This window comes from Marmota monax, unplaced genomic scaffold, assembly GCF_021218885.2.
Source record: "Marmota monax isolate L192 unplaced genomic scaffold, Marmota_monax_Labrador192_F-V1.1 WCK01_AAM20220418_F8-fsc00011, whole genome shotgun sequence".
Taxonomy (NCBI): Eukaryota; Metazoa; Chordata; class Mammalia; order Rodentia; family Sciuridae; genus Marmota; species Marmota monax.
In genome coordinates this window covers 26,941,668-27,230,025 of record NW_026693082.1, presented here as the reverse complement: position 1 = coordinate 27,230,025, position 288,358 = coordinate 26,941,668, and positions in this window count along the sequence as shown.

The window sequence follows — 288,358 nt, the reverse complement described above, 5'->3', positions numbered from 1 at the left end:
TTTCTGATTGTCTATTTGACAACCTAAAAAAGAAGAAAGTCTGGCTTAATTAATAGGAAAAAAACCCTACTCTTTTAAATTTATTGCTTTCAAACATCTGATCTACCTCTATGAAATAACAACAAAGTTTTTCAATAGAAACCCTACAGAATTTATTTTATTTATATAAATTATTTGGAACTAGCTTATATACAAAGAAAGATGATGTCATTGTTGATGATTATGATATGGCAAATATTAGCAGTTCCTGAGGAATAGCTATATGCCAGATACTGATCTACATATTTTAAGTTAATTTATTGCACACAACAACCTAGTCACTAATGACTATTAGTTAACAGATTAGAAAACAAGAAGTAACATGAACAAATGCTGGGATTGGGTAATTGAAACAAAATAATGAGAATAATTTTTTATAGAAAATTAAGAATGAAAATGAATCCAGGTAGAAAATTTAAAATTAGTTAATCTAGACCAACTTCTGGAAAAAAAATCACCAAGGGAATAGATTTTCTGTTTTCTACATATATTGTAAAATTAATGAATAATCACTTTTTAACCTCCATTCCAAGCAAATATCTGGGTATCCATTGGTCTTATTGGTTAATTAAATGAATTTATAGTCCTTTCTTGACTAATACATGTCCTATTATGCATAGTATCACTACATATAGTCATTACCATAAAATAATGTCATGCCAAGTTTGTTTGAAAACATATTTATCAACAAAAACAAAAAAATTCCCCAGAATTTCTTGCCAGCAGCCATCAATGTAAAATCAAAATGGCACTAACATAGTCCAGTCATATGTTTAACTTTCCCATGTCAAATGCTATGTTCTCTGTCCTAAAATATGGTTTTTTTTTAATTCAAATGGCCAAAAAACATGACTAACAGCACACATTTGTTTTTAAATACAATGGAGTACATGCACACACAATTTCTTGCTTTGAACAAATTTGTGTGTCTTGTTTTTTAATTATTACTTTTATCTAAATCATCCATTAACTTATATGGTACTCTCCAAGTGGTATTTGAACTAACTTTATTCTGCATTCCTCTCATATTTGCTAATTCAACCCATATTCATTGAGTTCTTCTAATGACATCAGGTGAGCGCAAAAAATGTGAATAAGAGCTCATGGAGTACACATACATTGAAGGTGTTAGGTACAATAAACGTAAAACACTTTTAAAATGGTAATAATTCAGTTTGGGGTAAGGAAACTCAAAGAAATGAGAGAAAAATATTCATTTAAAATCATCTGAAACAAGCCAGATGAAACCCCCAGAGCCATCCTAAAAGATTCCCAGCTGCCCTCCTTGTGTACCTGTGGCACTTGGGAAATTATCCAAACCCACTGGAAAGAGATGAAGTATCACTGGGATCTCAACTTCAGGTGCAGCATCACTGTTTTCATTCTTCTAAAATTTAATTTCTTCTTAGTCGATATTTAAATCCAACCTCACAGGCTAAATATGTTACATATTTTAGGACTATGCCCAAAACTTTGAGAGACTGGAATCCTTTGTTAGGTATTTAAAGGGGATTTAAAAATAAGGATCATATTCCACTTATTTTTGATTCCCCATTTTAAAAAAATTAGTGATTCATGGGTAGAACATGGTATTTCCATAATAAAATATTTTATTTTCCTAATTTAGAAAGACAGTTATAAGGAAATCAGAGAACTTGTGTTTATCTTTATTCTAATATTCTAATTGTTATTTTAATTAAGTGCTGTAGCTTTTAAATTTGTAAAAAACAGCAAAAAAAAAAGGACAAAAACTATTGCACTAAGTAGCCAACGAACTCTTTCTAAACCAATGTTGAAGTTTTTTTGTTTTGTTTTTTAAAGCTGTCATCCTATGTCATCATTAGTTCCTTCTTCACGTGGAATACTTTTTTTTATTATTATTTGTTCAAAACATTACATAGCTCTTGACATATCATATTTCATACGTTAACTGAAGTCACTGATTGCTTCCTTTCTTCCCCAAGTATTTAGATCTTCCTTTTTTGTTCAAAAGTGAATGAATTAAATGGAAGTTTAAGGAATATTCTGTGCCCTATACTATCTTTTTCTCTTAAAAGATTCAAGACAGTACATATATGAGCATTAACTTAGTTTCTGCAGCATACCACCAATTGCCCTACCTGGGTATATATAAAACCCTAGCATGAGAAAACCACTGCAATTCCACAATGCTGATCTTCTGCTTTATAATTTTGAGTTCATAGCTACCTTCCAAAGAGATGTTGATGACTCAGAGAGTTATGCTATAATTTCCTTTAGAGCCCAGCTTTATCATAAGAAGCATGTATTTCACTAACTTCCTCTTAAAAGTTCTTACCTGATTCATATTTGGAGATAGTATATGAGACATGGTAAGATTCCTTTATTCTTTATTTTTCCCAACTAAAAACAAAAACCACTTCATTTTTAGAATGGTGATGCTGTCCTAAGGGAAATGTATATTGTCTTTAAGTGGAAACTTCTTAGAATGCTTGAACAGACATTAGAGAAAGCTACATGCAGCTCTGTGTTAAGAGCACTGTGCCTTATGATAAATTTCCAGCTGTGTTGTTTTTTTCTTTTAAATCAGTTAAATATAGCTGTCTTTGTGTTTCTGACTTTTTGAGTCTTCAAAGGCTATAATTTGGAGTTTCAGATTAGCTTTTAATGTGTTTAATTGAGTTAGTAATCTAAATTTCTATTGGAGTTTTCAATAACAATGCAATGATGGGGTCATGGAACACAGCTCCACTTAGCCTCCATCTAAGAGGTTTTTGAAGAAATGGCTTGAAAATTAATACCTAGAGTAATAACCATGATGTGACCATACATATACTTTCTATTAATGTAGTTTGACAACTTTTTACTGTTTCTGTGATTACTTGTGACAAATATAGCCATATATTCAAAATACAAATGATATTTTAGGGATAAGGAATCAATATCTGAGAATCTTGTTTCTGGAATTCCTCCTATATTTTTAGTTGAAATCAGAAAACGTAACAGTTGTATCATTTCTTTTACATGTACATTTTTTTATAATATTAGGTGTTTTTTTAATATTTTCATATACTTAAAAACCTACAACTATAATTGTTTCTTTTTTCACAATTATTTTACAATTAAAGAAAAATACTGTATAGCAATACTAGAAATCTTGAAGTTCAGAAGTAATTTTGGTAGCACTTTATTTTTTACAAACATTTAAAAGTAATTTTAGTATTTCTCATAACCATGGATAGGTGCTCAATATTATAATATCTTATTTATAGAGACAAATTAGCTTAATGCAGTGAGATGGAACACAATCTTCAGGATCAAGTAAATAGGTTCAAATTTTGGCTCTGGTTCTTCCTACTAATTGTAACTTAATCTTTCTAAGCCTACACATTCTTTACTTACAATAGTTGAAGTTTTAGATAATTCTGTACTCATGTAGTATTCATGGTTATGCTGTTTCTCTATTACAATATGTAATATAGATATACACATAGATAATACATGCAATATTTTTGACCAGCAACCCTGCTCATGCCTTTTTAGATGCATGACCTTGAACTCATCAGGCTCTCTGAGCCTTAGTTTCCTCTGTAAAACAGGAAAAAAGGGTCTAACTTGTCATGCTTTAGAGATAATGGGAGGAAAATAAGTAGCACCAATAGTAGAACATAGCAGATATTCACTCAGAGAAAGTTATTTCCACAAAACATTTATTGTGTGCTTTTCCTTAACAATAATGAACTTTGAACTCCAAAAGTTTAGTACTCTGGTTTACTCTACATAAGAAGTAATCATAATTCCCTTTGTGACTAACTGATCATTTCAGTGTATTGGTTTTATAACTTCCTGGGATCTTATTCCAAATTTCTCTCATCTAGCACAGAATTCTGTTATAGCAGGTGTTCAATTAAACTCCATTTTTATACTAACTCCAATAAATACTAACTTCTCAAAAAGAAAGCTAAATGTTAAAATGTTTTACTTTGATTTTGGAAACATAATTATATCAAGCATCCCCAAGACCATCCTCAGGCTCAATTTTCCTGAAGGAATGATAGTACTCAGAACAAGCATTATGCTTCTGGTCATGGTAATTAAAAAGAAAGTAAACATTAAATTCACAAGGGGAAAGGCACATGTGGAAAGGCTGAGAGAAATCAAGATTTCAGGGGCGTCCTCTTCCTACAGAGTCACACAGGGACACATTCCATTCTCTCAGCAACAATATGTGAAAAGTTGTTTGAAGTGTTGCCAGTCACAAAAGTCACCCGAGATGTGGTGCTCAAGTTTTTAGCAGGAGTCGGTCTCTTAAGCATTAAGTCTTTATGATATTAACCTTAGCTCACTTTCCCAGTTCTTCCCTGCCCCATACCCGTGGGGAAAACTAGATGTTTACCATAAATCAAGTGTTTGGCCTAAGTACAGTGTGGATTAAGGCCTCAGTAACACGAAATTACCCTTGTTAGGCAGACTATTGTAAGAGCTATATGGTTACCTCCCTGAATATATCCAGTCCATCCCAAATGACAAGCTTTTCCTCTGAATGTGCAGGGTTTGGAAATTTCAGGACTGCACATTAACTCCAAGAAGAACTAACCCATTCTTGCCCAGTAATACAGTCACATAATGGGAAATTTAAAATTACATAAGAAAACACAAAAAGTATATTCGCCACCGTTTCCCAGTCCTTTCAGTTTCCCCAAACATAATAAAAATAATCCTAGTTTTTGATGTTTGCCAGAACACAGTAAAAATCATGTTAGTTTCAAAGATGTTTTATATGCATGGTTACTTATAAAATACTACTTTAAACAATTTCTGGTTTTTTTTCTAATTGTAATTAACGAGACATTTTAGAGAACTTTCCTTATCTGCACATAAACAATCTCTTATTATATTTGAGTATATAACTCCATTTTGTGATTATACCATAATGGATTTAACTCATTTTACATTTACATATACTTAGATAGTTTTCAATATTTTGCTTTAGAAACAGTGATTCAATGGCATGCTATATTTACAAAATTTTGAAAACCTGCTACATTTTGAAATTTCAACATTTTGAAATTCTTCTATAGAATTTCCGAGTCAACTTTTTTGTAAATATTTCCAAATGAACGTTTATTAGTGTTACTAACTATATATTATTACTAAGTATACTCAACCAGGTTGTTACCAAAACATTAAGTCACAGGTTACAATGATGGTTTAATTTTAAATTCTAAGTGTTACTTACCAACATTGCAAAGCACAAATTTAAAACATCACATTTCAAACTGAGGAAAGCAAACATTACCAAAGACAATTTAATACAGTAATAAATATAGAATTATATATGTAGAAACAGTACTTGGACTATAATGGTTTTATTTTGAATTGTCAACTTGATTGAATTAAGAGAAGCCAATAAATGAGAGGCTTATAGGTGTGTCAATGAGGGTGTGTCTAGGAACGATTGGCACGTAGGATAACCAACTGAAATGGAGACCCCCTCTAAGCATGGGCAGCATTGTCCAATAGGATGATGGCTTAGATAGAATAAACATGTTGTAAGAATAAAGAAGCAGCAACAGATGGAACTTGCCTTATTCTTGAAAGGGTTCTTGATTGCTGCTTCCATATCTGAGGATAGTCTGAAGATATTGAATTCTCACTTCTTCACTCTTCCAAAGCAGCCTCTCCCAGTGATTCTCCAGTATCCTTTGGTCTCAGACTAGGGTAGCACCCTTGATCCCTCTTGTTGGGGCTTCAGTCTCTTGGACTCTGCAGTTACTGGTTATTCCAGATCTCCAGCCTGCAAAAAGTCATTGTGGATTACCCAGCTTCTGGTCATGTAAGCCAACCTGGTAAATCCCCTTTTATAATTATACTTCCTGTTGATTCTGTTCCCCTAGGGAACCCTGACTAATACTTGGAACCTTTTTATTTTTTATATGGAAGTCTATAAATTTCTCTATATCAGAAAATGAGAACATTATTGCAAATGGCTTTGTAATTGAGTCTCCAAGTCTTGATCTCTTACTTGTTTTTTGTGATATGAACAAATAATATGATAACTGTTATGTTTGGTCAGATGACTAGAGATAATGGAATAAATTATTGTGAACTGCAGGTTTGACCATTAGCCTGATTGTTGGAATTACTGAAATTGCAGCTTCATAAAATTCTGTAGTTTTCTGTTAGAAGAGCCTTATCCTAGAAGGAGACAATTTTTCTGTAATGAAGCTAGAGTGGGGGGCTGGATATACTATTTTAAATATAGCAGAATAACATTTCCAACTAATTTTAGTTAGTGTATGAAGAAAACATTTCGGAAAGATAAGTTCATGCTATCTTCGTTTTGGTGACATACTTGGCCATTTTGTGTGGTCCTATGGTTTTGGTAATGACAATAGATTCTTAGCTTTTCCTTGTCATTGTCATTTCTGACACAAGAACAAGACATCAGCATTTTAATATCATGTATATATTTTCAGTGATTCTGGCTGAGCTAAATTGCCAGCAGGCTACATTATTGTAATTCTCTCTTTGCAAGACTCGCAGCTGCAAGGTTCTTGTTCAAGACAAGTTTCATGAACATATTTCTCCTTGTTGGAGCTTCTAGACCAGGCTGACTACCTGTGGCACATTTTATGAATCCTAAAAGAAATCATTTACAGGTGTTTACATGTAGAGATTTTAAACTCTGGTGATTTGTATGTATGTATCAAATCTTTTGTCAGTTATATAGACTCAACTTTTAGAATTCTAGAGAGCTTATCAAGAGCAAGTATTTTATTTTTAGCTTTTTCTTCTGTCAGAAGAAAAAACAAATTTTAACATCTCTAGAGCTAGATATGAAATCAAATTAATTATTTTGGTTCTTTACTTTTTTATTTAAAGGATTTGGGGGGATTTTCTTGTCAAGTTGTAGATAGCCACATGTTATTGATCAGTTAGAAGTGGTAAATAACTTGAAATATTTATTTTGTCCCCCACATACCGATTTGTTTTTCCTGTCATTTTTTTACCAACATTTTGCTGAATGTTTGTAGGAAACAAAAATGGGATGAATGATATTTTTCTTTTTAAATCACAGAGGAGAGAAACAACTATTAAGATCATTCATTTAAATGTTAGTTGTTAGGAGTAATGAATAAAGGCCTATATCTCACCTGAACATCGAAAATGGACTTCCTCTTAATACAAAGGGAAGACAAATCTTCCTACATAGATTGTCTTATTTGCTTTAACACATTACCCATATTCATGTTGTCTCATGTGCCAAAGCACTTCTTCTCTCAGTGGCAGATTTACTCACCTGATTTCTGTTTTATCTGCCTGTTTTGATATTGTTTGGGAACTTTCAGAGGTCTCCCATTGCAGCTCATTCTAATCTGAGGAATATTTTTCCTTATCTTAAGAAAACGATGGGGGCTGGGGATGTGGTTCAAGCGGTAACGCGCTCGCCTGGCATGCGAGAGGCGCTGGGTTCTATCCTCAGCACCACATAAAAATAAAATAAAGATGTTGTGTCCACCGAAAGCTGAAAAATAAATATTAAACAATTCTCTCTTTTAAAAAAAAATGATGGCAATAATATCAATCTTTCTTTTTAGAGAAATCACATAAGTACATTAAAATACTAAGCACATGAGCAAACATTTGCAAACTATGTATATTCTTGTTCTATAAGGGCAAATTGAGTGACACCATGATTTTAGTGATGGCATCCACACCATACTGTTCCAGTATTCTAGTTAACACTGAGTTCCAGTGTTGATCAAGGGCGGCAGCCCTATTTTCTGGGATAGGAGCTTATTTAACATCTCTCCTGCTGAGGCAATTAGTAGTTATCACATAGGAAGCTTGGAATTTAAGGCAAGGTGAAAATCCAGAAAATTTTCTCCTATTTGGAAAAAGGGTTCATAGACTAGTACGACTCATTTGTTATGAAGAAAAATTTCTTCCACTGATGGCCTGAAGAACTTTGGAAATTTTTTTTGAGGAATGAGGTTAACTTTGTTCTTTAATGATTTTCTCTTCTAACTTCTTATATAATACACAGTTTCTCTAAAGATCAGAATGGTAAAGTAATACAGATATATAAAGCTTTGATGAAAATAGCCATTCACATAAAAAATTTAAAGGCTAAAAGAATAGTATAGTTTGCAAATTAAAAGTAAAACCTTATATCTTGGTAAATTTAGATTTCCCTTCCTCTTAGATGATACATAGCATGGCATAAATCATATGTGTATTTAACATATAATTAATAGCAATAAGAAATATTAGTATTTAAATTAACTTGATAAAAGTGATTGTTGTACCCACTAAGTATGGTGCACTTACATGCTGGATTTGAGATGAGGGGATGGGAAGACTTTTAGCTAATAGAGAAAATAGAGGCTGACACCTCATAAGCCAAACTTTCCTTTTCTTTCTTTTCTTTTTTTTGTTAATAGCTAAACTTTCTAAGAGAAACTGCCTTAGAACACGTCCTTTAATTATTTCGGTACATTTATGAGGTAGGTATAATTATCTATTTCTAGTGAAAAATCATTAAGTAAATTTTTCAGATTTCACAGCAAGTAAATTCCAAAGACAGGGTTTAATTAAAATAGGTCCTTTTCTTAGGGAATTTACTTAGAAAATTTAAGTTTAAATTGTTAATTCTTTCTCTGCCCCTTTGAAATGTATATAAATTTTCTGCCAGTCTCTTGCTGCTTTTACAACTCAGTACCTAAGAACCATCTCCAGGAAATGTAAACCTCAAAAGAGCAGGCAGTCTTCCTGCATCTGTGGGAGAGTGGGAGAAGAACAGCCTGGGCCAAACACAGGAATCACATTTAGGATGGAACCTGACTTGCAAATAGAGGTGGGCTAATGATGGAGAAAATTTATTAATATATGAATAATTCAGTGTGCTCAACATATCCTAGTGATTAACTTCCCTCCTAATGATTTCTGGCTTTTTCACAAGTTTACCCAGTGCTTAAGAGCCCTCCCAATTTTTGTTTCATTAGATTTCAGACTCTCTCCCTTATTGCAATAGTCTTGAATAAAATCTACCTTGCCTATATAACTTTAATGTTTCCTTTGATAGTAGGAAAGGAATATTTTAGCAAGATATTTTGAAGAGCCACCACATCCTCTGGAGAACTAAACTGTGGAGCTACTTTTGCATCCTGTTTCTTTAGTGTTTCTCTCAAATATCTACTCCATGACACTTAGCCTAATTTACCTCAACATTACTGTGTCATTGGTGTGTTCCTATACTCTACTTACAACACCCAGAGCCTATAAGCTATGGCTTTCCCATCAATGGGGCAAACTGTGATGATACTAACAGGGTCTTATATGTTATAAGATGGTGAAGAATTGTTTGAGATTGTCTTATACCACTCCTCCTTAAACCCAACTTAGTATTACAAAAGTACCAAATAGTTGAAAAAGAGTCCCTAAATTTTCTACAACAGAATTAAAGAAATATACTTCTCTGTGAGATCTTAGGACATTGTGGACAAACTGATACACAGACCATTACCAAAGACAGACATGAGTCTCCATGTGTAAGAAGAAGTAGTTGTCTTAGGGCACAATGCAGTTTGTAAAGCTACTTGATTGTTCTTTCCAGAAACATGGGAAGGTAATCTTAAGAGAATGATTGGAAGATAAGCAAATTCTTCAAGTATAGAATCTTATAAGCGTACTTCTCCATTGGATTTCTGTTCTACCTTCAGGGCTAACTGTTCTACAAAAAGGCTATGTAAGTGTGAGAGAAAGAACTTTAGAGAGATGGCTTGTGGTTAGACCAGTAGGAAACTGGGAGAAACTCATCCTGGGAGTAACAGGATTCCAACAAAAGAGATTAAGGCAGGGCAAATCAGATAAGACCTAGAGCTCTGGGTTTGTTGTGATTGCATCAGAAGACTTGAGTTCAGTGCCACTTACTGAGGATCAGATGGAACATGGGAGACAATAAATGCTTAGGAGAATGGACTGGTTCTGCTCCAAGTTGCCAGGGACTGGTTACCCTCCAGTTATTTAATGATTATAACCAAGAACTACAGAGTTATCTTGTCTAGCCAAACACACTGCAAAGTAAATGGAAGGAATAATGAGTGGAACGGATGAGATAGCAAACTCTTTTCATTTTCCTGTACTCCACCAGGGGGATGAAGCCATAGTCTGGTCTTTGTTAGGTGAGTGTGTGTCTAAACTGAGACTGATACATACACACACACACACACACACACACACACACACATATTTTTGTGTATGTATGTATATATGTATATATATAATATTTTAGGTGGGACATGTATTTAACCCAGGGTCACTTAGCCATTGAGCCATACCCCAGTCATTTTTTGTTTTTATTTTGGGAATGGGTCTTGCTAAGCTGCTTAGGGCTTCACTAAGTTGCTGAGGCTGGCTTTGAACTTGTGATCCTCTTGCCTCAGCCACCTTAGACACTGGGATTATAGGCCAGTGCCACTATGGGACTGATATTTTTAAGTAGGCATAGTTTAGTTCCAGAGACAAACTTACAACTTCTTAAATAATCAAAAATACATGATAATTGGTAAGACTAGATTGAAATACTTTAAGTGAGCCCTCTATCCAGGGATAGTATCATTATATATGTCAACCTGTGGAGATCTCAGAGTTATTACATTAGTTTTTATCACCTGCATCTACAATGTTCCTTTTGAAGTAGGATAGAAGAAATTAGATAGGTAAAATAGAGACAAAGGGAGGACAAAGAAAATGTAAATGAAAGCTTCATACCTTTGAAACTGGATTTTGAGATGAAACTCCATTCTGCTTCCGTTGGCCTGTGGTGTCTGTGTAAGCTTCAGACCTCTGCAGCCAAGAAACCTGTTGTTTTTGTGTTAGAAGCTAATCAAAGCAGGGGATGCCTACCAGCATCAGCTCTGAGGGTCACAGGCAGCAAAGCCTGATTCTTCTCCACTGCCATTGAGAGGGGTGTTGCAGATCTATATGGGGGCCATGGCCTCCAGGGTTGCACAAGGCTCCAGTAGCTCACTGCCAAATTTTTTTAGGTTCTTGTCTTGCAAATCCAAAAATTAAAATTCATGGGACAATGGGAGGCTAGATGGAAAGGACTAGAATTTACTCAAGGTTGAGGAATAGAAACCGAACTCCTACAGAGGCAAGAGGGGTGTACACCATAGGAATGCCTCCTGAGTGTGCAAGTCTAGGGGGTTATGTAGCATCTGGGCCATCAATTTGGATGGCAATCAGGGTTTAGAAAAGCCTAAGGCCATTGGTTGATTTCTAAGTTTGAACTTCCTTTCAGGTCCTTCCAACTTCCAGTTTCTCTCTGCTCTTTTGTAAGGAAACAGGAGGTTGAGGTCAGAAGATCATGAATGCTCAGGGCTTCTGTACTGTGGCATTGTGTAGAAGTATCTGGCTGCCATGGATGACAAGTTGATGTACTCCTGCTGGCCTTGGCTTGCCATGTCAGCCTTGGGGGCTCCATGTGCTACCAGCACTCTAGACAGCTTGGGTAGACAAGGGCTTAGTTTCACCTTCACTCCCCAAACTAGTTCTCTCGCCCAGCCCTACCACTCCCCAATTCTAGTCAATCTACAAATCTTCACTTAGAATTTAAAGTTACTAGAAATTTGCTCACTTAAGAAAATTTCCCTGTGCATTGTTAATTAGCCTATTAGTACATATATTTTTAAAGTAGACTGAACAAAGACCTATAATATAAAGTACTTTCCCAACATTATCTATTGATTACATAATAGAAAAGATGTCAACCTCAGAATCCTAAGAACTGCCAGACAACTGTAAAACATCTTTTGATCACCAGACTGATGTCATCCCTACATAACCTTTCTATGCCCATCCCTCACCAAGTTTCCTTTAAGAGAACATGAGAATCCCCAAAACCATCTCTTACTCTTAAGGTGTAGCACATTTACCCTTGAATGCATATTCTTTGCTTTCCCAAATAAATCTTTGTGCCTGGTTTTCTGATGCATGCTGAAATCCTTTCCCATCATGTACATCAAGGACCCTCTAGTCCTGAGATGAAGTCCCCCTCTCCAGGTCTCCCACAGACCACCCCTTTTGGCACTTTTACATAGTGGGCATTGAATAAATTATTTTTGAGATAAAAAAAAAAGTGTAATCATTACCCCAGCTGTAGGACAATAAAAGTGGAATCAGTTCTTCCTTGAATGAAATGTGTACCTACTGGTGGGTAGTGCTGAAATAATTGCCTTGATAGGGCCACACCATGTGCCAGTCTCTTGGTCTTACAACTACTGAGTCTTGGGTAGAAAAAACAGGTAGAAATTCAAACAAAGATACCAATATAGAAACTACTGCCGAATGCAAATGACCAATTTGAATAAAGGTAAATTCATTCTCTTTCTCAAGAGATGTCCTAGAAAAAGATGAATTGAAGGTCAACCCTGACACAAAAATAGCAATTGACTCACCCAGCCTTTCTCTCAGGAAGGATGCTTTCTTTGTTGAATATTTGAATATATGAATGTTCACACATTGAGGATATTTTGTGAGCTTTCTAATAAATTATTTTACCCACGTGAGTATTTATTATATAGGAAGTTACTGGATATACACAAATCTTAAGGAAATGGAGACAAAAAGTGCATCCAGATCCCTCATGTATTTTTTAAAACATTTTTATTGGCTCACCTGGTGAAACAATGAACCTTGAAGTCACATCCCTTAATTCTGAATGTATCAATAAAAAATTGCCACAGTTTCAAGCCCTGCTTGAATCTGTCCTCTATAAGTATATAAATGCTCTTCTACTTCACCAGGGTGCTGTGAAGAATAACCAATAAAAATGACTGTAGCACACCTTTGTTAAAATGGAAGCTCTCCATAAATACTAAATAAGATCAGGGGTCATAAACATACAATCAGGTGTGTGTTCATTACAAAGAGTAATACATTGGAATAAATAAATGATAAATGGCACATTGCCTAACACAGAAATCTTATATCCCTCAGAGTTTAGACAACTCTTAGTCATTTTGGAGGCACAGGACCTGAGAAAGCAGGAGATTGATATTAACTCCTTTTGAAAGATAGTTCTCTCTAAGTAAAAAGGCTTTCAGATCTTACTGACTACTGATTATGTCCTACTAGAAATCAGAATAAAAACTCAGAACTAGTGAATTTGGCTTTGATTACTAATTTTTAATAAGCTGCACCATGTGTTTACTTTTCCACAAGAAAGGTGGCAGGATTTTGTTTGTATCTATACAGAGAGCAAAATAAAATTGCTCATTATTACCATAGAAGTCTGTTATATGTAAATATATGAATATTTTCATAAATTATTGATGGGCTGTTATAATATCCTACTAAGGAAGCTGCCTTAATTGCCTTTTTATTTTTTTTTAAATTCAATTTTGGAAAAATGTAAATCCTCTATAATTTAGTTACCACCAGCATAAATCTTTCTGAAGGGAATTTATATTCAGAGAAAATGTGTGCCACAGTTAGGAATCTCTATGGATTGATGAGAAAGTGAACTTCCCATATTCATATGCTGTAAGAACAAGAATGAGGCAGGAGTGTCTGTCTACACTGAATGTACATTCCTGGTCCCTAGTCAGTGATACTCCATTATCCACTTGAAGTTGGACTTCATATTGACTTGTGTTAAGAGAAGAGTATGAAGAAGAGTTGAAATTGTGTGTCTATCTGGAGAGAGAAACTGGGAAGGAATACTCAGCACTTAATCCCTCAAACAGCCCTCTGTGAGCTAGGGAGATAGCTCAGGCAGACCATGCTTACCTCCCCAGCACAGTAAAAAACAAATGAACAAAGAACAACTACAAACACCAGTCTTCTGAAGAAAACCTAACAAAGAACTACTTTTGCTGCCACTGCAAATGTGAGCCCCATATTTCTATGTTGACCTCATGTCTCTTGTCTGAGCATTTCAGGATCTCAAATGACTTCACAAACCTCCTCACCATCATTCTTCCACTGCTACTATGATATTAGAGGGTGAACCTTCTACCTTCCCTCTATTTTTTTTTTTTAAACAGGACAGAAAAGTTTCTTTAAAACCTCTTTACTAGAAATGGCCAACCTGTTCAAAAATAGCTCGACTGACAGCTTCACGCCTTTTCAGAACTGAACTTAAGCTGTGTCTTCTCCCTTTTTCTTTTAAGGCCCTGAAATAATTGGAAGAATATTTTTATTATACTATCTATCTGGAAAAGGAAGGCTGGGATACTATGAGAAGGGCCATTCTTTCTTGTGATATTTTTGGCTGTGACTCTGGGTGGAATGTTTGATATGCCAGGAGAAAGACAGCCCTCATTAGAGTTCTGGTCCATTTGCACAAGCACCAGAAGAGCTCAAAGGGGGAAAGATCAGGATCTCATCAGAAACCTATAATATTTTTGTCTTTTGACTTGTGGCTCTCGCTTATTTTTATACGAGCAGTTTTCCCCCTTTTATTCTCTAGTATTCTTTATTCTTTCTTTTTTCCTTTACCCTTTTTTTTTATACTGACCTTCTTAGTTGTTTAGCCACATGCCCAGGATCACTTGCCACTTTATAATAATATTAATAACCCAAGCTTATGCAGGATGATTCCCTCTGGTGATACCTGTTACCATGATACCCTGTTAAAATGGTAACTTCTCTGATGGATAAGCACACAGTATTCTTCAATCTCCTGGACATTTTAGACAAAAATCTGAGAGGTTCAGAAATTTGTACATGTTCATTTCATCAATATTATGGCTGGTTACTGTGCAACAGTCTGACACCATAAAGAAACCAAGATTTAAACAAGATGACCTTGTTAGCTGCATTAGTCTCATTGTTATAAATATGTCATTCGTTTGAACAGAATTTCATGATTCTTGGCCTGAGGATAATTAGAAACATTGGTTTCTACTCATTAATCATTATCTAAGAATAACGAGTATAATTCTGACTTGATCAATCTTTTTTGTTTTCAGTGGTTCTGAGTATATAAGTATATGTGAATAATAATTTAAAACAGTATCTGCTAATTCACATGCAAATGTAAATTATTAACCTTCATGTTTAAAGAGTAAGATAAAAAAATTAACAAAATAGTAATGTAATACTATTAGCATTTTATGTGATGAATTTACTTTGTTATTGTTTCTTGGTAACTATTGCTTAAATGTCATCATTTATAAATAATTTGTACTTGAAAATATAAAAATAATGAAACAATTAAATTGATATAAAATAATAAAAGAGTTGAGCCATACACTCATATTTAAATTCAAGTTACAATTTCAAAAGAAATATTAAGAACTGGAAGTCGATGTATATAACATATGTATTTAGTATATTTCTGTTAATATTTTCTCTTTGGGCCCCATTAACGGCCCCCATGATCTTCTTGGTCCAGTACCTTCATTATAGAAAGCTATACAGAAGAATCAAGAGAGAGGACTTTGGAGCATCATGGGCCAGTCTTTGAATCCATTTCTATTCCTTAGTTGTTGTGGGTAATGAGGAAGCTACTATGAAACCTCTTTAAGCCTTGATTTTCTTATTGGTAAAAAGAGGTGATTTTAAAAATACAATAAAAACAACATAGAGTTGTTCTTTGGATTAAGAATATATAAACCCAGTAGTATTATCAGGTATCAAGTCTATGTTCATAAATGATAGAAAAAATAATAATGGATCTTCTTATCCTTCAGTTATTATACCTCAGATTCTGACATGAGCTTTTCTTCCTCAGACAGCATCCCCAGCTTTGCCCCAACATTGCATACATCTGGTCCTTGCTTCATTGGATTGTGAAATTTACTATGACTTCATATTATCTTCATGAGCTGAGATGTTTAATGTCTTTGATGGCAACTACTAGTCTGATAACTATATAGTCCCTGTGAAAGCAAAATTAAATGTCCAAATCTTTCCTTCTAACTAGTTTACCAGTCAGAGCATATTTTGATAGAGAAATTCTGATAGCCATATGGAAAATCATAGAACTTACAGCTGAAAATAACTTGGTTTTTGTTTCAGGGACCTATCAAGGTCATACCTATGTTTTATCAATCTAGTCTAGTTAAGAAAACAGAGCCCACATACTTTTTTTTTTTTTAGCCAAGTATATGTACATAGAGGTTGTTAACTAGTGTTTTGTGCTGCTATAAAAGAATTTCCAACACTGAGTAATTTATAAAGAACAAAAAAATTATTTCTCACAATTCTGGGGCCAGGAAGTCAAAGATCAAGGTGTGAGCAGGTTGGGTGGTCTGGTGAGAATTGCATCCTCTAGAGGGGAGAAATGCTGTGCTCATATGGCAGAAGATATAAGAGCCAGAAGGCTGAAAGCTGTGTGAAGACTCTTTTACAAAGGCCTTCATCCCAATCACCAGGGGAAGAGCCCACAGGACCTAATCCCCTCTTGAATGCTCTGCCTTTTAATAGTATCACATGAGCAGCACCTGAATCTGGGAAGGTGCACTATAAAACCATAGTAACTAAGTACTGAATGATCGAAGAGTTAAGAAAGAGCAAGCTGTTACAGAGGTGGCAACTGCAGGGTGCAACTTCTATTCCTGGGGCAGAGAAGAGGCTGCAATTATTGAAACTCAAAAGCCTCAAGGAAGGATTTTGTAAAGCTGAATTTCAGAATGCTCAATAGAAGATGATGCTGGAACTTGCTGATATCTCTCAATTCAGAAGAGAGACCCCATGGAACTGTTAGCCATACTTTTTGGATCATGCTGATGGCTCTGAGGGAGTCCAATGAGGCTACTTCTGCAAATGTTGGTAACATTTCAAACCAGATTCCTCTGCTACTAACTGGAATGAATTGCCACTGTCAAAGTGAAGACATATTGCTTGTTAATATTGATAGAAGGAGGAAGCAAACCAGATAGAACAAGTTCCTTCCTGCACCCTCTAGTCTTCTCTTCACATTCTAGTGCCCTTTATTGACAGAGCATGATAGGCAGTCAAATGGAGAAACCAAAATGTGACTGATGGTTCCAGCCCCATCATCACAGATTTCTGAAGAGTGGGTTAGAAGCTGAGATACTTTCTTCTTAAAGGAAACAAGTAGTTAGTGGAAGAGTCAGCAATACCACCAAACCAGATAGATAACTCTACTGGTAGACATTGGAAGTGATAGATGAAAAGCCTATCTCCAATTCAATCATCTGGTTTATTTCTTGTATATAAGAAATCGTAGAATTTTCCATTGCCCCATTATCCTGCCCTCCATGTTTATGGGCCTCTCTTTTTCCACATTTCTTCTAACTTGACTTTTCTCATTCAGCCTCTATCTAATATCATGAAAGGTTTCAAAACCAGATCTTAATCCCTTATCAGGTGATCATTTTTACAACCAAGAAGGAAATTCCTGGGGCTAGGAATTGCAAATTTAAGTGGGTCTGGCCCTAGTTGGTAAAGATTAAACCTGGATGTAGAGGACCACTCAGGAATTCATGCTCCTGATACTTTCTTCTGCTCTCAGAAAATTTTCATTCAAGATTCTCTTTTCAGATTTGGCAATTCACATTCTTCATGATTCTCTTAGCCTGACCTCCATGCAATGTCCCTGTGTCTGGTTCAATGCTTCTGTGCATTCAGTTCAACTGACTGGTACTGTAGATAGTGACCTGCTTTCTACCTCCGGGCAAAAAATTTCATCATGATAAGTATTCATCATGAAAAAGTGTTGGCAACCAGGCAGTTCATACCATAATATATATTGTTGCCATTTCCCAGCACTTTTGGTTAGGTTGCATTTTAGAAATGATCTATTACCCTAATATTTTATCTATACTCCAAGGCTACTCCGTCTTTTATAGAAAGACAGCAAGGTAGTAAAGAGCATGGTGCTAGTGCTATGATTCCTGAATTAATTTGAATCCTAGCTATGACATATACTTACTATGTGACCTTTGAATACTCTCTGTGCTTCTTTGACCTAATTTATAAAACTCCTACCTCACTGACTTGTGAAGAATACCAATGTAAAAATGTATCACGTATTTACAATACTAATCAGGATACAGTTAATGTTTAAGAAATAGAGCTATTATTTTATTAGTTCCTGAATTATCTTCCAAATCCAAGCAGGTAAACATATTTGGTTTTAGCATTTGCTAGCTACCTGACTTTGTGAAAGTTAATTTTCTTGAGGCTTAATTGCTTTACATTCTTAAAATGTTCCTCGAAATTGAGATGTCTAACTTATAAGGTTGCTATTAGAATTAAATAATTGTGCAGACATGAGAAGTTAATATTCTTGAGCCAGGACTGAAACTGATAGAGAAGCAGGTAGCATCCATTACATAATGAATACTTTAAAAAGTCCTCTCTGTGTTTTGTACAGACCGACTTCTTAAATGTAACAGAAAGTTCTAGAATTTTAAAAAAGTCATAGATTTCAATAGGTAAGTTTACTAAAATGTTATCTAGTCCCAAGTTTTATTTTACAATGGATTGTGAAAAAATATGAACTCGTTAACAGAGTTTTCTGAAGAACAAGTAGTTGTTGAAGAAAACCAGAGAAGGGAGAGAATAAGGAGTGTATCTTATGGGATCAGTGTTTAGTAGAAAGGGCAGAACCCAGAATGATTACAACTAGCAAGTAAAGGGTGTGCTGACCACTCCAACTCAGTATCAATATACATGTTTTCTTCTCTCCATTTTCAGGTTCTCTCTACTCTGAGGATTAAAAGGTTTATTTCCAAATTAAAAGGTTCTCGTACTCAATTCCCCTACTATGGGAAGACCTGAAGACTTGATCCAAGAAGGAGGGAGGGCTTTCCTCCTGGCAGGAAGAAGCAGGCAGAAGCTCACATAGCAAAAGGCAGAATTGTGATAATTAACACTTGCAATAAGTTCTAATAAATTGCCTAGTACTCTGTAGATTCTCAGGATTATTAAGGAAGAGGAATTTTGAAAAAAAGTTTCAAATTTCTGAGATGATACTACCTATGCAGAGCAATGATCTAAATCATGGCCTCTCTGACTCTTGTGGCTGGGAGCTGCCTGTGCTAAGGTGCCCCAGCTACTATGGTAATACTGGCCAGGGGGCCAAGTGTGAAGGCCCACGGCTTTATCAGTCTAGGCCTGGAGTTTAGCACCTTCTCCCAGGAATAGAGAATTCTGAGCAAAACAAGGTGACCTTAATGTCTTGCCAGTTCTGCATCCTTCAGATTGCCTGCTTTCTAAAACTCTCCCACAATTAACCTTTCAATGATAAAACCTATATAGTAAACTTGTTGAGCTATCTCTGAATCAGTCAAGCCTCACCAGGACTTGGCTACCCACCTTGCCCCAGCTTTTTCTCCCTATGTTTGTCTGTTTGTGTTTTCTTTCCTTAAATATTTTTATTAGTTGTTGATGGACCTTTATTTATTTATTTATATGTGGTTCTGAAAATTGAACCCAGTGCCTCACACATGCTAGGCAAGTACTTTACCACTGAGCCACAACCCCAGCCCTGTTTGTCTTTTCTTTATCCCCCATCACACCTGTGCATCTGGTATCCCCTTAATTAATGGCTGCATCTAAGAGAGAGGAGAGGACAGTGGCAGATGTCTCTCATTATTAATTTCAACTCTATACATTTTCACTACCTATCAGTAAATCTTACAATGTTGCAATCGTGCATAATAAAATTTTGTAATTTATCCAATGTGTAATTAGTGATCAATATCCCTCTTTCCAAAAAGCATCAAAATAGTCATCAATTTCCATTAAAAGTGACGAATATCTTATATGTATTCTGTTACTAATATGGTTTCCTTATTTTTAGAACATCTCCTTCATTCATTATCCCATAGATATTTACTATAAGTAACTCTGATCAAGAGAAGTTTCCTTATTAGGATCTACTTCAATTCTACTATATAACATCTCTGCTCAAAGTTTGGTCCATATGCCAGAAACATCAACATTACTTTGGACTTGTTAGAAATGCAAATTCTAGGCTCCACACTAGTTCTGCTGAAACAGAATCTGTGTTTTACCACAATCTCCAAGTGATAGTCCTCATTACTCTTTGAGAAGCCAGAATGCTTCCCCAGTCTGGACAGGTGTGTCCTACAGCCTGGTAAATTCAGACTTATATGAGAAGAGCTTACATACAGAAAAACTCTACTGCCTGGTGCTTTATAGAGCAGAGATGCTTAACAAAACCTGTTAAATTAGATTTAGGATACTTTTGGTACCTTTGTGAAAAGTTGATTATTTGTAGTATCTTTATAAACTAGATTAATTTCATTTATAAATAATAATATCATAGAGAAAATACTATGATCATAAAACTAAATAAAAAATTCCTTTCATTTCTAACAGTAAAATTGTGTTTGCTTCCTAGAAATAATATTCGCACCATATTTTTCTAACAAAGAGAAATTAAAAACAGACTTTCTCCATGTTAATCTTCTTGCCTAGACCAGATTCACTAAATGGTATATTATACCATATTAGAAAATTGATTATAAGTTTAATGTGAAAATTGTATTTCAAATGGAAATCAAGATCCATATTTTACTTGTACAGAATTTAATTTTTATTTGTATTCTTAGAGTATTAATTTTTATGGACTCAATTGCACACATTTTATTTTTACTTGTATTCATTCTTCATTAGGGTATATAAGTATCACAGCAATGCAAAACCTCCAGAAGTACAGCTGTGTCTTAATATGAAATCTGAATTTTCTACAGAAATGATCTGTCTTTCAAGTTTCTAATCACTAGCTTACTGATCCAAAGTGGAAAATTTGAATTATTTCTTTCAAAAGTATTGAGTGTTCTCTCCTAATTTGATAACTATTTCAATGAGAGTTCTTCGATATATTGTGAGAAGCAAAATGGGGATTTGACCAACTGACAAATCACGTAATGGTTCACATATAGCATTTCCCTGTCTGTATGAGATCCTGGACTCTCCTGATATTCATAACACAGAAAAGCTTCACAGGTACAGGGAAGATTTGTTAGGTTTTCCCTTGATACACTGAGTGTTTTATAAACCTATTATCTGATAAAATTTAGGTAGAGTTCATGCTTGTACTGTACTCACCTTAATCTTATTACCATTATGCAAAACAAAGGAAATAGGCATTCACACTTCAAATTACTACTCATTTTCTATTCTGTAAAAGACAAGCTTGCATAAAGATTTCTAAAATAAATTCTGAGCAGTAAAATATGTACTTTTATGAAATGAAGAATTAAAACAAAAAGAACTTTCACTTTATTGAAAAAAGAATAATAAACTGTGTCATCATAAAAAAAGCTATTCAATTCAGATCTGCACAGAAAATGCATTGTGATTTCCAATTGTGAATCAATATGCTGTCATGGATTTTACATTCTAGGGACTATACTAACAAGAAACAATATGTAATTAAATATGATAAAATAATGAGGTAAACAAACACGGGCAGATAAGTGAAAACTGTAGATATGAAATAATTTTCTTAAGAGTATATTTAAATAGGAAGCAAAAGCTTGAGGTAGAGATAGTTTCAGAATTTTAAAAACTTAAAAAGTTGAACTGGCTTATGACTTAAGAGTTGAAGTTAGGCTTAATTTAAAAGTTGAATTTTAAGAATGAGCAATGAATTAGAAGTATACATGTATAAGCAGGGTTCATTGGGACTTATTCATATGTGGACATAACATAATTTGTAAGATTTTATTCCCTAGTATTTCCCCCATGTCCTCCCTTCCTCCCTCCTTCTTGATTCCCTTCTTCTACTCTATCGTTCTTCCTTCTATTTTCATTAGATTCCCACCCCACTTTGTTTTTTTTCCTCCCTCTCTTTAGAGTCCATGTATGAGAGAAAACATTCAGCCTTTCACTATATGGGTCTGCCTTATTTCACATAGCATGATGTTCTCCAGTTTCATCCATTTAGCAGAAATTACATAATTCCATTTTTCCTTATGGCTGAATAAAACTCTGTGTGTGTATATATGTGTGTGCAGTTTATATCATATGTGTGTGAATATATATACATATATATTCACACACATATATATACGCATATACATATATACATATATATATATGTGTATGCACACACACTCGTGCGCGCACACACACACACATATCACATTTTATTCATCCATTCATCTGTTGAAGGACACCTAGAGTGGTTCTATTACTTGGCTATTGTGAATTTTGCTGCTCTAAAATCAGGTATGCATTTATCACAATAGTGTGCTGGTTTTAGTTCTCTTGGATAAATAGGAAGGAATAGTAGAAATAAGTCATGTGGTCAGTCCATCCCTAGTCTTCTGAGAAATCTCCATACTATTTACAAAATAGTTGTACCAACTTTCAGTCCCATTCATAATATACATGTACCTTTTCCCCCACATCCTTGTCAGAAATTATTGTTTATTTGTAGTCTTGATGATTGCTATTCTAACTGAAGTGAAATAAAGTCTCAGTGTAGTTTTGATTTGCATTTCCCTGATTGCTAAGGATTGAATTTTTTTTTTCATATATTTCTTGGCGATTTGTATTTCTTCTTTTGAAAAATATCTGTTTAGGTCTTTTGCCAATTTATTGATTGGGTCTTTTTTTTTTTTGATGTTCATTACACATTCTTGATATTAATCCCTTATCAGAAGAGTAGTTGGGAGACATTTTTACATTCTGTAAGATCTTTTCATCCCCTTACTCATTTCTTTTGCAGATGATTGTTAAATTTGATGCTGCTTTTTATTCTCAGCTTTATTTCTTGAGGTTTAGAAGTCCTATTAAGGAAGTTGGTGCCTGCATGTGTATGTTGAAGAGGTGATTCTGTACTTTCTTCTAGAAGTTGCAGTGTTTCTGTACTTTCTTCTAGAAGTTGCAGTCTAATTCCTATGTCGTTGATGCACTTTGAGTTTATTTTTGTACACTATGAGAAATAGGAATATATATATATTTATATATTTATATATATATATATATATATATATATATATATATATATATAAAGTTTATCAAGCAACATTTGTTAAAAAGCTTGTATGTTTTCCCCAATGTATGTTTGTATGTTTCTGATACCTTTGTCAAGGATCAGAAGACTGTATCTCTGTAGATTTGTCTCTGTTTTTCTATTCTATTCTATTGGTCTTCATGTCTATTTTTATGCCAATAACATGTTGTTTTTATTATTATCTAACTCTGTAGCATAATTTGAGATCATGTATTATAATATCTTCAGCATTGCTCTTACAGTTCAGTATTACTTTGACTATTCTGGGTCTTTTATTCTTCAACAAGAATTTTAATACTCTTTTTTCCTAGTGCTGTGAAGAATGTCATTGGTATTTTAATCGGGATTACATTGAATCTGCAGATTGCTTTTGATAATATGGCCATTTTGACAATGTTAATTCTTCACTAATGAAAATAATAATAATAACAACAACAATAATAATAATAATAATAATCAGAAGGAAGATCAGGAGAACATAGAGCAAGTATGTCAGTAGTAGGGAAAAGGAATTTACTAGGAAATGATATTAATCAATTATGTAGTGCACGTACGAATTTGACATAATGAATCCCTCTATTATATATAACTACAATTTACTCAATAAAAAATAAAACAACCGACCAACCATGAGAGGGAGAGAGAGAAATGAGCAATGGGTAGATTATCCATGGCCTTACTAAGCCCAGAATTTTTTCATTTTGTCTGCAGAACAATTGGGAGCTACCAAAGAAGCTTAAGAGAAAATTACTGATTTTCGAATTTGAAAATATTTTCTTATGTACTGAATGGATATTAGATTGGAGTAGAACAAAAACTGGAGAGTAATTAGCCATTGGACTTGCTGTTAATTAGATAGCAAAAGTAAATTAACTTTAATAAATTTGATAACCAAATTGACTTCTTCTGAACCTTAATAATATATTATGATCTGGGCATGGAATTATCTTTAATAAATCACAAATTCTATCTACTTACTAGCAAAAATTTTCCCATTTGCTAGTTGCTTTTTGAATTTAAGCTATTTACTATTCTTAGATGCAAGCAATAAAAGATGACCTTAATGAAGTAACAATAAGTTAATTGGAAAGATACAGGGAGCTCATAAATGCAGAGGAAATTTTAACCAACAGAGCTTGGAAGACTCCTTAAAGTTACAGAAATTACTACAGCAGAAAGCAGGGTACCATGGTTAGATTGAAACTCAATTACTTTTCTCATCTTTGCATTGTTTGCTCAAAATTCAGTATCACAGGAGAGAAGTTATGATTATCCTTTCCTTTGCACTACTGAAGTTTTAAGAGAAAGGACTTCTTAAAGAAACTGCCAAGAATCTTTTGCACCACATGGTGAGAACAAAAATATACTTTAAATTACAGTCAAACTATCACTGCGTGAAATGGGGAAAAGATAATTCCCCCAAAAAAAGATGGATGCTGGGAAACCACAAACCTAAAAAATATCCACAAAATAACAGAAATGTTTATCTGCTGGCTTCAAGTGGTAGGCTGTATAGTTTTGATTTTCAATGTTGACTTAAAGATATTTATTTTATTTCATCCATGGAATGGAATTTAGAAGAATCTATTCCACAGAAGGAACTTGAAATGATTCAGAGTACATTGAAAAGAGTGCTGTATTTAGTTGATGAAATTTAGCTGCAAGTCATGGGGATACCTCTCTCTACCTGTATACTGTGATCAGTAATTGCTACAGAAGTGGTGGGCTGTTGGTGGTGGCTCAATAATTTCCTTCATTAGGGAGTTAAATTCTTTAGTCACTTTTATTTTGCCCCTCTTACCTTACACCTGTCAGTTTAGTCCAATTTCTCTATTGAAAGAAATAATGGGACTACCTGTCTTTTAGATATTTTCTATTGCAAGTAAAAGTTTAAATTCTTTTGACAAGTACTAAGAAAATCATATTGGTATGTTAGAAATTAAAAAAATGAACAAAGAAAAAGAAAACAGGCATATTTCATTGCTGTGCCTTCCTTTAAAGACATATTGTCAATATTTTTTGGAAGACAGTATCAAATAAAAGTAAACCATTTGATTACTTATCAAAGAATAAACTCATTAGCACTATTTTCTCTTCCTTTTATGGATGGTAAATCAAGGCACCTTGTCCCTGATGCCTGATGTCCTAGTGGGGGTTTAGTAAGGAGTATTTCTGTCTCTCAAGGGAATTTAATCAAATCTGCCAATTTAGGTAAAGCATATGATAATGGGATAAATATGTAAAAAATTTGCTCGCAGAGTATCGGTATGAAAACAGCATACCAGTTATATGCCTTAGCTTTGCATTCAAATTTGGATTTGGATCTGACTTATTCAATTTACTTGCTGTATGATCTTAAATTAATTATGCTCTTTAAGCCACACTTTTTCTTGTAAAACAGAAAAAAATAATGTTTTAATATTATAAAACAATCATTTAAAAAACACAAACTTGCCTTTTGGCAATCAACTTCATTGAGTGACTGACATTTTAAATATCTCAGTATGGATTCTGATGATGATAATGAATGTAAAAGGAGTATAATAGAACTAGAAGAAAAACTGTTATAAGATTATGTCTACCCCCAGCACAATATATGAAGAGAAGCAGCAGAAGTAAATTCAAGGAGAATCATAGACTATAGTGACATCCTTTTTCAGAAAATTCCTGGGTTTGTCAGTTAGTAACTGAACTTTAATGAATTTGACAAAGTTCATTTTATTCCATCATTTTAACCTTCTTTCTTCGGTCAAAATTATTAATGCAGGTAGTAGAATTGCTGGCCATGGGAAGCTATCAGCACAGCATTGGACTGTTAGTTACCAAAGGAATCTGAGGAGAATGCACAAGTGGTGATTTTCCCCTGGAGAATTTAACAGTGTGAAATCTCAGATAGTCTTTCCTGCCATATCCAACTTCTTTAAAACTAATAAAAAAAAATTAAAATTGTAGACTGCCTCTTTTAATGAGAAGGCAGAATGCTGCCCATATCACAGAATAATCCTTTTCAAGCAGGAATACTGGGTATAATTTTCTACATAAATGAAAAAAACAGTAATCTCATCTCCAGAATATCCTTCTTCTGTATTATACTGGTTTAGCCAGGCTAAAGCTGTTGACAGAAAATTCACCACTTGGATGAGAAGCAAAGATGAGAAGAGGTATTGCAATGGTGATGGAAAAGCTTTATATAATGAGACAAATCCCAGCACCTCTGGGAACTCATTCAGTATGGAAACCATTTCATGTTTCTTTCATTATGGGAATGATATGCTGTCTATTAAAAGTATAGAAGTGAGATTGTCTAGACAGTTATTTTAATAGGGTGACTTGCTTTGGATAGTCATTTGGTTTTGCAGAAAACAGCATGTAAACCTATTTTTCTACAGCACCATGCTTCAAACAAGTCCAATCTATCATAGTATGGTGGAGTTAGCACCTCTTATTATATAAACTTGTCAGGGCATCACAACATAAACAACACATTCTGCCTAGCCGCAAAACACTTATTCGAGGAGTCCATTTAGTTTCATAAACTTTTTCTAAGTCTCTGACATCTTAAACAAACTATGACAGGCATTTATATTGTATGCCAAACAAGAGGAATAACTCACTATATAAAGTGTATCTAGTGACTACCAACAAAAGAAAAGGATATGAGATAAAATAAATCTCTTGTAGAAAAAAAAATCAGACACATTAATAATTCCTAGGAAAATATTCACTTTCCTTTGCCTATCATCAATGCAGGCCATGACAAAAGATAAAATTTACTCACACTCAGAAATTGCTTTACATTTAGCTTTTATAGTATTTTCTCCTTTTGGTAGTGGTATTCATATGATGTTTACCTATACTGATTCATTTGATATAATGCTTATTAATTACAGATATATGAGTTACATACACCAATTCTGTGACTGAAAGCTTACACATGAAAATTTGTATTTGCCAGAAATCACAGGCATCTTTCTCCTATCAAATGTGTGTATGTGTTTTTTTTTTTTTTTGTGTGTGTGTGTGTATGTGGGTGTGTTGTATAAAATAGTAAGTAAAATAATGAAGCAAGACATACTGTTCCGGGCTTACACATCTATTTTCTGTAGAGTAATTACTCTTCTCTAAACTGAACTTCCTAACTGAAGCATGCCCTAAGGCAATTCTGCATCATAACACTGGTTTACAGAATCGCTCCCAATTTCTCCCAACCACACCACTTAGAAGTCTCCCCAAGTATTGACAAGACAGAGCTACAGCCATTCACAGAGGAGAGCAAGCTTATAGGAAGAGAGACAAGTATACTTTCAAGGGACTGAGATTTGAAATATTGATATAGTCACATTAATTGAATTTTTGCCTTGAGAAGTGATTACAAAAATGTTGCTCCAATATTAATTTGTATCTGCTTTGGGTAAGATTAACATTAATTTCTTCACCAGTCCCCATTACTCTTTTATTATTCATTAACATCTCTCTTTGCATGTGTAAGAGACCTTGATGAAGCATGTTTATTCATAGACTAACCTTTTTAAATAATTCTAACAGCTCTCTAACAGTAACCTTCCTGGCATGCTGAATATCTTGTCTTTGTTTCATTATTCAATGCTTGCACTCTATCCTCCACTTGAGATGCTGAACATGAATCATACTCCTCTTCCTATTGCTCTCTTCCTCCCACTAAAATGTCCTCTGCAGCCCGTTCCCACAGGAGAGCTCGGTTCACAAAATATTGCAGCAGAACTATGTCTCTGTTGGATCGGGGACGGTATAATTTCCACAGATCTGGAGTGCAATTATTGATTTTTCTTGTAGCTCATTACATATTTGTTACCACATTTTAATTCATTGTTCACTTACCTTTTGTTAGAATATTTAGTTTGGGTTTGCCTTTGACGAAGGCTCTCGAGGTGACATTTTATCATTTCTTTGTGTATGTAAGCTCCCAGGCTTATTTTTCAGAGTAGATAAAATGGACAAAGCGGTAAAAATGAGAGGAAGAAAGCCAGAAGAGGAAAAGTAGAATAAATGAAGTAATTATATTTTTCTCCAAGCTGTGATATCATTACCTTCATCTGAGCCTCATAAGGCTGTATAAATACTTGAAGTTAGCAATTTTTTTTCTTTTCAATTACAGATTAATATGTTAGATACCTGTCTTAAAACATAAGACTCTACCTCACATAAAATCTTAAGTTTCTCTTATTTGAGTCAAACTATTTCATTCTACAACATACCAAAATATTTATTTCAATATTTCTGTTTTTTTTAAAGATATTGAAGTATAACATTTTTCTACAAAAATAAACTTCTCTATCCATTAGTAAAATAATAATTATTTTAATGTGTTTTACCAAATTTAAAGAATGAAATTATATGTTTAACTATAATCACTCAAATAAATATTTTCCCCATAGCTTCTACTTTGTCATAACACAGGAATTTTTTTAAAAAATTGGTAAACATGTTATTAGCATTTGACAGCTAAAAGAAATTATGTAATCTTATTTGTATAATTTTTCTTTATAAATACACTGAATATAAGCCTAATTTGAAAATATTTCAATTAACTTTTAATGTTTGGATCACACTGCCAAAATTATTACTGTTGTTTGTTTAATATTTTTTTTTATGTTAAGAACTGAAGCCTCTACTGCCAATTTCCTGCAGCAAGGTTCATGCATGTCAAATAGGATTTTGTTTCATCAAACCTATTATAGTACAAGGGAAGTCTCTTAACAAAGACGACCTGAGGCTACAGTGAACAAAATTTCCTTGGTTTGCTATAACATTCCACATCAAATTGTCCAGACATGTTTTTATATAATTTGTTATAGAATATTTTATTTCAAATTAATTAAATTTGCTATTGACTTCACCCATTCAGTTATAACACAGAATGTTACAGGATACAAGCTAAACAACATGTGCTATCACATACACATCAAGAAAATGAATTTCTGCAAAGTCAACTAGAGTGATCTGGGAACACATGGCACCAGGCCAGGTACATATGGCAGAACAGAGCAAAACCAATAAAGAGAATGTCATCCGTTTATTAGAAAGAGAGGAAAGACTCCATCTAATGACCTTGGTGAAGTAAAAGCTCTCATTAGGCATTTGATGTCTTTGACAGAAACAAGGCGGTGGAGCACTAAATATATCAAGAGACTTCACTTTCATAAGACAGGAGAAAAATCTCAGTGTAATAAAGAGATTTTAGATAGAGGCGATGAGTTCAAGTTCTAAATTCCATGTGACTTCAGAAATAATGGACAAGCAAAAGGCCAAAAATCTTCCAGATATATAGCAATTAGTTGATATATATACCAACAACACTGACATTAACAGCCTTAAGAATATGTCTTTGTGAAGTTCGTGATTTCTTCTTTGCAATAAATTAGTAAAAACAGGGAGAGAAAAAGGAAGTCAGAGTCCAAAGATCTTGTTCACACTGAACACCCTTGATGCCTACTGAACTTTCTCCAGATAGTTCATTCCAACTTTCATTCCCCCTTTGCATTTTATGAGATCAACTTTCTCCCAGATTTTCATTCACCCTTTGTTGGACTTGTTCTTAATCCTCACTGATTATCTGACAGTTTTTAAATTTGTCATACAACCGTTTTTTTCATACTTACCATAACTTATTTGTTTTCTGGAAATCCTACCCTATTTCTGTTATATGTATGGCTATTCTTTTATCATTCCACTGTATTTCTAATACTGATTTATAATGAATTCTAATATACAGTAGTGCAAGAACTGCCTCTTTCCTTTCCTTTCCATAATTTCCTAACTATCCTACTATCTAATTTTTTCTGGGTGAGATTTAGAATTAACTTTTCACTTTTATTTGAATAATTTACTTAAATACCAGAAATAAAATGCTATTTTGATTGAAATAAGAGTAAATTGACAGGTCTATTTGAGGTAAATTAGCTTTCTTACAATGTTAAGATTCTTGGGAACAAATGGTTATATTCCATTTACACATTTTTATAACAATTAATAGTTTCATACTTTAAAAATACAGTGTTTTTTACATTTTAAAATATTTTTACTTCTTTTAAATATAGTTTTGAAGGTTGGTTTTTTTTAACATATCTGCACTACTTATTTTCAATAAAGTATGTTATTAGATAAATTACAGTTTTGTTCTTATAAATGGGAATTTTTCCACTAAAATTTATAACTAATATCTTTTGGCAATTTATAAGAAATACTAAATTTCACATATTGACTTTGTAATAGGTTATTTTAATAAACTTTTTGATTCAAAACTTTTAAATTTATATAATTAAGATTAAGACAATATTGTAAATTTAAGCATGATAATTTTTTTGTCTTTTTTCTAATACTTACCATTCAATTATTTCCCTTTCTACCTCCTTTTTTTTCTTTCTTCTTTCCTTCCATTCTTACTTTAATTGAAATTTCAACACACTGGGAAAAATGGCTGCCCTATCTTTGTGAAAATGAAGGTCCTTTCTTATTTGTGGCTTTGGTGAATATATATTGGGTTTTAAATTTCTAAAAAAGGTAACTTGTTGTGTTATACAAGATTTTAATATGCATGCTGCTCAAAAGATGACTTCTTTTCAAATTAGTCTACCAATGCTTAGCATTTAAAATGTTATTTTAGCATAGGGCTTCTTAGATCTTTTACACTGTACAAATACAGTATAATACATACTCTCCGAGAATAAGTTCACACGTATTTGAAAACAGAAATCTTGTCCCCCATAAATATATATGTATGTCTTCTAAAAGTAGTTTTCTAGAGATTTAAATTTGAAATGCTGTATTTTCATTTCACTTTAAATATAGTGTTGATGATTGGCTTTAGATTTTTAGCAATGTCATGCCAAGGATTTTTCACTCCCAAGTGTAGTATTATCAGAAAATAATGATGAACTTAATCAAATCCTATTAAATATGATTTCCCTTCTATGGTTTAATTATTTATGAGTTACATTGATAAATTTCCTCATGTTGACCTATTAACCTATCTAATAATCCCAAATTGTAATAAATTCAGATTCATTGTGCATGAGACTTTTCTGGAGGATTTGTATCTTGTACAAGCAATTTTTCAGGTTTTCCTAAAATTAAAGTATTAATTTTCTTCTTTTTATTAAATGAGAAATTTTCAAAAATTTTATTATCCTCTTTGGTCTATAAAATATACGTTAACTATCCCTTGAAAAATTTATATAGGTTTATTTTATGAAGGAAATAAGATAGTTTTGATTTATAGGTAATTTTTGACATTTATTTTTCACTAGATTTTTTATCATTGGCTCTTTGTATTTTCCACTCTTTAAATTAATTTGGTAATTTAAGTTTTTCTATGCAAAGTAATATGACTAGCATAGGGTTGTTCACTGTCTTTCTTTTATAATTTTCCAAATATCTGTATCTGTTCCCATAGGATCACTATCATTTTTAACATTTGTTCTCTTATATTTCTTTCAGTGTGTTGACTAGAACAGGCAATTGATCTCTTCAAAAAAACTGCCTTGTTTATTTATTTACCAATTGTAATTTATTGTTTCCTCTCTGTTTTACCTTATTATTTTTTACTCATACATTTTTATAATTGAACTACTTTTTAAAAATGGTCTTTCATATTTTATTTTTCTTCATTTCAATTTACTAAAAAAAGCTTTCAAGTATATATTTTTTAATTATAGTTTGGTTGCCCTTTACATATGTTGAAACATTATATTCTTAAAAAAATTATTACATCTTTTAAAACATTATGCTTTCAAATAATCCTATTATTAAAATAGGATCTAACTAAATTCATCATTCCTTTCTGATAATATTTAGTAAACTTGGGAGTGAAAAATACATCTTCAGTGTAATACTGTTAAAATCTGCAGTCAACTGTGAACACCATACTTAAAGTGAAATATAAATACAGAATTTTAAACTTAGATCTGTTTAAAACTATTTTCAAAATATATAAATAAATATCCTATGGGAAAGAAAAAATATTCTGTTTTCAAGAAAATGTGAGAAAAGTTTCATTCTTATTCTCAAGTTCAAAATAAAATTTTAATTTTGTTATTGTATTCTACCATTTTCCTATTTATTTTTTTGCCTAACTACTTATGAAGGATATTGAATATCTTACTTCTTAATGTTAATTCAAACTTTCATTCCTTAAAAGAAACCACAATCATTATGAGAAAGGGATGTTTAATTTTAGATATTATGTTCTGTACCTGCCATTTTTATCTTTTCTCTCTGTTTCTATAGATTTATAATCTATATAATTTTCTGAGTGGCATTTAATTCCAACATGATAACTGAATCTTCATTGTCAAGTTTTTATTTATTTATGCAAATTTCTTTTTTTGAAAATTTAATTCTATAACAAATATTGTGTATAATTCATTTTTTGCTTTACATACCACCTTCTAGTTTTTAATATTTTGAAAACTGAAGTAAATTTGACTCATTACAGCAGCACTAGAAAAGTAGCAATAAGTGTAATTGTGAGCTGTTTTCTTCCTTCAGCAAAAAAGATACTTGTATTCACATATTATGATGAATTACTAAATTGGTAAAATTTGACTATTTTTCTACAAAACCCCATAATTTTATATGCCTCAATCTATTAGATTTAGATCTCATTAAATTTGAAAGACTACTGGGATCAGATGTTGGGCATGGGGGAAGGGACCATGGATCAACCATTAAAAAAAAAAAAAAACTATAACATACTATATCCAGTTGCTATTGCCATTTCTAACAAGTGACATATCAGGTATTGCTGTAAGAGTAAATTACAATCATACAAACTTTTAAGAAAAATAACATGTTTTACCTAAACAGTGTCACTACCTTCAACTGCAATATTTTAAAAGAGCACTCAAAACTTGTCCAAATACTATTATTCAGATGCTGCATAGATCTAGTAGAGAGATATTAGTTAGAATGTTCTTTGGCGGAATACACCACGTAGAAGTCTCTCTTTCCTCTCTTGCCTCTGATTCATGCTTGTTCCCAGGTTGCCTTGTACCTCTACTCAATGACCCTGAACTATGAATACTGGTTCTTATACAGAGTAGTATCTGTGGTCCATTGATTGAAGATTTCAATCTCTCACCTGCACAGTCACTCCTTTCCCTTCTGTTCAGTTTACAACTGACCCATCTCTGAGTTCTTGGCAGCAGTTTTGATAAGAATTCATTTTCCCTCACCTTTCCAGGAGCATGCTATATTGTTTTCAAGTGTACAGAGCTGGTGTCATGGAGTCCCATGTCACTTCGTTTTGAAATCCTGTAAATGAAAGGTAGTTTTACTAGGTTACTTGCATGTTTGTTTGTTTGTTTTATCAGAAAACTTGTATTATCTTCTATCCCTCTATGTCCCCTTCTGAAGTTTCACAATGATACATGTTGGTGTACATCTTTTTCTTTCTTCTGTGGATACTCATTGGGCCCTCATTACCCGGGCAGTCACATCTTTCATGTTTCAATTAAGGAGACTCTACTGAATTGTTTCTTTCATAATTTTTCTCACAATTTTTTTCTACTTTCTCTTTATGGAGGTCAAAGTGTTCAGATGCCATCTTTTCTAGACTGATATAGCTCTTTTTTATCTTCTAATATTCCCCATCAATTTTTTGAAATACTTTCTGTTCCATATCCTTCTATTAAACATAGATATATTATAAGTGTATGTATATAAAGTTTTATTTCCTACTTTACAAATTGAGAGCCCTTCTCCTTTTCTGAGCATTTTTGTTTAATAAAGATCTGCTATTTATTTTATTGGTGTTATATTGTCTCCTATCACTCTAAAGATTAAATTTTGGAGATTTTTGAGACTTGGTAAGCCTCTGATTACAATATTAGGGCATTTATTTAATAGCCTGGATATCCTTGGAAGCTTGAATAAAACATTAAACAATTGTTGTAGATTTTTCTGTTTGAGCAAATAGAGAACTTCATCAGGAAATGACAATGTTGCTGCTCAATTTCTGGGGGTAAATTCCAAATTGTGTACATGTGTGTATTAAAATATTTATGTATTAAATTTTGAGGTAGTGTTTTGGACTTTGAGAAAGATCAATTGTCCTCATATGCTGTCTTCTATATTTGATCTCACATGGCTATTATTATTCTATCTTATTTTCTATATGTTTGTTTTGGGGAGACCTTGGTTTTGTTTTTGGTACTGGTAATTGAACAGATGATTTACAATTGAGCCACAATCCCAGTCCTTTTTATTTTTTTTATTTTGAGACAGGTTCTCACTAGTTGCTTAGGTTCTCACTAACTGCTGAGGCTGACCTCAAACTTGTGATCCTCCTACCTAAGAATCCCTAGGAGCAGCTGGGATTAACAGGTGTGTGCCACCACACCTGGCTAGAAGACCTCACATTTTAATCCCTATAAATGACTATAAGTTCTTCAATAATAATTTTGCTCCTCATTATGAATAATGTATTCTTTAATTCTGCTACTGTTTTCATTTTCCTCAAAATTCCTTTATAAAAATTTTTTATACATTACTCTTTATTGTTTTATATGGCTTTCTTAAGAAAAAGAAAACCTACCATCATTTCTTGTTTTGATTCAGACACTTTCACATCTTCCTGACCTCTTTTTTATTTTTTTTTTCTGGGTACCCTAAGCTCAGGGCCACTTGACCACTGAGCCATATCCCCAGCCCTATTTTGTATTTTATTTATTTAGAGACAAAGTCTCACTGAGTTGCTTTTGCTGAGGCTGGCTTTGAACTCACAATCCTCTTGCCTCAGCCTCCGGAGCCACTGGTATTACAGGTGTGTACCAGCCACTGTATCCCAGCTTCTTCCTGACGTGTTTTAAAAGAGTCAAGCATACTTTTACTGGAACAATATTATTATTGCTTTTATCATTAATTTTTTTCTGCTTCAGTCATAATTATATTTGTTCTTTCATATTTTTCAAAAGTTCTTTTCAATCACCATTTTCAGTAACCCGTTAGACACTCATAGTATTACTGTTTATCATCTACTCTGAAGATTAAGAAATAATAAATTCCACATAGACATATTAATTATGGAAAAGCAAACTAAAGAAAGGACTTTTTTTTCATCCCAATCTTTGATCTTTTATTGGGTAATTTAAAATTCTTCTCAAATCTACAGCTTGTATCATTGATTCATATTAAGAGCTCCTACCAAAATTCACAGTGTCTTATAGGTAGAGAATTTCTGAAGATACGTATTATTTTGAGATAATAAGTGGCACATACACATACCTGGGTCACTGTACTTTATTCATTCAGCACCATATTACTTACAACATACTACACAGAACAAATGCATTCAGTGTTTGCAGTTCCGGACCTTTCCTTCCATCCAAGGAGAATGGTACAACTGGTAAAGAGGCAGCTCCCATGCCATAGAGTGTGATTATGACTGAATCAGGAGGTTGAGAGAGCATGTAGAAAGAACACTTACCAACTGAGGGTTCCCCAAAGTAGATGAGACATGGAGAGGGGGAAGAAGTTGAAAATTTTTTAAAAAGTAAAGCTTAACAGAGAAGAAAGCATAGACCACAGTTGTGAAGATTTGAAATTAATGGTCATCATGAGCATTGTGTAAAAGTGCTTAAACAATTTTGGAACACTGAATTTGGACTGGTTTTCCCTGTGACGTAAGATTACCGAGAAAAGCAATTAACTGACAAGACAGGACCTTATAAGCCACATTAAGGGCTGGGGTTGGGGAGGGGGGCGGGTATTATTTTCAGAGTAATAGTGGGACCTTGAAAATTTAATCAGGGAACGGATAGGAGAAACTGCATTTTATAAAGATCTTCTGACTTCAGAATAAAGAATTGTTTGGAGAAGAGCAAGAGTAGAGACAGGGAGATCAGTTAAAAAGCAATTACAGTCGGAGAGAGATTGCCTGTTATAGGGAGTGTGGTGAGAATGAAGAGATGTGGGATGATTTCTCAGTATTTAGGACTTAGATTCACAGAACGTGGTAATTGATAGTGTGATGTGAGAGCAGAGGTGAGAAAAGTCAATGACTGTGGTCTTTGGCTAAAGCAAGTGGGTCATTAGTAACGTCACTTCTTTCAGCAATATTTAAAATAGAAAGAAATTTAGCTGGGCACAGTGGTGCCTGCCTATAATCCCAGAGACTACAGAGGCTGAGACAGGAGGATTGCAAGTTCAAAGCCAGTCTCAGCAGCTTAGCAAAATGCTAAGCAACTACAATGTCTCGAAAATGTATGGGTGTGTGTTGTGTGTGTGTGTGTGTGTGAGAGAGAGAGAGAGAGAGTATATATATGTGTCTACGAATGTGGCTCAAATGGATTCAATCGAAGGAAGGAAGGAAGGAAGGAAGGAAGGAAGGAAGGAAGGAGGGAAGGTTGCTTTGGCATATGTGTTAAAGGGTTGGGAGGACAGATTATGTGAAAAGAGAATTAGTGCAAAATTATTACATGAAAAATATCATACATCAATGAATTTCAACTACTGTGTTATTTCACCAGATCAACTGAACCATGGGGAAATCAATCCCAATACAAAACCTTTGAGGTTTTTCTTATTTTCTTCAATATTCTCTTCTTTATCTTTCTCTCTTTCATCTCTCTCCTGTGAAATACATAAAAATTTGGAGAAGAGATACTTAGAACAGCATAATATTATTGTTAAATTATGCTTTGGATTTCTTTGCATAGAGATCATCCAGAGATATTTTAAAATTTAAGAGATATGTGATAGTATTATAACAGCAACAAACAAATCATATAATCAAGACTTGAGAATATAGGTCTGGAGAGATCATTTCAGAATCATATTTTGACAATTTTCCATCATTTTGTCCCTTTAGAATCTTGGAATTCAAAAGAACTGCATGCACTACTCTTCTCTTCCTCATGGGATTTGTAACCAAATTATTTATCCACAATTCCTATTTCTCTTTTCATTTTCCTTCCATTTTATGTCATAAAGGGCTTGTTCAGACATGCACGTGTGACTGAACCATTACTGTTTTCCTGGTCTTTGCTGCTATTTTTTCCCCTGTGGTCACATCTTGAAAGAGCTTTGGTTTACTTTCACATACTATTTCATGTCAGTGAAGAACCCAGATTGTGTGTGTGGGGGGGGAGGGTGGCGAGGGGAAGAGAGAGAGACAAATTGAGAGAGGTAGAAAGAGAAATTAGGCATTTTTGGAGTAAGCTCATATATATCTTTAACAAGGAAATTCACTCAATGTCTGAGTAGATTTCTAACATTTTATTTCTGGTCAATTCCATGTGCCAATGAGCAGAAATTCCTTTCCTAGGCATTGTCTAAGTCATATTTATTTGATACTCTCCTCCATACCCTATTTTTTTTTTCTCAAATTAATAGTCAACTGTGAATTTCTGGCTACATTTTAAATTCAATTTTTGCAAGAGGCTCGGTCTTTTTATTTATTTATTTTATCTGAGATACATATATGGTCCTTGTATTTCAGGTCTTTTTAAAATTTTATCTCTTACTTTGGCAAATCTGGTGGCACTCCATTTTTCTATAATTCAAGGAGTCATATTCTAGATTGTTTCTGTCCCTTTTCATTTATGATTTCAAAATTTCTCATTTTCTGAGTTTATGTAATATTGTAGCATTTTTCGAAAAAGCAATGGGAAAGCCAACACCCTATTTCCAATCACTCCCCCTAGGTCTATAGACTCAGTAATTACCTGATCTTGTACATATCACAGATAATCACTGTTTTACAAACACCTTGAATCACATGGTTTTCATCTTTTGAGTCTCCAATATCAGTTCCCTTGTTATCTGCTTGTTGGCCACAAAACCACTCCCAGACAATTTTATTTTTGCTTTTGCAGCATGTTATTTCAACAAATAATTATATCACTTTATAAAATGATAGTTCTGTAAGGATATGAACACAACATTGTTGGTGTTATACTGTAGATTTTATTTCCCATTCACATAAAGTTTGCAATGGATTTTCCTGATTGACTCAATGCTCTTCCTAAAGTTGTAAATAGGTATTTAGTTTCATTCCATCTTGTGTATTTACCATCTCCAATTTGGGGGTTCCTACCATGGATAGTGTCCTCAAGCTTGTGGGGTGGGGAAAAAGCATGGAGAATTTAGACTATGAGAAGTTTATGTGCTAAATGTGAAAATAGTCCACATCAGTGTAGTTTAGATTTCTCTGGTCAGAAGTCAATCATATGGCTGTACCTATTGAGAAAGGAGACTGGTAAATGTAAACTGATATATTCCAGGGAAGAAGAGGGGGTTTGATAAGTAATTAGGAAGTTTCTACTGCTTTAAATATCATTATTGCCTACCTTAGCTTTCACTACATTTTTTATATTAGGATCAGAAGTACAGCTTTTGAATCACCAAGATGGATGATTGACCTCTCCTTGGGGGCTTGTTGGGGCCATAACCATTTTGATTCAAACAACTCTATGACTTTATGTAGGAATTGTACCTTCAGCCCCCCTTCCCACCCCCCGCCACCTCACCACCTTAGCTGGTATAATAGCAATAAACATATGAATATTGTCCTGAAGTTTTGCTCTTCAATTTATATCACACAGTTCTCTAAGACTTAGTAGAGGTCAGAAGTCAAGAGGCAGGGACAAAATGGGATTAAAGCAACTGAAAAATAATGTGTGAACTTTTGGCAAAAGTCTGACTTATTAGAAGAACTGATAAGGTATGCAAAGCTGCAATGAGGATCAGGCTCGGAAGAGCCAATACCATGAGAAAAGTTCTCCTGGTACAAATTTCTGTATTGGAGGCAATTTAATTTATAATGCAGAAAACTCAAGGTTTCCAGTCAACCTAGTCTCTCTGAGGGCCATGATACATATACAGGGTTCTGAAAATTATCAAAGAACTCTAACATTAAAAAATAAATACAAGAGACATGGGGCTAGTCTTAACTTTTCCAGTGTGATTTTATGCAGGAAAAAAAAGGAATATAAATCCAAACCCAGTTGTGTCTGCTGCTATGACTGTGAGAATCATCCTTACTAAGAACAAGCTTTCTGGTGGCATTTTGGCCAGGAGGAGATTATGTGCTTCCCTGATTGCCTCTGCTGGAGCATTAATGCTTCCAGTGACAACTCTCCTTTTTAAAAATAGACCATGTTTTTGACTCTCACCTTCCCTTAAGTAAGTAAGATTATCTAGTTTGGGGGCATGAAAATAGCTATTAGCATTTTTGTTTAATACACATTCCCTTTTAGCCACTAGTCAATTACAGGTAGTTTGTAGCAATAAAAGTCAATCAAGTTTATACCAACCATCTAAATATCATCTAAAGATTTCTAATCAGTTTAATTGGTCCTCTCAGTCAAAAATTAAAAGATCAGCCTTCCCCTAGATAAAATCAGTTTCAGTGCACTTGAAAATTGGTTATACTCATATTATGCTGATGAAACATTTAATGGTACAGCCTCTTTCATGGATTTAAAACTTCCTGTTGCTTGGATGGGAAGACAAATGTACAGTTTAAAGGACTTGGAAAAAGTGTATGATAACTTATGGTCATTCATACTGTTTGCAATTGATCATAAAGATGGACTACAAGATCAAATCAATAGGCCTTGTCCAAACTGGGTACACTGAGATTTCACTCTGCCCTATCACAATTCTGAGGACAACTCCTACAGTACTGCTCACCTGGTAGATACCTGATAAAATGTGATGTTGAAGATGTCCATGGATCTATTTGGAAACAGGAAAATATTGAACAGAAACCAAATTTTCAGTCAAGCTAATACCACTCTGCCTTTTAAAACAGGAATATAATTTTTTCTTTTCTCTGAAATTTGCCTTTACCCCCAAAGTCAATATGCCACAGAATTAGCATAGCCATCAACACTATTCAGCACTTACTCACAGAACGATTTTAGATGTACTTGTAAGTTAAAATGAATTTCCAACATGCTGAGCGATGTGATCTGTCATATTAGTCTAGATGTCAGGTGCCTAAACTTTCTCTGTGAGAAGTATTTACAGAATTTTTGCTTAAGGAGTCATCAAGAACATATGTGGGAGATGACTGTTATTTAAGTTAGTGAATTCTAACTATTATGAACTTCCTTTAATAAAAACACCTACACCAATTAGTTCATATTTTGTATCAAAGTGATTATTTCCAAACCTCATTTTCTCTAATCAAATCATTGTTTGTTACAGAAACATGGCATGCTGTCAAATGAGTGGAATGTCTTTTTTTAATCCTGACTTATTAGTATAATTTTTCCCTTCAAGATAGGCAGAAAAAATATCCATGGGAGTTATAATTGGCTATGGAATGAGACAGTTGCCTCTGGCAAGTGAGGTGCAATAGGTTGGCTGTTGAATTGTAAAGCCCCTATTTTTCATAGTTAGCTCCTGTCCCTTCCTCTTATCCCATCAAAGTAAGGGAGGTTCATCAGCAATTCTAGAGTATAAAGCTTTATGGTACTCTGAAGCTGTCTTTGAGTTCTGTTTTGTGTTGAATAACCACATTAGTTTGGAAAATGACTTTATACTATTAGTTTCCTCTTCTGAAAATCAAAGAGGATACCACCTTTTTTGTTGAAACGAGTAACAAGAATTAAATACAGTGTACATAATGTGCCTACCAGGAAATAGACACCAAATAAATGGCAGTGATTATTATGATGAATTGCTATATTCTGTAAAATAACAATTTAGCTATTTTGAATTGCATGGCAAAAGAACCCTACCTTCCTTCCTCAGGCATGAGCACAATTATTCCATGGCCAAAATATTAAATGTCAATTTTAGTCCCAGAGTAAAATTTCATAGCGAGCTATCAACTCTAGAATATGGAGGTTGATAATGGAAGTGCTGACAAATCTTTGATGTCTTCAGGAATGTAATGGGCTTCTTAAGGAACTGAAGTTGCAAGGTAAGCTGTTTACTCTTTTCTGCTAAGGAGGCAATTATGCAGGCCAGTTGGAGAAGTTTATAATATGATTAAATAGTCAACATTAAATCAAATGGTGATTGAATTCCCAATGGGCAGTTTACCTTCACAGTACTTCTGAGTTACTGAATTATATTTTCAAATGTCTTTGCAATGGAATGTAGGGAAGGAATTGCCAGTGTTTCCAACACACTTTTTAAATGGATTGATAGAGAGATGGCCTTTTTTTTAAAGGTTTATTTTTTTTTCTAATTCTAATATTTGCTAAATGAGAAAAGTTCCTTCTTTGCATTTAAACAATTCTCACTATGACTAAAAAATCCAGTCTAGACAATCTACGGAATATTTGCTCATGTTCATTTGCATCACATTTACATTTGACATACTGCAAAGCAATTTGTGCTAACACATGTAGCTAACAAAGATTCTACTTCAAATCTGTGTAACAATTCAATTGCAATTTATTTCTAGTACATTAGATATTGATATTTTAAAAATATATTATAGAGGATTATTCTGTATTTTTTTCTTACAGGCTAAATTTTGGAAAGTAAACTGTGTGTAAATAATGAGATCTTTATACTTAACATTTAGAGTGATTTATTTACTATCACTGTTTCTGTATGGAATAAAAATCTGCAGTCTTCTGTTGTCTGATATGCATTAAAATCTAATAGTAACCTCTTTATCAGTGAATTTACATTACAAATTTTTAAAATAAGGGAAAATACATTCTACTGAAGAGCAACAGTATAATAATACAACAATACAGTAATTAATATAATGTAATAATGAATGTGGAATTGGGAAGGTCATATACCTTCAGTAAAGCTCAATTTAGCTAAAATAAATTGGAGGTAAAGATTAAATCAGTGCTGAGGGAATCTTTCAAGTTTTACATAAACTTTCAAAATTCTGGTTTTGACGAGACCACTGCGTTTTTCAAAACAAAACCAACTTACAAAGGCTAGGAGAAAGTTTATTTAATAGATAACCTACAGTAGTGGCTAAAAGTGTGAACATTAGATTAACTGGGTTTCAATCCCTGCTTTGTTCTCAACTAGCTTTGTGACTTTCAATAAGTTAAACTCTCTGTGTCTTTCTTTATCTGTAAAATAGGAAGTTAATAATACCTCTTGCATTCATTTTGAGGGTTCAGATAATTTATATATGTAATATTCTTCAAGTCTTGCCTGGAAAAGGTTACTGAATTGTTTGATGTAGGTATGTATATATGTAGGCAGGTTTTCAAATAACCAGAAGTCTAGGTCTCCTATAGTTAATTTTCCAAAAATTTCAGATAGTGTTTCATATTATTAATGGTAACTCAGATTGATAACTCCCTCTATTTCTGTAGCAAGTATGACCTGACAAAGAGTATTAAATTTATTTTTACCAATATCATTTGTTAAAAAAATAAACCCAGAATTGATAGTCATTAGTTTAGTGGTACTCAAAGTTTAATTAGAATCAGGAGGATTGCCTGTTGAAACACAGATTGCTTGTCCACCACCAGAGATTCTGATTCTAGGTCCTGGAAAAGCCCTGAGAGTTTGGATCTTTCTCTGGAATTGACATTGCTGCTGGTCTTTTGGAGACTCCATTTAAGAATCTGCTCCTGAGATAAGAATTTGGAGATGAAAGAAGGCATTTAATTATAGAAACTTTTATTTCTCTCTATGGGTAAGAAATTACATGAATGAAGCTCGTTCTAACATATGACTGGCAAGTTGATATGTACAGGGTTTATTCAAAGACTTTGATTCTGCTTTCTAGGAAGTTCTCTCTTTGCAAATCAATGTGATCTGGAAACATCTTTAACTACATCTGTTTGGGAAAAGGCTCAGTTTTTCTATAGCAAAAGATAACTAATGGAGAGCAGTGGATAAATTATTAAAAGGATTGAAAACGGAACAATCTCTTAAAGTGTTTGATTAACAGGCTATTGATATTGTGCTTCAAAATCTTACACATGGAGCAGTCAAGTCTTCTCACTTATAGAATGTTTGACCAGAGGACTTTCACTAGGTAGTATTTTAGGAACATAAATTTTGTCGTGAGAAAATAGAAATTAATTTAGACAGGGATGGAGGCTCTGCTCATAGAACACTAATGAATAGTAGCAGGAATGAAAAGGGAGAAAAAAAATCAGAGAGACAAAATTAGCAAAACCAATTCCCTGATTCTGGATGAAGATAACTGATATTTCAATTTCAGGTTCTTGGAGATAGGGTGTCCTTAAGAGTAAGGGAAAGCAGCAACAGAAAATATCCAATTGTATGGATTAAGTTCCTGACTTTACCCAATGTGGTATGGCTTTAAAGGTGTTGTTTTGTTTTTGTTTTTCTACATCAACCTGGAAGCAAAAATCAGTACTGGTATTCATGCCTCAAATGAAAATCCACTTTCTGTGATTAGTTCAACTAGAATTTTATGTCGCAAACATACACTTTAGAACAACCTCTGTCTTTTTTCTTCTCTATCTTTAGATGCAAAGTTCTTCCTCTTCTCTAGTCTCCCACCCACCATACTCCATGTGAAATATGGGTAGATGAATGCTGGGTCAAGACTGCTATATTTTATTGTATTTTTCCTACCCAAACAATAGAGAATAGGGTGTACTATAATTTGAAATTAGAGGAAATAAATTGAAGGGAAATAGAAAGAACTACATTTATGTATGTTTATGTGTGTGTGTTACTATACATATATTTGTAAATATGGAAGTTTATTAGGTATAATGTGATAATACAAATATAATGTGTTGAATGATCAACTCAGGCAAATTAATATTTCTGTCTCTTTAAACATGTAATTTTTTTGATTAACACAAAATAATTGTGCATATTCATGGAGAACATTGTGGTATTTTATACCTGTTTAGATTTTTGAGAGAGCCCTGTCTAGAACACACAGATTGGCTTACCCTTTAAAATCCTTTTTAGAATTACCTAAGTTCTATGAGCACAGAAGGAAAACCTGTGGGGTAGAGGTGTGAAAGGACAGGAACATAGGGAAAAGTAAGGACAAAGAAAATTGCTATGTAGGTGTACCTGGTGCCACCTACCCCATCACTTGGGCAGCCTGGGGAGGAACATAGGGAGGTTCAGAAATAATCAGAGTCACCAATCACTCATTCTATTCAGGACATTCTTGGCTGTCCTCAAGGTACAAGAAGCAGTTCTATTACATAATATCATTTCTATGTACATCATTTCTGTTGAACACAGTAAGTCAAAGGTGAAACTATGCACCTGCATTGATTCTTTAGTTTATAAAAGCTAAAGTGTATTGAGTAATGTTTTAGACATTTGACATGAAGCTGCTTTTGTTGCCAAAAAAACAATATGAAGGTAAAGTGCAAAAGCAAAAATTTAAAATCAAAAAGGTAAGGCAAAGCCACTGGATTATGAAGCTCTAGATAGATAAGTTAAAGAACACAAACAGTAGTGGACCCATAGATATTTATTATTTAATTGGGGAATTCTAGAGTCCCTAAACTTTAGAAATCAATTTATAATAAGCACAGAAGCTAGGATTCATGTATCATGAGATGATGTCTAAATGACAAAACTGTCTGCAAACTTCATCTTCACTTTTATGCAAGATATTTTTAGGAGTGAATCTCCATGACACAGCAGTGACAGCTGATAACTTGGTGCCATGCAGTGCAGGAGTGTTAAGCGTTTTGATACCAAATCCATTTTAATGCTTCATGAAATGCAACATAAAAGAACAATCCTGAAAAATATGTACCTTATTTATTTTCAGATGTGTTTTCAACAAAAGTAATAAAAAAAAATTGAAAAATGGTCACATTATGAGAATTTTCAACTTTGACACTACCATAGACTATATTTGGATTATTATAATTGTTTAAATATTAACTGTAAACTGACATCCTGAAAATGTTTTGACCCATAGAGATAGAATGATGAACTTTGTTACCCATTCATATAACATTTTAAAAATGCAGTATTTCCTGAGTTGTGGAGAAAAAGATTTAAATGGGAAGTCAGTAGTGTTCTATCTGAACAGGGGATCAATATGACAAATGTCACTGAAAATTATGAACATAGTAACTAAAATTTAGCAGCCTGTGCAGGCTGGGAGAGCAGTGGTAAGGGCAGCCAAAGGAATGTGGTCCTTGACCTGTGGGCCCTTGCTCTTTGCAGGAGAAGACACTGCTCTGTGGAATATTTTCTGGCATTTCTAGTGTGCCTAAGAAGCTGAGAAGATGGAAGAGAAAAACAGATGTTTGATTCATATCTGATGACATGGTCTTGAAAGAATATTCATAACATTGTTCCTGTTGAAAAGTGTTTTACCATTACCAACAATCGATTTGCAGTTGAATTTCTGGTACATTCACAAGCTGGGGCCCAAACTGTACAGAATTAGTTCAAAAGAGTTCTCAGGGATGGTAGGAAGATATTGTTAGGATGCATCAGAATTCAATAAGACAGTGCCCATGCATCTGTAGATAATCCTGGGAAACAGCCCAGCACATGCTTAGTCATTTACTTGCATTCCATATTAGCTCTGTTCAAGTTTATCCATATCAAGGCTTCTTTCAAGTGCTTATTGATACTCTTATCTGGTCTGGTTAATTAAGCACTCTATTGACAAATTTTGGATCTTTATTTAATCTAGCCTAGTAGAAATTAGAAGCACACTATCAATTGCTCATGAAGATCAGCTCAGACATGAAAATAGAAACCTTAGAGTGACAAGTCAGTTAAGTTCAGATTCTCACATTTTTTTAATATGTAAGACATTGTAGTACTTCTTAATAAAGTGTGTCTCTTTAATCCTTTAATAGTTCTGTGAGATGAGCATTATTTTGGACCCCATTTAAAAAATGTGGAAAGAGACCAAAGTCACATAGCTCCTGAGTTGCAGAGCTAGAATTCACATCCAGGAATTTTGTTTCCAAGGACTTGCTTTTAATTTGTCTAGTATATTATATCTGTCTTGCAGGCAATAGATTTATTCTCATCAGATGGATTTTGAAGCAGAGTTGAGTAGTCAGTCTGGAAAATCAAAAATTAGTACCATATCGTCCTCAAGTGGTGATAAGTGGTGATAAAATGTTTTTCAAGGATTGGTGCCTTTCATTTGTTTTAGCTCTCATTCCACCTAGAAAAGTGTTCTGGACTTTTTAGGAACTCTACAAGCATTGACTGACTCAAAACTTATATATAGATACATATATCTATATGTATCTATATATATAATGATATGTCTTTCCTATCAAAATAATGTCTCAACAATATAGTTGCACACCTTTTTTTCATTTTTGCCATTCTCATGGAGTATGGTCATTTATTCAACAATACTCTATTTCATGCCATTCAGTGGGTTACTGCCTAGAACATTCAACATGCATAATGAAATACTGCTATATGGGCTGGGGATGTGGCTCAAGCCATAGCGAACTTGCCTGGTGTGCATGCGGCCCGGGTTCGATCCTCAGCACCACATACAAAACAAAGATGTGTCCACTGAAAACTAAAAAATAAATGTTAAAAAAATTCTCTCTCTCTCTCTCTCTCTCTCTCTCTCACACACACACACACACACACACACATACACACTCTCTCTCTCTCTTTAAAAAATGTTTAAAAAAAGATTAATTTATCTAAGATACTTTATCACCATCACATTTAACTTTTTTATGGGGAGTAAGAACTACTAAAATTCCATCTGACAGGTAAGGAAACTGAGACTTGGGGCAGTTAATAAACTTGTCCTTTGCCAGACAGGTAACTGATGATATAACTGGAATTTAAAACTAAGAATATGGACTCCAAAGCCTGAGGTCTTAAACACTGCATAACACTGGTTTTCTTCAGCCATAAATCATAAATTATATTTCCTTTGATGTCTAATTTCTTTGAAGCCTTTATCCTTTTGGGTTTGCATACTAACCAGTTGTACTACATGTTTTGTGACTATAAATTAGGTGAAATGTTCAGATTTTCATCAATATTATCTTTCTTAAAAATTATAAAATCCCATTTTATAATATTTGTTCAGCATATTTTATTTTAGCCTAGAAATATTATGCTGGAGAATGTAGGGTTTTCAAAGAGGTTTTGATGTGGATCTTTTCCTGAATGATTTTGTTTTCTCTATCTATTCCTCACTGAGAATGGAGTGAAGGGGACAAATTTTGGATCTTTATCTAGAGAGATAAAAAAAATCTCTTGAGAAACATTTTAAAATCTAATATGTGACACACATGGGACCCTTTTCCTGAAAACCTGATGTTCCCACCTCCAGTTTCATCATAATAATACATAACAGAATTTACCAGGAGGAATGAAGCATTTACAGGGCCCCTCCCTCCCTGCTTCCCTCCCCCCATCACCACTACCACTGAATACATTGAACATGGGTGAGGTAATATGGCATAAGATTTCATTCCACTTCCTTTAATAAGCCAAAGTGAAGAAGGTAATGCCCAGCGAAAAGAAGGCTGAGAACCAATACTTAGTCCTGTTTCTAGTCTAGGTTTAAGCTCAGGGCAGTTAAACATTCCTGAATCTCATGTACTGTTCAGTTTAGATTGTTAAAGACATAATCTGCATGGTTATTTTGAATTATAGATCCAGACAAAGCAATACTCCTAGAGGCCACTCCGAATCTATTCCCCTTGAGAAGGAGAGAATGTCAATAGCTACTCAGAGGTATGAGGCTAAAGCCAATTATCTTTACATTGGAAAACAAGAGCTATAATGCATCAAAATTTTTTAGACCTTTATAAAGTCTGTGGCACAATGTTTCTAAAGTGTTCTCATTCAATCTTCATAACATTCTCCCAAAGTAAAGAATTTGTGTTTTACCAATAAGGGAGAAAATGAACTTCTGTTGGAAATATAGGGGATTGGTTTAAAAATAAAATATACCAAGCAGAGATGTGTGAAATGAATAATAAATGCTGCATGAGTCATTTAGTTGTGTAGATTAACCTGCGTGAGTGTGGTTGCCATGAGGCAATAATGGAATATGGGACACAGTTTGACAAAGTGCAAACTACCTGATAGAAGACCAGTCATGGGGGGGTGGGTATTCCCATACCAATTAACACAATCAATACAAGATGCAAATCAAATGTGAAAATCTTTGTTAGTCTTGAATCAATATAGCTATAGATGAAAATAAAAATTCCAGTTATATGTTCAAGTCCATCAGGGTTCCAATGCAGAAGAAGGTGTTAAATGCAGGTCTGGACACTGTTAGGGAGGTTATGGTCTCTGTGATTTCCCTGGCCTGAAAAATCACCCTGTGAAAGTAGTTCAGCAAATACCTAATTATATCTTAACAAGTTCATAAGATTATGATAAAAATCAATACATTTTCTACATAGAAATAAAGCTGAGTTCTATTTTTTTCCTCACTTTTTTTTAATTTAAAAAGTAAGCACATTTTCTATTTGAATGCTGAATAGGAAATGCCTGAAAATTTGCTGCATCTCTAGGGCAAACTTTCAAAAGTTCTTTGTATGTAATATGCCTTTGATGAATAACTTTTAGTCAGTAGAACATAATAAGCAAAACAATTGATTATTTCCTAAAGTACCTGTGAATTTAACAAGCAAGTAAAAGCCAAAAAGGGGAAAAAAAAAAAGATTTAATATACCTGCATATGGATCTAACAGTGTAATTGAGAATTTTAATTATTATAGAAGTGACTTCAGTTATATACCCTCAATCATGGTGCATTTGCATTAAAAAGGTAAAGATGTAATGATTCTAATTAAAATACATGGTACATTCTTCACTCTTAAATAAGAAAAAAACACCCATTAATGCAAATAATGTAATATTCATCCATTTTAAAGCCTTTTTAGCTTAATGTTATAGTCTTGAAAGAACATGATGAAATACGTGATTGACCAACACCCTATTCCTTGAAACATACCATTTCTAGATAAAATATGCTTCCTTCTGAAACAGATTGATATAAAAATGCATGCATGTTATAAAAGCACAAAGACAAACTGTTTTCTAAAACATTAATTTTTTTTATATTCACACATTCGGATATTGGTGAAAATAAACATGTAGAGCCATCTAACAAGCTGCCCCAAACCTGCACAGTCCTTTTGTATTCTATCAGAATGACAGATGCAAGACTGGAGAGTGAATAATCTCCTACAGAAGATGTATGCACAAAGCCAGTGTTGCCAGGATTTTCACGAATGCCATCATTGCTAAAACTGAAAGTAAAATAAAATTGAAAAATAGAATAAGTAGTGATTCTTAAATTTTAAATATACATCATCTTGTCACACAGTATCTGTTTATTTCTGTCAATCTTCCAGTGCCATTAAACTAATTTTTTTTTGAGCCTCAAAATATAAAACCTTACAAACTGGTTAAAATCTCTAAAGCAGTTTGCTTTCATTTCCGTGTCAAAAATGCATCAGAGGGATCATACACTAAGAAAAAGTTATGTGCAGCTTCATTCAGTAGGCATACTTCGCTTTCCCTTCTAAATTTGCTTTGAAATGCTTCACCAATATTTGATGCTCAAAATTAAATGACAACAGAACTAATTTTCCTATCAACTTTTTGATTCTGCATTCTCTCCTTCCTACACCACTTCCCAGAAAGCCCATAGTAAGCAGCCCTGAGCAATCATGATTGAACTGTTCTCTAAAAATTAAAGAATCCCTGGCTCATTCATGTTTAACACCCTGACATTTGACATCATTAATCCAAACTCCCATAGAGTTCACACGATAAGAAAAGACCCTGGAATGAAATGAATAACTGTACTCAGTACAGATTTGCAATCTTTGAGTTCTTGGACAAGATAACTTACATTGAGTAATTTATGAGGAAAATCATCTGATTTATTAAGTATTAGATTCTTTTTACCTCGTACAGAGAAAGTGTTTTCTACACCATACCTCTCTTTTATCATTGGTATATTGAGGTATAATTTAAATCCACCCTTAAAAGATGTATAGTTCTAAGAATTTTGAGAAACCTGCAGTCCTGGAACAACCACATAATAAAAATAGATTTTTTTTCATCATTCCTAAAAGTTCCTTCATACCCCTTTATATTCAATACTCTCTTCCCATTCTCAATCTCTGGAAAACATGACCTGCTTTCTGTTCCTACATTATTTTGCATTCTTGAGAATATCAAATAAATGGAGTCATAAAGAATGTAGTTTTTTCTGAATGTTTCACTGAGTATAATGCTTTTGAAATTCATCCTTATCATTGCATGTATCAGGAATTTGCTGTCTGTTACTGTTGAAAGGTTTTCCACAGTTCTTTGGTGGATATTCTGGTGGTTTACAGTTTGGGTTGATTATGCTTAAAGCTGATATAAATGTCTACCTACAGGGTTTTTTTTTTTTTTTTTTTTTTTTTTTTTGGTGGAGGGGTCTGGACCTATATCTGTTTCACTTAATCAATTATATAGAAATAACATTGCTAAATCCTGTGGTATGGTTATCTCTAGCTTCATACTCAACTGGAAAATTGCTTTCCAAAACCATTGTACTAATGTTTATTTGCACATGCAATGCAAGAAAACTCCTGCTATACTGAATCCTTGTCAACATTTCACATTGTCTGTGAATTTACTTTTTTTTTTCAAATTGCAGCTATTCCAATAGCTGCATAGTGTCTTATTGGTATTAATTTGTATTTTCCTAATGACAAATGATGTTGGGTATCCTTTCGTGGGTTTCTTTGACATTCATATGCTCTCTTTGGTGTCTATTCACATATTTTGCCAATTTTAAGTAGGATAGTCTTATTAATAAATTTTGAGAGTCCTTTATGTATTTTGATTCTTTATATAATCTGTAATAGTAGCAATTTTTCTTTCCAACTTTCTGCATTCTTAATGGAGGTTGAGGTTTGGATCTTATTTGAAGATAATAAATACATGATTTGAAGATAGCTATTATATAAAACTCAGTGTCTTATTTAAGTCATCTGACCATCTTGTTTAGTGTATTATTTTAACAAATAAGTAAACTGAATAGTTTTCTTTGTTTTTCTCTTTTCTTTTTAACTGAAAATTCCTAAATAATCACTGGGATAAAGGAAAATCAAATTTGGTAGTAACACAGTTCTCATGAGATAACATAATTTCATAAAATCCAGCTCAATTACCATGATAGCCAGATTGTCATAATTCACCTTTGAGGGCTAGGGTCATAGCTCAGTGGTAGAGTGCATGCCTATCATGTGAGGCACTTGGCTCAATTCTCAGTACCACATATAAATAAATAAATTAAATAAAGGTTCATTGACAACTAAAAAAAATATTTTAAAATTTTATCTGTGAATCATTTCTAGTTCCATTGGGCTGTATTTTTGCATTGATTTTAGTTGCTGGGTTTATTTCATTAAAAGGAGACCCCTCTATAAAATTCCTTTAAGGATTTTGCTTAATTTTTTCAGGAAGTCTGAATTAAGTTGAGTTGTTTATAAAAAAGAAAAAGTTCCACTTGACATTTTGCTTTTCCACATGAAGGCCTAGGAGGAAGCACAGAACCTCTCTGAGGTGCTGCTCAGTCATATAACACACAGAAGCACTCTAATGATGCAGTGCTCTTTGGGGGAACTTAAGAAAATTGGTTTCCTAGCCTACAACTTGGATGCATTTTCTTAAACATTCCCCCTTCTTATTTTATTAGACCTTCCTTTTCTGAAATGTTTAAACAACAAAGGTACTGAAGAAAGAAGTGTCAAGTTGGGCAAAAGATGAATGGGGTAAATGAATGCTGCTATTTATATATTTCCTTTATTTACTTCATTAGAGATCAAAATAATAAAGTGTATTCTGACTGAATATTTCAAGCCTTCTGCCTAGAACTCTGCCAAATGCTTGTTGAATAGTCCAATATAGTCAAGTGAACTATGCTATAAGTTAAAAACAGAGAATGTGACTTAATAAGTAGAAAGTAATCCATTGAAATCTTCCCTGATAATAAGGTGTTTGGGGTACCCAGGAAGGTGAATGCCAACTTTTGAAAGTTATGACTTGGAGTTGGAGAAGAGGCTTGGGAGTCTGAGTTGCGACAGGAGTGAATGATATCTTGGTTCTCCTATGTTGTACAGGAAATAGTTATTATGGCATCTACAGGTTTGTCTGAGAGAAGAATATAGCAGGATGGGTAGGTATTAAGCTCATTATCTCACTCATGTTACAAATGACTTATTGAACTTACTAAAAACCAACAAACCTAAGATGAAGGGATGAAATAGAAAATCCATAGCCTTCTAACTTCTTCCCTATAATCTTGCAAATTTTCTACCTTAAGAATCTCTCTGTTACTTTATAGTAGAAGACTGTTTATCAAAAGTGTTCCATCCTTAATCTGAATACAACTATTGAAGGATGAACTAAAGTGATTATGGTTGATCCAAAGTGATTAAGCTGTAACTTTAGTTTTTTATGAGGTGACTTTTTGTACTGGCCCACTTAAGGGTAGTCCCTTGATGGCCTATCCACATAATGATTTCAGATTTTTACGCAGATATGGTACTAAGCCATAAAAGGGACATGTTTTTCCTATTTTGAATCCTTTTGTTTGCTAGACTGAACCAAACAAACAAATGAAAATTCCTACACAAAATATTTGCTGCAATTTTATAATTGCTAACAATAAAAATACTATCTTCTGATTCTGGACAGTTGGGTCCCTTGCCATGAACTTTTTTCCTCAATGTAAATCTACTGCATAAGAGGAGATTTTGATTAAATATGGGGAGGACATGAGCATAGTCCCATTGCACCTTCTCCTCAGCAAAAAAATAAATAAAAAAATTGAAAAAACCTCTACACCTATTACCATATGTGTGGAATGGTTGTTTAAACCCAAAATCTCTTAATTAATTAAGGGTGTGATATGGGAATCTGAAGTGGGAGATACTGTGTACAAGTCCTGTGTAAGGACAATGTTTGAAATGTTAACTTCTTTCCCCCACCTGGTGTTCCCCCCATCAAATAATAATAATAATAATAATAATAATAATAATAATAATAATAATAATAATAAGATGATGATGATGATGATGATGATGATGATGCAGTATCCTCTAGAAGGTAAGTATGCACTCACTTAAAAACCAAACAATGAAAACTCCAGGTCCTGGCTTTTATATTGCAAATCTCCGAAAATCTCCAAATCAATTGGTAGTCCTAGAGCATTGTGCAGAATTATTAGAGTGTTCTAATGCCTGTGAAGCCATGCAGAGAGGACCAGGAAACACTTTGAAAGAGAACTGTAATTTTTGAGGTAATGGAATACTGCTGGATCATGATGGCATCAGCCAATGCCTCAGTGAACAGGTGATTGAAGTGTTCCTGCCTCCCACAATGACTTGGCAGTATAAAACCCCTTGAAAATTGGATATGACCCTTTGAAAACTGGGAACCCTAACAGAATTGAATTTAACTATTATCCTATTGGGGCCTTAAAGCAGAAACAAAAGTGAAGTCACACTATTTGGGCATTTTAGTTAATGGATGGAGATTCATATCTGCTACCTTAAACTATATATGGATAACTAACCAGTATACAAACCTGGAACCTCCTTTCTTGAGGAGTAACTAGTGTAGTGGCTCTTATCTCTTTTCCTACAGAAGTAGTAGTTACATAAAAGATAAGGGAAAAATCATTCAAATTAATATTAAATTCTATGTTTACTTTTCCATATTTCCTAAAATGATTTTATTCCCTTGAGTCCTAAACAACTAAACGAAATGATACAGCTTATAATCACAAAAGCAGAGGAACAAGGTATCATCTGGCATGTTGGATTATAGGACATTAGTTTGGATCACATATAAATCACACATATGGAAATTTTTCCAATGAAACATTAAAAAAAGTTGGAGAAAAAAATATTTGGTTCTAATCTTTCCCTCTCAAACTAAACTCATCATGCTACTAGTAGTAAAATTACAAATATTAATAGCAATAATAATATTTATTATTATAGCAGGTAATTTTCAATTGTGTATTTATTTGTACCAAGCAATATAAATAATGCAATTATTTTATTTAAATCTTGCAATAATTTTCTCCCCAGAGCTCATGCTTCTCACCACTTTTCCATATTGCTGTCACTAGCCACCAACAAATTCTAAAATAGGCTTTCCAAAGAAGAAAAATCAATTCTGAGTCCCTCAAATGTGTTTCTGTATTCATTTTGAAATAATACGTTTCTGTTGTCAAAAGACATCATTTTGAGTACAATTTCTCTGTATTTCTCTGGATTCTTTGTCAATGAAACACTGGTATAAAGGAAAAAAAATGCACTGCTAGTTTTTAAAAAATATATTTTTAAAATGAATGCACAAATGAATAATAATTAATTATCAAGAGGATATACCCTCATTCATATACTTTGTCACACTAATAAAATAGGATACCCACTTCCTGCATTTTACATGGCACATTGGTTAGGACCTGTAAAAACTGCCTGTGGGAGATAAATTGTGGTTACTATACCTCCAGACATGGCTGAGGTGTATCTGGAGAGGAACATCTTATCTGCACTGTTATTTTTATATGTGGAGAGCAGTTCTTTGAGGTTATCAGAGTGAAAATTCCATCTGTTACTTGCTATACACAGACTCCGAGCAGAAACCGCAAACCTTTAAAAATGCTTATTTGTTACAAGAAAATACAATACATTTTCAGAATCCTCAAATATCGAACTGGAGAGATTATAGAAAACTCTATGCCAACAAGAGCCAGAAGAGATTACAAACATTTTACCGAGGGAAAAACAAGAGCAGCCTGAATATCCCTACTGAGTAAACTGCCTCATTATTTACTTTTGAAACACAACTTAGATTCCTTTTCTCTATTGTCTCTGATATAATTTCAAAGCAAGGAAGATAATTGGAGAACAAGAGCGCTAAAAGCACATACCATACATGGCAAGGAACTGGAACTGAGTGGGCAGAGGGAAACATGAACTGGTTTAACTCCCAATTCTAATTTTCGTAATGATAACATATTAAATGAAAGGCAGTTATACACACCCCCAGAATCTCAAAATTTTAAGCAGCCGATATAGCATTTTCAGTTATTAAATACAAGTCATTAGCTGTCTCTTTAGAAAGTCGCTTTTTCCTGTCTTCTCCCTTTTTATGTATATATATATATATATATATATATATATATATATATATATATATATCAAGAGGATATACCCTCATAAAAAAATGGATGTTAAACATTACTTACTACACTGTCTAGAAAGTATTTTGGTCATTCTAAATTCTCAAATACATGCTTGTTTATTTGCTAAATATGTGATATAACACATGTATGGACTAGCAGATACTATGAATGCTTGATAAATATTTCTTAATGACTTTTTTTCCAGATGCTCTTGATATCTGATACCAGTGAGGACTACAGAAACATTTATAACCAAAATTGTAAGCACAATTGCTTTTATATGTGTTTAGATTTCCTATCATTACCTATTATTTTTCTATTAATTCTTTTTTCCTAAGCTTATGAACTTGAAGAATCTTCCAGGAGAAAAAGCTACTTTTATATGCCCTTGCTTGTTTTAGTTGTTATTTTTTTCCAAGTAGATTTTTACTAGCCCCCAAGGTAGGCATTGTTGGAATAATTTAATACTATCCTAGGGCTAGTCAATTGTGAACAAGTCTGCTCTATGAAAAAAAACTGCTTAAAAATCGCAACTCAACATCTTAGACTATGAAAAGGAACTGAGTGAACATATACTTTATAACAAAGTTTCTCAATTCATATTTTAAATCAAGTCTTCCCATTAGCATTAGTAACAATGAATTAATTCCATTGAAATAAAGGCAATGACTTTAAAAATCTATAATTTTACAAAGGAAAGTCTAGTCCTTGAAGAAGTCCTAAATCCACAATTCACCTAAATTTGCAGAGCCTGCTTTGCTCATTTGAGAGTCACACATGTATTGGATTCCGACGCCATTTCTGACAGTTTAAATGGCTGCCAAAATGTACAATTGAAATTTTTTCATCTAGAGGTTGTCAAACTTATTTCTATTAAGAGTCAGGTAATAGTTTTGGCTTGGTGGGATAACTGTCACTACTACTGAACTCTCTTATTACTGTAACTCACAAACATGTATACAATAAATTAAATGGTCTTGGTTGCAAAATATGAGAATTTTATTTCTTACATGCTTTCTACACTTTTTTTTTTTTTTTTACTGTTTCAAATTTCTGAATTAGTTACTGTTATCTGACAGGTCAGTTTTCTTACCTTACACTGATTTCCTTGGTCAATAATCTGCTCAATATAAAGCTCTGAGGAACTGAACCCACTCATAGTGTTTAAAACCTTCCTGTAAATTATTAAAATATTGATGCAAACACAGCTACTCAAAGAACCACCATACACAGTGAAGGTATAATACTGGGTTAATTTGCAAAATTACTTGTGAAAAACAATTTTGGAATACAAAAAGCTTCATCCTTTACCTATAGTTATAAGGTGTGTCTTCATTCTTATTCATAGTAGTACACTACCAACAACATGTCAACTTTAATGTTTCTGCCTACCTCTCTTCTCTCTTGACATCACCAGGAGGTAGAGTGTCCTTTATGTGTATTTTCAGCAGCACAAAGCCCTTGTTTGGAATGGTTTACTAGTGCTAGCTGAGATCTGTAGCTTACTTAGTGGACTCCTCAATTACTGCAGCTTGATCCTGCCCTTATGCAGACTGAGACAATGTTTTCTCTACTTTATCATCTTGTGACCGTTTAAAGTGTGCATACTTTACCCACTTAAATTAGCAAAACCCCATTTTCTCCTTTCAGTAACAATAGCCAAATAGATCTATTAAAACTTTACAAGTGTAAAAAAGAATGGCTTAGCATTTAACTTGAACTAAGAATGGCTCTCTTTTCACTGCTGATTTAGACTCTCCCTCTCACTACATTTCATTTACTTTACATGTTGCTGGCAAACAAAGAAATATTGGAGAGCACTTATGTGTTTCATTTATGTCAACACTCCATGTTCAACCCTGACATACATCCCAGAATGTTGAATCTATCTGGCATCAAGCAGTTCATGCCTTGATGATTAATTACAAATGTAATAGAAAAGATAAACAATTCCCATTGCAATTGGAGAACAGTAAGCATACATTTCTTTAATCATGGAGAAATTACTAAATTCTATTCATCACAGGTGTGTAGGTTTATGTTATCAGCATCTGCTGTGAATCACATGAAGTTATTATTTTCATTCTACAGCACCAATGGGTGTTTATGGAAATAACTGTACACTATACAATTTTGATTGCACAGAAAGAAAAATAGTTATTTGGAATGCAATTTGGACTGCAATATTTCTTTTTCGCTGCCTCTCATTTGGCAGCTTATCCTACTCAGATATTATCATCAATATGCCATACATAAACTCACATTCATCACTGGTACTTAGGCTTATTAACTAAACAGCAATTATATTGTCGTAGGAGGATTATGGGAATGCATACAACTGAGTGCTGCAATGTTTCCTCTTTTATAGCACAATGTGGTTTTGTTGTTAACAACAAACCATAATGTAAACAATCTGTCTGAAAGTATAAAAAGTGTCACTGAAGGCAAAAGCAGTATTTTATGGGTATGCCCATTTTAAAGACATCCTTGTATAAAATCTAGCATCTCAGCATTTTCTAACAAAGCATATTGAATATGAGCTGCACAGAAGATTCAATTGTAATATGAAATTTTACAAATTAATTAAGGCCTGATATTTATGAAAAATCAAAAATAAGATTACTTGAACCCAACCTCAATATTAAAAAAAAATCAAAACAACTCAGTGAGTTTTTAGAGTCCTCAGTTCCCACTAAAATAGTACAGGGACTTCACCTCAAAGGAAAGGTTGCACACCTGATACCCTTTTTCTCCCTGGGAGGAGTTTCTCCACACAGGACCCAGCCTTTGTCATTCCAGATTAGCTGACAGCACAAGAAAAACAAACAACATTCTACCCATTTCACCATCACCATAGCAAGATGGAGGACCACAAGGTAAGTCCTTGACACTCTCAGACAAAACTACTACAGGGTAAAGCTCATATTTTAGCTTCATTCCTGAAAAGAGATTTCAGTGGAACAGCCCTGTCTGCTACCCACATGGTTAATCCAGTGGGCTGGTGATAGAAGTCCATGACTGAAGTCCTTCCAAAGACTGCAATATAATAATGAGTTCATTCATATGGACATTTCAGGATCACAGATGCTGGTAGTATTTAGAATGACTGGATTGATTGGACAGAAATGAAACCAGGAGCCTAAAAAGCTATTTTATATAAGGGATTAAAAAAAAAAAACTAGTTGAAAAACGCCTCCTCTAATCTGATAGAAATCTTACAACAAATCCTTAAAAATATGTAAAACTGGAGAGAGAAACACATTTACTGGGGAGATTAACAAAAATTATCGCCAGCTGCTACTATTCCTGTAAATAGTAAATTGTAATATTTGAAATAATAAAAGTCATATTAAATACTTTTGCTTGAATTAACCAGGTTTATTGACATAATTGCAATTCTGCTTTAATTTGCATATATTAACAGAGGTTTTGTATTCGCTATGTAATAGCTTCATAAAACAATATGAAGCAACTAAACTTGGGACTAGAAATTAGGCCTGGCTGATAAGAATCCCCAGGTTTTCCATTCAGGCTTTAGGCAATGATTCTACCTGAGTATGAATGAGCTGCTTCACCTTGGACTGTACCAGACTTGTTAGGTATAAATGAGAATCATCACCTCTATCCTGTGACTCCTCAGAGGTGATAAGAATATAAGTTCAGACCTTAAATAAATCCTAGAATTCTCTCTTTTTATATTTAAAAATTAGAATGCCAACTTAAATTTTATTTTTAAAACCTGTTACTGCTGTGTGGCCCAGATGTTGGGTTGACATCTGCACCATTAGAAAGAAGTGATTCATTCCCTGTATGTGATATTACAATTCTCTATGTACTCTTTCAAAGCTGCAAAAGTCCTGATTTTTTCAAAACTTTTGAATCTGCAGAATCATATACATGAAAAATAAAATTATCAATTCTTTAAGAAGAAATTTAGAATATTGATTCAGACTATATATTCTGTGGAATGACTTCCTTGACTTTTTAGGTTGATTATTTCTCTAAGTTTTCAAGTATTAGAATTCATTTAATTTATACTTAAATAAGCTATTTGAAAGAAAACTGATTTTTTAAAAACAAATGTAAATTGCTTATTTATTGAGCATTATATATTTTGCTCCTACTATCATTTAGTTTCACCTTATTTTCTACAAATAGATTTCTATTTATAAATATTTTGGAATAAATCTTAATTTTCTTATATTTTTCTCATCTTGGAAAACAATGACTGTATTGTTTTCTATATACATATATGTTAAATATTATATAATAGCACATATACTGCTATATATTATACATATATTTATATGTATAACAAGTGAGATTTAAATAATGACTTTCTTCTTTATTCTAATTAGAAAGGAGAATTATTGACTCCCACACATGTAAAACTTGCTAATTGACTTAAACCTTTTCTTTTCCAACCTGTGGGTTGGTATCATAATTATCTTCATTTTCCAGATCAATAAACTGAGGCAGATAGGTAAACTACCAACCCTATGTAACTTGTAACTGGGAGAAAATAACTGAAGCCAAGGCCTTTTGATTCGTAAGTCATTGTTTTTACCCATCTACTATACCATATCTCCAGAGTATTGCCCTGAAGTAGAGAAGAATGAAAATGTTATTTATCCAAGTAGGGAAAAGTCCAGGAAGAGCAGACTGGGGAGTGGGTAGGATGGGGGGAGGGAGAATGGAAACCAAGCATTTGCATTTGGATACATTAAGAATGAGGTAAGTTGAACTCTGTCCTCACAAAAGATGCTGAAGTCCTGGCCCCCATATCTTGTAAAAAGGGGAAAATAGGATACTGACAGACACACAGGGAAAATGCCTTGTTGAGAGGAAAGGCAGAGATCAGGGTACTGTGTCTATAAATAAAAGAATGCCAGGAATTGCAGGCAAACTACATGAAGGTAGTAAAGAGGTATGGAATAGACTTTTCCTGACAGCCCTCGGAGGAACTAACTCTGCCAAAACCTTGATCTAGTACTTATTGCCTCCAGAACCAGGAGGTAATATATTTTAGCTGCTTAAACCACTCAGCAGGGTACTTTGTTATGGAAGTACAAGGAAGCTAATATAGGAGCCTGTACTCAACAAGTGGAGTGAGTCAGTCAGTTGTATGTGAGAGCCTGTGTTCAAGGGAGAAGACTGGATTTGATACTGTTTGAATAAAAATTTTTCATATAATAAAAAAACCAAAATGCTTGCCAAATAAGGCGCATAAATCTACATTTATTTTTACAAGATTCTGACATGTCATTACAAAATGACCTATATCTACCTATCTACCTCAATGCCAAATTAATTTAATCATTTTCAGACTATGCTAGCCTTATTTTGTCCTCCTAAATCACATCTCTGTTACTGTCACTTTCTTTGTAAAGCAGCATGAAAATTACTTTGCAAACATTTAACATGTAAGTATAAGGTACTAACATTTGTCAAACATCAACAGCTTAATTTTGGATAAGAGAAACAAAATGAATTCATTACAAAGATAATGAAGAGTTTGATGAATCAATTAAAGAGAGACCTATGGAATAAAATAGGTGGTACCTATGGAATCAGGTTCAACTAACAAAATGTTGTGTAGAATTAATCTGGTAAGGAAACAACCACCATCCTTGCTTTCTCTGCTATCTCTACTGCATGAGAGTCTTGATCCTGTAGAATTTACTACTGCTGCTTACCACCAGGAAGAGAGATTCATCATTCCATGTTTCTGGTGTCAGCTTCGGTATCAAATCCAGCACCAATGTCACAGATTGCCAGAAACAAGATCATGTGACTAAGTTGACTATCATAACTCAGACTGTGGGAATCTGGCATGTTAACCTTCTATCATAGGAAATGCTCTCTGATTCCCCAAAAAGATTCATATGTAAAATATAAGCAATTATACAAAGGAGATTCAATAGTGCATGGCAAAGTCTACCACTGTATTGAAGGAAAAATGTCTTATTCATCTTTACATCCTAACATCCAACCACATGCCTAAAACATATAGGCATATTTGTAATATTTATTCAATCTTTAAAGAATTTTGAAGCTATGCAAAATTTCATAGGTGGACATGTGAGTTGGACCTGATACCAAGATTAGTATCTGGTATTTGGTTCTATTTAATTTAATATTGAAAAGCTACTTAGTTAGAGAAGTATATTCAAAATTCAAGTGTTTTGTTCATTTAATGAATAATTATGGCAAATATATTAGAAATGCGTATTTCCTGCCCCTCAAAGCAATAATTTCTTATTTGAATTCAGTTGTCAGGGAGATAAGGATAAAGAAAAATATATGTAATGTCATTCACTTGGGATATAAAGTGATTAATAAATAGATTTGGGAAAAGGTTTGGCCAAACACTCTGAAGAACTAACCAATTAACACAGCATCTCACTCATGAACACCGTTCATTCATTACTCAGCATAAACTGGAGGAACTAGTGCAACACATCAAACATACTGTTGGAGCTGAGTGATATATACTACATATGAAAGTAAAACAGTGCCATATTTCCATCTTAAAGTATGAAAAAGTGGAGAAACTCCTCTTCCAAACAAATACTATTGAAATTCTAAAATGTAGAGCTAATCAGGAAGCTATTTTTGCCTAAATTATCATGCATGTTTCCATGTCACTCCAGATATAATTGTCAAGCACGGTTTGTGTCTCATCGCTCTTTGCCATATCCTTTCTTTGGCCTTTCCTTCCATATGCTTGTCTCTCTCCTGCCTGTGGTTTTCTATTTCTGTCTCCCTTAAAAAAAGAAAAAAGAAAAAGAAAAAAGAAAGAAAAGAATACCACTTTGCCAGCTGTGCACTAAACTGAATAAGGAAATGATATCCATCAACTTTATCTCTTGGCACCATTCTTCCTGGTAATATATAGCATGCTACTAATTTTCAGGTGAATAAAATGCCCTTGCCACCTGACTATGGATATATGGATATAATCTATCCTCTTGTATGTGTTTTTTCATTGCTTTTTGGAACTTTCAAAGTATAGTACCAGTAAAAAAAGAAAGAAAATCTAATCCATCCTTTGTCTTCCTGTCTTCTGAAGGACAGGAGGTTAGAACATTTATCCACTGGCCCACAGGGCTATTAATTAAAGGCTGCCCTCAAGAGCATTAACTCCTCTTCCAGGCTGTACTTTTGCATGGCCCAGGGGGAGTAGATTCAAAGAATTTGGGGAGAATAAAGTGAACATACTCACTGTTCTGCTTGAGATCAGATGCCATCTGCATAAGATGTGTCTGAATTCACATGGAGCTGTCTACCACAATAGCATCTGAAGTCAGAAGCAGGCCAAGGGGAGGTCAAGAACAAATGCCAGTGCATGTTTTGATGTAGCAGCCAATTTAGACATTTCCTGACAATATTCATCCCACCAATAGCTGATTTTGTCAACCCTTTCTCTTTGCTAGCTAACTAGCTTTGCAGGTACAGCTGTATTACAAGCTTGGGTAGAAAAATGATTGTTATCTTGTTGTATGATTGTCTTCAAGTTCTGAAAAACTAAAAAGGCAGTCAAATAAAAAAAACAGCACTGGTGGCATCAGAGTTAGGGATTTATGAATATTTGCTCTCCCCATTGGAAGTAGTTTTTTGTTCTTTCCTGCTGCATTCTAAGGGCCACAAGCCATACCATCACCAGCATTAAAATAAAGGAAGGGGGCATGTGATATAATTAGAATTCTGGAGGTCTTGAGTTACCACTGCTTTGATTCCAAACTACTTATCTGCATAATATTTTTGCTAAAATTTCCAGTATCTTTAGGAGCTAGACAAGCAAGGTAAGCCAGGCCAAATGGGATAAGACATGCCCAAGCAGAGGGGCAGCAGCTACTCAGGGCTAACTAAATATTGCAGGTGAAAGGTATGGCCCAGTGACAGTCCAATGGTGTTTTTAACTCCAAGATAAATCAGAAGTCAGGTAATTTATGTAAAATTTCCCAAATTCAAAATTCAAAAATGTTTTTAAATGTTTAATTTTTCTTAAGTTAAAAAGTGTTAGCAAATAAATTTAAATGTTTACAGTGCAAAGCAAAACAAATATACAGGCCAGGTTCTTAACTGCTGAGTAAAAATATGTTGATTCTTTCTTATTGAAATGTGAGGTGACCAGGGTTACTGTTTTTGCTTTTTGTTTAGAATGGGGAGAAAAAATGTCAAAACTGCAACCTAATACCTTAAACCAGTGAGTAGGTATGCCTTCAGTAATTATATCTAATAATAATTTTAAGTGAAGACTGTCCTAAGACAACCAAGATGTTATTCCTCTTTATGATCCTCACCATTTAAAGACCCAGTTTCAATAAGTAAAAAAAAAACAGTGCCTTTTGAGAACATATGTTAATGCTAAGCTCACAAGAAATGGAATGGACTTACAAAATGACCTGACCTAAACTCAGTTCAATTCAAGAATATTCCAAACCAAGGAATACTGACATATACTTCCTTGTCCATGTAAATTTGTGTGCATTTAAAAACTTTTAGAATTCTTACATTATTTTAAAATTTATATATTAAGGTCTTTTTTTTCTAACCACAGCATCAAACATATTCTAGATGCTTCATTATGATAATATTTAAAACGATAAGCATATAATTTGCATTTTTACAAGAAAATTATACCCACTCACTTTTTTTTTTCCAGATAGGACTCAATATTATCAGCTTATAATAATCCAAGTAAAGGGGGAAATGTAGTGATGAAGATGACAACAGCAACACATTCAACAGTGTGGGCTCTCAGCAGTAGATGCTTACTTTTCATCAACTTAACATCTTGAGTTTGATTTTTGAATCAAATTATCTAAACGTGTGTCCATTATCATGAATATAATCAGAAAATTTATTGAATATGATTACATAAGATATTTTTCAGGAGATGTTGCTCTATGTGCTAATTTAATCACACAGGGAAAATATGCTTGGATTCAGAACAACAATGTTGCTCTTTCTGAAATCCAAAAGCCATATACAGCATGATACATCTGTGTGTTCTATAACTCCTGTTTTCTTAAATTATGAAGATACATGAAACAAAACAAAATGTCCTGCCTTTGTATAATGTTTGCCTTCACTAAAACATATAATCATCTGTAAAATTTCTTATATCTATCTTATTTTGGGATAAGCCTTAAATAGTTACTGAATTAACAGATAAAATAGGATCTTTCCTAAATACCCATGGAACCATTTTTCTACTTTAGAATTCATGTCCAAATTGACACGTTTGGTGGCTACTGCTGAGCAATTAAAGCTTCAGGAATGTTACTATTTTTATATGTACTTAACTTTTTTAACCTTTTATCTACAAAGGATAAAAATTATTTCATTTTTGTGTCATATTGTCCCTAAAATCTTCCTTCTAAAGACTGAAAATTCAATATTGGACCATTTAGTTTTCATGGTATTTTCCTATAGATTTCATCATCACTGCCAGTCTGATTGTTACCAAACTTGTTCACATATTTGAATCCCCTAGGTGTGTATCACCAAATACTGTGATTTAATTGGTTTTGGGTGTGTCCTGGGCTTTGGAACAATTTTAAAGATTCTTGACAGATTGAAGGTGCAGACACATTTGTGAACCAGTATTCTAGTTCAGTGTTTTGGTTCCTTTAGAAGTATTTTCTGAGTATTAGCAGTCTTGTCAGTGCCTATTCCAGAAAAAAATATGAAGTATACAAAAATAATTTTAAGAGGTTGGCTTTCCTGAAGGATCATGGGGCCAAACGGAGTTCACGAACATAAAAATAAAAAGAAGATGCATTAAAAAAAAAGTAAACCATGCATAACAGGTATGGTTCTCAGAGTATGGTAACAAAGAAATCTTGTAGGATGCAATAAATCAGAAGCCTCTTCGCCCTGGATGAAGCCTTCAGCTCATCACATTATTGCAAGAACAAAACACTAATTGCACTGTACCAATTAAGCATGTTTTTTTGAAAAAAAATATAGATAATAGTTCTATTAAGATATACTGTATTTATGAGAGCATTTCTCTTAATGGTATTTAATTTAGATGGCTGTATACAAGAAGGGTAATAATTGCATTGGTGCTTAATGTACTGGGAACCACATTATAGCAATCCTATGCAAGAAACAAAGTGTTGAAAGAAAGAGCTTTATATGCAGTGTAAGGTAAATGAATATTTTATTGTACACCCTGGGTGCCTGATAAAAATGGAATTCTTTTAGTTATCATTAGTTCAATACTGAGGATAATGTTATAAGTGCTTGTGGGTGTCATGTCACAATTGTCTCTTTTTCTTCTACTCAGCTTGAAACTCAGTAAATAAGGACACAGCTGCTAACCCAGGAAGTGTTGATATTCATTCATCATCTGCCACAATTTCATTGCCACTTGAACCAGATAAATTATGAGGGGTATTTTAACAACTTATACTTCAACTAGTAATCTGGATGCTTACAGTTTAAAACAAAAATTTGTCACATTGAATGGAACATTCTTTTCAAGTAACTAACTTTAGGAAGCACATGTACATTTATTTACACATTTTAAATTTGGAAAAAAGCATTGAGGAGAATAGTGTAATTCTATTGCTAAATTTGTCACTGATTTTCTTACCAAGCTGACTTATAACATCTGTGTTTTTTTTAAAGGGGTCTACTTCTGGGAGTTGTCATTCACTGGTAAGAATTAATTTTAGTTCATCAATTAAAATGATATATGATTGATAAAAATTATATATTGATATATAAATTTCTTAAACATTTATAGTAGTGGTATAATCTGATATGAGTGAAAATATGGAAGGGACCTGAGAGATCATCTAATCCGTTTCTTTCAATTTTTGTATGAATATATTAAACATTAATTCAAAAAATATTTATTAAGTATGTATTATTAAATGTACATGTAGAAATTGAGACAGAAAACTGAAATGACTCACCTAAAGCCAGTTCCAATATCAAAATGGAATAATGTGTTATAATCCTTGACCTCCCAAACAAGAGGCTACTCACCTCATGAATCTGCAAATGCTATACAGTTCCAACTACCATGGATTCATTATCAGCACCTACCTGTGTTTGCAATCAGATCACTTTCCCCAAGGCATGCATCCACCATTTTATTATGAAAAAGATAATATGTATGGCAATAGTAGTGTAAGGTAAATGAATTTTAAAGTGAATATCCTTACACCCACCATCTAGATTCTTGCAGTAACATTTTGCTCAATTGCTTTGTCACTGTCATCTCTTCATTAGTTCATTATTCAATCTTATCTCTAAGATCTTATCTTTTAAACTGAATTATAGATACTAGTATACTTCTGCCAAAGTGCTTCAGCACAAATGTCATTAACTGGAGTCCAACTTTGTTACCTAAAATGAAATGCACAAATGTAAGGTTGTTTTAGTAAATGCATATACCTGTGTACACTGCCTGTCAAAATAGACATTATTATCACTCTATTGCAGACCAAATCTGGAACTACAACAATTTTTTTAAAGTACACTTTCACTGAAACACAGGTACTTATTTGTTTACATATAATCTAAGGTTGTTTTTGCTACACAGTTGGAACAGGAATCATCTTGCCCACAAAGCTTAAAATATTTGCAATATGAACATTTATAAAAAGAAGTCAGTTTTATGGTACTCTACAAAATCTCTCATAATCTTTTCCAGTCAATCCTGAGCTCAAGAATTTCATGTACAAGAAAACGTATTATATGTACTTTTTTGCATAAGACTTTAGTCACTCATTTTATTGTTTTGAAATAAATTTATGTCATTGAATATTTCTGTAGTTTATTTTCTTTTGTTACATAACCCAGTTTTCTCATCTCTTAGTGATAACATCCCAGTTTGGGGATCTTATAAATAAATCTGCTATGAACATCCTTGCATATGTTTTCATTTTTCTTGGGTAAATACTTGGAAGTTAACTTGCTAGTTTATAGGGTAGGTGTTTATTTAGTTTTATAGGGAAATGCCAGACCTATTCTCACAGTGATAATAAAAGTTTATATTCCCACCATCAATTTATGACAGATACGGTTGCTGCTCCAGAGCTTGACCACACTGGTGTTGTCAATCCATTATTTTCCTGACAATGTCATTGGGCATAGTTGTATCAGTGTGCTTTTGATTCGCATTTCCCTAATGACTGACTGAAGGATATTGAAGGACTTTCTCCATGTACTCTTTAATGAAGTCCCCAACTAAAGGAAACATGTTATTATTAAGGTACATATAATTCACATTCATTATTATTAGATGGACCACTTACACTGAATTATTATAATTTGAATCAAGGAGGATTCTCTAAATTTCTTACTATGCAGATCTAATCGAAGTTTGGATGAGAGAATTTCTTAAATGATTGGTTTTCTCACTAATTCACAGAACCAATTTTTATTGATATCTTTCTATTTTTTTACTTTTTTCCTGTCTTCTAGAATTTAGGTTTATCATAGCAAACAAAAGAGTAAATGTCCTTGCTTGAACTCTAGGAAAGAGATACAGATAACAAATACATAACTATATAAATAAACAAATGAGGTATTATAGATAGTAAAGCACAGTATGAGGGAAATTGAGTGAAAAGAGAGAGAAGAGGGTGCTCCTTTGAATAATGATGGTCACATTTGTACTGAAATCTAGTAGAATTGTGCATTGTCTCTTCAGGAGACAATTCTCTGATATCCATCCTCACTGATCACCACTTTTGTTCAGATTCCCTCCTTGCTTATACAAGCTGAGCCATCCCTGGTTCATCAATGTGGTTTTATCCGAATAAAAAGATCAGACTAATGAGATCTTTAAAAAGAGTTTCTATCTATAAAGCAAAGGCTTTATCACATACCTCCCAGCAGATGAGACAGGCAAGCATTACCCCAGCCTGCTAGGAGGCCTGGGAAATTAATGATCTATCTTTTCAGTCTTTATAGCATCTACCCATGCAAATTTACAGGTGGATATTGTACCTGACCAGCACATTTTCAAGCAATCTATAGTACATTAACGATGATTATCCACATACCAAACCTTTGCTTTACGTAGTAAGATATATTTTTTAAAAAACGATTTTAAAAGTAATAAAAACCTTATATTCAAAAGTAACTATAGTTCAAAACAGAAATCTGAAGCAGCATAATGTAATTCCTTTCCTAGCTCCTTTCTTTCTGAGATACTTTTTGGAAATAATAGGAAAAGTTTGCAGAAAACTGCCATTTTAAAGTTGTAAGTAGCTATTCTCCAAATGACTTCGATTCACTTTTGTGAAACCAATCTAAGAGAGTTCTCCAGTTACATAGTTGTAAAGAAAGGAAAGTACCCATTGTTCTTGTATAAAATAGTTAAGTGATCATTTTCCTAAACTCCAGTGTCAAGTGCCCTGGTTTGATAACATAAATTGCTTTGAGAAGCCAACTGACCACAGCAGCAAATGGCTTTGTGGGAAAGTCCTTAGGAGTAGAACATAATACCTGTTCATTAGAACCTATAGTATGGAAACTTAGGAAAATCTTATTAACACATAGGGGCATATTTGTTCAAAATGGCAGATGGGTGTTCAAGTAAATTTTTGTTGGAGAATTTAAAAGAAAGGTGAAATGATTGCTTACTCATAGGCAGGTGAGCTCTAGTTTTCTTGTTTAATCTACAGTTCAGACTACAAGCTGTTAGACATTATGTAAGGCAGGACATATAATTCTTATGTAGACAGCTGTAATTCCAGGGCTTGAAACAAGGCTGATCACATTAGTAGTTTGATTGCCTAATATTTTTTAGTTAATAAATAAAGGGATTAAGAATTTAACAAAAAAATGAAATGAAGAAGATGAAATTCAAAGACTAATGGGAGCAACCAAAGCTATAATTGGTGGGAAAATCCATAATTTTAAAGACTATAATTATTTTTTAACAATAGAAATACAATGAAGTAGGAATTCTATTTAGATTTATATCATGATATTATCTTAAATAAAATATAGACAAAATATAATGAAACCTTAATCATATTAAAAGTTATAAAAATAAATTTAAGAAAAGGCTACAGACTTTTTGTCCATAGAGATTTTGTGTATATATACACATATATATGTATATACACACATCCATATACAGTTAAATAAAACAGCTATTAATCATATAAGTGGGGTGTATGGGATTCCATTTTAATTTTCTTTTATCGTTTTCCTTTATAAAAGTTTTTATAAATAATTATAAAATTTACATATTTTTATGTAAACTTCATGGTTGAAAAAATGATTCTTTTTAATTCTGGCACTTGAAAATATATTACAGAAATGGAGTCTTAGAGACTATTTATACCAACACTCTGGTTTTCACAAGATGAAAATGAAACCATAAAGATAAAACACCTTATTCATAGTCACACATATTTAGAAATAGATTGAGTTATTTGTTTGATTCAGCAAATATTTTTTTTAAAAGGAGCATCATTTTTTTTAAAGAGAGAGAGAGAGAGAATTTTTTAATATTTATTTTTTAGTTTTCAGCGGACACAACATCTTTGTTTGTATGTGGTGCTGAGGATCGAACCCGGGCCACACGCATGCCAGGCGAGTGCACTACCACTTAAGCCACATCCCCAGCCCCAAAGCAAATAATTTTTAAAAGTCTATTGTGTGCCAGGCATCATGTTAAATGCTAGGAATGGACATTGCTACTATCTCTAGGTATGTAAAAATCATAGTGAATAGAACAGATAAACAACTAGGGTACATTTTGATAAATAGCATAATATAGAGGAAAACAGTGCTATGAAGAATGTGCCAGGGGTTCTTAGCTCAATTCAGGTGCTTAGAAGATGAACATACAAGTAAAGCTTAAATTAGTGTCACTTGGCTAATGGGAAGGATAGAAAATGGTTGAATCTATCTCCTGTGTAACATCAGCAATTCCTTCCAAAAAAGAAGATGTTTTGAGTATCTGGCAGCCTATTTTCTGAAGTGAATGATATTTTATCTGATATTAATCTGCAGTTATTCCACAACAAAATTGTCAAAACACTCTACCTTCAACTCCTTCGCTTACAAAAAAAAATAAGTATTTATTTCTTGCTTACACATTTAAACGCAGACTGGAATTTGGCTAATCTATGCTGTATTTGACATGGTTGGCTCAAGCTGTGTGTTGAGTCCCAGACTACTCCATGAGTCTCTCATTTTTCTCAGAACATATCAACACTGCTTGAGGTATGACTGGCTCAGGGAGAAAGGCAGATGTATAATAAAACAAGATGAAACACACAAGCTGTGATGTGTTATCTTATATGATTGTAGGTACAGTCACATAGATGACTGGGTACAGCCCTAAGAAGGGACAGAGGAAGGCTCAAGGAAAGGGTTTATTATGCCCACAGGTCCTAGCAAGAGGAGAAAGTGTGTCATGAGGTCATGTGGAGAAGTCAGGTTGTCAGGTAGTAGAGCAAGGGTAAAGCCAAATTAGAGCTTTTGTTTGTATTCTTAGGGAAAGGGCAAGGCATAGTAAACAGTTTAGAATTAACTATCTTGAAAAATTTTAGCAGAGTCTGAGCTACAAGTGTGGTCCTAGTTGCCTGATACCTGTCCCTGGGGTGAATAAAACAGTGGAATATTGTCTTTCTGGAATGCACAGGGCAGACAGAGGTGTTACAACACAGATCTGTTACTTTACATATCAAAGGCATGCTTATGATTGAGTCCTTCACTATCCCTAAGAATTGAAAATTGCTAGAGTAGATTAGCAAGATGACTGAATAGAGGCATGCAGCATTTATTTGCTTTTCCACCAAGAAATATCAAAGCAGCAGTGTTTATTTACATACTGAAAGAACACTAAAATTCAACATGGGAGAACACTGGAATTCAAGAGTGGAAAAAAAGAAATCTTATAAAACCCAGAAACTTGGGACAGCAGGACAGAAAGTAAAAGTAGCCCAGCACCTGCCACCCCTGCTCCAGAGCTGGATGAGTCAGAGTCTCCCCTCTGCATAAGAAAAGATGAAAGAGAGATTCCCAGCAAACTCTCTCAGTAGACTGTCAATTTTAACTACTGGAAAGTTTCAGGGGCTCTTACAGAATTATAACAAATTGATAAGGGGCATGAAATCTGCTCCGTATTCTGACTTTGGAAAAGGAATTCACTTCATATTCCAGTGAATACCCAGAGAAGAGAACCATTGTCTGAATTTGTATGTCCCACCTCTGGGACCCAAAACATTTGACTGCATTGGCTCAGCATGTAGCTACAAGGAGTGACTTGGGAGGGTTACTTTGTGAGAAACAGTGTTGCAATGAGGAGGGGAGTGGAGGGCATTGTCCTCAAGAACTGAGGGATCAAGAAGCCTACCCTCTGAGACCCAGGGCATGGCCAGGTGTGTATTACATGAGGGTACCAGGAAGTCTAAAGGTGGTGGACAGTATGTTTCCATTCACCCATCACTCAGTGCCATGGATAGGTGACTGTTGCCAACATAACTGAGAAAGAACTCAGGATCCACTCTCCCCCAGCTCATAGAGGCATGCTGGGGCAGTCCCCCAAGAACACTGCTACAGCTTCGTCTGTGACCACACCTCTGGTGTACACAGCCCAAGAAGGACCAGAGAGCAAATTTGCTCAGCTCCATCTGCAACCCGCTCCCACTCAATCCCTGACAGATCCAATACCTAAAAGAATGGGCCTGGGGCGCTGGGGATGTGGCTCAAGTGGTAACATGCTCACCTGGCATGAGCTGGGAGCTGGGTTCCATCCTCAGCACCACATTAAATAAAATAAAGATGTTGTGTCCACCGAAAACTGAAAATAAATATTAAAAAATTCTCTTTCTCTTTCCTCTCTCTCTCTCTCTTAAAAAAAAAAAAAAAAAAAAAAAAAGAATGGGCATGGGGGTGGAGAAAAGCCCTGGAGTATCCTTCCATTCCCAGGCATGAACAGCATTTGCAGGGTGGGTGTGTCTCAGGTCCTGCTCCTGGGCAGACATGCCCCTGAGGCAACAAGGAAGGAAAGAAGAAAAAGGAAGGAAGGAAGGAAGGAAGGAAGGAAGGAAGGAAGGACACAATTTTTTTCTGCCAGTGTACCTAAATAGATTCCCTGCATGGGTTTCCTCTACACCTTGTTCATCACATATTGCTGACAAGATGGGGTATGATTCCTACCCCTGAATCTCCCCATGAAAGACCTGTGTGCACACCAGAGTACAATCTGAGCCCAAGTGCTTCAGACCCCTCATCAATACGAGAGCAGTCAGTATTAGAGAGTAACAGAGCCAGTATCAACAGTGCCTGAGAAAACCCATATCAACAGATAGAGGCCATCATTCCCACTGTAGAAGAAACAACCCAGGGTGGACTCCGCACAGTGTGCTGTGTACACCATATCTACCAGAATTGCTGGAGTGTCTCAACTCTTGTGTGACCCAGAGAGACAGTGGGTCTTTCCAGTATGATACTCACTGTGCTCACATGCACCTATTCATAGTCCAAGAAGTTACAGGGAGATTACGCTAAGGTACCCAGCTGAACATAAACTAAACACTGCATTACAAGCTAAGTCCCCAAGACATATCATCAGGAGAAAACTTATTACTAAGAAGGCCAGGCATAAAATGGTGTAAATAGTAATTCTATCAGATATAAAAGTCTCAACAAATGAACACATGAAACATGAAAACCAAGGTAATATGGTATATTTTAATGATCATAACTCCATAATAACAGATTCCAAAGATAATGAAGTTGATGAAATGCCTGATGAAGAATTTTTAAAAAATGAAATGTTCTCATGAAATCCACGAGAACAATTAAATGAAATCATTAAAGCCAATGCAGGATGTAAATGAGAAATTCAACAAAGAGAAAGAGGTTTATTTATTTATTTAGTAGTACTGGGGATTGAATTTAGGGCCTTGCACATATAGCTTTACCACTGAGCTCAGCCATAGATAAAGATTGTTTAAAAAGAACCAATCAGAGCTCGGCATGGTGGCACACACCTGTATTCCTAGCAGCTCAGAAGGCTGAGGCAGAAGAATCACGAGTTCAAAGCCAGCCTCAGCAACAGCGAGATGCTTAGCAACTCAGTGAGACCCTGTCTCTAAGTAAATTACAAAATAGGGCTGGAGATGTGGCTCAGTGGTCAACTGACCCTGAGTTCAATCCCTGGTACCATTAAAAAAAAAGAAAAGAAACAATCAGAAATTTTGGAAATGAAGTTGGAAGTATCAGCAACAGGTTTAAAAAAGTGGAAAATAATATCTTAGCATGAATATCTCAATACGAAGATAGATATTTTGAAATATCATATCCATATAATCAATAATGGGAAAAGTATGAAAGATTGAAGAGAGGATACATAATCTTTGGGACACCATAAAAGATCACATATCTGCCTCATTGACATAATTGAGGAAAAGAAATAAAAGTTCATGGCATAGAAAATCTAGGCAATTTTGTAATAGCAGAAAACATCACTAATTTTGGAGATGATATGGACATTCAGGTACAGGATGTATATCAAACCCCAAACAGACCTGACCAGAAAATATTCTCAGCATGACATATTTTAGTCAAGCTGTCAAAAGTATAGGAGAAAGAAAAAATTAAAATCTGCAAGAGAAAAGTGCCAAGTCACATTTAATGGCAACCCCAATAGGGTAATAGCAGATTTCTCAATAGATATCCTTCAAACCCTTCAGGCAAGGAAGGCATAGAATGATGGATTTCAAATATTTAAGAAAATAACTGTTAACCAAGAATACTACACACAGCAATAATATCCTTCAGAATTGAAGAAATTATACAGATCTTCCAACATAAGCAAAAACTAAAGAAATTAAAGATTACCTACCATCTTTACAAAAATATTTAAGGGAATTCTGTACCAGGAGTGGAAGAAATATAAACACTGTTACAATTGTATATGAAAGTATAAATATCACTAAAATAATAGATACACAAATGAGAAACAGAACAAATCAAACATTATCCACACAGTTAATCATCAAACCAAAAAGATGAATAAGAGGGGGAGAAACAAAATATTTTTAAAACAACTAGAAGAAAATAAACAAAGGGTCATGCAGAAATCCAATCATTTCATTGATAAATCTGAATGTAAGTAGTCTTAGTTCTCCAAGTAAAAGATGCATACTGGGTGAATATCTTAAAAAACAAGACCCACAAAATGTTCATGTGATAAACTTAACACACCAAGAAATACCCAGAGACTGAAATTGAAAGGATGGGAAATTATATTCCAAACAAATGAACTCTGAAAATAAGCAGGTTATCTATACTTGTATCTGATATATAATAGACTTTAAGACAAAAACTGTAAGAAGACACAAAGGTCACTATATAATGATCAAGGAATCAATACATTCCAAATTTATAAAAGAAACACTATTAGACCCAAAGGGAGAGATAGGTTCAAATCTAATAATGGTGGGGCTTTTCAATGCCCTACACTCACCAATAGATCATCGAGGCCCCCCCAAAAAAATCAACAAAGAAACATCAGAATTAAACCGCAGTATAAATCAAATATATTTCACATTTACTGAACATTCTATTCAACAGCTGCAGGATATATGTGCTTTTCAGTAGTGCATGAAACTTTCTCTAGAACCGATCATATATTAGGCCACAAAACAAGTCTTAACGAATTCAAGAAACCTGAAGTCATATCCTCTATCTTTTTGGATCAAAACAGAACAAGAGTTCCAGCCTAATCAGTGAATTATCCCCTGATAGGGATTAACTGGGTTACCACTGTAGGCAGGTAGGGTGTGACTGGGGTAAATGGGTACCCGAGTGTGTGCCTTTGGGGTTTATATTTTGTCTGTGTTGATGGGGGAGCCCATACCCACTTTCTGTTTCTCTCTGTTCATCCTATTTCCATGTCCTGAGTTGCTTTCATTCACCACACTCTTCCACCATGATGTTCTGTCTCACTTCTAGGCCCAAAGCAATGGAGTTGGCTATCTAGGGACTGAGACCTCTGAAACTGTGAATCCCAAATAAACTTTTCCTCCTCTAAAATTGTTCTGTCAGGCATTTTGGTCACAGTAGCAACAACTCGACTAAGTTACCCCTGTATTAATGAATTAGAAGAATTAATAGTATTAAAATGTCCATACTACCCAACACAATCTACAGATTCAATGAAATCCCCATTAAAATACCAATGAAATTCTTTACAAAACTAGAAAAAACAACCTTAGAATCTACATGGAAGCACAAGAGACTCTAAATAGTGCAAACAATGTTAAGCAAAAAGAGCAAAGCTGAAAGCATCACAATATCCAATTTCAAGACATACTACAAAGCCATAGTAAATAAAACAGCATGATATTGGCATAAAAGTAGATGCATAGACTTAGTGTAACATAGAAAAAGAACCCTAAAGTGAATTCAAACATTTATAGCCAACTCTTTCTTGACAAAGTTGTTGAAAATATACATTGGAGGAAGGACAGCCTCTTTAGCAAATGGTTCTGGGGAAACTGTATATCCACATGCAGAAGATTAAACTTGACTCCTTTCTCTCATCCAATACAAAATCAATTCAAAGTGGATCAAAATCTTTAAGACCTAGGACTAAAATTATTCAAGGAAAACATAGGGGAAACATTTACTGATAATAGCAATAGTTTTCTGGATAGGTCTCTAAAAGAAAAGGAAAACACAAGGAGTGACAAATGGGATTACATCAAACAAAAAAGTTTCTGCACAGCAAACACAAGTGAAGAGACAGCCTACAGAATGCGAGAAAATCTTTGCCACCATTTCATCTGACAGATGGTTAATATCCAGAATGTAGAACAAGCTCAAAGATTTAGCAACCAAAAAACTAGTGATCCATTTTTTAAAAATGGGTAAATGCTATGAATGGATAGTAATCAGAAGAAAAAAATACAAATGGCTAGTGATTATTATTAGATATAAGGGAAATGTAAGTCAAAACTATAATCAGATACCATGTAACCCTGGTTAGAATGGCTATTATTTAAAAAAAAAAAAGGAAAAATGCTGGTGAAGGTTTAGAGAAAGAGTAATCTTTATACACGGATGTGAGAATGTAAATTAGTATGACCACTATGAAAAACAGTACGCAGATTCTTATAAAACTAAAAACAGAACTGCCATATAACCCAGCTACCTGATTCCTTATGTTTATATGAAGAAAATCAAGTCAGTATACAAAAGAGACCACTACATGCCCATGCATTTTGCAGCAGTGCTCACAATAGCTAAGATACAGAATAAGCGGAGGTGCCTGTCAACAGATAAATGGATAAAGAACATATGACACTTATATACATAATACAGTCTTATTCAGCCATAAGAAAGAATGGAGTCCTGTCATTTGAAATAAAATGGATGGGACTAGAGGATATCATGTTAAGTGAAATAATATAGGCATGGAAAGAAAAGTGATATATATATATATATATATATATATATATATATATATATATATATTATCATATGTAAAAACTAAAAACAAAAATTAGCCTATAAGTATAATTAAAAGAGGGTTATTACTAGGGATTGGGAAAAGTTTCAAGAGAGAGATGGATAGAGTAAGGGTTGCTGGAAATGATCAATACACAATATATGCATGTATGGAATTATCAGACTGAATCCCATTAATTTGTATAATTAATATGTTAATTATAATAATAAATTTAAAAGCATTGAAAAATGTCCAAAAGTCAAAATATACAAAAAATTATAAATTAGATAAACAGTACACAAGGCCATTTCAGATCTCTATTTGGTATGCATTTGATATCATTCCATTGGCCAAAGCAAGTTATTTGTCTGTGTCCATACATGATAAGGCTCTGGTAAAATAAGATCATATCTTTGCAACTGTGTATGGAAGGATATATCATAGACCTCAACCCAAATTCTCAAGCAATTTACTAAAATATAACAATGTTCTAACAATATATGAATAACCTATGATCACTTAACATTGTAAAATATATTACATTTTCTAGTTACCAATTAAAATGGTTTAAAATGACTATTAAGTAGATGTTTTGTATGCAGTGGCATCTTCTAGCTTTGTCATCTTTTTCAGACTCTTATATTTCCATGATGCTCTTCAATGCTATTACAAACATCTATACAAGAACCAAGGGTAAATATACAAGCCACTCGGCAAACACATTTAAGACAGGCATACAGTGCGCAGAATTGCTCACATGGAGAAGGCACTGGGCTACATATCTTACAGGCACCAATCTCCAAAAAGAACTCATCCCCTTGTGACATGTGGCACACTTTTCAGTTTGTATAAAAGTGACTCTGCCACTCTTGCAGTTCTATTTGGATTGCAACTCAATGATTTTCCTTCAAGTCATTTTGTCAGAAAATGTTTTATTGAACTTTGGGGGCATAAATATATTTTGGTCTTACATAAATATTTGCTGAAGAACATTATATTAAGAAAGCTAAGTCCTATAGAGCTGGGACAATAACTAAGAGACAATTCTTCAGAAGAATGTTAACCAGGTAGAGAATTTACCCCACCTATGTCAACAGCCAGAATTTAAATTGACATGGCATGTTCAAGGAAATTAAAATACTGTTGTATATTGAGTCTGATATCAAATGTAAAATACAACATAATCTCTGCACCAACACAAAAGGAAAAACACTGTAAATGGATCATTGACTGTAAGAAAGATTCATACAGTTAAAATGTATGTTACAATGTGAAAAATAAAAACAATGTCTTAGAATGAATGCATTAAGGTCATTCAGTATGGCTTGATCACAGAATACAAAAAAATGGTGATGGGAAGAGATAATGCTGTAGATATAATAAAGCTGCTTTGAGTTTGGCATTGCAAATCAAATGCACAAACTAAAATTTAGACTTTGAAATTAAGGATAATAAAAAGCCACTGGGCAGTTGTAAGTGGAAAATGTCCTGGTCAAATTTTCATCTTAAAAACATAGTGTTGCTTCCAGTACACACAAAAAAAGGAACAGGGATTCAGGCAAGGATATGAGGTCCAGAATGAAGTGGTGGTCCCAGTTACAAAGATAGACAAGTAAGCCGGTGAGAGATGGTGTTCTGACCTAGCATTGTGGCAATGAGTTGGAGAAGAGTCAGCAGATACTAAGATCATACAAGCATCACAGCCAGGGTTGGCATCAGAACATTCATCCATTCTTCACTCAGTAAACCTTTATAAATGACATCCTAGGTATCGAATATTTGCCAGGAAAAGACATGATCTTGCTCTGTGGGGAGCTCTTGTTGTAGTGAACCAAATCAAGCCAGACTGACTCATTACAGTTTGTCATCATGATTTTACATCATTGAAGGTAAATGGTTTGGGATATTGACACCTTGGAGAGTAAAAGATGGGCCCTAGGAATCACTATACATTTCTCTAAAGTAGTCCTTTCCTGAGGCAGTCTTTGTTCTCTAGTCTTCTGATAGGAAAGGAATGGAATGAAAGTTAAGGTCGCAACCTATATAGGGTGACTTCTCATATCAGGTGGCAGGAGAGAAGAGGGGAGATTCTACAGAGCCTTGCCACAGGCTTTGACACTAACATTTGCATTTGAAGTGTCTATTTGCTCCATTTCTTCTCTTTAGCTTTTACTGTTAGCACTACTTTCATTGATGTATTAGCAGTAAGTAGATGAACACTTAGTTCCCAATGATGATGCCAGGTTGAGGAAATTCTGACTGAAAATCACATCACTTATGTGATTAAAATGCTCTGCTGATTTCATCAATTTTATTTTTCCAGATGAGATGAGACAAGGTACAGTTCAATTAGTTGGCTGTTCAAGACAAAGACAATAAAATGATTGGTTGTTATTTCCTACTGCTTCTTCCTGAGATGTCTGCAGTGAAAAGGGAAGAGAAGCAGCTGCCTTAGAAGAGGCAAATTTCTCTCTTTAAGATAAATCTAAACATCTCCCCCAAACAAGGACCTGATTTTGCCACAGGTTGCATAAAACCACTACCAATCTATGTGTGTCAAAGAAGCTGAATTTGCGATTTCAGTCCTGCAGAGCTAAAGGGCTAGAGAAAAAATGACAACGAGAATAGAAGGAGGTTGATAGAGAATAAAGTCCTAAATCTCATACAGTGAGGTTCCCTGCATCTGTTTGCATATCTGGAGGCGGAAAAGACTGTGATTACTATAATTTGATTCATCAGGGATTCATTGAGCACTTAAAAGCACACCTAGCATTATCTCATTTCCAATGGAAGAAAGAGGATTATGAGTCATTTCGGATTAAAGCCATACTGTGCCCACCTCCCACAGGATTACCTGCTGCATACATGTTATTTCCTCATATAAAACAATCACATTGTAGTTGGTGATATTATTACCTTCAAAACATTCTCCCACATCCAGCAAGTGTCACTCGAGACACTCAGTGGGTATACGTGAGGCGGAGAGAGGGGTTGTGCCAAATTTTAGTACATGACTTGCTAAAAAGTTTAAGGAATAAATGAAAAAGAAAAATCAAGAACGAAAAGAGAAGAATTTTGTATAATATGTATGGAAAATAATATTTAAGAATTTTATGTGTATTATGATACATAGTTCTCACAGTAGTTCTAGGAGATAAATCAAACTTTTGAGAAAATTAAGGTAGGGGAAAGTCAAGTAATTTCATTGAAGTCAAAATGTGATTCTATCTTCCTTCCTCACTACAAACTACCCTTCCTCATTGTTTTAGTCAAGAAAGAAAATTGTTAAATGACACTTGAAATTCATTATGCGTGTTTGTCTGTCGTGAATCTGGGCATTTTATTTCATGTCTGAGACATCTTTCTGTAATGTCCTGTGACGAGGAGGTGATTTTGATTGTTTAATTCATTGATTGACTCAATTACCAGATCATGGTTGCTATATCCATTGCCTGACAGATACTTTTTCAGAGCTTGGGAGAAAGCTGCAAGTACTATAGTTCTTTCCATCATGGTGGCAACATTCCATGGGGGTACTGGAAAATCAATGCAAAAAAATACAGATGTATAATATTTGCAATAGTTCAAGAACAAAGGTTTAACTGGATTTAAGAACAGAGAGAAATTCAGGGAATGGGAAGCTGTCTTAGGCCAGGTAATCCATGAAAGCCTCTCTCTGGAGGTAACATGTAGTGACCTTAATTAAGAAAAGCCATGGGGCATGCAAACATCTGGGAGATGAGCTTTTTAAGACAGGGAAGCAATGCACTGGCCACAGAGGGGGAGGGCATGCATTTAATATCTTCAAGGAACAGCCAAAAGAACACTTTACCTGGAGGAAATGAAAAAGAGCACAAGAAACAGAAGAGGTTACAGAGGTTATGAGTAAATCAAATAGAATGCTGTAGGCATGGGAAGGGATTTGTATTTCACTCCAGATGTTAAGGAAACTATTGGAGGGATTTGGATGGGGAAAGAACTTGACTTGTGATAGTAAGATAATTCTAGCTACTATGTGAAGAATAAATGGTGCCAAATGCACATGGAAGCAAGGAGGACAATAAGGAAGCTCTTGAAAATTTCTAAGCCATTAGAGGTGGTGGCTTGGTCCAGAGTGGTGAAAATAAATGCTGTGAGAAGGGCTGAGAGTTGGCATATATTTTAAGTTATGAAGCTCCCAAGATTCATAGTATAAGAAAAGGAGGGTTATCAGCAATGAATGAATTCAATGTTTTTGCTTGAGTAACTTGCCAAACTGCATTGTGGAGCTACCTCCTGAGATGGGAAACTCAAGGATGCAAGTATGTGTTTGTGTATGTGCATGTGTGTGTGTGTGTGTGTGTGTACGTGTGTACATGGCTGTGCATTTGTATTTGGGGACTTGAGAGTTGTTGCTGGATAGGTTTTAAACATCTATTAGTTTCCCAGCATGGAGTCTCCACAAGTGTATGGACTGTCTTGCTCATTATTATAGCATATACAGCAATGCCTGAAAATTATTATCAGGAAAAAGAAAAGGATTGTTGGATGGGAGCATAAATAAATGTATGAATGAAAATTGAGATGTTGTACCAATTGGGTCTTAAAATTTGAAATTCAGGAGTTTTCTGCATAGGGTTGCTATAAGACTTCAGTTCTGAATCAGATCATTTTCGTAGTCTCTATAGACAGGGAAAAACCTCCAAGGATGGCTTCCTGGTGCACCCAACCCAACATTTTAATATAGATAGAATCATATCAGCAAAGAAACTGAGCAGTTTCAGTCAGTAAACAGAAAACAAGTAGAGTGCTCTTTCTCAAAAGATAAGTGAAGAAAGTATTTTGACTTAGAAAGGACTTTCTTATTAGAAAATGTGAGAGCTACTCTAATGCTTTAAAATATTAGCATTGTCTAGATATAACTTGGAAAAATTTGTTAGTTGTTCTCATTGTCAGAATTTAATAGTATGTAATGACTTAGCTGCAACTATTGAAATAGGATTAACTAGAAAACAATGCATAACTACCTCTAGTCTGTCTGAAGAACAACAGTTAATTTATCAGACTATCTGTTATAGGGTGACCATACACATTTGTGAAACTGTTGCCTATAGGGAAGTGAAAGCATGATTTTTTAATGTTTGTAGGACAACAGGTATTATTCCTGATTTTCTCAGGTGTGATCACCCTGTCCTTGTGAGGCCTCGTATAATACATGGAGTCATGGCCCAAGAAAAGAAATAAAGATGTTGTGTTTTCAAAGGGAAGAAGTAAATATGGGGGTGGGTCTTGCAGTTCACAGAAGGTTTCAACAGGAAGGCAACCAGGTTAAAGAAAATAGCTAGAGGTTCAAAATTTTGAAGGACAGGTCTGGTTTGGTATCCAGAAAAGGAAACAGAGGATGTCAAGAGAAAGGAAAACAGAAGAGTCCTTACAAGTGCTCATGTACGTAAAAGCAAACAATGCTTACAGCTCTGCCATAACTAGTTCCTTTTTCTGTTTTTCTTTAATCTCTTTCCATATATATATATATATATATATATATATATTTTTTTTTTTTTTTTCAAGAAATGTCAAAAGCTGGCTTATGTTTTAGAACACTGGACCAAGAATCCAAATACTTATTTTCTAGGCCTAGAACAGGGATAAATTATTTATAATCCTAATAAAATAATTTGATAGCTCAAGTTTTCAAATCCTTCTAGTCCAAATCTCAAAAGTAAATAACAATGGTAATATATTTTATAAGATTAGGGTAAGGATCTGGTGACATATTTTATGCAAACTTCTTCATAATTTAGAGAGTCCTCAAAAACTGGGAGCTTTGGTATATTCTAAAATGAATGACTTATTTTGCTATGTCCCAGGCAAAATACAAAATCAGCACCGAAAATTAGTTATCCATGCTTTTGTCTATACACTTTCCTAATAATCCATAAGAAGAACTAGAGACTGGATCTTCTGTAGCTACAATATTATGCCATGTGAACTTTTACAAGTTAGTGACTAAGACTACCTTTTGATGCTGAGTCCTACTCTGCTTATAGATCCTGGATTGGAAAAACAAGCATGTTATTTCATAATGCTTCAGTGGCACCTCAGTGCTTCTTGTTTGTTTTGCCTATAATGTTCTTTTCTTATTTCTGTTAATACTTAATATATTCTATTTTGTATAAAAGTTCAGCTGAAAAAGAAATTGCCATCCATCTGTCAAGACCTCTTATAGCAGCATATGAAAGGGCATAGTGAAGTTTTGGGATGGGTGGAGTGGATATCTCAAAGATACTGTCTTAGCCAATTCTGGTGAAGAATTTTCAGCAAAATGTGGAAGATATGGAGCAGGCATAGTAGGCTGCATCTGAGCATACTTTATTCTTCCTATGTTACTGGTAGAGCGTGGTCAGCAGTCAGAATACTGTTCTTTACTCCACAAGTTGCTGGCTCTGGTATCAGGGACAGACAACCCACCTGCCTCCTTAATAAGAGAGATAATACCATGACAATCTCTTTCACAAAATGAATATTAATTCATACAATGCTTCCTATATTAAAAATGTTTCTTTTGTTGTTTAGGTTTAATATTTTTAAAATTTTAGAATTAGAAGTGCATATCATTTGCTGAGAAAATACAATCAGAAGGCATTAAAGAAACTACTACAAAAACTTTGTACCTATCTATTAGAATATCCATTTTCTCTAAAGTCTTTCTTTGCAAAAGGCCAACAGAAAGAGTCTAAGTAGTAGATGCATGAATTTTTACAACTAGAATGCTGGTAGCTAAGCCAGGCTACATATTTCACCTTGACACCCATGGCCAGAAGAGAGACCAAATGGGAAAAAATAGAACTCTACTGAGTATAGACTGCAGGGTGTTAAGATAAAGTTAAATTAGGAAAAGTGGTCTGGATTGAGCTATTGCCTATTTTATAGGGACATGCTGAATGCATGCTGTAAAGAAGTAGGTTTCCATGCATAAGATGTTGTTTTGAATCTTGAGAGCCCTTAAGCATGAGATTGAATGTGCAGAGATTGTTTGAAGGAGTAGCGAATGGACAAAGTGGGTCAAAGTGCAAAACATCATAATGTTTAATGCATTCTGCAAAGACTGAATTTTTTTAAGCCAGCTGGTTGGATGCAGACATGAATAAATGGTGATAAGGAAAATAGAAGCAGCATTCTGCCTAAAACAAAAGAGCTCTCCCAAAAGCACAAACAATGAGGCAGAGGTGAAGGGCTGTGGGAAGCACAGAGAACAACATTGCTTATTTGGGATCAGAAGTTAAGAAGTAAGAAGTGTATCCTCAGGCACCTGTGGAAAAGACAAATAGTCAAGGATGAATCTCAACAGAAAGATAAATTAGTGAAAGAAGACTGGCTTTGTGGGATATAAATAAGAAAGTTTTACTAAAACATATTTGCTCTTTTTCTCTTTCCCTGAAGAAAAATTCAGACAGAGAAGACAAAAATAGAGAATGTTAGCCTCAGGAAGAATTCCTTTTTTAAGGGGAAAAAATGCATAGACATAAGGATAGGAACAAAGGTATTTAATGTCCTTGGGCCACTGTTCTTACTCCAGAAAATACTCAGTTACTTAGGATTATTTCTGAAGTTGTAGTTAACTCCAGAGGTCCATCATTCTACTAATAAAAGATGAGACAGTGAGATTAGCTATTAAAGGAAAATGTGAGAAGATTTTTCTTTTATTTACAGTGTAGAGATATTTTCTGTTGTCTTCTGTTTGTTTTTAACATAGTTTACCATGGACACCCTAAATCAGCTTTACTCCAAAGGATCTTGATGAGTACAAAATTGTCTCTTTGAGAATGGCTATGTATGTGCGACAACTGGTTTAGGTTGACTTAAATTAAGGGGGCTTATTCATCCATTTTTTTTCCTCTATAACATAACCATGCTAGTTACAGAGATGGTGTTTTCCAATGCAGAGAGCTCTAATTCCGGGACTAGAAGACCATCCGTGCAAGCCTGCTCCTAACACCTACCAGATCCTTACCAGCAATCCATCTTGAGCACCTCAGGGACAGGGGATCTTCTGTATTATCCCCAAAGATGTCTGGCCTGATTTCCAAGCTTCTGTTTTCTGATTTTCCCTGAGGTCTTTATAGCTCCAGGACTCTGTTTCCTTCAATTAACTGATCTCACTTGAATATTTACATACCTGGAGGTTCCCAGCCTTTGATATCCTTTTGAAACTCAAAATGACTTTTTTTTGTGACCCAAAATAGTACAGTTGGGGAGCAATTGGAAAACTTCATATTAACATACCATCTTTTCCTTTACCCCTCTTAGAGGAGGAACTATCTTCTTCACCCATCTTTTGTTCATGGCCGAGGATTCTATAAAGAAAGTAATAGAAACAAGAGGAAAAAATTATATATACATATATACATATATGTATATACATATATGTATATATATATAATTTTATATACATGTATACATAAAGAAATATATATATATATACATATATATATATATATATATATATATATATTTCTTTATTAAAAGTTTTACATGGCATAGGAGCATCATAAGAAAATGAAGACCTGAAGAAATGGATAAACTTGTGTATTTTTACAATGAGTTCAATTAAGAGTAGACAGGTGAAGGCAAATGTGATTGGTTTAAGGAGTATAATTTAATAGTAATAAATTAGGGGAAATGTGGCAAGGCTTATGTGGCCATCCTTTTCTATGATTCGTAATGTGATAGGATGTTCTTTCCTGTAAGCATGAGGAGGCAACTTCTCACATGAGGATCTTGTGATGAGCTTAATGGGAAGGTCAGAAAATCCTTTCTAGGTTTTATGACTTGTTTTCATGAAAAATGAAAGAGATGATTAGAGACCTTCCAACTTCTGCTGTTTTCTCAAATGCCAAGGTGCCATATTGTGGGGTAGTGTATTGAACTCCACCAAAGGTAGTATTCATCTCTCCCAAGAGTTTGCTGTCAACAGTCCTTTCTGAACCCAGGAAATAGACAGGCTTCATATCCAGACACTAAACAATACTTATTCTAATATTAATTTCTTCATATTTAAATGATACCATACTGCCTGCCTAGAGTTTGGGAGAAGCCCAAATTGTCATGTTATTATTGTATTTCTAAAGTATTCCCTTTATTTTGTATAAATTTGAAGCTTGTTTTCTTTTTGAGAAAGACCTATGAGACTTTTTATGAAATTAAGATAATACTAGAAATTATAGTAATAGGCAACATAATATTCTGAGGGTTCTTCAAATAAATTTACATTTAATCTTTACAATGGTGCTATTTTAAAAACCACAGTTATTGTCTCCATTGTATATGTGGTACCACTGAGGCAGCACATTCTTACTGGGGACTTGAAGGTAAGTTGTAGACCTATGATTCAAACTAAGGGCAACTGACCCCTCTATTCTGAAGTGCACAGAGAAAATAATAAAGCATAGACCTTTTCTAAAGTGTTTTTGATGGATCATCATCACTCAGCAAGTCTCAGGAGGGTTCCATTACTACAATTTATCAATAATAGTTGTGTGCTAACACACTTAAGCATATGTGAAAACAGACTTAAGGTAGCCATTGAAGTGCTTTCACCAAACCATGTTGGACTTTTTAATCTAGTAACTGGGAGTGTGCAGTCCAGATTAACTATTTCTCCATACTGGCTGTGTCCCTTACCATAAATATGAGTTTGAGCTAGCTACCTAATTCAATGTGACTTCATCTCTATGAGGTTCAGTTTTTTGTTTTTTTCTCAAAGGGAGAAAATTATATATCTCTGATAGCGCTTTTGTATAAGTATATGCAAAGTGCTTAGTAAATTCTCAATACACAGAATCCATTATCATTATCATTATTATGCATCCTGGAAAGCCCAGAAGAACCCTTAAGGTGACACTAACCACTGACGACACTAAAGAGAAAAACAAAGGAAAGCTTTTCCTATTGATGCAGATTGAACCTAAAAGTATTAATAAGGAGGCAGCCGGACAGCACAAGAGGAAATGAAAGACAAAGAGCAACATATTTACAATAAAGAAATCTCATTACCATGCAAGTCTTTAGAATTCTGCATATTTATTTCAGTGACAGGTTTTATTATTAACATTAATAAGCATTTAAGAGGGAACACATCATCCCCAATGGAAACCTTTAACAGTTCGATTCCAAGTAATAGTCACTTGTTTCAATTATAATTAACCTTAATTTTCATAGTTTAATATGTCTTCATTCTAAAGAAAGTATGGATAAGTATTTTTAACAAAGTGCTTGTCATGTTATTTTAATTTTTTATTAGAATTTTACCCTTTGATGAGTAGAGCTTGAAGGCCAGTATTATTTGACATAAAACACACCGGTGAGTCATTAATCTGATCTTTGTAATACTACCGAAAAATATTTTAAAAGTCACCTGTAAATAAAATACACAATTATGAAGCTGAGCATCATTAATCATTTAAATTTAATTTGCAATTTCTTTTCAACATTAACTTTAGAGTAAAAAATGTCAAGCATATTAAAATGCTGGCCTGACAGAAGCCCTGAGGGGGAACAGAGAAATGATCTCTTTTGGTAGCAGATCAAATAACCCCGACAGGACTTGTTCTTCAGGAAACAAAACTCTCAGAAGCTGGACATATCACAACAACCTTTCTACAGCAGGTAGTATAAGTTAATAATTGATCATTATATTAACTATTAAAAGTCTTGAAGTAGGAGCTCAGACTTCCACTTCATATTTACTTTTATAATTCTCCTATTACTGCACTCTGGTTCAAATAAAACAGAAACAACATGAAATAGTGGGAGGAAACTAATGACCTCTGGAGATTGACCCCAGCATTCTGATCGATTTTGTGTCTATTTCAAGCACTATAGCTTTTTATAGCAATACTGGTAGAGTCTACTCAAGGACTTGGGTTATTCCTGTTTTTCCTACCCTGTGGAAGCCACTGTGGTAGAAAATTGAATATTAAAATACCAAAACCAAAAAACACTGAAACTTTCACTCATTTATCATTATTATTTGCCAATCACGATGTAAGTTTTCAAGAATAGAACATGAAACATGGCTTTTTGTTTTCCTGATGCTTACTTGAGGCATATTAAATAAGAAAGCACACAAACAATTATAAATATGCATTTCCTTTAAAGAAAAAATAAAATATGTGAGTTTAAGAATTCACATGGAAGAGTTAATTAATTAGGCAGGCTTGGGGAGACTACTGTAGGCAGTGGCCCTTGAGCTAGTCTGTAGGAGGATGTACCTGGTGCATTTAAGAGAGAAGAGCATGTGAAGCAATGAGAACAACATAAAGTCGAAGAGCTTTGGAGGGAGGAAGCATGGCAAATACAAAGGGCAAAACAAGATCAGGGCAGCTTGAAGCAAAAATCAGGCAAGGCATATTGAACAAGGTTGGGAAAAGCAGAGTAGGAACACCAAACAATGAGTGGGACAGCCAAAGGACATTTTTCCATGACTTGAGGTATGTGTTAAACTCATAAAATTTGCCTTTTGAAAGACTGTTGTTTCTGACTGTTGCATGCAGACTGGATCTAAGGATGGTAAACTTAATGTAGGTTGATCTTTGTGTGTGTGTGTGTGTGTGTGTGTGTACCAGGGATTGAACTCAGGGGCACTCAACCACTAAGCCACATCCTCAGCCCTATTTTGTATTTTATCTAGAGACAGGGTCTCACTGAGTTGCTTAGCACCTCGCTGATGCTGAGGCTGGTTTGAACTTGCCATCCTCCTGCCTCAGCCTACAGAGCTGCTGGGATTATAGGCATGTACCACCATACCCAGCTTGTACATTGATTTTTAAAGAGGATTTGGAGAGTCTGAGCAAAAAGCGATATTTGACCCTCATAGTTTTGTCCAGTTGAATTTTTGGCAATGATAGAAATCTAATCTGCACTGCCTAATATAGTAATCATTACTACATGTACCTACTCAACTGTACATGTAGCTAGTACAACAGAGAGTTGATTTTTTTTAAATTTATTTATTTATTTTTAATTAGGTATATATAACAGCAGAATGCATTTTGATTCATTGTACACAATTGCAGCACAACTTTTCATTTCTCTGATTGTACACCATGTAGCATCACACCATATGTGCAGTCATACATATATCTAGGGTAATAATGTCCCTCACATTCCAGAAGAACTGAATTTTAAACCTATTTAACAATAAGTATTTCAAATTTATTTTTTAAAAGCCAAAATTTGAATATAAATTATGTATTCTAAAAAATCCTATTTGATCTCTCTCTCTTTCTCATTTATTGCTTCTGTTCTGTAGAAGTCAAAAGGAGAAGGTAATGTCAATGACATCTTCTCAGAAGAGAAGAAATCTGATCTCTCCTTATTTCTGATTAGTTGGCACAATTTGAGGTTGTGCATACACTGAGGATTTCTTGGGGCAGTTTGGTTTTACACCGGTTTTGTCAGCATGCCATTATGGTCTCCCCTTACAGTAGTGTCCAGGTTTGGATAATAAATTACATGACTGTCCTAGGCAATGGCTACTGAAAATGTTAGATTTATTGCACAAGACATATTTGCAAAAATAAGAAAAGTAAGATGAAACACAGCCTCAAGTTTCTTGGTTAAAGTTTTCACTAGAAAGTTTTACAACATTGAAAAAAAATAAATGCAAAATTAATTATATTTATTAAATTATAAACTGTAAAATTGTATGAAGTTGATGACTATTGAAACTATTTGAGTGGTTAGATTTTGTCAGGTTCTCTTTAGTGATGTCAGTTAAGTGTCATTCATTAATTCTTATTTGCCTCACTTTTCCTGTAAATAACTTATTAACCACCCACCATTTCTGCTCCGACTGATTAAATGGTATAAACGTTGAGAAAAACAACACAAATGACATAAATGCCAAGAATTCATTTGAAATGTGAAAATATACTTAATACAGTGGTTCTGTTTATGACTCCTACAAGCATACTTAAGGAAGCACACAGTTAAATAATATCAGTAATTAAGTAGGATTGGTAGAAAAACCTTATTTTCTTAATTCTTTGTCTGTAGTCTACATGTCAGAAGCTTCATATAGGAAATGTAATGGATCAAATTAATAAAGAAAAGGGCAGTGTACTGTTCCAAGGACTTGTCTAATAGATGCATCCCTGGCCAAGGAGGATCTGAAAAATTGAGATAAATCAGAGCTTTTGAGCAGGTATACATAGATTATTGTAGCAAATAATAAACAAGTGAAGCTATGACTCAGTTTTCCATACTGAGCTTTTCTGCATTCTTCATTGTTCTCTCCTGCACGCTGAAAATGGGTGACATTTTTCACAGTGATAGAAAAGATTACTCATTGAAGTTCTTTTGATCTTAGCTGTCCAAATACTCTGTTCTTGTCTAAGATAAAGTTGAATTCAGCAGTTACAGAGGAAAATATCATTCTCATGTAGACATGACACCTGAAGAAGGCTGTATTAACACAAAGAACAGTTAGTAATACTTGCTCCCAGATTATATGGATGGAGCAAAGACTAAGAAACAGCAAATACTTTAATTCACAGATACACACACTGATGTAACTGTGGGATGAAAAATGTTAGCCAAGTGAAGGATATTTTTCCACCCCAGATAGCATCCTGAAGAAAAGTCATTTTCCAACAAATATCCTATTATATGAAACTCCTTCAAACATTTAATAACTCTGCCAGTCCTCACTATATATGTGTCCAAACTACTTTTTGGATTAAAGGAGTAATTTCATTTTTTTTCATAGATTTTTGCAAAAGCACATAGGCATAGAGGCAACTCTTATAGATCACAGATTAATGATAATAATCCAAATCTGATATGTTGGAGGCAGACAGAGAATGTGTGAATTCTCTGCTCTCACACAAGATTTGCTACAAATTAGTGTGAATTGTAGACTGATGTGAGGCACAGAATTGGACCAGCATATCACACATGCCCAAGGACAGAAGAAGAAAGTCCTGATGAGAAACAGGTCAGAGATTACACTGAGTGTTCCTGGTTATCACATTCTTGAGTGCCCTGGAAGCAAAGATTGTGAATTTCCCTCAAACCTACCCTTATTGATGAATGGAAATTATTTTTAATTGATATACATGCTTAAATATCATTTCTAGTGTTCAGAGATGACTTTTAAGATGCATCTGTATATTCAGACAACTAATTCTGAGCAGGCTGGAAGAGGCTGAGGTTATCATGGATCTCTGCCAAACTCCTTTAGAACTCAGACCATGATTCTTTCTTTCATAACTTGCCTGTGTTGTCTGTCTTTAGGGTCCTCTGGAGGCTGAAGTTTTCTGAATTTACTTAGTGCAGTCTAAGAATCTATATAAGAACTTCTGTGATTACTACCAACAGTTACCTACTTCTCCTTTATAGTTAGTGATTTTTCAGTTTTAACTCTATGTCATAGTCTCTTATAAGTTTGGTGCCCAGGTCCTATGTGAAATGTGTCCCACAATTGATTCTGCTGTTCATAATATTTTTGCTTTATTTTTAAAGATGTGTGCTTCAGACACTCAGGAAAGATAAGCAGCATTTCTTATAGACTGGTTTCTAAGCTGTGCTCGTTCTGATTCAATGTGCAATATATTACCAATACACAAAGAAAGGTGAAGAAAAGGTGCAATCTAACATAAGAATTGGGAGAATTAATTTGAAGGAAAAGAAGTGCCACTGAAAAGTTAATGAAGATGCTTCTTAGAGCTATCATACATAGCATGAATCAATGGGACATTAAAATAATCAGGATTCTAATTTTTTTGAGTCACTGGATAATAGAATATAACAACAGCATAGGAGTGTACAATTAAAAGCTGAAGTTATTTATTGCAATGAAGACACAAAAGTGTTATGAGGTTTCAAGGAAATGAGAGAACAAAATTGCAGATTCTAATAAGGCTCTAAGCTGATCCTAAAATATTGGTAGAATTTTGAAAGCTTGATAGGAAGTAGAGGAGCATTTCATATGAAGGGAATAGCATCTCAGAGATGGGAAAGTACAGGTAATGTCAAGTTGTCAGGTTGCACTATAGCATGGAAATATATTACAGAAGAGATGGAATAAGAATTGCAAAGTCATATTGAGACTAGGTCATTGACATCTTTGAATTCTATGTTTCACATATGAATATATTTAGTAAATAGTAGAATATTTTCTGTTTGAACATGACCACACATATGCTTTAGGATGATAACTTTGGCAACATGCAGAATGGACCAGAGTAAATAGAAGATAAAAAGAAGAGATGAGCTTGGATGTATGGGCTGTATCTCAGTGGCTGAGTGCTTGTCTAACATGTGCAAGGAGATGGCGAGGGTAGATGGGCAGTTTGGATTAGAGATATGGATATCAGATCTCATTGGTAAGAAGTAAGAAGGGGTCTCAAATATGATTTACCATCTCTTACTAAACTCTGATATGTCCTAATCCCAGGACCTGTGTATCTACATTAGTAAATGATGTTGGCTTGATACAGAATAATGGAAAGGATGTGACCCCTGGTTATTTGAGAAGGAAAGACAGAATGGGAGAGGAATCATAGATAAGGCTGAAACCTGTATAACTGAAACAATGAAAGGGTTGTTACTAAAAATGATTGGAGAAATATGGACTTTAGGAAGATGCTTATATATTATTTTCAGTGTCATAGACATAATCCTATTCTAAATTTTAATAGCTATATTTTTCCAATTTTATGTTGACTTATCAAATACTACAACTTTCAAAAATATTTAAAATGATTATTGCAAATATGTTGATTTTTAAAACATTCTGGACTGGGAGTAGCTCAGTAGTAGGCCCTAGGTTCAATCCACAGCACTATAAAAAATAGAAGAAATACAATACATTTAAATAGTCACTAACTGAATATTAACATAGTGGGCAAATACCATATAAATGGAAGAAGTAAAAAAAAAATGGCAATTTTAATGAAAGCAATAAAACACTTAGCTACCATTTTAAATTTAATGTTTTAAAAATTGCAAATAACTGAAAAGTTGATATATAAAATATACCCCATGGCCTACAAAAACTAAAGCTAATTCATTTTGAAAGCCACTGGTTTTTCCTATAAAACTAATCTGCACCATGCAAAATATAATTTTTTAAAAAATGTCTTCCTATGATCTTTGTTTGTTTGTCTCATATAGTAACTTTGTTTCATTTAATTTTTGAGATTCACACAATTGGAATTTTTTTTCTATGGGAAACAGTATGATATTTTGTCACACTGGTGAAGTTACTGTTCTTATGACTGTCACTGATGACATCTTCTATGAGTTTACTGCCGCAGTCTGGCTGGGCACAATCAGGAGCCACTTGTCAAAAGAAACTAACTTTATTTTTAGAACCACACACGACAAACAAAATAGCCTCTCAGGAAAAACCCTCAGAGCCTCAACTGCCACCACCGGCTTTCCCCAAGCCTCTCTCCCCCCCACAAGCTTCTCTCCACCTCCCACAATCCTCCTGCTCTTGAGGCCGATTGGCTGGGTCACGTGGGCGGAGCCAAAAAAGTCCCCCAATGAGCAGCTCCGTGGTCTGAAAGGGCAGGGAAACAGCCCAATGAGCATCACCGCAGAGGAGCCAATCAGCTAGATGTTGCTGGGGCCGAGGAGCCAATCAGCTAGATGTTGCTGGGGTCGCTGTGAGCCAATCATCAGCCGGCAGCTGGAAGTTTGCTGGCAGCTGGAAGTTTGCTGGGGCCCCTTTGGCTGTGGCTCTCAACATCTCCCCCTCTCTGTTTAAACAACAAGCATGTGGCTTAGGGACCGTGCCTGTTAGGCAGTCCAATTCAACATATGGTCCTTACCCGTCATCAGATGAACTGACCTCTAGGCGTCAGCCTCCTGTCTTAGGTTGGTACCACTGCAATTGGATCATACCCGTCACTGACTACCGGTCCAGCATACAGCCATACTTGTGGATAGGCCTTTGCACCTGTGGGGGGGTGAGGTTCTTTGCCTCACCTCTGTTGGCCCCCAAATTTTAGACCATCACTAGTAGAGGAGGATGCAAAATGCCATGACATTAAGCCAATTGAGGGCTCCTTTGAAAAATTGTACCACCAGTGACATCATCAGCAAAAATACCCCAACACTACCACAAGTCGCTGCACCAACAGATAGTTCACAATGCATACAGGTGAGCTCACAATGTGTCCAGGCAAGTTCTGCAAGCAGTTCAGTGATGGCTATTGTAGAAGCTGTAGATTGGTTTTATCTTTGACTTCACCAGCACTGGGATGAAGATAGGAATTCTGGCAATAATGGCTAAAGAAAAAATTATGTAACATTCCAGAAGGCACTAAAAGAAAACAATTTTCTTAACAATTTACATTGTCTTCACCGGCACTGGGATGAAGATAGGAATTCTGGCAATAATGGCTAAAGAAAAAATTATGTAACATTACAGAAGGCACTAAAAGAAAACAATTTTCTTAACAATTTACATTATCTTTAAGAGAATTATTAAATATAATGAAAAGGAAAGGTGAAAGTAAACAGATCTGTTAACCTTCTTTTTTGTTTACATATTAAAACAATCTTCAACAGTTGTTTACCCAATTTAAATTAAACCATATAAACCACGTGAAAAAAAAAATATTTGGATCCATTTTATCATGAGCGCTCATCATATATGATATATGGACATACGTACATTCAAACATATAACACAAAACACAAGTGTGCACACATAATATAATACATACAACACATAACATTATAGTAAAGGCCTTATAACTTTTTACAGGTGAAATCTCCATTGCAATGTTTAAAAACTCTATAGTCAAAAAATAGAACTGATCAGCAAAACATTAACCTAGGTCTGTATGAGCTCAAAAAACAAAATAGAACTTCATGATATGGCAAAGGGCAATAATAAAATAGATATTGAAAAAAGCATCCTGGTTCTGTTGCAGATGTAAGAATAGCCAAACTGGAGTTTTGGATATCAGTTGTTATGGATTTGAGCCAAATCATCTTCTTTTTGGTCTGTAGAAATCGCTTTAGTTAATCTTTCTGGAATCCAAATCGGCTGCTGTTCTCCCTGTGGAAACACATAAACAGACCCCCGACTCCAGACAATCACTGGGTCAGGACCTTGGTTAATCTCTCTGGAATCCAAATCGGCTGCTGTTCTCCCCTCAGTTGCTCCCCGTGCGAGCCACCAAATGCCGCAGTCTGGCTGGGCACAATCAGGAGCCACTTGTCAAAAGAAACTAACTTTATTTTTAGAACCACACACGATCTTTGTTTGTTTGTCTCATATAGTAACTTTGTTTGTTTGTCTCATATAGTAACTTTGTTTCATTTAATTTTTGAGATTCACACAATTGGAATTTTTTTTCTATGGGAAACAGTATGATATTTTGTCACACTGGTGAAGTTACTGTTCTTATGACTGTCACTGATGACATCTTCTATGAGTTTACTATTCACAATTTTCAGCAGAGGTGATTTTCATCACTGGTGATTTTTTTTTAAATCAGACTATCATCATATTCATTTTATTTAATTCTCATCATAACATACTTTTGAGGCGTATCCTCCTTTTGCAGGTAAAGCATTTGACTTTGAGACATTAATTGCCAAAGCTAACTAAATTCTTTGTATGCCTCAAAGGACTGCTCACCTTCTACCACCTGTCAGCACTTTCACCGTCACTGCTGTCCAGCAGCTGTTCCCCTAAGGTGCCCTTCTGGGTAGTATAGTATCACCAAGTCATGTCCCAGGTGTTACTGCACAAATGATAGCCACTTTGTAAATAGCCATGCACTTCCACAGAGGTGAAAAAAATCTATATATCTATATCTATATCTATATCTATATCTATATCTATCTATCTGTATCTGTTAGGGAAGAAGTGCAGTGGTCCAGTCTGAACATTCTCTCAGAAAACAAGAGTGTACAGACACAGTAGCATTTATTAATGACATCTAGAACCAAGGAGGGATTGCTGTCAATAATCATGATTTTTCAAATTAATTAAAAACGTGTGAACATGTGTGTGTGTGTGTGTGTGAGAGAGAGAGAGAGAGAGAGAGAGAGAGAGAGAGAGAATCCACCCACATACACACACACACACACACACACACACACACACAGACCCAGGTATCTATGTTTAGCCCACAATCTTGTGGTTAAGTAATTATATTTTCCCAAAGTATCACTTGGCATTTCAGAATCTCAGTTTTCTAATCAGAAAAAGGATTGAATTAGTTGATGCCTTGGAGTCAGCTCTCCATGGGTCTCATGTTTCTTCATGTCTATGAGCAAAGGCACCAGTAGCATTTGTTCCATACTACCAGCTCAATTATTTTCGTACAGTGAACAGCCTTTGAAGGTGGGAATGATGCCTTCCCTCAGAACACTGCTCACACATGCTTACTGACCATCAGTAGTTCTTAGGTTCTCTATGTTTATGGTTTCCCTTTGATAGCTCAACCAACGTTGTGAACAGTATCTCCTTGCCCTTGTTGCTCCGTGTAACTGGGGCTCAGTGAACAGGCACAAGAAACTACTGATGTTCTGGCTATTGCAATTACTATTCTTTATATCTGACCCAAGATCCTTCCTATCTTTTTCCAGAATCCATGATGAAACTGTGGCAGGCTAACTAGTTAGACTGCAAATACAGTAAATTCTCAAACCTTTTGCAGTTCTTGACATTGATGTGTATAGTCTTCATAAACTCTTGCAGAAATTTATGTACCCCCATCCTTCAAATCTCCAAAACTGTACTGTCTAACCTCCATTTTCAGCTCAAATAAGCACCAGGCTAAATCCTGACCTTTGCTGGGGCAATTTAATTAGGTCTTTTTCAGTAACTCTGCATCATTGACCTTCTAAAAGCCCTGCTCTGGAAACATGTGCTGCAGTTCTAACTAGGAACAGGTTAGGGCCTTTAGAGAACTGGAGTAGAAAAAGATTATGGTGCCCTGCAGTATGCAATTCAAAATGAAAGCAATACTAAACAGTAACGGCAGTACAGGAAGTCCAATAACTGATTATATGTATAATGATTATAGGGCCGTTGTTATTCTGGTGGTAGCAAATTCTAAAAATGTTCATTTCTTCATCATTTTCCCTACTTAAACTTGTGCTTATTCTGTCTCCATTAAACTTTTTTGAATTTATAATTTATTTTTATTTTAATTGACACAAGAATTGTAATTATTTATGTTTTGTGATGCTTCAATACATATATGCATATGGCAATGTTAAAATCACTAAGCATGTATATCTCCTCAAACATTTATACTTTTTTAGCATTATTAAAAATCCTTTCCTTCAGCTTTGGGAAATATGCAATACCTTGTCATTATGTATAGTCACCTTACAATGCAAAAGAACAACAGAAATTATTTCTCCTATTTAACTCTAAATGCCCATTGACCAAACTCTCCCTCTCCCTCCCTTCCCTATACTTCTTTCAGCATCTGGTGCCCACTATTCTATTCTCAACTTCTATGAGATCAGCATTTTTTAGATTTCACGTATGAGTGAGATCATGAGATATTTGTCTTTCTTATTTCACTTAACATAATGTCCTTCATTTCCATCCATGTCATTGAAAAAGACACAATTTCATCCTTTTATGGCTGAATAGTGAATAGTATTCCATTTTGTGTATATGTATGTGTGTATGTTTACATTTTCTTTATCCATTCATTGGTAGATGGAGAATGAAAATCTTGATTACTGTGAAAAGTGTTGTAAGAGTCCAGATGTATCTTCAACATACTGATTTCATTTCCTTTTGATATATTCCCAGTAGAGAGATTTCTGGATTATAACTCAATAGTAAGGGAAAAAGAAAGAAAGAAAAATACTCTTATTAAAAGTGGGCAATTGACTTGATCAATGCTAGCTGTAGTTTGCCAAGAGAGTCTTGTTCCTCTATATATTTACAGTAGGAAATCAAACGCTTGGAAAGAAAAATTCCTTATTGACTCTTTCTATATAGAAAAGGACTAATATTTCTGTACTTCACCGGAGACTCTAAAAAGCTTTAGGCTGGAATGGGGAAGAGCAACTGGGTGGTCAGGAACTGGTCCAGGAGAGGCTCTTATGGTGCCGCCTAGTGTTCAGGATTGGAATTACCGATGTGCATTGGCTATAAATCTGAAAACAATTAAGAATATTGCAATGACCTGGTCAAGTTGAAGGTTTATTTGATTTTAAAGTTTTATTTTATTTTATTTTACAGTTAATAGATTCTGTAAGGTCTTGGATCACCTTGTATAATGAAAACATCCCTAGGCCTGGTGCAAGAATTGTCTGACAAATTCAGGTCTGAATTCAATGGGATAGGGTATCAAAGATGCTTCATAAAGTGGTAGGCAAGAGTTAGGTATAGCTATAATTTCACAAGCACTGTTCTAGACACCTCCTTTTCAAATCCTTGTAACATACTTATAAGAGTTACTATTTAGAATTCTGAAGAAACTGAGGCTAAGGGTCGTTGAATGATTTGCCCATATCACATAACTAGTCTTCTCTTTTCCTGTGCTTATTCTCATGTTGATGTAAGGAATTAATATGAAACAATTAAGCAAAAAAATTACTAAGGATCAATGTTCACCATCCATTGTGTTATGTACAAAGTACATAATAATTGGTGAATGTTATGGACTGAATGTTTTGGGCCTTACCTCCCAAATGCATATGTTGAAGCTCTAAGTCCCAATGTGACTGTATTTAGAGATAAGGTCACTGGGGAAAACTAATTAAGGAAAAATGGGCATTCAATAAACACGTCTTTCAAAAGATGGACAAATGGACAACAGGTATATGGGGAAAAATGCTTAATATCAGTAATTACCAGAGAGATTCAAATCAAAATCACAATGAGATATCACCTTATCCTGGCTGAAATGAAATTGTTAAAAAGACTAAAGATCCTAAGTGCTGGTGAGGACTTGGAAAAAAGGGAACTCTTATATGCTATAAATTAGTATAACCATAATGTAAAATAGAATGAAGTTCCTCAAAAAATTAAAAAGTCTCTCTACTGCATAATTCAACTGCAATAGTTTTAAACCTGAACTCCAAGTCTGAGCTATTAGTGTTCCCATCTTGCCCAAATCTATGTTGTCCCTTCTCTCCAATTATTGACTCTGTTCTACATCACTGTGAGATCCAGCTGCCTCTCTTCTGCTGAATTTATCTGTAATCAATAGCTTACCTGTCACATGTGTGACTCTCATTTCATTTGCCATTGTGATTGGATTATCCCACTGCCTGTGGTGCTAAACTTACTGACACAGCTCACATCTCTTTGATGAAATAAATGACTCAAGACTCATCTCTCTAAGAAAAGAGGTTAATGTTAGGAATGCCATTTTAGGCAACAAATTCAGGTATATTTACTTCCAATGATACTGTTAGGTGAATTTCATTTGGTACTTAATTATGTATTATCAGTGGCATTTTGAAAAATAAAAGTATTTATGCAAAAATGTTTCAAGGGTTTTTAGTATTCTCTTCATCGGTCAGTCAAAGAAAACCCTGTAGTTACCATTATCATGACATGTAAAATAACAAAAGTAAGAAAATAACATTAAACTTGAGGATATTGAAGGATTTAGGATAAATATAAAATTTCATAGTAAATTGTGAAAGTAGATGGAAGAAAAAGAAGAGGTTCACTTTTCATTTGTAAATGTCTAAGACATATTCCAAAGTTATATGAAAAGACAGATCAAACTACATGAATCAGCTAAGTCAACTGATTCCTATGTTTATAGCTGAATGAGAGTATATTAATGAATTAATTGAAAATCTACATACATTGGCATCATTACTCAATAGACCTCACACATGATTAATGCTTCCTTCTCTTCCCATCTTTCTTCTCTTTTTGCCTCACCTGCTCCTATTCCTCCTCCTATTTCTCATTCTTTTCCTTTTTCACTAGTGGCTTCTCCTTTTCTGTGAAGGTCAAAATACTTGAAACATCTCCATGAACCTAAAGGCACATCTAACAAAGACAGCTTTCCTTGCTACTCTATCCCTTAACCTGAGTGGGAAAATAGGTGTCACTCAAATAGTAATGGATAGTATTATCAAAGAGCAGGCACTTCCTATTCGTTTTAATATGAGTTCATAGGCAACATGATTGCAAAGATATTTAGTGTGGTTCATTACCATGTTACTTTCAGGAGCTCACACTCGTCATGTCTCCTGACTCAAAGCGATTCGTCTTCTGGGATATTTGCTTGTCACATAACTTTGTCTTTTTTCATTGGTATTGACTGGAGTAATCACCTTGGATTTTAAATAGCAGTGAGGCAGTTTTGCTTTAGGTGAGTCATCAAAAGCTAAATTCTCACAATACTGCAAAGTCTCCTCAACATTAAAAGGCTGGACCCATTTTTCCCCTTTCTGGACAAAGCAAGAGTCTAAGCAGGAAGTATCCCTACTCTGTATCCTGACAGCATCTTCCCAATCCTTGTAGCTAGGTGAATGGAGAGGTGCAGTCCCAGAATGGCTAGCTGAGGGTGTCAACATATCTCATTGTCTTTGATTTGATTAATGAGAAAACTAATCTAAGGTTATGAGAAGACAAAAGCAGGACAGCCAGACTTCATCTTTCTCCAGATAATTGAGCCTACTCTTGTGACCTGAATTATTTCATTTAGTTGTTTTCTTGGCCATTGTAGGGGAACTGTTTTATTCTCCACTGTATCTCCAGGCATATTTATTATAAGGTATCTGTGTATTGTTTGCATTTCTGGCCATTTGCTCCCATGGCCCTCTTTGTGCCCTGAGGAAGACACACTAACCAACTTGATTTTTTCACAGGAATGGTACTGGCTTCCTTCTAGGAGAAATCTTCATGAGATATGGGAATACTGCACAAACCCACATGTTTGGTACAAAGGAAGAGAACAGTTTTAGCTACCTTGTGGCCCAATAAGACTGCCTTAGCCAGGACCAGCACCTGAAACTCAGATGGGTAGACAGAGGAGATGGAGAGCACTGGCCCTTTGAGGCTGCCATAGAGTGGGGAGACCTGCACCCCTCAATGTCAAAGGACCCACAAGTGTCATGAAACCCCATTTTGCTGGGGTCCTCTGAGTAGACAAGGCTTCATTCTTTTTGATGTGTGATCTCACCCTATCTCTTTTTTGGTAAAATTTTATCTGTTGTAAAGATTTGTTTCAGGCTTAAAAAGAAAATCCCTTTGTTCTCTGCTGAAAAATCACATAAAATACCTATTAGGATATTTGAGATTGTGTTATGCTTTATTAACTATGTAATCTTAAGTAAGTCAAGCAGTCACTGTGACCATAACTTATTCCCTCAAATTTGTATAAAAATAGTCCTTCATCTATTTGTAAACCATTTCTAAAATCAGGTGGAGATTAAAAGACATATAACACCTACCTTCATGAAACTCATGGTAAAGGTGAGAGGATAGATATACTGCCTCTTTCTATTTGAGATGCATACACAATCTCTAAATTCAGTTAATGTCAGTCTTGCCAGATTTACTTTTTCTAAACTCTCCATTTCCCTGCACTTCCCTCTATCCCCCATTGCGGCCAAAGGCTCACCTCCTTTCCTAAACCAAAATGTTCCCAAAGCATCTCCTTGCCTTGCTATCTCCTGACTATGTTCTCCTCCAGATGAAGCTGATTGACACTGCAAATCATATCTTATCATTTACCTCTCTAAAATCCTTCTGGTGCCCTGTTTCCCTTAAAAAGAGATCCAAATTTCCTAACAGGGTTTAAGTCTTTTTGTCATTAGAACTCTGCTGCCCTCTCCAGTCTTGACCAGATCCTCCCTGACTAAAGGCCATTTGTTTCAGCACAAGAACAGAGAGGGTAGTTTGAGATAGAACCAAGAGCGTTGGCAAAGCTGCAGAGACATAACACAGGTTAGTGTGTTTGCAGTTTGCAGTGTGGTTAGTAATGCCTCCAAATGACTAGAGGGCCTGGATGAAGGATGAAGAGAAAGAAAAGGAGACCAAGCAATCTTAGTCCAGAATGTGAAAGGTTTGGATTGTCTCTGTGAAAAGTATGGCCTCCCCGGCAGCTGCCAGGAGTCTTCTCTCATGTCTCACTCAGAGTGTTGATATTGGAACTGCAGTTTAGAACGTTGAATCTAGTGGCTGCAGAGCATACAGATCCTCAAGAGTAATAGTTTAATAAAACCCTGTGAGAGAGATTAGAGCAGAGCACAAACAAAGCAGTGATATTGGGAACAAAAAGAAAGTTAAAGGCTCCAGAAATATTTTGGAAAAAAAATATGAGGAACTAGGAGGGAGGAAGCAACAACCATGAGATCAAGGTCAGAATTCTGTGAGATTAGGTAGATTGGGACATGGTTGATGAAAGTGAGCAGAGGAGTTTTACAAGATCAAAGTAGAACTTTTTCTTTTCCCCCCAGAAAGCACTCTGAAACTGTAAGCACCACACTGTATGAGATATCATCACCATTATTATCAAGCAGTGCTATGTTAATAGCCCTTTGGGTCTAGAGCTTGAATTATGAGCCATTGCCTGTACTTGAAAGAAACTACATCCCAGCTAGTCCAGACGGATGTTACCTATCCTGTTTTAAGATCCTCCCGGGATGAGCAGCCACAACAAACCTGAGAAAGCCCTTCTTCCTAGCAACTGAACATCCTTCCAGATGTCTTATCCATGGTACCATTGCCTTGATATGTTACAGAATCCTTATGGACAATTTTTAAAAGAACTTGTGACATGATGGTATAAAAGAATCATGATTCTTAGAGTTCTTTAAAATTCAAATGTAGGCAAAAAGCAAGTCTTCTGTTTGATCGCAAAAACTATAAAGACATAAGAGAGAAAGGTCCATCCTAGCTTTTCAATAATATCTATTTTCACTGGAATCCTGAGTTGACTTTAATCATCCACACTTCAGTCTGGACAAGTATCTCAGAAAACTGCAAATACTGTGAATGCTGTCAAACAAGCACAAAGCCTTTGCAGAAATCACCCCAAGATACACTTATTAAAGACAATGTTTTCTCTGTCTCTGTCTAGTTCTCTCTTTCTCACACACATATATACACACATACATACACATGCACACAGATTCCTTAATATTAAATTTCTTTCTTGTAGAGAGGATAAATACCTCAATTAATGTAGTATTGTTCATGCTAAAAATATTTTATCCATTAGTAAGATTCTTAGTTGTAAAGGATTAGTTCAATCAATACTTATAAACTGTACATTTTGAGGAGGATAATTGGAAAATCCAAACTCAACTAGATGTGAGGAAAGAGCAGTGTTTCTGTTTCTTTATGTGAGGTCAGAATGCAGAATAACACCAGTATACATGCTCTGGATTATGAAAATAAAACAAACGGCACTAACTGTTTCATTCATATTGCTTACTCTCAAACATGATTTTTTCAATTGTATCTAAATTTTTGTACTAGCATGAGAAAATGGAACGGTTTTTAATTTAAAAATGTTTCTTGAACAAAGGATTTTAAATTTAGAAAAAAGTTTTGCACTTTAAGAAAGCCCTTCCTTATCTATCACTTTCATGCTTAAATGATCATCCAGCTTGACATTCCCTTTATTGAGAATAACAAGTCTCAATAGCACTTCAATTATCCAGTCTACTGTGAGGTTACACTTAAGTTGAAGGAAGATTATTTCATTTTTACCTTTTCTAGAATGCCAGGGGAAAGGCTCAGACATTGTCACATTTCATTTGCAGGTAAACCTGTATTCATCTTAGGTTAACCGATTACCACTACTCCCTTTCAGCTAATGTTTCCATATTTTTTCTTACAGAGCAATGTCTACTTGGATTCCAGAATGAGACATTTGTGGCCATTTGACTTTTTATGGCTCATGGATTCTTAATGCAAATTGTATTTGCATTACTCAGTACACAATCTTTTCTAAGTAGTAAGATTTTCATTTTACATGTGCAGTTTGATGCCTTTCTTATGTATCAGTAGCAAATGTGTTCTTGCCTTATCCATAGAGAAATGAATGATGGTGGTACCTGAAAACATTTGTACTTAATATTTTTATTCAGCTGCTTTTAATCTTTTTTTATATATTCTATGAGTTCGGAGAAAGTATGGTAGACTGAAAACTGCTCATGTGTCAGTTCTGTACATGTTTTATCTTATGCAAAAAGTATCTGAATGTAGTTATTTACAAATAAAAGTTTGAAAATTTTAGCAGAGAGACGTACTGTTCTCTACATAAGGTAATATAGTATAGAAATTCCTATCTACATAAAGCTTTTCAGAGTGAAGTACATGGATAAACAAGAAAGATAAAACCATACCTCATGTTTTAAAAATCTCTCAAGATTTAAGCAATGGGTTATCATGGGCATCATTAAAAGAAGTATGACCAAAAGAAAAAAAAGGTTAGTAATAGGCAATAATTAAAAGATAAAAAGAAAGGAAAAGAAATACTTAGGTCACAATACCATAAAGGATATAGTATTATTTATATATTTTAAATGGCATTCATTTGTTAAATACTAAAACTTTTGAGGGCAGAAATATATAATACACAATATCAGAAGTACATTTTTATTTGTTAATTTTTAATTTTGGTATTGGGGATTGAATCTAGTGACACTTGCATTATATCCCAGCCCTTTTTAATTTTTGTCCTGGCATTAGAACATGGAATATCTTTTTAATTAAAATGTTTTTTATTATTGTTATTATTTTTTAAGAGACAGCCTAGCATGGCTCTGTAATTTTTTAAAATTTGTTTTAATTAGTTTTACATGACAGTAGAATGCACTTTGATACATCATATATAATCTACATCCCAAGCGCTTTTTATTCTTTTAAGTTTTAGACAGGATCTCCCTAAATTGCCCAATTTGGTCTCTAACTTGTGATCTTCCTGCGTCAGCCTACTAAGTAGCTGGGATTACAGGTGTGAACCACCACATTTAAAAGAAGTACATTTTATATATTTTATATTATGATATAATTTCTAAAACAGATTATCCACAGAATTTATTTACCTGAAAGTAGTCTACTGACTTCCTGCACAAATACATTATTCTAGATTTACATTCATGAATGACTATATCAGAAAAGCATGAAGTAGTGTCTATTTGGGGATTTTTTTTTCCTCAACCTATTTTTTTCCCCAAAAAGTCCTTAGACCTCTATCTAGCATGATACTTTAGTGAAGGACTTTCTGTGTTTGGGGTGTGTGTGTGTGTGTATGTGTGTATGTGTGTGTTTTGAACAAAAATGTATATCTGAGTTAAATAATTATTTTTTTATATTTGGATTTTTCAGCTTTATGGAATAAATTGACAAATTATAACTCATGTATGTGATGAGTTTTAGTGATGATGTGTTTTAGTGAGCTTTTTCGCTGCTGTGACTAAAAGATCTCACCAGAATAATTTCAGGGAAGAAAAGTGTATTTAAGGGTTCACAGTTTCAGAGGTTTTAGTCTATAGAAGATTGGCTTCATTTCTTGGGGCTCAAGGTGAGGCAAAACATCATGGCAGAGAGTGTGTCAGAGGGAAGCAGCTCACATGCATATCAGAAAGCAGAGACAGAAAAAGACACCACTCTCCAGTTACAAAATATATACCCCATAGTCACACTCCCAAGGAACCACTTCCTCCAGCCACCTCCCACCTGCCTTCAGTTACCACCCAATTATTTCCATCAGGGATTCATTTGCAAATTAGGTCAAGGCTATAATCCAATAATTTCTCCTCCAAACCTTCTTTAGTTCTCTCACATGTGATCTTTTGGGGGACACCTCACATTTAAACCATAACATGATATATGTACGTATTTTTAAAAATTCAGATTTGCCTTGATGGCTTTTTTGCATTGCCCTTAAGAATTTTTTTTTCAAACTTTGCTCAGTTAGAAGGTTTATTATTTCACTGAGTCAATCCTTATTGCTTTTTGTATTTACTTTTTTCCTCTGATAAGAATGGCAGTAGGAGGATGGTGCTGGAATATTCCATTGCGGCCCAAAGCATAAAAGGGAAAGTAACACCGGAATGACTTGTCTCTTTATTCTTTCTCATTTATCCTATTCAGAGCATAACAAAATCAAATCTAAATCGTAAGTACTTACCTTGCACTAAACAGATCAATCTTTTCCATTAGATTTGTCACATGAGACATGAACTGAACTGTAATTGATTTCAAAGTCATGTGGCACAACAGCCACTATAGTATTTTTCCTATGATACTCTGAATCAATAGACCGAGAAGCTTAACACAAATAATTACATCAACATATCTGCTTTCCTGACACCATTTTGTTCCTAGGTGTTAGAAACAGACTGGTGTTAGAAGAAAGCCAATAAGTTAGAAATGGGAAGGCTAAAAGTCCGGCGAACTAAGTGCTTGCACCTCCTGGGTTCCAGTGATACTGATTCCTTCATTTTCTCAATCTTTTCACAGCTCACAGCACAGTCCATCAGTCTTGCAAGCAGTTCTAATAGTTCCCGGATTTGGAGTTTGATGCAGGCTTTGTATGAGCAGATGCTTATATAAAAGCTAAAATAGGCGGGTATTAAAAGGATTAAGTGATTCAGTAGAGTATCTCAGCCCGCCATAATTCAAGACACAATAGTTCAAATCTTTCATTGCTGTTTTCTTTGATAAAATGTAGGTTTTAACCTTTTGGGAAGTCTTTTTCTACAGTGTCAGCAGCAGCTCCAGACCTGTCAACTCAACAATACTTTACAACTAATGCCTTTCACAATGTCTGAGGTAGAGAAAGGAATTGCAATAATACCGCCTAGGATTCAGTGAGATTGGAAATGCTGTAGCATAGATTGGCTAGTTACTTTGTGTATGGAAATAGGTGAGTCGACAATGACATGAGGGAAAAAAAATAACTGTAGCAGAAAAGCAAATCACTAGAAAGAAGAAAGTTACTCTATTAAGAGATGTCAAAGACAAATACCACGCTATGTCTAAATTAAAATTATAAACTATTAGTGTGTCATTTTAGTGCCTATTTGGAGAGTTTCCAAAAACTAACTTTCGTTTGCATCAAAAGAGCAGTTATTAATTTAATCATTGAAAGGTTGAGCACTGACTTTTCTGTTTATACTGTTATTTATTCGTTATTAGGTGCTGATTCTTTCTGTTAGCCTCACAGGATGTGAACATCAATTAACTTCAATTTGTCTTATTCTCTATTGCAAACTTTTGAGTTCTATATTTCTTTTGCCCATATAATTTTATTGACCAAAATAAGAATATTTTCCCACAAAAATGTATTACCTCTCACATTCATTCATATTTAGAGTCTAGTGATATATTATGCACTCATTCAATAGGCATTTATTGAGTGCATATTGTTTTTCAGATATTGTATTAGATACAATGGTAAGCAAATAGACATGATCCTTTCTGAGAAAAGGTAGAAATCATTTAGAACTAAAAATAAGCGAACAAAAAATGACATGAATAATGATTAAAAATAGGGAAATATATATTTTAGCTCTAAGGATTAAAATAAGTGAGGAAAAAGGAAGATACTACAGTGTAGCCTAGCCATTTAAGTGAAACTAATATTAGGCTCAATATGCCTGAATTTGGTTATCAGTTAATTAGCTTAAATTTTATAAGATTTATAAACTTCCAGAGGGATATACTCTGTAGATATGAATCCTATACAATGTCTATAGTTCAAAATGTTCCAAAGATCTACTGGGGTCAAAACCAATTATTTTTAATGCAAATTCATTTAGAAGAGGAAGAAAATAATACCGATAGTTATTTGCCTCTTAACAGAATTACCTTGATATTATTAAATTACAGTCAACTGAAATGAGAGCATGGTTTTTAGTATGTAGAAACACAAGCTACAGCAATGCTGGGGAGATTTAGAGCTGAAAGAGATGCAAAATGGGGAGCTAGAACTCCACGGAGAAACTTTTCCTGCCTTTATAATAATGTCTTGCTAGTCAAGCTTATGCTAACCAAGTTGTCAATTGGATTTATTGTTAGATTTGGCTCAAGAATAATACAGGGATTGGATTGATTTTGGATTAATTTCTTCTATAAGAAAAAATGCTATAAAGGAATATATATGTAGTTGAGAGATGTAATTGAGAGAGAGAGATGTAGTTGAGAGAGAAATGTAGTACACAGAGAGAGAGAAACGGAGAGAGAGAGAGAGAGAGAGAGAGAGAGAGAGAGAGAGAGAGAGAAGAGAGGGAGAGAGAGAGAGAGAAAGAAAACAGAAACATTTCTAAGTTGTAGTTAGCAATATAATTCTCATTGTACAAGAAGAAAAAATATACAGAGGATACATGCCTACACAAGAGCACTATAAATGAAAGGGAAGAAGGAACTTGTTTTCCCAAATAATGTTTCTCCTCAAAATAACAAAGATGTCCTTCTTTTTTTATTTTTAATTTTTTTGTAGTTTTAGATGAACAGCATGCTTTTATTTTATTTGTTTATTTTTATGTGATGCTGAGGATCAAACCCAGTGCCTCACACATGCTAGGCAACAGCTCTGCCACTGAACTACAGCCCCAGCCCAAAGACTTCCTTCTTTTAAATGGAGTCTTTCTTGCTACTCCTCTTGGTCCCTCCTTTTTGCTACTCTGCCTACTGTACCTTCTTTCTTGTTGTCACAGGTCCCCCCACCCTTCATCTTCCCTGTCCTCACTGCCTTAGTTCTTTCCCTTGTCATTAACTACTTAAAGTATGATAATCTAAGCACTCTTCAAAGACATAATTCCTATCCAAAAATCACTTAACACTTGATTAAAGATGTTATTTCACTAAGAGAAGTACAGTTTTTTAAAATAAATTATGGAATAGTTCAATGGTATATGAAATTCTTTTTAAAATAGATTTTTAAGAATAAATTTTAGATTCAAAATTATTTCTAAAAAACAATTTTAAAGAGTATTTTTTTTTCAAAATATTTTTCTTAGCACTTATTTATCCAATAGATTAAGAGCAACATCCTTTAAGAATATTAACAAGAAATCTATTTCTGGAAGAATTATGAAGTTTATAAAGTAAACAATTGCCATTGAACATGTAAGACAGAGATGAAGAATTCTGTACTTGTGGCATTATTGTCTTCATGGTACATTTAGCTCTGAAATTAGATAAAACTTATAATACTTCTTATACATTTAGGCAATATTGAATTTTCTCTGTTATGTCTGAGTTATTTTTTAGCATCAGAAATCATTTATGCAATTCCTAACAGTTGCTTTGGTCTCAAAAATTTTAAGACATGTTGAAAGTAGGTGCTTTGCATTTAGATATTCTCATTAATATCATAGTTAATTCTAATTTTCAAGGATATTCTCACAAAAAAAGCATTTTCTTTATTTTGAATGATGATTTGTAGAATTTCTATATCTGTTTTGCAATTGTCAGTGCCTGTTTTGATGATAATTATGTCTATGGCATCATAAATTATAAAAAAAATAATTCCTACATTCAGCCCAAGATTAGGCTGTACTATATTCTTTGTTTTTTTTCAGTGACAAGATTAGCATTAGGTGCATGCTCCTAATAGGCATAGGGAAGATACTATTGACACACCAAATTCTCCATAGTGGATTAAAAATGTATTCTACATCCATGTGTTTCTTTCATTTCCACAGTCATCTTAATTATGAAAGGCAGAAATGAATGTTTTATTTAAGGAAATTTATGGAACTCTAATACTGTAGTTAAAGAATAGCTTTAGCTTGGAGAAGAATATGTTATAGGTTCTGACTTTTAAAAGTCTTATATACTGTGTCCACTTCTATAATGAGAAATGAAGGGTTTATGTAGTCAAGGGCATTGGATGACTCACTTATCTTTGCCTACGTTTTTTCCCCCTTGATAAGTATTTTCCTGTTTTAGTTTCCTTTTCAGAGCTTTAATTTACATTTCATGTTATTTAAATTATCCAATTGAAGGGCACTGAGAATGAGATTTAAAGAATTTCAGTTTTGGTCAATAATATGTCTTGAGTATCCACAGTGAACAGTGAATATGTGTCTAAAATATAAAACTGAAGAAATAAAAAAAAAAAAAACTTATAGCTCTATCTCCTTGAGAAGCACTTTTTTGTTGTTGTTTATTTGTTTGTTTGTTTTGTTTTGTTTTTGGCTCAAAATTGCAATTAATTCTGGTACAGTTGTGGAGGAAAGAAGTCCAGAATTGAAGCATTAGCAAGGTCATGTGCTCCCTAAAGGCTGTAAAGTAGAATCTTTTCTTGTCCCTTCTAGCTTCTGGTGATTGCTGACATTATTCAAAAGACATGGCCATCATCACCCTGTATGTGTTCAGATTGTCTTCCCTCTTTATGTATCTATGTCTGTGGAGAGGCACAACTTTATCCTTGCAACTGAATCTGACTTTGAAAGGAGATCAACTTTTTAAACAATAAATTCCTTTGAAAAACAAGTTGATAATATAACTGCATATTTAAATACATAATAAGATTTCCTTATTTAAATGGATTTCATGGTGAGTTACAAATGAGTTATTTTGTAAGGAGGTGATAATTTTTAATAATTATTTGCTCAATGCATTTTAAAACTTGTTAACCTTTATTTAACCTAAGGATCATTATACTTCCTGATGGAGATATAATAATATTTTGAGATAGTATATTAAAAAATCCCTATGCTGTCTTATATTCAGACTGAGGCATTTTGGTTTTCTAACCTTGATTTTAATCCATTCATTAACTGAAAGCCTACTATGTTCAAAGATGGTAAAAAAGAATACTTCTTTTGCCTTCATATGAAGTTTACAGTGTACTAAAGGAATACATTGTAAAGCAATAATTAGATATTTAAATTGGGGTGATGTTAAATTCCTTGAAGGAAATTACATATGTAATTAGAAGTTTAACAATAGGATTTAAATTAGAAAAGTGACACTTATGCTAACACTTGAAGAATTAGTGAATCAGATGAAGGGTTTTCTAGGCAGTCACCATTTCCTGATAAGGAAAATGAGCTCTGGGGGGCAACACTCATAACAGCCTGATAGAGGAAGAAAACTCTGGTCTTCAGCTTCCAAGATGGAAATCTTCTCACTGTTAAGTGGTTTTATCATCCCTTTAAAAAATCTAATTCTATAAATTAAAGATTTTTGTGTATGAACATTTACAGGTGTATTAAATACTTCGGAAAATGTTTGCTGTTTTCTTGGGTCTGCTCTAATTTGTTGAAAGCAAAGGTCATGGGAAGGAATCATGAAAAAAATTCATTAATAGGATCAATTTATAATTTAACTTGTTAAAGCATGTGTTTTAACTGACATACCATCCTTAAAATGATTATGACTATCTGAACTGATCACATGTTTGTCTATTTTCCCTTTCTTTTTAATTAGTAAATTTTTAATTCAGACAGAGAGATTATACATTTTCATATACCCAACCCAGAAGCAATATCAAACTTGCGCTTCGGTGAGCCAATTCTGTATTATGCTAGAGAGATCAATGAATTTGTCAATTTTCCTTTGCAAAAACCTTTGGATAAGATTTTCATTTTTTTTTTTGAAAGACATGATTATACCCAAAAAGTATTAGTCTCAAGAAGTCAAATAATCTATTTTACTTCTGGGTACATAGAGAACACTCTAAGTAGTTGACACTTACAACCATTGTTATTTTATTACAAAATAATAGGTATGCTGGTGGCTAGGGGAATGTTCTTAACAGTTAATAAGAACTTCTTCATGCCATGGAAGGTACCTATATGTTGTCCAATGGACCTTGGTGAAGATGGTGACCAGAATCTAAAATATCCACTACTTTAAATATTCTTAAGTTGAAGTCCCAAGACATCTAAAAGTTTTCTCAGTAACATAACCAAACAAATAAAAAAAATTCCACAGATTGATCTAAATAATTATTAATCTGTGAAAGAGAATATTCAACAGGTAAAACTAATTTTTGACTCACTTCCCTATCTAATGTCTCTTCTCTCCTCCCTGAGTGAAGGATTATCCTTCTAATGAATTGTCTTTATTGGAGACATAGTCTCATTTTCCTTTTTCTTTAAGTATTGTCCAGTTTTAGTTTCCCTCTCAGAACTTTAGCTTATACTTCATATAACTTAATTATGTGATTGAAAGGCAATTGAGAATGAGGTTCAAAGTATTGCAATTTTGGTCAATAATGTGTACTGAGTGGCTACAATGTTCAGTGAATATGTAACCATATTATGAAATCAAAAAATAAAAAGTCCCAGTTTTATCTCCTTGAGAAGCACATTTTTTTTTCCATGCAACCAAATCTCACTTTACACAAAGACTTTTTTTTTTTTTAAGATAATAGTACAAGATGAAGAACACCAATCAATTCTCCTGGCTTAGACAAATATATGGCAATGGCAATAACAGCATTATAAAGAAAAGAGAAAATGCAGATGGAAAGTAATGAACTTGCTTTGGAATGTGTTAGGAGTATTTTTTTTAGCTCAATGTACAGATCAGCTTTTAGATAAGAGTCAGCAACTGTATGTGATGATATAAGTCAATGGAGAGAAGTCTATCAATTCTCTCTCAGAATACTTAATTTTATATATTACATGTTTATTTATTGAACAGAATACTTATTGAAATCTCATATTTTAGAGTCCAGCCTATTTGATTCCCGGAAAGAAAAAGCAAAAGGAGGAATCTCAACTACCATATACCAACAAACTGAGCATCATATCAAGTTTATGGAATTACTCTTTGCCAATGTCCATGTACCATTCTGGTTTGGCCTTTAAAAACTTCTCTTTTCTTTAAGGGTGAATGGCATCCATTTCCCTTTTAACCTGGTTATCAATTATCAATTACAGGAAATAGAGATGAAATCAGTGTGATTTTTTCTGGTTTCAACAACCCATAGGTTTGGTCTGTATTCTAACAGCAGACAGGGAATATACATGACTACTGAACTGATATTTCATTTATCTACAATTTGACCTATGCCACAGCTTCAACTCATTGCCCACACATGCAGTACCATGACTTTTTTCCTACTGGCATATAATCAATATTAAGGGCATTAATCATGTTCTTATACCTATGTGAAGGTCAAAGTTCCTAAGTTTACCACTAATCCCAGGGATTCCTTCTCCTGACCAAATTTGAACCCTTACATTTAAACTATCCTCTGTTAAAATATTTAATGTAAACTTGATTTTTTATGGTTGCCCAGGTCTAAAAGTGTCAAAATAAGTTTCCTAAGAAAGCATATTTGAAAATAAATTGCTGAAGAAATTTCTCCTTTTCTGTTCCATAGGCCGTTGTTATTTAATCAATTTTGAAATAATAGATAAATGAATAGGCTGTACAAAATCATCCCATCACTTTGCAAGGTTATACTAATAAAAATAAAGAGCTTCAGCCCACAAATTCTATAATTTGACTGACTCTAAATTATAAATGCCAATTCTTATCCTACAAATGCAAACTCACTGAGGGAATATCAATGGAAAACAATTACTGGGTGGATTTTTGTACTCTGGTTCCACAAAATAAAATACATTTAGTGTTTTCAAATCAATGCTGGAGGAAATGTCAAGGCAGGGGTACACATTTACTCATTTTGCAGAGATGTCCAAAGCTATTAACTTTCTGCACTTTAATTAGAAAAGCAATGCAAAACTATTCTCTCGCTCAATTGCAGGAAATTCAAGACATTTGGTATTGGGAAAAGAGTCCTGAATTTGTGAAGTCTTATAGATCCAAATGTATTTTTAGTATAATGGCAATAGTTACTAAAAATGTGTTTCTATTTTTATGGCTATAGCTTAATTCTTTAAGCATAAACCCTAGGCATACAAAGATAATGGATATTGAAAGAGGAAGATAATGATAGGAAAATTAGGATGCTTAAGTAGCTTCAAAAATAGCATAATACATATTTTTTACACAATATATGAAACTGCTTGGTTTTAAACTTAGTTTTAGGGGAGGAATTGCCAGAACCACTAAGATATTCTTTAAAGATCATTATTAACAGACTGAAAGTGTTTCTGTTCATTTAAATTACAGTTTTCCTCCTTCCATACACAATTATTTAAGAAGGAAGCATTGTTCTAATATTAGGTCACATTGGAGGAATTCATATGACATATGCCTTAAGCCCAAGGCACTGATATACTTGCAATTAGCATAGAGAGAGTAAACAGGATATTATCAATATATAAACAGGAATAGGGATATTTTATTTTCATATTGAGTATTGCAGATAATCAATTGACATAAATGGAAAGCTTAAAAAAGATTAGAAAAGATAAAAAATAAGGAGAAGAAAATTATTAAAGTATTCTAGGTCTGGGGCTGTAGCTCAGTGGCAGAGCGTTTGTCTTGGACATGTGAGGCACTGGGTTGGATCTCAGCACCATATAAAAATAAACAAAATAAAGGTATGTTGTCCATCTACAACTGCAAAAAAAAATTATAAAAAAGAAAATGGTATTCCAAGATATTTGGCACATTTGGAAGTTGATAAGAAAACTAGGTGACACGAGTGAGGCTCTGCTCATTCCATCCAATTTTAAAAGTGGCTGGTTGGATGTTTCATCAAATGATTGTAGTTGAATTTTTAATACCAAGTTAATGATTGCCTTATTTTCTTTAAAGGAAAAGTAATGTTCTTGACCAAAGAATGTGATATGGAATGAAGAGATCTCTAAATGCATTTGTACAGGCAATAAAAATATTCATTCAAATTCAACAGCTACTGTATTCTAACTACCATCTAGACATTGTGTTTAGATCAAGATAAGTATGTCAGAGTTCTTGCCTTTTAAAAACTTACAGTGGGAATTCTGGGGGGGAGGGCTGAAGATTTTGACACAAGTTATACAGCTAATGGAATGTAGGCTAAATTTCCAAATATAAATTGTTTTCTCTCTTTCTTTGCTTTTTATAATACTTAAATCTAAATAAAAAGAGTGTGAACTTCAGAGTTAGATAATCCTGAATACTTTAGGTGTCCTTTCTTACCAACCATTTTCTCATCCATAAAATGAAACTGTCACCAATGTTAATTTAATAGGCTCTGTCTAGAGTTTTTACCATTATTGTTTTAAATAAAATATAAACACTATAAAAAAGTAAGCCTTTAATTTTAAGGTATATACCCAAAGGACTAACAATCAGCATTATGTTGTAATACAGCCACATCAATGTTTATAGCAGCTTAATTCACAATAGCTAAACTATGGAACCAACCTAGGTGTCCTTCAATAGATGAATGGATAAAGAAAATGTGGTATATATACTCAATAGAATAGTATTCAGCTTTAAAGAAGAATGAAATTATGGCATTTGCCAGTAAATTGATGGAGTTGGAGAATATCATGCTAAGCAAAATATGCCAATCCTGAAAAACCAAGCGCCAAATGTTTTAGCTAATATGCAAATGCTAATTCACAATAAGGGGTGGGGCACTACAAAAGCATTACCATAGATTAGGTAGAGGGAAGTAAGAGAGGAGAGGGGAGGGGATGTGGGGATAGGAAGGATAGTAGAATGAAACAGACATTATTACTGTATGTATTTATGTGACTGTATGGCCAATATGATTCTATAACATGTACACTTAGAAAAATGAGAAATTATATCCCATCTATGTATCAAAGTGCATAAGTGCATTCTACTATCATGTATAACTAATTAAAACAAATTTTTAAAAGTAGACGGTACAAAATAAAAATGATAACAAGTAAAAGTCATCTCTCAGTTGTCACTAGTACAATTCCACTGCTTACAGTTAACTTTGACCAGCAGATTGGTGTGCATTCACCTTCAATATTAAAATTAGTCTCTAGACAGTTGAGAACTGAAGAGTATTGAAAATTTTTTCACTTACCAATATTTACTAGAATTCCTTTGACATAGGAAAAGAAAACACTTTAGCTGTGGTTAAGTGCTGTGGTTTGAAGGGTCAGTGTCTTCTCCAAGCTTCTAGGTGAAACTTAATTCCTAGTTCAACAATATTAAAAGGTGTGGCTTTGGGAGGTGATTCAGTCATGAGGACTTGGACCTTGCTAATGAAATTTGCTTTCTTACAAAAAGGCTCCAGATTGAGGGGAGCACACTCTTGATCTACACTTTCCTGCCATGTGAGGCCCAAGCCCTTGTACCTTTTGACCACTCTGTGAGAATGCAGGCAGAATGGCCCTCAAAAGAAACAAAATACCACCACCTCGACGGTAGACTTGTCAGCCTCCAGAGCTACAAGATGTAAATTTTGTAGTTCTTTATAATTTACCTGTCTCATGCATTTTTAGAACAGAATGAGTGAATGGACTATACATATACTAGGATGAAAGAAGCATTGCCACATGAAAATATGTGCTTACTCTTTAAAATTGCATTCCCCATTTATAGCTGAATAGTTGCCTCTGCAAAGCAAATTTCCATTTGTTCCTGGGGAAATGTATCTGGAGCTCAGTTTTATGTAGTTAAAATACATGGCTTAGGAGCAACCTACATTCAGGTCTCAACTCATCCACTTACTAATCTTGGGAAATTTGCCTCAACTCTCTTTACCTCAGTTTTTTCATTATATAGCAAATTAAACTTGACACCTATTTTATAAACTTATCATGTTAAATGAGTTAATAAGTGCAAAGCAATGGCCTAGAGAAAACATCCATTATATATTTACTATTTTCTCTACCAAAATGGAATTCATAAAATTAAAAATAAACTTCAGACAACTTTTTTTTCTTTTTTCTGATACTGTTAAATAATAAAACTTAGAAAATATTTACTAATATAATAAAATACATATATAAACCAACATCTAATGTATATTATCTCACTTTTTAGGATATTCACACAGATTTACTAACAAGACTGGACTTTTTTCACTGAGGAATTTTACTCTAGCCTTTTGATACAATAGCTTTAATTATTTAAATAAAGTTATCAGTAAAAGTATACCTAATGCATGAATAATATATCCATTTAAGTACTTAAACTCCTTATATCCTTTTGATATGAAAAGATTATTATACTATTTTATTTTTTCTCACTACTACAGTTTTATCAGAATGGGGTGTCCCCCCCTCTAGACTAAATCTGGCAGCTGTCCTACTTATTATTTCATGTGGCCATTTATAAACTAAGCCAACAATATGATGACAGGAAATCAATCTAAAATTGTAGACAATGTGGACATCATAATTTTGTGTCTTTAAACATCAATAGTCATTTTTTAAGATAAGGGATTATTTAATACTTAAAACTGAACAATAGTTTTAACTGCATATGAAGATAAAAACTGTATCCTATGTTCTCAACCTACAATCAGCCTTTATAAATCTTGATAACTGAAATAAAAAAAAAGTTCCAATGACTATACTGAAAATTTTAAGTTTTATTTATTTAAATCTGGGGGTACTGAGTTTAAATAAGCTTTGACAAATAAAACACACACACACACACACACACACACACACATATATATATAAAGATTAATGCCATTTTTGGTGTTATACTTCAACAGGACTTTTTTATGCACCTAGGGACAGAGGGAATCCATGCATCTGGTGTAAATCCAAGACCTGCTGATTTCAAGCTATGTGAACTCCATAAAATTATTTGATAACTCTGTGAATCAGGTTTAAAATATATATATTTAGTTGTCGATGGAACTCTATTTTAATAATTTACTTATATATGGTGCTGAGAATCAAACCCAGTGTCTCACACATGCCAGGCAAGTGTTCTACCACTGAACCACAACTCCATTCCCTCAGGCTTTTTTAAATTTATAACATGAGGAATTATCCTGTCCATTGGATAGAGATCCATATTAAATATTGAAAGTGTTGGAACATACTAAGCACTCAGATTATATTTGCATATATGTGGTTCTTTAAAGACAATATTATTATTATTGCTTCTGTTCCTATGAATGGTGTTGGACTTAAAATGGTGAGGAATTTGAAGCTCAATTTGTTGCACCCTGAAGTGATCATGCCCCAGCAAACAGTATCTGTCATTATACATATGATTATGACAGCAGCAATACATACATAATTAGTATTCATGATGGTGAATTTTGTAGATCATATTTTGAAATCTTCCTGCTGAAGGCTAACTTTGCTGCTAGAGTTTAAGCTTGATGTTTGCCAACAAGCTTTGTTACACAAGACCTGAATTCATAAAAAAAAAAAAAAAATCCCTTGGCAGCTGGTGATTGTGTAGAAAAATTTCAGCAAATTTTTTGGTGGAAAAAAGTTTTGTTGGTGGGGAAAAATAGATATGAACTATTGAAATGAATGGGAATCAGGACAATTTTTCAAAGAAGGCAATATAATTCCATACTGCATTAAAATCAGTGAAATAAAGGTAAGAAGTCCAGATTTTCATGCCAGCTCAATCACTTGCCTGTTAAGCAATTTATCTGATTCTTCATTTCTTTCCTTAAAATACACCTCTGCCTTGGTTTGTGAGTTTACCATAAGTCATCCATGAGGAATGTGGATCTAGAGCTTGGGAATAACACTAGGGAATTCTTGTTCTTTGCCAATCCTTTTGCCACATAACTAGAACAACAATATACCATACTTTAGTATGCCACCATGTCATGGAAACTTTTCAAACTAAAAACTTTTCCATGATTACTTTTTGTCAAAAATACATATCCCTCTGGTGGTACACAAGGATGTCCCTGGCCTGGTCTCTCCCACTTTCACTTAATTAACTATATCATATTCCTCTGGTTTCTCTAATTTAACGAAATTAAGAAATTTTTTATCCCAACACATGATATGGTGTATCACATTTACCATCTTATATTTACTTACTGGATTTTTTTTTTATCTTGAATCACGTAAGGCAGGGGCAATATAAATTTGATTCACTTTTTTGTTCTTAGCTCCAAAGACAATGCCGGTATATAATAAGTGTATAATATATAATATTTTAAAGTTAATTAACAATGTGCTACAATGATTTTTACTAGTTTTTATTAAATTGGTATATCATGAGCCCAGACCTCTCTTCCAAGCTTCATATTTGTTCATTTGAATGTCTGCTAAACTTTCCATCTAAGAATCTCGCAGGAATCCCCAACTTAACCTTTCCAATTAAAGTCATAGTCAATTTCCTTTCTCTTCTCTGAATCCCATATATTTTATTTGGGGACACCACTATCAAACCAGTCAACCAAGAAGGAGACCTAATCACCATTTCTTTCTTGTTAATCTCACCACTCATACTAGGGGAAAAAATCACAAAAATCTTCCTTTTGTATTTGACTTTATTATTCCACAAAATAAGATAATTGATGCATTTCCAGTAGAAAAAGAAAAAGAAAAGAGTTGAAAGACATTCTTTGATGAAAGCAAAATTTAGGAAACGTGGGGCAACTAAATCCCACTCTCCATCATGTTTGTGGAGGGAGACAATGAGGTGGAGAAAGTTATGTATGGAAGCTTTAATGAGGAAGGAAAAAGAAGCTGTGCCCACTGAAATATGAGATGTTAGTCTGTAACAGGAAAGCAGACTCTAGAGGAAACAGAAGTAATCAATACTTGCAGAATATTTACTTTGTGCTAAGTGTTTTAAATGAATTATTTTATTTCTCATTATAATAAACCACTCATCTATATTCTCTATGAGTGAAGAGATTTTGTTCATTACAGTACAGTGAGATCAAAGTACACTGATGCAACTTGCAAGGTTCCAGCAATATTTGCTGAAGGAATAAATTTGTATTGTAAAAGAAATGCATTAAAGAGGCATTAAAGTAACACAGTTATGTTTTTGCATCAAGTAACTGAAGAACCACAATTTCTCCTGTATAAAAGTCTTGCTTATTACTATCCTAGTGTGTTACCTCCTTTACAATGAAATACCTTCGGAGTCCAAAAGGTCTCAGGATTCCTGAAATTTGTGGAAAGAATGCCTTATAAATAGCAGTAAATCAATTCATTGATGGATTCAGGACTAAAGCATTCAAAATTGTTTAATGCTTTTAAACTGTAGAACCAGGAAGAAGAGGCCAAATCTCTCTACATGTTTGTTTGTCTTTTTTTTTTTTTTTTTTTTTTTGGAGGCTAAACAGATGTGTCCATTGCAGATTTGCAGAATGTGAGATTACAATTGGACATGGAAGTGAGCATGTCATACCAGTGAAAAGTGGGTCTAGGTTTTAAAAAGTGACTGGAACTGAAGATAAACATTTGAGTGTCACCAACAGAGAGTTGTTGGTTAAAGCTACAGAAGGGATTGATTCTTCCTGGCAGGGACAGTAGAAAGAGGAAGAAGTTAGAAGAAAGCTTTAAAAAATAGCTGCACAGAGAGGATGGGAGTAAGATAGTCAAAGATGTAGCACAACTTTCCAATCAGATGGACAGTGATCCTGGCAGGAGGTAGATTGTTCAGGTCACCAGGGTTTGCCAAGGTGTAGGTATGGCAAGTTATATTCACTTATCCAAGTAAAGTCAGGATGCTAGATGAAAATGAAGAGATGTTCTTCTTAGTTTAAAGACTGAATTCAAGCCAAGAGTTCTCTCTGGGGTATATGGTGCTAGCTGCCAAGAAAGAATCCATGAATTGCTGGTTCCTCTGGCAGCCTTTTGGGAGTTTCAAGGCAAAATCAGCACCTTTGCTTCTTGTGGTATTCTCAGATCCTAGTAAAGAGGCAGTGTGACTGGCAGATAGTGGGGATGATAAATTAATAGACACATGTGGATTGATGCAATCCTGTCCTATCTGCCAGTCACACCTTGCCTGGCCAGCAGCAACCTGAAAGCAGAAATAGTACAGAAGCTGGAAAAATAAACATTTTTAGTACCTAAGAATCAGAGTCTCAAACATGGGAGTACATTGGAATCACCTGTGGTATTTGTTAAAATTTTAATTTCCAGGCTTTGCCTCTAGAGATTCTACTCAATGTGTCTGTGTTGGGCCTGACATTCCTGTAAAGCCCAGGGGTGTTTCTGAAGTTGGAGTGTCCTTTGAGCACATTTTTAAAAACAGTGCCCTAGATAGTGAGAAAATCTTGTTGAACTGGTTTGAAATGTTTCCAAGTAGATAATGTTTTTTGACTTATAAACACCATTTTGACTATTAATGTTATACTGCTTTATCATATGCTTCAAAATAAATTAGTAGCATGTAATACAATAAACATTTTGTAATTTAATATTAGGTGATATTAGATACACTATTGTTTTATGTCCTAGGAAAAAATGACCAAAATTAATCAAATTTTGAGAAGACTGAGGGCATCATAAATCATGACCTAAACACTCTCATATTTGCACTTTGATAGATTACTAAGGGAGTGCATTCAGGAGGCAAGGGCTCTCCACTGAGAATATCCTGCTTCAAATTCGAATCTAAGAATAGATAAGATTCCAGCCAGCTGCAACTGACATGACATGGAGTGGGGGATGAAGCACTTTCAGAAATAATTAGGTCCCAACACATTCAGAATGTTATAAATAATAAACGAAACCTTGAATTGGCTAAAGGGAACAGAATTGGTGCTAACTTGAGAGCACAGGTGTTTTGTGTTTGGTGCAAATGCCTCACCTTGCCCATGAGGCAAGCAGACACAATTCAATACAACTTAATGAATCTTCTGGGAAGGCCCCAAATAGATTACTTCACAAGAGCCCAGTGCAGGAAGCATCAAAGATAGACAAAGTATAATGCAATGCTTAGTAGAATAAGAAGGTACATTCTTGAACATCATTGACTGTAGAGGCCAAGTAATTCATTGTTATGCACAAAAGCTCTAATCCATCAAGAAACTTTACTTGTAACCCTCCTAAGTAAAAGAAAGGATTTACAGAGAGTCATGTTTGTGTTGCTATTTCTTCTATTTCCATTTCTAACCAGGGTTACTTTACCAAAATAGCAATCTTGTTTATTTACAAAGACTTTAGTAAGGTTTTTTTTTTTTGTTTGTTTGTTTTTTATGTGCCAGGTATTACTTTGCAAACAACAATCATGTATTCCTCATATCCATTTTATGGACTATGAAATGGAAACACAAAGAGGTTAAATAACTTGCTCAAGGTCACATAGCAAGAAGTGATAATAGATCTGGGAATTACTCTCCACACTCAGCCTTCACTTATATAATCACTTTGTTATTCTGCCTCTTGCTGTCTGGCTGCCGAAATACTCAGGAAAGCAGGCACTGGGAGTTCACTTGTAGACAAGTAAGTTTTGTAGGACATCTATACTGCAACAGATTTAGTAGTATGTCCTCAAGTTTAATTACATTATACCACAAAATGACATTGGGGTTGGTGGTAGGTCAGTAGTCTAGTTCTGGCAAACTAACAAACGCTTGTTTGTATGCTGAGCTGTCACCTCTAAGATTATTCTCTTACTAAAGATGAGGGAGTAGGTCAAAAAGCTTGGCAGAAAACTAAAGAGACCACAGTTGTTTTGCATCTCTGAAATCTTTGAGTTTGCTTAATAATGAAATGAGAAGGATATATTAATAGTGGCTTTCATATATTATATTTGCCACTAAAGGCAAATACTATTTTCTAAAAAAAAAGCAACTCATAACTTATTCAGTAGCCAAAATATAAAACAAATTAAAACATAATGATTAAGGTTAAGGGGGAATCTGTTGTATCAGAACAAATAACTTCATCTGCTTTTTACCTACTTTGTTTAGATGATCCTAAGACACTTTGCAGTAATGTACTTTGTATTTGTAATGAACCTCTGGCTACACTGAACATATCTAAAAACTCTAGATTTTCCTTAAATTACTCTAAACCTGTTTATTTTTACTTAAACAGCAATTAGCTTTTGACTAAGCTTAGTCTTCTGAATTAGACAAAGATAGGAATTCTCCTTCCAGAATTTAGCACTAATCCTGATAAATTGAAAACCACACAAGAACTGGGTTTTAAAATCGTAAGATATATTCTAGATACAAATGATTAAAGATATTGTAAAATAACTATTATAAGCTTTCTCCAGAGGTATTATCAACATATGCTTAAAAATTTTGAATAATACCTAAAGATACAACAAAACTTATATATAACTTTCATCCATTATAAGATTATCACTAAAGATGTTATTGTATTACATACAAGTGCTAATGGATTTCACAAATTTAGAGCAATCTAGGGTCAGAGTAATTGATTTCCAACTACCTTTTCCATAGAATTTCTAAAGACAAGATGGGTTAGTTGAATTGCACAGAAACTGTGCAACAACAAATACTAATATTCAAATCAAATTTTGCTTTTCTCATGACATGTATTTATTCTCATGAAATAAAAGCTATATTGTATTCATCACAAACACATTTACACATTCATTTTTATTAAAATGTTAAAAAGCATAGCCAAGTTTTAGTTCCATGAGTATGTGGATATGTGTGTATTGTATCTGTGGAACTGCAAAGGAAATGTTAGCATCTCAGTGGGGACCATTTTGTTGCTAGAAAAAAAAATCAAAGACTTTTGCAATAAAAATGCTACACAAATACTATTATTATATGTTTTGTAGTATTATTCTAACTTGATGAGTTAGAAGAAAACCCTCCAGGGTCAATGTGCAGTGTATCTTTTATTCTATCAGCTATTTAATTCTCACGTGTGGATTTTCCCGGCAGAACTGTTGTGTTTTAACATATATTAGGCACTGTCTTGATTTGAGGTTAAGTTTTAAAATGTCAGTTTTGACAAAAGCATCATCTTAAACAAGTCACACATGCAGTACTCCTCAGTGAAGGGCCATAGAGAATTGACTACATGGGAAGTCATAAGTACTTCATCTGATTATATGTGCGCCTGGCTCTCCTGTGGCCAAAATTGATGCCACTTCTTAGACAAATCATCTCATGGGCAAAGGCCTGCAGAGTTCTATGGCAAATTGCTGCATAATTCTTTGCATTGAGAAGGAAGTTAAGCTAAGCGGGAAGTAACCCAGCAAAAGGAAGTTTGCCACATGAATTGACACCTATGTTGGGTTTGTCCCACTGTCTGAATCTCTAGGACTCTTACAGAAGCTGAAGACACTCCAACATGCAATAATGAAGCACAACATTAAGAAAACCCTACCTTATCCATCAGGTCTCTGGCTCTATTTCCCTTTAGCCATCTGGAATCTCAATTCATATGCATATTAAGACAAAATAAGGTGTATTCTTCCCTGAAATATCCTGAAATTAAAGAATTATATATGCAAAATAGACCAGATTAAGCCCTTAACTAATCAATAACTTTATCAAAGCCTATTGTTATTCTAGTATATTGAGAAAAGAGTTCTTATTATTTGATTCATTAATATATAATACAGAGAATACAAATTACATAACAAGTTATTTCAATCAAGTTGTCTCACTGACTCTCCCTTTATTTCATTGGGGAATCTGAATGGATCTCCTTATATCTCTCACATATGAATTCTGAAAATTAAAATATTTTGTTGAAAAATCCATGTGCAGGGTCACTTTTGTGATTAAAGTAAACACATAGCTATACATAGGTAACCATTTAGTGCAACTATTTTTGAAATACTATTATTATTTCAAAAAAGATGATTGTGATAAAAGTATTTCCTAAAACCAGCAAAATACCATTTTGGGGTAAGGCTCAAGCCCTGGCATAGCCAGGCATCCTTTGAGAAATAAAATTCTACCTAAATATGAGATGAAATTAGAATTATTCCTTTAAGCTCAGTGTACAAAGCAAGAAAAAATGTGTATTAGAAACAATAAATAATGTGAGCTAAGTGTAAATAATCTTTTAACTGATAACTCGTAAGTAAACAGTAGAAAAAAATCTTTCAGGGACACTTTTACCTTTGATTTACAGTGGAGAGTATACAAAAAGATTACTTCATTGATATATATATATATATATATATATAGATATATATATATATATATATATATATATATTTAGAGCTTTCATGAACCAAGGGTATTAAACAAATAAACAGCACCTGGGTCTTCTCTGGTGCAGAAGCAGGAAGCAGACAGCAGACTCTGTGGCTAGAAAGTACACCAACTAAATGTTATGGAAGGGTCACTGAGGGCACAAGGGCAACTGTGTGTGATCCTGACTCTGACCATGGAGCAAAGAAAACATGAACTGTGGTTATTGTTTTTCAAATGCCTATAATCCAATTTAAAAAAAAGCATGATTTACACATAAAACAAATTAATGCAAACAAGGATCACTGCTGTTATAAAGGACCACATGATTAAGACTAAGCCTTCTTAGAGAGTCCATTAAAAAAGGGTAAGGACTATTATCTGTGATGCTGCTGAGGTTTTTCTTGCCCATGACATTTTTTTTCTTTACTTCTAAGTGCCTCAGAATGAATAGGTTTTTAACATTTTCACATTTAATTTATTACCCGAAAATTATCCTCTCAGCAATGACACTTGGATATGATATGAACAATAATGTCTACTATTATTATTATTTTTAAATTGTATGGAATTTAGCATAGAATGATTTAACTCAGGCCTGAGTTGCCTTGAATTTAGCCAGTAAATTTAGCTGGACTATCTCTTCAACATACCTGCATTTTGATATCTTGGGAAACTGGTATTCTAAAGGATTTCAGAATCATTTTTTGGCTGCATATTTGAAATAATGTTCTAGCAGACCTTCATTTTTAAAGAGTTAAAATACTACAAGCAGTAGAACTTCTTTTTGAAAATTTAAATCAAGATGTAAAAAATGTACATGATGTAAATTGTACCATCATTGTAAATGACATAATTTCTTGCTATATATAAGCTGAAATTTTCACTATCTCATTTATATGATGATTTCCGTAGTGAAGTGAAATACATGAGTTCCTTATTTTGGATGCATTCAGCTGTAGTAACTGAAAAAAAAAATCTATTCATTTAAGGTCATTCTTGCCTGATGCAGTGCTCTGTAAGCTGTAGCTCCAAGGGTATGAATACTATCTCTTGAATTAAGACAACGCCATTGGGGAATGTGCCTTTTATATAATGTGTTTTACATTTAAAGAACAGAATTTCTCTGAGGATGGAAGCCCAATTCTTTGCCAAAACTTAAATTCAATTTAACCATTTCCAGCTCTTTCTTATTTTTAATTACATTATATTTAGACATGTGGAATTCTGATCTTTGCAAGCAATCAATCAACTCCATTCACATGTTATTTAATGATCACGTGTTAAAACACAACTGTTTGGGATTGCTTTGTCTGTCTTTGATGTTAAAACAATTGAAGTATGACTTCATACAATTAGTGTAGGTTATATTCCAATGCCTGGAAACAGAAATAAAATCTTCATCATTTTCACTAATTTAAATTCTAATAGGAGATACAAATTCCATTACCAATGTTGCAAGGAAAATTCTTAAAAAGGTTTTGACATTGATTAAAAGTTGGGAATTTACATTGAACAATGATTTTATCAATTAGATTTATTTGATGTTTCCTGGGATACAAATTTTGAAATTTCGATCATATTGCTTGACAGGTTTTAAAACTGGCCTTGTATTTGTATAGGCAGTAGATGGTCCTAACATATAAAAATACAATTGAAACTAGTTATTTAAAAATCAGATATTTAAAGAGAAAAAAAGATCAAATATTTCAAAATGATACAAAACACAAATATTGTAAATAAAGGTGAAATATACTGTCTCAAATGTGGTTGCCTTACAAGTAATATTCTTGGGGGAGACTCTACATCCTACACTTTATTATGTCCACCTTTCTTCTCCCTTCACTGCACATCCAATAAATTTATTTAATCATTAGTGTCAAGGTCAAGGTGTAGGTAGCAACTTTGATGTAAGAAAAGTTAACATATATATCTATATAAAACTGAATATAATAGTTACTTAAAAGATATTTGATGAGTTGAATTGAATTCATTCTCTTCAGTCTAAGAGTTCAACATATAGTTATAAGGATTTATCTCATTAGATTATCACACTTTTCTTAAAAATATTAGTTACATGATAAAATTTGCCACCAGTTGTGGCGGCATAAGCCTGCAATCCCAGTGACCCAGGAGGCTGAGGCAGAAGGATCACAAGTTCGAGGAGAAACTCACAAGGGTCTCTCAACTCAGTGAGACCCCGTCTCAATAAACAAACAAACAAAAATAAATGGCTGGGCATGTGGCTCAGTGGTAGAGCACCAATGGGTTCAATCCCGAGTACCAAACAACAACAAAAAAAAGTGAATATGATAAAATTTAAATTTAACCCTAATACAAACATAGGACACGCATTATTTTGTGCTATTGTTACGTAGGCTTGAATCACAGAATGCTGACTTGCTGGCAAGGCAGAGGAGCTGAGAACATTTTGTGTAAATGATGAATACAGTAAAATGTTTGATTATGTTTGAGGAAAATTCTTCCATGAATTATGAGGATTTCCATAAAGAAAGAAGAAAGGAAGAGGGAGATGGTCTAGGTTCGAGCAGAGGTAAGACTTGGAAGTAAGTAAGACCATGAATTGTTTAGAGAAAGACCATCAGTCAGTGCAGCAGCAGCTTGAAATTTGGATTAAAGATAAAACTGGCATATTTTGATGACCATGTATTTTGAGTACATGTTTGTCTTTTTTGATAACTTTCCTATATATATTCAAGCAGCTAAATTATTTCATCCTTCCTTATATATAAAGCTATTCTATACTACTAAATGCTTTCAATAATTTTTTGATACAGATGGCTGAACATTACTGTTGTATGTTACTTTTCAATCTGTTTTTATAAGCTTGAATCTATCCCTAGTGATACTTGTAGCAAAATATGATTTTATAAATGATACATATAAGGTAGCCACATATATTTTAGATAGAAACAACTAAGTCTGTTTTACACTTTTCTGTTTGTTCAAATGGAGTATTTCAACACAGTAAGAGGAGATTAATAAGCAAAATTGCAAAATCCTCCTATAATCAATTATCCAAAATAAGGTATTCTGCTTCCTTTTTTAAAAAAAAAAATTTGTGCACTTCTATAGAGATCAAGAGATGGTAAATAGACCAAATTGAGGAAGAGGGAAGAAACACTGGGAGTTAAAAAAATAGGTTTAAGGGTCATGGGTATAGTTTGCCTGATATGTGTAAGGTCCTGAGTTCAATCCCCATCACTAGCAAAAAAAGAAAGACAAAGGTTCAAATACAATTACCTCCAGATCGGGCCCAGAACAAAACAATAAACTGCCATTTACAACAAAATAACAATGAAAATTTTAAAATGCAAATATTGCAATATAAAAATCTTCATATATAATCTGTATATATATGGAGAGCAAATTTACTGTCTCATTGAAATGAAAATTATATATTTTACTTAGAATAAACAATTTGTCTTTCTTAATGCTGAACTGTGGATTAAATGTGCCACATATTTTATGCTCAAGTAATACTGTCACTTTTCATTTGTTAACTTATCCATTTTACCTAGAGCTTTGCTCTGTATGTATTCATTTCTACTGAACCAACCCAGACCTCAAAGCTGTAGGATCTCTAAGTCACCTACTTATCATGTGCATAATAAAGACAGCTGAACTTGAATGCTCAGAAGCCAGATTAGATCAAATTACTGGGGAAACAATTAAATGTGCTTGGATACTACCAGCTAATATACTCTTTCTTCAAAGATAAATGGTTTCTTTTTATTCTTTCATTTTATCATTTGATATAGTAATCTTGCATTTGAGTGCATGTTTTTAAAACTCTAAAATAATTAGAAAAACTACATTATTTCAACAACATACAGTGAAAAATGAGTTATTCTAAATATCTAATGATAGGGTTATGATTAATTAAATGAGAGAACAATCTCAACTAAACTTATACTTTTGAACTATAATTACATCGATTATATAACAACATAGAAATAAATTCAACTAGAGTTTTGATATAGAATCTGATTGCAATTAGATGTTCTGCTATAGAAAAGTGAATAGATGGGGAGATTATAAAATGCACATAATCATACAGAAATATAAGAACAAGGAAAAAGAAAACAAAGATTTTAAACAACAGCTGTGTTTAAAATGGTGATTTTTTTCTATTTTTGACAACTTTATGATGTTGAAGTGTTCTGTTAAAATAAAACAAATTATAGCCATTTTTATGGTTATCTTTCTTCATTCAACATTTTTGAAGTTGATGATATTTATTTAAGGTTTTGGTACATAAAATGGTCTCCAAAGGTCAAGTCACAAAAATTATTGAATGAGTAATAGAATGAGATGCTGACACACTGAGTTTTTGATCAGAAAATTTTTCATATATTCAAAGTGTTAATATTTGGAAATAATTCTTATAGTTGGTGGTGTTGTTATTGAATATAATATGTGTCTTAACATTGATATGAAGTGTTATTATAATATAAGGTACCAAATAACCTATATTGTGACTAGGAGGATTGGTTCAGAGGAACACACCAAGTGAAATGGATAAGGCATGGGTAACTTTCATAAAAGAGAAGTGTTCATCTAGATCAACGTTTCATCTGAAAGATTACGTTAAGGAATAGTACCACCTAAAGTGACTGAATTCCCCATTTTCCTAGGAAGCACCAAGTTAACACTATTTTCAAGGTGAAATTTTTAACAGTACCCTCTTTCACTATAATTTTCCTACAATTTCCAAAGTTAAATAGTAAATTACATGGCTTATTGTTCTATGTAGGGGAGTAAAGATAGCTTATTCAGCTCCCAAAACACATTTGGATTTCATCCGTGGAAAGGAGCAGAAAGAGATTTTCAAAGTAAATACAAATTATGAGAAATATTTCCAAACTTGGTAGACTGCTGCAGATGTTCTTAGTTCTGTTTCAGATACAGGTCTTGTTTACCTGATTTCCTACAACCTTCTAATGGAGGTGACATTATGAGGACCCTGTTTTTTCAGCACTGAGTTCCCCATCTGTCTTTGAAGTCGCTATGTTTTGCTTTGATCTTGAAATCAGCTTTTTCAGTGTTTTGATGATTAGTAATGGTTGAAGTCACAAAGTCAGAACATGCTTTACTCTTTCTCTCCTGTAGGCTTAATGGGATTGTTAAAGCTAAACTCTTAAATTTCTCTTTGATAATATACCCTGTTGTTTTTCAAACTCATTTCCCCATCTTCCTGAAAATAAAAGAAAAAAGAGATATATAAACTTGTGAAAAAATGAATGTACACCTATGCCTTGGAAGTTGTTCTTTATTCTCAAGAGAAAACGTTATTATAAAAACATAAGCATTATCTGAAGGTAGCCATGTACTTTGGTTATTTTAAATAAAAGAGACTAAACTATATTTGTCATGGTTTAGTTATTGGTCCTCAAGTCAGATTACCTAAATATCTAGAATGATTTAAAATAGTGGGCATTTGAATCTAGGGCTTAAAGATCCTGGTAGATTCCCAGAACTAATTTCTTTAGATAGAAGTTTCTAGATATTATGATACTTTATTCCATTTCGTTTGCCCTACTTTTACCAAAGAAGTATTAAGATCTTTCCTACATAAAGGTGATTGGTTATCATCATTAGCTTATCTGATATAGATTCACATATAACTCATGAAACTCTGCTATGATCTGAGATAAATTGATGGACATAGTCACTGCTCTGTTAGATGTTCATTCTGTTAGAAGGTACTGGCAAGCAGTGAGACCAGCTGAAGACCCACCACTGAGGACATGAGAGAAAGTCCAGGGCAAGCTATGCTGGCTTAATTGAGTTCATTGTTTTTGAAGTCTCCTGGACTTAGAAATTGTTTCAATGACTAATCAGTCACTTCATTGAGAAATCAGTGCAGGAAAGTTGAAATGTAAAGGAAAAGCATTCCTAGCACACAAAAGAGCAGGTATATGGATTAAACATTAAGTAGTAGTAGAGATAATTTGTGAAAATCTATGATTTGGGGTGTCTTTTAATAAATAATGCTTTTGTGACCTACAATGTAACTCATGGTTTCAAAATAGAAGTATGGATAAGGATAATGGAGGCAAAGAACTCACACCCTGTATAGGTTCATGTTTCTGTAGAAAGACAATGACTTCACCCGTTGGTCTCAATTTCTCCTACTTTTTCTGGGGTTTGTATCTCTTACCTTCAAGTTCACTCTTGCTTCTGAATCTTTCACTCTTCTGTAAGCATTCTCAAATCTATCCCATACTTCCACCAAAGAAAACAGGACAATCTTCTTTGCTGCCTGAATTCTGGTTTCCTTTAACCTCTCATTCCATGACTTTCTGTTGTCATCATATTCTGGTACTCAGTTGGTGTAAAACTTCTAGGTTAGATCAAGTGCCCCATTCCCTTGTATTTTTTTTTGCATTTATTTTATTTTATAGACATGTATGGGATTATGATTAATTTCATATTATAGAGCACAGTTTAGCGGTCAGGTACATTTGCAATGATTTTAAAGTTAACTCATTCACTTTTCATCACAATACTATGAAGAAGGTGCTGTTATTAGTTCCATTTTCAAAATGATAAAAGTGAGGCTGTGTAAGGTTAAGTAACTTGCCGGGTTACTGAACTACTAAAGGAGAATTCCTATCTCAGTACTCTGGACCCTGGAGTCCTGCTCCAAACTGCTATGCTATGCTGTCTTCCAGAGTTCTCTAACACTTGCCTTAGCAATTGCTATCAGCCATGTGGAAACAGTGTTAGAGAGCTCCATCATATGGGGCTAGAGATCAGACAAGACTCCATCTTATTGGACACATCAGCAATTTGACACTTTATTCTTAAAGCAATGGGAAAAGCATGGAGATATTGAAGCCCAATGCATTTAGAAAATAATTTGCAAAATATCAAATAAATTTAGAAAATAATTTGCAAAATATCAAATGGCACACATTTTGAATGCCATTTTGTGTAGAGTGCCAGGCACTGAATGCACATAGATTGGATCTTTATTCAGGTACATTTCACCCACTAAGTCAGTTCACACTAGTTTTAAAGAAGAGCAGCCCCTTTTGAACAAAGGAAAACAATAGCTTTCATTCATCTATTCTTTTTCTCTCTTATTCATCACTTGAACATATAATGTCTAAGTTCTTCATATGAACCAGTAGTAACATGTTAGAGTTATATAGATTCATATGTCTTCAGAAGGACATCTTGATATTCTGATGTCTAAAAGGAAAAAAATAGCCAAGTTACTCCCCATGCCCCCTTCTGCCAGCAACATTACCCTAATATATTTCAGGCAATAACAAAGAGAAGCAATCTAACTATTGCCTACCACCATTTTCCCTAAGGTGTTCAAATTAAATGGAACCTAATCTGAAGTTGTTTGGGTATTATTTTTAACTTTCCAATTATTCCCCATGCTCCACATTTCAATCAATGTTCTGCAATATCTTTATCTATTAAACTGGGTTGTTGATTCTACCTTACTTAAGGACGACTTCCATTATTTCCAAGTTTATAGATCAAGTCTCCTTGATGATTGCTTATACCTTATATCTCCTTGTTGATTGCTTTTGTTGTCTACCACCTAATTCTGGGTTCTTTACAGACTGGTAGACGATATTGTAGCTGCCACAATACCTCAGAAAACCTAACAAAAATAAATAGGGAAAATCGATTGCATTTTAACCGCCCAAGATGGTTGGCCTGGGAAACTGTATTTAAGACAGTGCCATTTTTTTCACTGAGCCTACAAACTTTTGTGGATTTTTCTCTAGGAAAACAGAAAAAGTGTAAGAAAATAACTGCATAATGAAACAACAAATTTCCTTTTTTTTTCATATTACTTCTTAATGCTGACAAAGTGATATGTGGCCAAACAAAATGTAAAAGTAGGATTTGTTAAATGCTAATTTATTATGATAATACAAATATTTTCTGTTTTCCTATTTGATAATTATAAAAAACAATTATTAAATCATAGAAATGTTGATAACTCATAAATTTTATCTAATCATATAAAATACATAAAATTTACTTATTTCAGTAAAAGTGACTCCACTGTGGTTGACTAATTTATTGCTGATTCAATAGGAGGTCCAATATGTGTAGGTATATTTTATTTAGAATGATGTAGAAAAAAGAACTTGAGGTCAAGCTGGCCTCAAATACCTTCTTTTAAGACATGAAATATTATCATAAAGTTATCAAAAATTTCTGAGATCTTCTTCCTGTATCTGTAAAAATAAGGATAGTATTATCTAACTTTTAGGGTTTAGGTTATTATGAAAATAGATAGTTCAATCAAAGTGGCTAATGTATTGCTTTACACCTCATAGGTATTTGACATCTGTCTATCATTATGATCAACACTGTCTTACCACTATTCATTAAACAAATTTCATTATTCGACCAAAAACCATCTTCAATAAAAAGCATAGGTTTTCACTCAGAATTTTTCTATTTTCTTATTGTACATTTAAAAATTAAAAATATTCTTCAGAACAAACTCTTCATTGCAAATAGTTTACCTTCTTAACCCATAAACAAACCTTGCTCCCACCTCACCCTGCTCCTCTTTATGATGCTCAATCTGCTAAGAGTTCACTTCTCTCCTCATTTATGCCTATTTAAGTTCTATATTTTCCAGGCTGAACATAAGTCCTTCCTGCCTGTGAATCCTTTCAGTACCGCTCCAATCCACAATGATCTTGTTCTTCAATGCTTTAGATATTTTGTTTTCATTTGTATTGGCACTTGGCTCTACAGACAGAATAGCTGTATGTGTTGTTTCTTGTATTGTGGGGTTGGCAATATATTCTCACAGGTGGCCATGACTTATCTATACAATTTTATTTTGAGATCTTATTGTACTCACCATAAAAATCGTTATTTTGAATGATCTCAATGACAACCTTATAATCAAATATTTTTCAAGTGTTCATGGCTCATACTTGCAAATGTATTTATTATCTTGTCAGGGCCAAGTGTGCACTTATTAAAACAGCAAGCTTTAACTTTGAATGTAAGAGATATAGCTTACTGCCAATACTTCTAATATCAAAATAATAACAATCATTGATATCTACTCTTTTGTTTAAAAATGTACATTTAATGGAGACAACTTGGGTTTTTTTTATTTGTTTGTTTGTTTCCATGGCAAATCATATTTCAGGAATTTTAGAGTATAAAATTTCAGTTTTGGAATTGTGGTCATCAATACTGGTGCTCAACAATATCTGCTTTCAATACCTCTTGGACATATTTCCCAAATCTCTTACAGTTAGATGGGGCTACTTGACTAGTTATGACCAATATTTCAGGCTGGTAGTAAAAATCATTCTGCATATCTGCATATTTGCTTTGTACCAGAATTGAGATGTTGAAAACTGCTCTAAAGACTAAGGTGAGATACAACACATGATATAACTTTATGGTTCTAGCCACAGAGATACAGGGACCTATTACCATGGCAACAAAATTGACCTATACAGACTAATACAGAGCCTGGGCTATAGCTGTCAATACAGAATTCACACATTGGTCATTCTCTTTTATTTCATAAAATCAGGTGTCAAAATAATGTTAATTTGAATTTTATATAATTTGACTTTTAAATTCTTATTATTTTGTTATTTGTATTGTTTTAATTTTAAAATTCTAGAAACCTATAAGAATCTCACAGTTATTATATTAATATGTTTATGTAATATCATAACACTAATTTAACTCTATAGCAAGAATCTTCAGAAATATTTTTTATATTTTAAGAGGTCTTATCTATTATTGAAATTTGACAGGCATTTGTTTTAAGTTAGAGTTCATCAATTTTGCAATGATATAGGCCCGGAGTATATCTAAAGAGTGTAATTTACTAGCTATCTAGGCTAGAATATAATTCTTAACATTTTAAGTTTCAATTTTTTTCTGTAAAATTTATATAATGATAATATCTTCCTTGTACCAAACAATGTCTAGTGAGACTTTTTGTGTGCATGTGTGTGAAACTGGGGATTGAACCCAGGGGATACTCTGCCACTGAGCTACATCTCTAATTCTTTTTATTTTTTAATTTTTTATTATTATTGCTGAGGCTGTATTCAACCTTTAGTCTTCCTGATTCAGCCTCCCAAGTTCCTGAGATTACAGGTGCATGCCGCCATGCCTGGCTTAGTGAAATATTTTTTAGTTTTATATAATACAATATCCATAGTAAGTGTTCAGTGAATATCAACTAAAAATAAATTTTTTGTTCTATCATCTTCCTAAAATGAGTTAATACTTTCTAAATAGGTTTTATTAAAAAAATTTGCTGCTTTTTAAAATTTTTATTTAAGATTTTGAACACTTTCCTTCTCTTCCCCTTTGTGTTCTTTGGATATTTACTAAGGTCCAGGGCTCTCCAGCATTTTCTCTATCTCATTTATTAAATGCCTTATTTTCTTTACTAAGACTGAGAAAAACAATTATAAAATCCACACTCATGTGACAGTCAGTGTGTGACTTCTGCAAGGTAACATAAGTCTTATGTATTCAACAGCCATTTTAAGGTGTTAGAAATAATGTTGAGCAAAAAGAGAAACTGTCCTTGCCCTCCTAGAGCTTATGATGTGCTGGCTGAGACAGATAAATCAAAGAATCTCATATAAAATATGAAATTATAACTGTGATAAATGCTACTAAGGATTACTTCTAGGGAGAGATGTGCAGGATTAAGATTGCTTGCATTTGGGAAAAAACTCATTATCAGAGAAGCTAGGAAAAGTTTTTCTAAGGAAGAAACAATTCACCTAAGTCCTAAGGAGAAGGGAGCATTGGCAGTGTGAAGGTTGACAGGTAGAATGTTCCAACACAGGACAACATGGGAAAGCACGCCTAAAATGCAGAACTGAATGGTGACCTTTACAACCATAGGAGAGACAATACATAAGAGATGTGATGAGATCAGAGGTACAGGCAGAGTCCTATATGCAAAATTACAGTGTTTCACAAGAGCAATGAGAAGTGATTGGAATGTTCTAAATAGGACAGGGAAATGCAACACATTTTGATTGTTTGTCTGTTTGTTTGCTGAGGCTCACAGATAATACAGAAACCAAAATGAAAATAGGTAAGTAAAAATAGCAACAACAGCAGTAGCCCAGAAAAGAGATGACAGCTTAAACTAAGATGGTGGTGGTGGAGATGAGTTAACAGAACAAATTCAAACTTTATTTGAGAGGGAGAATTGACAGAACTTGGCAAAAGACAGATGAATCAAGAAAACCACTGCTTTTGTGTGTGTGTGTATGTTTGTGTGAAAGGAGGGGGATATTAAATGGCTTGTGGTACATTCACCAACTGTGAGAAGATTAAGATAGAAGAAGACAAGGAAAAGTTACATTTTAGGTATTTTGAGTCTGAAATTTAATGATTGATAATAAATGAATTAATTTATTTGTGGTACTGGAGATATCACCCAAGGCCTTGCATATAGTAGGCAATCCACCTACCAATGAATTTCATCCCTAGTCCTGAAATAAATTTAATTAGAAAAAATGGATATGAGGTGGGCAAGTGGACATACATTTTGCTGTTGGGGATATTAATCTGTGGTGTTAAATAAAAAGATTTGTATGTAGTTGTTTGACTATGAGATTTTCAAGAAGGACTCAAGTATACCAAAGTCTAATATGAAAAACTCCAATATGTAGTGTCCAAGTGAAGGAGTCTGTAACTGCAAAAATCACTAGAGTATGACTACTGAAACTGAAGAAAATGTTTCATCAAGAAAGGAATACTCAAATAAATTCTAAAGAATGCTTAGAAGTCAAATCGATAAGTAGTAAAAAGTGATCTTTGAACTTAAAAGCAGACATATATCTAACAGTGATCTAATGAAAGTACTTTTATTTGAGTGATGGGACTAGAGGGCAGATTGAAGTGGGTTAAGGGGTGAGTAGAAAGTAAAGGAATAAAACACATAGAGAAACCATTCTTCTTTAAAGTATGCAAGCAAATATGAAAAAAAGAGACAGAATATGGAGCTCCAAAAGGAATCTAAATCTAAATACAGGAGCTAGGATAAGGTGTGTGTGTGTGTGTGTGTGTGTGTGTGTGTGTATCACAGAGAAAAAGAGAGAAAGAGAGAGAGAGAGAGAGAGAGAGAGAGAGAGAGAGAGAGAGATTGTCTTTTTATCAAAATAAAAATTGTCTACTTCTAAATTAACTGCATCTCATCTTAAACAATAAATAGTGAATGTGAATCTATTTTTTGTTTTGATACAACAGGAAAATTACTGAAAAATAATCTCTTGGTGAATCACTTATTACAAGAAACTTTGCACTTTTGAGATTGAGAGCTCTATATTTCTATGTGTCTGTCTTTCCTTGAATCAGTTACACCTATTCACATTCATGCACACTAGATGTTTGTCTTTATTTAATGCTGGAACTCCTAATGCTAGCTCACAAATCCTAGTATCTGAATTTATTTGCTTTTATACATGAGTCCAGTTCTATTATTGATTAGTGTCATGTTTTCATATCCTATCTAAGGGCTAAATCAAGTTATATTTTCAAATAAATACGAGAATTTGGATCCCTTGGGAAACCAGAGATACTATCGAACTTTCCTGATGAAAGAAATATAAAGGTATTAACTGTTAGTAATATCGTTTTCTTCACTCTTTCCAGCATATTTTCCTAATAGTTTTTAATATAGAAACAAAATAATCCAATTCTCATCCCAGAAAAGGGCATCTAATCATGAACTGCAATAGCGAAATGTGCTCAATTCTTAATAATAAAAATAATTTAAAGGCTAAATAAATCAAATTCTTAACATGTTAAATGTTGAGGATAGGCTTAAAAACAATACAAGTTCATCTTATTGGGAAAAAATGAATAAATTAACTCTTTATTCTGGAAACCTGAAATATCCCGTGAAGTCTACTTTTCTCCCTCTCTAGAAATGGAGGGATCTGCTTATTCCTCACATATTTTGTCTCTTTGAATATTTTAAAGCAGTGTCTATGTTGTTCCATACTGGGAATTCAATTTTTAAGCTAGATATCCATTCCTTCTTAAAACAGAGCTTCTACTTTTCTTAATCTCTTGATATTTTGTTTTCTGACGTGTTCCAGCTTATTATGATTTCAATCAGAATGAGATGCTTAGAAGTAAAATGCAGTATTCTGCTAATTAATTAATCATTTCTGTAAATATTTATGGAAAATTTTCTAGATAGTACTATTTTAGGCTCTAGAATACAACATAGAAAAATCTCTTTCCTCATGGAGTGTATATATATATATATATATATATATATATATATATATATGAGAGAGAGAGAGAGAGAAAGAGAAACTGACTTTATCATTACCAGCTCCTTTGTGAGCATTCTCAGAGTAGCCCAATTATCATGTAGGTTTTCTTGGGCTTCCTATTTTTGCCATTTCTCCCATTTCCCTTATGCAGAAATAGATATTTTTTAAAGTCTATTAACACTTCCTTCCACTCAAAGTACTTTCTTTTCTTTTCTTTTTCTTTTTTCTTTTCTTTCTTTCTTTCTTTCTTTCTTTCTTTCTTTCTTTCTTTCTTTTTTTTTTTTTTGGTAATAGCACATGATCTCTTGCAGGTATAGTCAAAATATGAGGTCAACAGGCAAGTGTTCCAAATCCTGCCCATGAACTTGGACACTGAAAAGTAAGATCATATTTCAAAAATGAAACTGAAATTACCAAATAGTATATGGAGAAAACCCTTATTTTAAAGTGACGAAAAGAATGGGCTTTGGCATATCAATCCTGTTTTCTGATTAAGCATGGAACAATCTACAGAAAAGCTCCAACAATTAGAAAATGGCACATAAGGAGTAATGTAAGTCAGTCATAAGCGCAAAGGGGAAAAAAACCCCACAAATTCCACCTGAAACAGAGGGATCTTCTAAAGCTGCTACAAATTCTCTGTACAACCATCTTTAAAGTGCATGGTGATGATGGAAATAAATTTTGAAAGTGCCAATGATCACACATCTTAGATCTCGTAGCTAATTTGCGCTGTTGATCTGGGTGTTTGCTAAAGTTCAATCTGATATTTTTTTCCCTGATAACTTCAAAATAAATAATCATACAGCTGACTAGGTATTAGCATCTTGAGTTCAATCCATTCTAAGAATACCTGTTTCACTCCTCTGAGCTGCATGGCCATGGAATAAGTTAAATCAGTCACAAAACCCCTATAGAGTTCTATCTTGGTGGCAGATATCTTCCCTATACAGCAATTCAGTACTATGTACTCATTCCATTAAAAAAAAAGGCTCAAGTTGTTCACATACTCCCAGATTATAATCAAGGTTCTTAGCAGTTTTTGTGCAAAAATTGTATTAAAATTGAATATTAACATTTTTAATATTCGTAAGATATGAATGTTTAATAATTGGAATTGTGTTATTCCTTCTTCCCCATTTTCCAAGGACTTCTTTCATCTGTAAATGTAATTGTAAGAGGTGAGTGCATTACTACCTAACCCAGGGCAAAATGTGCTCACCAGTTCTGTTCAGTTGCTTAGTCTCCTGTTTTTCTCAAGACAAGTGACTCAGTCCTTCAGATGTTCTTCATCAGGGCTTGGATCTGTAGAGTCCAGCAGTTCATGCCCTGCACTGGTAGACTCAGCAGGAAAGGGCAGTATTCTCTCTCTCTCTCTCTCTCTCTCTCTCTCTCTCTCTCTCTCTCTCTCTCTCTCTCTCGTTATTTAGTTGTAGATGAACACACAGTATCTTTATTTATTTTTATGTGGTGCTGAAGATCCAACCCAGTGACTCACACATGGGAGGTAAGCACTTTACCACTGAACTACAGCCCCAGCCCCCAGGGCAGTATTCTAATGCTCCTGTTGCTCTAATGTTCCTGTCTCTCTGCTCCTCACCTCCCTAACTTCCACTTACTTGGTCCTTTTTCTTTCAAGCTACCACACCCCCATTTTCCCTTTCCATAACCTGAGCCTCTGAGCCTCTCTCATCTAGTCTCTTTCAGACTAAAAACCAATAAAACCCCCAAAATTTTTAAAAATTAAAAAAAAATTTTAAAAAGAGGAGGGATAAAGAGAAAGAAAGAGAGGGGCAAGATTAGGAAGGAAAGAAGAAAGAGAAAGAATGTTACTCCACAAAGCTTAAGGGAAAGGATTTTTTTCTTTTAGTTGCATTGTGTTGAACACTGGGTCTTTTCTATGAGTTAGGAGTGGGTAAATAACCTTTGGAATATAAATGAAAGAAAGAAGGTAAGACAATATACAGATAATAATAAGATTAAGACAGATTAAACTTAGGCATAAAAAGATGAAATATTTGGATCCCGAGGAATAAATTAGTGAAAATATATCTTAGCTTCTTGTTGTTGCTTTTGTTTATTTTATTTATTTATATTTTTTTAGGAAACCCCACTGACACTTGCTTAAAGAGTTGTGTATTATTGGCTATTTTCCAGTTTATCTGAAAGATTCCCAATGAATCTATGTCCCCTTTCAATCTATAATTATTATCGTCCATTTTCACTCTCAGAAGTATTCCATTTGAACTACCACAAGTATTATAATCTTCAGCATACTTTTACTAGCTCTAAAGTGTTTTTTTCCTGGGTTTATTCATTTTTAGTAGTGTATACTTTTTTTAACTGACTCTTGTTTGTTTAGTATGCTATCTGTGACCTTTTGCAGTACATCTGGTTGTTTGAAGTACAGTGCTGCCCACGTTTGATGAATTGGTTTAGTTCACCCTTAATTATTTATCTGCTACATTCACAAATGGTACTGGGCAAATCTCTTGTCATATTGCGCTAGTTAAAATCAAAGATAAAATGTGACACCATTTGAAGTAACATTGAACTTTAGCTTTCTTTCAGTTAAAAGATTTCTAAAATCCAGGTGATCAATTCTAAATTTAAAAAATAAACATAAATCATTTTCTCTGTTGAGTAATTAATACATAATTACATAATTACCTTATCACATGACTCTCATCAAATAATTATATGTGGCCTTTAAGCAAGATTTCTGTGCTCTGAGAGTTTCATAGAAATAATTAATCGGTTAGGAAATTTTTTTCTTAAAGTGAAGGATTATTTACTAGACTTTTGTAGCACCAAGTAACTATAGTTAAAATGCATTTCACAACTGGGATCATTTGGTTACAGAAATGCTTCCAATTCTCCATCCTTTCCTATACCAAGTACTTTGCAATGTGGATTTGCAACTCTTCTCCTGAAAAGGTAGACTGTTTCTTTTCTTCCTTGTATTTGCGCTAGATTCATAATTTATTTTCTCTTGTAACATATGCAAACTTAAATTGCCAGATCAAAGACTTCAAGGAGACCTTTGTGACTATTGCTTACTTTATTGGAACTGATCAGCTACCATGAAAGCAGGTATAGGACAGGATACTGAATGATGAGATGCATGGCTAAGCCATCCTAAATGGACAGCTGAATGCCAGACATTAAGGACATCATCCTAAAAGAGTCAATCTAACACTTATCCGAAAATACCATGAGTAAACCTCCCTGCTTAGAATAGTTAAACTCTCCAGCTGACCTACAGAAAACTGAATAATATTAAACATTTTTTCATTGAAGACATTGGGCCTTGTAATAGGTGGTTACAAAGTGATGATTCATGGATACAATGACTTGTAGATTACTAACTTCAATAAATGGAAAACAATTCAGTATAACATAAAAATATGAACACTTATTACTTGTGAAACAACTCAGTTTGAATATCTAAGTGGCACTTGAGTGGGAGGTATCCACAAAAAATATTCTCATGTTATCCCCAAATCTTTTCTTTCCTCCAAATTGTATTCCTAATGTGTTTGGTTACTGGACCCATACTAAGAAAGTATTTGGTTACCTATTTCTACATTTGCTAGTTTTCCCTATGCAATTATTTACTGTAGCCCATAAATTCTCCATTTACATATTGATCAAGCATGTGTCCAACTGTTCAGTTACTTAGATATTGCCAAATTCCAAACTACACCATCTCTCTCCTGAATGAATTACTGGAGCTAACCTACAGGACATTATTCAATTTTTTTTCCAAGTGTTAATCTGGATAGTACGATTATAGGTCATTTAATTTTTTTCTTTCTATTTCGACATATTAAAGAATAATAAATAACCACACTAGCACATTGCATGGTATGAGTTATAACCCATTCTTTGGTGCTTGTTGCATAGAGAATAGAGTTATCACATGTCTTTGCACATTCAGTATACACTCTGCATGTCCTCTAAATTGTCTTTAGCCCCTTGTTCAAGATGATCCTTGTGCCTTAACTGCCATTTCTCATCCTAATTCTAGGAAATCTTCAGCTCATCATAAAGAAACATAACTTTAAAAACATCATTTCAATGAAGCCTTACCTAATAATTTAGTCTGAAGTCATTTCCTATCTATATGCTCTCATAGCACTTTATGTTGCTATTAATATGGTAATTAACTCACTGAAGTTAGTAGTATACAGATTTGTCCACTTCTTGACTTTGAACTCTTTGAAGGCAAATGATTATATGACTTTCATATTTATATCTTTATATTCTAATAAAGTCCCTGTCAGCATATATAAGTGATTATCTATATGTCAATAACAACATATTTTATGTAGAATGTGTATAACTTTTCTTCATTAAATCTTAGTAAGTGTCTCTACAGAGGATTGCAATATACAATTCATGAGCAAACTATTTTATTTATAATAGGTGTAATATTCATTATTCTATTTTACACTAATAGCAATTTGGATATGGGTATTATCATCTTCAGTTTCTAAGGGAAGAAACTTGGAGAGATAAAGGGAACTGACTAAAGTCACAAAGGTCTTTAACTTTCCAGCTCCATTATCTTTTTACTTGACTGAAAACCCTTAGATTTAAGAAAACAATTTAATCACAATAGAGCATAAATGAAAATCCCTGAAGTATTCAACTAACTTCAGAGTTCATGCATACTGAAAGGTAAAAACTATGCGTGAATATTTTAAGATGCAGTTTCTCAGCACAGGCTTATTAAACTGCTGTGTTTTCCCACATCCAGGTTCGTTGTAATTCTAGTCTTGGTAGCCTGAACAGAAATCACTGTTTGTAAAAGATGTGTGATACGAATAACCATGACAATTGTAAATTATTATATATTTTTCGAAACATACAAATGAGTGAAAAACACTTGAGCTTAGATATATAATTCTTATAATGCAACAATAAAATCCCAGGTTGAATTTGGCAGAGAAGTTTTATGAATGACCTTTGCTGCATGGCTGTCATTTTTACTTCCTAGAAAGAATTCCCTTTGCTCTCTGGCACCATATGTGTGTTTCCAGGCTTGAAGAAGTTTGTCTTTCTTTGTCAGTCTACTATGACATTGAAATGTACACAGCAAAAATTTGTTGCCTTTGTTGATTCTGCAATATCAGCATTTCCTTTCCTGGCAATGAAAACAAAAATAACTATGAGGCAAATTACATTTATCAATAAAAGCAACAATAGCATTGACAATAAATGGGCAGTAGGTAAAATATGGAGACATGGATGATCTTAAGGATTCTGGTTAGTTTATTTATTTGGAGAGTCATTGATCTTCTTCCAATCTAAAACTCTTGTCATACAGTGGAGTGTACTACAGCAAGAATTCAAATTTAAAACAATTATGCAAAACTATGCTTAACAATATACAACTCACTGGCTAAAATTACATTCTTACATTCTTACTTCAGAAAGAGCTGATACATAGGAAAGTTAGGCAATATCTTCATCAGGCAAGTCAACTGACAGAGCAAAATTTTGGAATATTTTCTAACTAGTCTGTTACTTTTATGAGAATAGTATACATAAGTATAGGTCTTATGGCACCTAAAAAGGGGAGCTCCAAAAGGGTTATCTTAATGTACTATTAGGATCTCAGCCACTATTTGTCTATTACTGATGTCCATTGTGTACTTTATTGAAATTTTAGTGATTCACCAGGAATGCTGTTATAGGATTCTGTAAGTGTATGAATAAAGGACTCGAATTTCTCCTAAAAATATATCTAATGAGAATCCAGTGGACTAGCCTCTGAGGATCTTCTGTAAATATGAAATTGTTAATGAAATGTTTTCCCTAGTATCTTACCTAATTCATTACCTCACAGTCTCATAGAGGAGAGAAAATAAGTTTGCTAAAAGGTAGAAGTTTTTCAGATTATACAGTTATACATTGGAGTATAAAATGAAACGTTCTTGTAAAGCAACTTGAGGCCTGCACTATTTAAATTTCATTTAACTACACTATACCTGTCATTTCCCTTCAGTAATGTTATTGATTCAGGGTGACTGTCTCAGTTGTGGTTCTTTGAATGTAAGAAACAAAAATAAACATAAGTGATTTAAAGAACAAAAATGGACCTTACATTTTTCACAGGAACAGGGCAGAGTTGAAAACCTAGTCAAGTTGTTGGAAACAAGGATTTTATTTGCCCAGTGTGAGTTATTTGTTCACCCTGAGTGATACTGGCTGGTGGTGCAAGGTATTGGGATTTGTGGTGTTTGGAGTGGCAAGTCAACACTTGTACCAGTATAAAAGGGAAAAGGAGTTTAGACAGCTTCCAATAAGTTAATAATAAGGTAAGGTAATAAGTGACTCACTCTGCCAATCTCATGCTCTCCTTTGATTATCAACTCACTTATTTCCCTCATTTACCTGTTATATATAGTTCTCACAATGAGAAAGAGAATAAAAAGTTACTAGCAAAGCCCAAAGCACTATCATAAAAACCATATTTTTTCTTTCACATTATTTGCTAATTTAAGTGGAAGAGGAGTCTGGTGAAGCCTGTAAGAAAGTTTTTCACCAGGTCCCCAAGGAAGGGTTTGAGTCAAGAGAAATCAGTCATAGTCATAATATCATAATGGTGATAAGACTTCCTTCTTAGTATACTACAGAGAAAAAAATAAAAGAACAATGTCTGAGGAATCAGAAAATGGCTTCTAGTCCTAAATTTCCTATTTATAAAAACTTGAGCATGTCCATTAATTCATCTAAGCTATTGTTCTATTAATCTGATAATGAGATTAACAACTCTGACCTATGCAATAATATTATCAGCAAAAAAATAACTTATGGGAATGTTTTTTGAACATGAAGACTTCAATGAGTATGAGTCATTGAGTTCCATGTAAGTTAACATTTTTATCTCCTCTAAAATTACCCTCATACTAGATACTATAAATTGAAACTAAAGGGCATTTTGGAAATATTTTCTAAGCCATTCAGTATCATAATAACAGTCAGATAATTTCTTTACTGAAAGCTTCAAGAGGACAATGGTAACTTCTGAGTTGTTTTTAGCACTATCTCCATATCCTGCATAGCCTCGTATTTTTCTGGCCCCAAATCAATTCATGATTGAATAAGTGAAGATTTATTGTCCAAGAAATCTATTCTTAAATATTATAGCTCAAAGTACATGAATTCATAAGGTCTGTTTCGGGGGAGTACACCACAAACTTTTCAGAATGATTTTTACTAGACTCTATTTTGGTTTTAATGTAATGGAGCATCATGGGAGTTTCAGGTTGGAAATTAAGAAGGGTTCCATAAAACATGCAGTTCCTTTTTCTGTCCCTTAGAGTAGTGGCACCAATTCACTTTTTGTGCACTTTTATTCATTTGCATAAATAAATCACCATGATGGGATGTCTAGGTATAGAAAAGCAAAACAAGTACTTCATTCACTCATTATTTTCTGGTGAAAATATAAAGGCAACATGAAGATGCAGAGACTCAGATAGAGATGTTCGATATTTTATTTAGCAATGTAAACAAGATAGTTATGTAGTGAGACTGTACTAGAGCAAAGTTAAATAAGAATATTCCTCAGTAAGGGTCAAAACATACGTATGTGTAAGTGTGTTTATTAGTATTTCTTGTAGGTGATCTGAGAATCCAAGAAGCTGATCTTCTCTTCACTGTGTACTGGAAGGAATACTATGAGCACACCTGGCCTGGATCACCATATTTCCATTCAGGTTGTTAACACCATCCTTATATGTCATTTAGAATTAAAAATAAGCAACAGACTTTGGAAATGCACTGGCAACTATTTCCATTGCCTTAGTAGAACCATGTGACATCCTTCCTTCAGGTCATCAGCTAGAACAGGAAAGGAAAGATGTCTTCATTGAATAAGTGATAAAAAGAAGTCTTTCTGAGGCAAAATGGTTGGGACTACCAACTGGCATTATGTGCCACTGCCCTTCTCTCAGAGCAAGGTGAAACTGGCAGCATAATGGGAGAAAAGGTAAACTAATTGCAAAGAACTCCTTTGGTGTGCAAATAATAAGAACTATGCTATCTTATTTTTTTTACAATGTAATTAAATTTCTTCATCAAAGTTATCTCTATATTTCTGTGTAACGGGAAAACAAAAACGAATGGCTGTTATCTATCACTAACTTAAAGAGGTATGTTGAAAGCAATAGCAAACTTAATGTAAACATAGGATGGCAATGCTACCCTGAGAAATCTGAAGCAGATGTCCAGAGTGAGAGGGTTGGCAGAGGAACCCAGCCACAACTGACAAGGATTTCTGGAATAGGTATCTGTTCCTTGGGCACCTTCAGAAATACTAGGGAAGGAAATCGTGTAAATTTAATTTTTACTTTCATGCTAAAGATATCAGTTAAGATCATTGTTACCTAGTTCTTATCACATGTGGGATGACCCTTGATAGATGGGTAATAAGGGGTCATGTGGTTACCATAAATAATAAGTTGTCCCTTTCCTCCTCCCCCCTTCTCTAGTACATATACTCTTTTAACCCCTAACTCTATAACAGAGCATATGAGACTCTGTAACTGAAGACATTCATTATTTATAAACTCAGACATCGAACTAAAGAAAAATCTGTCAAGCATTGGTCTGAGTTAAGAGTTGAATTTTGGATTAATATGTGAAAATCTGTCATGTGTGATATTTGTGTGAAATAAGAACTATTCGTGTTTTTTAAATGTTTTCTAACCTCTTTTAAAAACAGATCACCTTATGATTATTTGCCAGTTAAAAATAATTTCTACTCATTACTTCTATATACAAAATGGTTTTATATACAAATCCTAAGCCTTTATATTTCTATATCTTTATATTTTTTCCCTGAGGGAAAAGCCATTTTGAAAATACTATTTGATAAGTAAGAAAATACTATTATTCAGAAAAATTTACATATAAAGCAAAATTAGCTTTCATTATTTTGACTTTGGTCAGGAAAAATCAAATGCTATAAGAAACCCAGAAACATCAGAAAGATGTTTTTTTCTCCTTTTAAAATTAATAGAAGCAATGCATTTAGCACAAAAATGCGTATAGTCCCATAGGAGGCAGTGAAGGCCCTATATAAATTCTGACAATGCAATTGTTTAGTTGGGACTTTACAGATATTCTTGAACATGCCACATATCAATTTTTTGACAAGACTTGCTTTTATGTATCTGTCTTTGCAGCACATTATTATAAAATCTTATTGGGAATAGCCTCAGAAAGACTAATAACAGAGCTTGTCATCAGATACACAATGTAGCCATTTTCATTTTTTTTAATTAAAGAAAGAGGTAAGATAGAATCATGAATAGAAGAGACCTCAATTCAGAGATTTCTCCATCCCCCAGAACATGATGCCAGGTTTTGTGGTTTACTTTTTCTCTCTGACTTTGTTTCTTCATCTATTAACTGATTCATTAAGGGACACTTACTCAAGTGCTATAGGAGTCACACATAATCCAAAGGAGAGAATAGATCAGGGTGTTAGACAATTGAGATGGGTGGTTTTTGGAGGAGTAATGAGTTTGTGTGTTTTTTGACAAACTCAGTTACTACTTAACTGTAGATTATTATAGAAAGACAGGTCCAGTATTGCAGATTTTTTTTTATGCTGAAAGAATAAACACATTTACCTGCATGCATTTTATTTTATTTATTTTTTTTTTAATTTTTTATTGTTGGCTGTTCAAAACATTACATAGTTCTTGATATATCATATTTCACAATTTGATTCAAGTGGGTTATGAGCTCCCATTTTTACCCCATATACAGATTGCAGAATCACATCAGTTACACATCCATTGATTTACATATTGCCATACTAGTGTCTGTTGTATTCTGCTGCCTTTCCTATCCTCTACTATCCCCCCTCCCCTCCCCTCCCCTCCCCACCCCTCCCCTCCCCTCCCCTCTTCTCTCTCTGTTCCCTCTACTGACATTCGTTTGTCCCCCTTATATTATTTTGACTGTGGAACCAACCTAGATGCCCTTCAATGGATGAATGGATAAAAAAAAAATGTGGCATTTATACACAATGGAGTATTACTCTGCATTAAAAAATGACAAAATCATAGAATTTACAGGGAAATGGATGGCATTAGAGCAGATTATGCTAAGTGAAGCTAGCCAATCCCTAAAAAACAAATGCCAAATGTCTTCTTTGATATAAGGAGAGTAACTAAGAACAGAGTAGGGTCGAAGAGCATGAGAAGAAGATTAACATTAAACAGGGATGAGAAGTGGGAGGGAAAGGGAGAGAGAAGGGAAAATGCATGGAAATGGAAGGAGACCCTCAGAGTTATACAAAAGTACATACAAGAGGAAGTGAGGGGAAGGGGAAAAACAGTATTGCAGATTTTGAAATTTATCAAAGCAGCAGCCAATTCTGTTTGTTTTTTTAGGTGAAATATCTTCATTTTTAAATGTTATAACTTAATCACTTAGAATACTACATACAAAATGTAATCAGTGTCTTCTTTCTGGCTTATAAGTTGTCAGTTATTAACTCCAAGAAAAAAATTTCCACTTGATAAAATATCTTAGTTGGAAGTATAATAAGCATGATCTAACATCTCTCTCACGCTTCAGAAATATGCAAGAATTTTAAGGATACCATTGTATTACAGATTATTAAAAAACTAGTTAATCCCCAAAATTTGCTGATAAAATATCATTTATATTTTTATAAGAATTCTTAACTGTTTGCGTATTGAGTACCTGAAGTCATGATTATTTTCATGATTTTCTTTCAATACTTTTCATATAATTGTCATTATATGAATGTAAGTATCAATACAACTTGAAATATACTAGATATGAGTTGAGAAAGTCACATATTGTTCCATGTTCTATATTTTGCTTTCAATGAAAAATCTCCTAGGAAAAAAAATGCATTATTACCCAAAGTATTGTCCAACATAGCCCACTGACATGTGTGGAGCCTGGTACACCTGCTAATGATGGCAGCTTCTACCAGAGAGTTGGCTTTCAGAATCTTCATTAGGAAAAATGGCTTTTCAAAAGTCTAATTATCATCATTTTGATGGATTATGGTATTTTTCGAAGAATTACACCAAAATATAGTGTTGTTTATGTGGCAAGATTGAATGGTGACAAAGGCGCCCACATACACATTTGCTGTCAATGATAGACTAAACCTTCCAAACAGTCCATCCTGGAGATATCATGTTGGAAAAGGTATTTTCTGTGGCACAGATATAAACATTATTATGGAATCTGGATGAAATAAAATAGATTTTTCAGTTTCACTTTTTAATTTACTCCAGAAAGTCATCAATAGAAGTATATTTCAATACCAGATTTGTTGTTGCTGTTGTTTCTAGAAAATATCATTGGCCTTGGAAAGCCACAGTACAAGTAATCGTTTGTGCCAGGGATGGTGCCCACACCAAGAAAGGATCTGATTCATCTAATAAAATTCAAAACAAATGAAGAAGGCATACAAATTGTTTTTTTTTTTAAATCTTTTCTTCAGAAACCACTTTATACTCTAGAAGCATTTTCATCCTTCTTGATAACATTTTCAAAAGATACATGCTCATGTGCAGGGTCCCCTCCCTTAGCACTAAATTAAAACTTTAATTAGAAAATGGTGCAGTTTTACTTGAGTTTCATTAATGAATTACTTTCATTTTCCATCTCCCTCCTTTCTCTTTCTTAAATTTATTTTATGTAGATTTTGTACATGGCTACATAAGATTAACTGTATCTATTTTGCATTCAAATTTCCAAAAACTTGTCTGTACTTTTTTTTCTATGTCTTTTAAACTTCTTTACAACGCTTATACTAACTACTTAACATACTTGTTTCTCAAAACTTTCTGAATGTGAATGGGGTAGGGGATGGAGATGGAGAGAGAGGAGGAGAGGGTGCACCTACATAGACAGAGAGGCCAAGGAGAAGGCTTCTTAGTCCATTTTTCTTCTTCTTCAATTTTGGCAGTGATATTTTTGAGTATATATATTTTGTTTCTGTTCTCTGAATGATTTTCATCCTAGAAACTTCTTGCTTTTAGGGATATGCTGTCATCTCTAGTCATCGTAAGAAGGCTAAGTAGAAATTAAGAAACTATTTTATGTTTTCATTTGACAAAATTCCCTATGTAGTTTACAGTTCCATGTGTTCTGAAAGATGATGGAGTGTATAGCCTACTATAATTATGATACACAACAATCCCACCTCTTCCCCAAAGTTCCCTTCAGATGGTTCTTTGTGGTCAATCTCTCCCCACCCTTATCTGCTAAGGATGTTAGATATGGTCTTTGTGCCTAGAGTTTTGCTTTTCTGGAATATAAAAGGAATCAAACAGTTTACAACTGTTTGAGTCTGGTCTCTTCACCCGGCAAAATGTACCTGAGTTTCACCTATGTTACTGCATGTGTCAATTTCTCCAATTGTTATTTTTTATTAAAGTTTTCTTCTTTTACCAAATGCATGTTTGATCTCCTTGAGATGAGTTTTGTTTTGGGCCTTTTATTGTGTGATATAGGTTTACATGAATGTCTGGCACTCCTCAGTTGCTGATTATTTTTATAAATGATAAGCCATGCTGTCCATAAAAGTCACTGGCACAAAGTTCTCTTCCTTGCGCAGGTCTCTTTTCACAGGCACCTTTCCATAAAAGAGGATTGCCAGTTTTGGTGGGCAGGTGAGAATACCGGTTGCCAGGTTATTGGGGTAGAATGAGGGATTTGCATGTACTGGGTGCAAAGAGGCAGATGAGCCTCATGTCTATTCCAGACACAAAACAAGGGCTTTTTGCCAATAGCAACAATTAAACCAAAACCCCTAGTTACTCCCTTGGTTGGTATTATAATTTATTTTTACAGCAGGGTTTTGTTTTATTTATTTTTTTCTCTTAAACTAGGAGCAAAGACAAGTGCTGCTTTTCTCCCCTAAACCCCTTTCTCTGTGAGGTTTTTTTGTTTGTTTGTTTTGTTTTGGGTTTGTTTGTTTTTTTTGTGTGTATTTTGTGTGTCTATGTTTTGGAAGGGAAAATGCTGTGTCAGGTGAGTTAACAGAGGGGTTGTGAAGACAGCCCTCCCATTTCAAGCTAATGTCTCTACAGATCCACTGAATTGAAGACATTGCTTATTTTACATTGACTTCTAATTTATTCAACAATGTGAATCAATTGTTTTTTGTTTCCAAATTTCATCATAATTTCTGAAACATGCTTGATCTCACTTCTGTGCTCAGTGCATAATGAGTAGTCTCTTCTATACCTTGTTATCATTTCATTCCCTAAGACCTGGAAAATGAGGGGAGAAAAAATTATGTGCACACCCTTCCATTCTCCACAAGAATCCAGATAATACTGTCATTGGGAATGGTCGGTCTCATGAAAAATTAGTGGGACACTGTACTTTAAATTATAGAAGAATGGTTACATTCTTTCCCATAGTATAATGGATCTCCTTTGTTGTTTATCACATCCTAGATCCTATTCCAAGTCCAGATTCAGCTAAACCTTTTCATTTAATAGTGACCTCTTACAATCTGAAACATCCTTGGATCCAGAAGGAGTAATATAACATTTGGACCCAAAGAGTGGAGATTATCAAAGTGAAGAAATTCATATGCTTTTTCAGACAACTGATCATTTTTAGTCTAGGGAAATTTCATGTGCCCCTCCAACAAAAGGGTTAAATTTCTGCTTTTTGGTTAATAGTAAGAGAGGATAGTGAGAGGTCAGGCACTACAGGAGGGAATATGTTAGGATATTCCCATGAATTTTATAGGATTTTCCCCATTCAGTATCTTCAAAATAATTAATATTATATAAAGAAAATGAGCTTTAGGAAACATTTACAAAGTTCTAAGCTCACAAGCAGCAAACTACCACTTCAACATACTTAATCTGGTTCCTAAGGCCAAGACCTTAACAAAAAGCTGATCTCTCCTCTTGGGAAGGCAAAATGGAAAACAGGATCCCAAATCAGATCAATTCACATACAAAACAAAGGTGTTTTAACTGGACTTTGTACAAACGATGTGCTTATATTTCTCCTCTCTCTCTTTTCCCTTTCTTAATTAGACTGATATTTTTTAAAAGTTGAATGAAGTTGTGTTTATATGCTATAAAATTTAAACATCATAACTATCCAATTCAATAATTCAGTCAATTTAGAGAGTTGGAAAATCATCCTGACCACCCAACTTCAAAATATTTTTATCACTCCAAAATATTCCCTCCTGACTATTTGCTCTTAATATCCACACCTAATCCAACCCCATGCAAACAATGATGCCCGCTATACATTTGCCATTATGGACTTTTTAAAAACACCAAATAAAATCATGGATATGCAGCATTTTTTGAGTTCTTTCACTTGCCACATAATTTATGGCATGGGGTGTTATCCTTTGTTTATCCATTCACTAATTGAAGGATATTTTCTAAATTGTTGCCATTTTTTATTGTTACTGCCATGAACATCACAGGCATGTTTTCATGTGATATGTATTCATTTCTCCTGGGGAAATTCGTGGCAGTGAAATTACTGAGTCATAAGGTAAATGTATGTTTAACATTTTAAGAAAGTTTCCAACTGCTTTCAAAGTAGCTGAAACATTTGACATTCCCATCAGCAATGTACAAAGTTCCTGTGTCCACATGCTTGCCAACATTTTCTATTTCATGCCTGTTTAATTATGTCTCTTCTAGAGGATGTGAAATGGAAATTAATTTGTATGTTCCTAAAAATAATGATATCAAGCAATCTTTCCTGTCTTTTGAAAACTACTAATATTTTTTCTATAGTGAAATATCTATCAAGTCTTGTGCCCATTTTAAAATATTTTCTCAGAATTCCACACACAAATTTTGAAAGTAAAATATGTGAAACGCTGCATGGAATGTTAGAAAATTGTAAATGATGTACAAGACTGTACCCTATCTAAAGACCAAGAAAGAGAGTCCGGCTGTGCTTGAAATTTCATTGTAAAAGTAAGCCCTGACAACTGTCCCCTTTAAATAATGGATGACCTTAACTTTTTAAAAAGGCAAGCCAAAAACAAAGAAAGGGAGAACTTTCTAGTTTCTTTGAAAGCTGTCTTTTGTTATCTTCTAGACAAGAACTCTATACCTCTCCCAATGGGATTATCATATATCATGTACATTAATCAGTATTTGAAGCTAAAATTTGGATGGAGAGATCATTAAATTTCTATTGTTTTTATTCTATTCCAATGGCAATAATTGAATCATCTATAAAACTTTTTAACTTCATTGTCAGACTGAGACAACCCTAGGTCTTTCCCACATATGGAAGCAACTTAAAAAAAATTTTTTTTGATAGTTCTAGATGGACAGAGTGCCTTCATTTTATTTGTTTATTTTTATGTGGTGCTAAGGATCTAACCCAGTAGCTCACACATGCTATGCAAGTACCCCAGCCCCTGGAAGCAACTTTTATATTTCAACTTTTCCTCTTAGGTGACTAATGTTCACATACACACATGCGCAGATGTGTGCGCAAGGACACACATACACATACACACACACACACATGTGCATATACACACACAGTCATTTCATTCTTATTACCATGATTTGCAAATATTTTCATGTGCATAATCTATGAATGTATTGCCTCTTCGGATGTGTATAATTTAACAAGCAATAAATAAGCTTGAAATAAATGTAACTTGTAAGGGAAATAAGTAAACACCTAGATTGTATTTTAATTTCTAGAACAGGAACAATTTGTACAAATGTCTATTATTCAGTATCAGCTCTCATTTTTTTTTTCCCTATGAGATTCATTGTAAGGATGAAGTTGACATTCTGCATGTATTTTCACATTATATCTTAGCTTTAAACATTGTGATATTGAGCTTAGACCTAGTAAAAGGCAGGTAATATACACTTACTAGCTGTTTTAGACACTTTTCTAGTAACCAAATACTCATTCATGAGTTGTAACACATGGTTTGTCCAGAAATGTGCTGCTAGCCTAAGACTTGAGCAAATGCCAGGCTGACACATGGCAGGAAATTAGATTTTCAGAGCTATTTCAGTATTTTTTTCCCCACATACTACAAACTGAACCCAGGAATGTCCCCCCACACCTTTTTTTTTTTTTTAATTTTGAGACAGGGTCTAAGTTGTCCAGGCTGGCCTTAAACTTGCAGTCTTCCTGCCTCAGCCTCCAGAGTGGGAGTTACTGGGATTACAGACCTGTGCAGCCACCTGTGGCCACATTCGGCTTTTCTAAACCCCTTTTTTCTTTCCAAGTCATGGCTTTGAAAGATTGCCTGAAAGGTCTCACAATTTATATTGAAATAAGTTGTGAATGGAAAATTCTCCTTTTATATTGACCAGAATATTAAGGAGAGGAATTACCAAGATTTCAATGAGTTTAAGTCAATGGGTTTTGCTAAAATGACTTAAAACTGGAAACACAATTTCTTTGAGAAAATTACTGAATAAAGCTTCATGATATAGGATTAACAAAACTAATGAAAGTGTAATGTTGAGTTGGGTGTGATGGACATGCCTTCATGTCCAGTTACTCAGGAGGCCAAAACTAGAGGATCGTTAAATTCAAATTTGAGATCATCCTGGGCAACTTAAAGAGACCTTATCTCAAAATAAAATTTAATAAAAAGGGTTGGGAGTGTAGCTCAGTGGTAGAGTGCTTGCTTAGCATGAGTGAGGTCTGGGTTAAATAGTAGTTTTCTGTATATGATTGTCTAACCATTAATTATACACTTTCACTGTAGGAAAATTCAAACCAAATTACAATAAGGTAATGTAAAAGAATATGAGTTATATAATGCACCAAAGTTTAAAACAATGTCCCATAAGAAAATAATTAGTGTTTTCCTGTGTTTCTGTTATTTTATATTAACTCTTCATGGTTTAGAATAGAAAATATTGTTAATTTATATTAACTGTTCATATGTTTCAGAATACTATTCAAATTTTTTTTTTAAAGAGAGAGAGAGAGAGAGAATTTTTTAATATTTATTTTTTAGTTTTCGGCAGACACAACATCTTTGTTTGTATGTGGTGCTGAGGATCGAACCCGGGCCGCACGCATGCCAGGCAAGTGCACTACCGCTTGAGCCACATCCCCAGCCCTATTCAAATGTTTTAAGGAATTTGAATTATGTTTGTTAAGAGGGCCTTGCAGACAAAGAAAGAGAGACAAAAAAGCAAATAGAAAAAGCAAGTTTAGAAGTTAAGTTAAAAAGGCACATGATCTCTGAAGAGAGACAATAGCAACTGCTAATTCATATCCTTCCATTTATTAGCTAGGTATAAGCATTTTCCTTCTCTGTTTCTTCATCTACAAGCAAAAATAATAAAGGTGGTACCAAAAAAAAACCACAATAAGATTAAAATAGATAATACAAAATTTTGCAAGCTATCTGGTGGTAAAATTGAGTTACTATTTGAAAAATTGAAATTGAGACATTACTTAAGAAATTTTAATTTCTTACTTCTCTTCTTACTTCATTTTTCTCATAGCCCACTGAGAATATATTTTAGTTCCTATTATATTTGGGATTAGCCAGTTTTGTGATGAAGCGACTTTTATTTACAGACCATTACTGTTAAATTGTCCTATTCCAATTAAGCACTCATGATCTACTGGAAGGAAGAAAGACATCTGTTTTGCCCTGCTACGCCAGTTGGCTTGCCTACAGAAAGTTGACATGAAAACCATCTGAGACTCTGATTGATGGCGCAATAAACAGATTGTTTATGATAACATATTTTATCCATCTACAATTTTGAGTGACTCAGTAGCTTGAAGCTCATGTCTTTATTGTTTCTGACTGGGCAGTCGTTTGTGTCACCACCAAGAATACTAGACCAAGTCATTTATCATGGTCTTTCAATCTCTGTGGTCTTAATATTTATGTGAGGTAGATCCTCAGTATTCAGTTTTATAAAGTTTTCATGAAACAGAATTAACTATTGCTCCAAGAGAAATCTGGGGTTAGGTTCGTGCAATTCTTTGATCTCAACATCTTTGATATTTAGCAACCAGCTAATATATATTTTGTTTTTAAGAATATTTATATGTAAAGATGTTTTGTTTAATATATACTGCTGACTCATTAACATTGAACACATGGAAAATGGCACAATAACTCAGGCTTGAATAAAACTCATTTAACATATGTATTTTCTCTGCAAGGGACACATCAGACTTCTTGTGTTCAGGAACAGTGGACAACACTTTGACATCACACTCGGGGTAACTTTATACAGTCAAATCAACAACCACTACAAAAATACAAAGATATAATAAAAAAATCATAAAAGAATTTTTGTTTATGCTATAAGGGGTGGAAAAAAAAGGCAGGATTACACCTTATTCACAAGGCTGGCAAAATTCGTGTCTGGCTACTCTAATTTTTTACTTCTGAGTATGTCCTTAAATGACTGCAAAAACACTGCCAGTATTGATTTTGGGAGGGACAACCAAGTTTTAACAGGCAGGTAAATTTACAAATATGAAATCCATTAATAGCTAGAGCAGTAAGAATGACATAATTCTGCACCTAGAGTTTTCTATTTTCACATTACTTTAAATTAGATAGAGCATTTTCAATTTTAAAATTGGTAATTCATCATAATAGGTATTTCCAGGACATATAGGATGATACAGGACCAAACATGCTGTGACAGGTTTGTGTTGGAGCCTCAGAAATTCTTGATACTAATGTCAGTATTATTTTCATAAAGACTCCATGTGTCTCACTCCCAGGTAGAGGAAAACCATCAGCCTTTTAGGGCTCTGAAGGAAACTGCAGAAAGAAATTTGAGAAGAAGAGTTAATCCTTGGGAAATCTTTCTCTGAAATGTTAAAGAGGAAGTTGATCATAAACAGATTGAATTGCTTGTATGTAGTTAAGTACAAATCAAGAATATAGATTTGGGCTGGGCAGGGTGGTGCACACTTATAGTCCCTCCCAGCGTGGGAGGCTGAGGCAGGAGGATTGCAAGTTCAAAGCTGGATAGATAGATAGATAGATAGATGGAGAGAGACAGAGAAAGCAAGAAAACGATTTGAATTTGAAATGGCTCTGCTCTTCCTACCAAGTAATATTCTTTGACAGTGCTAAGTAATCATGGTGGAAAATGAAAAGTATTCAGTGGCTAAATTGAGGCCAACGGAATGTTAACAAGTGGCGAACAGGGTACAAAGCAATTGTTGAGTTACAAATGATGCTGTGTAGCTAGAAAGCTGACAGGTGGAGACAAATGTGATTCAGATTAGAGAACTCGAGTCTTCAGTCAAATCAGAGATTTCCTTAGAAAATAAATAAAACAAAATTAAGATCAAAGGTGATATGTCAGAGGTAAAATTTACAGAGATGCTATAGTCTGGATTGTTTACAATGCCCAGGACTTCCCAGAAGATAGGATGAGGAATTTAGATTGATTGGTTCCTGGTAAAGACATTTTCAGTGTGGAGTATGGAATTTTCACATTTATTCTGATTGAAAGTCTTAAAATAGAGAATGAGTTATACACCAAGGTCCGTTGTGAATAAGGGATGGGAACTCTGAACAACACATCATGAGTAGCAAAGGAAGGTGCTTGTGGTCTAACATTATAAACCTTAGCAGGGAAGTGCTTATATGTCAGGTTAGTCTTATAAATATCTGAAATTGGAAATAGGTAGCTATGAGGATGCCAATGTCATCTCAGATTCCCATGGTCTCTGTAGTGTAGGAGGATGAGAGGATATCACATTCCCTTTAGGAGAACAGTAGGGAAACTTACTGAGTCTGAGGACCAAAGTTAAATTATGTCAGCTACATTCAGAGAAAATTGTGTACCCAGGCTTAGGATTTAAGGTGTAGGTTTAGACTAAGAGAATGATAGAGAAAAAGTTGAGGAAAGAGTGTGGCAGTGCAAGGAGGAAGCAGGGGGCATAAAGAGAACAGGGCAAGAAGAAAAATAAGTCGAATTTTCATATTCAGTTGTTTCTTTTTTAAATTTTTAATTTTTATTTGTTCTTTTAGTTATATGACAGTAGAATGTATTTTGACATATCATACATACATGGAATATCATCTCCCATTTTTTTGTGGTTGAACATAATGTGAAGTTTCAGTGGTTGTGTATTCATATAGGAACACAGGAAAGTTATGTCCGAGTCATTCTACTGTCTTTCCTATTCCTGGCTCCCCTCCCTTCCCTTCATTCTCCTTTCTTTAATCTAGTGAACTTCTATTGTTCCCTTCCCCCTGCTTATTGTGAGTTAGCATCCCTATATCAGAGAGAACATTCAGCCTTTAGTTTTGGGGGATTGGCTTATTCCACTTGGCATGACAGTCTCCAGTTCCTTCTATTTACTAGCAAATGTCATAATTCCATTCTTCTTTATGGTGGAGTGATATTCCATTGTGTATATTTACCACAGTTTCTTTATCCATTCATCTGTTGAAGGGCATCTATTTGTTTCCATAGTGTACCTATTGTGAAGTGAGCTGCTATAAACATTGATGTGGCCACATCACTATAGTATGCTCATTTTAACTCCTTTTTGCATATGCCGAGGAGTGGGATAACTGGGTCAAATGGTGGTTCCCTTCCAAGTTTTCTGAGGAATCTCCATACTGCTTTCCATAGTGGTTGTACCAATTTAAAGTCCCACCAGCAAAGTACGAGTATACTCTTTCCCCCACAATCTTGCCAATATTTATTACTTCTCGTATTCTTGATAACTGCCATTCTAGCTGGAGATGAAATCTCAAGTGTAGTTTTAATTTGTATTTCTCTACGAGACATGTTGAACATTTATTTAGTTGTTGTCAAGGATAGCTAAAGTTAAAGTGCTTGATAAGTTCAACAGGTATTGTGTTGTTTAGTAGAAGTATGGGGAAAACTGAAAGGGTAGCTGAAGCTGGAGGAGTATAGCAATCTGCCATCACAGTTCAGCAGTCTGTGATCTGAGATCTTTCCCATGCATGTGTCTTAAGATGGATTAACATTCAGACACATATACATTCAGTGAGCTAGGAGTAAACAGACCCATGATGCGACCTCTTGCCCCGAAAGTTTTGTGCTGGTGATCAAGACTGACAGAGAGTACTGGTGGATGAAGTCATAAGATGCCACATTCAGAAGCTGGCAGCAGTCATGTTTTCTGTTACGTAGACCAGGGAAGGGAAGTTTTAACTTAAGAGAATCAACAGTTTTGTTCAAGTGATTCCTCTTGGGTTAAAAAGAATAAATAGACCAAGAGCTCCTATTCATCCTGTGTTTATTTTATATGCTTTGTTTTGATCATAAACAATCAATCCCTTCCTCTAAAATAAAAGGAAATTAACACCTTTACTCCTGATTTTATTGTCTGTACATATTGGTTTTCTCATGCTTCTTTCTGTTTCTTGACTTATATTTTCTTCCAGACTGTAGCCTTCTGCAGTCTTTTTGTTTAAGGGTATGCTTATCTACTATTCTTTTTAACTTTATATAAATAGATAACATATCTTTTATTTGGTTTAGAAAATTCAGTTTCTCTCTCCTTGACTTTCCCCAACCTTATGAGAAAAAAAAACTAAGTTATATCTTGAAATCTGTCCTAGCTTCTTCTTTTTTTTTTTTTTTCTTATTGTAATCTGGGGGCATAAGGGTGGTGGCCCAGAGAATGCTAACTAACCCTAAGGCCATGAACTATCTTCCTTTTTATTTTTCTTTTGAGAACATGGACTCTAATATCTTTTTCTGATGGTAATAAATGTTCTAAAATATTATTAACTAAATTGAACAGAGTATCCTGTGAATACACCTGAAACTAGATATACTGGCACTGGAGCTGGAGGGCAGCAAGCCTTACATCTACTGCTGAATCCCTGGGATACTGAAATACTAAAGCCCTCAGTGATCTGGAGGAAGTTCTTGTAGGTGCTTTTCATTTATTTATCCAGTCCATATTTCTCCTGACTTATTGTGTGTTTTGGGGAGGAGTTTTCTACTGTCCTCCTTTCGCCTGTGAAGCCTCTGGGATTTGGTAAAGAATTGGGATCCTCTCTAGGATGAAATTTTCATTTTATTTGTTTATCTGCTATTTTAGAGGACACAAATGTACTACAACAACTTTTTTTTTCTAAATTCCACCATTATATTTTTATATTTGTCAGAATTTAGAGAGGGAAATTCTATGATCTGATTTTATTCTGGTAATTTCACTCAGAACACTGATTTTGAGAAAAAACATTGAGGCCCAAACTTAATTTACCCAAGTTTACTTAGCAAATAAAAGGCATTTTTAATTTATAGAAACCCTAGTATCTGCCAATGAATATGTTTTAGTAAATTTAAAAAAAAATACATTTCAGAAAACCATAACTAGGGTCATTTTGAAAAAAATCTTTCAATTGACTATTTTAGTAAATACCATTTGGGATCTTCTTAACTGGTACTTTCCTGAATGTCTGTGATTTTTATGAATTAAATATGTATTAAATATCAAAGTTCAAAATACAATATTTATGTCAAATAAAATGTAAAAACTCTAAAGCTGCTTACTATTTTTGTACCATTACTGAACCAAGAGTATGATGAAGGATGATAGTATTGATTGATTGGATTGCACAATAATCCAAAATAATAGCACCCAGTAATTCTTAAGCTATAGCAATGTATTTTTAAAAAGAAGGAAAAACAAAAATGAAGAGAGAAGGCACTAAAGGAAATAGACATATGACAACAATGCCTCCAATTATCTCCATTTCTGAAACATTATTTTATGAAACATACTAATTTTTCCCATTCTTTAGACAAATATTAAACAATGGCTAAACATAAGCACAATACCAGCATCTTCAGTGCTTTGTCAAATGGTGCAGGTTCATAAGCTATACAAAAATTCCCCTTAGATCCTTAGGACATGCATCTAGATAAATGATCACTAGTTGATTTTAAGAAGTAAAATATCAAGCTTTTCTTGGTAGATGCTATATATTTTCCTTTAAATTATACTAGTTGATAGGAAAATATTCTAAAGATCATCTTTAAAAGAAAAAAAAATCCCTTGACCCTTTAGGAGTTATGATTGTGTTTAAGGTCAAAGGGTCTCTCATTTTCTTTTCCCCCTGTTCTTTGACTTAGATTTTTTTTAATTTTTATTTTGCTCAATGTATCAGACTAGTGCTACTATGTCTCCATTTAGCACCCAACTGAGCCCTTTATTTTTAACCAGTGGGTTGGCGAGTTCCCAATTTCTTTTTGTTTTTGAAAACAAATTTCTTTTCTTTCTTTCATTGCCTTGCTCAGCTGGAAAAAAAAAAAAAAAAGCTGTTGGCCAGCCTTTAAAGATGATTACCTCTATTATTATTTTATATGTACTAGATTCAACAAATATTGTAACTTGCAACTGTTGCCTATTTTGAGTTCCTCTATTTCTTTGACAAGAAATTGTTGTAGTATGGACAGCTGAGAAAACAAGACTTATAAGGTCTATTAATTGAGTTGTGCTTTGGGGGGAACAAATACAAACATTGACCAGAGTGTTCTCAGTATTTCTTATGTGGCTATTACTTCATTAAATAGAATATTAACACATTTTTTTCAATAATTTCCATAGATTCAGAGTCACATTTCATATCTAACTCTATCCAAGAAGACCAAATGTGAGAGAAACATAACATATAAGAAAAGAGTTAGCATATGGAGAAAGCATTGGAAAGGAATCCAAGCAGTTAACAAAGTGGCTATAACCCATGAAGTAACCACAGCTGTGACCAGGGGTAATGTGGTTTCTATATAGGTCTGCTTATTTGCACTTGTGTCTAGACCCAGTTACTGTCAGGGATTCACCCAGTTTCACTATGAACATGTCTACAGTCATAGTGCCCTATCCCATGCATGAAAGTGAGCTGAGTCCTTAGGCCATATGACTGGAGGACAATTCATCCACCAACCTTCAACTCAAACTTAACTTCCTTGGTAAGGCTTTCCCTATCCTCAGGCTAAAAATCGACATTTCTGTTTCCAGTTCCACAGCAGGTGAAATTTATTATTAATATGGCAATTATCAAATACTACGGTCATTATCTTCACAAGGATCAGTCTCATCCACAGGACCTCAGCTGGAAGTAAATGGACATTGGATCTGTCATAATACCTGGTGCTTATTTTTTCAAAGCATAAATTGCAGTAAAAACACTTTTTTTTGGTTTTTCTTCATTTTGCTTGCTAAGATGCCCTACATATTTTTACACACATATTTTTACTTTAACTGCCCTGTGCCAGTATATTGATTTAATAGCCTACTGTTGTTACCACACTACCTGAATTGCAAATTTGAAGCTTTGGATTCTGTGTTATAATGACATAGCCTCTAACTTTTTTCAAGCATGTGAATCTTTGATCCTCAAAAAATAATTTGGGTATCAGTTAGAAAAGCAAGCTAGTGTTCAGTACCACAATCCTTCATTTATAATTTTAAAACCTGAACTCTAGGCCTTAAAAGACTTGTTTTATTTTGATTTTTAGTTATTTTGTTGTCATTGCTTTTATTTTAATTTTAATTTGGTTTCACAACCTAACTTCACTGGAAATCATTTGCTTAACCAAAAATTATATGTGAATTATTATACTCTTCATTTATTCTATTGTACTTGAAAAGACACATATGATTAAGTAGTAATATATTCATTTATTGAATACTGCCCCAGACTCCCTTGAGGTATCATATGCCATAAGACATATTTTTCATGTTATTTTGCTAAAATCTGATGTTTTCTAAGTTTTAGTAATCTGATCTCAACTGTTTGTTTACCAGGAATTGAGTCTTATTGTTGCTGTAGTTGGATAGATCATTTCCATGGATATTCACCTAAAAACTGGTTTATGTACTGAAGCATGTACAGTTTGCCAATACCAGGCTGACCACCCTCTGCTTGACTCCCCTCCCCTTCTTCTCCTTTATTCATTACCTGTCTTAACCAACTATTTTCCTATAGCATGGAAGGAAAAACTTTCTGTGTCATATTGATGTTTAAAATTAAACATGATATACCTTAATGTAACATTGACTAGTTGTAATTAAGTTTCTCCAGGAATCTGAAGTAGAAATGGGACAATTTTCCTAAGCATAGATTCTTCATGGTGGCACTGGTAAGTTGGCCAACTATTGATAGTTTTATGAAAATTATCACAACATGACACAAATTTTTAGAAACAAAATTGTCTAAGAATCCACAGTATTTAATCTCTCTTTACAGACTTCCATCAAAACAGTGTATCTTCTAAAAGCAATTATCTAAATTATGCACAGATAGCTCAATAATTTAATGTCGACATATATTTACAAAAACAATTCATTTTGGTGCATCTTCTTAAAAGTGCTTTAAAGATTTTAAATAACAAAAGTAAATACATGAAACAATTCTTTCTGCAAACTATTTTAACATTGCCTTTTCACATCAAAACTTTGCAGAGAATTCATGATAAGCAAATATTCATCTTTACTGTTATACTTTAGATGAAAAGTGATGTTTAAATGATAGACCTTTTAAAATGTTAAATTAGTTGGAAGTAGGTACTAAAATGAATACAAAACAAAAGCAGCTTCATTCGGTAATTAATCAAACTCCTCTACTTTATGTTGGCATTATTGTTGTTGCTTAATTTTAGAGGATTTTGTTTCTTTTATTTTGGAGTACTGAGTTCTTAAAAATAATATTGTGTATTTCAAAATGCTTTTAAATGATAGAATCGTCCATGAAGTGAAAATCTATAAAAATATAAATCAGTGGCTGCTTTAAATAATGAATTTGTTTTATCTTTCAACCTTTAGGAAGGATAGACAGTAACCTCATTAAATCTATTAATTGTATCCTTCATTAATCAAAAGTACTTATATGTACAAACATTTTTTTCAAGTAATTTAGAATGTATAATAAATAGGACAGAATTTCTGTTATGCAAAATCAAATTCAAGTATAGTGAGGTTTGTCCTGGGATTTGGATGATGGCCAATTCTTGGTGGTGAGAAGAATTTGCCAAGATAAAGAAAAGCAGTTAAGAGACTTTATTGCAGAAGGGTACGCAATGGGGGTATACAAAGACAGCTGCCCACTAGCTCAGAGTGGGGCCTGGGTTCATATGCCCTTCTGAGTTCTTTGTTTCCATTTGGTGGGCTTTTTTATATTAGTGGCTTATTCTAAATGAGGGGTAACAGTTGACAGATTCCTGTGTCTTGCCTATAAAGCCTATTGCAATGGGCCAAATGCTTGTTATCAGGCTATGCAGGGAATATATACATAATTCTCCCTCCTAGGTTACTATAAGTCACACCTGGGGGGGGTCACTGTTCATGCTCCTTCAGACAGTTGGGCAATCTTTTTGAAAAAAAATGGAATCATGGTGTTTATTCTTTGAGGAAATTAGATCCTCCAATAACAGCAGTGGGGAAGGATAAAAGGAAGGTCCTTTGCTTCATGTCAGCTTTGCTGTGTGGGGTGGGCTGAGGCTTGAGACAAGGGTCCCTAATCTATCATGCTTCAAGGTTGATAAAAATCATTAGAATGTTTTAGATATGAAATGGTAGAGTTCCAGTTGTATTAAGAAGCAGGAGTCTTAACAGATAAAGGAGTATATGGCATAAGAATAGATTTATAGAGTAGGTTAGGCATGACTGATGAAACAAATACATAGAATTAAGGGTGTATGTGTTGGTGTCAGTTAGTGGGGTAGGGAAGGGATATGGGTTTTTAATACAAATTCCTGTATGAACACTTGAATAGAGGGCCAAAAGACACTGAACACCAGTTGCTTGATTATGTTGGAGAAAAAAATGAGTAAGACTGAGAAGGAGATTTTATGCAATGGGCCAGAGCAGAAATGTAGCTACCTGTGGGCTTGAAAAGTAGCTTGAGGTTTTCTGTGTGGAAATGTGGATAAGATTTATATTATGAAATATCTACTCAGATATATAGTGCATGACATCTTTGAGACCTGTAAGACCAGAATAAAAAAAGATTGCCCCAGGAATCCAGTTAAGATATAAAGAAGGCCTACAAAAAGGCAATAGTAGTGGGTAAGAAAGATATGCAATTGAAAACGTCAACAGAATGATGATGGGTACATGCTTTTGGTCTCAGGCAGATGTATGCTTGGGTTCTGGCTTAGTTTGCTACTTACAGTATGACGTTTAGGAAAGGATTTAACATATCTACAGTTGGATTATAGTTCATAAAATTTGATTAATCATAATACACATTCATAAGGTTATTATGATGATTTAATGAAATATGCTTATATAAGGACAAACCTGTTACATTATAAACCTCAATAAATGTCCATAATTTTTGTTATTAGGAACATCCCTAATGAATAAAAAGGCCAAGTAGAAAAATGACAATAGACATCTGAGAAGTGTTTCAAGCACACAGTGTTCAAAGATACACAAAAATAAATCAATACCACAGTATAATTTATACTTAGTACATTAGCCAACATTAAAAGAATGGTACTTTTTAGTGTAGGATTATAGGTGAGACAAAGAGCTCTAAAGCTTTGGGTGGAGCAGTGTGGTCATTGTGAAGTGTACATTAGTCAAAGGCCTTGAAAACATATATATATATATGTTTTATATATATATATATATATATACCCACATCTAGAATTGTATGCTATACAACAGATAAATATAAAAATATATAAATACGCATGTCATTTTGGGCATTGTTTGTAGTAACAAAATATTGGACACAGCCAAAATATTCAACAACTAGGAAATGTTTAAATAATTTATGGTGTAATTTATAGAGGGAAATGGCATTCAGCCTTTAAAATGAGGAAATAAATGAATATTTATTGCCATATAAATATCTACATGGCATTTAGTTTTTTTAAAAAAATCAGGTACAGTGTAAGCTAATTTTTGATTGAACTCATAAACATGCAATCACACATGGTAAATTGGATAGATTTGACTAAATTTATAGTCTTATTAAAATTGTTAGAAAGAATGAGGGTTACAAATACAGAAATTTGAAAGCTCTGGAAACAAAAGCTCTTTTCATGGTATTAGCATTTTGAAAAGGAAACATTCTCTTGCAAATTGAAGTAAAGGTGGTCATGGCATATCCCATGATCCAACAATGTCCTCACTCTAGAGAAAACAACCTATTTTAATTTTGGGCTATGCAGCCGAGATTTCCCTACTCTTTTCCTCACCAGTTCTCTTTTTCTTGTTCTCTCCTTTCTCCCACCATTTATTGCAACACACAATCTAGAGGTCCATGTTTGGGTCAAGAGTTAAGTGATGAAGCCAGGTTTATAACCTCTCCTCTTTTGGCAATTTATCAAGAGACTTGGTTCAGATGATGGGAAGCAGCACGTGGGAGTGGGAGTGGGTTAAGAGTTTGGCGATGAGATTTACAACAAAGAAGAAGACTAGACTAGTGCTTATTAAAGTGTGGTCCCCACACCTGGAAAACTATCAGTCCCCATTTTGTGGATGTTAATGTTGAGAATCAGTGCCCAGACTTTTCATGTACATGAGCCATTAGATAACCTTACCTCCTTTCATTAGAAAGGCTCTAAAATAGCCATTGTAAATAGGGTGGGTTGACTAGTGCTAGCTGATAAATACTGTGGGCCCAAAGGATACTGATTTTTTTTTTAGTGGCAACACACACACATACACACACATATGCACAAACCCACACATATAGTTATGTGATTTCATGAGGGAACTCTAAGTCTTGGGAATATACGCCTCGAGATGGTAAATAGTAAACATTTTCAGAGCAATTGGCTCAGAAAAGCATGAGCAAGGCAGTGGGATCTTAGCTGAAGTTTCAGGAAGGAAATAAAGCCATAGGGAAATGATCAATGGAGCTATAAAGGTGAGATCAAGGGAAAAATATTTCAGAATGATATTAGTGGGAATTTGTATTAAGGAGTAAGGCTATGAAAGAAGGAAGGAATCTATGGTCAGACATTTTCATAGGTCAATTTAAGTCAGTGCAGTTTTAAGGGAGAAGAGTGCTCAGAGTGAGGACAAAGGATCAGATGACCGAAGTTGATTGATGCTGAGGTTCTTGGTGTTGAGAAGGTCATGTAACAGTTAAATGAGAAATGAGACACTGTAATGAAAGCAGTTTTGTATGAGCAGAAGTCAAGACATCATATGGCAGTATGAGAACTCTAGCATTATCTGATACCAAGGAAGGGTAAACCACCCAATACATGGGGGCAGGAGAAGAGACAGTTTTCCAAGGAGACACATAGTTGGAAGGAGCATGTTGATATGCTTAATAAAAACTGATGAATCAATTGTCCACTGAGAACAGTGTGATTTTCAAAGACAACAGAGAAGAAGCAAAAATAAGCAAACTATATTTAACTATTAATAAGGAGAATAATATGCAGAATAGCTAGTTAAAAGGAAATTGAAGAAAAAATAATTTTATGCTGTTATTTTTTAAAAATTTATTTATTTATTCTAACTTGCTATATATGAGAGTACAATGCATTTCAATTCATAGTACACATATAGTGTGCAAATTTTCATGTTTCTTGTTGTACACAAAGTAGAGTCATACCATTCATGTCTTCATACATATACTTAGAGAACGATATCCATCTCATTCCACTGTCTCTCCTAACCCCAAGCCCCCTCTCTTCCCCTCCCTCCCCTTTGCCCTATCTAAATTATCCAATTTAGTATGTAGTTCCATGATTAGTTTTCAGTTCTTCAGGCAGAAAGAAGATCCATAAATGAAACAAGTGTGTTTTATATTGAAAGTTACATTTAAGATTAATTAATTTTGCTACACAGAAATTTATTTGTCATTGAGCTACAACGTTTCCTTTCCCACTCAGGCAAACACCACATAGTAAATCTAGTCCCAGCACATTAAAAAGCACATATATTAAGAATGTTAAACATTCCCTTATACATCAAAAATGCTTCTGAGAGGCTCCCTACAGAGCATGTCTAACTTCAGTTAATGAGTTTTAATGTATGATTTTCTTGTACCTCGCCTTTCTTTACACATCAATCTGTTCCTGGCATCTGTCATACAAACAGTAACAGGGAAACCGCTGGGGCTGTCAAGGAAATGACACCTTTCTCCTTTACCAGAATCTGAAAATGATGCCCAGATTTTTCTGAAATTCTCCAGGCAAACTATGTCTTTCTTTTAAAACCAACACCATCTGCCCAAGCAGACATTTGTGAGCCAATTGTCACATAAAAGATTTTGGCTGATTTCTGATGTTCAAGCTTGTTACATTAGGTTATCAAGTTTTCACTTAGCTAGATGATGTACCTTGCATATTTCAAACTGAAGATGGATAATACAGAATAAATAACAGGGGTTAATTTTAGCCAAACTGTCAAACAGCAATATTGGCTGATATTTAAAAATAAAGGCACTCAATATTCAACTTACATATATACACATACTTATATATACACACACACACATATTATTGTTATTTAAGATTTTTCTCTCAGAATGAAAGTTGAAAGCACATAAAATCATGTTATCAAGGAATGAAAATGACTAGTGTTCAGTCTCATGTTATTACATTTTTATTCAGTTATAATTTAACTGATATAATGTAATTAAGTACAGTCTCAATAAAACACATGTGTCAAAAAGATTCCATTTATATTAATTTCTAATTACATATTTTAATTTACAAATATCCTATTTAAACCATATTTGGCTAATTTAATTAAAATAATTATTTCTCTCCCTAATCCATAAACTTCCTCAAATCCTTATCATCTTAAACAGTTATCTATGTACATACATATATGAATGTACACATGCACATTCTTTATGATATTGTAAATTTTTCACTTAAAATCACTGGTATTATTCTGTGCAAATACATATGCTATATAGAGAATATATTTTAATTTTGCCAAGGATTTCATCTGATGCATGTGTCTCTTATGTAATCTTGTTGAGGGACTATTAGGATGTTATAGTGTTTTGCTCATATAAAAAGAAGTTTGATGAACTTTCTTGTAGGTATATTTTTATAAACATGTATAATTTTGTTTGTTGCCATAACTCTTGAAGAGTTTTTATTGATCATTAAAATGGTATAAAAATTTTTGGGATTTTAATATATATTGCCACTATAGTCTACAAGAATCATAAAACTTCTTGCAGCAATACATGAATGATTTCATTTCATCATAACTTTCAATATTAGATATTTCCATCTGTTACTTCCCAATAAATAAAAAAAATGATCTTATTGTTTAATTGTTTCTACAGTAAATGATAAGGTTTGCCATTTTTCATAAGTTCACAGAATATTCTGCATGTTATTTTGTGACTTATATCATTAGCCATTCTTTTCCTTACTCAATTGTGGAAGCTGTACACTTCTAAAATATATAAATTTTTTATATATTACATAAAAGCATACAATTCCCATGTACACATTTGCATTTTAATATTTATGGTGTTTTAATACTTGTAAAGTTTGCCAAATATTTATATCAATATCTTTTATGGTTTCTATCTTTATTGTCACTCTTATAAAATTTTTGCTTATTCCAAGATTACACAAATATTCAAGAATATATTCTTTTAGAACTTTTACCATTTTATTGTACAGGGTAATTTTCTAATACTACTAATGAATATTTCTACAACTTATTTTAAATATCTTTATCATACATTATATCCTTATGAATCATAGACTGCAAATCAGCATTATATTCTTTAAGTTACCTATTCTTGTATCAGTAACATATTCCATAAATTATTTAATTCAATAAAATATCTTTCAGAACAATTTTTTTCCAATACTATCTCTCTTTTATGATTTGTTTTCAGGGATTCTATAATTGTTTTCAAATTTAGTATTCTAGGACAAGTTCAGAAAAATTTGGTTAAATTCTACCACTTAAAAAAGAAGAGTACATTAGTTTTTCACCTGGATGTCATGGAACTCTCTAATCATCTCACTCTTTATTGTCTTTCAATAGAAGTCCCCCCCACCCCAAGTAAACTAGATGTGGGCTTCCTGGACTTGTAACTTACTCTATGGGATTAAATTAGTGCAAGGGGAGTGAGAGGAAGTGGTAGTTTTGACTTCTGGGCCCTTTCCTTAAAATCTGTTGCTCTGTGCCACTCTGTTTTGTCACTGGGTATTGAACCCAAGGGCACTTTACAATGGAGACACATCCCCAGCATCCCTCCCACCTCTTTCTAGAGACATGGTCTCACTAAGTTGCTTAGGGCCTTGCTAAACTGCTGAGACTGGCTTTGAACTTGCTATCTAACTGTGTCAGCCTCCCAACTTGCTGGGATTAGGGGCGATACAGGCCTGTGCCAATGCACCTGGCTATGCCATTCATTTCTGAATTGATAATTGAGAGAAATAGCAACTTCTTCTTTATTTAAAAGAGTATGGGAGTGTACGTGTGTATGTGTGTGTGTGTGTGTGTGTATTTTTTCCTTAGCACTTGGGCTTCAACTCTAATAAACAGAATTGTATTCTGAAATGAGGGAAATTGATAAAATACCTAGATTAGGAAGTATATCCTTAGGATTTGTTTAAAACAGAAAAGAAACAATATTTTTGATTTAAAATTTGTTTGCTTATTTTATGAAAAGGTAAAATGTTTGGTAGAACACTTGTTTGTGATCACCAGTAAGTCTCAATTCCTACCAGGTCTGTCATTTTGGGAGAGCTGGTTGAGAAAATGTAGAAAGTTAGCATATGATGGCTACTTATTGGTTTTAGTAATATATAGTGCAAGAGACATTCAGCCCTAAATTGACCAGTTTGTAAGCAAAGTCAGAAAGAAAAAAAGCTAGGATTAGGAGCTTCTGCTTGCCAGAGGTCTCTAATTCAAATTCAATGTTCAAAAATTAACAGTCTAAACAACTGGAAGTTCCAACTGCTTCCATATGGAAATAGCAGGAACTAAGATTACTGCCCAAAGGCAACTTGGAAGCAAAAATCAAATATAAGGTGTTGTTGTCCCAGGTGAACTCATGATTACAGATCAGAATAGGAATGATGACCTAAATTCAGAAATCATTCAATATTAAAAAGAGACATTGAAAGTATAACCAAAAGAAAACAAGAAGGGAGTAGACCAAAATCTGATAAAATTTGGAGGGAATTACATTGCCAAATAAATTAACATGCCTAATCTCAGGAGTTTATCATTGCTGTTGCTCCAAAGTTATTCTCAAGGCAGTCATCAAACCTCCATTTTCTCTCCTGTCCACTAAAAGAGTGACCATGGGGCAATAATGGTCAAGGGAAAACCTTAGAAAGGTCAAGGAGGAACATAAAGAACTGTGAAAAAGAAGTTGTTTCTAGAGAAAACAAATGGATGTGATAGGACACTTTTAACCAAGGAACTTACTCTCCCTGGCCCAAGAAACCTGTCAACTAGGATTTCATATCTGTAATGAAAACTGAATAATTTCAAACCTCTTTTCTAAGTGATAGCTATTTCTTGTTAAGCTTTCTTGTTCTTAATTTTCCATGAATATGGTGTGTTTTTAGACAGTATCACATATTGGAAACGCATTGGAGAAGCATTCACTGGTCCATGTTAAGGGACTACACAGAAAAGTTCAAGGAAAACAAGACAGAAGTGTCTCACCTGCCAACAGCTGCTCCATCACACCATAGCTTCTATTTGTCTTCTTTCCTATGTACAGGTTCCTTCTAAATACAACCAGAGAGACTGAGCCCAAATTACCCAGCAGTACCATTCCCAAATTTCGGATCCACTGAAAGTTTGAAAAATAATGACCATTGTTGTTTTAACTCAATTTTGAGTTGATTTCTTAATAGGAATGTAAATATTCAAATCTGTTTCTTAATAGCTATTGGACACCATCCCCTGTCGCGACCCCTTGCCCGCAAGGAAGACGCAACTCAGGAATCTTCTTTCAGCAGTTTATTCAGGCCCTTGATATTTCTTCTTCTCTCTCTCTGATGCCCCTCCCAGCCTTAATAAAGCATCCCAAGCCCCAATGCAAAGCTGCCGCGTGGAGCTTTCTCACAGGGTGGTGTACAGGGTGGTGAAAAATCATGTGCCAACTCTCCCAGATAAGGAGTTGTTTGTCACAGACCACAGCGGAGCCAGCGTCATCTTGTAATGGCGACCATAGTCTGCAGAAACGGCAGAAGCGGCTCACCACAATCCCCTAGACTACTTTGCAGCCATATATAGCAATGTGACCAAGATCTTGCCAATGATACGTGTGCAAATCTTGGGACAGCTTTTTAAAGATTAGTTGCACTAGCATCTATTTCCTGCTTGTGCATTACTAGGAAATAACAGCACATTTGGAAGTTATATGCTAAGATGTGAGAACAATCTTCACATGTTGGGGTGTCTTATATTTGAATTGTTGGGAGAAATAAATGTCTTTGTCATGCCAGTCACTATATTTTGATGTTTGTTACAGCACCTTAGCCCGTACTGAAATAAATACAACAGAATTGCAATAAATGCAGAGGCGTCTTCTAGATATTGGAAAAGTCATTGATACATATTTTATCAAAAGCACATGAATCAGCTTCCATTTATTCAGTGTTTCTCTTCCTTTTCCAGGAACATGTTATGGTTTTCTTGTTTTTATGTAGTCCTTATGTATATCTTAGTACATTTATCCTAGGGTGTTTGACATTTTGTGTGCTGTTATGAAAAAAATCTTCTTGCAGTTTTTCACATTTTTTACTAGTTTTATTAGGGGAACTCAAGTGATTTTTCAGGTATCAATGCTAAATCAGTCAGCCCTACTATTTACTCTCTGTACATAAGTGCAGTTCACTCTTACTCCCCAATGACAGTCAATTTACATCCAAATATTAACTCTCCTTTAGATACTTCACTTAGAATTTTCAGATGTGCTTAGATCTATTTAGAGTATTCTATATTACCCTGAATTTTTGCACCCTCATTTATGTAACATGCCTCAAGAAATTCCTTATATTTCTAATCTCATTTTTATTAGGTTTAGTTCAAATTTAGGCAATTTGGTAAAGAAAATCACATTTTATTTTTCATTTTGAAAAGTCAGAAAACTTGAGTAGAAGGTTTACATGAGTACATCTATGAAATACTCCATTTTTTTGAGCTATGTGTAATTCCCAACAATATGGACAGCTTGCTTAATGTCTTTAGGTAAACAAGCTAGCTTGAGTTTTCTGTTTCTTCTTGAGATATTTTAAGTCATATATGTTTCCCTCAAAGGTCCCATTTTAAATATTTTCTCAAGAAAAATTTTTATTGAGACATATTTGTATATTTTAAATGGGAATAATATCGGTCACTTTTCAAAGTGCCCTTATTCAGGAAAAAATAGCAAATCATTTGGAAACCTACTTGTGAGATCACCTGGATTATGGTCAAAGATGTAGTCAGAAGAAAGTTCATAATTTTAGAGCTGTTTTAAATAGGAGATAGGAAATAATGAAAATAAATGTGTGTAATTCAAAACCTGACAGAACAAAGTAGTTAAATGAATTGAACTGATAAAAATGAAAATATACTCCAATATATAAAACTGAAAATAAAGTATCCAGAGCTAATATTTTGGGAGGAATAAAATAAAAAGCATCTGGCAATCATAACTGTATTGAGTACATGAGATCCTTCATCAATGAGCAAAAATTATTTATATAAATGTGCATACATTTTTAACAATCATACACAGAATACTGACATTTCTAAGAAAACCTAATGTTCCTCACACTCTACTTGCCACCACCTGCATGTTTAACCCCTTTATGCCCTCAGCTCATGTGCTTTTCATACTACCTCAATTTGTTAGTATAGTGTGCTTTACAATACGTTGCAGGTGAGCTCACCCACTGTGCAGCCCTTTACTGCATCCCTAATCGATGAATGAATAACACCTTGATCACATTGCTTGTAAATTAAATCATAGGGCACAAACCTATTCAAGGCAAGAGAGTACAGAGTAGTAGCCAAGTTCATATACAAAACTGTTTCAGGTTAACTGCGTGTTATTTTTCATTCTGCCCTAAAATTTGAATTGAAATTGTTCATGTTCCTGTGGATATCTTCCACGCTAATGATCATAAATAATCCAAGTTACTCTCCTAGTTCATATATTTTCAATTGTTGTTAGAAACAACAATATGCATGGAAGACTTTGGATGCAGTTCTCGGTTTTACCCCTTGGCAATCTCAAATTATCAGAGAGATTTCTTAAGAAATTTTAATAAATAAAGTTATTTATTAAATAAAGAAGGTGTCAAGTGTTAAAATTATAGTAAACATTTACCTAAACAAAATTTTGTTGTTTTTACCAGCATTAACAACAATAAAATTTCAGAATCTCATCAGTTATTTTTGAGGTTGCTTATTCAGTAAAATATTTTCTAGTTTGCAACAACATTTAATTAATGTTAATTTTCTTCAATCTCCTATTAATAATCAGAACCACATCATAAGAAAACAAATTGAAATGGATGACTCAATAGGGGGAACACTCTCAGGAGTGAGTGTATTCCAGGATAAATACAAACTTCTGACCATCTTCTACAAATGAAATCTAGTGCACTACTTTGCTGGGGAGAGTTGGGGCAACCCCCTTTCAGCAATGGTCATAGGTGTTGTTTTGAGAAATAATTTTGTAGAAATTTCATAAATGGGAGAGAGATAAGGGTCTAAGTAAAACTGGGATCTGTTTCTAATCCTTTTGCACAGGTGAAATCACTAAATGTATGCACCTTTGGTGAGAAGTATGTTCCTTGTACACTTGGCCTGCTTAAAATACCTACTAAAAAATAATTTGCTGATTTTAGGGCCCAATAGTTTGAACTGAAAGTCTTCTATGACAAAGAAGTCTTGAATAAATGCACCATTTGCCTTTGTTGATTTTTTTTTTATTTTTACTCGAAGCATATTGAGTGAAGTTTACTTTAGTCCCCTAGATTTGTTTTCATGGAAACGTTTGCTTTACATATGCAAAAGCATCTCCCTATAGCATTCATATGGCTTATTAATCTTCAAAGAAACCATGCTTTTTATGCTGTAGCAGAGGAGTCTGAAATGGAGGCTTTCAAGTTTGTTGACTCTGGATCTGTTCTGATTCTCCCCCACCACCTACACTGTAATAAGTGTCCTTTTTCTGATTTGACAGTGGGAATTAGACAAAAAAAAAAAAAAAAAAAAGCAAATTCTGTCAGCATAAGTCACCTAAGGAACAACATCTGTGCTTGTCTTGCTCATAGTTTTCTAGCACCCTAGATATTCAGAATAACTGAACTTACTGGACCCCTACTAAGTTATCTATCTCTGACGGCTGCTGTGCTGTAAATTCATACCAAAAACTGTTATATTTTCTGGAATTGCTGCAGCTCCCCAGATAAAATAGTAACTTTCCCACAGCTTTTCCTGTCAACTTCAACCTGGAGGTAGGATTTAGGGAGGGTGCATGCCTTAGCCCACTGACAGAGAGTGATTTCCTCTGCTTCTGCTGAGCACTCTCCTCAAGCCTGGCATTATAACTAGCGCACACATATCCCAGTAAGAAGGTTTGCTGTATTGGATCCAGAAAGGTTGTCTTTAGGCGCTTTCATTTCTAAAAGTTCTGATAAGTTGGCTCAGTAAGGACTCACAGTAGTTTCTTAAGTAGCCTTCTAGCATGCTGTGGAGCAATTTGGCGGTTATCTTCTCACAGACTCATTAGTTTATGCTCTAAGTCACTCATTTGCAGATTTAAGTTTCTCAGGGTGAAAAATACATTATATTTGAGAAAGGCTGACGTCTTTGAACTGATACTTCAAAGAGTCTTGAAAAATGGGGATCACAGTATATACTCTCAATCCATGCTCAATGTAGGTTGTAAACAAAATCTAATTTGAACAAATACTTATTGGATGATTTAAATGGAGTTTGCTTTTGTTAGAAAATTAAAAACTATGTAAGAGGTAAAAACAGGGCAGAGAAAGGAGGACAGAAATGGGTGACCAACAGTGCCAGTTTGTCTAGGACTTGGGTTTCTCTGAATGTGGTGTTTTTGGTGCTAAAACTGAACAGTTTTGGGAAAACTGGAATGAGTTAGTTACATTAATTCTTATGTTCCTACAGAGCTAATGTTATCCCTATTGTGTAAGGTCCATTTCTAGTAAAAACTACAATTTGGCCTTTGTTATGGCTTAGATATGAGGTACCCCCAAAAACTCACGTGAGACAATGAGTTTTCAGAGGTGAAACGATTGGATTACGGGAGTTCTAAGTTAATCAATGGACTAATCCACTGATAGAGATTAACTGGTTGTAACTGTAGGTAGGCTATGGATGGTAGAGAGGTCACTAGGGGAATATCTTTGCAGGTTGTATTTTGTCCCTGGAGAGTGGAGCTCTTTCTCCTTCATGGTGGCCATGTCCTGACCTTCTTTCTTCCACTGGACCTTTTCCCAATGATGTTCTGCCTTACTCTGGGCCTAGAGCTATGTAGATGGGTGTCTGGACTGAGACCTCTGAGACTGTGAGCTCCAAATAAACTTTGTTCTTCTAATTGTTCATATCAGGCTTTGGATCATAGTGATCAAAAAGCTGGCTAAAAAACAGTCCTTTAAGAGATAAACTGTCTAAAATATTTCTCTTTTATCCCTTTTTAAAATTTCATGACCTCAAAAAGAAATATCACAATAAAAAAATTGTTCCCAAGTTTGTCAAGGACATTTTAGTTGCCACTGCTTCCATTCTAACTCTGTACCACATGCCAGTGCACACCCATGCATTGGAATCCAGGTTCCCAGAAAGTCTGAGTCATCTCTGTCCAGTGTGTCAGTTTCCTAACTCTAGATAGAGATTTGTGAATGTCACTTCAAGAAAAAAAAAATTGATATTTTATAGGCTATGAGTTTTGACAGGGAAAAATAAAGATTTAACCCTCCCTGTTGCTATTGCCTCAAGGTACACTTGTAGGAAATAAACAAAAATAGTCTTTACAGGCAAAAAGCTTAGGCAATAAAAAAGAAAGCAACATCTGCGTCGAAGGAGACTCTAAGAAAGTTAAGTCTGCATTGTTTGACCTGAAAACTATCACAGCCTGTTTGAATTACACAGCCACCTGTCACAACGATGCTTGAGATTCTTCTAAAACAGTAGGAGTTTGTCACATAAATGGAATGTGCAGGATTTAAATTATTGGAGACCATGAGGCCACCACCGATGAATGTGAAAGTTTTCAAAACAGAAATGACAAGGCTCAGTGTCTTCTAAAGTCATGTAATACTCCCTGTTGATAGCTGCCCAGAACTCCAACAGTGAAATACAACAATAAAATAATATCATGCACTTATAAGAAAATTAACTGATATTAATTAATAAGATTGAATGATTAAATACCCATTTTGCAGAAACATAAATCATTGACCAGTGGTATTGGATTTTTTCCATATTTTCATTGGTGCATTATAATTGTACATGATACTTGTTAGATATTCATACATGCACATGATATAAGAATATAATTTGACAAATATCATTCCCTAGTATTTCCTGTTTTTCTTCCCTGCTCCCCACCCCTGCCCACCAGTCCCTTGCTATATGGTTATTAAATCAGTTTTAAGGATGGGCATAGTAGGTGACCAAACACATGGTACAATCTGAGGGATTGCTTGGAATATTTTTCCTGATTATATCAAACTGTCTTGCCATAACTACTAATGGAGGCTCAAATGGGTCAACATGAAACCACCTAATGGTTAAAGACTTAAATCATCCTACATTCCTTTTTCACAATGTACACAAAATTGACAGTTCCACTCAAGTTTCCGTTTGTCTAGGAAATGGTAACCTTTTGTTGTTGTTCTTCTTATTATTATTATTACTTTTGGTACTGGTGATTAAACACAGGGACACGTTAGCCACATTCCCAGTCATTTTAATTGTTTTAAATTTTGAGACAGGGTCTCACTAAGTTGCATAGAGCCTCGCTAAATTGCTGAGGTTGGCCTCTAACTTGCAATCCCTGTCTCTGCCTCCTGTGCTGCTGGGATTACACTGTACCCAGCAAGAAAATGCTTAATTTTTGGCTCTCCATTCTCTTTGCTGCTTTCTGAAATATCTCACTGTTGCTTGAGATGAAAACACTAATACTCAGGAAGCAAGGCATGAGTAAGAGGAAAAACTACAGAACCAGATGACTGAGAAATATTTGTGAAACCTCCAGTCACACACTGCATCCCTAACATGACTACTTTGGTAATACACAAACCCATCACCAAGACCCAGCCTAAGCTCTCTCCTAGACCGCAGCTCTTACTGTACAGTGGGTTGCACAAAAACTTCTAGATTTGTTTTTAAAAAAAACATTTCACACTTTATTTTGGTTTACAATTTTTTTCCTGTGAAACAGTCTTTTCTCTATTTCTTTTTACCTCTAAATTCACTTATTTTTTCTCTCAAGATTACGCGCAGGATCAACAGTGGCAATTACTTTCTAATGTTTGCTTAGCCTTTTGTCGTATTTATTGTGTCATTTTTATTTAATAATTTTTTATTTAGAATATTGGGAAAACCCAATAGATTACATGTGATTTTAAAAACACATTATCTGTACATGTAGACATTCTTGGAAGTCCCCCATATAAAGGAAAAAAAAAACACTGTTTACATTTGTACAATATCCTCGAAACATGTGTGTGATTTTTCTTTCATTCTCCCTGACAGGCAATGTTCAGGCTGACTGCAGATCTACTGTCAACCACCATTTAATCCTTTTGTGCTCTGAGATGTTTCAGAGCTTACCTAAGTTAGCAGGAGCCTGAAAAATCAAAGAATTCAAGCTCACTTATTTTATAGATGAATAAAATGAGGAAAAAAGCTACATATCCCTTCAGTCAAGATTGTGCAATGTGTAACAGACTTGATGTAGATAAGGTGTGTTTAGCTGCATGGATGGTGGTATAGTCAAGGGAGCCTATATGGTCACAAAACTGCACAACACTAAGGCTCAGTTCTGTATCATCCAGAGAAAAGGAGCACAAAAACATCCTTCATTTATTGTGCACGTGTGCAGCTGCAAATACTAATGGTGACAGATGAGGAGCAGTTGGGTTTGAAAAGGGACTTTTTTTTTCAATTCAAATGATAGAATTGAACACTCCAGAGTGGAAATGGGTCTGGATGCAGGGAGATTATTAGCCAACATGTTGCTTTTGTCAGGGCTGTTTCCCAATGCATCCTTCTTCCTATTTTTTAAAATACTCTCACTTAGAAATTATAATTCTAAGGTTGTTTCCTATAATACTGGTATGAAAACATGGTGGAAGCAATATAAAATGGATTGGGTTAATTTCAAGTGTTCCCAAGGAAAATAGACCTGACAGCCAGTCAATTATGAGCTCTCAAAGTTATTGGCCATGACTTTGACCATCATATCTTCTGAACACTGACAATATTGCCTCACATATAGTAAGAGCCATTCAAATAGTTATTTAATTTCTGGTTATATAATGAGAAAATGCCAGTATTTGAGATAGATAACAATAGTATAATTAGTTATGCCTTGTATTAATACTTTTAATTAGTCAAATTAGAGTAGGAGTAAGGGAAACATTTACATAAACTAGAAAAGATAATAGTGTCAAGAACATAAGACTATGATGGACAAATATTTGCCCACTTCTGTACTCTGCTATTGATACTTAATGCATGATCCCAAGAAAATTTATCATATGTAAAATGGCAATAATAATAGTAAGTTTTTCACACATAACTCAGGATGTGGATTTTATTTTTCTTATAAGTTATCTGAAAGAACTGTATTAGAAGATACATATAAATAACCAAGGAGAAACTGCCTCTTTCAAAGTTTTATTCTAAGAGGTTATCTTATAAGCTTCCATTTACATTGGTGATTCATTTAATCATTTACTTTCTGAATCATTTATTTATCAAGAAATAAAATATATTTGTGTTCCAAATATATTTTAAGAAACATAAATATCTCAGAGAAATATTTCAATAACATTTTGTATCTCAATATGAAATCAAGAACTCACTTTCCAGAAAAAAAAGTATATATAGCCTGATGAAACTCCATTGTTGCTATTGTCTGTAGAAAGACAATAATAATTTGTGGAAGTAGATTTTAAGTTTGAAGGAGCTTCAACACACCACCTCCATGAGCTTAATTACTGTCTTATAAGCACAAGGAGTGCTTTGAAGTGCAGTAACAGCACAGTTTCTAATGTAGAAGCTTTAGATGAGGAAGCTGGGCATCATCTCTCTCCCTCAAACTTAGACCTTGGAGCACGGATGATCCCAAGGAGTGCTGAGCATAAAACTGTTTTGTTTGTTTGTTTGAAGAATGATAAGCAAATTAGTTGTTGTCCTTCCTTTTTTGGAGAGAGATGAATGCTGAAAGTTTGAAAATCCAGAGGTATTTTTTTCCTAGGTAAATAAAATTATTGTACATTCATGAATTGTATATATTTAATAGGGACCACATACTTTATGTAATATTATGGCGTGATTCTTGCTAAGTGAAGAAAGCAAGGAGAAGAACAATATTATGCAATGGTATAATTTATGTAAAAAGTGGGAATAAAAAAAGCATATTTGTGTATGTAAGCATCAAATACCTCCAGAAGCATATATAAGAAATTAGAATCTTTTCTCCTCCCACCCCCCGCAAATGGAACTTGAGTGGTTGAAGAAAAAGAGTAGCCCGGAGATATTTTTCATAGAGTATCCTCTGAATTTTGAACTCTGTGACAGCCCTGTTTATTAAAAAATAAAATGGAAATGAAGATAACTTTTATACTTTCTCTCAAACATCATCTGTTTTAACATAGCTGTTTCCTCTTGTTGGTTTTCTCCGAAGTATCTTGGTAAATGGCATGTGTCTTACAAGCTTTCTCTGTTGTTGCCCTATATAATAATTGTTCCTTCTAGTAAAATGTCACATTCCATCATACTGAGCTTCTAGAAGCTATACACAACTCAAGTATTAAAGTTGCATCAACATTTCATGTCAGATTTCTGATATTTATTTATACCTGTTAGCCTGATATTTTATGTCCTTTTTTTTTTTTTTTGAATAAACAGAGGCAGGGTCTTCATAGACCTTGAACTTGATTTATGTTATCTTTGTCTGACCCACTTTTCCATCTTGGAGACAGCTACCTCTATGTCCTTGAGGGTGAGAAACAGTAAATCCACACAAGTTCTTGGAACATAAATTAGAAGAATGTGAACAGGATGAGAGTGCTACAGGAAACTGACTTCCCTTTTCCTCATGTAAGCATTTTAAGTTTTCTTTTTTCTAAAACATGAGTCAAAGAAATGAGTCTACTTTATAACATTTTAGATAATCATTTTAAACAAAAGTTCTGTATAGGAGAGAAAAAAATCCACATCCCAATTCATCTGAAATTATGAGGAAATTTCCAGTTGGTATCCTTATTCTCTAAAAAAATATATTGTTATAGTTCGGATATGGAATGTACTCCAAAGGCCCATGTACTGAAGATTTTATTCCCAGCCTAAGGGAGCTCCTGGGAACTGAAATGAAACTCCATTATTGCTATTGTCTGTAGGAAATCTATAGGATGTGGGGACTAGTTGAAGGAGGTAGTTCCTTGGGTGTATGCTTTGTCCCTTGCCTGTCTGTGTCCCACTCGCCTCCCTTCCCCTTCTCTTCTGTTTTCTCTCCCTCTCCCTCTCCTTCCCTCTCTCTGTTTTCTGGTCATGATAAGGTGACCAGTTTGGTTACATCATGCATTTCCTGCCATGATGTTCTTTCTTCTGCCCTACCAGTTACAGAAAGCTGTCACCTGTGGTTCTAAAAATTTAATAATTTATTCTGAACAGTTATGGATATTATATAAGTCACATCACAAAAATATGTATTATGGTTGTCTGATAGCTTCCTTTGAACTATAGTTTGAAACTGTACACTTGTGTGGCAAGAGTTCACATGTCAGTTTGGAAAGTGTATTTTTACATGAAAAAAGTATAGCTATTGGCAAACTACTTAAAAATTTGCAAAGTCCTTAGACATATTTTCTCATCTGATGACATCACATGAGGTTGGTAGAAATAACAGAAATAAGTCAGGGACCATTTACTAAGTACCTACTCTGTTGTTCCCCCTTTGCTAACTGATTGTAACAATGAATCTGACAAATCCCTATTATATTTTCATATCATAGATGAAAAAATTAAAAATCTCAATAAAGAAGCTGAAATTACAGTGTGGGGGACACAGGATTTTATTTGTCCATTTTGCTCACTGTAGATAAGGGATCTACCCTGGTCCAATTAACTATCAGGAGTTTGGGCAAGACCCCATATTACATATTACCAGCTGTAATGGCTCAACTTGACAAGTAATTTTCAGAAAAGGCAAAGGAATGTAGGCTTAGTAGTTCTCACAAAATGTGTGTAGTATGTTGTGACAGTCACACACTTTTGAAACTGGACAACCAAAGCCCTAATCTTTCAGTTATACCTTGAAGATTTTAATGCCATCATGGATTCATACAGGCTCTTGGTATGAAAGTAGGAATGAGGATGGAAAACTCTTTACTAGGTAAATTAATACTTCAGCTCAGATTTAAAGAATGAGAGAGACATTATATAAGACTAAAGGAACAGTGTATGCCCCAGAATGAAGAATATATCAAAGACATGGAGTAAGATAACATGTTCAACAAGTATTTACTGCGGACATAATTTAACTAAGTAGCATGATGCTGTAGAAATACAATTGTGATTGGAGGAAGACTAGTGTGGAAAGTGCATGGGAAACACAGAAAGGAGTTCCTTGATACAGGGTGGCATGTGATTTATATCACAGCGTTATGAATGGAAGCTAAAATCAGAGTGCTAACAGGATTTCAGAGGGGTAGAGTAGAGGAAGAAAGATCATTTAGGAGATTACTATAGTAATTCAGGCAAGAAGTGTTGAGGGTAAGACAAAGATAGTCACAGCAGTAAGGAAGGGGGGTGATTTAAACATAAAAGCAAAGGTGTTACAGCTTGATAACTCATATCTCCAAGAAGAGAAATAGATTACTACACTAGGTAACAGATACTACATCCCTCTGTGAGTAGGGTCAAGGTATAAAACTATCTCTTGAACAGAATGTGAATCCCTAGTCCTACAAATAAATTGTCATTTATAAAACAGCATCACTGGCATCTGAAAAGCTGTTTGGTTTTTTATATGTGAAATTTGCTTTTTCCTGATTAGAATTATTGGGCTTAGGAATTCTGATCAATTTTCAACATGATGGATTTTTACTTTGTTCTCTCTAAAGGTTGAATCTAAAATCATATCCGTATCCATTTAAGTCAAGAGTAAATTTTTCTAAGCTTAATGTTGAAAAACACTTAAGAAAGTTCCTTTTGTTCCACAGGATAGATTTTAAAAGTGGATTTTCCCCCCTAAGGTTGTCTGAGAGGAAAACAACTTCACAGATTAAATCGTGCCTTCATTTAGATCTAAGGAAAGTTATGATAATTTGTCTCCATGGAGGCAGAGCACATCTCTGGGACTTAGGCTTTTGTTAGCTTGTTTGCTGGACTTTTTTCCATCTGCTCATTTGTTTTCCTTGTTTTATTTATCTATCTATGAATGGATAATCATCCCCCACCTTCTTTGTCCCCTTAATGTTAATGTTCTGTTTTTATCATACTTGTTTTCCCTTGATTATTTTCTTATGGCAATCATCATGCAAGAGGGTGATTTTTTTTTCAATTATAAATTTCTTTTTCATGCAAATTTCTAGATTAATAATGGCAGAAGCAGATAAGAAAAATTCTCTTCAGGGTTTCTGAAGTTTTACTACATAATGACACATTATTTAGAACAAATCATTCAATTATTTTATAGATACATGAAATCATTAGAAAGAGTTAAATTATTTTGATTTATTTAAATGTGTGTGGGCACATGCACGTGCGTGCTCACACACACACACACACTCACACGGCAGGACAACCTCTAATACCAAAGAGCCAGATAGCAGTAAAGTTATGATAAAGAGTCACAATATTAGAAAGATATTTGTTCAGTGAATTAAGAGTTTTAAATTTTATTTAATTTTGTCGTTTTTTTTCCCATGTGTGAGAAAAGTACTTCTGTTGTGTAAATATAAATCACAATCAGTTAATGACTCTAAACCTAAGTTTTCCTTTTAAACATTTCAGACACTAAAATTGTAGCTTCATGGAATTAAGATAGGGTGTTTCCTTCTAAAAAAAGGAGAACAAAAAATGAAAAAGAAAAAGAAAAAAAGAAACCTAAGTTCTGAGTTTCTGAAACTCAAATGGAATACATTACATCTAGTGATAGAATAATCAATAAATATTTTTATTTAATTTTGACATAAGAATATTTGGAGACCAATTGAAAGATCCAATTTTTCAACCATCTTTAAAGATGAGGAAGTTGAAATTAAAAAGTTGTTAACTAGATGTGAAAAAAAGTGTTTAATGCAGTTTATCTATATGTCATCCTGTCCAACCAGGGAATGTGCACTATTATTTATGGGCAACATCAGGATGCATACAACTATAAAAATTGCAGACAGACATAATGCTATATTGTGTGGAGCATACTGTTTTATTTTCTAGTGCTGATGTAACAAATTTCTACCAATTTAGTGACTTACAACACAAATGTACTATCTTACATTTCTATAGAAGTCTAACAAGGCCTTTTGTGCCATAACATCAAGGTGTCAGCAGCACTGCAATCCCTTCTGAGCCTCAATCAAAAATATACTTGCTTTCACTTCCAATTTCTTTAGACTTCCTGTATTCTTTGGTTCTTGGTCCCATTCTCCATGTTCAAGATCACCAATGGAAGACTGAGCCTTTCTCATTTAAAATTGTTGTGACAATTTCTGCTACCCACTTCTGTGTTTCAGGACCCTATAATTACCCTGAATCTACGTGGGATAATCCAGAGTATTTTTCTTACTTATTATCAGCTGATTCACAGCATTAGTCCTTTGCCAAGCATCCCAACATATTTAAAGGTTCCAGGGATTAAGACATGGGCATTACAAGGAAATCACTCTTCAGATACAAATACATTTGTCAATTATAATCACATGTAAATTTCCCCAATTGTCAATATTCTAATTACATGTAAAATATAAAAGAATATATTTAATTTTTTTCAAGTTAAAACTTATTAATTTGGTTTTCATTGACTAAATAAATTTTATAGGAGTAATGATAATTACCCATATTCGTAAAATAGTAACAACTATAAGAAGATGTAAAGTCTATACCCATTTAATTCATAATTATATGTTTTAACAAATATATTATAAGAATAGAGTCTGTAAGAATGTTCTTACTAATGCATAATCTAAGATATAAATTTATATTTTTAGTTAAAAATTACTTAGTATACTTGTCTTTAATTTGGAATTCCATATTACAAATAGAGCAGAGCCTATATGGTAACATCATTTCCTGCTTCTTTCTTTAGACTATTCTAGGATATTATGAAGGAACATAAATGTGAAAGGCAATGATACAGCTACATAAAAAATAATCATGACTATGGGTTTGATCATGTCTTAGTACATTTGGGCTGCTATGAAAAACACTACAGACTGGGCAACTGACTAACAACAGGAACTTCTTTCTCATGGTTCTGAAGGCTGGTAAGGTTAGGATCAGCTATCCAATGGAACTGGTATCTGGTGAGAGTAGCTCTACTCTGTTTCTGAGATGGTACCTTGTTGCTCCATGTTCTGTAGGAGAGGGACACTGTTCTCTCAGGGCACCATGGGGAAAGTGCGGGAGAGTACTCCCTTCAACTCAAACCCTTTCATGAGGGCTGTGTCCTCCTGACTTAAATCACCCTAAAGCTACTCCTTTTAATACTGTTGCACTGGGATTAAGTTTCAACATGAATTATGGAAGGGACACCATTATTCAAAACACAGCTGACTAAAACAAAGATGCTCAAAGGAAAAATGACTCTTTTGGGAATTTAATCTGTCTTTCTCAGTTCATACTTTGTAGTTAGTTTCCCAGTTATTGAATTTGTGCATTCACCTATATCTTTAAAGAAGATTATATAATGAAGATTATGATCATATTTGAATTTTAAGCAATCTGGCTTTATTATGAGACATTCACTTGAATAAGTAGATATATAGATAGCAGATAATTAATTTTCTTTATTCAAGTTAATACTTGATCTCTTTTTATAGTTAAACAGGATTATTATTGACCATGGGTATACTGCAAATCCAATGAGACCTAGAAAAACTGTGATATGATATAGGTCTATAGTTTTATAATTAGATTGATAGGGAATTTAATGGGGCATTTTGAGGTCATTGACAAGTGTTATGACCCCAAACATTGTGTTATGAATCTTTCCATCCTAACTTTTTTTGGTTTAATTCTCATTTTTAAAAATATTTGCTTTTTTATTTTTATCATACCATAATGTATGATTCTATGTAAGTGTGTCAAATTATTTGACTAAATAAAACATATTAAACCAAGAAAATGTATAGTTTGGGATATTTTAATATTTATTTTTTAGTTGTAGTTGAACACAATACCTTTATTTTATTTATTTTTATGTGGTGCTAAGGATCAAACCCAGGGCTTCACATGTACTAGGCAAGCACTCTACCACTCAGCCACAACTCCAGCCCTAGTTTTGAATATTCTGATAACTAAGCTGAAACATTTGAAGTAAAAATAAATTAAACATCCAAATGTTAAAATATCAAAGCTCTGTCTCAATTCACTATCTATATTTCCTAAACAATATTTTTTAGGGGAGATTTTACATACCTAAGAGGAGGGTAAAGATTAAAAGGTGTAGGAATCCTCTTTCCTGCAGAATCTGAAATTTTGATGGCCATAACAGTCTGGCTTAATATAGTAGACACTATCAATTAACTTAGGTCAATACTTTGGATGAATGGTCTCATGAATTAAAGAAAAAAATTCACCTTTATTTGTTGTGTGGCTCTTTACTGGTTGAATATTTCACTAGTTCTGTGAAAAAGTAAATTTTATATTCTATTCCCAGAAAATAACTATTTATTGATTTCCTAGCAAATTATACACATTTCTGAAATAATAAATATGTTATGATAGAGCTTGGAAGAAATGAAGGAGATAAACAATCAAAAGCATAAGTGAGGCATCTCATAAATACATGATTTCATTACATAAATATTCACACTGTAGATGATACTTCAAAACACAGGCAAATAGACAGTATGGGTTAGCAAGAGTCCCTAAGGGTAACTTGAAGGCTAATAGCTAAAGTTTTTCCTTTTGGGATACCTATTATTTCTCTCAATGCCCCTACTGACTGGTTGATTTTGCACCATGGATGAATCTTGAACAGCATTCTCAGACTTTTGTTAAGTCTACACAAAGAAATCACCTTCTTTGCTTGGTCTTGATTTCCCAAATTTTTTATATGTATTAGACAGTGTACCTTCAAGAATTTTAAGGACAAAGAACATCTAAAATACACGATCAAACATCAAATATAGACTATTGTTATCATATGATGAAAATAAATAACAGTTTTGATCTTCTCAGGAGACACCATGAGGCTTGATTTCTCCAGATCAATCTAAGTCAATACATTGTCCACTTACAAACCAAAAGGTGATCGGGGGTCTCCATCACCAACAGGCTTCTAAACCAGAGTATATGCATATTTCTCTTTGTCTTATTTTCTTTAGTACTTTATCTGAATTGATAAAACGTTAAATTACATATTCCACATTTCTTTAAATCATTTCCAAGGGGCAACCTTTGAGAACTTCACCAATTATGACTCCTCTGAAAATTTAAAGCCTCAACACAATAAAACATGCAACAGAAAGTCTTGCTTTGCACATTTTTCTCTTTTAACGTAAATTGAATGGGCCAAATTTTATGGCCTAATTTGATTTTTCCACGCTCTTACAGACACAGTCACAGTCGCAAAGGAGTTTCATCACGTTGAATTAGTGCAAACCAAAGTGCATTAAATGATAGGCATAGCAGAAATCCTACTTCAGATAAAAACACAGCATTTTCAATAAAAGGATTCTCCTTTCTTGCCTGGTATGTTCACAGAGAGACAAATAGTAGGCTTTTGGCATTACACCTTAAGGTCTTAAAGTCAAAAACTCTATTCTTGTTCAGTGATAGGTTTTAAAATGAAAGAAGAGGATTTGGGTTTTCAATGACAACTGTCATAGGATATTAAAGGGCCTTGAAAATCCAAAGATAGGCACCCTTGCCTGTCTTGTAACATAACACAACTTGCGTCAGATCTAATAACTCAGGCTGTAGCTCAAGGCCTTGTGACTACTGTCACAAGGATTTCTATTCAAATCTTTAAAAGCAAGAATACCTACAGCCTGGTTAGTACAGGGTAGAAGTGAAATTGTTTGAAAGACAAATATCAGGATAACAGATACTCTAAGTGAGGCTAGGCAGAGATGGATCTGGTAGGTAAAGGATAAATAACTACCTTTTATTATTTTTCTTTTTCTATTTTTACATGGAAAATTTTAATAATAGAGTAAATATTTTCTAATAATTATGAACTAATCATCATCTATATTTTTCCAAATAATGCAATAATTACAACAGGAGGTTTTTAGCTACTTCAAAACTATCCATTGGGGCCATCTATTTTTCCTATTGATAACATCACAAAATTATTTTACACATGTGTGTATGCATGTACCTATACATATTAGGTTATGTTTGCCAATGTAATTTATTGATTCTTATGTGAACCAATTTCTTTTGAGATTTTTTCTTTCTTAGAGAAGTACTCTCGTGACTTGTCCAGCTGAAATATGTGGTTGTTAAGTGTTATATGATTTTTTGTATGTCTCAGGGCATATTTACCTCAGCTTCTTCTTTGAATAATAGTTATGGATAAAGAACTTCAGGCTAAAAGTTATTTTTCCTTAGCACTTCATGGGTATTCTCTTATAAAGCTTATTATATTTATTGTTTCTGATCTTATTTTGTTCCCCATTTCTTTAGAGTAATTTATCTCCTGATACTTTTTAGCATTTTGTCTTTACCTTTGATGCATTAAATTTTGACCAAACTGTAGCTAATATGGGTTTTTTTTTAATTAATCCTACTTTTGAACTCACATCTTCCCTGTAGTCTTGAAATTCTTTACACTTATTTTAACAAATATAAAATTTTGGCCTTTCTTTCTTTAGCTCTCTTTAAAGATTTGAAGTATCTGGAACTATTCTCTATTCTGTTCAATTTTATTTCATCCTTCTTTATTTTTTATATCAAGGATTGAACCCAGAGGTACTTTATAACTCAGCCTCATCCCCAGCCCTTTTAAAAAAATATTTTGAGACAGGTTCTCACTAAGTTGCTAGGGCCATGCTTGCTAAGTTGCTGACTCTGGCTTTGAATTTGACATCTTCCTGCCTCAGCCTCCCACTAAGACACTGGGATTATAGGTGTCCACCATTGCACTTGGCTTTATTTCATGTTTGTCTCTCACCTCCTGGACAGGAAGGCGGATTGAACAAATGGGAAAAGATACCCCATACACCCCAGATATATACAAGTGTGAGATGGACTATCTTAATGTATAGAAGGAGAGAACTCTCCATGCTCCAGAAGCAAAGAGTAAATATATAGTTAAAGTGGTGGGTGGTAGTTTCAGCCACACATCAAACAAGACTGACAAGCATTTATGCTTATAATATTAGTTCTCAAATGTTAATATCTGCATTATCTTACAATGACAGAATAGTAGAACATTGAAAGTGGCTCCTTATATTAAAAATCAGTCAATAAAATACTCTGTTAATCATAGATAGAAATTGGAAATTTTATTCACAGTAATCTAAATATAATATATATATTAATACAGTGACTTTTCAAATCTACTATTGTGCAGCTAAGTCACTGGAGTTTGAGAATGTATTACCTGCACACTGCAAAACTCATGCACTGAGAAGCAAATATTTAAAGTAGCATATAATTACAGAATAATCATGAATCTGTCTATGATCAAGGTTCTTTAAGCTAAATCCTCCAATAGGTATCTCCCACAAACAGGGAGCTAAGAGATTAGTGATAAATCATTACAGTAAGCAAAGTGCTAAGAAAATGCACAAATTCAACAAATTGTAAAACAGCGTACTTCTGATAATAAAGCCTAAGGTAAAGACAATCTAAAAATGCAATGCCTTAAATTCTAAAGCCAAAAAATTCTGCCATATACCCAATCAGAATCCCAGCCTCCCTCCCCTTTGTTATTCAGTAGCTCCACTGGCCACTATTACCTGGCATTTCATGGTTTTGAATGTCACAACCCTAATGAGTGCAAATGAAAACTGCTGTTTTCTTTGGAAATGAAATAATTAGAGGTCTTGGCATAGTTTGTTACTTCATTTACAGTACAATTCCCTAAGATGGTGATAATTCACTGCAACTTTTACATGGCGTATCCCTCTTTCCATCCTCTTAGTGGTGGCTGTCTTCTGGTTCTATAAAATAAACAGCCATTTGGAAACAACACCCCGAGTCTGATGTTTGCACCAGAGGGGATCCCAGTATTTAACTGAAAAGTCATTGTCAATGAATTCCTTTGGGAAAGGTACTGAACAAGTCTTAGCACCTAGTCAGATCTTCTACCCTAAGAGAATTCAAAAATTTCTGCTCATTTTCTTCCAATTTCTGCTTATGACTTCTTCAATTTTTGATTAAGCATAATTGTATTGCATATTTGGCAAGAACAGCAAGAAGCAACACTAAACATTCTGGCTCTTTCTATTCACTTCCCTTTAAAGCTACATATAAGCTTTCTCTCTGGCATCTACTCTGTCTTTCAAGTTATTTGAAGCAACACTGTAATCATGTCTATAGCATAACAAGACCTGTCAGTTTTCCAATCGCTACATTTCTTCCTTACCAACCATTGCTTATTGCTTTATTTCAATACTATGTATTTTAGATATTTTCCTGCACTGCCCAAAGACTCAGCCTTAAAAAAAAAAAAAAAAAAAAAAACATTTTTCAGGTAAAGAAAAAAAATCTTATTTTTCATGAATTTACTATAACAAAAAGATGCAAAATGAAAAATATATTAACAGGTATAAAGTATACTTTTTTTTTTGACAATACTCTGGATTGACCCCAGGGTCTCACACATGCTAGAAAAGTACTATACCAATGAGCTACAATCTCAGTGTTTTTTTTTTTTTTTTTTAAATGACACTGAATGCACTGAAAGTTAAACAGAAACAATGGTAAGCATTTATGCTGTGCTTGCTACTGCCAAACATTGTAAAAATGTTTTACAAAGGTTAACAGTGTATAATGGAAAATGCTGAAAAGAGAGATAAATAAGTTGAAAGTCACATAGACTACTGTAGAAAGAGTAAAAGAGGGGTGTGGCACAAGAATTAAAATCAAGAATCAGTAAATGGGATGGACTCAAACTAAAAAGCTTCTTCTTGGTAAAAGAAACAATATGTGAGGTGAATAGAAAGCCTAATTCTTGGGAGCAAATCTTTATCCCTCACACATCAGATAGAGCACTAATCACTAGGGTATATAAAGAACCCAAAAAGCTAAAGACCAAAAAAAAACAAATAACCCAATCAATAAATGGGCCAAGGACCTGAAGAGACACTTATCCGAAGATGATGTACAATCAATCAACAAATACATGAAAAAATGTTCATCATCACTAGCAATTACAGAAATGGAAATCAAAACCACTCTAAGATTTTATCTCACTCCAGTCAGAATGACAGCTATTATGCATACAAACAACAATAAGTGTTGGCGAGGATGTGGGGAAAAAGGTACACTCATATACTGCTGATGGGACTGCAAATTGGTGCAGCCAATGTGGAAAACAGTATGGAGATTCCTTGGATAACTGGGAATGGAACCACCATTTGACCCAGCTGTCCCTTTCCTCAGTCTATACCCAAAGGACTTAAAAATAACGTACTACAGGGACACAGCCACATCAATGTTTATAGCAGCACAATTCACAATAGCTAAATGTGGAACCAACCTAGATGCCCTTAAATAGATGAATGGATAAAAAAATGTGGCATATATACATAATGGAATATTACTGAGCTATAAAAGAGAATAAAATCATGGCATTTACAGGTAAATGGATGGAGTTAGAGAAGATAATGCTAAGTGAAGTTAGCCAATCCCCAAAAACCAAATGTGGAATGTTTTCTTTGATATAAGGAGGCTGATTCATAGTGGGATAGGGAGCAGGAGCATGGGAGGAATAAAGGAACTCTAGATAGGGCAAAGGGGTTAGAGGGGAAGGGAGGGGGCATGGGGTAATTAATGATGGTGGAATGTGATGATCATTATTATCCAAAGTACAGGTATGAAGACACGAATTGGTGTGAATATACTATGTATACAACAAGAGATATGAAAATAGTGCTCTGTATATTTCATAAGAATTGTAATGCATTCTGCTATTATATATAAATAAAAAATACATTAAAAAAAAAGAGTACAAGAGTGGGATCCAAGATGGTGGGCCAGAGGGAGGCAGCATTCTGTGTTGCTCTGTGACCTGGGACTCAAGAAGTGAGAATACCGCATCTCTGCTAGCAACAGTCTTGCTTCCACACAGGAAGTATTGTCTAGGGCTCTATGCCTCAGCATCGGAGTAGGTCTCCCAACTCACCCATCCAGGAGGACTGAGTGCTGAGTGGGACCATTGGCATTAGCACCCACCAAAACCTTTCAGTCACCCACTGGAGCATAAATCCTGGATGCAGCTTCCACGCAGGACGCCTGGCAGCTACCCAGGCACAGGATCTCCAGCAGCCACTCCTGTGTTGACCCCCCTCAACCAACATGGGGCTTCCCTGATTACCTCCATCTTGGGACTCTGCAGCAACAGAGATAGTCCCAGTAGCCAGCCTACAGCAGGGAACTTCATACAGATTCTGAAGACAGCGACAGCCACACACTGCATGCCACAAGCCCAGTCTCTGAACTCATTTTCCAATACTACCATCTGGCTCCCCACACCCTACCTAACACCCCATCCCTGAAAGCAAATGCCTTCATCTTGGGTAACCTTCCTCAACACCTTTAGTGAGGGCAACTCCCAGCTTGGAACTCCTGCTGGCCAGGTACCCAGTTTCTAACTCCCCTCTCTCCCCAGCAGCCGCTAACCAGGCACAGTGACTGCCCAACAAAAACAGAGCTCTCAGTGGGGCATTTGTGGAGTGTGCCAAATGTACCACACACAAGAGCCCCAGAGAGGACTGTCCCTTATTAGGAAACTGTATTTTTATTAAGATACAGTTTAGAGACTAACAGAGACAGGAACTGGGAGGTCTCAGGCGAGATAAGGAGATAAGACCAGGTGCTCTCATCACAGGAACAGGCTCAAAATAAGATCCCTGAGGTGCAATCTCCTTTCAGGAACTGGTGGGTGCCACACCCCACTTTTTCCAGGTGCCCTTCACCCAGGAACAATCCACCCTCCCTGGTTACCTTCACCATCCTGAGGGCAGAGATACCAGCTAACAACAGACTGCCCCACCTATTGGAGAAGAGAATCAGGAAAGAGACTGATCTCCAATCAAAACAATCCTTGTTTCTTCCTTCAAGACTTTTTTTCTTTCTTCTCCCTTTTTATTCTCCCGCCCTCACATTCCCAACATATGTGAAACCAACTACTTTGCATGAATTAGGATATTGAGGTCTGAGACAACTGCATAGTATATTACAGTTATGTTGCAAATTCTTTTTTTATTTTTGTTTTTCTTTTTTTCTCCAATTTTTACTATCTTAACATTTATTTTTATTTTTCTTAATATATATGTGTGTGTTTGTTTTATATACTTCTACTCTCTTCCCTCTTACTTGTCTACCCAAAATTACTTCCTCTCTTTTCTCCTACTACTAACCTTCTTCTTTAGATTTCTCTTTCACACTTCCTAAAATATAATAACTGTATATCCTCACCTCCTACCTCCTCAGCATATCTTCCTACACCTCACTCCCAGTTCTTTGTCTGCCATCAGAAACTTTAAACCCTTTTACAAACCTACTAATTATAGTGTAGATAATTTTTGAATTTACCATTTCAGTACATTGTGACCTAACTGTAAACATCTATTAGCAACTATTGTCTTTAGGTGGTATATTGTTTTTATTGGGATCTGTTAATGTTGTCCTAACCCTCAAGGGAAAGATATTGGATCCCTACAGGGGCACTATAAGCCTATATGGTAAAAACAGTAATGTCTTGGATCCACAGTGCCAGAAGGGAAGACACACAAACAATATGAAAAGACAAGAGAAGAAAGTGCCCCCAACACATCAAGATACCACATTATTAGAATCCACGGACAGCACAGCACATTAAATTACAGAGAAGGAGTTCAGGATGTACATAATTAAAATGTTCTGTGAATTAAAGGATGATATAAGAAAGCAAATACAGGCAGCAAAAGATCTTTTTGACAAAGAGCTACATAAACAAATACAGGAAGCAAAACATTCTTCAATAGGGAGATAGCGGTTCTAAAGAAAAACCAAACAGAATCCTTAAACTGAATGAAACTATAAACCAAATTTAAAGTTCAACTGAAAGCATCACCAACAGATTAGACCACTTGGAAGACAGGACCTCAAAAAATGAAGACAAAACATATAATCTTGAAAAGATTACAGACCACACAGTGAAATCATGAGCAGAACATTCAATAAATATGGGATAGCATAAAAAGACCAAATTTAAGAGTTATTAGGATAGAGGAAGGAATAGAGCTCCAAATCAAAGGAATGAACAATTTATTCTTAGAAATAATATCAGAAAATTTTTCAACCATAAAGAATGAATTGGAAAACCAATTCAAGAGGTTTATAGGAGATAAAATGTATAAAATAACAACAGATCCACACCAAGGCACATTATAATGAAAATGCCTAACATACAGCATAAGGAGAAAATATTAAAAGTCATCAGGGAAAGGAATCAGATTACATTTAGAGGGAAACCAATTAGGTAATGTGCAGATTGTTCAATCCAGACCCTGAAAGGTAGAAGATCTTGGAACAACACATATCAAGCTCTGAAAAAAAAAAAAAAATAGATGTCAACCAAGAATCTTACATCCAGCAAAATTAAATTTCAGATTTAATGATGAAATAAAAACCTTCCTTGATAAACAAAAGTTAAAAGAATTTACAGTTAGAAAACCTGTACTACAGAACATCCTTGGCAAAATATTCTATGAAGAGGAGATGAAAAACAATAATGAAAATCACTAGAGGGAGGTATTTCACTAAAGGAAAAACAAAGGAGAAACTAAGTCAAGTTAAATAATAAAAATAAACAAAAATGGCTGGGAATACAAATCATGTCTCAATAATAACTCTGAATGTCAATGGCCTAAGCTCACCAATCAAAAAACATAGGTTAGCTGATTGAATTAAAAAAAAATAGACTCATAAATGTTCTGCCTCCAAGAGATGCTTCTCATAGGAAAAGACATACACTGACTGAAGGTGAAATCATACCACTCACATGAACTGCAGAAGCATGCAGAAATTTCCATACGTGTATCAAATAAAGCAGACTTTAAGCTAAAGTTAATCAAAAAGAGTAGAGAAGGACATTTCACATGAGAACAAAGGAGAGAGAAAACCCAGACTTCTAACATACATGATGAAAATGGAAGTATCACAACAATCACTACATAAATACACTGCTCAAGGGAACAATACACCAAGAAGACATAACAATTATAAATATATATGCCACAAACAATGGTGCAGCTATGTTCATCAAACAAACTCTTCTTAAGTTCTAGAGTCAAATTGATCACAACACAAAAATTTTAGGTGCCTTTACCACACCTCTTTCACCACTGGACAGATCTCCCAAACAAAAGCTGAATAAAGAAACTATAGAACTCAGTAATATGATTAATAGCTTAGATTTAATATATATATATATATATATATATATATATATATATATATATATATATATAAAATATTTCATCCTTCAAAGAGAGAATACACTTTCTTCTCAGCAGCACATGGATCCTTCTCTAAATAAGCCATATACTATGCCACAAAGCAACTCTAAGCAAATATTTTTAAAAAGTAGAGATACTACCCTGCATTCTATCAGATCATAATGGAATGAAATTAGAAATCAATAATAAAAATTTAAAAAACACTCCAATACCTGGAGACTAAATAATATGCTACTGAATGAACAATGGGGTGCAAAAGACATCAAGGAGGTATTTAAAAAATCTAGAGGTAAATGAGAACACTGATACAACATATCAAAATTTGGGGACACTATGAAGACAGTACTAAGAGGTAAGTTCATTGCATGGAGTTCATTCTTTAAAAGAAGAAAAAGTCAAATACATGACCTAACATTACATCTCAAAGCCCTAGAAAAAGAAGAACAAATCAACAACAAAAGGAGTAGAAAACAGGAAATAATTAAAATATATGAAGTTGAAACAAAAGAAACAACTGAAAAAATTGAAAAAAGAAAAATTGGTCCTTTGAAAAAATAAGTAAAATTCAAAAACCTTAACCATGAGAACAAAGAGAAGGAGAGAGAAAACCCAAATTTCTAACATACATGATAAAAATGGGAATATCACAACAATCACTACAGAAACACAGAAGACAATTAGAAATTATTTTGAAAACTTGTACTCCAAGAAAATAGATAATATCAAAGGCATCAACAAATTTCTAGAGTCATATGATCTACCCAAATTGAATCAAGATGATATACACAATTTAAATAGATGCAACTAAATAGAAGATGCCATCAGAAGCCTATCAACCAAGAAAATCCAGGACCAGATGGATACACAGCTGGTTATACAAGACTTATAAAGAAGAACTAATACCTATACTGTTCAAAGTATTTCATAAAATAGAAAAAGAGGAAGCACTTCCAAACTCATTGTATGAAGCCAATATCACCCTGATTCTAAAACCAAACAAAGACACATCAAAGAAAGCAAATTTCAGACCAATATTACTAATGAACATAGACACAAAAATTCTCAATAAAATTCTGGCAAATCAAATACAAAAACATATCAAAAAGGTAGTGCAAACAATCAAGTGGGGTTCATCCTACAGATGCAAGATTGGCTCAATATACAGAAATCAATAAATGTAACTCATCACATCAATAGACTTAAAGATAAGAACCATCTCAATAGATTCAGAAAAAGCATTTGATAAAATATAGCACTCTTTCATGTTCAAAACACTAGAAAAACTAGGGATCACAGAACATATCTCAGCATTGTAAAGGCTATCTATGCTAAGCCCCAGGCCAACATCATTCTAAATGGAAAAAAAAAATGAAGGCATTCCCTCTAAAAGCAGGAACAAGACAGGGATGCCATCTTTCACCACTTCTATTTAAAATAGTTCTTGAAACACTGGCTAGAGCAATTAGATGAAAGAAATTAAAGGATACACATATGAAAAGTAGAACTCAAATTAGCACTATTTGCTGATGATATGATTTTGTACCTAGAATACTCAAAAAGTTCCATTAGAAAACTTCTAGAACTAGTAAATGAATTTAGCAATGTAGCAGGATATAAAACCAACACCCATAAATCAAAGGCATTTCTGTATATCAGTGAAAAATCCTCAGAAAGGGAAATGAAGAAAACTACCCCATTTACAATAGTCTTAAAAAATAAAATACTTGGGAGTCAACAAAAGAGGTGAAAGATCCATAAAATGAAAATTACAGAACTCTAAAGAAAGAAAATCAAAGAAGCCCTTAGAAGATAGAAAAATCTACCTTGCTCTTGGATAGGACAGAATTAATATTATCAAAATGACCATACTACCAAAAGCACTATACAGATTCAATGCAATCCCAATCAAAATCCCAATGGCATTCTTCATAGAAAGAGAAAAAGCAATCATGAAATTCATCTGGAAAAATAAGAGACCCAGAATAGCTGAAACAATTCTTGACAGGAAGAGTGAAGCAGGTGGCATCACTATTCCAGACCTTAAAGTATACTACAGAGCAACAGTAACAAAAACATCATGGTATTGGCACCATAGAGACTGGTAGACCAATGGTACAGAATAGAAGACACAGAAACTAGCCCACAAAATTACGATTATCTTACATGCATTGGAAAAAAGATAGCCTCTTCAACAAATGGTGCTGGGAAAACTGGAAATCCATATGCAACAAAATGAAATTAAAACCCTCTCTCTCACCATGCACAAAACTCAACTCAAAGTGGATCAAGAACCTAGGAATAAAACCAGAGACCCTGCATCTAATAGAAGAAAAAGGAGGCCCTAATCTCTATCATGCCAGATGAGGCCCCAACTTCCTTAATAAGACTATAGCACAAGAATTAAAATCAAGAATCAATAAGACTATAGCGCAAGAATTAAAATCAAGAATCAATAAATGGGATGGATTCAAACTAAAAAGCTTCTTCTCGGCAAAAGAAACAATCAGTGAGGTGCATAGAGTACCTACATTTTGTGACCAAATTTTTACCACACGCACATCAGTTAGTGCACTAATCTCTAGGACATATAAAGAATTCAAAATTTTAACACCAAAAAAACCCAAATAACCCAATAAATAATTGGGCCAAGGAACCGAACAGATACTTCTCAGAAGAAGATATACAATCAATCAACAAATGAAAAAATGTTCAACATCTCTAGCAATTGGAGAAATGCAAATCCAAACTATGCTAACATTTCATTTCACTCCACTTAGAATGACAACTATGAAGAATACAAACAACAATAAGCATTGCAAAGGATGTGAGGAAAAAGGCATACTCATATATTGCTGGTGCAAATGCAAATATGGAAAGCAGTAAGGAGATTCCTTGGAAAACTGGAAATGGAACCACCATTTGACCCAGATATCCCAGTCTATACCCAAAGGACACAGCAACATCAATGTTTATAGCAGCACAATTCACAATAGCTAAATCATGGAACCAACCTATATCCTGTTCAGTAGATGAATGGGTAAAGAAAATGTGCGGTGTATACACAAAGGAATGTTACTCAGGAACAAAAGAGGATAAAGTCATGGCATTTACAGGTAAATAAAATGAGTTGGAGAATATAATGCTAAGTGAAGTTAGTCAATCCCCCCAAAATATAAATGTGGAGTATTTTTTCTGATATAAGGAGGCTGATTCATAGTAGAGTTGGGAGGAGGAGCATGGGAGGATTAGACAATCTACATAGGGAAAAGGGGTGGGAGGAGAAGGGAAGACACATGGGGGTAAAAAAGATGATGGGAATGAGATGGATATCATTACCCTAAGAACATGTATGAAGACACGAATTGGTGTCAACATACTTTATATACAACCAGAGATATAAAAAATTGTGCTCTATATTTGTAATATGAATTGTAATGCATTCTGCTAACTAATTCATATATAACAAATTAGAATTAAAAAAATTTTAAAAGGGTACAAGAAATAAAAAATAAAGTAGATATAAATGTAGTATTAAAAATGACAGTGTATTTATAAGAGTGGCTCTGAAACAGCATGGGAATATGATTAAAATATTTTGGAAAGATAATGGTTGGAAATTATCAATGAAATATCAAATGAAAACTGAATTATAAACATTAAAATGCAGCTGGTATCCTCTTTTTTTGGTCTATGTCCTTGTTTAGTCTGAGTTAAGATTTCTATGGCTATTGACAAACTATTTAAATATATTCACTTTTCTATTTTGCTCACATATTAGGTTCTGCATTTAGTACCTACAAAGACATTATTTGGTTGTTTTCTATAATTACACATTCCTATTTTGTGAATGTTATATCTTCTTTCATTTCACAAAGTATCTTAAATATGGTTATTTTAAAATATTTCTTATTCTCCAAATTAAGGTTCTATACAGTATATTACTGTGACTATATTAACCTATTCCATGACTTTAACCTTCTAATTCGTCGTCAGCACAATGCTTTCCTAACCACAAGTTGTTCTTTGTTAAATGCTTCTATGCAATTACTGATCATGGTTAGATTTATTTCAGGAAACAATTTATAACACACTATTCATTTTTACATAATTTTTGTAAATAAATGCCATATGTCCTTCATGGATTGGCTTTGATTAGCCTCAGTAAATCATCATCAAGCACAAATCATATTAGGCCCTAAAGGAGAAGAGATTCCAGTGTCATTCACATCTGATCAATAGAGTGCCTGGAAATTTAATGATTTAAGAGTAATTACCAGATAAAAAGAGCAATCCTTCCAACTTTGTAATAACACTTTTAAAAAGTAGTAGTAAAATTCGAGGACTGGAGTTCTTAAATTATGGGCATATGAGAAAACAATACCTCATGAAGGTAGTAATTACCTTTTTGATAAAAATTATAATCCTAATTCTGTCTCCTTCCTCTGTGGTCTATGTGTTGGCTCTTCCTCAAACTCTCATCCTCTCTGTGAGTTTTCCCAAGCATGATTTCATTCTGTTTTCTCTCCCTTGCCAATTTCAGCTGCTTTTAGTACTTCAACTGTCATTTTTATGTAAATGATTGCCAAATATACATTTCTAGTCACAATTTCATTATTGAGTTTCTCATGTGTATTTTAAAATTTCCTTTAAAAAAGTTTAATGTATTTACCTCAATTACCATAAAATCCATCATGTTGCAAAACATGATACTTCCATCTCTAAGAAATACATAGTTACTTCATGTTCTGCCTTTCTATTAAGGACCACACTGCTTTTCTGTTAGTCTATCATGAAATCACTTATTCATCAAATATTTATTTAATAGCTACTATAAAATAGGTACTAAAAATAAACAGAACATGAAATATTACGTATTAGTCAACTTTCAATCACTATAATGAAATGTCTACAATGATAAATTTATAAAGGGTAAGGGTATTTCAACAAATAGTTTTGGAAGTTTCAATCCAAAAATGGGCATACCCATTGCTCTGGGCCTCTGCGGGGTATGGCACATGGCAATGGTAGGGAGCACATGGTAGAGAAAATTTCTCTCCTGGTAGCCAGGAAGCAGAAGAGGAAGAGAACAGAGTCCAAGGGAATCCTTCAAGGCACATCCCTAGTCACCCAAAAAGCTTTCACAAGGCCCTCATCCCAGAGGTCCACAATACCACCTGGTAACATTACCTAGGGAACAAGTTTTTCACTCACACATCTTTGAGGAAAATTCAAAATAAAAATTATACCAAGACAGTTAATATTAATCTATATGAAACTTAATATTTGTGTCTGACAAAACAATACCTTACCATAATTCTAGATGCTACGTGTGTTTGACTTTGCACGTAAATACTTGTATATAAGCTGTGTGAAAATAAACAGGGTGCCAGGATGAGAAACATGAAGGAGCCAAGGACTTATCAGAGAAGTCATCTTTATAGTGATGAAGGCTAGCCTAAATTGTGCCTGTAAAGACTCCAGAACCCACTGGCTACAGAGGCTGAGGTAGGAGGATCACAAGTTCAAAGCCAGCCGCAACAACTTAGTGAGGCCCTAAGCAACTTAGCAAGACCCTGTCTCTAAATAAAAAATAAAAAGGTCTGATAATGTCATCCAGTGGTTAAGTGCCCTTGGGTTCAATCCCTAGTACCATTAAATAAATAAATAAATAGATGAATGAATAAATAAATAATCATTCCCAGGAAATGTATTTGTGAGAGTAAGCACAAAGGTTGTAACATAAGAAAATGCCTTTTATTCTGCTCTAGGAACAGAAAGAAGGCCAAAATAGCTGCAGTGAGAGAAAAACTGCTCTCAAAATATGTTGGGAAACTTGGCATGGTCTAGGGCATAAGAACCTTGAAAGGAGACCTTGAATTTAGTTCTAAGTACAAAAAGAAATAGGCCTTGGAGACACAAATTTGTTAGTCATTATCACCTAAATGTTGGTAATAGGTGAAATTGCTTAAGGAGAGAGTATAGATATAGAATATTTGGCAGGAAATATTCCCTGTCACAATGTAGAGTCTGTTGGGGAAAAATATAGTAGGGTGGGAAGACTGAGATTGTCAGTAGAAGTGGATGACAGAAATTTTACTAAAAAGCTAAGAGTGTTTCAATGAGAAAGAATCAGCTGAATCTGTGAGAAAACTAGGATAAAGCTAAAACATTGTCCTCTGATGGACAAACAGGACGACACTGGTGAATGCGGCAAAGAGGGAGGGAGATTTCATTTGAAGTATCCAAATTTATGGGAATCTTTCAAAAATAATGTCTTCACTCTGCTCTTAAATTAGGCAATCAGAATTATCTAGTCTTCTCCTAAAAGCTCAATCATTATTAGGTACATTAACTCTTATTTTACTTCACTGCAACTCAATGTGATGTGGGGGTGCTATTTATCCCTACTGAATCTCTACGTCAAGAAGTGTGGGGCAGTGTTATATGTGTGATAGCTATTTGAAATTTATTTGCTTTGTTTTTATTCTTTCCTTTAATATTGAGCTACATAGCTTGACTTCTTGGTGTCTTTGTTGGCATGGTTAAATAAATATACTTTATTTTTAAAAAAACACTGAAGCTTGTGCAATTTGTTGAAATGAGAAGTTAAAAGTGAGATGTCTCATTGGTAAAGTTTCCATCCAACGTGGCTGCAGAATTAAAGTCTGTGAACGCATTGGAAAAAAACATAAGCACCATGTAATTATAGACATTGATATTGGGCTAAATATTTCTAATTCTTACCTTCTTAAATAATTTACTCATTGTTTTCCCCCTAGCTAGAAATTTTGAAGATTTTTATTATGCTCAGCCTAAAATAGGAGCAAATGATTTTACACCAGAGAGCTTTTGCTTTGTGTCAACTACAAAAGATATTTTGACCCACACCCTCCCTCTGCTGATCTTGACAGTGTTGTAGAGTGTTAAGGTTGCCTGGATGTGACCTCTAGAAGTAATGGGTTATGAAGTTAGGCTTTACTGAATGCTATGTAACAGGATTCACAAAATATGAATGGCATTTGTGCCATTTCATTGCATTATTATGTCTTCTCATTTAATTCCCAAGATGATAGTGCAATAAAGAAGAAATAAGCTATAAAAGTGGCAGGTATTGCTGAAATACTGGTTTTCTAATTCGAAATACCTGTCTCATGGGCCCAGAAGCTTTGTAGTACAGTTTCCTATTCCAGAAAATAATTGCTCAATATGCTAAAAGAACAAAATCAAATTACCTAAACAATTGTCGGAATGGTACATATAAAGGTGGATTTTGTCTTTCTTCTTTATTTGCATGAAACTTTCTATGTCACTGTTCCTAAGAAATGAATCTATTAAAGTGAAGAAACCTTATTATTAGCCACTATTTATGAATTTCAATTTCAATTAACTGAGGGGAACAAACACCTATTAAATGACTTCCTAAATAGGTAAATAACAAAGTAGACCAGAATTAAATTTAGAAGTGTGACCAAGTCAATGTGCTTTTTCTTTCCTCAGTTTATATCACTTCTTGTCTTTCCAGTATTAGAAATATCTTTACAGTTTTATAATTCAGATCAAAATAATCTAAGGTCTATTTCTAAAATGATTGAAGCAATTTATTTACCTATAACACTACTAGGACTACAGACAGTACACTGTAAAGTGGTACTAGTTTTGAAATTATTATTATAAGTAATATTTTTGGAGGATAAATGTATATGTGACTTATTGCAGTGACTTATTAACTTTTCCTTCATCAAGATAAGAATGGCAACATTTTAGAATGACCAGGTGTACAAATGCAAAGGGATACACTCTTGTTAGAGGCCAAATGTGACCACAAGGGCCCAAGAAAGGAGGTTTTGTTTTGGTTTTGTTTTCCTTACACTAATTAAGGGCTTCAGTGAAAATTAAGCTGTATACGTTTTTATCACAACTGAATTTATTTTTGAGAGGGTCTAGAACCATATGGCAATCTATGGAAGCCAACACAACTTAAAAATTTGTGAAGAAAAGCTGAATGGTGGCCAGTCTAATAAGTTGTTCCTAAAAGCCTAAGAAGTAACTGTCAAATCTGTGAAGAATTTTAATGAAATACTGTAAAGATTCACCTTGACCTGACTGTAGCTGTTTTGAGTCATAACCACCATGACTTCCCCTGAGTAACCCTGATCAGTTCCTCTACATAGTTTATAAACTATAAATAAATGAAACCAACAGACTGGCATGTGGAGCTTTCCCATCCCCGCCCTGGTGTCGTAAGAATGGGGAATGCACCTGACGTCTGAGGTATGAGTATGGCATGAGCCAGGTCAATTCCAGCAGAGGTGGATTTCTCTACTGTCCTATTAGGAAGGCTCCTCATTCTAACCTGAGTCACAGGGATCTCCTGGTCTTGCTGTGGCCATTGACCATGGTTCTCAGTAAGATCCCAATAGAATGTTCTCTGTACAATCATGGATCTGTTTGCTCTTTTCTTTGGTCCTACCACACATTCTGCCTAGGCCACTCACTTCCTTTGCACTGAATTTGTTCAGAATAATCAGTGACTAGAAAGAAAGAGATCTTTATCTTTTTGTTGTTGTTGTTGTTTTTGTTAAACAAAAGGAAAAACAAAACAAAAAACTGCTGGGAATCAGGCAGTGTTTACTCCATTATCTGCTACTATAATGAATACCACTGACTGGGTCATTTATAAATAGTTTATCTGACACATAGTCCTGGAGGCTCAGAAGCTCAAGATCCAGGGGCTATACGTGATGAAGCCATTCTTTCCAGGAAGACATCACACAGCAAGACAACATATGAAAAGGAGTATATGAGACAGGGTCAAACTCTGTTCTATAACAAACCCAGGCTCTTGATGACAATGGTCCATATGAGCCCTGCCTTCATAATCTAATCACCTCTTAAAAATACCACCTTTGAACATTTTTTGCTTTGAGGCTAAGTTTCTACAGTGTACGTTCTGTAGGACTCATTGAGACCACAACAGTAGGGATGGCCGTTATTTGAGAACATCTTAGGTATCTCTGAGGCCAAACTATTGAGAAGTTAAGAATATGATACCTCAGAAATAAGGGGAGAAATAGTGTGCAGTAATAACAATAAATGTTGATTTTAGATTTCTAGGTTTAAATACTATGTTTAAATGCACATTAAATTCACACTATATCTGCTATTCCCTTTCAGGTTTGCATGTTATCTATTTTTAAAAAGTGTGATGGCAAAGACACCAGGCTTCAGAAGATCTGAGAAAATCATACACAATAATGTTGAGTTTTACCTTTAATTCATTGGAAATTAAATATGTGTACAAGTATTAGCAAACATCTGTTAAAGTATTTTTATCCTCCTTTAAATGTGTATCTGATAAAATACATTTGCATATGTGATTGTTAGTTTTCATATTTATTATTTTATAATCATTAACTTTACACATATACTGTGCCATAAGGCTTTAAGAGAAAACAAAATACATATTTGTATTCCCCTAGGATATGGAGTTTCACAACTTGGTGGATTCCACTAATTTTTCTCTTTTTTAAAACTTACTACCTTGAACATAATCTTTACTGCACTGTACAGAGGAGGAAGTTAAGTCACAAAGAACAATGACTACTTTTATAAAGTCAAAGTGTGGCAGGTAGAAAATATTTGAAGGAAATTTATAATGTAATTTATATTCAGCCATTGCTCTTTAGTTGCTATAACACTTGAGTGAAAATTTCCCTTAAGTCCTATTTTTCTTCAGGGGATGAAATGAAACATTCTACAATCCTAAAGCAGATTTGTATTTATTTCCCAGATGGAAAGTGGGCCCAAAGTTTAACAAGGATATTTAGTTTGCGAAACAAAGAAAAATAGCAAATAATTCATAATATGCAGAAAGGAAGAAAAAAATAAAACTAATAATACATACATTTGTTGTCATAAAGTTCTGAAATGCTATAAAATATGGTGAATGGTAGAATTAAAATTAGGCAAATAACAACACAGCAAACAAGGTAAATCCTTCTGCATGAATTAATTTCTAGATTTCAATTAACTTAAACATAGATTACAGTCAACACAGTCAAATTTGTAAAATGTTTCACAGATTATGAATTTGAAATTTTAATTCTCTAATTAATATTTCAACAAACATCTCTGTTGCCTATAATATCTCTCTTTATACAAGGCAAAAACACAGCTGGTTAACAGACTGTCATTTTCTCAAGGCCTGCAGGTTTATCAGTCACTTTCTCAGGGTAAGAACAATCTGAGCCTTAGTCCATACTCGTTTTAGCACACCAGATTGATACTTAGTCACAATATTTTCTCCCTCAGAACCTTTTTCATTCAATATTGAAAGCAACTGGGTAGGGTTTTTGACTGTGATGGAGTATAAAAGCTGGCAAATCTTCTTCACCAAAAATCAAGAGTAAAACTTCAACAAATTGTCAAAAATAACCATTTTAGGACGCTGAAAATTGAACAAAGGCAAACAACTAATTGAGTTGCATTAATACACACACACACATACACAATCTCCTAGAACACTGGATAAGAAAAGATTCTATATTTTTGTGTGTATCTGCTCCCACCCCTCCATACACAGCTTACGTGACACTGAGGAAATGCAGAACTTCTTTGCACAAAATGACTGTCCACTGAATCTTGACCAAACTCTAGTATGGTCTCTTGTGTGGTTCCTATGATGAGCCTACCTCCTTAAAATGCCTGCCTGAGAAAGCTTTCAATTATAAACCTTTTCTCTGTTCCTCTGAGATGTAAATCGTATCCCATCCAGAAATGTCTCTTCAAGGACCTGAGAGCTGTCCTTGGAAATGCAAAATGTAGGAAGAGGGCTCTTGTTATCTGATTGTCCAGACCCTGTGGAAGGGTAAAATCCTAACACTGATGGGTGCCTTATCCCAAATTACACAACTGCCTCTTGTCATTAATATATAAAAGTTTGTTTCTTCCCTGTAGAAGTACCAATTAACAAACTAAGATGTCCAAATCATGCAGTCCCTTTTCTTTAGTGTACCCAAGTATTTAAAATATCTCCTGCATTTTGTTTCAGTGTGATTGAGCCCACTTCTTAAGTCTCTATCTCCTCCGGCAGTGAAATCTAAACAAATTCTGTCTATATACAACCTTCAGCCAGTATCTAGTTTTATTTCTCCTTAGCAACACAGATTTGTCAGGGTGGGGTTGACTCTAAATCAAAAGGTTTGTTACTAAGTGGGATGAACTGACTTGGAAAAAAGAACAAAACTCCACACCAGTATTAATAAAAGCAGTAAAATTGGCAGGTAAGAAGTAGGGGTTCTGACTTAGGTAGGTGGTAGAGAATCCAGATATTTAAAAGAGAACCATTTAATGATTCATAGAGGGCTAAATAAGCTCTTCACAACACTGGATGAGAGTAAAAACTACAGGCAAGCACTAGAAAGACCCAAAGAGTACCAGTACAAAGTACAACCTGAGGCAGATATGAACACTGTCTGAACGTTAAATGCATTCCTTAATTCATACAATCTTTAATACATCCAGGTATAAGCTGTACAATCTGGAAGTTCATTGCTGTGCCCAATCATTATTTAACTATTAGGATATGCAGACAAGGGAACAACTCCTAGAAACCCAGGAAAAAAGAAAAATGAGACCAAAATCATATATACTGAGTAGAGACATCACTAGCTATATGTCTCAGTATGAAAGAATCTGTAAATCAAATATGGCCAACTTTAAAAATTTTGAAAACCAAATCAGAATCTAGAGTTTCTATATCTATAGGTTTACTTGTCAATAGAAAGTTACAAGAGTGCCAGGTGCAGTGGCCCATGTCTGTAGTCATACTGGCTTGGGAGGTTGAGGCACAAGGATCATGAGTTCAAAGTCAGCCTCAGCAAGGATAAGGCAGTAAGCAACTCAGGGAGACCTTGTCTCTAAATCAAATACAAAATAGGGCTGGGGATGTAGCTCAGTGGTGGAGTGCTTCTGAGTTCAATCTTAGATAACCCCCCCACCATAAAAAAAGTTACAAGAGTATAAAACATCAGAGAAGTGTGACCCATCCTCAGAAGAATAAAATCAGTCAATTTACCAAGAGTGGGACATGAGGTTGAATGTAGATGACTTCAAAGCAGTCACAATAAATATGGTCAAAGAAAGAAAAAAAATAGTATTCCAAGTATTAAAAATACTTGATTGCAACAATAAAATGAATATGAACTTTGTGAAAAGAAATAAAAATAAGAGGAATGCAAATGGAATTTCTAGAATCGAAAATGAAAATAACCAAAATGAAAAATATGCCAGATGAGCTTAACAGCAAATTGACAGTCAGGATCATGAACTTGATAACAGATCAACAGAAACTACTCAATGTGATGAACACAAAGGAGAAAAATCAATGTGAAAGAATTAAAGGTAGAAATAGGAAATCAAAAATTATTTGCAGATTTCAGTATTACCCTCTTTTTTTAAAGAGAGAGTGAGAGAGAGTGAGAGTGAGAAAGAGAGAGAGAGAGAGAGAGAGAGAGATTTTTTAATATTTATTTTTTTTAGTTTTCAGCGGACACAACATCTTTGTTTGTATGTGGTGCTGAGGATCGAACCCGGGCCCCACGCATGCCAGGTGAGCGCGATACCACTTGAGCCACATCCCCAGCCCCAGTATTACCCTCTTAATAATTGAAAAAGTAATGAGCATCAAGGATATAGTTTTTATACCCATAACTAACTTATCTGACACACCTAGAATATTCTACCCACTAAGAATAAAACACACATTATTGAAAAAACACACAGGAAATATTTTGAAGAATAACTCAATCAGAAAAAAATTTAAACACAAATAAAAATATTCATAGGATGCATTGAAAACATGGCTTAAAATAGAAACTTAAAGTAGCAAATACCTATATAAAAAAGAAGGACATTCACAAATTTTCATCTTAAAAAAATCAGAAGGAGCAAATTCAACCCAAAATCAGGCAGAGGAAGAAAAAGATTAAGATCATAGTAGGATTCATTAAGTGACAAAGAAAACATTTTAAAAAGCAAATTAATAAAGATATTTCTTGAAGAAAAATTTTTTAAAAGTTGATAAAAATTTAAAAATAAAAAAATCTAAAATTAGGGAAGATCATCACCAATGTTAAAAATTAATAACACTTTAAGGAAATATTATGAACAGTATTGTGCCACCACATAGATAATTGAGATGAGATTTCCCTGGGAAATATTTCTCGTAGCACAATACTTTCAAAAGTGACTCAAGAAGAAATAAAAAAACTTAATAAACCTTTAAGAATACACAGAAATGAGAATTTAAAAAAAAAATTACCAGAATAAAAAGTTCTGTCCAGACAACTTTACTGGTAAATTCTATCAAATATTTTAAAAAGAAATATATCAATTTTACACAAATGTTTTTATTAAATATAGTAATAGGAATGCCTCTAAACTCATTTCTTGAGACCACTATGAGTGGTATGGTAGACAGAAGTCTAATGAGTCCTTCCCTCAAAATTTCCTAATCTCATTATTCAAACAATAATTTAAATCTTTGCATGAATGGATTTTATAGGATGTAATTTAGGTCCCAAATCAGTTGAATTTAAAATACATAGTATAACCAGGTAGGATGGCTGTAATCACACAAACCTTTTCAAAGAAGAGATATTTCCAGTTAGTAGTAGAAGGAGAATCCAAAGAGATGGCTCCTATTGGCCTTGAGGAAAAAAGCAACAACTCTGTTGTAAACTGCAGTTAGAAAGGGGCAGCCTTCTAGATGTTAAGAGTCACCTTCTGCTTATAGCCAATAAGAAAATGGGGAACTCAGTATTATATACTATAACATCAAGGAAGTGGATTATGCCAACAACCTATAAGTTTAGAAAGGGACCAAAGCTTCAGATGAGGATCATTTCACCAGCAAACGACCCAAGTTCAGTTTATGAACAGAGAGGGGATTCAGCTAACTCATGTGAGACTCATAAGGATTTGTGTTGCATTGTTGCTAATCTGAACATGAAGTTAAAAAAAATTTCCACAGTATGAAAAATAATTAAAGACATAGATTTAAATGTAACAAAAAAAATGTAAAAAGTTTAGACCTGAACAACAAAACATTGTTGAAAGAAAATATAATTTATCTAAATAAAATGGTACAATGCCCCCTGTTGATGAATAGGAATATGTAATATTGTTAAACTGAAAATGCTTACAAAATGATCTATAAATTAAAAGTAATCTTTATCAAAATTCTGTCAAGCTTTATTTGTAAAAATAAGTTAATTCTAACATGTACATGGAAATGCAAAAGAACTAAAATTGAACTAATTTTGAAAATGAAGAACAAAATTTGAGGACTATATAATTTCAAAATTTATTTTAAAACTCTAAGAACCTAGATCAGGCAAAGGACAAGAGCTTCTGGTCACAGTTATGAAAATAAACAAAACTAAATGGAAACAATTCATGGAACTGGAAAAAAAAACAAAACAAAAATGTGGTCTACAAACACATTGGAACACAACTCAACAATAAAAGTTATGAAAGACTGATAAATGCAACAACATGGCTGAATTTCAAAAGCATTATGTTAGTTGAAAGAAGACATCTAATATGCTATATTAATTTTATTTTGTATAAAATTTCCAGACAATAAAAATACAGGAGGGCTGGGGATATAACTCAGTTGGTAGATTGCTTGCCTCATATTCACAAGGCTCTGGGTTCAATCCTCAGCCCCATAAAAGAGAGAGAGAGATAGAGAGAGAGTTAGAAAGTAGATCAGTGGTTGCCTGGTCTTGTTAGCAAATTGACTTTGACTACAAATAACACAAGGAAATAATTTTACATGCTACAAATGCTCTAAAACTGGATTTAAATAATGTTTACACAACTATAAATTCAGTAAAAATCACTGACCTATACATTTAAAATAGCTCAATTTTCTAATTACTAAAATCGACATAAAAACTTAAAAACAAAGTAAAAGCCCCCTTTAATCCTTATTTTAACATCTACTTTAAATACTATTTTAGATTTTTATTTCTTTTCAGCAGTTTCATATATTTGAAAGGATTGATATTTTATAATTATCTAGTCTTATAGGTCTTCCCCCAAAAACCAAATAGAATATTAATTTTAAAAAATCAAACTCATTTTTTCCTTGCAATTATCATAAAGGTCTACTGAAACTTTAGTATGGCTAACATATAGGTTTTGGGCATCTTATTTTCCCAAATCTTGGAATACTTTGGTATTACATTAGGAATCATTTCATCATTACTTGCCAATGATTACTATTTTTGAAGTATTGAAATTACAGTAAAATGAGCACAGGACCTGCACATTCATCTATTTATTCTCATCCCTAATTGTCTAATAGTGTAGACTAACATAGGATTTCCAGAACTTTACGCAGTATCCCTCTTTCTAATCCCAACTCCTTGGCCCTGGTCCCTGACCATTCTGCACTTCAGTGGTGATAGCACTATGATCTGCCCAGGTCCGCTTGCCCAGTACGTGGGAGACTTTTCAGAATGCTCTTACATTCTCACTCCATATCCAATTGATAAGTGTATCCTGCTAAATCCATCTCTTAAATACCAGTCTTATCCCTTCCCTCCCATTGTCTATTTTCATACTGAAGCTACCATCACCTCTCTTCTGGTTTCCAGAAGTAGACTCACAGCTGTGTCTACAGTCATCTTTCAAAGATATGGACATAATTCTCTCTGCTTAAAATTAGTCGAATGCTTTCCACTAAGTTTTGAATAAATTCTGAAGTCTTTAAAATGACTTAAGACCTGATGTGATTTTAGTAATTTACCACTTCATCTGTGGACACTCTTTCCCGCTCTTTGTATTCTCTTCTATATGCTTTTCACCTAACTGCAGGCTTTTTATACTTGCTGTTTCCTTAACCCAGATGTTCATTTTCACCATCTTCCTCTGGTTGTCCTTCAGATCTCAGGTGAGATCTCCCTTCCTCAGTGACATTTTCCTAAACCCAATCACCCATCTCCGCTGTGTGATCTCTTATTACCATTCATTTTTTCCTCTGGAGTGTTTTTTGCAAATGTGCTTAAGTAATTAATTGAATGACTTATTGTTTAATGTCTGTTTCTCCTACTAAAATGTGAGCTTCAGAGAGCTTACACACAACTTCTAAGTTTCCATTCCTGTGTGCTAGAAAGTTAGGGGTGCAGTTGGCTAGAATGAGAAAATGATAAGAATTTTCACATCAAGATGGATGATGTTTGTCCTCAAAAGCCCTAGATCATTGGCATCTTTCCCAATATGCATTCCAGTGAAAATCCAGGAGATTGTTTCCTGGCAAATACGCAGAAATTTCTTATATGTTCAATCAGAAAAAGAGCATAATCTAAAACCTACTTTATTTTACAGTTTTCTGCTTAATATTCAATAACAAATTAAAAGTAACAAATACCAATTGTTGATATAGCAAATGTATATCAAAACTGCTATTTTAGACTAGGAATTTAGATCAGGGATTTCAGAATACTTTATTGTAATTAAAAATGATTTTTCTCATTGTGAAAAATATATATTTGGAAACAGAAAATTTGGCACCTTATTACTATATTCCACTTGTAAAATATGTCATATTTATAAAAGACATTCCTCACCAAATTATACTGAAGAATTGAATAACATTAAAAAATTCTTTATAAATTCTGAAATATAGATGTTAGTTACTATGTGTAGCTATAAATGGAGCAGGGATCAGAGCTCAGGGAAATAATTCTATTTTACATCCCCAATGGACTCAGACTTGAAACACATTTATGAAACTGCTGTCAATATCTTCTGTGGGAGTTCTAAGTAGTGTGTTAGAAATATATTATTAAACACAGGAAATTTTTTATTCTCAGAAATTATGTGCATACAGCTTGACTTTTCCACAAATTGTGAATTTACACACCTCTAACATCACATATCAGCTATTTAAATTACAAAACACAAATGAAACTTTTGTCATAACACTCAAGTATATGTGCATATAAATATACACAAATATGCTATTCTGTTCATATACAGTTCAGTTCAACTGAACCGAATCAAGGTGTTTTTCCCCCTTTCAAGCCAGAGACAGGGTGCTAATTGGCCTACCTATAAACTTCAGAATTCAATGGCCCTATGGGATATTTAAATGGCTTGGTTAATGAGGGAGTAACACTATTAGTGCAGAACCTAATGTTTCTAACTATTAATATTGACTGCTGTTTCAGATTAGAGAATATAAAAACAGCTACATTAATCACCAGTCTATCTTAGGAGTATATGCCAGGGATGTGAGGAGAAGGATAAATTCATAAGTATTAGGTCCTCTTCCTCACAAAATGTCTGAACTACTTTATTTTTATCCGAGCAATGATGCAAAACCAAGGCACTGGTCAGTCCCAATGCTTTTATAGAATCACTTCAGGAGAAAGCTTGATTTCATACACCTCAGCCCTGCTTCTGATTCTTTATTTAAGATGCACCCAGACATTTTGTATAAATGTTGATGATAAGCTTCAGCAGTTATTTTGGGGATAGAAGATGAAGGTTTGGAACAGGCCAGATAAATTAATGAATATCTAAACTTCTAGCAGGAATATAGGAGCTGACAGCAGCAAAATTACAGAATCAGAGAAGCCAAAAACATTAAATTGGAACTGGATGACATCCTTAGGACCAAGATTTTAAAGGGTGGCATGGAATCTTCTGCATATCAAGTTAGTAATCAGGTCAAATTGCAAGTGAATTCACCTCCTATGTAAAACTTTGGAATTCCCACAGAGAGGACTTGGAAGGCAAAGGTATCCCTAGGTGAGCAGTCAGAGCACCTGATTCCTGTATAATTACATGGAATGAGAATTTGATACATGACAGTAATTACCTAGCTGAAGGTGCAATTAGCTATTTGTGACCTCATTCTGAGTGGCAACTAATTAACCCTTAATGTCAAAAATGTCAACCTTCATCAAGACACCAAAGAGAAGTACTACACGATCAGCTAATACTTGTTCCAACCTATTAATGGTTGAATCTGTCATTAGAAATGTGAATATTTCATTTTTACATCAGCATTTATGTTAAGATGTGGATTATGCTCCATTTCTTTTCTTTTGAGGCTTCATTTTCCTCCCTTTGTGTGCATAAAAAAATTCTTTTATAAAGTAGGAATAACCTTTTATATCCATATATAATAATCATGTCTAAGATAAACCTCAATCAGAGATATATAAAGAAATATAACTTTATAGTGGTATGTGATTGGTCATGGTTATGAAAATGTCATAGAATTTGAAAAGACTTGTAACATTATCATTGTCATCAATACCTCTCATTTATTGGCCACATTGGAAACTGACTCTGATACCATGTTCTTATAAATGCTGAAGAAATAAAAAACTAGTTCTGGGGTTATACTTGGAAATAAATATTCTTTTTAGATAACTGGCCCACTGTTCCTGCTAGTTTCTTCTTACTGTTGTTGTTTATTAGTAATAAAATCATGAGACTTGAAAATCTACTTGATATATATGACTTTACTTCAAATACAGGAAAGCGCTGTGCTTTTTCTTCACAATACTAGGGTTCATAAGAGTAATTTCAAAGACAACCTTACAAATAATTAGCATGAACCTATAGCCATTTGTTCTGAAATAAATCCAATTATTAAATAAGATCAGTGTGGCAAATATTTGTTTTTAAAATTGAAAAGAAAACCTACTATTGAATTTCATTGTTTTGAATTCACCACTGAAAAAGTATGAAATGTGTTGCTGAAATTCTGTCAGGTATTGGATTCTTCTACTCCTCCTTCAAGGTCATTTCAAGGATCTAAACTTAATCTAGGTAATTTCATTTTTTTTTTAATAGGGACCAAACTATTTTCTCAAGCACCTTACAATCTCATCATTCTGGAAGAGCAGGTGCAAAGCAAAAAAAAAAAAGTGCCTAACAAATGTCACACCATATTCTTTAACTTCTATGTGTGGCACTTCAGAGATCTGATCTTTTTACCTGGAAGATCAGAAAAGCTGATTACAACTTACCCAAAATAATATTGACACTTCTTGTTTAAAATTATTCTAAAACCTATTTCAACTTATAAGAGCAAACATGCATTTTGATTTCCTTTAATACATTCTAATTTTTGTACTATGTATAGTATTTGTGTGTTTTGTGTGTGTGTGTGTGTATATATAAATGCATTTCATAGCATCACAATTTCTCTGCAGGTGGCAGAGGAAACCACATAAAGGTGCCATATTCAATTCAAGATGAAAAAATACCTCCATAGATTCCATAACCTTTCAAAGTAGAAAGACATCTCTAATACTGATTTAAGAACTTGATTTCACTTCTTCAGAATAATTAACTACAAGAATTTCTGGATTATATAATAACTCTACTTTTGAGAATTCCCATAATGTTTTCCATAGTGACTGCATCATTTTGCATTCCCAACAACAGTTTATAGGGGTTCCAGAGTTTCTACACATCCATAGCAACACCTATAGTCTTTATCCGATATTTTCAGATGATTAATAACACTGAACATTTCTGAGAGATTTGTATATTTTCTTGAGAAATGTCCATTCAAGCCCTTTGCCCAATATTCATTAGGTAATTGTTTTTTTTTTAGCTACAAACCTTTATTTTTTAAGTATATTTTACATATTGACCCATTATTGAATATGTGTTTTTAAAATATTTTTTTTTGTCTTGGGGCTGGGATTGTGGCTCAGCTGTAGAGCGCTCACCTAGCATGAACGTGACCCGGGTTCGATCCTCAGCACCACATAAATATAAAGGCATTGTGTTGTGTCCATCTACAAAAAAGATATTAATCTCTCAAGGTGCTTTACCACTGAGCTACATCCCCAGTCCTTTTAAATTTTTGTTTTGAGACACAGTCTTGCTGAGTTAAGGGAGTTCTCACTAAATTGCTGAGGCTGGTCTCAAACTTGCCATCCTCCTGCCTCAGCTTCCTAAGTGGCTGGGATTACAGGTGTGCACCACCATGCCCAACTTTTTATTTACTGTTGCTTTACTGAGTGAGTGATTTACAGCAAACTTCACTTTTATTAAACAATTTGTCGAGTTTTACCAGTGTTTATACTCATATAAACATTTTTGCAATCAAGATAAAAAGACATATCCATTATCTCTAATTCTTACCACAAGTCTTTTTATAATCCATCTTCTCATCTTCCCTGACTCCCAACCACATTTGTAGGTAACTACTAATTTCCTTTTTGTCAATATACATTAACTTTACAGTTTTACATACAGGGAGTGATACAATACTTAGTTTTATTTTCTAGGGTCTTTGATTTAGCATAATCATTTTGAGATTCATCCTTAATGTGATGTTAATAGAGTTTCATTTTATTCCTGAGTGATATTCTGTTTAATCTGTCACTTTTGAAATGTACCATTATCATTAGCAGGTTGATTTCACTGTGCCACGTATGGCTATTTAGTCTGATGCATTCCCACATTTATTTTTTGTTGTGTGTGTTCTTGGTGTCATATCCATGCAATCATTGCCAAGGCCAACAGAAGGAAGCTTTGCCTCCATGTGTTCTAGGAGTTTACAGCTTCAGGTGTGAAGTCTTTAACCCATTTTGTGTTGAATTTTGTGTATGGCACAGGTGATGAATTCAACTTTATTCTTTTGCACACAATGTCCAGATTTCCCAACATTTATTGAAGAGGTTGTCCTTTCCCTATTGTGTAGTCTTGGTACTGAGATCAGTGGACTGTAGGTAAGTTGATTTATTTATGATAAGTTTTGCTCTGATGGCCTGCATCTGTCTTCATGCCAGTTTTAATTACTGCAGCTTTATGATATATTTTGAAATCAGGAAGTGTGAGGCCTCTATCTTTATTTTTTCCCAAGATTGATATGGATTCATGGTCTTTTGTGGTTCTCTATAAACTTTTGAATTATTTCTGTGTTTTTTGTTATATTTTTTGTATCTCCTTAAAAATTGCCATTCATTTTTTGCCACACTATTTACAATAGAAGGAAAAAAAATCTAACACTGACAGAAAAATATATAAAGAAAATGGAGCATACACATATAATGAAATGTTATTCAGCCCTAAAGAAGAAATTATGCAACAATATAGATGAAACTTGAAGATATTATCCTAAATAAAATAAGCCAGTCCATAGAAAGACAAATTCTTTATGAATCCATTTATATGAGATATCAAAAATAATCAAATTTATAGAATCAAAAAGAAGAATGGTGATTGCCACAGACTGGTGGGAAGGGAAAGTAGATAAGTAACTAATCAAATCAGAAGTGAAACAAGATGCATAAGTTTAAAGATCCATACAATATTATGCATACAGTCTCTTTCTGAAAATGTGTTAAAAGGCAAATTCATGTTAAATGTTCTTACCACAGCAAAATGCATTTTGAAAAAAGAAGGTAAAGCCTCTTGTATAGATAGTAAATGAGTGAAAACAAAATGTTTTTTTAAAACCTCCACTTCTTGACTAATTAAAAGCAAAATAAAACCCTTGCTTGATAAATGAAACAAAGTCACATGATTGTAGTAGACACTCTGTGTCCAAGGGGTTATTACATTCTGATTTTCCATTTGTTTAGAAACACAAAACTACAGAACACAGATGGTAAGCTTAGCAACCATAGTGGCACAAACAACCAGCTATTTTCAATGCTTGTTTTAGCTTTCATGTCCACACCTCTAAGGCCCACACAAAGCAGATTGGCGGCCCAGTCACTTACCCTTTCTGCTCCTTTCAACAATGGGAGGTTGCTCAGAATTCTGAATTTGGGCCAAGCACCACCACTCAATGGGCTTGTCTAGTCTCTTATTCCAAATTATAGTTGTTTACTCAAACCCTTATATTTCCATGTAGTAGTGTGCCAGCCAAGGGAGAAATTCACACATGAAACATGCATCCAAACAGTTGATTTTGGCAATATAATTGAATTACGTAGAATAAATCTGTAAAGCCTGTGCAGATTCATATATTTTACATGAATGAATGTCATTATTTCATCCATAAGGTCTTCAATATTAGTTCATTCTATTTGCATGTTTCTCAGAATTGTTTACTGGCTCAATATTTCAAAACACTAGCTGTGAAATTTCATTATACTGAAAATATTTTAATTAGAAGGAAACTTTGTCACTGGTGAGAAATTATAAATCATTTCAAAAGTAACAATTAAAGAGCTTAGTAAGTTTAGTGGATACTACAATATTATACAGGTAAATTTCTGCATTATTCCAACTTCCAAATATCTAACAACATTTTTAAAATTAATAGTCTAACAATCTCTTTTTAAAGTAATGTTTCAAATTATAGAAATACAATTTACACTTTTGTAGTGCATGTTGTAGTAAAGGAGATGGCTTTTAAATGTAGGTAGCTACAAATATTTCCTTTGCAAGTAATAATGGAGATATTTTAAAAGGTTCCAAAATTTAACAAAAAGAAAAGTCACTATAACTGAAATATAGAAAATGTCTTATTACTTTCTTATGTGGAATATACCACAGTTCTGTTCTCATCAGACAAAATCCAAATACCATAAAACCCTTTATATACAATAATAATAGAAATGTAGGTGAACACATACATTCCTATTGCTATATAAGACTTTCTCATCTGTTACTATGTAATTGTTAATATTCATAAGAGTGTTTACTCTTAGAAAATATTTATATTTTAATTATATTTCAGATAGTCAGAGGGAACCATTCAAGGAGGTTGTAAATTTTGAAAAACAAAAAACATGGAAGATTATCAAAGTGGAAACAGTATGCTTTTTAAATAGAGAATAGCTGGTTTCCTTAAAACTCTCATATATACATGATGAAATTATTAAACAAAGCAGCCAAATTGGGACACTAAATATTAAATATATAAATTCATATAAGTCTCAATTTAACTGAGATTCACACCAAAGAAAATCAAAACACAAGCGAAAACCACAAACATTATGTTCATGTTTACAGTATAGTTATTCTTTTTCTTTTATTAATTTTTTTGTGGTGCTGGTATCAAACCTAAGGCATCATGCATGCTGGAACAACACTATACCACCAAACCACACTCTTAAACCATATTTGTAGTAGTTTTTTAATAATCCAACCTAAAAACTATCCAAATTTCCATCAATTGTGAATGGAAAAACAACTTGCATTATAAACCTACAGTTATTTTTCAACAATAAATGATGAAGTACTGATTGATACACTTTACAACATGGAACAATTTTGAAAAGCCACTTGTAAATGAACACATATCCTGTGATTTTTTTGTTCTTTTCAAATACAGAAAGCTCAAAGTTGGCGAATCCATAGTGACAGAAAGTTTTAAAATGATAAATGACTGGTTAGGGTTGGGAGTAGAACAGAGAAAATGTGATGGCTAAAACCATTAAAACCATTAAAAGGGCTGGGCATTGTGGTGCACACCTGTAATCCCAGTGGCTTGAGAGGCTGAGATAGGAATATTATGAGTTCAAAGCCAGCTTCAGCAACAGAGAGGCACTGAGCAATTCAGTGAGACCCTGTCTCTAAATACAAATGCCAAATCCCCAGGGATACAGCTTAGTGGTTGAGTGCCCCTAAGTTCAATCCTCAGTATCCCTTTGCAAAAAAGAAAAAAAAACTTCAAAAATATACTTTAAGTGCATATATTTTATGTATGTGAATTATGTATCAAAAAGATTTCAAGTAAGTGGATAAAGCCAGAAAAAATAATATTAACTAAAAACAAAAGTAAAAGAAAAAAAACAAGAACAAAAAACCACCCTTTCCACTAACTTATATTTCTATCATCTAATAGGAATAATCCCAGTGCTTCTGAAACAAGAAATTAGGAGCCATAACTACAAATGTTCATTATGTCTCCCACTTAAGTTTAGCAATCACAAAAGGGAAAGAAACAATGTTGGAGTCAAATATGAACTACTGAGCTCACTTTCAGCATATAAGTGATTTATAAATGTCTTCATCAGAACAAAATGAGAATAACCATAACTTACTCAGGCTTTTCAAATCTGAATTCCTGTTGCAAACCACCATGAAAAGTGCCCCTGCCTCCTGCCCCATAACAGAAATCTCTATTGTAACATGCTTCTTTATTCACTAATTTTCCAACAAAATTTCTCTTTCCCACTTATGATGTTTGGAGATTCCACCTTTAGGGTCCACAAACTTCCTCTCCCATTTTTATTTTCTTTCCATTTTTTGACCACAAATATATATTATATATAATAATATATATTCCAACCATCTCTTGGGGTCATTCTCTAAGGATGATAATTAAAAGTAATATCTAATTCTTTATCTCTTTTGGAAATAACTGAATTAGTTCTAAATATTTAGTAAATCATATCTAAATGTTTAATATATTTAATTGATAAGGTATATATGTCATATGTCCAAAAATATTTAAAATTCTTCAAGGATAGTGACTGTGACTTAATTTTTCATATTCCATAGAAGAAATATATTAATTAGGGCACAAAGATTTACAAAATGGGTGAGTTGGTAAATAAATGACTACTAGTGGTTTAACTGGGGAAATAATATCACTTGAAAGCTGATTGGCTCCTTTGACATCAGATTCAAAAGTTATTGATTCCCTAGAAAACCATGAAGAAAAATAACCAAAAGAAATTAAGACCAAAAATGCTGGACATTATCTCCTGTGGCATATCAGAGCACCAGTGAATCTAATATACTTAGAGCATAACGAAAGTATCATGTACACCACAAAATCAGTTTGGGGTACTATACTCATAATTTATTCATGAGGCTGACCTTTATATTTAGGAATTGCTTCAGTCCTCATGCTCAAATATTTATCTTGAACATGCTGTCATCATCCATAGTTCGATGTCACAGAAATCAGTTGTGATCAATTCAAAACCTCTCTAATTGTGCTAAGACACACAAAAGAGGGGTGACCCATAATCAAATATCCTGAGGTCATAACTCAACAGGCAACAGTGTGGATACAGATTTTAGTCAAAAGAATATTTCCTCAGTCATTAATAGCTCATTATTCAAAGTGAGGGAATGGGAATTTAGTATGTGTTAGATGATTTTTTGTTCTGTTTGTAGACTCAGCAATCTATAAGAAAATGTAACTGTTCCAACAATAAACAAACTCATTACATGGGAGAATTCTAACCTACTTATTCTCCTGTGTTTATCATACATTTAGTAAGCTTCAACTTCAACTTCAACATTCAGTTTTAAAAATAAAGGGTTTGAGAGGCTAAAAGGGATTTAATTTCAAGATATTTCTTTTCTTCTCCATAAAGTATCTTAGCAGGATAAGAAAATCTAGGCATATATATATATATATATATATATATATATATATATATATATATGTGTGTGTGTGTAATATAAATTCATATATATATATATATATATATATATATATATATAAAATATATAAATGCTGGACATTATATATTATAGTAAAATATATATATTACCATGTAGTAACATGTAATATATGTGAACACACATTAAATTAAAAATATATGTATATGTTGATAAAATATATGTATATGTTGATACAGGTACATTTATATAGATATCTACATCAATACCTAAATAAATTAATATGTAGTACATATTTATAACATATAAATAGCTTTTAAGGTCATATAAAGGCCTTGTAAATGGTCTTTCATGGTTTGAAACAGTTTGTCTATACTTTGTTACTTGAAATCAGAAGCACCTTAAGTGTCTTTTTGTTGCAGAAGGAAACGTTAGAAATATGATTTTCGTGTTTAAAAAACACAATCTCTACTGTTTTGTTTTTTGTTTTTTTTGTACCAGGGATTGAACTTAGGAGCACTTGACCACTGAGCCACATCCCCAGCCCTATTTTGTATTTTATTTAGAGACAGGGTTTGAGTTGCTTAGTACCTCACTGTTGCTGACGCTGGCTTTGAACTCGTGATCTTCTAGTCTCAGCCTCCCAAATTGATGGGATTATAGGCACGTGCCACTATGCAAGAGTAGTTACATATACATGTCCTAGGATATTTTTAGAATACTGTTATCTTTGAAATATTTCTTACCAATTATTTATGAATAAAAAAGCTGTTTTGTATTTCTTTTAAAAATCAGACTTTCAAAATAATAAAAATGTGCAAATAATTCCCAAAAATTCCTGGAAAAAAATTCTGTCACCAAAATTCAACAACTGGAACTTCTAAGGAAAAGACCCATTTGGGGCAATATTTTTTTCCATTTTATAATTTTCATTAATACTTTCAGTTTAGTCAATTGCACTGTGTTTAAGAGCACAATCTCTGAAACAGAACTGCCTTGAGATAAGCCTAGCTCTAATAATAACAGGTGTGGGACTGTTACTTCATCTATAAACTCTAATAATGACATTTTTAGTGCATAACATTAGTGCATAAAGTCGGGCGCAGCTTGGCATAAAGTCCCAGCAGCTCAGGAAGGTGAGGCAGGAGGATCTTGAGTTCAAAGCCAACCTTAGCAAAAGTGAGACACTAAGCAACTCAGTGAGACTCTGTCTCAAAATGAAAGACAAAAAGTAGGGCTGGGGATATGGCTCAGTGGCTCAGTGACCCGGGCCCCTGAGTTCAATCCCCAATATCCAAAAAAGAAAAAAAAATGAGTGCATAATACCCGTTTTAGTCAACATTTTTGCTGCTGTGACTGAAAGACCTGAAAAAAACAATTTTAGAGGAGAAAAGGTTTATTTGGGGGCTCATGAGTGCAGAGGTTTTGATTCAGAGACAGCAAGCTCCATTTCTCTGAGCTTGAAGTGAGAATATCACTTTGTGGAAGAGTGTGGTATAGGAAAGTGGTTCACATGATAATTAGCAAAAGAGAGAGACTAAGCTCAGTTCAACAAATATACACCTAAAAGGTAGACCCCCAGTGACCCGCCTCTTCCAGCCACACACTACCCACCTTCAGTTACCACTCACAATTAATCTCACTAGGGGATTAATGCACTGATTTCGTTAAGGCTTTCATAACCCAGTCATTTCAGCTCTGAGTATTCTTGCATTGTTTTATCCATGAACTCCAGGGGACATCTCACATCCAAACCATAACAATATCCCTTTTGACTTTCTTACTTAGCAGAAATTTGAGTTTTTGCTGATCATATGAATATCTCCCAGAGTTAAATTCATAGGTTTCCTTGCAACCAAGAGTAATCATATGTGGCTGAATTCAGATCAATAGTATAGAAAAAGCAACGAGAATTATTTCTAGATCTCCCCTTAAAAACAGGTAACTTGCCTGTTTTTTTCTGTTTGCCTCTGTTAACTAGTGAGAAATCAGTAATAACTGAAGCAGATGCATATGATGGAGAAATGGAAGCTGCCTATGAGGATGTCAGAACCATTGCCCTGGTCTGGGTGTCTGTGTGATGACACAGAGTAGGGCCTGTATCTCCAGCCAGATTTTTTGAACAAGAGGAAAAAATGCCTATCTTCTTCAGGTCATGTAATTTTGTTGTTGTTTTTTTTTTTCAGAAGCTTAGTCTGTACTTACTTAATAATATATTACTTCATAGTGTATACCAAGTGAAAAACATAATATATGAAGCACAAAGAGCAACACCTGGAAAATACTAAGTTTTATAGAATTGTTTGCTATTATCATTTTAATTATTATTATCAATTTTTAAATACCAAGCAACCAAAAAAATACCACTGTACTGAGAACTCAGAATGATTTATTATTGAATAGAATCCCAACACCCATGATTAAGTACTTACACTTTACTTATGTAATAATGACCCAGATTCATCTTATTTCTCACCATAATACAAAAGACAGGGAAAATAAAGTAAGATTATTTTGAAAAATAGCATTACATTTAATTTATTCTGTTCTTTCTCTTTTTCTAATAAATTCAGAAAGCAAGAGAAAATTAAAATAAAGAAGGACTTGATTAATAATGTGGTCTTTGGACTTAGCTCTAAAACTTACTGCCTGACAAATCATTTAAATTAGCTGAATTTCAGATTCTCAGATTTTCAGATTCTCAGGTTTTCAAATTCAGTAAGATGATAGCAGTAATAGTACCTTATTTAGCTGCCATTTCACTGCTTCCTCCCATCTTTTTCAGTTCCTCACCAATGTGTAGCAGCCACAACTTCTCTAGATTCCAACAATGGGACAGGCTCTTTTAAGCTAATTTTGGTAATCACAGCTCCCTTGCTGCAGAGATGGGTACACACGTAATCTAAGCCAATAAACATACTGCATCTGTGGCCACTGGTGTATGTGTGTACAGGGGCAGGGTGGTTTAGGGAGGGTAAAATTCAAATGAAGCCTAGTATATATGATGGTATGCAGAGTATCATTGCCTTTTTGTCCCCAAGATGCAAAAGAAATGAGAGCACTAGCTCTTGCTTGAAGTCGTTATAGAAAGCCAGTACAAAGATAAAATTCACACATAAACAGTCTAGATAAATTTATGAAATCAAGACTAGAGTGCTTAGTGACCCAATCAAACTCTAGATTTTTCAGTCTTGTAAATGGCCTTTAAAGTTTGAACTAGTTTGCTCTGGGTTTTATTGATAGCTAAAATCATTAGTATATTAACTCTTATTATACTTTGGTATGAATATTGTTGGAAATACTGATTTGCCTATTTTACCAGCCCAATCACTAAAAGTTTTTATAATAACCATGGAGTAGACACATTTATATGCCTCAAGATATTTTTGGAATACAATTATCTTTGAAAGGATTCTCAACAATATTTATATAGAATAAAGTTGCTCTGTGTCTCTTAAAAAATTACCATATGTGCTTTTCAAAATACCAAATATTATGTTATATCCATTATAAGACATCTAGAATATCACAAACTGCCCAAACAAACAGGAGGAGGTCACCTGAACAGTATTTTTAAATTTTATATTTCACACATTAAACACCATTGTATCATAAATCAAACTAAATCTAACTATAGTTCTCACATTTTTAGCTGTTTGGGGCAGTAAAGAAATCTCCTGCCTAAACTTGGAACGGTTGAAAATGGCCAGTTATAAACTTTGCTTCTGAAACCATTCAAAAAGAACTCAAACTGGGTAAGCAAAGCACAGAATAATATTAAATGCCTTCTATAAAATGGCGAAATGCAAGATAAAGAGCAGAGGGTTACTGGGAGAAAGGAAGCTTGGCTTTAATTAAAATGGAGCCTTGGGAGTTAAAATGTAGCTATTTCTAAAAAGGACAAATCCAGAGGGTGAAATTTCTATGAGGCATAATCATAACCTTTGGCTGAACAGTGCACCAGGAGAATGCTTTAACAGACATGGTCTCATGGCTAACAGACACCTGGCACACACAAAGAACTTCCCATCACAGGTATTAGAATCCAGGCATCTCTTAAAAGCACAGAGGAAAAGTGCATGTAATGACTGTGCTTTTGTCCTTTGATGAACTGACCAACTCTGCTGACCACTGCAGGCTATGGTGTAAAAGTAGCATTGCTTACAGATAATAAGTAACACATTAGGAGAATTTCAGGTGGGGAGAACCCAAGTGTAATACATGGAAATATAAATATTAGTTTGCTTAATAGGTTAAAAATTACATATAATCTCAATATAGTGCAAGTCCATCACATAGAAAAGTAGCGTTAGTAAGAGTAAATGGCATATTATATAGAAATAAAATGGTATAAGACAATGACACATTTGAAAGGACTGGAAAAAAGAAGAATTTCTTTCATTTTTAGTTTGAAAACCTTGGGTTCTAAATTTACTTCTAAGCCTGACATTTTCTGACTCCACAATAAAACCACTCTTAATTTTATGGTATTCATGGTAAAAGTAGGCATCTCTATCTCTTAGACTTGCTGAGGATTAAGGAAGAAAATGTAAGTAAAATATTTTCAGTATAAAAAAAGTCCACATAATGTTGATGTTAAATCATTCACTGAATAGAAATAAAAGGTCATTATAGGTATGATGGTTAAGGGAGGATGGCTCTAACAGTAAAACACCCAAATATTTTAGTACTTTGAAATAACACTTTATTTCTTAGTCAAATAATAGCCCAGAGTAAGCTGTTCAAGTTTACAAACAGTTCTACTCTACACAAATATTCTTGATCCATGATCACAAGAGCTCTACACTGAATAATTCCTGATTTACCAGCAATTTTAGGCATCCATACTCAAAATGGAAGAAAGTAAAAATCACAAGGAAGTTCTTCATAAGAATACTTTATGGGCTAGGCTGATCTCATCCATTGTGAAGTGCCCCAAAAGGAGGAATATGGTGTACATCCAGTGGTCTTTGCTTTAGGCAGCTCTTCTAGCTTTCAAAATGCTATGTTCCACTTTCTTTCTATAGAAAGTACAAAACCAGTCTCTCCCAGGGAAGAAAATCCAAAGCCCCATTCAGTACTTGCTTTCTTATCTAAGTCTAGAGTGTCTAGATGATTTGAAATCTTCCTCAGCAGGTCTGCTCATAGCTCCTCATAGTCTAAAAAAATAAAAGTAAAATATACGTTCTTTGATCCATCCCTCTCAATACCCAACATGAATAAAACAAAGTAGATACAAAGACAAGAGCAGTAATTGCTTCCATTTTGAACAAGGAAAATCAGGAAAAAAGTTCCCAGACTCAGCATCAATTGACTCCTACAAGGTTCACAGTGACAAATTCCTTCACTGGAAGTGGGGAAGAGTCCAACCAGATTCTACTGCATGGTTAGTTTATCATGGTTCTTTATTCTTTCTCATCCTCTTAATTTCTTTGATCTTTCAGGTTGGGTAAAGTTTGGGTATGATGAACATTCTTTTGTTTTGTTTTGTTTTTAACTTATGCTTGCTATAGGGCTCAGTCTCCATTTTGTTTCACAAAGCAGTTTTCACTTTTATCTTCTAGAATTTAGGTTCATTTGTCAATGGTTTTCCCAATGATTTACGGCTTTTAATGTCAAGGATCTTGCATTTTCTTGAATCTTTGTACAAAAATCATCCAATTCCCTCTTGAGCTTACTGTTTTTGTGACACCCTGCCAAAATTCAGGTTACCGACACATAGCCACCTTCTGAGTTTTTCCAACTTCCCTCCACAGACATATTATTCTGAGAAATAAATTAATGTACTAGTTATCACAGGAATAATCTACTGAATTTTTGCTATAGCATAACATGGGTAGATTTCCATTCTGCTATAAATATTTGTTTTATCATCCCATGTATGACCACTTATCCACTGCAATGCCTCTTATTATTTTTCATATTTTTTAAAAAATTAGAACTACACCATAATTCAAGTTGTCAACATCATTAAAATAGATAGGACTTGCTATCTTCTAATTTCACTAGACTCCAGACTTTCACTGTCTTAATACATTGGAAATTTATTTTCTTTTTGTTTCACAGTCCTGGTGAAGAGTTAGGTCAACAGCATGCCTTTCTTACTGTAGGGAGGGGAGACCAGAAAACAGTCTGCACTCCTGAAACTAACAGGGTTTGAAGAAATGGGGTGATGGGCAGATCATAATTGAAGGAAAAGTAAGCTTTCTCTTATTTTCATGACAGGAGGTCTGTAGTTTTACAACTTAGAACAAAGAACCCAGTGATTTCTATGGAAGGATACAAGGCTTCTGCAGAGCTAGGAGACAGGGGCTCCATCTTTCTTGATTATATTTCAAAGAGATGGCCCCTTGGTCCCTGAGAAAAACAATTTTTGGTTGTAAAACTGGTAATTAGCTATAAAATATTTGTGTCTCAAAGAATCAAAGAAATAATTCACAATTACAATTTTCTATAGTAAAAGCTATAAGATAGGGAGGTTAAGGGCTTAGATTCTGAAGAAGTCTATTGAAAATTTAGATGAATTGAGGGGAACATCAAGGCCGTGGTCAACGGTCACCCAGGGATAATGTTTAATGACCACTTGTCACCTTTATATGCTAAGGTCCCATTGGGAGGTCAATGGACAAGGTACACAGTATGGGAAAGTTCACTGCCTGTCTTCATCGCTTTCATTCACATGTCATTGAATACTTATTATACATTTAATTAAAATTTAGTAACTTCTCATACCTAACTGCAGAGGAGACTGAGAAATACTGCTGTGTGCACAAAAAAGTGATTCTGATAGTTGAAATCTCTTCCACATACACACACACACACACACACACACAAAGTTCAATATAAGCATATGTGAAAATCTTCCCTTCTTCACATGAAGCAGCAGCAAAGTGGCAAGTGTGTGGTGAGGGGAGTAAATGAGAAATAAAGGTAGCAAGGACTACTAAGTGAAAAGTAAATTGAACCACAACCAAAGGGGTCTATAAAAACAGCTCGAAACCTTTATAGAGTATAGACTTAGATGTTAGGAGAATACTGGAGAAAATCATACATATTTTAGATTAATAATCTTAATATCAGGAACACAATCCAAGTTTAGGTAATGCATACAGAAAAAGATGCTATTTTAAAATCTTAGGTAGATATTTCAATTTCCAACAAGTCTTAAAGAGTACCCAGTTACAAATAATTCACTAAATCACAATTTGTAATAGGAAGAAACCTCTGCTAGAACCTGTGAGAAGAGACCACAGGGTCCTGTTGATTCTACCACCACTGGAAGCAGGAAGCCACCACGAGGGTTAAAGCTACCTCCGAATATGATGGTTCATTATGGTTGCTGCTGAATCACCCAAATATATACTTAGTGCTTGCTTATTTGTGTCACTAGTATCTCAAATCTGGAGTAGATGCACCAAACTGATGGAGAGTGGATCACAGTTTCTTAGTTTAGTTGCAAGAAAATCTTGGAAAATGAATACAGCTGGCTCTCCACATCTCTCCACATCCTGGATTCAACCAAACACAGAAAATATTTGGAAAATATTTATCTGTACTAAACACATGTAGATTTTTTTTCTTGTCACTATTCCATAAACAATCAGTGTAACAAATGTTTACAGAGCATTTACATTGTATCAGGTGTTAAGAAGTAAACTAGAAATGTTTTGAAATATATGAGAAATTATAGATGGGACTTATTCATCTACAATTTTTGGTTATCTATAAGGGGTCCTGGCACAAATCCATTGATTCCCCCCAGATTCTGAAGGACTGACTAATCTATCTGGCATTTTTAAATTTCAGAAAAGATTAATTCTGCCTAGTAATGTAAGAAACTTCACAAATATAACAAATATAGTTAGGGACTGACGTGTCAAAAATGACAAAGAAAGAATGGCAGTATCAACACTAACCCCCTTATGCAGGTTATATGATCCATGCAACTTAGAAGGTCAACCTTTGTTTCAGGAAATAGTTTATGTTTGATGAAATTTTTAAGGTAATTGGTAGAATTTACATTGTATTTAAAGATATAATTATTTAATGAGTCAAACTTTTATTAATAAAAAAAAATACAGAGCTTCTTCTAGCCAAATCCATAGGCTAGAAAAGACCCAAACTTTCCCCAAGGTGTGTTATTTGTTTATTTAAGGGCACTTGGATAAACATTTAGAAGGAAAGTATAATATACTTTTATTCAAAGTAAAGATATTTATATCATGGAGTTTATTGTTTTAATGCAATAACATTTTGTCATCAAATAGACAAATACTAAGATTAGTTTCAGATTCTTGGAAATAACGTGACACAAACAACATTTGAGAAAATGCAACAAGATTTATTTGTCAGTAAGATACAGAGAAAAATCAGGGTGACTAGATCAGTAACCTTTGAGATAGAAACAGGCACAGGCTTCAGGACTCTAGGCACCTCTGGAGAGGGCACAGAGGTACAAGTGATGATATCTGAGTCAGTTTCATCTGAGATTTCTCTGGAAGTTCAAATCCTAATATTTCAGACTTCAAATCCTTAAAAATGGGTCAATTCCAGTCACAGCCTTGCCTGGATAATGGCTGAAGACCTCAATCCTGGGCAGGGGGCATCACATCAGTGTCAGGACTATGCAAACAGAAAAACTAGATTCAAATAAACTTCCTGACCATCATTTTCAAGCTAATACAGCTTGAGCCCAAAACACAAACTCTCTGAACTGCAATCAGAAGTAGTAGGAATTATAGTCATTCACAAGGACTTCAACTATTTGGGCAATGGAGAGGAAAGTAAGTCAGTAAGAAAGTGTGCAGCTTTGATAAAGCAAGTATTATTGAGAACAAGATACAAGACAAGGTGTTTACAAATTGATAAACATCTAAACACTAATAAAAATAACAATAGAGTACTTTTATATAGTGACTTTGGTTTTTCAAAATATTTTTTGCATTTTGGATTTCTAGGAAAGAATTTGGTTGAATTGATATGCAAATTGAGAACTAGAAAGATAAAAGGACTTCCTAAGAGGGGAAAAAAATGATAGTGTCAGGACAAATACCAGAAATTGGGTTTCCTCTAATTCCTAACCTAGAGCACAATGCACCATGATACATGTCCCTTGATGTATATTCCAGACTGACAATCTAAGGGTTTATTAGACAATTCTGAAAAATATTAGCATCACAATCCTAATAGCTTATGTAATCATATAATACTTTATACAGAACAGTCATTGAAGTTGCACTTACTTAACTTGATGACACAAAAAGTAGAAATTTCATGGCTTTCACCTAAGATTTAGGATGGAGTTAAAACTGTTATCATTCTGAAATTACTAATTTGTTATTAAATGGATGGCACATCTGGCTTCAAAAATGCCATCCATTTAAATATGGTAGATAAAAAAGTAAGTCTGGACTGTTTTTTTAAAATACAAATCTGTATAGCTTTTAGTAAAGATAGGAAATCATGACTGTAATTCTATCCTGATGGAATAACTATCTGAAAATTGATTAAAATGTAAACTTTCACAAACAGCTTCCAAGTAGTTATCAAGCAAGTTTTCAAGTAAAGGCCAAATGAAAGGATACTATAATAAAATCAGTTATTATTCTATAGATCAAGATAATTAAGTTAATCCCTTGGGTTATCCTACTTCTCCATTAAATATCCTACCTTCTGTCCCTCTCAAATTGTACCCAGATTAATACTCTCAAAGGGCTCTAAATTAATCCAGTTAGTAGGTATTAACCCTAAAAGATAAAATTATAGAATATTATCATTCTAATATTACTTACATTTTAATAACTGGCTATATAAGAACTAAATACTTCCTATATTTGCAATAAACATCATGGAAAATGCTTTTGCTTAAAGGGATATATCTAGCATCCTTCACATTACACAGCCTGACATTCTAACGTATACTCATAAAGCTGTTTCAAATTTGGCAAACAAAGAGAATGAGTTGACAAAAAGTAGAAATAGAAAAATTAGACTTAAAACAATAAAATACATGAACTACCAGCACTTCTTAACATTTTTTTTTTCATTACATAGGTTTTTACACCTCTATGGAATACTTTTACAATGGGCATTCTATTTAATCTTCATATAAAAGAGAATAAGAAAGAAAAAAAAAAAACATACACAGAGTATGGATACATGACAGCAGCAGGTAGTAATAATTTTCCTAATTTGATAGTTGATGAAACTGAGACTCAAGTTCACATTAAACAAAAATATGCTGGGAATTTATAACATATTATATATTGAATACTCTTATATATATTATCAGTGCCAACTTGTGCAAGAATCTTTTAAGTTAGACATTATCGCCTTAACTTATATATAAAACTGAAGCAGAGATAAAGGGTTTAACTTTAAGAACATACCTGGTACTGGCTGTTAACCTTCATTAACCAATCTGCTTTGTATAATCCTCCAGATACCTTCAGATACCATTTCATGGACCCAATGTCATGCAGTATGGAAATGAGTTAAAGAGGATTTTCAAATCTCCTGACAGTATAAACAGTGCTCTTTCTGCTATACTTTGTCAAAACAATGACAAACATCCCAGTGAAAAAGAGAATTTTAATTAGGCTGCTTGTCTAAAAGAGGCTAAACATCTGGACATTTTAAACCAACAAGATGACTAAATGTATGTTTTAATTTTTCCCCAAATGTGAAAAGTAAATTTATGTTTATTATATGTAAAATGGTAGCAATAAGGAAAAATATAGCCAGAATAAACAGTAAAGAGCCATATTTTTATTGCTCTAGATAAGCATGATGAAAAAGATCATTTAATTAGGATCTACTGTACAATGATTTTTGCCAACATGTTTAATATGTTAAAAACAAACCAAACACATAAACATCTATTAAGCAAAATTGTAACTGGTAAACAACACTAAAAACTCCAACTCCTACCTTGTTTGTCTATAATACAATTCCTAACAAAAACAAAAGAGGAACCCCTCTGAAAGGACAGAGCCAAAGGACAAAGAGGAATAAACATTGGAAATAACCAGCCTTCAAGAAGTAATCCTGCCTCTTTCTCTCAAGGATTGTTTTCTCATTTTATTTTAATGACTACTTAAACAACGTGTATTAATTTCCCCCTGAAATGGTACAAAAAGTCAAAGATTGAAATTAAAGTAATTTGAGATCAACTGGAGAATATTTTAAGGGTAGGAAATCTTAGTAAATATGATTGATGAAATGACAAATGCTGTAGCAGTTGAATTAAAGCAGAATAAGAGAACAATTTAAACAAAAGATGCATTTAGGGCTTTCAAAGAACAAATCATCCACAAAAGCTAAACTGTATAATAGTCAACACATGGGTTTATGAAGCCTACTCACCAGGATTCTAGGGAGCACTAAGTTTTCCCAAGTAAGGAAACAAAATCCTCAAAACATTCCTAAGATAATATTAATAAAAACATATGTTGTAATAATATGAAATCATAAAACAAAGAAACCATTAGTGGTAGAATAAAAATTTCATTTCTTCACACTGTACTAAATTTAGAGCTGTTGTCAACCTGAATAATTATTGAAGACGATTCTGAAATTCCAGAAAGCTCTCAAGTATACCACATCACTATCAGAAACTATTTTCAACTTCATTTAGAATTTATAGCAAAACTTTGATTATTTAAAAATGATTTTAATCTATTAGCAATATATTCTAATGTCAAAGAAATGAGATTTTTTTTTTTTTTTTAAGGAAATGTACTGATTAAGAGTGCTAAGCCACTGGAAAATGAAAGCTCTATTGAACATCTCAGGCTGGGAGGAAATACAGCATAGAGGTCCTGGGCTATGATACCAAACAGGTTGAAAATCCTATGTGTACTTAAGTGTCACTGTATGTGTAATCCTTAAAGTGTGTGTGACATAAAACATTTTTTTTTCTTTTCCAAAATACATTTTGTGGTAAAAATCTAATCTGAATTGATGTTAGATTATTTATAACCTTTAAGAATTCCATTTGCTGTGAATATTCATTTATTAATGTTTTTGATGACAGGGAATATCTAGGCTGTACTGGAAGTGTTTCATATTATAAAGCATATAAACTATATTGATTTTCAGAGGCTGAACCATTTTCACCTGTTCAACACATTGATCCGCAAGGGTTTTTAGCAGAATCTTTTGAAATAAAGTCCTTCATCTGTGTGCTTCTATTGATGAGCACTCTGACTTGGATAAGATGCTCCACTTGCTTTTGGCTCAGTTTCCCCACTGTGTAACTGAGATAATGACAACAATCAGGTAGTCAGGGGAGTATGCAAGGTAGAGTTAAAACACACCTGGGACATACTATGTACTCATTACACACAGTAACTACTTACTTTATAACTGAATGCTAGAAAGTATGGAGCCAAGAGACTGCTTTCTCCCAAAGACAAACTCTTTATTCCAACAAACTGTGTCTTGAACTCCTGAGTTATGTCTTTAATGCAAATAACTGTGCAATCTAGATGTGGGAGATAGAAGCCTCCATCCATTCCTTGAGGGCTCATGGAAAGGACATTCTATGATAAGGGTTTTAGGAGCTCCAAGACACATTCATCAAGGTTTGATTGGAGCTTCCAAAGAAGATTATGAAAGAAAGACTAAGCAAGATAAACAAACAAAAACACACTCCCCACCTGCCGCAGTCTGGCTGGGCACAAAATCACGAGCCACCACACAGCTTGTAGATTCAAACAGCAACTCTTTATTCCCGAACTCACACCAGCCGTCTACAGTCACGTTCTGGGGAAATCTAAGTTCTCTGCCCAAATCCACTGGGGTTCTGTCTCCCAAAAAATACTGTCTGAATCCCGTGAGAATTCAAGGGGAACTCAGGCAGCAGGATACGCCCTATTCCCAGCAGGAATAATCTTAAACCTGGAACGCCCTAAACCCGATTATCCTAAACCGGGAACACCCTAATCCGCCCTGGTCCTTGAGCAAGGTCACCTACATGCAATGTCACTGCAAAATGTCCTATTTCCACGAGTCCTTCCACTAAGCAACATGGGGTACGCTGGCAAGGAAATTGTCATACCTACTTGGCTAATGGCTCCCAGCACCCGCCCCTTACCCCCAAGCTCTGGCCAAATATCAGCAATCTAAGGACTCTGAAGAAATCTCACTTCTGGGTAAACTGAAATGGTCATCACGGTGGAAGTAGGACAAAATGAGACACAGTGAAATAATAACATGGAGAACTAGGAAAGGGCTAAATATTTATACTTTTATGACCATAAATAAATAAGCAAGACCAGTTATAACATCTCTCAAGGAGTATCACAGTAAAGAATCTGAAATAAAACTATACACCAGACAAAGCCAGAATAATAAAAGAAATTTTGCTAACTACATATCCAGACTGAAGCACTATTTTACCTTAAGGAAAAGAGTACTTGAAATGTAGGAAACCATATTACCAGTCACAGTTTGGCCATATCCATGGACCCCTCATCTAAAATTAAGCTGTATTAAGATGACACCAGAGTATACACTATTTTTCTTTCCCTTTTTCTTTTTAATGTTCACTCCATCTGTGGATTTTCGTTCACGAGTAGTTATTGTATGCTGAATGCCATCTCAATATATTCTCTGGTATGCTAGGTGGAAATTGGATTCCTGACACAATGAGGAAATAAATATATTTATATAGAAATGTCAAGAGATCAGAATTAGGAGAAAAGCTAAGTATTCATACAATATTTGAAGAATACTATACTCCTTAGAAATATAATTTAATTTTTCATCTTTTGGAAGAAGCTTCAATACCCAACAACATAGTCACAGACAAGCCTTACATATTTCTGGAAATGTACCTCGCCAGATTTTATCTCTTTTATTATTGTGAGTATGTCTTAGATTACCTATATCCAATGTTATTAGGTAGAATTTACAATGGAAAATACCGTTGTCCTGTCCCAGAGTCAGTCTGGGATGAGCTGTGATGAAGTAGAAGCAATGAAGTGATTTAGAACCTTGACACAGAATGGCTTTGCTCTCTCCCATCCTCTGAGGAAAATTCTACTTTTTACAAGTGATACGATTTAATTCCTAGATTATATATTTTATCCCAATCCTTAGGAATGTCTCATGCTTAATTCCTATGAACAGGTTAGACAAAAAGCAAAACCAAGCCTACAAGAAGATCAGTGGACCAAGTTAGGGGTTACATGAATGAAAATACAGCTAATGAGAAACACTGGGCCCAAACCATTAAGACTCTGTTTGCAAGCTAAGGTGTATAGATTTTCTCATCTAGAAGGGGAAATCAACTAAGGATTTAAAGCAAGATCATAATGATTACCTGAGTTAGGGCAGTGGTAATGCAAAACAGAAAGGAAATGATTAATTTGGAAGACATTAGGAAAACAAAATCAATAGGAACAAGGGACTGCCTACAGAGGAAGGCAGAGGAAAAGTCAGGCTTATTCTAGATTTTAGGTCTGGGTGCCTAGAAAAAAAAAAAAAGAAAAAGTATTATCTCCTTTTAAAAGGATGTAGAATGAAGACTTGCTTATTTAAAAATATAGTATTAGGTACTTCTTTTCTTCCTGTTGGATTTTAAATTTCTAACTATTATAGGACTTTATTTACTGAACACATTTTTTGAAAATAAAAATAGATCAATGGTTTACAAGTGACAATTAATAATTAAAAATCTCCAGGAATACTTTGACAAATATACAAATTCCTGTGCCCCAAATCTTGGAGGGTCTAATTTACACATTTGGTGGGGCTTTGTATTAAAAGGGAACAAACTTTAACAATCTCCAAAGGTTTCCAATGTATAGCCAGGTATGAGAAACAACTACCATAACTCTCTCTACCTTTGACAAATCATCTCAAAAATTTAGGGAAATTTTTAATGAATAAGTATGCTGAATGATGGAAAATGAAAATAATAGCAAAGCTGTGGGTGTCAGTAAAATTTCAGGATGAGAGCATAATTTTAAATGAAAATAGATTTAGCTTGACACACACTTCTAATTTAATTTTAGTTTAAGTTGCCTTTTTATTTTATTTTGGGAAAATGTATTTTCCCTCAATTTCCTTTGTAGTCTTTAATTCTTGCTCTACAAATGAAACCAGATTTTTTTTTAATTCAAGATTGTGCAAAATAGCTAGAGGCAATATTTCTCTTTGCTGTCCCACAAAGGTTGCTTATTAAACTGTCATTTTGGTGTATACTATTATTTAACATTTCTTGAGTACAAACAATATATAAGGTTCTGACAAACCATGCTCATATCTCCAAAGATATAGTTCCTTCATTTCTATTTCATACCCCAATTTAAATGTCTCCATCCTTAGAAAACAAACCAATCTTTCTGTTTGTATTTTCTATATTTTTCAATACTTCTATTCTATTCATTTGCCATGCAAAACTTTACAATTAAAAATACGAAAATGAAATGAAACAATAACTTAATTTCTTATAACACGAGATGAAATATTAAAGAGGCCAAACAGAAAAGGCATGAAGAACAAATTATATTCATTAAATTGCCTGGCATTATTCCAAGTGGAAATTCTTTGATAAGATAAAGCAATGTGATTATTATCCAAGAATGAAGAACAGGATGAGTCCAAGGGAAGTATAAAGTTTTAAAATGCTGAGACATGTATTAAGAGGCTTAAGATGGAGAATTACTTTTTATGTCCACTGGCTACATCCATTTAGATATCTACGTGTACTAAGATCCTTTCTCTGCTAATGAACCAAGATTCTACCAGACACCATCATCATGGGCTAATTCATATGATACTATGGGGCAAGGACCTTCAAAAGGCTCTCAGTTTTCAGCAGAAACTGACAGAATTGTGACAGAAGTAGTTATATGCATGAAAGTGGAAAATGACCCCTTCTCACCTCAGATCTATTTCAAGCTTTCTAAGTATACACCCAAAATTACATCTATTGATCCTTATTTTCAAGGATAGAAGACATTATATTTTTTTAGAAACTCTTTAAAATGTCTAGAGTAACTGCAAACAACGTCGTCTAGACAAAATTCCTTTTTGAATAGAGTTCCTAAAATGGACCATGAGGTCTTTTCACCTCTGACGATATGGACAAGTACACAGACACTATGTTATGCGATTGCCATTGGTCATTAGTTTTCTAAACTAGAATGACCAAGTGGACTGAGTCCATTCTGAAGGCCAGGTCACAGTCAGGTTTAAATTTAGCATTCCTTATGACTTTCTTATTAACCTCAGATCTATAAGTTAACTGGTACCAGAGTATCCAAGACAAGCATATAAACTAGAAACTATGGTCATTCCCAGATATGTTGAAGGCTTAGAGCCTATTATTTTTTTTTGGCTGAAGGAAGGTCAAGAGTATCCCAAATTGAATCAGGAGAACAAAATGATATGAGTCATTGGTTACAGTACAGGTCCAGATCTGACACCTTACAGAGAGGAAAGGGTAAAAGTTCAAGCTGACAGGAGAGTTTTTGTGGCAGGGTAACAAAGAAAGCAGGGACTAAGGGAGAGAGGAATTCTCTTCAATTCTGTGTGGAGTTAGCAGCAGTGAACCCTGGGCTCTTGGAGGATGGGCCTGCTCACAGAAGCTGTGTCTGTGGAATGGTAGAAGCAAGGCAGCCTTCCAAATTCAAGGGCAGCAAACTTATAAAGCTGCCAGAACAGGCCAACATAAAGGAAGATTGTGAGATCATCTGTAAATCACCCAAGTATCTCCAGACACCACCTACTAGCTGTAGTGGGAAAGAGAAAGTGTGGTGTGTAGTGACAGAGGTGAGTATCAGAATTTACTGACATATTTTGTGACTGCCTAAAGCAATTAAGGCCCAGGACCATTCTGATTACTGTCTTCAATAGATGCTATCTGATAATGTAATAATAATTTTGCCTGCTATTTTCAATTTTTTAAATAAAACTTTCATTTTGGAATAACTTTAGATTTTTTTAAATGCTGACAGTGTAGAATTCCTGTACACTGGCTACAAAGTTTTCCCCATGTTAATGTCTTCAATAACTGCTCGATTTATCAACTTTATGAAAATAACATTGGCACATGAATAATAACCAGATCACAGACTTCAGATTTCATCAGTTTTCCATTCATGTTCTTTAATTGTTCCAGGATCTAATCCATAAAGGCACAAAGTACTCAGCACAATTTTATTCATAAATGACAGAATAATTCATTAATTCAAAAATACATATTCTGTGTCTAAATAATGTGCAAGATATAATATCTACCTTCAAATATCATACAATGTGATAGGAAAAATAAGCAAAGGGGGAAATAGGCAACAGCTGTGGTGTTTTACAAGGTATGGTATGATAGGAGCAGGCACAGTGGGCCATGGAAGTACACTCAGAAAGCCAAGATAGTTTGGGAGAGGTGACATTTACTTTACAACCCTCAAAGGGAGGTTAAGAGAAGGCAGTTAACTAAAGGCAGGGGGACATGTTAGAGACAGAGGAAGCATCTTTTTGGTGAATAATTGTTTTTCAAAAATCATTTAAACTATGGTTTTGAAAATCTGCTTGGTTCAATTTTTCATGAACTGTCATTTTCTTTCCATTTCTAATTATAAAATCATTTTTAAAAAATCAATAATTAAATGTAGTATAACTGATTGTTGGTAAATTTATAGACATTGAACCAGGTTCTTTAGCCTAATTCACCCTATTCATTAGTAGTGCTACATGCTAAATCCTGTAGTAATAACCCTCAACTGTGTTTAAATATATGTTTATTAATATTTGATATATATTAATATATTTACCAATACTTAACAATTAAAATATTCATATATTCTTTTAATGTTAATATTTTATCACAAACATTTAAAACTGTAATAGTAAACTTCTAGGAGGCAATAATCCATTGTATGTCTCCAAGTGACTGCTTTGATTCCATATAATGAGGATCTTCAATAAATATCATTTAAGTGACTATCTCCCCCTTAGTATTTTGGGAAATGGGTAACCTCCATGCATGTTTGTTTAAATTTTTCTTTTATTTGTGGGGACAAGAGACATATCTACAGACAGACAGAAATAAAGAGATCAATTTTTTTTCTTTGAAAGTACTGCACTGATAATGATAAAATAGAAGAAAAGTCCAAGCTCCTGAAACTGTAACTGAATGTTAAATAGAACTATGAAAATTTTAGTTTAATAAGAGAGCAGACCAACAAAACTTAATTTCTTCCATGTTCTCACTGAAATATCAATGTGATAAACCATGTATTGTTTATAAAACTGAAAATCACATTGCTACTAAAATGATATTATAGTTAAAAGGAAATATAAAGATGCAATATACTTAATGTCTAAAACTAGCTTTAAAATAATGAACACATTTTACATGCATTTATCGTAGACTGCAAAAACCCAACCTTTCTCATTATTCTCTGCCTTCACATACAATAACTGATATACCTATTTTAAGGAATCAATTTCTTTAATTGAAAATTGCATTCAACTAGCAATAATTGTAAAGCATTTTATATTTTCTGTATGGGTAAGCTAAAAAGTGACACCACAGTGTCATGAGTACTGGCAAAGGATGCCAGAATTCTTTATCAGAGATAAAGAGTAGTTTATTACAGTGATAACAGCAACCAGTGTTAACTCAGCTAAATACCAAGCTACTCCCTATATTCCACATTATTGTGTAAGAAATTCCAGGTACTCTTAAATATTTCTTCCACATATAATTAACAATGATAATCACATATCAACCTGATTGATCCCTTTTTATGAACTGATATATGCTGTTTTACATCTTGTAGCAAAATATTCAATACTTAAAATTTTTACTTCAAAAAGCTTTTATTATGCCAATTTTTTCATTTGATATTTCTATTATATTTTTCATTTTAATGTCATTTCCAGAAATAGATTCCAGAAAAACAGTGAAAAATACAAATAAGATGTGACAATGGCATTGATATTAACACATGGTGCAGTGAACACATTTTAGTAGAAAATAGAGAATTACCTGTCTATGACATGAATAAACACTATGTTTCTCTATTGATGAGATCATATTCTAGCAAAACTAATGTCAGACAGAAGATTCATGAAACTCACACAATAAAAATGCCATAATAAGAATTGAGTATAATTAATGGTTGGTTCATGGTAACAAGCAATAGGAGATTTTAGCTTTTGTTTGAGACAAAACAAAAATCTACTTAGAAAAGGAAAGAAACACAAAGAATACTCTGAATATTAGGTCCTTGCATGTTTTCTCTGAGGGGGGAAAAATAGCTTCTTTCTCTGTTGCTGTAGCTCAGTTCAGGAAAATGGAATTAAATAAATGTTTGGAAAGTCCAAGGAATTAGGCTATAAAACAAACATATTTATACCTGGGAATAGTAATCTGTCAGGGTCCTATTGTACAATTAAGGGAGTGAGTTAAAAATGGGACTTAAAAAATTATTTGCAAATGCCACCTAGAACACATAGCTTAATGTTGAATAATAAAAAGATTTCTGCTCTTTTTTAAACTCACTCACTCTCTCTACACACACCCTCACACACACACACACACACACACACACACTCACAATGATAATCATTCTAATGGGGAGGCTTTTTCCCTAGAAACTAGAATATCTTAAGATATCTACACATAAGTTGGACCAGCGAGTCATATTGAGAAATTCACTGTCAAAAACACAAAATAAGTAGATGGGGTAGAGAGAGAAGATGGGAGGGGAGGGGAGGGGAGATAGTAGAGGATAGGAAAGGTAGCAGAATACAACAGTTACTAATAGGACATTATGTAAAAATGTGGATGTATAACCGACGTGATTCTGCAATCTGTATTTGGGGTAAAATTGGGAGTTCAAAACCCACTTGAATCAAATGTATGAAATATGATATGTCAAGAGCTTTGTAATGTTTTGAACAACCAATAAAAAAATTTAAAAAATAATAAAAAAATAAACATTCAAAAAAAAAACAAAATAAAAGAACTATATGGAAAGAGAAAATAAAATAAAACCAACAATGAAATAATCTAATAATCTACATGTGTTCCATGAAGCACAACTTCAGTGACGTGATGGGTGATATTCAACTGAATGACTAATGTAGAATATAGCAGAAAAGAAATGAGAACCTTGAGAAAAAAAGGAGACAGTTCTATTGGAAAAGAAATAGTGTTCTAGACTATAAAATGTTTGCCTTCCCAAAGAAAATAGAATACAAAGAACAATTACACAATAGAAAAATATGGATAAATTATGCTTTATATTTAATATTTATTTTTATTTATTATTTTTTTGGTTCCAGGGATTGAAACCAGGGGTGCTTAACCACTGAACCATATCCCAAGCCCTTTTTATTTTTTATTTTGGGACAGAGTCTCGCTAAATTGCTTGGGACCTTGCTAATTTGCTGAGACAAACCTGGAACTTTCCTCCTGTTTCAGTCTTCCAAGCCCCTGGGATTATAAGCATTCTCCACAACGTCCAGCTCTAAAATTCCCTTTTTTGAGCTGAAGAAGAAATTTGAATTCATAGCATAAAAGGCTTCAGTCTGATTGAAAAAAAGTTTAAAAACAATAAAACAAAACACGGTCTTATACAAATTCAAAATTAGAAAAATATATGGACAAATACATGAACTGAATTACTCATGAATTACGAAATGTTGAATTACTATAAGGGGTCCAAAATAAAAATTTTCCTATTATTATTAAATAGAATATTACATTTCAAAAAAGAAAACATTGTCCCCAGAATTTGCTTGACAATTCTCCATATTTTCTAAAATATTTCAATATAATGCATATACATATATTAAAAATCCACACCTTTCATTAGATATAAAGTGAAAAGTGATTTTTTTCTATCATTCTCTGGTTCCTGACATGAAGATAACTAATACTGGCAGTTATTTGTGTATCCACCATTAAAAATTGTACATACCTATGTTTGAGATGATTAGATGGCAAGATACAGATAGAACTTTAACAAATGCTTACATAGAATTTACAATGCACCAAGCACTATTCTAAGTACTTGGGAAAATTTCATACTATTCAGTACTATTTAACATCTTCTTAAAATAAATTTACAAATATCTGATAGAAATTCTTTTTAAGGCTATATCTTATTATTATTTATGTACAAAATCAACAAAAAATCATGTGAAATATATAACTAAAATGAAACAGTTGCAAAAATTCTTGAGAAAATTACTACTCAAGTGTCAAGCCTAAAATAGACACTTAAAAATCAAGAAGGCAATTATGAAGGGAACATATTAACAACACTAAAGTAGATTTTGGCTCCAATTAAATTAATGGGATGGATGAGCTTATAAAATGACTGCAAATAATTTATCAATGTTAAAAATATGTCATGACATATTCACATTTTATTAAGACGATTCTTGTACAACATGATGCTTTTGATTAAATTATTAAATCCCATAAGTAGCATACACAGGCATTCACACTGGGCAAAATAATTTATTACACAGGAAGAAAATACTTATTGTTTTAGTTTCTATAGTTTACAAATATTGTTTTCAAAAGTTAGTTGAAATACTTGAAATTAAAAACATAGAAGGAAAAAAAAACCCTAAGAGTAAACTGAAAGTATGTATCAAAGCTGACCAAAAAAACAAAAACCAAAAAAAAGGAAACAGAAAACAAATAAATAAAAACATATAAGATGAAAATACTAATGTTGAAAATATTTTTAAAAATTATATGGAAGTATGATGTGAATGAGTTAAAATTTCTATGTTAAAGATTGATCCTTTTAAGTGTAAAAATATTCTACTATAGTTCTTCAAGAGAGTGTACATAATATAAAATAATGCAGAAACTATAAAAATTAAAGTATATGCAAACCTGCATCTGCTTAGCACAAGTAAAACGTAAGAGTCAGCAACAATATTAATATCAAAGTAGAATTTTAAATAAAAGTAGATTTGACAAAGATGCCTGAATAATGTAAATCAAGGAAAAATAGAATATATTCATAAACTAACCTGAATAGCACAAAATTAAGTGTATATTTAAAAATTATTCAAGCATGATTACAATAGTTAATAACAACATATGCTTAAAAATTACTAACAGACTAGGTCTTAAACAATATCACTGCACATACACACAAAACATTAACTATGTCAGGTCATGAATATATTAATTAGTTTGTGATAACCATTTCATATATACATACTGCAAAATCATATTACACAATATAAATACAGTTTTTATTTGCCAATTAAACATCATAAAGGTAGGCAAAATAAGAAATATTTCAAATATATACAATGTAAAAAACAGTAACTATAAAAAAACAGAATATTTAGAACATATAAGGCAAGATTTAAAGATTCTAGTAACAATGATTAAAAATGGGAATACAAATCATGTCTCAATAATAACACTAAATGTTAATAGCCTAAACTCACCAATCAAAAGACATAAACTAGCAGATTGGATCCAAAAAAAAAAAAAAAGAACCCAACAATATGCTGCCTCCAAGAGACCCATCTCATAGGAAAAGACATCTACAGACTGAAGGTGAAGGGTTGGGAAAAATCATACACTCATATGGACTGCAGAAGCAAGCAGGGGTTTCCACACTCATATTAAATAAAGTAGACTTCAAACTAAAGTCAATCAAAAAGGATAAAGAAGGACACTACATACTGCTCAAGGGAACCATATACCAACAAGACTTAACAATTATAAATATATATGCCTCAAACAATTGAGCATCTACGTTCAAACAAACTCTTCTCAAGTCCAAGAGTCAAATATAACACAACAAAATAATTTTGGGTGACTTTAACACACTTCTTTAATCACTAGATAGATCTTCCAAACAAAAGCTGAACAAAGAAACTATAGACAATAATACAATCAATAACTTAGACTTAACTGACATATATAGAATATTTCATCCTTCAATGAGAGAATACACTTTCTTCTTAGCAGCACATGGATCCTTCTCTAAAATAGACCATATACTATGCCACAAAGCAACTCTTCAAAAATATAAAAAGTAGAGATACAACCCTGCATTCTATCAGATCATAAAGGAATGAAATTAGAAATCAATGATAAAATAAGAAATAAAATTCACTCTAACATCTGGAGACTAAATAATATGCTACTGATTAAACAATGGGTTGCAGAAGACATCAAGGAGGAGATTAAAAATTTTTAGAGGTGACTGAGAACACTGATACAACATATTGAAATTTCTGGGACACTATAAAAGCAGTTCTAACAGGAAAGTTCATTGTATGAGGTTCATTCCTTAAAAGAAGAAAAAGTCAACAAATAAATGACTTCACATTACATCTCAAAGCCCTAGAAAAAGAACAACAAATCAACACCAAAAGCATTAGAAGACAGGAAATAATTAAAATTAGAGCTGAAATCAATGAAATTGAAACACAAGAAATAATTGAAAAAATTGACAGAACAAAAGTTGGTTGTTTGAAAAAATAAATAAAATTGACAGACCCCTAGCTATACTAACAAAGAGAAGGAGAAGAAAACTCAAATTACTAACATGTGATAGAAAAGGAAATATCACAACAGACACTACAGAAATACTGAAGATAATTAGAAATTATTTTGAAAACCTGTACTCCAATAAAATAGAAAATATCAAAGGAATTGACAAATTTTTAGAGTCATATAATTTGCCTAAATTGAATCAGGATGATATACACAATTTAAACAGATCAATTTCAAGTGACAAAATAGAAGACTCCATCAAAAGTCTACCAACCAAGAAAAGCCCAGGACCGGATGGATACACAGCTGAGTTCTACAAGACCTTTGAGAAGAACTAATACCAATACACTTCAATTTATTTCAGGAAATATAAAAAGAGGGGCACTTCCTGAATACTAATAAGGAAAAAAAAACTATTTTTGATGATTCAAAACAAGCTAAGTAAATATTTATAAAGCTTTATTTCATTTGTAATAAAAGAATAAAGAAACTAAAAATATCCATTTATTGTCACTCAAGTAGGTTAAAACTTGATAAAGACCAGTTTTAACAATAGAATAATTCCACAAGAATATGGCTAAATGGGCATATAATTCACCCCAATGAGTTGAAGTTGCTACAACTTCTCTGGAAGGCAATGTGTAAATGTGTATAAAGCAACATTAAAATGCTTGGGATTTTCACAAAGAATTCTGCACATGAAAATGTACTTTTGAAAATAGTTATTCATTTACTAGAGCAAATATGCACATATATTAATCAAAGAATTATTTATAAGAGATTAATGAGTAAAAAACCCAATTATAATATAGAGGAAGTAAAAATACATTATATCCACATATTAAAATCTTACATAACCATTAATGTGCATATGAATGGACAAATTCGTTGGTAAGAAAATCTTTATCATAATTTGTTAGAGAGCAAAAATAGATTATAAAATATGTATGAATTAATATAAAACTGTGCTATTATATGTGAACAAGAAGAAATTAAAAATATTCAAAATGTTAGACTTGAAAAAAACAATTCTGATTCTATATCTAACAATTAATGATATTTTATGCAGGACAGATGTACATGACATTTGAGAATTTAAAAAAAAAACTGAAGGACGCAGAAGATCATTGCAGGCAAAAGGCATACTAAATATACAGTCTTTGGGAGAAATGAAAATTATCAGAATTAATTCAAGCATAGTAAGAAAACTGGACTAAAATATTGACTAAGATAAAAACTACTAAAAAAGCTCTAAATAATTAGAATTTTAATGGTTCTAGGTCCGGACACTTTACAGATAAAAGAAATTACCAGCCACAAGTCATTATTAGATGTTATTATTAGCTCACAATGAGCACACCATATAAGAAAAATGTGTATCTAAATAGGCAGATGGATAAATAGTAAAATTCAAGGATTATTCCAGAAAAGTCAATATTTTAGCCAAGATACAGAGAACAGATAGAAGATTCCAATGCATATAATGGAGTAATGTCAATTCAGAGACTAATATTAAAGAGACAGGAAAACACACATGTGTCTATTGTCACATAGTAATAGTTAAAAAGAGTGTATGTTATTCTGTATAATTTAGCATCTATTCAGAAAAGGAAAGAAAGATTTTAAGCAAAAAATTATTTTTTCATGCCATCAAGTCACAGTTGAGGAATATCTGCCTGACTGAACAGGACAGACAACAAGGAAAGTCAAGGCTAGATGAGTGGTCATATAAGTGGTCTTGGTAAGAGATGATGAAGGCATGACCTGAGGCAGTAACAAGATCATCATCTTCAGTAAAGATCACCAACCCCTCTTTGTCTGAAGTGTCACCTGTGCTAGCACTACTGTGGCCTTCATGTGTAAAAACAGCCACTCTTATATACTTCTTTTCTAGGGAGGCTCCTTAAATGAACTCTCAAATCAGAACAATCCTTGGTAGAAGGACTTCCAGATGTTCCACACCCATTTCAAGTAACACCACATGCTTTCCCACCTGTTAAAATCCTCTTGTTTTCTAGAAATCAAAGAATGGAATCCAAAACATCTACCGGAACAGAACTGGACAACTATTTGAGAGACCACAGATAATCTAACCAAGGTCCTATTTCTTCCCCTTGCTGAATCCTATGTCCCAAATCTCTGCGCAGAAATTTGTGGAAACTCTTTGAGCCCACTATGTATTTGTTCAAAACAGACAAGTAGAACAACTTCAGGATATGGAGTTAGCTGAAGTTCTGTAGTGAAAGTACACCATTATACCCAAGATGCTCATACATGCTTTGAATTTCTGAGTATCACACATGTCACATTTTCATGCACACTGATTATCTAAAAATCTCCTGGAGGAAGACATGGCACTGCCTTTAAGGAACTGGTCATGTTGTTCACATCCTCTTCAACTCTGAACAATCTTCATCTAGAACAATGGCTTCACACTTCACACATTCACTGACAGGGAGTGTTTAGGATATGTTGAGAGATTCTTCATTAAATAGGGATATTGCACAGGAAATTCAAGAATCAAACATGGGGTAGAAACAGATAACCTCTAATGTCCCAACTCTGATTGTGTGATAAGCTACCTGTCTTGTAAAACAATAAAAATTTTACTCTTGGGCATGGTTGAAAATATATCTACATATATCAATGACATAATTTTACAGGGAATAGCAATTTCACAAGCTGTGACCAACTCAACATGCCAAGGGATTTAATGTGATATATGACCAGAATCATTGGACTAGACTACTTTATTGCATTCTCCAGCATCAGCAGGCTGCTTGTCAAGAGCAAAGAGTATGTTAAAACTACTTTAAGCAAAAAGCAGTAAAAAAGGAAAAATGTGTTAAGACCTTTGTTTAACCCCTTTACCCCAGCTCTCCTCCTGCTGGCCTGCATTCTTTAAGGCACCTCACTATCACAAGCCTTATTTATTTTAATTTGGATAACTGTTAACACCTAAGCCTCTTTTAAGTTTTATTCTATTCTATGAATTTCCACTCCTGCAATACAAGTATATTCTTTTTTTTTAATGCAATGTTAATATTTACCAAAGATGTGCACTCATCCAGGTTTAGAAAAGACAAATATGATAAATGTATTTTACAATAAAGTGTAGGTATTCCCTCTCTTACTTTCCCCAAACTGATCCACAGTCCCAAGAGGGACTTTTTTGGCTGTTTCTTCTGGTTATATTCTTCTGTTTCTAAATAACATTAGCTATTTCTCATCTATTTCATTTTAGGTGTTATCTATAGACTTCCTAGTATGGAAAAGTAGGACTTTGCCATCCTTTCCCTTCCTCTTCTGCATATTCAAATCCCTATACCTTATTTTCAATATGGTATTATCTGTGTTCATATTATCAGTATTAGTATTCATTACTATATTTCTTTTACAATTTTTTGCTTACATTGGAGATATTAATTTTGTCATTATTTCATATAATTCTTTATCTATATTCGCCCCAAACTTTCGGAAATAAATATAAATCTTGTATGAATGTATATTAAAAAATATCAAGTATTTTTGAGATCGATTTCCAAATATCTGTTTTAAATCCTTTGTACCCTCAATTTTAAACATAATTGGTGCTTCTGATTCTTAGCTTTTAGGAATTCTTTAGTGTGAACCAGCCTGCTTTTGAATCTCTCCTACATCCTATCTCACCCTCCTCTCCTTCCTACCTCACCCACACCAATTGGTTTTTGTTTCCAGCTTCCAAACTTTTTCTACCTTTCCTTGCCTTTCTGGATTTAAGCCTTTTAAAAAATCCTTTTAAATTAGAAATCTCAAGGTTTAGTCTTAATTTCAGTTATTTTACCTAGTTCTGGGCATGCCTCTCTCAATCAATATAGTCCATTACCTCGGACAAGACTTTTATGAGGTATCTTTGAATCACCCCATTTTCTGAAAGTGTTATTTAGTGCTTCATGATTTCTCTTGAGCATAATTTACACTAAAGTAGGGAAAACAATTTGCTCTGCTTCCAATAATAATTAAACATACTGTTTACAAATAGAAATGAATCAAATTCCATACCATAAAAAGATAAAAATAGCATGTAGTATTATTGAGCACTAGCTTTAGTCCAGGTATTATTCTGTTTTATAAGTATTATAAATAAGTTAACTTGATTCTCATGGCATTATTTTTATTATTTTCTATTTAAAAATATTTCCTGATATTAATAAAACTCTGATATATTATTAGCATTCTTATATTTGATTTTCAACATGCACAACTTTTCTTCCTCTAAGAAGTTTGGGATCTGATTTACCCACACTTATTGTGAACTTTGTTCCCTATGCTGAGCCATCAAATGTAGTTCTTTAAGGCTCTGACCTCACTGAATAATTCAAGGGTTAGGTGATTAATGGTATTTGCTTAAGTTTCCCAAGAGATGGGTAAAATATCAACATGCCTGATCAGCCATGGAATAGGTGATATTTTATTAAAAATACAACATTAAAGATGTACAAATTAAATTTATTGATTTGAATATCTTAGATAAGAAAGCATATTATCCATATCATTTTAATTGTATCACTCTGCTCCATGCAAAAGGCAGTAAAGAAAGATGGCTTAAAATCTATCACCACTATGTATTAGCATATAATCTGGAGTAATTTATATAGTATGTTTCAGTTTACTCATCTTTAAGATGAGATTAATGACTCCTGAATTTGGAACAATTTGTGCTACACATATAAAAAGCACTGGTTATCACCTAAATGACTGACAAGCCTCTCAGTAATCCAGAAAGGAAAGAATCATTCTGGATTTTTCAGAGGTAAGGAAACCCGACCTCACAGAAAACATACCACATCCCCCAGCTCCACTGTTTCAACACTATGTCTGGAGTGCTCCAAAATCGCCAGATAAATTAAGACCTGTGTAGGAGAAAAATGCTTTCATGCTTTCTCATAACTTCCATGTCAAGGAGGAAATACATAAAGGAAGAGTTTTAAAGTTTAGCAAACTCCCCACCTTTCTATTTTGAAGAGATATTTGGAAAAACACAAAACTCTAGAAGGTAACAAGATTTTACTCTTCAAAAATAATTTTGTACAATAGCAGAGATGCTGAAACAACCTAAATGACTATCAACAGATGAGTGGATAAAACAAAGGTGGTACATACATACAATGGAACATTTTCAATCTTGGAAAGGAAAGAATTCCTGTAATATGTGAAGACATGGATGAACCTTGAGGAAATTATGCTAAGTGAAACAGACTGGTCATAGAAAGACCAGCATTGCATGATTCCACTTAAATGAGGTGTCCAAAATGGTCTAAGTCATAGAATGGGGGAAGAAAAAAAGGAATGATGGTTTTGTGGGGAGCAGGGATAAAGGAGAAACCAGGAGTTACTAATTAAAGGGCATAGTAAAAAAATATGTTGAGAGGGTAGATTTCATGTTATGTGTTCTTACAAAAATAAAATACAAGAAATAAAAATTATCTTCAAATGTCAATGAGTAAGGGTATTTTCTGAGACTTAAAAGCCATTTGTTTAGTCACACCTAAACATATATTGTGTCACTGCAAGGTCATGTATGGACTAACTCTCCTGGTCTCTCTCAGCTCATATTTCGCTAGTCATTCCTGCAGTATGTATTTGAGCCACCCAAGATTTCTCCTCTTCAGCATGTTATGCTAGTTTCAACAAAGCTTTATTTAGTACATGCTTCTCCCTCAAATTGGAATGTCTCCTATTCTTTATCTAGAAAATATATAAAGATCCTTCCAATCTGAAAGTTTACATAATTTGCCCAGGGACACTGAACCCCGAGAGCTTAGGGAAGACTCCATTATAAATTATCTTGCAGTAAGTGTATTTCTGCTCTATAGTACACTGTAGGCTTATCATTGTCTAATTGATGGTGTAAGAATTTGCCTTTTCTGTCAACCTGTAATTTCCATGTCTAAGGTGAACATATCTGCATGGTTTCCTTTCTGCAACTTCACCCATATCCCCATTGCTTAATATTGTGCCTTTACCCTGGGTAGGTTTCAATAAGTGTCTGTTGATTAGTGATCAATTACTTTGTAAAAGCATCTACTTCCAGCACTTATCCCCATTTTCCAAGATGGAAGATGCATTTTTTAAAGAAAATAGGCATGGTGCAGTGAGAGTAATTCAGTAAAAGAAAATTCTCTCCCCTCATCCTCTTCAATACATGTTTACATGAAGTCTCCTGGAAAATTCGCCTGCTACAAATCTAGGTTTATGTTTTCCTCTCCTCTTACTGTCTTGATTTCACAGGAAAAGAAAAACAATCTTCTTGTTATTAAAGAAGTAAAGGTGTTCTGTCTGAAATTATTTTGATCTGTTCTTTAAGATTCTGATTTAAGGAAGAATAAGGAGGAAAAAAAATCTTATTTTTATAGAAATGTGAGTAAGAAGAGCTTTGTGTCCTGAAAAAGTTCTTCAAAATTCCAAGTAGTTCTTCTGTAACAAAACCCACCAGGCAAATGACCCCTTTTCCTGTGTGCCAATCTGGCTGTGCATGAACAATTTTTTAGTTACTGATGTTTATGAGGAAAAGTCATCCCCACTCAGCTCTCATGGTTAACCAATTGTCACTGTTCTGCAGTCTTGTAAACAAGAAGATGAGACTACTGGGATTCATTTTAGAGATCATTAGAGAAGAGCTAAAATGGACTTAGTGAAATTTTAAAAGTCAATACTTAATCAAAAGAACACATACTAAAAAGGAGACCAGAATTTTCATCTGACAAATTAAATATCAGCTCCAGGATGATTGCTATAAAACAGAGTCGATTCTATAATTCCCAGCATACTTAGACTAAAATTTATCACTTAAGTCTAAAGTCCTTATCAGGCCGTACATATAATAGTAAAACTTTACAGCAGGGTCACTCTTCTGTTGATTTGTATAATGAAATTACCATCCCTCAGAATAAGGGAATTTTGGATTCATTTATAGAAAAGATTTTTAAGGATGAAAAAGTCCCCTGCCCCCACAGTATCTATGGCAATCTTTTCTTTATTATTTTAGCTTTTAATCTTTCATAAAGTTCAAACTGTCAGACTCTGGTAAAAGCTGCCCAATTCTTTCTATTCCCTTCTCTGCTCACTTGCTCTCTTGTGCTTGCTCAGAAATATCTGTAAATAAAAACTTTTTCCTTAGAACATGCTGAAAGAATACTTCATGTTTCCTGAGGAGGGACGTGACTGTCTGTCACCAAGGAAAAGGAATAAACATCAGTGGAAGCTAAATCTCATGAGGTTTATAAGGTTCGTTTAGATAAGAAGGGAAAAAAGTGTTTTCCAGATTGTACTTAAACCTCTCCAGTGCATAAAGTTTGGTCAAAGACTTCCTTTTCCAGTGTTTTGTTAACCTTTGCAAGTAAAGGAGAGTTTCTTATAGGAATGTGGCACTCCTATTTTGGATCTTTGCCAAAAACAGATAATATAGAAATATAAACTAATTTTTTTAAAATGTTAAATTTAGTAATTATAGAATAGTTTGTTTCAGTTTATTCTTCTTGCTTATTATCCAGTATCTACTGAGAGTCAGACAATATAAAATACAATGAAGCTGACAAGTTTATTGCCTAGTGAGCAAAGCAAATGAAATAGATTATATATTTAATATAGAATATGTAGTAGCCCAGATGTGCACCTCTTGCGGACAATAAGATGAAATGGTACATTTGCAGGCAATGACTGTTAGTTCTGTGTTACTAGGTACATCATTTTATTTTTATGTCTGAATTGCCCAAACCACCTTCAATTCACCTCCAGGAAATAAAAAGATACACACACACACACACACACACACACACACAAGCTATTAACAACAATGTTCAGTGTTTCAACATAATTTCTATAAAAATCTGTATCTCTGCTAAGAATTACAAAAGATACCATGCATTCTAGCACAGAGCAGATAGCAGGCATTGACTAATTTTCATGGAAGGGGAAAAGCAAGCAAAAAGGGAGGCAATATTCTCATTTCAAAATTATTTACTTTTCAAGAATTGTAAAATTCATATATAAGTTATTTTTAATTATCTGAAATAGAAAGTACTCAATGTTAGTCAATTAATGGAAAAGGAGTTAGAGTGATATTGTGTTGTTTTAAGATAGTACATTATCTCTTTTAGGAACCATTTGGTCCAGGTCCAGAAATAGTGTTCCAACATTAACACCTGTTTCCAAAGTCCAGAGTTTTAATCAGACTCCAACAGCCATCTCTGACATGCCATGCTATACTGACTATAAATGCTTATGGCTACTAATTGTCTAGTTGGTTTCAGGATCCTGGTAAACCAAATGAATTTTCAAGGTTACTAAAGTAACTTCTATACTTGTAACTTCCATGTATTTCAGTTATTTATGTGTGCTTCTCAGTTTTTAACCTCAGAGGCATAAGTTGCTCAGTTTGATGTCAAATCTCAATATAAGCAGTACTATTAGACAAAACAAAGCAAAAAAGACAAAGACCACCAATTATCCCAAGTTCACAGAATACTTCGAAAGAAATACATGTGGGAAGGGACAGTAAACAAAAGAGTTGGCAATAACAACAATGCTCTGAATAGGTAACAAAGAATATTGAATATTATTGTGAAAAATGCTTCGTCATTTACTCAAAATTGGCCATATTTGTCCTTTCACATTTCCATGACAGGGGAGATTTTTCCACACAATAAAATATGGACAGAAAAAATTTTTGATGAAAAGTCAGGACACACACACCTTAAAGGTGCTCTTGGAAGAAGGCTCATTTGAACAGGCAAGGAGAAAATGATTGACATTCTGCATAAGGGCTTTGAAAGTCAAGGCTTTGACGTGTCATTTGTTAGAAACCCTATTATAATAACTGACAGCCATACCCAGCAGATGCACCATAGAGATGTTGTGCCAATTTCTTTCCTAAAAAACATTAAATATTGTGAATTTTAATATGAAATATTGTGCAGCAGAAACCAATACTGCTGCTTCTTGTTGACAAGGTAAGGACTAAGCATCATGCACAAAATTCTAAAAGGCATAAAGGTTACAAGTGAGGAAAATCATATCAAAGAGTTACAAGCGTTCCACAAAGCCAGATAATTTGAAAAGTGGACAGAATGAAAGATTTAAAAGCACAGAGGCTTTTTTTATGTATAAGAACTTCCTTTTGAGGGACAAACCTTGAAATCAGCATTTAGAATTTACATAAGACTACTTAATTAATGAAAAACATTTTTTTGACACAAGATCATGGGTGAGTATGGAAGGTATGTACTTCAATATTTCCAATTCACTGCTTAAAATGGGGGATTTAGTTATTATTCAAACTAAAGCAGGTTGCAGCCAAGGAACAAGCATTTAATCTCTCCTCTACTCACCAAATTGAGAAAAATGGTCCAAATGAGTCTAAATTTAGGGAAAGGAGACTTGGGCAGCCACACTGATAATACTTTCTCCTCCTTTTCTTCTCTACAACTCATATGCTATACTTACACAATTTGCATAGCTTTGAAAGGAAAAGGTTTGAGAAAAGCAGTATTTAAGTGCTGCTGAGGACTGAAGGGGACAGTGTGGCAAAGGCAAAAATGTAGAACACAGTCAGGCGTGGGCTGAGCTTTCCTTGGTGTGGAACTGTAACATCAACCTGTGGGAGCTCACACCTGTTATCCTCTTCCTTGCCCTAACTGCTCATAACTACGGAATAAAAAGCTGTGTTTGACAATATCTGTACTCAGTAAATGCTTACTTGCTCCACAATTGAATGTAGTACTTTCTTCAGAAATGTTACTGACTTCTGTGGTGTCATTCAGCGATATCTATGCTTTACACATCTAGATACCGAGTCCTGGGATAATTGGGTAGACTCTGAAACACACCAGTGCAATGTACCCTGCAGGACCTGTTTTTCTCTATCGGAAAGGGTTTATCACCTCATCTTGAGGCTTACATGTGGGAATCTAAACATCTGAGTTAATAATATTTTCCATTTGGTGCTATCAATGTATAGACGAATACCTAAGAGGTCAGTCTATTTTCATTGCATAAGACTACATGAATGCCAAAAGGTGGAAATAATTCTTGTCCATCTTAGAACAGCAATTTAAATTGATCCCATGGATATTTAGAGGGAGTTTTCTAAAGATGACAGCTAGTCTCCCATCTAATTGCAAAGCCTTTTTAAATGTCTCATTGTGGTTTTCATCTAATGGCTTATTGAAGCCATTATACTCAGTGTAAGAATCCTGAGATATTGGCACCTGGAAGGCGAGCCCAGAAGGCACGTCTCCTACTGATTAACTAATGAATTAATTAATCCAAAGAGCCTGTGTACTTTTTTTTTTTTTTTAAGAACCAAAGACTTACGTGTTTCATGTTCACATATGGAGTGGGGAACAACAAGGACTGTTTAAAAATATAAGATCAGTAATGAAATTCAATCTTAACTCTTTCTTTATTTACGTGAAAAACCTATGAAGACAGGAACGTAACCTCTGTGCTGCAAGAGTGTTAGAGGTGATTTTGAGAACTTTATTAGTAGTCCTTGTGCTCCTCCCATCTGCATGTACCTTCTTGATTAGGGAATTACCTTACAATACCCCTAATTAATGCTAATTTATGCCCGTTTAGTGACCATAAAAATGTGTCACCAAATTTTAATTGCATGGGGAGGGTAGATAGATGAAAGTACTAAAGAATTAGTGTGTCATTTACTAAAGAGACCTTTAGGAACAATAAAGACCATCTGCCCTGTCAATCTTCATCTCTAGAGACAGCACTACACCTTAAAATCCAATGATAAATAAAACTTTCCACATAGCAATGAGGGTAAATGTTGCCCTTCTTCATTATTTGTGTCAAACCAGGGTAGGTGGAACTTTTAGAGAGACAGCTTGCTGCAAATGCTGACTGTTCATTTTAAAATTAAGTTTTACTGGTAGCAAAGCATTTTTATAGAACAAAGGTGACATCTATTATCCACTTAGGTCTCAAGAGTATATTTTTTATAGGTTGTTAATTAAATAGTTCAGGAGGCAGTTTTTGAAATGTATCAGGTGAATTCTTTATTTATGTATGCCCCAGATTCCTAATATTCATGTACTTAAATGTGAATTTCATGTCAGTAGGTTTTTGCAGACTGCAGCAGTGCTATTTCTAGATACAACCTAACTTCCCTTTATATTTAACACCCTTGCTTTCACTAGCAAGTGACTTCAACATCTAACAAAGCACACGTGCTGTGACAAGCTTTAAGAAGATACAGCAGCCAACAAAATGCAGCTTTGATTCCTTAAAGCCTAGGAAAGAACCTGGTCCATGACATGGACTCAGTAAACATTTGATGAGAGAATGAAAACACAAGTTCAAAAATCATCAACGTGGCCTCTAGTCTCACCATCACTAGTTCTTAACAATGTGATTTGTTTTTCCTTCTAGTTTTCCCAAAATAGAGGTAGAAAAACCAATGAATTTGTTCAAAATATTATAACTATATCCAGGATTCTGACACAAATTCCTATTATGTTCCATCAGGTTAATAATATAATGGCAACAACTGTTGGTTCTCCCACCTTAAATCTTTCTTGGAAGGATTACAGATGTTTCAGAAGCTCTTCTGGCAATCACTATGCAGAGGAAACCAGTAATCTCCCTACCAGAGGCCCCTAGCATACTTTTCCCAGGTCAAACTCTTTCCAGAGCACCCTTCTGTGCCTTACTGACCACAACCACTAATGAGAGAGATGAAACTCATGAAGCTAGTCTAGAACAGTGATCTTTTACCAGGTAGTATCAAGAACAAACATCCTACACCTCTTTCCCCATCTAGGATGGCCAAAGGTATTACTGGTAACCCTTGAGTCCTTAGATCTTGGGGCAGGATGGACCTTTCCACAAGCACAGTTCTGGGGCAGGGTAGGATTGCACTGAAGGCTGGTTCAGTCTTACCTCAGCTGCTTAAGAAAGAGATTTTCACTGAAGCTCAACCAGGCATGGGTCCCAGAGAAAAAGGACAGAAGCCAGAGCAGCAAGGGCACTGACGTGTTCTGATGGGGAAATCTGCGAAGAGTGATGCAGAATAATGTAACATTAAAACAGGTTAAGCCAGGTACAGCGGCTTGAAAGGCTAGGGCGGGAGGGTGCAAATTCAAAGCCAGCCTCAGCAACTTAGCAAGGCACTAAGCAACTCAGTGAGATCCTGTCTCTAAAAAAATATTTTTTAAAAGTCTGGTGATGTAGCTCAATGGATAAGTGCCCTTAGGTTCAATCCCTGGTATGAAAACAACAGCAAAAAAATGAAGTTAAATTAATATGCATAACATGAGTACCATTTGGTTGAAAACAAAATGTATATACACAAATGAATTGTTCTATCTAAATTCTCTCATCTTTTATATACACACATATGTACAAAACCACATCACGATCTGACAGGAAAGGAAAAGGAAACCATTTCTTCTAATAGTCTTAACTTTCAGAAATTGTGCATATCAAAATTTGTACATGATGCAACTATGAAGAAAAAATACTGAATTTTACCACACAGTTGCTTTGTAACATTCTCTTTAGAAACATCAATTTTTTTTTCCACTGAATCATTTGTATTTATATTTATATTATTTAAAAAATTTTATAATTTAGAAAATTGTCTGTAAAACCTTCAAGATGTACTATTACAAATCTATTACTTGGAATGTTATTCCTAGCAACAACATTACTTAAAACAGAAATGCTTATGAAATACTAAGAGCAAACACTGCTATTTTCCCCCAAATCTCTGAAAACCAAAGTCTCATATTTGAACTCTTTCACATCTGGACATTTATAAAATGTGCTCCCTTTTCCAACCATTAAATTCTTTAAACAGACTAGCACTATCACGTCTGTTTAGGAATAAAATTAGAACTATTTTCTCCTTAAATTAAGGAGAGTCTTTCTCCAGAGTTGAATTTATAAAATAGCACAATTTACTACAAGAAGTGTAAGGCCACTTAGTCCATTGTATTGACTCCCTGTGGCTTTAGGGCTGTATCAAAGATATGACAGAGGCAGAAAGTTTTTCAAAAAGCTCAAACAAAACATGACCAAGGTAATCTGAAAAGAAGAGAAGGAAAAGAAAACAAAAGGAAGAGTTTTCTTTCCCCTTTTAAACAAATTCCCTTGGGTAGAGTCTTTAATGCATTCCAAGGTCTTAGGAAGGAAAAAGGTTATCTAACAAGCATCAGGAATGCTATCCTGGGGATTTTATTACTGGGAAAGTGAAAAGGAAGCCCAGATGCACTATCTGTCCAGCTCAGGGTCACCTCTGTGTGATGTTCCTTATGACTGGGCGGAAAGATAAACATAAGGCACCTCAAGACTATTTTTATTAGTTAAGGATGTGAATAGAACTTAGTAATTTAAAATATAAACTTCATATTTAATTGAATTACAGGTATACTTAGAGAACATTTCATTGAATGGTTTATTCTCTGGAAATTTCTTTTTTTTTAACCTATAAAAATTTGTTTACTTGCATACCATATGCTTACTTTCAATCTTTCTTTCTGGGTCTAAGGTCAGACAATATATTGTTTCACATAAAACTGAAAAAGTCCTTATTTTTCATACATGCAGAGTATAATAATTAAAATACATCAAGATCTGTGGCAGTGAATGTTAAAACACTCAAAACACTGAATGCCAAGTAATGACACTAATCTACTCATAAAGAGACTGACAACTAGAATTTCACAGTTTCCAGCAATCAGAGATTGTGCCAAGATACATGTGAGAATATTTGTAATAAAGGAGTGATAGGGACTCAGCTGTAGAGCTGAGATATCCAACTCTGTTTCTGGGGCAGGAATCACATTCACTAAAAATTTTTATGGCTCTTAAAACGATTATTCAGGTTCTTGGTGCCTAATGATAACACTGGCTACTGCAGAGTCATTAAGGACATATTGATAAATTAATATCACAAAATGACATAAGCACTAGAGATATTTCATTTTGGGTTGTAAATACTTTGAAATTTACTTTTAAGCTGGTTTGAAATTAAAAGAAACACCACTAAGCATATGATGTTGGGGAAATTCAGCCTAAGATAAGAAAACTTATGAAAAAGAAAATGAAAGGATTGCTTGAGTGTGATATAAAATAAGGATCAACCTATATAAAAACAGGCTTTTGTGTAGCCATATGTTTCATCTTTAATGAAGCAAAGATGGATAAAGCAAAATTAGAAGACAGTATAATAGAGAAATTTTAATTGATTAGAATGTCAACAGCAGAAAGAAAACTGGGAGAATCAACAAAGATCAGAGAGAGGCTACTGCAAGCAACACTATTTAAAATGATATAGCACAGGCAGATATGCAAATAAAATGGACATAGCAAAGAGCCTATTGTTAAGGGAAGTATTTACATAGCAAGCTATTCTGTACTTTTCTGATATATCTGTTTACTGATAAACTGGTTTCTCACCAAACTCTAATGCTAAGTCTCTCTTTCACAAATACACAAAACCAAATCAAAATTAATTATCATCTTGTCTTTTATACTATTGTTATTGCTAATGGAGTCTATCTTATCTCTCAAAAATAAAAATGAAGAGGAAGTAGAAATGTTGTAAAAGAAATGTGTTAATGTTCATAAAAAAATAGATACTTCTGTAAATAAAATTTTTCTGAATACGTTAGTTCATTTTAAATTAGTGTAATTTCAGTTCTTCATTATGCATACAGTGGAATACGTGGTTCAAATTTTTTTTATTATATTTTAGCCTGTGCTCTTTGTTTATGTCTGAAAAAGAAGTACTAATGATAAACTTCAGTAATATGTATCACTAGACTTCAAAGGAACATGGCAAGTTTTTACTTCTTGTCAAACCTTTTGGCAACTTAATGTACGTAAGAAAACAAAATATCACCTCTTTCTTATTACTGCCAAACATCAGCCCAAGAAGCCTTTTTCTCTTTTTTCTAAATCCAACTTTTCCTGGGAAACATGTAACACATTCACATTTCAAAGATTTGTCCTGCTAGGAGTTAGACAAGTAAAACACAAAGGTGGACAAGCAAATCGTAGTTTAGGCAGAATAGATGATGCTGTTGTGAATAACATGTCACGGTATCTTTTGTATGCCTGCTAAGTACCAGCAGCAGAAGAGCTACAACAACAAAACTGGGTTTTCTAAATCTTGAAAACCTAGGAACACATTTAGAATAGCATATAAATCATTAAATGGTATAGATCTAGAATGTGTTGGAAAATAAAATTGATTTCAACAGGTAAAAGATCCAAAGGAAAAACCAGGAGCACAAAGAAAGCATTGGTTGTAAGAAGCAGGAGTAATCACTAAGTGATAGTTGGAAGTCCAGTTGACTAAATAAACCATTATAAAATAGGCAGGGAAAGAGGCAAAGGAAGTTAGATAATTAGAATGGACACGATTATAGAATACTTGATCATACTGAGGGCTTGACTGGTAAAAATTATTTTTGCTTTTTTCATACTTCTAACTCTCTTCCAGCACCTTACTAGATTGCTTTTTCTGATATTCCCCAGAGTTAAACCCTTAACTCAATACTCAAGATATTATCTATGGCCACATAAATATACTTTATATATTATTCCAATTATCCCAAATGCCTCAGGCAACCTCAAATGTCTTTCTCTATTTTTAATATCTGAACTTCTATGCTAATCTCCAACTACATAACAGATGACATCTCAGATTTCTCCCAAACACTCCCAAATAAATATTTTGTAACTTGCTCCTCTTCTAGAGTTAGTAACTAAAGCTTATCACTTTCCTATTATGGAAACAATACCTTATTAAACATACCCTTGGACAATGAAGTAAATTAATTTGCTATAGGAGTATCCCAGGGCAGTTCATGGAGCACAGGAGACCATCTTCTATTCTTTTCAACCCTTTTCTTTGCTCACATGAATAAAACCAGTAGCTACCTGACGGATGGGCAGTTGGTCTCTATTGGGGACAGCAGCCTACGAGGAAGGCTGCCTCAAGGATTCAGCAAGGTTGGAGTGTATTGGCCACAACAGCTAGGTAAATTTTCAGGAAATGAAGCTTGAAATGTCTGCTTGTGTCACTCCTTTTCAATATGCTACTTGAAATTTTAGCCAGTGCAATTAGACAAAAAAGGTAACAGGATAAGAGCAGAAAATAAGTCAAATTATCACTATCTGCAGATAATATGACCCTATACTTAGCGGATACTAAAAGATTCCACCAGAAGTCTTCTAGATCTGATAAACAAATTCACTCACATAGAACACAAAGTCAATATACAAAAGTCAGTATCTGTGTTCAATACCAATAATGAATCTGATAAGACTTTAAAAGAATAGATTTACAATAGCTTAAAAATCTCTATGAATAAACCTAACCAAAGAGGTAAAAAACCTCTATGATAAAAATAATAGAACACTGAAGCAATAGGCAAAATGAATATTGCTAAAAATGACCAGATTACCAAAAATTATCCACCCATTTGATACAATTCCTTTCAAAATTCAGTGCAATTTTTTACAGAACTAGAAAAGCATAATCCTAAAATTCATATGAAGAACAAAAGACCCAGAACAGCCTAAACAATCTTGAGCCAAAAGAGAAGATGCTAAAAAGCATAAAACACCCAATTTCAAAATAGACTACAGAGGTACAGTAATAAATACAGCATGAAACTAACATAAAAACAGACATATAGATCAATGGAATAGAAGACAAAAAGGCAGACCCACACACCTACAGTCATCTGATTCTCAACAAAGATGCCAAAGCTATACAATAGAGGGGGGAAAACAGCCTTTTTAACAAATAGTCCTGGGAAAACTGGATATCCAAATATAGAATAATGAAATTAGATCCCTATTTTTCACCCTGTATGAAAGTTAACTCCAAATAGACACCAGGAACATTTCAGTGGCCAGCAGAAAATACGGAAAATATTCCAATATATAGGGACAGACACCAACTTCCTGAATCGAACTCCTTTTACCTCTGAAAATACAACTAAGGATTGATAAATTGGGTGGTATCAAATTAAAGAGCTTTGGCACAGCAAAGAAAACAATTAAGAGTGAAGAGTGACCTATGCAATGGGAGAAGAACTTTACAAGCTATTCTTCTGACAGAGGATTAATATCCAGAATACACAAAGAATACAAAAACAACACCAAAAAGAAAATAAATAACTCATTCAATAAATGGGAAAATGAACTAAAAACACACTTCTTAAAGGAAGTACTAATAGTCACCCAGATCTTTGTTCATCAGGAAAATGCAAATTAAAAGTGTATAAGGATCTCACTCAAGATAGAATGCCAGTCTTCAAGAACACAAATAAAACAAATGTTGGCAAAGTTGTAGGGGAAAAGGAACTCTTACATATAGTTGGTGACATGTCAACTAGTACAATCACTATGGGAATGAATATGGAGGTTCCTCAAAAAGCTAACAACTGAATTGCCATCTAATTTAGCTAAGACACCCCTAAATATTTGTCCAGAAGAATTAGTCAGCAACATTTTTAGATATATGCATATCCATATTTATTGCAGCACAATTAAAAATAACCACATTATGGAATCAAACTAAATGTCCATCAATAGATGAATGGATAAAGAAAATGCAGTATGTATACATGATGAAGTTTTACTCAGCCATAAAGAAGAATGAAATTAAACCATTTGCAGGAAAATGGGTGGGAATGGAGATCATCATGTTAAGTGAAATAAGCCAAATTCAGACCAATATTTTATGTTTTCTCTCATATATGGAAACTGTTGAGAAAAAAAAAATAAGATGACAGGAAAGTACAAGGGAAATCAGTGGAGTATGGGAAGGGGAGAAATGGAAGAGAAGAAGAGAAGGTAAGGGGAGACGTTGGACAGCAAAAATAAAATTATGTTATATGATGTATTAATATGCCACATTGATACCCATCATTCTCCATATTTAATATGGAGTAATGAAAATATATAGTTATCATAACTGGTATTAAATACCATGTACAAAGTATTTAATAAGCATCAAGTTTTCTTTTATTTAATGTGTAAGAAAGTGTCCATATGGCTTTTCAGATCATTTTCCTGATGTCCATAAGCCAAGAATCTGGTACTATTATTTGTGAAATAAACACAATTATTCTCTAAGTTTCAGCTCAAGGTTTCTGTTTTCTGATTATAAAACTGAATTTACAGTTTCCTAATTGATTCCTATGTTACAATATCTTACCATGAAGCTATGCTTTTTATCCAGATATTATCAGTCATTAATTAGTTATTTTAGCTTCACTTATCAAGATTAGTAGTACTTATTTCATGAAATGAAGTAGAATTTTTATTTTAAAATTTATTGAAATAAATGCATATTTATTTTAATTAATTTGTTAGATTACAAATAATCCCAAAGAGCCTCCCATTTAGACCACTGTTAAGATTAATGTATACATTATTTTTATTTTTATTTTTGATATAAAGTATATACATTTTTTCTGATTATACACATTTTTCTGATTTATTATATTTAATCCTTTTAAAGGATTGGCTCTTTGGTATTAAGCATATTTCTGAAATCTGCCTGCTGCTTTCATGCTTGAAATTTTTCTTAAACATTATTTAAATATTTAAATAATAGAATATTTTCCCCTAGGGCCTCAGTTTCCTCACCAATGAAATGAAGGCAGTGGAGCTAGTTTAGTTTTAGGGACTCCTCATACTAATATCGGTTCATTCTTTGACTCTTGCCTTAGAGATAGAGCATATTTTCTCTAATGCCAAGACTGTATGTTTAGTCTATTCTCTTGGTTCACTGCATCACATTTACAGTATTAATACTAAATATTGAGGCAGCTTGAGTAAATGACAGTGCTGTGGCCTACAGTACATGCAACAAAGTATCTTTTGTAATAATGTTTCACTATATTTTTTAAATCTGATTTTTGCACATTTTGAAGGAAATGCAGGTGAGAAACAGAGGTAGAAAAGAGTTGAAGCACCAGCATTTCTTTGGCCTCATAATAGTGTCTTATGAAAATGTTATGCATATATAATATTTCTATTTTTTTCTTGAATTTGTATCTATTATTGGTTGAAGAACAAATCAGTAATTTTGTTCGTCAACTCTTACCTTATGGAATGATATTCTAGAAAGAATGGTACACTTGTGGCTACTTTATAGGTTTGCTATGATTTTCTTTATGCACCATTCCTAAGTTGTTGATTGATATTAGTTGAAATGTCATTTTTCACCATCTGAAAATGATGTTTCAACCATAAGGTTATTGGGGGTTATGTCAAGAGTCCAATTGAGGGGGAAAAAAAGTTAATTCTCTATTTTCATTTCATTTGGAAGTTTGACAGCTTATCTTTGCCATTTGTATTCCCCCTTTATTTTCCAAAGTAGCACATTTTTCATGTGTTGTAGGCATATAAATTTGATCCTAGCTTTAGGCAAATAAGTGGCTTGCTTCAATCTCTATAATTATCACTTTTCTGGATTATGGGATAAGACTGGAATGTGCGTGGAATAGGTAGATATTAGAAGACGATGGTGATCTAAACAGTGGAAATTAGAGAAGTGGGGTAATAAGATTTGAATAGTTTTTTAAATATTTAGATGACATGTCAATAGAGTGAAAGGCAAATTGAAAAATAATTCTAGACTTCTGTCTAAGTGGGTAGGGTGGATGATGGATCCATTAATCCAGATTGAGAATATCAGAGGAAGAGCAAATGATGGTGTCTTTATTGATATAGTGTAAAGGGTTTGAGTGGGAATATAATGGGTTTATTCATACTTACTGAGTTCAGGGACTATGTCAAAAATTTAATCAGTATACGCAGTGCTAATGATGTTTGGATCTTGTGTTAGACTCCAAAATGCCCCCACAATAATCCCTGACAGCAGACATTGATACCTTCCTGCAATCTCCTCCCACAATGTATCAACACTGGTCTGTGTGACCAATAGGGAATGTCAGAAGTGATAATATGTCACTACAGAATACAAATGGTAAAAGACATCATTGCTGCCCCCGCTGCTCCACTATGAAGTACACACTTCTAGAAGAAACCATAGCTGTGTTTTAAAGACATTATAGGCAGCACTGAAGACAGGTTCACCCAGCAAGTTTTAATTTTAGACGTGGGCTAAAAGTAGTTGCACATCTGAAGTGTACCCTTTGATCACAAAAGAAGTAATACTGACACCTAATCTTCCAACTAAGGTACTCAGTTTTTCAATGGAAAGATGTACTAAACTTGATCTCCAGTGAAAGATCAACAAAATGTACAAGAATATAAATCATCATGAGTGACCATAAACAGAAGAAAACGGATTATTGAGAATGGTTTTCAGAAAAGGATATATTATAGCTAAATATATAAAATTAAAATATGAAATTACAAAATGGTCAAGCATTCCAAAGAATCCCAAACTAAAACAGGCAAAACAGAAAAACAAATGTCTAAAAATAAAATGAAATTTTAAAATATAATGAACAGATTTAACAGTGGATCAGATATGTTGATACATATAATGAAAGAATTTGTGAATCATTGTAAGCTGTTTCAGTACAATGTTGAAAATGGAAACAAAATGGAAAATAGCTGAAACTAGAGTAGATAAAATATAAAATAATATAGAGCTTTAGAAACGATCCAGAATTCAATACAGAGAAACAATACTATAAAAATATTTTGTTTAAAGAATAACAGAAAGATGAGATACACGGGGAGTATAAAGATATCAGAGATACAAAATGAAAACTGTGCTAGTCTACACATGAATGAAAATAATATATGTATATTGGTGCCTGGGCAGACTCTTAGGATACTTCCATAAGTGATAGTAAGGCAAATGATATACACATGGGGAGAAATAAGATCACATGGCTATTTCAAACTGTGGAAGATACATTCAACAAAATCTTACTGAGCAATTACCATATGCTCAGCACTCCATCTATTCCTCCATTAGGCATTCGGAGGTGAGAAGCACAGTCTTTCCTTTCATAAACTTATATCTATTCCTTCCTTCCTTGTCCTACTGTCCTATTTCAATATTGATATCTAGATTATCATCATCATCATCTAGAAACTATTTATCTCTATTTTAACTTTAATCTCCATAATTTTTCTTAAATACTATTTCATTTTTTCCTTTTTTGGGGGGTCACAGGGATTGAACTTAGGGGCACTCCACTGAGCCACACATATCCCCAGCCATATTTTATATTTTATTTAGAGATAGGGTCTTACTGAGTTGTTTAGTTCCTCACTTTGGCTGAGGCTGGCTTTGAAACTCATGATCCTCCTGCCTGAGCCTCCTAAGCCACTGGGATTATAGGTGTGAGTCACCGTGCCTGGTATTAAATATTATTTCTATGAATAACATTATGTATTCCTTTAGTAATGGCTACTCCTAGGAATTAAGTAAGTACTGCACAAAATAAGATTGGGGGCCTTTTAATCTTTAACTCTGCTATAATGTGTGTGTGTATATATAGAGTATATAATTATATATTATAAATATATATATTATATATATATATAATAAGTGCGTGCATAGATATATAAAATGTGTATATATATATATATATAAATGTGTGTATATATATATATATATACAATGAATATATAGTATACATAATTTCTTGAGAATGCAGTTTTCAGTCCTTCAACCAGTTGAATATTCTCATTCTCTCCCCTTCTGTGCATCTGTCTACACTACATCCTTGTCAAGATATGTATCACATCTATCTTTAGTCTCATGAAGAAGTTATTTCTCATCTGTTTCAGATTCATTTTGAATGCATTCTGTTCTGTAAAGGAATCAGAAACTACTTCCATTTACTTTCTACACAGCTCTCTGTAATAGGACTTAAAATGCTGATTGACAGCTTTAGCTTACTTTTCTATTTCCACATTAAAATAGAAGCTCATTAAGAGTAGGGAATTATATATATTCCCAAGATTAGGAACAATGTTTTTATGTCCTTTCATGTAACAAACCTATTAATTAATTCTTTGTGGAAATTATTCTAAATCATAGATGGTTTGGATGTGTTAAATAGTATTGCATTGAATACAACTATAGAAAAATCAAGACCCAAAGCACCAGGATAGGAATATGAAACTAATTGTTATAAGGAGAGCCTTTGATTTTGGTTTTGGTCAATTAATTTGTTTTGGCCAATAGGATGTTAGCAGAGGCTCCTCAAGAAAGGAGCTGATCTATACTAGAATGGCAGGTGTTGCTTCCTCTATAGTCATTAGAAGACAATGGCCTGGCTAGTCCACTAGTGGTTTTTTTATTTGCTCAGTTTTTGTCCTTTGAAAATACAGGCTCATACATAATAATTCCCTGCAGGTAACAGGATTCTGATTAAAAGGCTCTATTGAACTGTGACTTATCTCTCTACTTGGAATTTGCAAATGCTAATGAACTTACATATTTTTCTTATGTGTCTCACAGACATCTCTTTGCTCCCACCTGACTTCCAGAAACAGCAACAGTTTAGCTCCCACTACTGTCCCAAAGTAGGGCTTACTTACCTAGCCAAAAATGTTCACCTCTCACAGTCACTCATAAATCCCAAACCATAGCTATGCCAATCAAGATTCTAACTCCAAAGTATACTCTACCTCTGAGACTAGCAACAGATTTGCTTTTTTTATGGAGCACAGTTCTATAGCCTGGCAGAACTCTCACTGAAGCCATCTGAATCAGTCTGTATAAAATTGAAAAAGTTTTGTCTGACTCACAGGTGCAACATAAAGAAATAACAGCCTTGAGTGAGAAAAAAAAAATGAGGTCACAGCAAGAAAGAAGTCTACTCGAGTTACTCAAAAATCTCAAATACCACAGAAAAGTAAATCAAAGAGCCTTAACAGGATTTCTGGAGACGTGAGTGCTTCTGTGACTTGGCAGCTCAGTTTATTAGAACAAAGTGATAATGAGACCACGCTGTGGGGTCCAGGGTGTGCCATTCACTTTGGCTGTGCTCCAAGGCCATGGACTTCACCCCTAACCCAAATCCATAGCCATGAAGCATTTGCTGTCGGTTATACTAGAATCTGGGTGAAAGAGTTTTGATGGAGCAGTGCAAATCCATCACTGCCCACTGAAAAACCAGGTCATGGTACAGGTCCTATTGATGGAGTGTGTAAGAGGTTGAGCAGACTCATTTCAGGATAGAAATACAATGTTGCAGAGCTGAAGATTTATCAATTGTCAGGTTTCTCTCACTGTTCTTTGTTAGGGTCCTTTTCTTTCATAATTCATTAGCTAAAAGTGGACAAAAGGTCGATTATAGTGATGAGTTAGTTGGCCTCCTTAACCCAGCTCAGATAAGGCCTGGGTCTGACTGACCCACACAGAGAAAATGATTCCAATGTACAACAGATATATGTATTTTTAGAAACAATTCTAGTTGTACTTCTATACTTTCCATGACTATAACTACATATTATCTGAATACAAATCATATTGGAAAAGGACAGGAAAATTGTTTTTAAATTTTACCTAATAAAAAGGATGTTTGTGTTTTTATTATTGGTATTTTCCTATAGTCTTCTCTATTACTTTAATGACTAAGTTTCCTAAGAAAAAAAGTCATTCATATGCCATATGTAGGATTTCTAAAGTGGCTATTTAATAGGAAGTAATTTCTATTATTTCTCACCTTTTAAATCTTAATTGACAATTATTTGTGCATTTTATGTGGTATATTGTGATGTTTCAACATAAGTTTACAGTGCAGAATGATTCAATCACATAAATGAACAAATCTATCACCTTATATACATATTTTTGTGATGAAAATATTTAAAGTCTACTGAGTTTAAAAACATAAAATACTTATTATAGCCATTGTTCTGTGCCCCTCCCCCCCAAAAAAAAATCACAAAAACAACATATTTCTCTAGTCTAACTGAAAATATTTATGCTTTGATCAACATTTCAACATTTCCTCTTTCTCTGCCCACCATCCTTCTCCAGCCTCTGGTAAGCATTGCTCTACTCCACACATTCATGTGTTCAATCTAGATGACTCTAGAGATCATACAGTATTTGTTTTACTGTGCCTGATTTAACTACAGCATAACATCCTCCAGGCTCATCCATGTTGTTACAAAAGACAGTAACCCTCCCCCACAAAACCCAACCTCAATAAGACCTAATGGTATTATGCTGAGTACAGATACCTTTTCTTTATCTATTCAACCACTGATGGACATGTTTCTATTTCTTGGCTATTGTGAATTAATGCTGCAATGAACACCAGCATAAAAATACCTCTTTGGCATACTGATTTCAATTTCTTTCGAAGTGAGATTACTGGATCATGTGGCAATTCTATTTTTAGTTTTCTGCAGAACTACTACTGTTTTCCATAATGGCTATATTAATTTACATTCTCGTCAAAGGTGTTCTGCAACACTTGCTACCTTTCATCTTCTTGATTATAGCTATTCTAACAGGTATGGGGTGATAACTCATTGTTGTTTTAATTTGTATTTCCTTGATGATTAGGGATGATGAGCACTTCATATCTTTTAGGCCATTTGTAAGTTTCCTTGTGATAAGTGTTTATTTAGGCCTCTTGCCCATCTTTTGATTGGGTTGTTTTCTTGCTATTGAATTGAAATACTTTATTACTGTGAATATTATCAGAAATGTTAATAATGAGATACATTAATTTCATGCATTGACTATTTAAACAAATTATTTGTGCTTTTTAAATTTTTGCTAGGGTAAAATTTAACCCTTTGATTAAACAAATGGTGCACCACTAAGGAGGAAATAATACAGAGCCAGGTAATAAGATTTGCTATCCTTAAATATAGTGGATACTACTTACAAAATTAACTGTTCTGTGACTGAGACATTGGTGATAAAAATAAAATCATTAAGCATTTATTATTCTATACACAAACAGGATTTTCAAAAAGAATATTAAGCAAAAAAGTATAAATGGGAGGAAAAAATGGGAAGGAATAGGGGGAAGAGAGATTGATGATAGGAGTTTATTTTTTTTCTGCCTTTTTTAAACTAGTGCATTGTAGCTGCATGTACTGGTGGGATATCTTGTTTCATATTCATACATCACACAATCTAACAATATAATTTGGGCAAAATGATTATAGGAGTTTTAATAATGAGAGCACTAAGTATGAACATCTCACATTGTTTTCTCAATAATCCTTCTCTAGTGTGACACTGTTCTGAGAATCATTTAATACTGAAGGATGACCCACCAAGGGAAGTGCACACAAATTCAAGGGGACTACACAAATTTCTGAGGAATTGATGACAAAAAATGCCTCCAAGAAAGGTGTATCTTCAAGGAAAAAAATGCAAATCAGTTGTATCAACAAATTAATGTTAGCTATTGAGTTTAATCATTATAAGCAGTTATGAAATATCAAATATTAACTCATGATTATAAATTAGAAAATGAAGATGAATTCTAGACTCATGTGGGAACAAAAAATGACTACCAAAGGAAGAGGAAAAATTGCATGAACAACTAATTTTTCAGATAGTTGAAAAATGTTTTAATAAAACTCTAATGAACATATTTAGATATTAAAAAAAAACCTTGTGCCAGTAGAATACACAAAATATAAACATTAGAAATACATTTAAGTTTCATATTCTGGATTTGTCTCATGCTTAATTAGCCATCTCGAGTTGCTTGATTATGGTGAGGGCAAACTAATGACGAAAGAATATAGGAGTCAAAAACCATTTACATCATTGAGTAAGTGACAACTTTCCGGTACCTATGCAGACATTTTAAGACGTGCTAGTTAGGGAATGTACAATACATTAGCCTGAAAAAGAATTTTTTTTTTTTTACAAAAATCAGTAAAGGTAGAAATGACACAAAAGTTTTGCTCAACATAAAAATAAGAAATGACCAAATACACTAAATGATATAACTATGTAATTTCTGTAGATTATTTACTTACCTAAGTTAATTAAAATACCCAAAATTAAGAACAAAATTAACTGTTCTGTGACTAAGACTTTGTTCTGTGACTGAGATTTTTCAAAACAATAGTTTTGAAAGCCAATATAAGGAAAGAACTCTGAGTTCTCAGCCAAGAAACAATAATGGTAGACTTTAAATGACAAAACACAGACAGTAAGGTATGCATACTACCAAATCAAGGGAAATGAGAATTTCAGGAAAATCTTTTTGAAATTAGAGATCAGATATTAGAGAAATGACCATAAAACAGAATAAAACCACTGGGAGGGGATAAATACATAGGAGTAGAATTACAATGTCAATTTCTATACATATTTTAGAGGAAAATTTTAACTTTTATTTTCAAAATATGTTTTCATAAGAATAAAATACCAATTTATTAAAAATTCTGTGAAAATTTTGAAAAGGGGGAACTTTCTAGTTTAAAATAGTTTATTCTCTTTTATTGCTGAATAATATTCCATTGTGCCACATTTTCTTTTATCCTTTCATCCACCAAAGGGCATCTAGGTTGGCTCCACAGTTTAGCTATTGTGAATTATGCTGCTATAAACATTGATGTGGCTGTGTCCCCGTAGTATGCTGTTTTAAGTCCTTTGGGTATAGACCGAGGAAAGGGATAGCTGGGTCAAATGGTGATTCCATTGCCAATTTTCCAAGAAATCTCCATACTGCTTTCCATATTGGCTGACCAATTTGCAGTCCCACCAGCAGTGTATGAGTGTACCTTTTTCCCCACATCCTTGCCAATGCTGATTGTCGTTTGTTTTCATAACAGCTGCCATTTTGACTGGAGTGAGATGGTATCTTAGAGTAGTTTTGATTTGCATTTCTCTAATTGCTAGTGATGAACATTTTTTCATGTATTTATTGATTGATTGTATATCATCTTCTGAGAAATGTCTGTTCAGGTCCTTGGCCCATTTATTGATTGGGTTATTTGTTTTTTGGTACTTAGCATTTTGAGTTCTGAGAATAAAATCATGGCATTTGCAGGTAAATGGATGGAGTTAGAGAAGATAATGCTAAATGAAGTTAGCCAATCTAAAAAAAACCAAATGCCAAATGTTTTCTCTGATACAAGGAAGCTGATTCATAGTAGGCTAGGGAGGGGGAGCATGGGAGGAATGGACGAACTCTAGATAGAGCAGAGGGGTGAGAAGGGAAGGGAAGAGGCATGGGGTTAGAAATGATGATGGGATGTGATGAACATTATTATCCAAAGTACATGTATGAAGACAAAAATTGGTGTGAAAATACTTTGTATACAACAGAGATATGAAAAACTGTGCTCTATATGTTTAATAAGAATTGTAATGCATTCTGCTGTCATATATAAATAAAAAATTAATTAAAAAATAAAATAATTTACTATCTAGCTAGTGGAAAAGAACAATAGAAATAAGTACAACAATTTTCAGGATTGTTCTTTTCTCTCACAGATCCATAAGACAAAACAATGACTTGGGCAGATTGTGTAATCTCCTTTGCATTATTTTTCTTCCACAGAAAGAAATATTATATATTGACTTTCTCTTCAGGAATTTTGTGTATACAAAGTAGGGAGAACATCTTACTCTCATTGTTCCTGAAGTTACTATGCTCAGGGTCATCCCTGTGTAGACTCTGCCTCGCTGCCAGGCCCTGCCCTCTCACCCAAATACATCACCCCAAATGCTGCTCTCACAAAGCGGGACTCAGAATCCAGAGAGTGTTATGAGCCAGGCCCTATGCCCTCCAGTCTAAATGATCTTATGGGAAGCAGAAGAAAGTTATTCTGGAAGGACAGGATTTTTGAGTTAGGGCCAGGTCCTATGTATACTGAGATTCCCTTTAATAAGTCTGGAGAGATGGATTAAAACCAGATGGGTGCTGTAAAAAGCAGGTGTGCAAGAGGAGGTGCCCATTCAGCAATTTAGAATAAAAAGCAATCTGCCTAAGGGCTTCATAGCAACATTTTTAGAATAACATAGCTACATAAATGTAAAACAAAACCGAACTGTTTGAGTTCATTATAAGACTTGTCTTCAAATCAAGTGAAAGCAAACACTGTTTTATTCCATACATTATAATGCTCCTGCTCCCTCTATCCTTCTAGAGAGTATTAAAACACAATTCACTCTCCTTCAATTTGAAGAGAGATGAGAGTGGGATAGAAGTGCCACATAGCTGACAGGTCACACTTTAAATTAAGTTTCCCAAATAAGAATTTAATCTAGTTTCAATAAAAGAGTTATTAAGCACTTTTAATTAGGAAAAGCAAGACTGAAGCAAGGGGTACTTTCTTCAGTCTCCCAATGCAGTGAGCTGATCATTAGTCACTGATGATATCAGGGCTTGTCTTCAAAGAGCTGTGATACAGAGGCCCACCAAACAAATCTCAGGAGAAATGAGAGGGTTGAAATGAACATTTCTGAAGCTATTCCACAGTGTACATTTGACTTGATTTGTAAGCCTTCACCTTGCCATTAAGACATGGAGAGTCTCTTTCTAAATGGACTAAAAGATTGACATTCACAGAATCATAACCAACCAGGACAATTCACTGCTAATAAAATATATTTACTGATGACATTTGTGAACATTAATAAGCTAGAAAGTTTGCAAACTCAATTTTATTTTTTGTTGTCCTTTTCGATGTCCAATAATAAGAAATTTTGCCTTTATGTGTCAGATAACAAATCAATGGCAGACTTAATTGTGAGAAATAGAAAGTCCAATGGTCCATTTTTAGAATACAGTATTTAGCCTTAAATGTAAAATCGGGATGTAAGAAAGGCAGCCAGAGGGGAAACAGAGCAGAAGGGAAAATTATACAGTACTACCAAAGCAGATCCATGGTCCATGCCCCTGAACATCCCCTGGACAAATGAGATAGGGAAACTCTGACCAACAGAGATAGAAATCTCTCTGTTATAAACAGCAACTTAGGTAAGGAAGTAAGAGCTGCATATATGTCAGAATGCATTCACCCCAAGAAGACTTTTCCCATCCATAAGAGAGCAAAGGAGGTGGGAACAACTAAAGGTATATTTAAATAACCTTATAGGAGACAGTAAAACCTAGCTGACCTTTGGGAAGACTGTACATACCCTAGTACTCAGCCTATGAGAACCAGGGGAGGAACCTTGCACTCTAGGGGATAAAATGCTGCTCGTACCCAATCTGAATGTGCCTGCTCCCTCCAGATACCTGGTTCTGCATGAGACCCGATAGTGCAAGGCTGTCATTAAAGTAAAGCCTCGTTTTTTTACTGAACCTCGTGTCTTTGGGTTTGGACAGGTAAGCATGCTTCTCACAACTTAATCACAAGCAATTGACTTCTTCTCATTCTCTTCTCAGGGCCCAATAAGTATGACCAATGACATACAAAAATGAGAGAAATTCATGCCAGTGTTGAAAACTTAGAAGGTTATATATACCATCTACATTTCATATACCGTCAGGGATTTCTGCCAGATGAGGTATGAATTGAATTGAAGCAAACACCAAAAAAATAAACTTATTTCAGGAGCACTTGATGAACAAGCAGAGGGAATCTTGATGGAGCCCAAAGCCACTTCTTATCTTGAAACTGAGAACAGCCCATGAAAGGTGCCAGCACAAAACCGAGGCTTTCTATTATAGAAGCTGCATAAAATGAACTTAAAGTCATGTGGCAGTGCTTCCTCTTAAAGTGACAGAAAATCAGTTCTGCAGGGTATCCTTCAAATGGTAGCAAAAGTTCAGTATCAAAATTCACTTTGGGGTTAGAACTATGGAAAAGCCTTTCGAGTCTTGATGTCTCTCCAGACTGGGTGACCAGCACAGAGAAACTGAACACTGTGTTTCTTCCAAAAGCAAATTACCAGTAAAATAACAAGTGAGCACGTCTGGTGGACTCCCAAATCCAACTGCACAGAGAAATCATCAGACCTACAAAAGGATGTAAGGTAGAAGAAGCCCTCCTGGAGAACTGGAAGAATCAAAGGAAAGGTCATTCTTTGAAATAGATATTCTAGAATCTTCCACAAAATATCCACTTTGGATTTTCAAAAATTTATTTTGTCACAATCAAGAATGATATAAAATCATGGAAAAGGAAAATTATGGCAATATTCTAAACAATATTACAGGAGGTGAGAAACGTGAAAAGCCATAAAATTGAAAAAGTGAACTCAATAACATACTCAAGGAATTGACGCAAAACTCAGATATGTATGACCATATGAAAAAGAAGAGGGCTATCAGTCTGATATAGCTCCTTTGAAGGTAAAATGCCCTTTTTTTCTGACTACTTTTGAGATTTTTTTTTTGATTGTTTTCTTTAGGCAATTATTACTGCTGAGATGAGGATTTTTTTTTTAATTTTTTATTGTTGGTTGTTCAAAACATTACATAGTTCTTGACATATCATATTTCACACTTTGATTCAAGTGGGTTATGAACTCCCATTTTTACCCCATATACAGATTGCAGAATCATATCAGTTACACATCCATTGATTTACATATTGCCATACTAGTGTCTGTTGTGTTCTGCTGCCTTTCCTATCCTCTACTAGCCCCCCTCCCCTCCCCTCCCCTCTTCTCTCTCTACCCCCTCTACTGTCATTCATTTCTCCCCCTTGTATTATTTTTCCCTTTCCCCTCACTTCCTCTTGTATGTACTTTTGTATAACCCTGAGGGTCTCCTTCCATTTCCATGCAATTTCCCTTCTCTCTCCCTTTCCCTCCCACCTCTCATCCCTGTTTAATGTTAATCTTCTTCTCCTGCTCTTCGTCCCTACTCTGTTCTTAGTTACTCTCCTTATATCAAAGAAGACATTTGGCATTTGTTTTATAGGGATTGGCTAGCTTCACTTAGCATAATCTGCTCTAATGCCATCCATTTCCCTGCAAATTCTATGATTTTGTCATTTTTTAATGCAGAGTAATACTCCATTGTGTATAAATGCCACATTTTTTGATCCATTCGTCTATTGAAGGGCATCTAGGTTGGTTCCACAGTCTTGCTATTGTGAATTGAGCTGCTATGAACATCGATAGCAATTATGATGATGTTCGTGTTAACGATAATAAATAAAATTAATTAATACAGGTTAAAAAAAAAAGAAAAAGAAGAGGTCAAAACACAACAGACCCAGGATTTCCCACCATTTAAAACTGGAATCATCCAAATAAAAAGTTAGAATTTCAAGGGTAATAGACAAACATGCAAAAATACAAAGAGAAGAAAAACATCTAAATATATCAAAATTTTAAAAAGGATATATTGATTTTACATTTTATTAGATGTATAAAAACACTGTACAAAAGTCCATGATAACTTTAGGGGAAAGAATAATTTTTTTTTTTCTCAAAAATTTTCTAGTAATGATTTTTGTTTTTTAAATTTGTCTGTTAAATAAATATTTGCAAGCCAATATTAACAATAAGAGGTCAATATCCAAAATTAGATAAGGAAAACTACTTATAGCCACTGAAAGAAAACAACCCAAAACAAAACAAAACAAACAAACAGAAAAAAAAAACAAAAAAGAAAGAAAGAAAGAAAGAAAGAAAGAAAGGCAAAGGAAGAATGTCAGAATGTTCATGGTCAATGATAATCAGTAATAATCAGTAAAATGCAAATTGAAAGACAATGAGATATTCATACCAGTCATAATGACTATTATTATTATTTATTTTATTTTATTTTATTTTTTAGAACTGGGGATTGAACTCAGGAACACTTGACCACTGAGCCATATCCCCAGTCCTTTTTGAATTTTATTTAGAGACAGGGTCTTAGTTTCTTAGCGCCTCTTTTTTTGCTGAGGCTGGCTTTGAACTTGTGATCCTACTGCCTCAGCCTCTGGAGCTGCTAGGATTACAGATATGTGCCTGGCCAGAATGATTATTATTAAGACTATAAAGATGGCAAGCATTGACAAAGGGAAGAGAAAAGGAAATCCTTGTTCACTACTGATGGAAAAGCAATTAATAGAGCCTTTATGAAAAAGAATAAGGCAAGTCCTCGAAACACTAGAAATAATATTGCCACATGACCCAGGAATCTCACTACTGTATACATATGCAAAGAAACTAAAATCACTATGTCAAAAACTTATCTGGAATCCTACAGCATTATTTGAATAGGTAAGTTACAGAATCCGCCTGTGTCCATTAATAAATTAATAGATTTTAAAATGTGGCTTATATTTACAGTGGAATAACACTCAGCCCTGAAAAAGAAAAATGACAATTGTGACAACATGCACGAAACTGGACAACATTATGTGAAATGAATAAAGCATGTTATCAGTTAAATGTAGAATCCAAAACAATAGAATTCAATGAAGCTGAGTAGAACGGTAGCTAAAAAAGTAGAGATGAGAAGAATGAAAAGATAAAGTTCAATGTGTCTAAAGTCTCAATTAGAATAAGATTTCTCTATTATTTTGAGACCTATTGCATATCAAGGTGAATGTAAAATACATTTCAAAATTGCTATGATTAATCCAAATATTTTCATCTCAGAATATAAGTACTTAAAGGAGTGGCTGTGTTAATTAACTTTATTCAAAATTGTCTTTATGAAGATAACATTATTTTATACCTCATAAACAACCATAATTTGTCAACCCTAAATTAATTTTAAAAGTCACAGTGATCCCCAATAATGTGGTTAAAAAATCAAAATCCAACCATACTTTCTTGACAAAAACATATCTAAAATAAAGTAACAAATAAGGGCTAATATACAAAATGAATCACTTGCTTGAATGTTATTGCCACATAACTGACAATAATAAAATCCTCAGTGCTATTTTAATAGATCTATAGAAGTTTTTAAAATAACTTGAGCTATCTCTACATGAAGAGACAGTATTTTTAGCATACAATGGAGTTGTAAAAATGTGAAATATATCTAGTTAGAAAATAGATTAAAAAATCACTGTCTACTCTTAGCTTTACAGAAATATATACATTTCCATAGTTTAACCAGGGTGGTGGGAATACAAATTATTTTTTAAATATTCTATTTTTATTCTGAAATGTATTTAGAATTTAATTTCTTCTAATATGAAAAAGTAAGTAAAAGAAAAATGAATTCATGAGTTGTGCCCAATTCATAAGGTGAGGAAGTTCCTGGCTAAGATCTCTATGATGAGTTGTTCTGCATCTTTTCTGATAAAAACGGCTTCAAAGAGAACAAATATTAAGATGTTATTTATAGGTTTGTAAGTTCTGTCCTTATTTCCTTTTTCATTAATGTTATATTCAGCCACTAAAAGTGAAGGAAATTGAATAAAGGCAAATTTAAAATATGCAGCAGCTCACACAAAATAGTTTAAGAGGAACCTTAGAAATTGCTTTCGTAAATATAACACCGAGCACTTAATTGCCTTCTGCCTCTTAATGTGCAGCTTTCACTATCAAAGCCAATTGCTTCCTATACTCCTTATAAAATGAAAACATCACTCTTTTCCAAAGACTAACCTAATAAAAACTTTCTAGCCTCAAAAATCTTTGTTTATGCTTCTCTTTTAAAAAAAAATATTCCTCTTCTTAAACCACAGATAGCACTTACCACATAATAGAATTAATAATAGCCCAAACACTAAATCTAAACCAAGTTCAAACCTACAATATGTCTCTATATTATTCAAAACACACAGACAGTAATGAGAAAAGATAAAACAGATAAGACTTTTTAATTATATCACTGTGTGTGCATTTTCTTTTGCCTAAGAGAACTCTGAGAATGAACAAGAGCATTTTTGTGAAAGTGCATTTTCAAAGGAAGCATCCATCAGATGATAAATTTGTGGGAAAGTTAGCATTTGTAAGATTCAGAATTTTCACCAGCATTTCTTCAGATGGTGCTTGTTCTTTTTTCCCTGTTTGACCTCATATACTAAAGGGGCCTTTCTCATTCACAGCACATGCCAGCCTCTCTTGTGCCACACTCCTCGTTTTGTCCTATTATGCTGTTTTCCAGTATAGTCCACATTCTTCTCCTTGATAAAAACTGATCTAAATATATTCAAATTATTAATTTACATGTGTTTCTTCATATAACATGTGTTATCTTCTTAATTCATTGTTTTCATTAACACTGTATTTCTAATAGAAATACAAATAGATGTAACTTATGATTTTGCTTATATTATAAATATTTGTGTAGGCTATACTGCATATATATATATAATATACATATATACATACACCACATATATTTATACACAAAACATGTATGTGTACACACAAACATACATACAGTCATAAGCACACTACCAAGTACCAAGGAACACAATCTTCATTTCACTAACTACTGCCAAGTCACTTAGAAGCATGAAGATATTATTTGTGGTCACCAAGAGATCTGTCTATATTATTGCTTCTTTTTCTCTACATACTGGAAAATAAATTATAAGACCTCTTTTTAATTTGAATGATTCTGATGAATATAAGAGATTTAATTTTCATTCCTCTGATTATTAGTAACTTTGTGGATAGTTTTGCCAGATTCAAGAGGCCCTTCTGTGAATTGTCCCTTTTTGTATTCCTCTTTATACTTTGTTATTCTAGTCAGTGTATTTCTGACTTATCAGAGTTTCTCACATATTCTAGATATTGATCTGATTTATATGCTGTAAATGTTTTATCACAGTATATAATTCATCTGTGAACTTAGTGAAGCAAAAACTTTTAATTAGGATGTAGTAAAATGTATCATTTTAAAATCTGACTTGTGCCTTTAGAGTTTTGCTAAAAATGAATCTTTCACTCTGAGCTCATGGAAATATTCTTCACCATTTCCTTCAACTAACTTTATTGTTTTACTTTAGTCCATTTGAAATCATCTTACTTTTCTTCCTTATTATTGTAAAAATATGTCCTGGCTCATTGTGGGACTATATTAAGCCTAATATTTTAGAAGATTTTGTTGGGTTCCTCTTCAAATCCAATTGTGTATCTTTTTCTGTACTTCTACTTTCTTAAGATCAATAGACTAAAAATTATTTTTCTATGAATAGTTCTTCACATTCTGGCGTGTTACAAAATTTCCTTGTTGTGATTGCTACCATTAATAATATTTTATTTTGGTACTGTTAACACAATATTTTCAAATTGAAAGCTATTATTTTTGTGCTTAACAGACCTAATGAAATGCAGTATTAGTTGTAATACTCTGTTGAATCTATAAGATTTTCTACATAGATAATTACATTATCTCGAAAATGGCAGATTTACCTCTCCAATGGTACAGATGTTTTCTGGCTTTACAGTAATGGACATGTTTCTGTCTTAAACAGAACCAATATAGTAAATATCATGGCCTTATTCTCAATTTAAGTTGGAAAGTCAATGATTTTAACTATAGGATTTGAGCATGAAGTTTTTAATCAGAAACTTATCCTTAATATCTGGATTATAAAATATATTTTGAATTTATTCTTTTTCATACTGTGAGATAATCATGTGATACAATATTAGCCTAAAAGAGAATAACAATTTTTTCTAATTTCAAATTTTGCATTCATTAAATAATATGTTGTGTTCAAGTAGAGATCATAATTAACCAATACCATATTTAAATTTTTTTTGCATGGAAGGCACAAGAAAAATATATCCAGTTTATTTTTTGTATTTTTAAGAATACCATATTTTTAAAGTTTACACTTAGCTAACAAAATTTTGAGTGTAACATTTTAATACAGTTTCAATTTGTATTCTATGATAAGTAAAAATGATGAACATCTACTATTTATTATTTACATGCTTTATTTGAACTGTTTAAAGTTTATATTTTTTAAAAAATCATATTTATGTTTTTCTTAATAACCTGGAATGCAATTTCTGTATCTTCTTGATCTTTTTCTCCATCTCAATATGTGGTTTGCAAAATTATTCTCCCAGTTTATGGTTGGAATTACATGTTACTAATTATGTTGCTTTTGAAAACAAAATATGTTTAAATAAAGTCTAGTTAATTCATTTCATCCTTTATTATTCCTGCTTTTTATGTCCTACCTAAAGTAATTTTTGTCTGAAAGTTTTTAATTATAGCTCTAATCCTTAGGTCTATGATCCATTTTGGTTTAATGTTTACACATGTATAAGGTTCAAGTTCCAGTTTTATTCATATCAAATTGCAAAGAATTCCTGTTACAATTGAGTGTGTTACCATTTTTTAATATTTGCTGATAACATGTGCATGTCTTGATTCTCTATTCTCTTGAATAATGTGCCATTTTTCATGCCAATACCATTCTTTATTGATTACCATATGTTCACAAAAATCTTGAAATTAGGTAATAAATATTCCTCAAAGTTTTCTTCTTTTTCAGTATGCCTTATACATTCTAGGTCCTTCATATTTACATTTAAACTTAGAAAACAGTTTGAAATTATCATTATAATTTCTGCTAAATATTATTTTGAGATAGCATTGAATCTAGTTATACCAGTTTGGAGAGTCATAATAAGCTATTTGTATTGCTAGCTAGTATTGTAACTTTCTCATCAATATTTTATGGTATTTAAGCATACAAATATTGTATAAATTTTGCATAATTTATATTTAATGTGGTGATGCTATTTAAAATGGCACTTTAAATTTTTACTTGTTCATTATTAAGACATAGAAATAAGGTTAATTCCTGAATAACTCATAAACTTGTTTAATAGATTTGCAAGCTATAGAACTCTTTGTTATATTTAACAGCATTTTCTAGAGGAAAGATCATGTCATGTCATTTTTCACTAAAAATTTTCAGTATGTATGTCTTTTTACATGTCTTTTATTTATTTTTATTTCCCTATTGTACTGACTAGATCTTCTAATACAATGAAATCCAGAAATCAAAAGCCTGGATTTCTTTTCTTTGTTCATGAATTTAAGAGTAAACATTTAGTGTTTTGCTTTTAAGCATATTACCTATGAATTGTTCATAGATATCTCTTATTAGCTCGAGAAGTTCCATTATCAAATATATTCGCCAAGAGATTTTTTATCATATGTGTGTCAGATGAGACTTATTAATAAATGGGCATTAGCTTACATGATTCTGGTGACTAATTTAGTAATGTCTTCCAGCTGGAAAACCAAGAATACTTTTGAGGCAGTTCAGTTCAAGACATAACACAACCAGATCTTAATAGCTACTGGGCATCCTTTAACAAATCAAGTCAATACATAAAATTAAACGTCACGTGGTATATTACCCATTTAGTTTATTATTATATGCAATGTGCTAAAAACCTGGTAGAAACTTTTTCTGTCTATATTTATATAATATATTGATTTGTAATTTTATTTGTAATATATTTTTCTGATTGTCAATCAGGGTAATGCTGACATCAACAAGTCATTTCTAATTTCTAGAATATTGTATATAGAAACATTGTCATTTCTTATTTAAATATAGAGTTGAAACCACCAAGATAGCCTGGTTTTCTTGGTGGTTTATTTATTTCAATTTCTTGTATTACTATTATTGCTATTCAAGTTATCTATCCTGAGTAAGCACTACAAGTTTTTGTCTCTCCAGAATATTGACTATTTCATATAAATTGTTCAAGTTATTTTAAGATGGGATGCATTTCACAGAAATACTATATAATATTTGAATCTACGTGTAGTTTCTGTACTGACTTTCCCTCTTTAATTTGTGACATTAGTCATCTGTGCTTTCATTCTTACACCTTCACTATTGCTTCGTCACACTTCTTTTTATGTGTCATATTTTTCCTGCTTAGTCTAATTACAGTTTTTTTTCAATTCTATTGTTGTTTTCAAACAGCTTAATGTTAATTTTTAACTTTTTCCCTATTCTACCATTTTCTTGTGCCAAATTCGTGTTGTTCTTTTATAGGTTTTTTTAAAAAAATACTAGATAATGAATGTGCAATCTTTTCCCTTTTCTTATATACGTGTTGTATTAAACTTCCACTTCACTAAACTTTAACTGCACCCATTTTGTTGAGATTCTATTAGCTCTAAATTAAACAAAAAAATACCTAGTTTTATTTACTTTACCAATAAACTATTTAGAAAATGATTCTCTTAACAGTTGAAACATTTCTAAAGTGTATATGTGTAGCTTTGAGACAGCTGGGGGGTGCAAATATCTGATTTAATATCTTTGTGATCATAGGACACATTATGTAATTTTAACCCTTTTAAATCCTTTGAGGCTTATTTATGGGATGGTAAAGAATATATTTTGGCACATCCATATTCACCATGCTTTTGAAAATACTGTGCTTTCCCAGTTGTTATATACTAAAGACTGATAATTTCATTATATTTTCTAATTGCTGATTTTTAAAAATTTGGTCAATTACTGAGTCAGGTATGATAAAATCTCCAAAGTGAGACTTTTGTTTGTTTCTTCCTTAAGATCCTTAGGTTTTTGCTTCAATTATTTGGAAACTCTGTTATGTGCATTTTTATAACTAATCATGCCTAATATTAATATATTCTCTTCAGCTGTACCATATTTAATGTATTTGTGATGTATAATTTTCCAGAAAACTACTTTCAATCTATCTATGATATTTAAAATATATCTGCTGTGGACAACATGTAGTTGATTCTTGATTATTTTTACTATTAAAAAAATCAGTTCTTAAAACATCTGATTTTCGATTGACATTTTTATGTCAATAATTTATGTAATTATTATAACTGTTCACATCTACCAATTTGCTATGTTTTTATTCATTCTCTTCAGCCAGGTACTTTTACATTTACTTTTCTATTTTTTTATTGAACCTAGGCTATCATTCATTGGTGGCACGTTTTTCATCAATGCTTTGAACACATTTTTAATTTATTCAAAGGTATTTCAAAGAATTTATAAAAGATATCTTGGAATCTTTGACAAATCCAATTTTTAAAAACTCAAGTTTCTACTGACTGCCCATTTTCCTGAGGATAGGTTTATTTTTATATCTTATAACTTTTAATTTACTATTAAACATCATAATTAACACAGTATGTGGACTCTGTTCACTAATATATCCTTCTGAGTTTTTTTTTCCTTTTTAATTCTAATCAACCATTACTCAAACTGAAAATTTTATCTTCTCCTACTGTATGCAGTTAAGAATATGTCTATTCTGTTCTTATGAATTCCCACTGCCCTGTGTTAACATGATCTCCTTTGAGTTTCCCATAGACCTACAAAATTTGGTAGTCAAATAAGAATTTGGGCAAAGAGGAGATATTCCCTCTCTGTGGTTCCTAACAATTCTTTCCCCACCCTAAAATTTGTAGCTATCCTTTTGGCCTCCATCTCCACATTCTGAAACTTTTAGGTATCAGATATCACCTTTATCCCATTCAACCTGTGTACGGTTGGAAAATATAATCATTTAAGAAAAAAATCAAAATCACAAGTATAATCCTAAGCACAGATAACTTTCTGGATAATTTAAACTCTTCTGGTCCCCTTCTGTTTTTCAAAGTTTCTCTTAGAGTCCCTTTCTGTGTTTCAGTTACTACATGTGGTTTACCTGTCAATCATAAATTTAGAACAGCTATATAATGAATTTGCAACTTATGCTTTCAACTACCCTAATTTATTTGAATGTTTAGATGTTAAGGCTGCAGCTTTAATCAATACTATTTTCAATAGGTAAAGCAATAAGGGTTGGCCCAGTACACTCATGCTCAAGTGAGAAAGTCATAATTTCATCACTTTCATTTGTAGCTTCAGAGACTAAACTCTCCTCTGGCTTTGTATGCATTTTGACACTTTCCAATTTTCAAATAGTAATTTTCTTAACCTAGTTTTTATACATACACCTTGAACTGGGTTCCTGTTAACATCATTCCTTCACTGTTAAAGAAAGCCCCTCCAAACTCAGGCTTCTGTGAATCATATGCTTTTCAAAATCCTTCGGGAGCATGTGAAACCTGTAATGTATGCAGACACAAAAATATCACACAGTAATTGAATTCACCCTTTGAATCAAGTAATATTAAAGATTGATAATAAAATATCTTTTCTCCCAAACTTGACTTGGGAAAATTGACCTGAAATACATGGCAATCTTAGCCTTGCCTTTTAACAGAAGAAATCACTTTTGTTTTTTTTAACCCCCTTAAACCAATGGTTGTTATTTGGAACAAGTAGTATATTGGAGAGTTTCATGCAAGTCTCTCAATCTTTCAAATACTGACATGGTATGGCAGCAAATTTGTATTAGGGACAGAAGATGGTTATGAGGATAAAAGGGCTTACTGAGTTTGCCTATGCATAATATTGTCTAAATTTGATCCCAACAAAGCAACATGGAGCCTTCCAAACAGGTATAGCAGTATGAATTCTAGGAATCACAGGCTATATAATAAACCATCTGACTACTTTGTATCATGGACCAATTTCACATTTAGTCCTACACTTTCTTTGTATATATGCTATTTGCTATCCCATACTCATGTTTATTAGTTCTACATTTTATATTTGCAAGGAAAAATGATTCCGCTAACAGAACTCAACTGAAAACGTAGGTGTGGAACAGAAGAGTAGAGAAGTTCTATCTTTTAGAATCATGAAACAGAAAGCCAGGAACCAAGCTCTTATGTCTGTTCCATCTCTGACCCTCTAACTTGCTCGAACGCACTTTCATGTGTTTTCTACATTGTCTCCTTTCCCAAGTGAGATTCGTATGCATTAGATTCACAACAAGGCCATCTCAGGTCAAATTCTCTACGCAGTAGATTCAGAAATTGCCTTTAAATTTGGCATATGAAGATAAAGCAGTACTCTAAAAGAGAAGATGTGTGTCCTACCAGAAAAATGAACTAGTAGTCTGTCTACTCACATAAAACAATAACAAAAGACAAAAAGGTAAATAAATATCAGCTAATTGGGTAATAGCCTCAGGAAAAGGAAGTGTGTCTTAAAAATAAAACATGTATTAGATATTTTTTTATTGAGATTGCTATTTACAAAAACCCTATCAATGCTGAGAAGCTTAACAGCATGATTTATATTATAATTTAATTGTAATTTTGTCCTAAAATATAGAATAATTCCAATTCATTGCCTTCAATTTACTTTTCTATTCCTTCCTTTATACTTGCAATACCATGCTCTATTGTGTAGTACTTTGTAAAACAAAGGCACATTATAAAAATGTAAGAAATCATTATCATGTACTTGCTATGCAAGACTACAATGCCCAGAGCAGTGAAGGGAATTCTCTGTATAAAGCAATTTTTTTGCATGTTGCTGATACATTTCTCAAATCACCATCATTTCCATGGTAACAGACGGTGATATCAAAAAGACAGCCACTGTCTTCTAAGATCTAGCAGAGAAAAAAAAATAAAGTGTCTCCAAATGCAGAAGCTTCTTAGTCAATCACAAATATTGTCAATAATTAGCAATAACAGCAAGGGGAATTCAATTACAGGCAAAGAAAATTGCTTTTTATTTAAATGCTCTCTTTTTAATGCATCCCAGTGTGAAAGTCCCTCTTTAAATTAGTGAAAGCATGTGTAATCTCAATACCTCCATCAGGGGTTGTAGGAATATATGTAGTCTCACTCATTGGTTGAGTGTTTAGAGTCTTAGGACAAAATTGTACTACTGTAGGTACTTCAGAATGATAGATATAGATAGTAATTTAGGTAATTAAATGTATTCCAGCCTCATTTCCATTTTCTCCAGCTGTAAAATTATTGTATCCAAGCTTAATATATTCATGTTTATGTTATGTAAATTTAAATACAATCATAACCATTCTATAGTCATTATCAAAACAGGATGGGCCATCTCCATTTATTTTTCTAATACTTTTTAACCTTATGAAAAGTCCAACAAATATTCTACTACAAAAAGGCTGAGAGTACTCATCCCATTTTGGTTCCTGTCAGTTGGGTTTAATTTTTGCAGTAGGTATCATTTTAGTAGACATAGTAGATAGTAGAAATGTGAAAAATTTATGAGCAGGAACCATAGCATCTGGAGGAAGTACCCAAGATGTTCACCCTTCAGTAACCTCATTAAAGTGATGAGAATAAAATAATTCAATTTGGGCATCTTGGGAAAATTTGCCTTGAGGTCAAAGTTTATCAACTGGTAAGAACTCTTCATTATACTCCTTTGCTTCTCTTCTCTAAGAAGGAGTCATATTCCTAAAAACGACTGTTCTGCCCACTGATTTGCAACTTGGCACAGAAACATAGGATGTGCAAATTAGATCACTAACAGACCTGAGAGACTCAAAGTATGAGAAAATATAAGCTATAAGCAACTTTCTCTTCTGAGGTGTAAACTCCAATATTTTCATCTGATCCACCTCAGGATAACAAATTTCCAGTTGATTTAATCCATATAATATTAGAAATTGGCTTGTGGCCACAATGCATGCAATTTCAGTGATGTTAGCTATAAAAACTAAGGTGCTTTGAATATACTCACCATTTTTGTTATATATTGTGTCTGCCTTAACAATACATAATTTCTTCAAGGCTAAAAACGTGTTACCAAAAATTAATCCCTTACATAATTTGGAGTTCCCTGTACACAGCAAAACATGTGACAAATTAAAGATAGCTAAAAACAACATGCCTCCCATTGAGAGGTAAAGTCCCATGGCCCTTGAACTTGGGCTTGATTTCTGACTTGCTTGACTAATTGCAGATAGGACAAAAGTAATACTTGGGAACTTGTAGAACTAAGTCATAAGTAATCTTTCAGTTTCTGCCAGGTTTCTTGAAATACTCCCTGGATATTACGAATTTCCAGGACATAAACTGGATTTACTCTGAGATTACAGGACTAGAAAGGCTGTTTGTAAAATTTACAGTTGACTGTCTTAGCTAAGCCTAGCCGTCAAACTATTCCTGAGAAGGTGTTAGATATGTGACTAAATCCATTTTGGTCCTCCAAAAAGGCCACCTATCAAGCCATCTACCAACCCTGATGGCTTCCAGTTGATCCCTGACCAAATTCTGGAACCACAAAAATCTAGAGATATAATTAAGTAGTTGGTTTTATAAGGCTCAAAAATTATAAGTGGTTCATTATACCAACAGACAAACCTATTTTTTTTAAAAACGATGACAATATATATTTTTTGAAGATTGCAAAAGTGTTTAATCTACTGATACACTAGAGATCTATTTTTATCTAATCTTTTTTACTACTAAACCTTATCTCATAATTGCCCACTATTTCCCCCTTCAATACTGTACTTATTGACATTCTGTGTTTTATTCTTTTTCATTCTAAAATGTCAATTTCAAGTTAGTAATACTCTTTTGTTGGACAAATGAAAGTGTTTTGGACATATTTAAAGGTCTCCTATATATCTTTGAAAGTCACATAAAACCCTACATTTACATGAAATAAGGTTATAAAGTTGAGTGGAAAACTTAAGGTAATTAACCTTCTACTTGTACAATAACAGACTCAGGGTTTTTTGTGTGATAATAAATTGTGAAATATCAAGAGTAACAAAATGTTATAGTTTAAAATTGAAATCAAGATGGAAAATAGTTCAAAATCACAAAAGGAAAACACTAAGAAAAGGTCTAATTGCACACAAATTTCTATTTCAGGAGTTGGCAGTACATGAGGCATGCTTTAGTTACTGACACAATTTCTGGCACAAATTTTTGCATATGTGTTTGTTAAATTAATGACTTAAAAGATAAAATATTTCTAGGCAGAATGTAAAAGATTTTTTATGAACCACGATAAAGAAAAATACTGAGATGCATAGAAGATTCACAACTAGTATCAAAAGAATTGAAAAAGAGAATAAACACAGAAAACAAAACAGGTGGAAGAAATGCCACA